The following is a 255391-nucleotide window of genomic DNA, read 5'->3' as shown; positions in this document are numbered from 1 at the left end:
AAGTTGATATATGCTGCTGTTGGACACGTGGGAAAGTGAGATAAAGCTCCTACATCAAAGGCATCATTGTGTGAACATTAAAGCTGGAGGTCTTTACAACAACAACAAAGAGATACAACAGTAAGAATAAGAGGAGAATGAGGAAAATGAGAAACACAAGGAGTTATGAGATGGGAAAACACACAGTGCTCCTCTAGATACATTTAATTATTTTGGATTGCTTTATTTTTAATAATTATTGTTTGAGGTGCTTCTTTTGGATGCTAATTATTTGAGGTGCTTCTTTTGGATGCTAATGCAATGTCTATAATTATTGTATCATATTTATCCTGCCCACCTGTTTACACATGTGCAGGCTAATCTCAGCTGTCCCAAGTAAGCTTCACTTTGAAGTGTTGTGTCTGTTTAGAATTCCACACCCCAAGTGAAGTGCTCCCATCATCCCTTAAAAGCTAGGCTGCTTACCTATATAGAGCTACAGTATTTATACCTGCTAGGAGGTGGAAGAGAAGGCCAGAAGTTAAAGCAGTGATTTAGAAAAGATGGAAGTATTGCCTTAATCATCAGAACTACTTGGGAGCCCTATGTGCACATTCCAAAGGCTGCTGATGGACTTTGGGAAGCCAGCCCAACAACATTTAGGAGCTGAAGTCCCTAAGTGCTTCTGAACTTCCTTACAAAAGACACCCATCAGGTTTACAAGGCCACTGGATTAGCAGAAATACAGTACAAATAAGGATCTTCAGCTATTGTGATCCTCCTGTCCTTGGCATTAACTGCATTGAATTTGATGCAATTATTATTAATTTATACCACCATAATGTGACACTGAAAGAACATGCACTTATATTTAGAGATGGATCAGTGATCCAGTTACGGCATCACAGAGATGCAGGAAGCAGTGATGTTTTTGGTTGAATTCCCACATTACAGAAATGCCACCTGCATTGCACTATTGAGCTGAAGGTAATGCACATTATCACACACTATGCCAGTCCAGCTCTAGCTCTAAAGCTTTCTTGCAAAGTAAAGTATGTGTGCTGCATCCAGTAAGCATTTAAGAGTGACCTTCAATTCCAAGGCCTTTCTGGACCTCCAGTCCATAGTCACCTTGCTCAGCTGGATAAAGCAGGACTATGATCAGGGGTTTCAAGGTAAAGTTCATGGAAAAGTGTTTAATGGGTAGGATGATTGTGGGGTTGGAGAGGAAAGAGGAAGAAAATGCACTGTGATGGAGGGGTAGACACTATGCTGGATGTCTCCTTTCCCACCGCACTTGAAAATCAAGACTTACCTCAGCTGTGGAACCCTTGGAGTAGATCCCACATTAATATCTGACTGATTAATAGGGAGGGCTTATGGAGCAGCTGAGATGTGAATATTCGTACTGGGTTTCCCAGCTTTGGAGAAGGCCAATCCATATTCTAATTAGCTGATGGATCTGGCCCAGCCAGTGCCCAGACACCCATCGCCTTCCTAGAAGAGACCATATAACTATGATTATCAGCTGGTTCTGTTGAGGATGTCTGCAAATTAGGAGTCCCTTTTGGGCTGCATATGAAACTTCATAGGCTTCAGTTTGGGAACCCCCAACCCAACTGTTTTATATTCAAGCTATTGCACAAGTCAGAGCTGAGGGCAGCTGCTGTTCAGTTAGTTGGCCACTGTATATTTTCATGGCATTTGCTTCAAAGTCCTTGCTTCTTCTTGGGCCGTGCTGACTTGCCAGGCTTTACAGAAGCTGGCAGCCAGCCCTCCCATTTTGTCCTTTTAGATATGAGAAACACAGCCTGTTTCTGAAAACATAGGTATGACAAAGGAGACTGTGCTTAAATGTATCTGGTTCAGTGATACAGACCATGCATTTCCAGTAGGTGCCATTGAATCACATTTGTGATGAATGGATTCTGTAGCATCATCCAGTTCTCTCTCTGCAACTGGAAATTTGACCACATGAACGTACTGCTAAAAATGCCAGAGCTGGAGGTGCCACAGGCTATCCTCTGTGAATCTGCTCCAAAGCCATTGAAATTAATGGAAGTCTTGTCTCTGGCTTTGACGGATTTTGAAACAGGCCCTAAAAAAGAACAAATAATGTTTGGAAATGTCTACAAATAAAGCCAAGCTCTCCAAGTGAGTCTACTGTTGCCAATTTCTACAGCAGTGTGAATTTTTTTCCTAATCTACGGTTGCTATAAGTAACTCTTCAGCTGCCTGCAACAGATGGGGAATGGAAGAAAGACAGTTTCCCTCTTTTGCAGTTTGTTGACTTCATATATTTTAGCGCCAGTAAAGCAGTCTGTCAGTTTATTCTGTTTACCACAAGGAAGAGAAAAGCATTTACAGAGAAGAAAATACTGCTTTTAAAGCATCAACATTAGCAACTAGGGTCCTCAGGAAGGGAGAAAATTCCTGAAAGCCCTTTTCACTCATAAGTAAAAAATGGCTTGATTTCAAATAAACAGTGCTCCTTGAATTTACCATTTTGTAGGAAACATGCCTTTTGCATTCTTCCTCAACAGAAAGTCATTTTTTAAAAATAGTTTTCTTATGCCAGAAGTCTGCATGGAAGCTTCACAATATAATGTTGGTTTGGTTTTTTGTTTTGTTTTGGGGTTGGGGTTTGGTTTTTTTTTTTGCTATTTGCTTTTGTATAGCATGCTAAATTTAAACAGTTTAAGAAGTTACTTAAATAGTCACATATGCTAGTGTACAAGAGACAAAATGGTGTACCTTGTGGTATAATCTTATCTTGCATGTTTCAAAACGCAGTCATGGAAGTGCTTAATTAAAGCTCTGTCATTGTCAAGGGTGTGGCTGGCACTTACAGTAAGTTGTCCTCTTCTGACTGCCCATGGGAGCGTAACTGACCCCTAACAGGTATTGTAAAGCCACGCCAGTAACTTCAGGGAAGTGTCAAGCGTAAAGTCAGCTATATAGATTTTGGATACGCCAAAACAATTCACTTGCTGTTTTTTGTTTGCCTTTTGCATGGTTGTGAAGAACGGGGGCAGACTCACAAAAGAAAAGTCTGTACATAAACATTATTTTTAAGGACCTATGAGCCCTTTGCATATAGCCAAGCTTGTTAATCCTTGTTCAGTTATAGCTGTCTGCCTGAAAGGCTGATGTAGCAACCACCCTTACAGCACGTGTTATGTACCAGTGACTTAAACTAAAACGTATTCACCAGCTAAAATAAGGCTTGCAAAGCAATTGTGTTTTGCAAGCTTTGACTAGAAATTAGTGACAAAGCTTTCTCAATATTTTCACACCCTCACTCCAAGCTGCGATAAAGCTATGAATAACTCCTTTGTTTGTGATCTCTCTTGCGTGTGTTGGAATAAGTCTTTAATTTTCCTCAGAAATGTTTTAGGGGGCCCTGCAGATCTCTTACAGAGTCCTAACTTGCCCTTATGAGTTACACCAGATGGTGGCCATCAAGAGAAACTTTCTTCAGAAAAGCAGTGTGCTATATAAAACATCACAAAAGGCAGTGATGAATGATTTATTCCTCATTTTCAAATGGATCCTTCAAGGTTTATTAATTTGTTGTTGTTGTTGTTGTTGTAAGTAGAGGCTGCTGAGGTGAAAGAAATCTGAAGCATATTTTATTTATGATGGTGAAAAAGTTAATAGGTGTTAAAAAAAATAATGATGGCCTACACTGAGATTCTGTAAGGGAACCCTCTAGGGGGTGTTCACCACTACTAAAAATTGAACCCCTTAAAACCAGCTCAGTTTTGGCAGCCAAATCTCCAAGTATTCATAATCACTAAGTAATTTTTTTTTTAATCTAAGCTTATATATGTAGATTATATGCCATTCGGAAAGTTTAGCTTTATATGCCTAAATTCTTACAGAACAGGAGATGAGCACACACAATGCTTATCTAACATATGTAGGTGTGATAGGCTTACTTTGACGCCTTTGCAAATCAGCCTTGGTGCCCCAAATTAGGCACCAAGCACTGGATTGCAGTTTTTGAAAAATACAAGCCTGAGTTCTTGTTCAACGTAATCAATAGCTCTATAGTTCAGGGCACCCTGAATGCAACTGCAAATTTCTCCATGACCAACTCCTGCTATTAGGAGAACACGGCTCATTCATAAGACTTTTCTATTTCTGAACTTTGGTGTCCCAGACCTGAGAAAAAGCAGTTCCAGGGTTTCACTGGGCTATTGGAGAGCTCGGTGCACAGACAAGGAGGAGAGGTATGGTGCCGCCACTGACTTCAGGGTGGTCCTGATTTGTACCCTAGTGCAGATTACAGCTGCATCATGACAGCCTAAGAATGTCCTGTGATTCAAAAGGGCATTGCAGCACAGCAGAATAGCTTGACAATCCTTTAATAGAGGCCAGAAAATATTAGATTTGAAGAGTTAAGGAAGTGAAGAGCTGCCAATGGGAAGGAATAAATCACACCCCTGTTCATTTTGGCTGTTGTTCATTTGCCTTGAGGAAGAGCAAGTAAATTTACTCTCTATAGGAGGATATTACCATCTTTACATTCCTGAATATTACTGAATGTAATGTATAGATTTTATCAGGAATAGAAATAGATCTCTCTTCTATGAACTGAATAATCATATAAATGAAAATGATTTATATTACTTTGGCTTTGAGGTAGAAAAAAGATTATTTTCAGGTATCATTAACTTGAGACAAGATCGTGAGTGATCTATTTTAGTGTGTCACGTACACTTCTGCAGTGTGCAGAACTGCCTATTGAAAAGATGTTTCATTATTACCCAAATAGGTAGGAAGTACTGAGTACTGAGCAGACTGTCCAGAAAGGGATGGAGAAAAGCCCCTAGGTACACCTACATCTTCCATCTCTCCAGCTGGCTTTAAAAAAGGCCATCTGCCAATTAGTTTAAGAAGGTGGGTCACAGTCACGCTTCCTTCCTTGCTGCTCTCCTGGGCTGCTTGTCCTGATAGTGAGACCCAGTTATTTGCTGACTGAAAAGGGTTTGTTTTTATTGTTGCTCTACTGTCTAATTTTCCATGTGGCAACACAGTGAACTTACCAGTGAGCCCTGCCAATTTGCAATTTTGATGTTATCTTGTTTAGAAAAACAGGGAGAACAATTCTTATCTTTACAGGGTGCAATAATTACATTAGACATTCATGCCTGGCGTGATGGGGTCAGGATAAAGATAAGTAGGAGTACATTCAGCAGTTGCTGGGTTGGACATAATTTCTGTTTATAGGATGTGTATGGTTACCTTCTGGCACAAATATTGCCTGGATAAGTGCCCAAGGATCTTCTCCTAGGAACTGTCCCTTTGGAAGCATCTAGTACTGCCTTTGGGCTTGCAGCTTGACTTTCCTCACCTGCCATACAGTTGATGCCTCAATACCTCCCTCTTTCCCAGCTAGTTCCTATGTTTTATTGCCTTCCACAGCAGAACTTCGACTATTGGGAAGAAGAGGATGAGTGTGCCCCATAAGAATGTTAATCGACCTGGGGTTACTGATGGCTAAGGTCAGCCTTGAATTCACATAGAAAGTAGCAGAACTATCATCTGAAGCATCTGCTGACACCTCGTGTTCTTGTGATCATGACTGACTAAGTAAGTGGCACAATTTAGATGTGCTATTGCCTTAATATCTTAACAAGAGAACTGTTCTAAGGATTAAAGGTACCCTCTTTGGGTAAAACATTAACTGGTAGATACAAATGGACTGAAGTTTTCCTAGCACACGCAGAGAGGCAAAAAAAAATTGCTTGGATCTGAATCTACACCCACCACAACTACACTGGTGTCCCTGCAGTCACTCCAGATTTCCATGAGTGTAAGACTGGCCAGATTTCTAAGCTAGTCCAGCTTCCACCTCGTGATTGTTTTACTTAATTTTGTTACATATTTTTCTTCTGTTTGGTATGAGCTCTTTGTGAACCTAGAGGACATGAAAACAGAAAGAAAAAAGCTGTGTTACAAGTTGTTTTCATTAATAACGTCTCTCATCAGTAGATATCCAACACCTTACAAAAGAGATCAGCTTCACAATCCCCATAATGAGAAGACAGGAGGTCTAGCAGTCTCCCTGTTCAGGAACACTGCTTTTGTGTTAAGCACTCTACACTCAGATGCCACCTGACTAAAACCAGAAACCAGTTCTTTTTAGTTTTTCTTTTATGTTCTCCCAAAGATGTACAGTAGGCTAAAAGGTAGGACAATGTGTAGCAGCATTAACTTCTGTCACTGTAAATGTCTGTAACACCATTTCTACACCTTCAGTCATGGAAGTGAATGCCAACCTTCATGCTGTCATTCTGCCCACCTGAAAACACATTACTGAACTGTATAACATATTAAATATTAAAACATTTAAATAGTCTTGGAATGTTGAAAGGTGCAGATAAGGTTATAAAAGTCTTACAGTAGGAATTTTATGTGGGCACTGGGCAGGCTCAGTCTGGTTTCATACTAGTATGGGTAGGCTAGCAGTTCTATGCCTCAGCACTTGAAGAGTTTTAATATTAAGTTACATTATATTTTTATTTAATTGAACAAATCAGTATTTCTGGTGATATGCATTAAAAATATGACTGTATAAAAGAAAATAGTATTTTTGTTTATCACAAAAACCAGTGAAAACTCACAAAAATCTCACAAAAAATTAAAATCTTGCAAAAATAGTTATTTTGATCCAAACAATGCTGATCCAAACAGTATTTGAACAAAAATGTTTTGATCCAAACAAAACCTGATCAAAATAATATATGGCAACTATTGTTATTTAAATTTGAACAAACTATATTAGTAGTTTGTGTTTGCAATTATACTTGGACAGTGCAAGAGAAGTATTCCTGAGTAGTGCTGGTGGTATTTTTTTGAAATGAGATCATGTCAATAAGACAGTATTTAGCAAAGATAAGAGCTTATGTCTGGCACAGGGAGATAGCAATCAGTGTGATTTCAGCAAGAACGACTCTTAAGTTCATATCAGTTTTACTACTGGAGTCTTTATTTGGTAATAATAGATAACAGTTGATAGTTGAAAGTTCTTAGCACAGCTTAAAGTCATGATCAGGTAATTTGACCTTTGTTAATGTGCTTTAATTAGAACTCAGATTTTATAAGAGAAGGGTTGAGATTAAAGTAAATTAAGTACTTGTATTTCAATATAGAGATAAGGAATAATATTGGTCTCTCTCTGATTTATAAGGCAATTATTTGCTTCTTGTGTAAGTAAACCAAAAGTACAAAAAGGCAGACGCATGGCAATGACATTATTGTTATACTAGAAATTTAGTTAACCAGCTCCTCTGCCTTGGGAAATTTTGTTTCGATTGACCACAGAGATCACATCCTAAATGTCATCCCCAGCCTTGCATGGCCACAGGGTACAACCAGACCAATGCTGGGCAGGGTAATGCTTTGCTTCAAAGATGTCTTCATGGCCCTTTATAAGTTTGGGAGAGAAGCTCAAGGCACCCAGAGACTGGAGGGAAGCGAAAGCTAGAAAGAACCCAAGAGGAAACAGCTTGTAGCCTTCACCACAATTGTTTAAAGCAGAAAAAAATACAGTGAAGAAAACCTGCCTGTGGTGGGGAGCTGGTGACTTCAAAAATGTTGTCATGAGGGATGAACAGAGAGAGGGAACTGTGGGGAGAAATGCTAGATTTGGTTGGGGGAAGATTTATATTTGAAGGATTCTGCAACTGGATAGTGTTTGTAAATAAGGTCAAGCATCAGGAGAGGCTATTCAAACCCGGTGATTGCATCATTTGCATTAAGGATCATGTTTTCAATATTCTGTACTGGGAAGAGTAAGACAGCACAGTCTCCCTGAGTTTATAATGTTTTGGTAAACATTATATATATATATATATATCTGAGTTACAATGTGTCTGGTAAAGCTAAGATCAAAGAGCTGCTGGTAGTCTCTCCAGAGGGGGTTTTATTTCCTCTATGTTCTCTAGAACACGGAGTTCTATAACCTTCCCCATTCTCTCCCATCAAATGTGTTTTTACAAAGGGGGAAGAAACAGTGTGAAATAATAACATTAGAAAAGTCACCTAATCCACATCTACTTCCATTGTTAATTGCACATTATAATTGTAAATCAATACTTTGATATTTCTCCATTTCAATGTAAAAGGGAGAAAATTACACAACAAGAAAAATCATCTCTCCATACCTTACTAAACTGCTTATTTGTCATTAGCATGATGAAAACAACAACAACAAAGTGTTTCACTGGTAAATGAATGATTTTTCACTGACAAGCAGAAAAAAATGAACTTTGAAAGGCCTCCTTATTTAAGTTGTACAAAATATGGGACAAAACTTTCAGGCACAGACACCTGAAATTAGCTACCAAAACACATTTAGGTTGATTTCAAAAGTTGTTGGATGTCTGCAGCTCCTTGTTCCTCCATTCAAACAACTTCTAACAAGGTTTCTGATTATGTCATCTTGGCTGAACCTTAAACTAGATGAATAGTCATGGTGGAGAAGGGCAAAAGTGGTTTGAATTAATCTTTTTTATTGCTTGCTTGCTCTATGAAAATCTTAGTACTGCTACAGATTAGACCACTCACAGGGCAGATAATTAAAACTGCAGCATTAAGAGCTGTGGCCATGTAAATGGATGAGGATACACTGAAGAGAATATATTAAAGCAAAGCAGAACATCATGGACAGAGAAAATGTAGAGTTAGACAGCCTTGCTTTTCTGCTAGATCCTTTTCAGTCTCTAACATTGCTGAAGAATCCCTTACTTGGCTTTATGTATACAAATAAGTCTACATCTCTCTCTCTCTCTCTCTCTCACATAGCTGCATATATACATACACATGCATATATAGTGTATGTATCTGTTTATGTATATATATCTGCATATGTGTATGTATGTGGACATTGATACCCTTCATCTGCTATAGCCTTCTGGTTCAATCCTGCTGTTTATTAATACTGCTGATTCCAACAAAGCCCATATATTTTCTTTTTTAATCTGGCTTCTTATTTTGTTATCACCTGCTTCTGTCAGTGCTTTCCAGAGACAGAGGTGTGCTGTCTTGATGATCCGAAGTGAAGATAAGACATCAAACAGACAATAGGTTAGGAAGAGAGGAGCAATGTATAAGAAGTGTGTCAGAGCAGACTGTGGCACAAATGGTGTTTTAAATAAAATAAATATGTATATTTATAAAAGACCAGTCAGCCTTAAGAGGTGATGTTAAAACATTTTGGGAACAATGGTGATTTAGCTGAAAAAATCGGATTTTAGGGTAACCTCATATGAAATTGCATAATATATAATTGTGCAAAGAATCTTTTTATCCTTCATGTTCAATGGACCCTATGATTTGCTCTGCAATCACATGCTTTATATTGAAATAATTCTTTTCCCAGAGGATTTTAAAATTAACAGCATTGAACTCAGTTAAGTACCTTATCTAGAAACAAAAGCGTAAAGTTAAAAATCCCTCTTATTTTTAGTGATTCCTGCCATACTTTCACAAAGTGGATTCAGGTCACATATGGGAGAATATGTTAGAGTGATTATTTGTGAAACGATGTTTAATTCAAAGATGTGCCACTCAGTTCACTCTGGAACAGCTTGTATATAAATAAATACAGCACATGACTGTTCAGTGATGATATTTTGTTAATTAATAGAATGGCTCAGTTTAAACTTCACAGAATGGAAAGAAAAGGATGACACCCTGCTCTGAAATGTCTGTCACTCCCAGGGAGCCAAATGCAGAACAGTGGGTAGAGATTTCTTTTCTTTGTCTCTCCCTACCTGCCAAATGGGGCAAGCACCCCTAAGCTGTGTCTAAAGTTTTATCTGAAATGCTGAAGGGGACGTTTCAGAGTCATTCTACCTGACTCCTGGGTGTGCCTGGCTGCTTCAGATAAGGAGCAAACAGGCGAGTTATGTTTTTCTTATTTCTCCTTCGAATCAGTGAAAGAGTTAATTTTAATACGAATGTGCAAGAATTATAGTGTACGTGCTAGGGATTAAAGATCAGCTATTACAAATTGTCAATCTATAAGCCACCAGCCACTAGCTCGCATTGCACTTTGACCTTATCTTTATATGTAACAGGAAAAGAGCTGTTCTGAGCCCAGACAGGAGGGGAGCACTGCGCCTGTAGGAGCGGCTGGCTAGAGGACACAGGAACTGTTGAGTACATGAGAGATGGATATGATATTTGGTAGAAATAAAGAAGAACACCCGGAGCCCATAAAAGCTGAGGTGCAAGGTAAGTGCAAGAAAATCTGTTCTAATACGTGCAGTTACTTTGGTGTTTTCAAATGTGTAAACACGGAAACACTTGTTCACCCAAGGCAACACTTAAAAGGGAAACTGAGAAAGCGAGAAACAACGTTAAGTGAATTTTGTTTAAAGGACTGATCTCAGATAACATTTGTGCCCCGACTGTGGGGTTTTTCTCACTTTATGGGCATTTCTGTGTACTTTTCCAAAAAGTCTGTTTGAACAGGAATCGCTGAAGTTGGTGGCGAGGGACGAAGTCCCGGGATTTAATCTGGTGACATCCCCTCCCCCATGGCTCTGCTCAGCCTTTCTGTTTTTGCTTCCGTGACTCTTCCTACCCCTCCCTCTGCCTGCTCACACTCTTCCTTGCCTCCTGGGGAGGGTCACTAAAACTGAGACTCTTCAACAACAGCGTTTCTGAACAGGGAAGCAGCAGTAACAGATGCCACCAAGTACCGTTAAAAAGAGGGTTCCGAAGTTAATACAGTAAAAACTGCAGAGTAGCCTTCAGAGACATAGTTTAAAGTGGCTCTCTAGGGATGAACACATGATCAATCTATTATTCTTACTATTTTTTTTACTTTACAGAAGAGTGTTTTTGCTACAGCTACAGGAGAGGTTTGTTGCTGAGAACCCCCATGTAGTAAATATGTGCTGCATTTTTTGTAATATGTAGTCCAAGAAATGGTAGGCATCTAATACCAATTTTAAAGTCACTTCCCAAGTATGACCCTTAAAAAGATGACAATTAAAACTTGCATGACTTTGCTGTTGTTGTTCAGTTTGGTGGCTGAATTGGAAAAGGGTTTTTTTCCAACTCAGACAAAGTACTTTGGTATAATTTGCCGTGGTTTTATGCCTGCCTTTTTATTTTCCTCAAGATAAAAACCTATTATTGAAACATTTGAAGTTGTTTGCAAACAAACCACTTATCAGACCTGATCTGTATTATGGAATGGTTTATTTGAACAAAGACTGCATATTTCAGTAAATAAAATCATGTATACAAAATATTCTTTCATTGGTAATGCTGATTCAGTATTCACCAATTAGGAACTAAAGAGAACCTTCACCTCTTTAAATATTTTGCTACCCCTGAGGTCTGCCACTCTTTTGGCTCCTTGTTACTCAATACGTACACCCTAAATATGACCCCATACTTCTAACATCAGCCAAAATTTAACCTATGCTCTCCTAAACACTGTACAACCATGTGATTGTATACGGCTTTGTTGCTATGATAGTTAATAAACTTCCAAATATTTGGATATTTTACTGTGTCACTTTTGTGTCCTCACATGGTACAAAAAGGTATCGTTATCTCCACTTCAGATAAAAGTCCAAAGCAAAAAAGATAAAAGGTCCAGATTTTTTAAGCAATTTAAGCACTTCAGGATGCTGATTGGTACCTGGTGTGATTTACAGAAATTCTTAATTCTGACTAAGATGAATTTTCATCTGAAAACCTCACTAGATGACCCTTTGCTTCATGCTTTTTATACTGGAATTATGCCAGAAACTACACTGAATTACTGCAGAAGTTTCAGAAGCTGCATCAAGTCCACAGTGCCTTAAACAGAAGATCACCTTTTTTCCCTGTTTATCTATTCCAGTGAAATTATTTTATTGTCCTGGAACGTTTTGAGCATCATTATTCTGATCTAGAGAAATAATCTCTAAACAAAATTTTTAGCCTTAGGAGCTGCAAGATCTTCACTGAATTGCAGAAATATCTGCTTTTCTTGAATGATAAGCCCCAAAGCAGAAGATAGTTTTACTGGGTCAAAAACCCACAAGACCTCATATGCAGCAGAAGTATTAGATTTTCACCGCAGGGAAAGAAGGACTGGTTGCAGCAAGACCGCGTGCAGTCAGCACAACTCAGTGTTAGCAAAAGGTTTGTTGGGGCATGACTAGCAGCTCATGCTCATTGCACAGATTTACAATCATAAATGGCATTGGTGTGAGGGTAAGAGCACAAAAGACTACACTCACTACACTGCAGTTGCCCATAATACTGGAGAAATAGCAGAGCCTACAGTCTTCTATTGCCAAAACCAGAAAACTGTAGAAAGGGAAGTGGCAGGAAAAGAAACGCTTATATTTTAGGCATATAAGAAGACTAAGCTTGTTCAGCAATTAATGTTCAGTAGTCAGCCAAACAAAAATTATGTATCTATTTTGAATATATACTTTCTTAAGATCATTATCATATTCTTTCTGAAGGATTTTTTGCTTCCCCTAACTTGTGATTTCCTCACTATCTTCTCAACAACTATTTTTAGTTACTCAAGTTTTGTGCAGTTATCTGTATTAAAGGTTAAACCTTGTTCATCTTATACTAAAAAGTGCTATAATTATTGCATTGGAACTTCTTGTATTAGAAAGGCAAGTCAGGTTTGGTTTTCAAGGCTCTTCTAGAATGTAGTAGTAGTAGTAGTAGTAGTAGTAGTAGTAGTAGTAGTAGTAGTAGTAGTAATAATGATGATGATGATGAAAGTCCATCCATTGTGTCAACAATTTTTTATCTTCCTCATGTGTTCCAGAACTGTAACCCTAATGATGTTGTGTGAGCATTGTGGCATACAATATTAGTTGGTTAGCCTGACTGAGAATGTATTTTAGGTAAAGCTGACATTTACTCCATATCCTTCCTTTGCATTTGGATGTTTTTTCCTTGTGTCCTTAATGTCGTTTGTTTGAAGAAATGGCAAATGTCGTTGTCTCCCTTACCTAAAAAGGGCAAAATTCAGGAAATATTCTCTCAGAAAGTATCCAAAGTCCCGTTAGGATCTCAGAAGGTCTTACAGCAAAACAATTGTTACCTCTCTGCAACAGCATAAGCTTTGACAAAATTGAGTATTTCCATGGGAGGACATTTCTATCTGTTGTAAAGGGAGTATTAATAAGAACGTGTGTCAACATAATCAACATGAGGTCACAAACTAAATGATAAGGAGAATTAAAAGTTCTGAATAGCTTTTTATGCAGAGACAATGTTCAGTGCAGGAATTGTGTGGAAAAGTAGTAAGTGATCTTAAATATTCCCTCAGGAGGCATACACACAGAAGAAGCAAGTGAAGCTTTTAATTTAATATCTGATATGCTTTTGTTCAGCTCTTTAACCCTAATGACATTCTTTAATTGTTGTTATTCTGTGTGTCAAATGGTAGGTAATGTATTTCTTGCAGGGGTTTGATAAGGAAAATTTCATATTCAAACCTCAACATTCTTTATATATTTTCAGTATAAAATTCCTACCCTTTATTTGCGTTCAAAACACCAACATTCTGACTAGTGTCACAAAAGCACTCCCAAAATGACACTACATTATGCTGTGTAATTTAATTAATTAAATTTTTACTGGAGTTCTTTTAGCCTTAAGTTTAAATTGATGTACTGAAGGCCAATGCAAGTCATATAACCTATAAAATATGCTTATTTCTGATAAGCGCTAGCTTTTCCTGGCATGAGTAAAATGTATCACTTTAAAATCGGAGTGCAGGAAAGAAAGGTCCAGCTTTATTGAATTCATGATATTTAGCAAATTACATTCCAGCAATCTCATCTTCTTATAGTAATCTCATATAGCAATATTCATGCAGAATATTACTAGTGCCACATTGTTGAGCAGGTCATATTTTCGTTAAACAAAACTCTAACATGATTATATGCTATTACAAATCTAGACTTACACCCATAGTCTGTCTGCCTATATGAAGCCTGTGCCCTAAGGAAAATTGTCCTGTGACATGCCCCTCACCTAAATGAATGGATACTGGTATGGCCTTTTTGTTTATAGGTCAGTTGCCCACTTGGTTGAAAGGGATACTTCTCCGAAATGGCCCAGGGATGCACACAATAGGGGACACCAAGTATAACCACTGGTTTGATGGCTTGGCTCTGCTGCATAGCTTTACATTTAAAAATGGTAAGTTGTTGCACATCAGATTAAAAAAAGCTCAACAACCCAAATCTTGGTGCCTTATGTTCCTCATTCTGTTCTGACTTTGATTAGCGTTAGAACGGTGCAGGTTTCGTCTGCAGAGCGGCATGTCTGGTGAGGTCGCAACCGCTTCGGGGAAAGTCTCTCCAAACATACGCTCACACCTCACTCAGCACAGCAGCAGCAGGAGTATCTCTGCAGGACTGTTATCAGAGACAGATCATGTTGTCCTTTTTTCTGGAGTGCCAGATTTCAGTATTGTCTGCATTGCAGGATAGCCTGCAACCAGCTCTGAGCAGGTTACTGCAGGGCAGCCTTTGCCTTCCACCCAGAGCAAGAAAACCTCTATTGTTTCAAACTGGATCAACCAAAAATACTGTAATATCCGGAGGTTTTTCTGTTGTGGATGAACAACCTAGTTTCAGGGAAGACTAACATTCCCCTTTTGGGATTTGGTTGCAGCTATAACAGCTGCCAGGAGAGAAACTGGGCCACTGTGTCACTTCACATAGCAAACCTCACTTATGTATACTTGACACCCCTACAAGCAGTCCTCCTACTTGTAATCCTTACGGAGGGAAAACAGGCAGCTCCTCTATCCAAAACAATTTCATTTTTTGTTTTCAGTTAAAGCATTTTTTATCAGTTCAGCTGTTCTACAGTGTGAGGCAGGATGTTTTACACCTAGATTCTTGCTGCAAAAAGTATGTACCTGTTCAAGAACTGGGTTTTTCTCCTGTCATCCTCCGTTCCTAGTGTTTACTTTTTAGTTTCCGTTTCTGTGATTGGAGGCATTTAATGTAACTGCAGGACCTCCTTTCCTGTCCAGCTCTACATCCTTAACAAAATAACCTATAAAGAAATTACCAGTGTTTTTTAAATTGCCAGTATATTTTACTTGCCTAACGCAAACAGAGCTCATTTAGTTCAAGTATAGTGGTCCACTAAGTTGGTCAGGATAGACATTGATTCCTTCAAGCAATTTCTTACTCTGTCATAACTAAATTTTGCCAATACAGGAGATCTATCACCACCCACACATTGATGCCTAATTACTGATTTTACACAGATTGTTTTGGTTTATTGGAAGAGTTTATCCAAATCCTGCCTTTCCTCTCTCCAGTCCCCCAGTATTGTCCAACTGTGTTGGGAATCAAGGAAGCTAGACAAACTGTTACCAATCTCAGCAGCCACAAGAACAGTCCCGGGTTCCTTAGAGAGCTGAAAAAGCATTCCAAAACAGAGATTGAGGGGCATTGTTGGTTTCATTGCAAACTTTTCTTAGCTAAAGGACATCTGCTTGAGAAACTCTTTCCCTGACTTTAACTATGCTAATTTTCTAAAGAACTCAGTATGAAATGTAATTGAAACCTGTTTGGCCTTTGTCAGGTGAAGTTTACTACAGAAGTAAGTATCTCCGAAGTGACACATACAACTGCAATGTGGAAGCAAACCGAATCGTGGTGTCTGAATTTGGAACTATGGCTTATCCAGATCCATGCAAAAATATATTTGCCAAGTAAGCAATGCTTTTTCCAACAAGATTCTTCTATCTACTTCTCTCTCCAGCACAGATGTCTGTCTACCATTGACATATTTACAAATACAAAATTTGTTTTGTAAATTTACAATTGCTAAATATTAAAAAGGCCAAGAGATATATCCGGCACTGTATTCTCTATGTGTTATTCTAAGGCAAATATTTTAAATTCATTTTATCAGCAATATTGGCTGTTTTATTCACTATTGCAAGTAGATTTTGTTGTAATTTTGAAAAAACAAATATTTTCTTTTTCAAGTGCTTCACAGAAATGTATAAAAATGATACTCTAAGGGGAGAAGCAGCAAAAAAGGAAAAGATGAAGAGATGTGGAATGAGTTAATGCAAAGTTTATTCAACAAAAAGGAGAAAAGCATCAATCACTTCAAAAAAATCAGAAAAACTTCTGGATTAAAGACCACTTTTCATAAAAAAAAAAGTGATAAAAAATTTCCATTGTTTCTTGAGTCATGTGCAGTGCTTTGAAGGATGGCACCCATAGGCCTGAGCTAGTCTTATGTTCAAAATCAGAACCGGTTGGGATCACTGCAATGGCTGCTTTCATACTGTTAGAAAGGATGATAGGCTGTATATGAGAGGCAAGGTGTAAGCCATCATGTTATTACCTGTCGTGTAAAATTGGCTGTGGATATTCTCTGACAAATGCAAGTAGCTTACCCATCTCTTCTTCCTGTCTGAACTACCTCTAATGACCTTGAATTTGATATTTGATAAGAGCACATGCATGGTTAGTTATTGCAAAATAGTTGATATGATGTAAGTTGTTACCCTGAGATAAGATGCTTTTCTTTCCTCTTCCAGCACACAGGGTAACACTTCCATTTTAAGTTTGAAAGGGATATAAGCAAATTTGTCTTGGCTTCAAGTGAGTATGATAAAATCCTACACTAATAAGGAAAACTGTCAAGCCCACATGTGAAGTTGGATCTTCTTTGAAATCATAATTGTGATACAGGATAAAACCAGGAACAAAAATATTCTGTCAGGGAGTATATGAATCCATCTATTTTATGAAGGCATACCCTGAAAAACCTACCAGCTTTTAGGTAGTAAGTGTTAGGCCAAATTCTCACCAGGAATGCCCAGGAGAGTGTGTAATTAGCCCATCCTGATAAACCAGTGCACGTTACAGCTGACAGCAGGACTGGACCTGGATGCCCATTTGTGTATGGAAAAACAGTTGCATGTACGGCCTTAGCCTCGCCCTGGCCAAGGGTGTTGGAGAAGCCCATCTCCTCTGCTTTTGCACCCTTGCCACCCAGGCAGTGGAGGAGCTGCCAGAAGAGGGCACAGCAGGGGAAAGACTGGCACAGCCTGCGCTGCTGTGGTGACTTCTGCTTTGTAGGGGGTAAAAGCTGGGACAGCTTCTGCTGCTCTAATGAACTGATAGGAAATTTCCCTCTCCGCAGGGCATTCTCATATCTGTCTCACACCATTCCTGAGTTCACAGATAACTGCCTGATCAACATTATGAAAACTGGGGATGATTTTTACGCTACCAGTGAGACTAACTTCATCAGGAAAATTAATCCGCAGACTCTGGAGACATTAGAGAAGGTATAAACAACTGTCTGTCATTCTGGTTCCTCATCTGCTAATAAAGTTTCAGGCTGACTCATAAGGATCCTTTAACACGTGCAGGACACGAAACTGGAAAGATACTTCTCTTATTCTACTATTCCCTTACTTTTGAAATCATGCTAAAGTGAAATAGTGAAGATACCAGATCTTTTAAGAACTCATGAGTTCAAAATTAAGTCCCAGTTAGTTTGGGAAAACCTGGGCTTTGAGCAATTTCACTTGTACATAATCTAGCAAGGTTGCAGGAATAATACCATGTATCGTGCTTGTGACGTAATTATTTTGGATGATTTCCACTATTATGCATCTGTAGTTACCAAGTGATTTACAGAATTAACAATTCAGTAGGTCAGTTATATGACTACTTTTCAAGTACTTTATGCAAGATATTACTTAATTCTGAAAATAAAATCTTGACATATTGAAATATACAATGAGTTTTTTGTAGCATGCAGTACAGTTTGAGTACAATTTCCATGCTTTAAATCAAATAGAAATCTTTTTGCTCCAGAAGATTGCCAGACTCATAGCCCTATTAAATAAACTATTTTCAGGATGAAATGGTCATTGGCAGGGGAACTTCTTTAGACAATCCTCCCATTGTGTTACGTGGCTGTAGGGGAGAGGTGAATGTAATTCAGATTCTGTAACTTGTTTTAGCCTTGAATTAGGAAATCATTTGAGTACCTACATAAATCATTTGGCTTCATTGTTTTAATTTCAAGGCCTTTGGAAAATGGAGTACCAATAAAAGGCTGCCAGTGCTAAAAAAGCTGGTGGATTTGTGGTGTTAGCTGACATAAATTTTAATTCTCTTACACATCTCTAAAATCTCCTATTGCATCATTTTCCAGGTTGACTATAGCAAATATGTAGCTGTAAATGTGGCAACTTCTCACCCGCACTATGACAGTGCCGGCAATATTCTCAACATGGGTACTTCAATAGTTGATAAAGGGAAGACAAAATACATTCTATTTAAGATTCCTCCTTCTGTGCCAGGTAAGATATGCCTTTTATCAGTATTTTCTAGAACCTTGTTAGCAGTTTCTTTTCTTCTGAGGTTAAGGGGTGGTGATACAGCTCTTCTAGAAACCAATGGTGTTCATTTTCTTAATTTTAACTTATTGTGAACTTAATGCTAACTGCTTAACCTGTCTGGGCATGTGCTATTACAAAGGTTCATCTTGAATATGGTGTGAACAAGGTATTTCAGTATGAAGAACCTTGCTTTTAGAGGAATTTGCTTTTAGAAGAATTCTACTTTGAATATTACTAGAGTGAACTAACTCTTTTAGAAGAATTTCCATTCCTGGTATTGTGATGTGTAGAGCGAGGATGAACAGAAACAATCTATAGGGCAGTATATATAATTTGAAGTGGTAGATTTTAATTTTCTTCATAAATGAAAATGCTCTTAAAATGCTGATACTGTGATTATAGGGAAGCATAATACCAAATAATACCTAATGGAGAGTTAATTCCTCTCTAACCTGGCCTACACTAGGCCTTGCTGAAATACTGTCCTTTGTTCACAGAGCAAATCACTTGCTCTTTTTCCTTCAAGACAATCTTTTTTTTTGTGGGTTGTTTAAAATCAGCTGCTAGTGTGATGTGTGTCCTCTTGGTTGAACAATTAAGAGGCCTTCCACAGGTGAAAGATAAATTTGTAATTCCTAGCTGGGGCTTAGTCAGTATAGATCAAACAGGAACATCTCCTTAGAAGTTCAAAAATATGGGGGCATTTGAACCCCTTTGTAAAGCTGCCAATTTAATTGTACATCTTTCTCTGCTATGCTGGAACTTCTGAAGACAGTAACCAGTGGAATCAAATACTAAGTTGAGGGGCCTCCGTCTAAATGGATCCAGCATTGTGATATTACTGCATTGCTTCACTCGGATGCAAACTTCTATGTTAATTCTGCAGGAGGAAACAAACCACTTTCTTAACATACAGGAAAATACAAATAAAACTGAGAGGAACCTGTTCTTTCCTACTTCATACATGGGAGAAATCCAAGCACAAGATTGGATTGGAATTTATTATAATTTTTTATTATTATTATTTATGTTCAGAAAAAGAAAAGAAGAAATCTCGTTTTAAACATCTGGAAGTGGTATGCTCCATCCCTTCTCGGTCTCTGCTCCACCCAAGCTACTACCATAGCTTTGGAATGACAGAAAATTACATTGTCTTCATAGAGCAGCCATTCAAACTGGATATTGTCAAAATGGCAACTGCTTACATCCGAGGTGTGAACTGGGCTTCCTGCCTTGCCTATCATAAGGAAGATAAGGTATTTTTCCTAATGCTGAGCAATGGAGTCAGCCAGGCCAGTGACCTCTTCCACACTGTTCTGTTTTTCATCTGGTTCATTAATTTCAGTAATCCCTCTTTTTTTTTTCAACCCTTGACTTTCATGTTGCACTTTTTTTTTAAAAGTTGTATTTTTTTGAATACTATCTGCCATCTCCAGAAATTTCACAAATAAATAAATATCTGACGCTGAAGTGCTTGAGAAAGAAGATAGTTTGGCATTGTTAGAAATATTGTGTGATAGCAGAGAAATTCAAAACCTCACTAGCATCCCAGACACATACAGTTGCTCCTGGTCCAAACAAAATACTGTATATTGTGGATGAGATCTGCTCTAGATCCATTGCATCAGAGAGGAGAGCCAGACTGGTGGAAAAGCCTGCATCCGACAAAAGGAGGGCCTTTCATCATGGCAACTGAGGAAAAAACCTGTTTTCTGAGGACCTTATTTCCACATGCTCTGGCCATCAATAAGTGGGGCATGCTGGAGTAGAGCACACCAGCACAGAGCACTACAGAGACTCTGGACTAAGGCAGATTTATTTAACTTAAAAATAGAGCAGGGGTTTTTCCAGGTTTTACCAGAAAACTTAAATCCTCAGCCTAGCCCAAATAGTAATTTGCAACAGTAAAATGAGTTTAAAGCACTTCTTTTACTCCTGCATGTTTTGATCTTCAGGTTGGAACCTCTTGTCTCCTAGTAGCAAATCCTGAGTTCTTAATATGCTTCAGTAGAAACAGACAATACATTAGAATGTTGATGGCTACCATTAGAAAACAGTTTCCTAAATAACTATTTGCTGGACATTAATGGTTTTAAATAACGTCTCCTATCTTTCAGACTTGGTTTCACTTTGTAGACAAGAAGACTAAAAAAGAAGTATCCACCAAATTTTATACTGATGCTATGGTGCTTTTTCACCATATAAATGCTTATGAAGAGGATGGCCACATTATTTTTGATATTATTGCCCATACAGACAATAGCTTATATGATATGTTCTATTTAAAAAACCTGAGTAAAGACTTTGGAGAGAAGAGCAAGCTTACCTCCATACCAACCAGCAAACGATTTGTTGTTCCTCTGCAGTATGACAAGGTAGAAAGAAAATGGCTTTTTAATCTGTTCTTTGATCAGTAATTTAAAATACATCGGTGTGAATGATAGATGAATTATTAGTTGACAGCCTTTACGTGCAAATTTCTGATTCTTTAAAAATGACATACACACAAAGTGTGCAGGAGTTTTGTTTTGTGTATGTATTATGAGAAATGGCAATGAGCACCTGGACATACAGTTACATGGATCTAGGTTCTGATACCATCCGTCATGGAGAACAAGGCTATTGAGCATATGTAATTTCCTTACCAGTGCAGTTATTTGTAAAATGCTATATCAAATACGAGCAGATATATCAACTTGGCTTGCATGAGGGCATGCATGAGGTTTTGCACAACGTGTTTCTTCCACTTTACTGGAAGCCTATATATAATATACGCATGGTCCCAACTGTTGCAATGGTTTTATTAAAATTAGAAGATTTTATTTAAGTGTGAGATTTGCCAGGAAGAGGAAAGATTTTATCTTTCAGTTTAATTTAAAACATCATTTTACATCATTGTTTGCAGGGAAGATTTTATATTGCCCAGCAACTTGGGCAAGTTTCTGCCTGATACACTTGGAATGGATAATACTTTTTCTTTTTACGTCCTAGAATCTTGCTGCTTTGTTCATGTCTCAAAAACAGTTATGCAGCAATGACAAAGGATGTGTTGGATCACACCAGCAATCCAAACTACCCTGCAATCTTAAGAATTCAGCAATAGCGTATTAAAAACAAGAGTGTATTACATCTGTTTTTGCACTTGATTTATAGCAGGTGCGAAAAAACCTAACCCTGGCGACTTTTAGTGGGAATTTGATACCTAATTCCTTGAAACCCATCTTCATTAATTAAAATCACAAACTATATGTAATCCATTTATTGTGCTTCTGGAACACAGCCATGTCTATAAACCTTTCTAAAGACTTGGTGTGATTCAGAATGATTACTCTATGATACATTAAAATCCTCTGAGTATAACAAGATTTCTAATGAAAAGGTCAGAATCTAATGTTACAAGATAAACACCGTAAGAAGGAACTTCTTGAAGCTGGATTATTTGTTTAATCCCCAAATTTTCTATATTAATATCAAACCTGATGGAAGATCTAAATTAGAAGCATATTCTTAGAGACAGATTACTTTTTCAGCATATGTCTCTTTCAGGATGCCGAAGTAGGTTCTAATTTAGTCACCCTTCCATCTGCCGCAACTGCTGTAAAAGAGAAAGATGGCAGCATCTACTGCCACCCTGAAATACTATGTGAAGGTGAGACATATCCAGTATACAAATCTCAAATATGTTCTCTTACACACAGGTGCATTCTAATAATGCCTAATAGCTGTTCATATATGTAAGATCTTTATAAAGCTAAGAGAAACAAACCTTTTAATTAATATGTTTAGTGTAAATGTTGACAATATCTTTCTCTTCTTCACTTCCCTCCTCTGGGTCTATCCAGAAGTATATGACCCTGAACCTCTCAGATATATATTTATCAAGAGTCTTAAACGTCTGACGTTACATCAGTTTTATATTAATATAGGATCCCAAGTCTGATCTTACAACTATTAATATGGCTTGCAAATCTACCTGTTAGAAAAGTAATTTCGGTTAAATAGGTCTTTTACGAATAGTCACTTCAGTTATTGCTGTATTTTATAAAGATTGCCTTTGAAAGTGGATTTTTAAACTTTTTTCAGGGGATAATTACAGGAATATGTAAAAAGCATATACTTACCTAAGGCGAAAGCAATTTCTTAGAATGGTAGCCTCCAATTATATCTCAGATGTTCACATCTCATGTATTTATGAAGAAAGAAGAAAAAGACAAATGAAAAAAACCCCTCATAAGTTCCAGTATAATGAATCCCTAAGAATGGAAAATTGTCATTTTTGAGCTAACAACCCTGGCTTAATTATGTTGTGTTAATATCCATTTTCAGCTTTTTAGAAATTCAGACATACAAAATCTATGCAACACCTGTTTTAAATACTGTCAAGGTTTTTCACGGGGCAAAACTTCCTGAAGATTGGCATATGTAAGTGTACGTTTGAGTTATTTTTCTTCTCTTGTTCCTAAGTCTTGAACTTTATTTTACCCAGGAATAGAACTGCCTCGCATCAACTATGACTATAATGGCAAAAAATACAGCTATGTCTTTGCAACAGAAGTCCAGTGGAGTCCAGTTCCTACAAAGGTATGACTAACATTTACAGAGTTGGAAGTTGTATTTATAGAACACAAATCAGATTTAAGCAGTTATAAGTACACCAAGCTTTACTAATTTGGCCCAAAATATAGCCTAATCTGCATTCATACATGCAAATTCAAAGTGTGTGGGTCTGAGGCCAGAAACTGAACTCTGTTTTTCAACGTCAAGTTAAAGCTTTTAAGTGATGACACTGCAGTTGGGTACTGTGTTCATAAACTTCAGCACTTGAAAGCAGGGAGATGAAAAGCTGGACATATATGTTAACTTGCTTGTATAATTAAAAGAGCCTCACTGGGCCAAACTATGGAAACAATATATCTTCATTTTAAAAGTTGAAAATCTGGAACATTATTATCAGCTGTTAAAAACATGTGGTTCCATATGCAGCAGAACAAATGTTTTCTTACAGATGTGCCTGTGATTGGATTCTCAAGTATTCAATACTGCATATGTTTCTGTTAAAACTTTTTCCTAATGGTGGGTCATTCACATGCAAAGAAACATGAAATGCCTGAATTCTTATGAGTAGGCTCATGTTGTACCATTTCCCTCATAAAGTATTAATAAACTCATGCTTCTTTATCTAGCTTTATATTTCCACAAAGTCTCTTGAACACAGTAGTTACTGAGACCCTCATTTTTCTGCTAAATTGGGCCGAACTTCTGTAATGTGCCAAGAGCTACAAAGGAGAGAGTAGGAAAAAGAAGTACTAGACAGACATACATCTGTAATATTTTTTCCCTCTAGGAAACCTAAAAAAATAAAAGTTATTGCAACAGTACCTATAATATTTAATTAAGTACCTAATATTTAAAAATATTAAAACAATATCTAATTTTTCAGAAAGCTTTATCTTTTGCTAGCTAGTTCTGTATTAGAGGGCAGCAAATGCTTCATTTGTGTATGCATGATGCCAACTTTTCAGGAGACAGCCTAGAGTACCAATAGATTAAGATGAAAAGTATTAATAGTTGAAGGTAAGAGTATTGTACAGACAAACTCACTCTTTATAATTCTTGTTCTGTGACTATAAGGCAGCGCAAATTGAGTTCGCTGTTGGTTCTTGTATATAATTACCGCAACTGATTACAAAATAAAGCTGGATTTCTGCATGATGCAAGAAAATTTATTGCAGCACATCTGACAGTAGCTCAAACAAATCTGCAAGTTTGTGATTTCCAAAGTAGATAATCCCTGCTTGACTTAAATATAATAAAAAATGCTGTTAGAAGATTTTTTTTCACATCAGTTGCTTTTTAATGAATGCAGACACAACAACCACCATGCATAATCCTTAGGTAAAGTCTGTCAGTGAAATTGCTGTCATCTTGGTTAGAAGGGAGAATTCTTCCAAATTCTTCCTCCAGTAATTTGAATAGTTTCATTTTTTTGTAGACATATTTTTTGACTAAAGGTCAAAGGGAAAAATATATAACTGCATCTGTATGGGTACAGAAAAGGCCTTAACAGAATTGAACTGAAAATGCCATGTATCCCCACTGGCGATTGGTTTGGTCAGGCACTTGACCCATTAACGAGATGAAAATCTATACTCTGTTCCATCAATAAATACTAGTATCTGTGTGGAATTCTTGCCCCATTGATTTAATCTTTACACATCACTATTAATAGCCTTTGTTCTGGCATATATACCCTGCTTAACAATAGAAGGCACTGAGAAATATTGAGGTCACAATAAAAGGAAAATAATTCACAAAATCAGAAAACGGAAGGTTTAAATCCTGTTTCCAGCTTTACTACAGAATCGCAGTGATTTGGTGCCAGTCACTTAAATGTTCTGGGCCTTGGACTTTTCCTCTGTATAGTGAGGGCATTATTTACAGTGAAGGTTCTCTCATGATCTGTTAGTATTTGTAAAATACTTAAAGCCCATAAATGAAAGGTGCAATTGTAAATCTAATGAAATGAAATTAAAAGAACATTGTGTGATTATGCAGCCACTAAATGTGACTCCAAAGTTTAACGTTTTCCAGGTGTTTCCTTCTCGTGGTGACACATGCCTTGTTGCTCCTTAACTCTTAGCATTGGTCCCCCACACCAGCAGTCTGTTCATGTTGTACCTTTGGAATAAACCACTGTCTGGGTCACTGACATTCTTCTTTTCTGGTCACAACAATTTAGATTGTAAAGTTTAATATCCAAACAAAGGAAATGCTCTACTGGGGAGAGGATGACTCCTGGCCATCTGAGCCCGTTTTTGTTCCCAGCCCTGATGCAAGAGAAGAGGATGATGGTAAAATAATGACAACATTCTGAAAGCTGGGTTTACATGAGTTTTGCATTAAATCTTACAAGTTTCATTGTTCTTAGTCAAGAAAGCTGGGTTGATGCTTCCACTGTGAGATTAAAATTAGCACCAGCTATTTGACTTCTGCAGACAAAAACCCAAAGCACCAGTAGACCAAAATCAGCTTGTGTAGTGTCCCAAGGTAGCCATAAACAGTAAAACTGACGCTCAGGACTTTACAGAGAGCCACTTGGAGCTGGATTTATCAATAGTTTGGAGGAGCTGAAGCTGTGGGAAGTCAGTGTTGTTACAGAGGAGAACATGAAGTGGCACTGCAAGTATCACTGTAATCTCGATCCAGTTCTGTTCTCAGGTGACTCCTTGCAAAGGCAAATGGCAGATAGCTGAAAGGATGAGTCCTAAAACTGCCAGGCACACCATTCAGTGTTGGTTTGCCTTTTTTCTTCCCAATGAACTGCAGGCAGATCAGAAAAAAGCACGGAAGAGAAGCAGTCATTAGTTCTTTAGCACTCTCAGTACACTTCTTGATCTAGTAAGCACTTTCAGTTTGTGTCCTAAAATTCTTAGGAAACAAGAATTATTTCCTGACAGTGTTATCTTTTCTGCTTGGTGTAACTGGTATGTGCTTCTAATTCTTCATTTGTATGTCACAGGCATTGTTCTGACCTGTGTTGTGAAGTCTGATCCAAAGGAAGCACCCTTCCTACTTGTCTTGGATGCTAAAACATTCAAAGAATTGGGCCGAGCCATAGTAGATGTAGAAATGCCTGTGGACCTGCACGGAATGTTTATACCAGAGAAAGATTTGAAGACTGAGACTGAGTAAAATGCTGTTTATCCTATTACACAGACTGAGACAACCTTCTGCTGAATGTGGGGTAGTATCATTCAGGAACAACCTTATCAGAATAAATGACTAAATTTAGTCTTTTCAATAACTACATATAAACTCTTATAAGAGATAGCAATAACTTTTATTACAAATAATTATATCCACAACTGGTATGTAACTATTCCTAAAGAAGAATGATCAGTATTAAGTGCTAATGTTGTACACAACTTGTGGGGCAGGGAATAGGAGACAAAGGTAACAAGAAATGTTTTGAGTAGAATGTAGCTTTCTGAACCCATGAAGTACTGTATTTATAGGGTGATGCATGGCATGAGTCACATACGTCTGCAGGTCATGTAACTTTCATGGACTGTTTCAACACTGCAGCTCGTGATGCAAATTATCTTCTGCCAGAAAACCTCACGTTGAACTATCTGCTATGATACTAATAATTCATGGCAATGCATTCTCTTGGTGCTTGATTTCTTAAACTCCACCATAACCAAAGTATTACATTAAGGTGCTACAACTTTCTAATTTAGAATCTAAAAAAACCTGCTTTGCTAATAATTTCATGGTGTATTTTCCCTTTTATATTGACAAAACCAAGTAACTTGAAACAGAATATATGGGTTTATGTAGCATTCAATTATACTTTAGTGTTATTCAGTCTTAAGTGCTCTGTATTTAAATCATTTTTCCTTGAGAATATCTGACATGACATTTCATATAATTAGATGATTACATTGTGTAAAAGATAAACAGAAATGTAGTATTTATTAATATTGCTACTAGTCTGTTAAGAACAGTATGTATATGAATGAGTGCAGTATATTTCTAGCAGAACTCAGATACACATGTTCAATAAACTGTTCAGGCAAAAGAGTGAAAGACCTAATTTAGTCCTCATCTGAACTACACAGTAGCTGAAACTACAAGCTATTGTTGCTATAGCTAAGCATTTGCTTTATTGTCTGCTTAGGAGCATCCATGTTCTGACATGGTTTTGTCATTGCCTGTAACAGATGCTTCCCAATGAAAGTATACAACTCTCATTCATAGTCACAATTAAAAAGCATGTTTCAACATAGAGTTCAAATGCCAAGTATACCGTTTTTTTGTTATAGGAATGGCATTTCCTAATCCCCTGAGTGTATTTCTGTTTTCTGATTTGGGGCATTGATTTTTCTTTAAATGAGAGCTTTTTTTCTTTGAATTGTATTTTCCTATTGTAGCTGCCTTTACTGTTGGAGGCATCTTTACTGATGGAGAAAACTAGGTGTACATCCATCCATTTTAGATGTTCATCTGGTCTGTATGTATCACCACACTACTCAGGTCTCTCTCACTCTTTTATATACGCACTCTCACAGTGTCTCTGCTGCTCACTGTGTTTTACAGGTAGGAAACAGAATGAAGTCATTGTCATTTACTATCTCCCCATCACATGAGAATCTGGGCTTTGGTGACTTGTTCGTGATTACGTCAGATGTTTACGGCAGAGCAGGAATTGAACCAACATCATCCACGGTTCTTGTTTGCTCTGTAACAACTAGACCTCCCTTTCTCTGCTTAAGCCTTTGCAGTTTGTAAGTATAAAGAATATACAGGCTATTTTTAATGTAAAAAAAAGGCGCTGTGGTCAGATCTAGAGTTAAAATATGCAGTTTGGGGCATTCAAATGTTTATATATTCCATAAAATGGAAGTAAATACTTCAGTAAGGTGTGTCCGCAGAAATAGTCATCTTTAGTGTTTGCAAGGCATATTACCACAACTATTTAAGAGAACTTTATCTTCTAAAGAAGAAATTGAATGCCATTTTTGTAAGTAATATGGAACCAGTACTGGAATGGAAGACTGACTTCTGATGTTGGCAAAGCACACCAGCTGTGGGGTTGTTTCTTTTAATCTGAAAAAGTTTGGATTTAACAAGTCTCCACAAATATTTCTGGAATTATAAGGTGGTAATGAATCAAAAGCCTAACCATTATTACAGATCTCCTTTCAAGAGTTTGTTTCCAGAATTTCTTCTGTAGAATTCATAGTGTTATGTTTTTGGATGTTCACGAGTTTGGATATAGGACTTACTTCTAGGGAGCTAATTCTTACTGGCGGAGATGACATGACAGGGGAATATTCATTATAAAAACGAATCAGATTTGTTATCTGCAGTCCAGGAAAGCAAATGTATTATTTATGTTCATGCATACTGCAGAAAATAAATTATAAAAACTTGTCATAGGTATGATTTTTTTAAACGAAGTGTGCCGTATTCCCTTGGTCAGTATTACACAGGATTTGATTAGCATCAAGTTTGTAGTCAACCTGAAGAGAAAAACAGGGATGTAAATCTGGATTTGCCAATCCCAGTATCCTGCTGTGGCAGAGACAATGTGGATAAAACCATATGGCTAATCACAAATTTGTTCAAGAATGTTTTTAGCAGGTGCAATAGGAATCTGATGAAACATTTACCCTGAATATGGTAATGCGCTCTATCATTTCCAGGCTGGCAATAACAAGGGGTAATGCGTATACGCTTTGCCAAGTGGCTGCAAGGCTTGTGGGTTTTCTTTGTTGTGGTAACATGGCATATGGTAATGAGTCTGTCGTTTGGTTTGCTTGTCTGACATAATTCGCTATGAATGAAATCTTGAGGGACAGAAAGGTTTGATTCTTCTTTTGCACCAATTTAAGTCTAGATTTAGTGACTGCAAATAAAAATAGTGAGGATAGATAGCTCCATTAAAGGAAAAAACCATAGTTGAGCAAGAGAATCAGGCCATGGGTGTGCATACAGATAATTACTTCAAAGATGTTACAAATGGGCCTCTAGTTGGTAGAGTGGTTTGGTTTGTTTCTTTGTTTTTTTGGTGTTTTTTTTTTAATCAACAGGTTTCATTAAATGGAACAAATAACAAAGCATAATAATTAATTTGTTCTCTGGAAGTGGATATTATCTGTTACACCTTGTCCCATTGCCCCACATACGCAGCAGGAGGAAGCAGAAACACTGTTTACTGGGCTGAGTTAAAGACCAGAAATACAACTGTGTTTTCCTATGTAACAATCTATGCAGGAGGCGCAGAAACAAACCAGTGTTTTTAAATAACCAGGCCACTCAATGACAGCTTTTGCAATAGTTTAAACCACTGTTCCCTTGGGTATGCAATTACCAAAGTATTAATAACAAGCAAAGTACATCTTTCACCCGCAGTCAAGATGCAGAGTGCTCTCTGCTTTCATTACCCTCAAAGAGAGCTGGGGATGTGTCCTCTGGATCTATTGTTCTCTTCCTCATTCTACACTTTGACAGCCTGGATAATTATACCCAAGCCAGAAGAAGTGGCCTTGTAATATTTTTAAATGGGTATGTTATAACAATAAGCGATGCAAAGTTGCTGGTGTTTCATGCAGATTAGTATGTTTTTAGGCCGTCCATCATACCAGGATGAGAAACACATCCTCTGCTGCTTCTACAACTCTTGTTCAAAGCTGCACAACAAACCTAGAGCAGGGTACTCCTCTCTGTGAGCCCTCTCCAGTCAGAAAGCACTTAAGCGAGGGTTGAACTGTAAATGCTGGCTTAAATGGGGCTATTCACACTCTTGACAAGCAAGGACTTGGTGCAGTGTTTTGACTGCTGGGGTCTACAGGTGCAGATGTTCCAGCTGAAACCTCCATCTGGAAAACAAAATAGCATTGTGTCTAGCTTGGAAAGCACAGTGTTGCCTTTGTAAAGTCATTCATTTCTCTTTCCTACGGGGACATTTCCAGATCCCTTTGTTCTATTTTTATCTAGTGGTAAAACGATTTGGAGACACCATTGAGCTGAACTAGGATGAATTACAAAATAAAATTTTAAGTTGTCCACGTCTCAAAGATAGGTATTTTTAAATGTGATGATTGACATCACTGATTCAAAGAAATGCAAATAATAAAAGCGCCACAGCTTACTAGATCAGGCCCTCAGAAAATTTTATTCTCCCAGTGGAGAAACGGAAAGCGTGATGTCCTTTTGGGTGTTTCACAACCTAAGAAGTCCAAGGCTGCTTTTGACTGACGGAGCAGGGGCCGCGGCGAGCTACTGCGTTTGCCCGCTCCTGGCAGCACTGACTGAATTGTCGGTAAAGCAGATCACAGTTTTTGAAACACTTTCACTCGGTGCAAATAAGAGTTTCACTACTTAAAACTGGATGCTGTTAGAGACAGCAGCAGCAGATGGAATCAAGTCGTCTCTTCACGTGCAATTAAGCACGTTAAATATATGGCCTAAACCCTTGTGAACGGTCCTGAAGAAAATCTTTTTTTGCCTGAAAAGGGCATTATTTCCAGCTGGCAGCTGAGGAAAGCGGCCCTATCGGGACGAGTCTCGCTGTATTTCATTCTCGTTCTCTTGCTTTTTCTCATGCCGACGCCTATCATCTTCCCCTCCAGCTCGTGCGAGGGGAGTAAATCAATGAATAAACAAAAGGCTGGGCTTAGCCACATTTTAAAGCCGAGGAGGGGGGGAAGAGATGGTTTCGTAGGCGGTGCAGAGTCCGGGGTCGCCGACCCGGCCGGGGTGCCGGGGCAGCCGGGGCCGCCCCCGCTCCCGCCCCGCAGGGGGAGGCCGGCGGGCGGGGCGGCGCAGGGAGATGATGTCAGCGGCGGGCTGGCAGCCATGGTGTGAGGGCAGCGACTGAGGCGGCCGGCCCGGCGCGGCGCGGCGCGGCTCGGCGGAGCCCGGCAGCATGTCGGGGCCGAGCGCCGTGTCCGACCCCCAGCACCCGGCGCGGCTGCTGCGGGCCCTCAGCTCCTTCCGCGAGGAGAGCCGCTTCTGCGACGCGCACCTGGTGCTGGAGGGGGAGGAGATCCCGGTGCAGAAGAACATCCTGGCGGCCGCCAGCCCCTACATCAGGTACGGCCGGGGCCGGGCCCGCGGCGCGGCCTGAGGCGGCCGGGGGGGGCCGTTGCGGGCCGTTACGGTTACGTAAGGAGCGGGCACGGCGGCTTCTCTTAAGGACGGGAGAGTGAGGGGGGAACGGGCCTGCGCTCCCCGCCGGGGCTGCGCGCCCGGCCCCGGAGTTTGCCCGGGCGGGTCCCTCCGGAGGAGCGGTCGCGTCCTCCGCACTAAAACTGCCGCTTTTTTGGGGGGGGGGGGGTTCGGGTTTGGAAGGCCGCTTAACCCGCTGGGGAGTAGGGTGGGGTGGGGGGAAACCCGCCACCGAGCTCCTGGCGTAGGCGAGCGACTCGGAGAAACCCCCCAACGCGTACCGGCTGCGGGGGGGGTCGTTGGGCCGCGGGGCAGCTCCGGTCCGCCGGCTGCACCGAGTCAGCACTTCAGGATCCTTTCTGGTTGTTTGTTTTTTTTGTTTTTTTTTTTCCCCTTCTTAATGTCTTTTAGCAAGACAGGGCTCCAGGAGGTGGTTATGGATTCTGAAGTACGTCAGCTTTTAGATTAAAATAAAAAAAATCGTTTTTTCTGCCCACCTCCCGTTCCCTCGTGCCCGTACAGTACCCGAGAACAGAACTCGGAAATTGCCGGAGGTGTCAAAGCCCGGCCGAGCCGGGAGAGCCGCCGGCTCCTGGCAGCGGGTGCCAGCAGCATGTGCAGCCACAACGGTGCCGTTGGACGGTGAGCGCTGGGGAGGACCCGCTGCGTTAGCACAGTCATGGTTTCGGAGGTGGCCCTGCAAACAGTTTATCCTGGACCGTGTTTTCGGTGAAACCCGTTTCGTGAAAGGTCCTGCTGCGGCCGCTGACAGCCGTTTGAACTTCTCCGTCGCACAAGTCCGATGACATCAAGTGAAAAGAATATACCCGCCATAAGATTTTTATAGTACGCATCTGCACATCATAGAGGGCAATCGAAACGTACAAGCAGTTAATTCCAAAGGGTTTTTATTTTTAAGTCCTGTCTTTGCCGGTAATAAAGACATTAGTTTTGTCTTTGTAAAGTGGGAGCAGACCTTTCAGTATCACTTAAACACAGGATTACCGTAAGTCTGTAGCAGACTTTTCGTAATGGTTGGGCATTCCTTCTAGTTGTAGCTTCCTGGGAAATTGTCATAAAATCTGCATCTTTGCGCTAGGTGGGGATGGGGAGTCTGTGTGCTACTCTCCAAAAAAATGCAACGTGCTTCAGTGTTGTATTGTCTGCTTTTAGGCAACGTGGTATTTTGGGTGACCATTGCAGTACAACTTCGACGTTCTCAAGTACACAAATAAACTAAAAATAAATAGAGTATGAACTTGGCGATTAACTTTTAAATGGGTCTTGATTGTGGACAGACTTAAAGAAACAGTTTTCTGCACCGGTTGAGCTAGCAGAGCTGAGATATGAAATGAAATAAAATTCACAGAGAAGGAAGATCAGCAAGAATTTGCAAAGAAGACACCATGGAGCCTATGTACTAATAATAATGTTTTTCACTGCTTGTCTTGAGAAGCAGTTTTGGAAGACGGTGGTGAAAGACAAACCAAAGACGTGAAATTGAAATGAGCCATCGATCCAATACTCTTCAAAACGCCTGAATGCTTTTTAGGTTGTTGGTCATCGTATTTTAGATGACCGAATGACATATCTGAAATTAAGGTTCAGAAGGGTTGCTCTAGGTGGGGAGAGGTCATATTCTTAGGAAAACTGCTGTTCTACTGTAACAGCAAGATGAGTTTACAGGAAACGTCCAATTTTTTACGGTGAAAAAGACTGCTTAATTAAAAGATATTGTAAATTCTTCTGTGGAGAAGCACCCTTTCACAGAATTTCATCTTTAAGTATTGCATTTTGTTCATCTCTGAGAAATGTACTGGGGAAACATGAGTTAAGCGTGTGTGAGGAGTAAGAGCGCCAGACAGAACTACATGAGCAACAAAACTTGTAGTCATTAGAGTTGTGGTTTTTTTAAACTCAAAATTGTTCAGGTTCAAATCCCATGAAGGAACTCATTAACTATGTGTGAAAGTAGGTTACATGCATTAATATATAAATATGATTAAGTTTGTTGGGTTTTGGGTGGTTTTTTTTTTTTTAAGCTTACTCATCTTTTCTCCTCAGGCTTGCAAGATGTAAAGAACCAAAATACATGTACCTAGTTCTTGTATGGCACATTAAGAAACACATTTATATTGCTTACCTTTGCAGAGCCTAATTTTTACCTGCTGCATATTTCTCTTCTTTTTATCACTCCAGGATCTGTCTCTTAGTCCAGCTGGTCTTCACATTGGGTAGAATTGGTCAGGTAGGTTGCCGGTGTTGGAGCATTACGTTTCCCGCCAAAAGTAACGTTTCAGCGGCTCTTTTTGGAGATAATCTCTAGCCTGTACCTAGTCTATGGAAGTCCCATTTATTTTGAGTGTTGGTTTTTCAAATAAAATGATCGGTTTAGGTTTCTATATAAAGAGTTACTGCAGGAGACTCAATGATTTTATGTCCTTGTATTTTAAGGGTAGGTGATTCCAAAGCGTGCTCCAGTACCAGAGGTTGTTACAGTCTCCAAATGCCAATTGATTTGGGTTGCTCTCATTTGAAAAATTCCAATATAAAGCTCAGAAAAATCCATTAACTAATTTCAGAAGTAAAACTTGGAAGAAAAATGAGTGGATACGTGAAACAGGCTTAGCAGTGAAGCAGTGGAAGTATGAGTTGGCATGGTGTTTTCTCTATCTGGCTGTGTCATTATGTATTGTGGCTGTGGGCAAGTTGGTGGGCGAGTTCAGAAGCTGTGTAGGGTTTGCATGAATGCTTAGTTTAGGGTGTGAGTAGGAAAATAAGTAGGCATGGACTTTCTGAGGGGGTGGTTGGGTGTGAGCAGAGTCTGTGTGTGCTGAAGGATTTGTGCAGCCACAGAGAGAGGAGCGTTACCTGTTTTTTAGTTTTGCATGGAAGCTGTTTGGCTGACTGGTTATGAGCAGGACACTTGTAAATTATAGTGATGTGGCTTCCCTCTAGTTATTTGGCAACTGGATTATCCATGCAGCTCAAAAATGGCAGCTTCAGCGGGGAGAGGACAAAAGACGTGAAGGGCACGCAGAAACACACGGAAGTGTTACTGGTGTCGCGGGTCCCATCTGCCTTTCTTGCCCGTAGGCTAGCTTCTGCAAGTACAGAAAAAAAAAAATAAATGCCTGTTTCACGAATAAATTTCAGTCTGTGGGACCAGTAAGACTTCTAATTTTTGCGGTAGTTTGATTCTTGAGGTCTTGCCTCAACTTCTTAATGCCAAGTTGTTTGTAGCTCGCTGAGAGCAGTGAGGTCTGGGGTGGTTGTGTGAATTCCTACAGAATTGCCGTATATGTACAGGTTTATCTAATCCCTCTGTGTGCCCCTGGAGCAAATCCTGTCTTTTACAAAATGCAGAAGTCTTCCTGCATATCTCTAACATCTTGTGGTATGTTCCTGAGCCTGAGAAAAGGAGGATTCCTTAGGAAGACACTGCCATAGGACAGAGCGCGGTTTGGCTCAAAGTGATGTTGCTGTGCATCCCAGAGAAGTTAAATTCGAGCCAGGTTAGCTCTTGATTTTCTCTTCTGTAACAAATCAGCCAGAAGCCTGCACTTTTTTTTTAGCACTTTTTGTCCTGGCAATTGCCCTAATGTAGGTACAATTCTATTGGCCTGGTTTATTTTATTTAGTTTGTGGGCCTAGTGTAAATTATGGTGGCGTAAGAGTGCTCTTGCCAGAATAAACCATGCTTGCACTAGTAAGTTTGGTGTAAGTTGTAGCATATATCCGCAAACCTTTTAGAGGGTAGATTTGGTCCAAGTATTCCTGGTATCCTCAGCAGTAGCAGCAGATGTTCTCATCTGAACAGACCTGTCACTGTCTGGCATGAGTTGTTCCTGGCCAGCTGAAACTTGCAACTCTTAATATTTGGCTAGTTTACTGTCTGCTTGCCTGTATCGCAGGGAGCATGTGGGAACTACCTTAACAAAGAGGATATTTAAACTCAAATTCTTAGATGAACTTAATATTGTTACACAGGGATTGTGCTGCTGTATTAGAAATTAAATTAAGACATTTTTGTTATCTCAACAAGTTTTGGTTTTCATGCATCTGCGTGAACAGATTACAGATAGGTGCGTGTACTCTATACTGTTCCCCAAGGCTTTTCTAACTTAGTAATGGACCAGTAACCATATTTTCGTCTTTTTCCAGATGAGCATAATATAGCTAAACAAAAATAAAAATGTAAAATTAAACTCGCGTTATTTTCCGTTCACTTGTATTTACAAGCTGTAAATGGATTTTGGTCAGAAATAATCTGACAGCATTTGCATCTTCTCACTTGTGCTGTTCAACCTTCTGACATCCCTAAAACATTGCAGGCCTTGTAAGAGCCTTGCACAGCCACAAAAACGTAACCTCTCTGCCAGTGCCAAAACAGACTTCCACGGAGGTGTGGTGGGATGTATCCCCCATCACTGAACTCCTGTCCTTTCCTCTGCGTGCTGGCACTTGGAGCATTTGGAGTTTTCGTGAAACCGGGAGAAGGCAGTCTGCTGAGACATCGTCCTTGTGTAAGTGTTTCTCTGAGCATCCCTAAGTGCTGGTGCAAAAAGTGGGATGGGACGTCCGTTCTGCAGCGCACTGAAAAGGTGTGTCTTGACAGTTTTCGTTACGCTTGTTAAACAATAAATACTGTAGAGAAGGCGAGGTGGAAGCCAATGTGTGCCAGTAGCTTCTGGTGCTTATTTCCTGATAGCTGTTTGGTTTTTATTGACATTTATAGAGACCTTTTATAGTGTTTTAAAACTTTTTTCTGTTTGGGACTAGTACTGAAGTCATGAATACAAGCCATTGCTGAAGCTGGGAGGTACTTGGCTGTCAGGACCCTGTGCTCTCAAGTTCTGGTTTAGCCGAATCACGCTGTGCTTGTGCCAGGGCTTGTTCACTCTTCACTGGGCATGCGGGGCAGCGTTGTGGTAACAGCCCTATCAAGGAGGGCTCTGAAGCCGTGTCGTCTTCGAGGTTTCTTACAAGAAGTTTGTTTCTGGCAGTCTCCTGGGAACTTTACAGGATGCCCTGGCAGTAGGAAGTCAGGAACAAATCAGGCCAGAATTTGCTTCCAGACTTTTAGGGCTGTTTTTTAAATTAGTTAAGGTTTTGTTTTGGTTTTGTTTTTTAAAAAAATGAAACTAAAATGTCACCTGTGATGTTTTAGTGATAAGTGAGTTGTAAAGTCTCTGTAACTTTGAGAAGCGATAAATCAAAATAGTTGCCTTGTCCAGAAACTCTCTACCTGGCATAACTCAGAAGTGCCTGAAGGCATGTTATGTTAGGATAAGTAGTTGAGGGGCAACAATGATAAAGGTATGTTGAAAGCTTATGGTTTAAAAAGGGATTTAAAAATCACTATACCAGGCTTGAGTGGGGAGTTGTTAATTATATTCCTGCTCCAACAAGCCCCTAAAGATGGCCTGAAGGGAGGAAGCAATAAGGCTCTTATCCAGCTCAAAATAGTAAGAAAGTACAGTTGGGCTGCTCCTACACGTCAGGCAAAGGGAGAACTGGAAATCAGAGCATCTTGTTTACACAGGAGAGCTTGAGATGAAATTTCTTGTCCTTTCTTTGTATCTGAAGACGTGCGGTTCATCTGCGTGCCTGATGTAAGAGGCGAGTTGGGGTGGAAGGAGGTGTGGCAGGATGGAGCTGCTTGGGATGTCTGGGTAATTTATATTCTGTAGGTTGCCTTTACACCTGCATTAATTGCCTTGTTTGGCAAAACTTTTTATTGAAAGAACCTGTTTTATTAATAATTTTTCTTCCATGCTTTAAAATGTATTTTGTGGCTGGAACAGGGCTGCTCTGAAGGTGCTCATGTGTCTGGAGAAAGATCTGGTGTTGATGAGTCTGGACTTCTTGATGTGTCTTAGTTTTTGGTTTTTTTTTTTCTTTGAACCTGTTTTGTTTGCACTGGTCTCAGCTGCAGTTACTAAAGGAACTTCTTCCTTGTGTGGACTGACAAATACGAAAAGTAACTAATGGTTTTAAAGAATTTGTTTCTTCACTGTCTGTTCAGACTTCTTATTTCATATATTGTACAAAGCTTTCTCTCTGTCCTGGTACTGAGTGCCAGTGTAGCGTTACCTATACATAGGGGAGTCTCCAGTCTCGTATTTGTCTCCCGTATTGTATCTATGCCACTGTTTAATATTTCCAAGAAAACAAAAAAAAAAAAGACTGGTATGGACAGTTCCAAAATTGCTTGTTGCCTATCGAGGAAATATGTTCTTAATACCATGTGGTTAGCGGCTGCTTTATGTCCTCAGGCACGTTGATTGTTGGTTTACATCTCCTGAAAGACTTTAAGCTGCCTAGTACAGCTGTTGTTATTGTTTATGGACATGGTTAGTACTCTGAATTGCAGACTCTTGGCTCTTCCTTCTTGTTCTGGTGAAATCCACACTCCTGGTTCCTTTTTCCTCTTGGCTGTGCCATCACTTTCTGTGATAGTCTTGCAGATCTCCATTTTCCAGCTCCTGGCGTGTCCAGAGTTCTGGTGCCTCTCTCGGTTGGATTCCCAAAGAAACACAGCGCTTGCCGCATCTTCCAGCAGTCCCACGATACTACTGGTGCGCTTGTAATCTTGTCCATTTGACTTCATACTTACCAGCGATTATCAAAATCTTCTCTGGCTCTGATGCTTATTTCTCCCATGTGCTATAACGATAAGTGAGGTATAAAAACCTGATTAAACCAAGTTTTCTCAGGAGGTTCATTGGTGTTTTCCAAATAATGATTTTAGTAAGTCACAGGAATGTTTGGATTATTAGAGACAGGCTACACAGCATTGCATTTCTTAAATGTATTTAATGGTAAGTTTAACAGCATGGTATGGTACTGTACTTGTTCCTTCTAAAATAGCATTTTTAACAAGTTTAAGAGCAGATTTAATTTGAAAGAAGATGTATTTTCAAGTAAGGTACAGTTCATTTCTTGGTTTAAAACTGTATTCCACACATGTCTTCCTTTGCTTTTCCAAGGAAGTCCTAGTTCCAGAAAGCTACCTAATAGGTGGAACACTGCTGTTTAGCAGAAGGCTAAATTTTCAACAGATGTGGGCTGGAAATCTCATGAATTGTCTATTTAGTGAGTGAACTTGAGTGTCATGTGTAGCACAAAAATGGCATAAGTATGATACAGATTTAGTTACTTAAGGAGATGCTTGGATGAGTGTTCCATGCCAGCTAGCCTGCTGCCCATAGAGGAACAGGGATTAGGTATTTCTTTCCCAGCTTTTAAAGACAAAGAAAGAAAAAAACTCCAAAGCACCTTTCTAAATCCAATGGCAGGTATTTCTAATACAGGAAGGTACAAAATAGATCTGTGCTTCATGTGGGAAGAGCTGAACAGCCGGCTGCTGAACCAGCTCTACTTGACTACATTCATAGATCAGGCTGAGCTCTGCTTCATGCTGCGTACAAGGTGCGTGGCACGAACCATCGGTGCCCAGCAGCCAGCTCATCTGCATTGCTTGTGTTTGACTTGTTTGTAAGCTCAGCTGGTACGGTTGGTTGGTTGGTTTTGAAGTTGGCTAAAAAAAACTCCAAAGTAAAATGAAATGTCAGGTACTTACTGCTGCTGAGAAGCTCCAAGGGTCCATTCTTGGGGACTGTGTTCATCAAGTGTGTGTTCTGTCTACTTAGGGCTAACTCGCATGTTCAGGCAAGACATGCTGGTTAAGGGTAGATTTCCAATTTAGATTACAATCTAGCTCTGGATGAGCTCAGTGTAGTCAGTAACTTCAGATTTTCAGAGTAAACAAGCTCTTCATTGAGCGAAGCCTTTGAGCCTTGTACATGTCCCCTGCGCTGCTGCTGAAGGAATTGCTTTGTTCTCTTTCTTATGGGGGGGAGGCGGGGAGAGAAAGCCTTACATTTTTGCCTGACTTAAAATTTCCAACAGATGAAAAAATTAAGTTATTGCTAGTTGTTCTTTCTCTTAAACCAAGGAAAGCACCTTCTGCAGGTTTTTGTGCTGAGCTGTTAGGTGGACTTCTTTGCCTTGAGACCTGAAGTTGCAGTTACAGATAATCTTGAGAGACGTACGAGAGGCATAGCCAAAATCCTCTGAGAGCTGGCACCCTTTGCAGGGTGTGGTGATGACTGTCTTTTATGTGTGGTGCTAAAGGCCAGGGTGCGACCTCAAAGAAAACCTTCTGATTTGGTTGTAAAATATCCTTTTGGAGGATGGCAGTGGGTGGAGTGAACTGCTGCATCATGTTTTTGTGTCTGACCGGTTTAATAATGTGACTATTAAGGTTTTTTGCATGCAGAAAGACCAGTCTTCATGGGAGAAAATGTTGCAGGGATGAAGGCAGACAAATGAAAAAACTTCACCATTAAAATGGTCAGTCCTAAGTAGGACTTAATTAGATTTAACATGGAAAGCTTGTACTTGAAAGACTCAAACCTACATAAGGAAGCCCAGATCAGGAGAAGACTAAATTGACCTTATGCTTTTGCATCAAAAGCAGAATTTTCAAGTTTTCTCCTTACTGGTGCAAAATCTCAAAGTACTTGCTTGTCGTTTTTGGGACTGAGTCATCCTTGTGAGCGTGTTTTAGGTTTGGTGCATGTCTTTGCTGGAAACGTTTGTTGGAGGTGTAACTTCATTTTAAAATGCTAATGCTCTCTGGAGAAGGCCAAAACACTGGTGCAGGTAAAGGATATATCATCAAACCCCAATTTTATTACTCTTTGGTTTGGAAAGATGGCTTTGCTGCTCTAATACTAAGGTTTGCTAGTGTGGCAATATTGGCAAAGCTTGTGTAGGCTAGCCCTTATGGTTAATCTGGAGCAAAGTCATTAATTTGGAAAGACAGCTCCTTTCAAAAAGACAAGTGTTTCCCTCGTCTCCTGCAGTTTGGTTCCTGACAGCCTGCTGTGGCTGTGTAAGTAGGTCAGCAAACTGCGTCGTTTGCAGTGTGATGACGTGAGAGCAGGTAAAAGTTTTGTGTTGCAAAGCGTCAAAACCAAAGCATCTGTCTTCTGTTTCCCAGATTTTTCGACTGTTGTTCACTGGAAATATCATAAACCTGCTTGAGGTGAATGTGGTCTAGAGCATTCTCATTTACAAAGGTGCGTTCTTGGCAGACAGATGTTTTCTTTACCTGTTTAGGTGCCAATATACCAGCACTCTAAGGATTAAAGCATTCCAAGAGTTATACTGTTGTTCTCCTTATAATTTATGTCACTACTGTAGAAACACATCAGTTATCTTTTCATAACAGTTTATAAATAAGGCAGAGGTTTTTAAAGATAAAAATACTCCCACAGAATTATGTCTGACTCAGGAAAGCAAGTGATACTGGTGATGGCTGAATTCTTTGTTTTGGTTTTCATTTTGTTTGTTGTTTTGTTTGGTTGGGATTTCAAAATTACAGTTCCCCCTCCTGTAAACTGTCAGCTGTAAAAGGTAGGAAAACCAAGTTTTCAGACACATGGACCCTTTCTCAATGTGCTTCTCATGCATCTTAACTGTTCCACAACAGTGCTCTCACAGGGACTTGGCTGTAATGTTGGAAGTATGACTATGTGTTTTTCTTTGTTTCGCTCTTTTAAAATGAGAGGTAAGTTGGAAGATCCATCTTAATTTTAACAAGAACTATGGACAGTCTCAAATTTATCTGTTGGTTTGGGTTTTGTTGGGGTTTTTTTTAATTATTTGAATCTGGTTTATGCCATTAGATGTGAATTGTGACTCCTAGCAATATCAACGTTTGTTCTTAAGCCCTTGTTTTCATTTTAACAATATACCTTGCTTATATTGTTGCTTACCTATACAGAAGAGGTATTGAAATTTTTTTCCTCATTCTGCCTTATGTAGTGTCATTTGAGATGACTCACTAGGATTATATTCCTTAAGTGATGTGGAAGAGCAGATTCTAAATTTGTCAGACAGACACACGACATCTAAACACAGCATAAACCCAGTTGTTCTTATGCCACTATCTCAAGGTGTAGTATGTGCCAAGCAATTTTCTTGATGAGGTACGAGAGGTTGGGGTGGATGTTACGCATTTGTGGAACACTATTTATGTTACTGGAAGCAATTTCAACTTACAATGATGATCTTCTTAATTAAAAAATGCAAAACATTGTTTTAAAACATGTGTGGAGTCAAGCTGCTCAAAATTAAATTAGTTAAGAAAACAGGACGAAGAAGTTGCCTTGTTTTGTTTCCCCCAGCTCTGTATGTGTCTCAGCTGTGCTCCGCTCCCAGCTAATGGGTTTTCTGGTTGGCTGTGGGGGTTTTATTTCCTTCTACATCTTGATGTTCTGGCCTTTCATCTGAATTAAGGAAGACTGAGGCAGCCTTTTCTGCTGTGGTTTGGCAGCTTAGAGTGCTTTTAAAGTAATTAGAAAAGTTGTCCGGAGTAGGAAGCTCTCACGTGCATGTGTTAGAAGCAGCCGTGCTGCAGCTGGGCACATCTCTGCACCTTGGGTTGCTGATTGCCACTTCCAGCTTTCAGCCACACAAATCGTGGGCTGAATAAATTGCCATGGGGAAGAGCATGGTGGAAAGCATCCTCCTTCCTGGGAATCTGACAGATTGGAAAACCTCTGCTTAAGCAGAGCTAGAAACGTCTTTTTTTCTCTAAAGCGAAATTTGGTAGAGGACCAGGGTTAAATGTTTCACTGCATGCTGTCCGCTCTGTCTTTCTGAACTGGGAACAAACCTGTTTTGAAATTTTCTCATTCTGTCTGTTGCATGTGTTATGATGACAGGGATGCCCAGACCTCAGTTTGGTAGCGAGGTGTGGGTGCGGGTGCGGGTGCGAGCTGATGCTGGGTGATGCAAGAGGAGGCATGGCTCCTTGCCTTCCGCTTACATACCTCCTACTTTTTTCTCCTCCTTCAGCTTTCTTTCCACATTAGACTCACAGTTTTCTATCTTAAACTTTTCCAGCTCCAAACCTGGTTATACTATGTCCTTGCTTAGTATTTTTTCCTCCCCCCTTGCCAACAGCCAGTAGCTGTCCTGCTTGATGTGATACACAAGTACCTCCAGCTGCTGTTTGGGAATGGTTCTTGTGTCATAGCTCGGAAGTCTTTGTACCAAAATAAATAACCTAGTAGTTTTATTAACGAACAGATCAAAGTTGTGTGACAGATGGATAACTACAGCTTCTCAGGACAGATGATAGGAACAAAGCTTAGTCTGAACTGGGATGCATTTGCATAAGGTGAATGTTTGCCTGCATACAAGTATCTATAACTTTGAAATGAATTGATTTGTTCTCAAGGTTATTTTTCTGCTTTGAGTTTGTGTTTTTGGTTTGCATCAGTGGCTGGTTTGTTTCTTTTCAGGTTAACAGCTGTTGATGCCTGAAAAAGTACACAGTAATTAGAACTTCTAGCCTGATAAGACCCAAAAGCTCTGAACAACACTTTCTTGTTACCAGGAGGCGTCCGTGTAAAGTCCTTGCAATGAGGTGATTTAGCCTGGGTGTGTACAGGTGATGCCAAGATGAAAGTTAGTGATAAATAGCACTAGTCCTTGCCCTAATCTCCCCATTAGTGTTGTCATGCAACATGTTTATTATATGCCTTGCATCTGTTTTAAGCCCCACAGTGTGTTGGACTACCCAAGTTCTGTCTAGATCCTGCTGTGTATTTGACCATACCAGCTACTCGTAGGTACCCGATAGGTATGAGATCCAGATACACTCTGTCTGCCTCTCTTTTCTGGTGAAGGAAGCCAAATGCCACAAACCTTGGTACATTTTATGTTAAATGAAAAGAAAACACCATTTCATCCCAGGAAACAAGATGCAGCTCTCATTACAAACCAAGAAACCCCAAACTTGAGCATAGTCGGCATAATTAAAATTGCCGTTTGGATAGATTTGAAAATGTGTGTAAAGAAGCCTTGGCACTGTGTTAGAGTTGAAAATGCCTGTTTCTATGTGTGTATATGCTCTTTCATTCGTTTGGAGCTTGTAGGCATGAAAAATGCACGTTCCATATGGGCTAGGATGGCACGAGTTGAGATACATGTTGTAGGGTATTGCTTGAGATGTATATTCAGTTTAGAAGTTTTCAGCTGACGCGTTGCAAATCAATGTCTGCTATTGCAGCATGCGATTTACTGGAAGTCACATAGACTTCTGTTTAGAGAACAGGCTTAATTTTTCTAATCTCCTTCCAAGTGTTAGGAAATAAACAATTTCCTAACCCATATTATATTGTTGTTGTTACTGTTTGTATTAGAACTTGTGCTAGGTGCTGTACAAACACAGAGTGAAGCAGCTCAGCTTCAGACTTCGTATAGTCGTACATATGCATCAGAGTAGCCTTATCTGCCAGGGTGTTCTGCTTGCTGGCGATGGGTTTCTTGCAGTATAGAAAAGCAATGTGAAAACAAGACCACAAATATGATTAACTTCAGGGCTAAAATTACCATCCTTATTCACACCTAAATATAGCTCCTTGTAGACTAGGATTTTATTTGGTGCGAGTTATATCTTATTTTGTGAGAAACTAATTTATTCTGTCATGAGTAAGTAAAGCAGAATCTGCCCTTAGCTAAGTCCTATTTATGTATTTACTTAGTATGAGGGTGGATAGTGGAAGACTGTGACAAACTAGACACTTTCAGCTTAGCAAAGCCACAGCTTTTCACATTAAGAAACTAATTCTATCTAAGAATATATTCAAATGAATATAAAAAAGTTTTTAAGGCTTTTATTTTCATGTGCTGTGATATAGATGTAGTTACCTATATATACACAGAGGTGGTGAAACAAGTTTTCTGGTCTTTATATAATGTATTCTTCGTTGCCTGAAGGGTGGAAAAAAGATGTTAAAAATGATCTTTTATTAGCTCTTGTGGCTGTTTTCACGAGACTAGCGGACACTGCTCCCTTTTGAACACTTAAAGTTGTCTTTCCTGGAAAAGGTGTTTACGTTAATGGATCATGGAAAGCAAAGCTGTCTGCTGTATTATTATTATTTCCTAATCTTTCCCCCCAGACCCCTTCCATTCTGTTCAAAGGCACATCAAACTGTTCCTGGTATTTTTAAAGAAATTGCTCATAAGTGAAGCGTCCACTGATGTAGATGATTATTTAAAGCTCAGCTGAGCAGCACACGGGCTATTTCCTCCAACTGTGAGCACACAGTTTGGTTACAGCCAGGCATAGCATTAGGCCGATAACATCATAAACTACACAAAATGGTAATGCAATCCAAATATTTGTGCTGCCGGTGTGTATTCTGATCACATCTGCTCACTGTAATTATTTTTTTCTTGGTAAAGTGATTTTGTTTTGGTTTGGGTTTTTTTTCCACCTTTATCAAAGCAAATTCTTATGTTTCATCTGTCAGCAGAGCTGCTGTTCTGTTTGAAGTTCTGACTGAAGTTTTTGAATGCTTGTGATGAATGAGCTGGGAAAAAATTACTTTGGGTATTTGATGCCATGGGTAGTTTGCAAGGCTAACTTATTTGTTCAGTTTGGAAATGTGATGAGCAATACTAGAGACCATACATGCATCCTTTTCATGCTAATTCAAGACAGACAAATTTCAAATCCTGTTGTAAGATTTTGACATCTCTGTTAGAGCTAAAGTGATCCATAGCTAGCATTTATTTCTTCAGAAAACTGAGAGCAAGCAATGCCCAGGTTGTGAGCTTTTTTTTTTTTTTCTCTTTTTCTCCTCTCTTAGAACAAAATTGAATTATAATCCTCCAAAGGACGATGGCTCAACATACAAGATTGAACTTGAAGGGATATCGGTTGATATCATGAAAGAGATACTAGATTACATCTTCAGTGGGCAGGTATGGTATTAAAAAAAACTAGATGGAAATTTAATTATTTGGCAAAATAACCTGGGTTTTAACAGTGCTATCCTGAAAGATAAACTTATCAAGGTTTAAAGCTTTGTGGTAAAACTTCCACAAAGTGGTATATCACACTGGGGCTGTGCGTGTGAAGCAGAGGCAGTAGGCTCTGCAGGAGTTGTCTCTGCTCTTCTCATGCCGTGAGGGAGGACTCTAAAAGAGTCATATGCAATGCTCGTATTAAAATTTGTGGGTACTTTCAGTAACCTGCTCTAAAACACGCAGTCTTTTAGAGCTGTAAAAGAGAACTGGACTTGATAGCAATAGAGATTGAGACTCCATCACTGAACATAAGAGTACATCAGGCATCCTCCCTGACTGACCCTCATGCCCACCTCTCTGGCCTCTTGTTGCTGACAGCGTGCCCCTTCAGATTTGTGCCAGTAGCCTTAGCAGGAATTAACGTTGGTGTGTCCAGTTTATTTGGAACCAGATGGAGATTGCTGAACGAGTTTTAACTTTCAGCAGGAAAAGAAAAGGGAGATGTGGCTTGGAATTCTTTTCTGGACATGCATTTAAAAAAATTATTTATTAATTGCAGCAAAATTCATTCTAGGTTCTCAGATTAGATGAGCAGTTTCATGGTTCCCTTCAGGCGCAAAATTCTGCTTGACACCTTCTGTCAAGCAAATGCCTTTCCATCCCTGTATTAACTTATAAACGTGTAGTAGTCGTATCAATTTCTCGTAATTTTTACACTGGCATTAATACTCCATTTTTCAGCCACTGAGAATGAGTGTAATGAATGCGGACATGTCATGAAACAAATGAGTGATAGTAGCTATAACTTCTAAATTAATTCTTGCAGATCAGGCTAAATGAAGAAACTATCCAAGATGTGGTACAGGCAGCTGATCTCCTGCTGCTTACAGACTTAAAAACTCTCTGCTGTGAGTTTTTAGAAGGTTGCATAGCTGCTGAGAACTGTATTGGTATTCGGGACTTTGCACTGCACTATTGTTTGCATCATGTTCACTACCTTGCCTCAGAGTATCTGGAAACTCACTTTCGAGATGTCAGCAGCACAGAGGAATTCTTGGAACTGACTCCTCAAAAACTGAAAGAAGTGCTGTCGATGGAAAAGCTCAATGTTGGAAATGAAAGATACGTCTTTGAAGCGGTGATTAGGTGGATTTCTCATGATTCAGAGTCAAGAAAGGTCAGGACATCAAAATGTTTTTATTTTGATTGGGATCCAAATCGGTGTGTTTATTCTAATTGGTGGGAGCTTAAAATGGATACATTTCTTTTGGGACTAATCTTGCATTTATAGAATTAGTTGCATTTTGCCTGAAATGCTGACAGTGGTGTTGCAGTAAAAGGGTGAAAGTTGTATTGATGATATATCATCTGCTCTCTTTATTATTTAATAGGCACGAAGGAAAGAATGTACATTTTTGACATTTGACGGTACACTCTTGTTGTAGAGAGAAAGCAAGTAGCACGTTTGTAGTGAAACTTTAAAGGCTTGATGCATTTGCTTAACAAAATCTAGAACATAATGTTATTTATTACTTCCAAATACCAAAAATACTCTTTCAAGGTTTTGATAAATGTAGAAGCATCTGTATGTACAAGTGCCTTAGTGCTGTTCTGTAAAGTTTGGGGGATTTTCTGGCACTTATCTCTCTCTGTAGGTTCACATGAAGGATGTCATGTCAGCAGTGTGGGTTTCGGGCTTAGATGCAGCGTATTTACGTGAGCAGATGATGAGCGAACCACTGGTACGGGAGATCGTCAAAGAATGCAACAATATTCCCCTCACGCCGCCCCAGCAGGGAGAGGCGATGCTGGCCTCCTTCAAGCCCCGGGGTTACTCGGAGTGTATAGTGACTGTTGGTGGAGAAGAACGAGTGTAAGTATGAAGTGGCATCACAGGTTGTCACAGCTGGTAAAAATACAAGTGTTTCGCATTCACGGCACATCTGAAAACAGTGTGGAGAGAATATGTGCACCTAATGGGCGGCGTACGCTATCGTTTGAGTTTGTTTTTAAGTTGGTCAGACACACCAAAAATACCTTTGTGAATGATTCAGCAATAAATAGTTCTTTTCTGACAATTTTCTGACGTTCAGCATTAGAGTAAGGCGTGTTGTTTGTTCAGTAGTGTTGGCTGGTTTTGTTTTTAAACTGCATAGACTTTACTAAAAATAAGCACAGAACATTGGAGAAACTTTTCTAATGATCTGAAAAGCATCTATAATAAATCTTAAAAATAATGAACACGTGCTTTAACTGTTGTTTATAATAGCTGGGTTTCCAAAAAAAAGTCAGTATTGGTGCATCTGAGATGCCAGGTGAAAATTCCTGTTCCACACAATAATCCCTTTCTTTTCTTGAGTACCCTCTGCAGTAGAGGGGAGGGTTTTGTCTGCTTTAAATAAGTTTAGCACTTAGATGTTTGCTCTTTATAAAAGTGTAATTACTGAAATAATATTTTGCACATCAGTTTGTGGATCGCTTTACTCGGACATTACTAATACTCCGTATCAGTTCTTTTTAGTTTGTTCAAAGTTCCTTCATAAAAACTATTACAGGCAGATATAGTACGAATGAAGTACCTCTGCTTGTTATGTCTCCAGTCTGTACAAAACTCAGTTTACACACATTTGGTTTGGGGGTCTTCTCCTTAACAGGGAAATACCACGCTTTATGAATATATATTAAAACATGAACAAGCAAGCTTCGGACACAAGTTGTTAACAGTGAACTTGTAAAACTCTGTCTTGTCTTTCTGTTTTTGTTTGTTCCCTCCCCACCCTGTGTTCAGATCACGGAAACCAACCTCAGTGATGCGGTGTATGTGTCCTCTTTATGATCCCAATAGACAGCTCTGGATTGAACTTGCTCCTATGAGTATTCCAAGGATCAATCATGGAGTATTGTCAGCAGGTAAAGGGGAACTTTGTATTTGTAAAGTCAATATTACGAAAACTTACCAGTGCCTCAAAAACTGAGATACAGCTTATAATAATATTTTTTCTTTAAGATTGACTGCACTGGGGTTATTTCATGCTTCCCCTTTGTCTGCCCAAAACATTACTTGATTCTGTGAAAATCCCTGTCATCTGAGTGTCTTTAAATCACTATTCCCACAACATCTTGTGGGAATCTGCTACATCTGTCTCTCCAGGAATATTTCGTGTTTTAAGTAAATTCTACTTGCTGCATCACTGAATATGTTGAAGAGTATCTTCAGGGGTAGGCTTGAGTCCAGATATAAATATGTGCTTTACCTTCTCCAGTCCAGAGTTTGACCTGTGACTGGTCTGAAGCTCTTAGCAAGTTCCAGGATACAGCTCACCAGTCACATTGTCTTGCTCAGTGTACAGGTGTGAGTCCTGTTTTTAAGATCATGTTACATTTTGTTTTACAGAAGGATTTTTATTTGTGCTTGGTGGTCAGGATGAAAACAAGGGAACCCTAAGCTCTGGAGAGAAATATGATCCAGATACCAATTCATGGAGTTCCTTACCACCAATGAATGAGGCAAGATCACTATCTAACTGTTGGGATTTGAGTTTTGACTTTGGCAAAATGTTCCATTTCTCCTGCAAAATTTTATTCTGAATCTCCAGTCACTTGCATCTTACACATTCAAAATCATGCTACAGACTGACTTCTGTTTATATCCAGTTGTTATACTTGTGGTCTGATACTGACTGCTGGATCTGGAAAAACTAAACAATTAGTGAAGAACTAGCTGTAAAGATGAACTACAAAATTTCAGGAATTTCATAATGAATCAGTCATATAGTATACCTAATGTTCTGCATATACTGGCCTTCTAAAACGAGAACTCTTAAATGGACAAAGGGATCGGACTGTGCAGTAAAGATGGACAGGGGACGGGCCAACCTACAGAACTTGGCTTGCACAGACATATTTAGGTTTGGTTTGAGTTAATGCTTCCTTCATATTTGCATTCCATCAAAAAGTAACAGTTTATTATTTGTAAACATATATCCTTAATACACCTGTGTTTTTATCTTCTTAAATCAGCGTAGGTTGTTTACTAAGAAATTGTTGTTTGCCACGGGATTTTCCTCATTACAGTCTCTGGTTGGCAAAGGCTGTAGTTCAGGCCATGTTTGTAGTTACGGTGCGTTAAGTTTCCTGCTTACTATGAGTAAGACTTTACGATACATTATGTTTCCTGTTGACTGTGAGACTGAGGGTAGCTGTGCTCCTACATAAAAAACAGAAGAGCTGCCTTTATTACAGATAATGGGTCTGAGTTTTGCTGCTGTAGAGACCTGAAAGCAACAGCTTCATCATGGAGACTACTACTATGCCAACCGAAATACGGCCAAGCTCTGTTCTTAGATTTCTGTGCAGTCTCTTTGGCTTTTGTTGCTCTGTCTTCTTTGAATACCCTTCGTTTTGTTTAGTTGAATGAATTAATAATCTTATTCTGGAGTTTAGGACTTCACCATTTACAAAAAAAATCAAAACAGAAAACAGGCATGATACCAATATCACTTTGCAGACAGATATGCTGAAAAAAAGATTGTATTGATTTATTCACAATGGCAGTTATGTTTTACAATGTTGTCTTATTGATATTCCTTAGGCACGACATAATTTTGGTGTGGTAGAGATTGATGGAATTCTATATATTCTGGGAGGTGAGGATGGTGAAAGGGAGCTAATCTCTATGGAAAGCTATGATATTTATAGCCGGACCTGGACCAAGCAGCCAGACTTGACCATGGTTAGAAAGGTAAGAACTACATCATATGTTATTGCATTACTTATTGTTAAATAGTTAATGCCAACATATATATATATATATATATTTTTTTTTTTCAGCCTTTTGCTTCAAGTAGACACTGTAACAAACAGTCACAAAATGAAATGAGGGAGAGCAGCTTCTTTATTTATATACCAAAACAAAACTGTGGCTGAGAACTTTTATGCATGGCATTGTTTGAGAGGTCGTACAGGCAACCCAAATACATACGTGTTTGTGTATATAGTTAGTTTTGAGCTCTCGATACTGTGCATTTGTGTGTAATTTTAGATGTACTTTTTCTTTTTTCCACAAGATTGGCTGCTATGCAGCTATGAAGAAGAAAATCTATGCAATGGGTGGAGGCTCCTATGGAAAACTCTTTGAATCTGTTGAGTGTTACGACCCTAGGACTCAGCAGTGGACAGCAATCTGTCCTCTGAAAGAGAGAAGGTGAGTGAAAGTGGAAGGGGGGAACTACATTGCTGTGTACAGCCGCCTTTAACATTCTGATGAGAGGAAGTTGTCCTTTCTTTGATGGATCCCTGAAGATGGCTGTCAGAGGCCCTACGAACTTCACCACGTGTCTTTTTGAATTGTGGTGGCCTGTAGTTAACATGTGGCTGAGTAAAGATAAGCATCCGAGCAATAAGTATGGATTTTGTAGAAATACACTCCTCATGTTACAATTAATACTACCCTGATGCAAAATGAAAACCAGAAATTGTAGTTCAATTGGAACTTCAGACTTTGACCAGAGATACTTTGCTGGTTTGTTCTTTTACATGGTCTGAATTAAGTGCTTACAATTCATGTTCATGACTCATCTTATCTTGTTGAACATATGTGTGTATATAAATAAAAATAATTGTAAAAAATGGAGAAAGTTCAGAAGGATACGTGAAATGGTTTTGGTATGTTGCATTTATTTTTTTTTTTTCTTATTTGGATTCTCAGATTTGGGGCAGTGGCCTGTGGAGTTGCCTCTGAACTTTATGTATTTGGCGGGGTCAGGAGTCGAGATGACAGTCAAGCCAGTGAGATGGTGACGTGCAAATCTGAATTTTATCATGATGAGTTTAAAAGGTAATTAGCTGCAGCTATAAACATAGAAAACACATATCTTACACACTTGCCTGTCTGTTCCCCTGCCCTTGCTCCAGCACTTCAAAGCATATTGGATCTGTGCCATGCATCTCTGTTGCTCATTTTACCTTTTACGATCCAGTATGGCTGTTACTGAAGGTCCATCTGCTTCAGTGGCTTGTCCCTCTAAGATACCAAGCCTAAAGCCCTGGGCCACTATGTCAGTCTTGAGTGCCCCTGAACAGGAGAAGCACCTTGGTCATACACGTAGTTTGCCTGGTTCTTCCCCTGCACTCTGCGGTTTCCCCAGGTGCTGGGGTCTGCTGCCTCCCACCCGGACTCATGCCCTCGGCTCCTTGTGAGTGCTAAGGGAGGAGTGTAACTGCGTACACGGATACTTAGTTCTCCATGATCCAGTCCTATCTCCAGAGGTTTGCAGCTTAGGGAATTCCTAAGCTAGAGATAAGAAATTTCATGCATTTTTGTTCCAAGCATTTGTAGCTGATTGCTTTTTGAACCCATGTAGGCTTTTGCCATAGGAAAGACACTATGGATGTGTAACATTCCACAGACACACTGTGCATGGCTAATCTTTTGTTTGTTTTGAATCTGCTTCTAATGACTTCATTTGTTATCTCTTGGCTCTGGTATTGGAATCCACCTTACTACATGTGGTAACTATTCAAAATGTTACGTTAGACAGAATTTGTGTATAGTCACCTTATTCTCCGGTCATAACTGACAAGCTTTGTTTCCTCCAGTGTTTTTTTTCTTGGAAATAACTATAAATTGGATGATTCTCTTTTTTATAAACTAAATTGAAAAAAAGACTTTGTGGTCAGATGTTTCAAGGCTTGTTGACAGTGGAGGAGATTAACACGTCTGTATTACAAGATCAAGACTGATTTATAACTGTGACCTGTATAAAAGCACACAAAAATGGAATAGTAGATGTAAGTTCATTATATAATTTTCTTGCAAGATGTGGATGTAAAGAGACTTTAATTCCTGTATGAATAGGTCTTCTGTGTTGTTCAAAGTGATGTCTAAACTAGCTGTAATCAAATGAAGCTGGAGAAAAAGCATTCTTTAGAGTGATTATAGGAAGCAGAGAGATGAGAAAGGCTATTGCTGCTGATGCTCTCTAGCATTTTCTAGCCCAATGGGAGTGTGGGGAAATGCTAGAAGCTGATTAACTTTTTGGCAAGAGGCCTTTGAAAAGGAAAGAATTCTGGAAGTAAGTGTGCCTTTATCTCTTACTTGCTATTTTTAGTTATTTGCCTGAAATATTTCCAGGCTGATTCTGTTCTTCAAAAGGTGGTATATAGTAGCTCGTGATTCCTCACCAGCCACTGTAAACCTGTTTCACTGGTTGATACAGATTGAGGTTTCATAAAGTGGAGTTTGAAAAATTTCCGAGGTTCCGGGCTAGGTGCCGCAGGTGAGTCCTTGGTGCCACCTGCTGACTGCAGCACAGCCGCCTGCCCGGCAGTACTTCCAACGGGTGTATTTGTGTCTTTGCTTGGTGGCAACCCAGAGGTGTTACAGGATTCGAGTAAAACTGTAATAAAAACCCAGTTGCTTCAGGTCTTGTTCTAGCACCCCGCGTCCTGTGCTCGTGGCACGAGGGCCGTGCTGGCACAGAGGAAGGTGAGGCAGCAGCAACTCATCCGAGTCTCGAGTTGCTGGAGGAGGCGTGCGTTGAGGGCTGCCGAGATACTCGGACATTGCCTTTCTGCTCTGCCACTGCACAGAATTTGAGCTTAGAAATTCAACTCAGCATAAATTTGTGCTTGCACTGCAGGCGGTTCACAGGCTGTGTGTTTTCCTTTGGAAATGGAGGGCCAGCGAAGACCGGGACGATGGCCACTTCTGCTTCTAGCGCTGCTAGCTGGGGTTTGTGCCTCTGCTCTCCGTTTGGGAAGGTCCCCCCGGTTCCAGCCCCAGGAGGCAGGAGGGGTGTTACTGGCCAGAAGAGGGTGCAGTGTTACTGCGTTGTTATGTTGTGGCACTGAAGCTCGTGGGGTCTCAGAGTTACCCTGAATTTCGGTACCCTCAGAGTGCTGCACGGGACGGACGGCTTTGGGGGTGGCTGTGAGACCTGAGCAGTTGTACCTATGTGGAAAAGAGAGAAAATAGCCATAAAGGGACTTCCCTTCAAAATGCAGTTAGCAAATATTTCTGCCTGCCAAATACCGAGACAAAATACTTTGTTGTCTGGTACTCTTCTTTGATGTAGGATTGAATGTGGAAAATTATTGTAATTTCATTATAATAGTGTTTCACAAATATCAAATGAATACCAAATGAAGGCAACTTGACTCTCTGGAAAACATAAGGGTATTATTTCCTGGGCTGATTCAGAAATAGCAGAAAACAAATCTAAATCACTTTATTTTGAGTGAAGGATGAAAGCTTAAATAATATGCTTCTCTTAAGTCTGTGGAAAACCTTATGCTAAATACCAATGTGTGTGTTTGATTAGTTAAGCAATTCTACTTGCACTGGGTATCATACGCTCTGTTGTGCATCAGTACTCGAGAGTAAAGCATAAGTGATGCTACAGATTTTACCACAGGTGGACAATATCTCTCTCAGTTCCTTAGTGCATAGTTTATGTCATATATACAAAGACTGATTCTTCATCTTAAACATTATGCAGTTGCTACAAGGTGATTAATTTAACATTGAAAAGTGCATTTATTTCCTCAGCAATAGTTTCTGAGACAAATAAAGGTAATTAGCCCCCTTCAAACCAACAGCTTCAAAAAGTCATCATGAAAGGTAGATATAAGCACCTTCGGACTCCACAGCGCATATTCTTTCTGTAGTTACAGTGAAGGAATAATACTGGAACTGTGAAAGCTAAAATATCACATTGATAGCGTATGTGTATATTATTGACAGAAGTCCAGAAGTGTTGGATTAAGGGAGGTTTGTGGAAAGGAGGAATATGTTTGCAAGATCATTTAGCACCAGTGGGTCAAAAGCACAGCGTGTAAATTCTAGCAGTCTCAAACCAAAATTCATAGTGTTTTTTTAATAGTTACGTATCGGTATTGCATACTTCATAATGAGCTACAGACTTTTCCAGCTGTTTTTAAGTAAGTGCAGAACTCCATCATGTTCACTTTCTTTTTGAATGGAAAGAATTTTTTGTACTGTGAGTTCAGCCATCAGATATTGTTGGTTTACAGTGATGTGTAGCAATGCACACGTGTGTGATCTGCATAATTTTTCATATATGCCTCAGCTCTCATTACCTGAGAATACAGGGTCTAGCATCATCCTAGGCATCCAGAGTCCATGAGGATCTGAGTTACGGGTTTTACTTCATGTATATGTCTAAGTATGTACTTACATCAGTATACAAACTGGCATAATTCTGGCTTGAATTGGATTAAAGGACTGAAGCTTAACTTGTTTAATATTGCTTACTTTGACAGTAACTTACTCCAGAATAACTCACAGTGCGGAGTCTTTTGAAATTGTTATTCTTAACCATGACGCAGACTTTTCTAAAGACTAGGGATATGCTGAGATCTTCACACTAGCAAAAAAATAAACATTGAGACTCCTGTTAATCTATACTGTATAAACAAGTAATAAAATAAATGAAGTGAGACAGAATACTAGCATACACATGAAATGTGGACAGGGTAATGTAGAAAATAATTCTAATATTTGAAGTACTTCTGTAACAGATTTTTCAATTAATAAATGTTTTGTCAGCCTGTCTTTAGATTCGTGTGCATGAGTGAATTTAAGTGAACCGAGGATAGAAAACACTCATGTCAGACTGCAGTTTTTTTCAGGATGTAGATTTTTTTTTTTCAAAGGCTATAGATTGAGCTGTGTGTACATCCTGTTTTTAAAATATCAATCAAGCTAAAAATAGACTTGAAAAACCGTGAAAGTGGGAGATGGGAGGTGTAAGGGTATCCTTCGCTCAATAATCCAGTGTTGGTCTACTCCATAAAAAGCAGGAAATCTTAACTATGTAGTAAAGACCTTCATGGGTCAGTCTTTCCTTCTACCAGGGTTCATAATTTATAATATGCATTTTTGCATCATGTAGGTGTGTGGAGAATTGGATGATGTCTGTACACAGTGGTGTTTTTTTTTCTTTTCGGTGTGGTTATTTGGAAATATTTAATAAAGCACAAATTAGCTTTAGGTTTCTTTGCACGAGCTGCTGGTGGAGCTCTGTCCTTGTGTATAGCCCCTCCTGCCTTTCCCTGGTGGTCTGTAAGTGGGGTGGGCTTTCTTCCTTCTTTCTCATGAGCTCCTGGTTCAAAAGCGTTATCAAAATTCACAGGTATTGAGGAGGATAAAAGAGAGATACTTGTTCAGAAGCAATACTTGGTAAAAACTCCTTTAAAATATTCTTTTTGCTACTGGAACATTGTAAAAATAAGGAAATGCTTTCAGCAGTATGTAAGTAGTAAACTAAATAATCTTGTAACATAGTATGTGTAATTAGGAAGATTCTCCCATTCAGTGTGCAGGAATTTCATTAAAAGAAAGTGCTTATGCAAATGTAATGAGAAAACTAACTGGCTGACTGATAGCACAGAGAAGATTTGGATTCAGTTGTAGGCTTCTTTTCACAGCTGGTGTGAGCTTGAAGTGACATGTCGTGTCTGGAATATGTTGTTTCTGTATCGCATCTTTATTTCCTTCCCACTTGGAAGTAAAAGTTACCATCCTGCTTGTTAATTACAGCAGTGTGGATGGTTGATTTAGTTTATATCACTTTAAGACTGAAAAAAACCAGGATTCCTTCCTCTTTTTTTAATTTGAGTGGAGGCATATTTCTGTTTCAGAGCCATCACCTCTGTCTCTGGTTACAGAGGTACATGCCTTTCCCCCTGCTACTCTCGGATTCGGTTTGAGTAGAGCCATCCCAGGGAAGTACGCAAGAGTTATGTTCCAAGGAGTGTTTTCAAATTGAAAGATGGTAAATTTTTTGTCATTGTGTTTTTTCCATACTGTTCAAACAGCAGGCACAACCCACATAAAGCTGGAGCTTAGTCAAATTCTGATGAAATGTGACCCCTTGCCCTTCCTGTCTTTGTTCCTTCCTTGTTTTAACTGCTAAAGCTGCTGTAAGCATTCCTGAAAAGTTGTGCCTGTTTTTTAAAGTATATGTGTTGAGAAAGGTTAAGAATGAATTTTCACAAGCAACTACAGATACTTTAATATTGTCCTTTTGTGGTGTGCAGTAGGAAAATGCTTGGGCCTCACGCTGTTGTGGTTTTTTTTTTTTTTATTTCAGCTCTGAAACCCTGAGTATGTAGTGCAGATAAACCCCTGAAGTTCACATATTTTCCAAGCCCAAACTTGATCAGTAGCTAGACTAAACCCATCTAATTGGTTTTTGCCCTTCCTTAACATGATCCTGTATTTACTATTTAAAAAAAAAAAAAAATTGCAGTCTTCCTCCTGCATTTCTCTGCCACTTATTCAGTTTTCATAACTCTAGGTAACTTGGTGCTAAAAAGCAGTGAAAATACTGACTGTGCCCTCTTCCCACAGGAAGGAAAAGAAGCTAATGAAATATGGTGCAAGGTGTTTTGCTCTGTAACAGAGTTTTTGAATCAGTGTAGACGACTTCTCCTTTTCTCTGTTCTCAGTTCATCTGTTGTCCTCTGTGACAGCTACAAACCATGCCCTTGCTTTCTCCAGAATCTTAATCCTTCAGTGTATAGCACAGACAAAATAATGGACAGCTAGTCCTTTCGTTTGGCCTTTAAAAATTGATCTCTCTCTCCAAGATAATTGATACGTAGCAGCCTCTCCTTCAGTGCCAGAAGAGAGGCTTACTTATGAATCATGAGTTAAGATAATGCAGAATTTTCAAAGGTCAGCAGTATCCGCAAGGATATTTCCCAACTTTTTCCATCAAATTAACCAGGTATGACCATGAAAATACATGGGATGCTTTTCAAAGGTTTTTCAAACTTTCCTGTTCTCTGTAAATTTTATTTAATTGATTTTATTTAATAAAAGATCTAGGAGCAGTCACCTAAAATAGCATTGATTTGTATGTCTTCAGGGTCTATAAACAGTAACTGCCACAGCATCTGCAGAAGTGCAGCAGCATTTTGTAGAAATTTGTTTCAGAACCATAGAGAGGATGCTGACAACTCTAGATAAATGGGACATCTTTATAAACCAGCGTCCCACGTGGGTGATGAGTACGTACTTACCTGGTTTCCAAAGGCTTCAACATGGAAAACTACTTTTCACTTGGTAGAACGATGAGGCTGATGTAGTGTTGAAATGAGAATATGCTTAAAGTGAACATAGGGGACTTGTAAGATTATAGCGGGAGCTACAACGTGATTGAAAAGAGCCTGATACACGATCGGGAAGGTCTGTTTCAGTTGAGGTAATGGACATTTCTTTCCCCAAATCCCTTACCATTTTGATTTCCAGTCTTCTATCCCTTGTTTAAAGTTAAGCATTGTCAAGTGCTGCATTCTTCTTACTGGACTGGGGATTTCTTGCTGCTGATAAAGTGCAATTAAAGAAGTTAGGGAATTATATGGGGGAAGACACTGCTTAATAATGAGGCCTCGCTAGATAGCAATTTGTTATTTCCCCTAGCATGGACTATTAAGACTTACATGCTTTTATGACTCTACTGATTTTAAGACAAAGCTGCCTAAAATTTTCTCTGTTGGGAAAATTGACTGGCATAGCTGTTGTAGAAGAGGCTCTCTTACATGCCTGCTCTCTTCCAGAAGGTCACACTGGGTGGCTGCAAGAAGATAGATTACACAGATGACTGGAGCAATTCTGAAATAAAATAACATCAGGATAAAGTATCCCAGGCTTCCCAAAGAGCAGTGCCAATTGCTTTTCCTGGCTAGGAAAAGCCAAACCTGTCCTGAGCTAGACAATGTTCCCAACAGTTTTTACATAACAAATTGACTTGTACACTCTGCTTTGGAGCCAAAGATGGTGGTTGGAAAAAGAACCTGGAATTCTTTTAATGTGCTCAATAAGAATTGCATACCATTTTTTTTAATTATTATTTTTACAGGTGGATTTATCTAAATGACCAGAACCTATGTATCCCAACTAGTTCTTCCTTCGTGTATGGAGCTGTGCCCATTGGAGCCAGCATATATGTGATTGGAGATCTCGATACAGGTCAGAATTAGAACTAATAACCTCCTGTTGCTTGTCTTCTTCCAGTCTTTTAAATAAGTGGCACTAATGAGACTGAATTTTTTTAAATAGACTGGGACTATGTTCTGTTAATTTACTGTTGGCTTCATGGGAATTATGCTGGACTTACAGAAACGTACAGGTTGGTTTTGTACATTGGAGCTCTTCAAAGAAACAAATTCAGTGCTATAAGCATTTGGTTGATTAGCAGCTTGAAGGTCAGAAGAGATCAAGACTAAGAGTATGTTACTGCGTTTGTCTGAACGTAAGAAAAAATGTTGGTGCCCGAGGTTGTTTCTTCCATCTTTGCAGCAGTAAGCAGGTGGTTCTGCATTTTGGGGACATTGTCCAGTGGTTCATATGGATGTGATAGTGGCTCTTGACTCTAAATCCCAACCAAATAAATGTGTACTAACAAACATATTCAATACTCAGCTTTTAGCATCTGGCCACATACTGTAAAAAACATTTGGAAGACTACATGCTTTCATGGCCATAGGTATATATATGAGTGTGCAACAGGGCTTTCTACAAAATATAAAAGAGCAAAATTCCAAATGTGGTGGGTTTAAGTAGATAAGAAATATCATAGTAGTTTCCTTTTGACAATAGTTTCAACCATACCTCCAGAAATTGATTTGTGTTTCTGTGCATGCTCTCGTTCACGTATTTGGCCTATTAGAGGTTAAATGTGGTGATAGCTACAGTATGTTTTAAGCATTTTATCTTTTTTTGTGAATGTGTGAATTCAGGTACAAATTATGACTATGTTAGAGAATTTAAAAGAAGCACGGGAACCTGGCAGCGCACTAAACCACTATTTCCATCGGACCTCCGCCGTACTGGCTGTGCAGCTTTGCGGATCGCAAACTGCAAGCTCTTTCGACTGCAGCTTCAACAAGGATTATTCCGCATTCGCGTACCTTCTCCGTGATCCGTATGCTGACAGTGGAGGAGACTGGAAGAATTCTGCGCAGTCCACCATAATATAGCTCTATATAAAGGAAAAGCTGAGAAATTACAGCTGAAACTTACACTGTATGCTGTGCTTTGGTATGGTAACTGTTTTTGTTTTAAATGCTTAAAAAGCTTGAGTCTCAGTTCTTGTTTCGGGAACAAATAACTTAAGTATACATTAAAAAGAAGAGAGGGGGGGAAAATAAAAGGGGGGATCAAGGAAACACCTTCAGTCGTAACCATTTGGAGTTTAAACCGTATTATTGAAGGAGGTATTTTGTGTCTGAAACTGGTGGGAATTGGTATTCCTTTGGTGAAGTTTATTGAAAAGCAAAAAAGATTTAAGATGCGTTTCCCCTGAGGGGAACTGACAAGAATAAATGTGCTATCTTGGACTGGATAGCTATAATACACAGAAGCTATATGATAACCAACCTCCCTGGTGCACTGCAAAGACTGTTGTTTGACCGTAATGCCATAGGAGATGTTGGTTGTTGCACCTTTTATTTCTAGTCCTTCCTCAAAAGTTAAGGTCTGTGCCTAAAAATGGTGGAGGTGTGTACATATGGTTTTTCATTCATTTGCAATGTTTTCATTCTTACAAATATTTTTAATATATTTAAAATGGACTAATCTGAAATGGATACAGTATACTACAGAGAAGTAAACTGTTTTTTCTATGCTGTCATTTGAATAGCCTGATGAACTGGTGTACGGATGGGTGGCGTGCATTTCTGTGTGGGCTTTGGTGGCTTTTCTTGAAGTAAAAAGGGAAACGGTGTTTGAAACGGTTAATGATGATTGCTGCTTTTGGTAAAAGACAACAAAACTTGACAAATTAAAGAAAATAGATTGTGTTCCTTTTTACTTCAGATGGCTTGCAAACTAAATGGTTTTTAAGACTGAGGATTATAGAAAGGTGAATTTTATCTCTGTTAGAACAAAGGTGAAATATGACAAGGATATATTTGTTTTGCAGAAAACATGATTTTTGGACTGAGTTAAGGAAAAGTTATAGAACAACTTTAAATTGGGATCAAAAGTTGGTTTACTAATGATTTCCGTGCTAAGGTACAGTCTTGTTTACTACTGTCTGACTTTGAAAGCTGGGTTTTATGGTGTGGTTATAGTGAAGAATTTAGTATCTTGCGTTTTATTTCTTACTAAATCTTGTTCACATCAGTAGCGATATTAAATTGACTTTTGTTCGTAGTCAGGATCAGCTGGTAGAACACTTTTACCTCAATTTTTGATTTCATTATTGTTGTGATGGGTGGGACGTAACCTGTATTTATTTAAAAGGAATAAAATGAGAGAGGGAAATAGAAATAAGATCTCCTGCCCTTAAGAAAAAGAGACTTTGTATAACCAGTATTATAACTACATACAATACTTTCCACTCTGCAACTTTGTGGACCTCAGACAAGCCAATCTCTGCCCTCGGTTGTGTTAGTGTAAACCTTCGTCATCTTTATTGAATCATCTTAGATATGCTGAAATACAATCCCAAACTAGTACAAAATAGTTATATTTCACTAAATATCCCTTGAAGAGACATTCTGAAACTTACTTGTGCTCAGTCCTTCCATAGCGCTGATGTGTGGTTGGAATTACTCTGATTCTGAGCAAAGGGGTGGGGGGGGTGGGGGGAAAAAAGGGCAGCAGCCAATCCATTGACCATTATTTATTTTTTTATTTTTTACAATGCTGAAGTGCTGCGAAACTTGAACTATATACATCATTTTTCTGACCTACATTAGTTGGCATATTAAAAAATTTATATATTTATGCATTGCAGTAAATGTGGTGTGTGTGTATATATATATATATGTCTTTAGATTTTAAATTTATATATAATGCTTTACTACAGAAATGTGAACCACTATTTCCATCCTTGGCTGTCTTGTGAAATAAATCAAGTGCTGTTAGTTTATCTGTAAAACTTCCCTTTTTTGAAAATCTTACATTGTTCAATTTTTTTTCTTAGACAAAGTGCCAAGATCCCATGTTCAAAAGTGATGAATGTTCCTAAGTATCTATTTCACTTTTGAGCCCAGTTTTCTAAGTGGCTTAGAAAACTTTCAAAAATGTTGTTCAGAATATTGCAGGCTGCTATCTCTTGAGTCCCTGTAGCTTCCCAGTATACTTGAGGGCATTCAGCATCCAGAAAACCTAAGTAATAAATGCACATAAAAATCCAAATCATATATACTCTAGCAGTGTTTCGCAGTTAAAGTTATTGAACCAAATGTTTACACTTAAAGTAGGATTAACAGTAGGTAGTCTTACTTTTTTCTTTTTTAATAAATAAAACAAATCTGCTGGTAATTGGGGTGTGTTGCGAACACACTCGGTGAGATTTGAGCAAGAAGTTTAAGCCTTTTCACCTGAAACAGTTACGAACTTAATTTCTTAGCACGCGTGTACTCCTGTCACTTTGTGCGTGGTTGGCGGCCAGGGACCCAGTGTCTAGAGACATCTCCTGGAGTTTCGGGTCCATGCTCAAGCCAAAGATTCAAGCACTCCCGAGATCTCAAATCTGGCTTCCTTGGCCTTGCTTCAAGGGGGTGGGGATCATTCCCCACCTGCGTTGTCTGCGGGGCCGGTCCAGGAGATGTTCTAGCCTCTGTTTGTGTGTAGGAGGGAAAGGATGCATCTTTCAGGGTCTGACTTGTGTCTGTCTGTCTGTCTAGTTCTGATCTGCAAGCCTGGTGACGAGCGCATCTCTTGGGACGTGCAGTAACCAGGTTTGATTGCCTCCCAGTTTGGAGCAAGGCTCTGAAGCCAAGTCTCCTTTCTCCAGGGAGAGCCCGATTGTACAGGTGATGGTGTATGAGAGAGGGGCAGCTCACCGCTGGCTTTTCTTGGGAAAGAGATGGTCGACTTCAGTAGAGGAGGGAGGCTTTGATACCAGAGGTGCTGAGTGGAGGGAGGTCACTGGTTTCCTGAGCGTGTTGGAAGGTGTGAACAGCTGTAGATTGAACTGGGTTCACTGGTACGTGCCACCACCGCAGCTGTCCCTGCTTTCGTGGTGGCTGCGTACCCCTGCATATGATGGCTGAACCATGTGGGAAGCGACTCATGAACTTTCTCAGTTTGCAGTCCAGGGGTTGTAGGTTTAGAAACTTGTTTAAGTTGTCCTTGCTTGGCACGGTAGCCTGAATTCCTTCGAGCTCGTGAATCGGCACTCAAATTCAGCCAGTTCCCCCACAGGTGCAGTCTGCTGACTTCCAAGCATCAGGTTTTTAGGCACCTTCCTTACTGATTTACCAAACTGGGTGCCTCGCTGGGGTTGTGAGCTCATCACAGCATTGAAATGCCGATGTTTTGAGACCAACATCTGTATTGCTGAAGAGTGCCGCCGACTTGGTGCCCACCCCACCTCGGATCGGGGCTGGGTCCTCGGGTGAGGGTCTCGGCTGGTTGCATCTTGAGTCAAGCTCAGCCCGATCCCAAACGAGGACTGGCTGGGTCACGATGCAGACTTGAGTGACTTGGGTTGGGCCTCTGTGTCCTTTCCTTCCCCCTGCTGTAGAATTGGACAAACCCCAGCCATTGTAATCAGAAAATCATCAAATATGGGGTAGGGGCTGTGGAAAATGGGAATAGCGGTAGCTTTTTTCTCTTCTCACTCCACTCTTGCCACGCTTCCCCCCTAAAATGTTTCCCCTTCCTTTTTCCGTGCGCCGCAGGTTATTTTTGGAAAAATTCTGGAATTGCTAATTTAAGGGTAGAATCAAAACTTTGAGTGCACAAGTGGGGAAAAAAGAGATAATGCCATAAAATGCCATAAGCACACAACAGTGTCCTCTGTGCTTGTTTTATGCATGTAGTCTTGTGGCTGCTCTGCACAGCAGAAAGAGTGATTACAGAACCAAAAGTGTAAAGTGCTGTTGCTCTCATAAAATAAATTTCTTGGGTTTCTTAGGGGGGCACACACCTAGCCTTGTGAAATGCTCATGTTCCTAAAGAGTCAGCGGTGGATTTCAAATTCTCAATCCTTTCTGTTTTTATAACCTGAAAAAGAGGCATCCTGAAGAGTCTTCTGTTCTGTTATACCACAGCAAGGTCTGCCTGTCCTCAAATATTTTATCAGCTATTCCTTAGATTTTAGTTATTGTGAAAATGCTGTACCAACTCAGCTGCCCCTGGTCGAGTGACTTCCCGTAGCTTTGAGGGTACCTCATCTTTAAATTGAAGGCAAATTAATAGGAGATTACACAAAAGGATAGCAGTGAATCTGAAAACAAAGGCAAATTTACAAAATCAGCTCACTAATAACTGTGGGCCGGCTGTATCCCTTTTGCTTTTGACTGCACAAAACTTGCACGTCACACAGCCTGCCTTCTGAAGCAGAGTACTTGCTGAAAATAGGAGTTCTGTCATCAAGACTACTGAAGCGCCTGGCTTGCTTTATAAACTCCCCTTCCAGAAAACACCAGGCAGCTTAATTTCTTTTTTGCAATATTTCTTGTGCCTGCATGACGTGGTAAATGCACAAGTACAGAAGTGAGGGGTTTAGGGAGCATTTTTCCCTGTTTGAACTGCAGTTTCTCTGGTTGGTTCCATAAATACTGTGGCCATACAGCCTGCATGGGTTTTGGTAACGTGCATGTGCCACGCAAACTGCAGGATGCAATAACAAATGCAAGTTGTTACAAGTGCCAAACTTTTGGTTTCCTCTGTATATAACAATAATTCAACTGTTCTATTAAAATACAGAGATGCTTAAAATTCACTGTGTTCCAAAAAAGAGCAGTGGTTCTTTTTTTTTTTTTTTTTTTTAAATGAATGTTATTTAAAACGCTGTAAATCTTTACTTTTTTTTAATACTGTTCTGCAGGTTGGTGTTACTCTTCACAGCTGCCTTGAGACATCACTCCCTGTGATGCATATGGACACTTTGCTCTTTATTAGAGCACTAGTGCCATGCAAGTATATAATAAATGGCAGCTGACAACAGGTTTTAGTATTTAAAATTATAAATATTTAGATAAAGTGCAATTTGTTTGAATTAATCTTATCTGCAGAAGGAAAGCTGTGTCTCAGGAGGTGTGACTATACCCAGGGACACAGGCATACTGAAGATTGTAACCAAGGTATGTTTTGGTGCCATTCACAGCAATGCTTTCCAAGGAGTTACATTTAATTTGGGGTATGGGTCCCTTCTGCCTCTAATGTTAGCATCAAGGTTTTGGGGTTTGTGTTCTCTTAGCTCTTGGGAGTACTTAAACCAGCTTCTTCAGGTGGGTGGGAGGGGCGTTAATTATATACATGTTTGTTTTGCAGTTAGAAGCCGCTATTTCCATCTTAACTTGGAGTATTTCCTTTTACTGTTACAGAACGAGTACAGGCCTGCGTTTCAGTCGTCAGTGCTGTAGCCTTTTGACATTTGCCATTTTCTGTTGCTCTTCCTTGTTTGTTATTGGAGTTGGGAGCTGCGTCAGTAGGGTCTCTGTTTCCGTGGCACACTACTTGTGAAAGAAAAGTAAGGAGATCTGCCTGATCACTTAAGACTGGGAAGGTGAGCCAGTAAAAGCTGACTTGGAGGTATTGCTGTAAAGCCAGTAAGATTTGGGTGAAGCACCGCTCATTTTCTGTAGGGGTCACATCCGTGTGCTCTGACGTTTATTGATAGGTTGCACACAGGCTCTCCAGCATCCCTGCGGTTTTGGGGTTTTTTTTCTGGGAAATTTTTCACTGTAGGAAGGCTTGCAGCCAGGATTTAAGGTGATATCTCTGATCAGCCATGCCCTGCATGACTTTGTAATCTAACTGCTGTTCTACTCCAGTAATAAATTCTCTCAAATTTTTGATTAACAGGTAAGCTAAAAGAATAGACTAAGACCAGTTGAAGTCCCTAACTAGATAAACACCTGCTAAAAAGGATTAAGGGTAATAGAATTAAACTATAAACTGCTACCAACAGGTGATTATGTTGTAAATTTGTTGGTGATACAAAATCTTAAAGATATTTTTTAAAGTGGCTTATTCTAGGTAGTGGCTTATTAGTTATAAAGATAATTAAAATACATAAAGGATTTGTTTAGAATAATATTTGAAGGTTGCTTGAAGTAATCTATTGAAATGTCTTGAAAAGCAAGCTGGAAGATTGGAACTTTTCAATTTAAAAGGCTAAATCTTGTTGCCCAGTATTTTTGCAGGGCTTTCATGTGAATAATGAACACCTGCTAGAGCTCATCAGTAAATGAACATGCTCAATGTCATTGCCTACCTATGCCCTTGAATTTTCATAATGAAATGAGACTACACTAAGCCCTTGTAAAAGCTGATGGATCTGATTACAGTAATAGGATAGAAAGAAGCATCCTCAGTGTAAGTAACATTATTTTATTGATAAAACATGAGAATGTAATTTTTTTTTTTTTAAATACTAGGTGCTTTTGAATCACCACCTAATGTCCTTGACTTTTTTTTTTCTTTGCCTTTCCTCCTTCCTTTATTTTCAGTTAATGCTAAGACATCCTCTGTTTTTGTCAAGGGCAAGTTTCTTTCATCTGTAGTTCTAAACCCAGTGAGAGCCTAAGAGATACCACTTCAGCTGGCTGTATGGTGGCTGCTTTTACAAGTATAATTTCTGTGCATTCTGCTAACATGCTGCTACCTCCACTAATTTCACAATAGAATAAAACCCGTGGAACAATATTGCACCTGATGAAAGCAAGAGCCATTTTGGAAAGTCTAAATTTCAGTATGCGATAGGTAGTGTGCTACAAAAACCTTATCCCTGGCTGTTCTTGAGATTCTCACCTCAATGATCTCACATGCTAAAGCTTTGGCTAGGCAGCATCTGTTTTATTAATTTACACATGATAGCAGGAAAGCATTATCATCCTTGTTGCTTGTTTGACTATTTTTAGGTCTTAAAAAGCAAAGTCTGCTTAATTGTTAGAATAAGTAAACCAGTACACCGCGGTATCTGGCAAATGGTCAAGTTGAACAGAGCTGACGTTCTTTAAAGCTCTTGTTAAAGTTTCTTTCTGAAGGGAAGCCAAGGAGTACCTTCCTAAGAAATACTTTAAAACTCTTTCAGAACTAGTCTTAAACTAGTCCAAAGGACTCTTCTGGATTCCTTAGAGAAACGGGGATCTGTTCTAGCTTTGTTTGCTTGGGGAAACAGCTGCTAAGTCAATTTTAAGCTTTTTTTTTTTTTTTTTCTCCCTGACTTCTAAAACCTAATTATTTGCTTCTTGTAATTGAAACTTTTTTGTATTTAAGGGTCTGAGACTGTATTTTGCAATGTATGGTGAGTATTCTATCGTATCTTAGTTTAATCGATGTAAATAGCAAGCTATGTTCTGGTGGACTCCTAGAAAGTAGCTTTACAGTGTTAAGGGGGGAGGAAAAGTATCAGTAAAACAAGATGCTCCTTATATTGCACGTGGCCTTGCTGTGTGTATCTGATGGGGCAAGAGGCTGGTTTTGGCACAGAGCTCATGTAGCTGCCACCCTTTGCTGCCCTCGGTGTTTGGGAACAAGGCTGGGACGTTGTGCAGCTGCAGACATGTCGAGTGCCAGAGAGGACTCGAGGCTGGGGCTGGCTGAGAATTGACCCCCAAAGCCCTGTCAAACCAACAGAGACAGATTCTTGGGCATACCCCGTGCATAATGCTGCTTTCTGGTCTCAGTTGTTTTGTCTTTTGCTCTTATTAACAGGATTTTGCTTTCACTTTTGCCCCAAGTTTACTTCTGAATGCATTGCTTTTGCCCACGATCACTAGGAAGAGCTCGTGTGGGTGGGAGGACGTCCACACAAACTTGATCTCTCTGTACGCTGGCTTTTTGCGCGTCTCTGCATCCTTTAACTCCACTCGGTGTATGTGGGGAGAGTGCTTAATACACGATGAAACGACTTTTCATCAAGCTTGTAAAACTAATGTCGGCAGGTTAGAGATCACCTGAACATCTGTAAGCAATCCTGTAGGTAGAACATGTGTAGCCCACTCCCGTATATTCACGTTACTTCTGGCTGGAAGTCTGCCACCTTGTCTGGGGGGGAAAAACCCCCATTCCCAGCTACCTCATTTTTTTTTTCTTTGCACTTTGTCAAATTTTTTGTTTTGTTTTGTTAAATTGCATTTTGTCCTTCAATAAAAAACTAAAAGCAGACCAGAAGCAGGGCAGAATGATGCAATTGTCCAAGGACAGTTTAATTTCATTTTAAATGCATGTTTCTGTACAAAAAGACCAAGGTTGACCTGCATCTGCTGTAAAAAGTAAATACAAATTTATATTACTTGAAAGTAACTATTATACTTGTAAATGAGAGAAGCAATTGAAAGACTGTCCTGACAATTTTTAAGTAGGAAAAAATCTGTTTAAAAAATAGAAGTCTCTGCTCTTTTAAGGACAGATCAGATAGTTTTCTCTCTGCCTGTACTCTGCACTGTTTTGCCTGTGAACTTGATCTATTATCTCACTAGAGAGATTCACTGATTTTTCTGTTATGTCTAATCTGGATTTTTTTTCCATGGAGTTCCCCATTTACTTACCTACAGAGGAAAAGCTGTCCAAATAAATACCCACCTTCCGTAGCTGAGATTATGTATTTGCCTGTTTCTTTGGGATCTTCAAGTATGCAGTGTTTTGCTTAGCTTGAAGAATTAAAAAAAAAAAAAAAAAAGTGTTTTCTTCTGTTTCTAAAGGTGCTATTTTGACATATTTTTGAATTCCTTACACTGTGCTTGACTTCTTAAAGTACCAATGTAAGCTGATAATCAGCTTGTGTTTGTTCTCTGGGGTTTTGGGGTTGGTTGGGTTTTTGGTTTTGTTTTGGTTTTTTTTTGAGTATTCAGCCCTTATTTTAAAAAACTTCCCTTTTCATAAAGACAACTTCCAGACTGTCAAAGGCCTTAATAATACAAAATGTAATGGGAAGAAGCTGCCTTTTTTTCTTTCTTTGTAAAGGCAAACCCAAGAAATGCTTCACAGGGAACATTTTCCTCTAAAATTTTAAGTAGTAGCTGGTATTAACTTAGAATGAAACGTAGCAAACATTTTACTGGCCACGCACAAATAGTAGGGATAGAACAAGGAGCTATTCATGTCTCTGCAGACTGTACCAATTAGCTGCTAATTCCAGAGCCTTCTGCTGGCATCACGGTGGCTATTCCGTCAATATTAATCTTCTTGGGCTCGGTCCCGGGACCTGGCTGGGTGTTGTTCCCTGCGTGTCTGGGACACGCTGACCTGCGTGGCGGCGGGAGCACCTGGACGTCGGGCCAGGGATGGGTTTTGCCTCGGACCCCATCTGTTCGGCCCTCGTTTCGGAGAGGCGCGCGTGGCTGGCGAGGTCCGTTCGCCCCGGGGGGTTTAGCCGCCCCGTCCAGGAGGTAGAAGGAGGGGAGCTGCCAACTGCTGCCGTCGCTGGAGAGACCTCGTCGGCCCGGTAGATCTGAGCAGAAGGCTCTCGGAGGTGCAAGCCGTGGAGGAGAGAGCTAAATTTTGGTCCTGTGCAGGAACTTTGTTGTCATCCTTATTGTGCTGTCTTTATTTTTGTTTAACCTGTATCATCAGTTCAGTTTAGGGATTTGGTAACTTAACGTTGCTAAAAGTTTTCCGTTCTGCGGAGGACATAAAAAAATCGTACTCCTGCCCTGTCTGAAGCAGCAGGAAGGATCAGGGCGTTCCTGTTTGAACTTGTCCCATCCCCAGACATCAGGTTACTGCCTTTTTGTAGCCTTCACAGTCCCAGTGGTGTAGCATTTCTCAGTCTTGTGAATCTAGGAGCCCTTTAGCCTTTTGAAAAGAGCCCAGAGGCTGCCTTGTTTTTTTCCTACTTCACGTGTTGGGTGCTGCGCTCTGAACCATCCTAACTCGCCCACACGGTTGTTGTCCAGGAGCCACGGGCTGGTGGCCTTCACGAGGAGCGTCTGCGTTACCTGCAGCACTGTCTGAAAAACAGCCATTAAATGAGGGACCACGGAGAGTCAGAGATTTCCTGAGCGTGGAAATCCTTGATCCTCTTATTTTAGGGAAGGCTGAAGAGCGGCACCGTTCATTGCCAGGCCTGTGCACAGAGTCTGAGCCTTGCAGCTGCGCCCTGGCTGCGTGGGTGAGGATGAGTCTACCCTGTCCCCTACCTACGTAAGGGTAAGATATAAAGGTTTATGGGCTGAGTGTTATAGGAGATCTAATGTTTTGCATTTGTTGTATCCAAATCTGAAAATATTGGAGGCTCTGGAACTATTTCTGCAGGGAGGATCAGCAAGTATTGGCCTAAATAACTGGGGAGCTCCTAGCCACCTGGTTTTCCCCTCCACTTTCTTTTTTTGAGAAAACAGAAGTGTGTAACTGCTTCCCAGTTTGTATGCTTACTGTTTTATAACCTGAAGTGGGAGCCTGACAAGCTGAGATTTGTTTTAATTTTGCCTTCAAAAGGAAAAAGCAAAATTTCTTCAGGTTAGATGCGCTACCTTCAGAGTTTTCCCTCCGTAAACCATGTTTATTGAGTACCATGACTCTTGTAGGATTGGGCTAAAGAATTGAAATACATATTATATGAGTGATGACTAATATACTTAGTCTGACTTTGTACTGTACAAATATTCTATTTTAGCATAAGAGAATGAAATAACAACTACATTGATTAGTCCAATTATGATACCTGTATTCCATAAGCCGAATAACAGGAGGGAGTTGGAATATAATGCGACATTGCTGCCACTCTCGTAAAGGTTCAGCATTCTGTCAAATCTAAGATCTTGATAATTACCAGGCTATTGTCAGAACATATTGCCACTTTTCCTACAAAAAATATGTCAGTGTGGTGTGGTAGAAACACTCACCTGGCCTTGTTTACCATCGCTGGCATGCAGCTTGACAGCAAGGTTTATTCCCATCATCCAGCTGTCATGCTTTGACTTCTGTTTTACAGATGTGTTTATTGTTACAGGCTTTTTATGTGCGTATGTTTTCTGTGGGTCTTCTTGTGCTTTGTGTGGGAATGGAGTTTTTGCTTTTATTTGCTTATGTGCCCACCCCAAAAATCTTCCTGTGTTGCTTTAGAAATGAATCCACGAATTGCTTTGGGGCCAGGCTTTGGAATGCTCTGACCTGAGTATGTTGAGTTACTTCTGTTAAAAACAGGGAAAAATAAGATGCAAATGCTCTTTGGCCTCAATCAAACTATGCAATATCACGCACTAAAGAGCTGAATTCCTTGTGATACAGAAGATGCACGGCTCTTGTGTCCTTGCAAATCCAGTCCTTGGTCCAAGGTTAGGAGAACTTGTACGCAATGGCTGCCCAAGAATCTTGCATCCAAATCAACTCTTCCTCACTGTTTTCCTCCTTCCCCCCTGCCTCACCTGTCAGTTTATTAGGTGTTTTGACTCTGAATGACGTGCTGTCAAAGTGTATCCCTCCTGTCAGTCTCGTACTGTTGTCGATTGAAGCTTGTCTTGTAAACCCACCAGGGTGGCTTACCTGCTGGAGTAAGTTAGGGGCCACCTCACGACGTTTGCATCTCTTTGCTCTAGAGCATGTCAGGCATTTTGGGTTTGCTGTGCCCCTCCAGGTAGATGTAGGTCTTGCTTTTATGTTCCTGTGTTGTTCAGTTGTGGGTCTGGTGCTTACAGTAAAGAATACCTGTGACGTCTCAAATCCAGTCCAAGTCAGTTTTCATTTCCACCGCTTGTGCTTGGGCGTGTGTATGTGAGTTTGATTTTTCTGCTTCCATGGCAATTCAGGGATAAATGCCCACGTGGTGAGGACTGCTGGTAAAGGTTCTTTGTTCTCCCGTTGCTTCGTTTTTCCAATGAAGTTTGTTCCTTGTGTTCCTCTTCTTCCCCCTATTAAATACTAATAAAACCGGTACACTGTTTTCCCCTGCTCTACATGCCGTGAGTAGCTCTTCTCTACCAGTTGATCACATCTTCACACCTTTACATGCATTCTTCTGAGTAGTTTGCCTATATTTGTCATTTACTTAACCCACATTGTACCTCGTACTGTTTCTCCCTCCTAACTCCGTTTACTATTTTGTCTTTCTTTAATTCAGGTTAACCTTGATTTCTTTCTCTGATTTCAAAAAGGGATTTCAGTGCATGACACGGGAGACAAACAGAAAATCTCTCTGCAGATGTCTGTGAATATTGATTCCCTCCCCAGCACAAACAGTGTAAGGGGTTCAGCCTATTCCATTCCTAACCCCAGGTTTTTTCCTAGTGCTAGGCAGAACAAAGTCTGAAGGCGTTTCTTATTTCTTTTGGTAATTGAAAATATTTGGAGATTTTCTTCTTCGGAAGTAGCCACTGCAGATGAGCAGCTGGCACGCAAGAGGGTTGTTATGCTTCCATATTCAGTATTTTTAATTGAGGAACAAATAATTTATTTTGGGGAAAAATGTAAATTTTTTTGTATTTGTATGTCAAAGTGGCCTTTATAGGAAAAGCACATAAAATATTTAGATTAAAATTGCTTAGTTGTGTAATTTTAGTGGGGATTTTTGTATTGACAGGGTTTCTATGCATTTTTCAAAATATACTTGCTGTTTTGTGTTGGAATTATTGGAAATATTTTTAAAAACGTGTATTACCACATTTTCCATGATTGATCCCTTTACTATCATTCCTTTTGAATACTACAAAGATTTTAATTAACCCTGTAAATTAATTTTCCCCCACAGATATTTGCATTAAGTCAATATAATGAGTTATAGCATGGGTATGTAGCTTTAAGGGAATAAGCCTAGTAGTGTAGCTTAATTATGGAGAAGGGCAGTACGCAGTGTTTCAATTGCACTTAAAAGACTAAATTAGCAAATTAAGTTTTTGCTGTACCTCACTGGGATTTTTTTAAACTGTTTCCATCCTATATTGTTTACATTCGAGCATTTTTAAAATATGTACAATTTGTGCAGTATGCGATTCTCCTTCATTCTGTCGGGATAATACTAATGTTAACAGATCTGAAAAGTTTTGGAAAGCCTGTGGTATCCTAACGGATATGACAGGAGTTTGTGGGAGGGAGGAGAGGAAAGTTAGATCCATTTTTCCATTTAATTATGTACACATTTTCATATTAGCCGAGACTAAAGTAACTGAACTTACAAATGAATTTGAACTGAACTTACAAAAAGTTTGGGGGTGGGGGGAAACAAAGAAGGGGGTTGCAGAACTGCAGGCAAAAATACCCTTTAGTTGCACTGCAGTGCAATTGCCTTGACTGCCTATGCAAAGTATAACCTGAGTTTGATACATCAGGCCCTTCTGTTACTGCTCTGATTTTACTTTCTCTTCTCGAGGTGTTATTGTAAGGCTTGCTAAGTAGAACCTTCCCGGGAGTATTTGTCAAACCGACACTTCAGTTTTATCATTTTATGTTTGTATTTTAATTTTTGTTCTTGTTTCTGTTTCTTAAGAGATCCCACATCGTTCATAGGTTAGTGTAAGTGCAAGCTTTTAGGCGTAGTAACAAACAAACATTGCATGCTACCATGTATTCTCATAATTGAAGAAAAATGTGCAATTTTAATGGCACTTTGACCTATTGCTGAAACACTGGGTTTTGCAATGGAACAAACTCTCAACAATTGAAAACACTCTGTGTCTACATTAGATGTCTTGAAAGTGAAGAAAAAGGCAGTTACTCCAATTGTACCCACAGATAATTTGGTATTGATTTTTTTTTTTTTAAAGGAGTTTTATGATCTGTTATTAGAAAAATACACATTTCTTGGTTTACTTTAGTTGCCATAAATTGCCCAGTGCAGAGTCTGGTCCACCTCCATCCATTTATTTTCATGGAGTAGTTGCACATAAAATCGTAACAGCAAAGCAGGAAAGCTGTTTGGTTACTTACCAGTAACCTCCCTTGCAGAATTGCTTTGTGGCTCTCACACAATATGAAAAGGGACACGAAAATTTTCCTGGATTAAGTAGCACTTGCTTCGTTTACGTGTTCAGTATAATGTTGGGTGACTAAAGGGAGGTTCCCTTTTTAAAGTATTTGACTTGTGCTTTGGGGACTTAGTTGCCACTGTGCAAATTGTGCTGTAATATTGTACCAAGGATCAGTGAAAGTGTTTTATCTTTTTTAATGTCGTTTGTATTTGACCGGGTTTTATAAATGTAAGAAAACAGAGTGTTGTATTTTGATCTGAAATTTGCGTATGGTAAAAGTAACTTTGCTTTATGTATTGGAGGTTTGTTCAGAACTTGAATTATTTTATAGAAGGGTACAGACCAAAATTAATTGTCTTAAAGGTGTTTAATAAACTAACCAAATAAAACATTGATGGTTTGAAAACTTGTTAACTGCTCCTTATGCTTTTTCCTTCTATTTTTAAGAGAAAGGAAGAACGTAGTTCAAGATTTTCTCTCAAGGTCTTACGAAAAATGAAAAAAAAATAGTAGTGGATTTTATAAATATCATCTCCCATGAGTTATCTGTTTTATTATTAAACATTCCTACATGCCAGAAGTTTAATCAAAGGGGAAAACCCAAAGGAAATAAATGGAGGAGGAAAGGCTAAGGAAATAAGGGGAGGCGGGAGCAGTCCCTCTCCGGCTCTGTCCGGGCAGTAAATGCTTACGGCCGCTGGGCTGTGGGCGTTGGCGGTGGCCGCTCCGGGAGAAATGGGAGTGGGAAGGAGCTTCTGCTCACCTGTAAAAGCTCTCACCGTTGTTTGAAGGTCTCCTTTCTCCCCTGCAGTCACCTTCACTCGTCCTCTGCAGAAATACTCCTGCTTTCATGTGACCTTTGAAAGCAGAGGAGAAAAGTATGTGAAGCATAACTGCTCCCAAGGGCGGGTACAAACAGCTCGTTTCAGGGCTGCCAAATATTTGGCGACCCTCGGTTGCGCCATGGCGTGCGTACGTAACCTCTTCAAGTTCAGAGATCTGGACTTTTTTAAGATGCCAAGCAGCTGCAACTCAAATTAAGCAACACGCTTCCTTCTTCGTGCTGCGATTCTGCCTTTACTGACGTACTGGCCGTTGGTTCTGCTAGCGCTGCCTCTGCTGAGACAGAAGAGCCAGAGCAAGGGCTGTTGATTATCGGTGGGAGGGATACCGTCGTCTCTGGTCGCAGGTGGGACAACAGCGATAAACTCAGCCACTGCAGTAGTCCTGTACCTTTTGGTCTTCAGGAAAAGACATGATTTCACCCAGAGCTCTGTCTACCTTTTCTTAAATAAAAGGACATCGAGGCAAGGCCTAATGGGAGGTAGGAGTCAAGGGAAAGCTGAGGTTTGGGGTAGCTTGGGCAAGGGGAGCGAAGGGGGAAGGCAGTGCCATAGCTCCGAGCAGAGCGCAAAACTGGGTGCTGTAAACACGTATTCTGAAAGAGGCAGTGGGTATTAGAAAGGTGGATATTGGCTCAATAAAAACCTTCTCTTCCTTAGTTCAACAGCCGTACCAAGTGAAGCACAGGTCCTGAACCGCCAGCCGGTTTGGTGCAGAGAGCCTGAGGCCTCCAGTGTAAACACGGGCTGATGATAGGGAATCTCGTGTTGATTTACCCTTGTTGCTGGTGTTCCCATGGTTATGGCTGCGTAGATGGGCTCTGCCATATCTCCCCTGTCTTACTGAGTCTTGGAAACAAAGACAGGAGGGTGAACTTGGATTTATCTTTATTCCACAGCCTGGAATCCTAACAGAAAGGGAAGAGGGCTGCTGCCTGGTTTCCTTTACCTTTTATGCACAGAGGAGATATAATTTGAAGTTTCCATTTCTTCCTCTTTTTACCCCCTCAATGTTTTTCTAAAATATCGCAGAAAAAACCCAGAAGTGGTTCCTCAAGCAGAACTTTCAGCCGGGGCGCTCAGCGCCTGAGAGCAAGGCCTCCGTGGGCCTCCTTAGTTGCAAGGTACTTGCCAAGAAGTCTGTGTACCAACTTTACACAACAGGGCTTGTGACTCCCGTGGTGTCTGTGCCACAGGGAATCACAGTTGTCCGCGAGCTTCTACCCCAACCTGAGAAGGGTGTCCCACTAGATTTTTCCCGGCAGGATGTGCTGGGGGAGGCGATGCAGTTGGCAAAGGCTCCGTGGAGGTCGGAGCTGCTCTGGAGGTGTCGGGGGGGGGTGAGCAGCCCCGGCTCTGCTGAGCCAGGCTTTTCCCAGGGCTGGTGCCTCCTTGGTAAGAGGTGGCTTCTGTGTCCTTTACAGAGTGCAGGTCTCAGAGCAGGCTTTTACCAGGCTGAGTTTTCCAGGTGAAGAAGAGAAAGAAGGCGATAAGGGAAGGATGAGAACCTTTGCAGAGCGGGTAACTGGCTCCTGGCCTCCAGAATCTCGAGTCGAAAGCAGCGAACCCTGCTTTTTGCTAAGCTCTGTGTTGGTAAGTCAGCCCTTTGGCACAATGATCACTAGAAACAGTAAAATTAACTGAAGAATTAATTGCTGTTCAGAATTCAATACAACCCTTTACTTTTTGTCTGGAAGCTGCTGTAAAGTCAGAGTCAAAAAATTAATGCAGAGTCCACAGGGTCCTGGGCAAGGTGCAAGTCATTTGAGATAATGTTGTTGCCACTCAACAGATTTTGCTGCTCCAGGTGAAGCCAACGGCAACAGGATCGGAGCTATTATTTTTGCTTTTTCTCCAGTGTATTTGGACACGCATAGGCCAAGCTCTGTCACGTGTGGCCTCTAAGGAATTGTGAACCCCAACACCGTGGGCTGGGCTGAAGGAGTTGGCTAATGGAGAATTTACGGTAAGAGCAAAATGTATTTTTAACCACCAGGATATGCTTATCGTCAGGAAAGGGCAAGCAGCACTCCTATCTCTCCAGGGAAGGGGAAGTGTTGAGCGTGACTTTAGTTTTTTCCAACTCCTTTCCAAACTCTGAAAGGTTTTTTTTTCTTGCTGAGACATGTCGTTGGATTAAATCAGGGAGTTAAATAGACATCAATCCTGGGTCACAGGTGAAAAATATTAAATGCCAGGCATGCAGTGTTTTTCCATTGCATGTGATGTACGTTCAGGAAGGACCTTTGGAAAGAGTGCTTTGAAACGAGTCTGTTTTGCTTTTTTTAAATATACTAAGAGCCTGTCCAGAAGCTTTTAATTTTTCAGGGCAACTTTGATGTTTTCTGTCTTGAAGAGGAAAGCAGATTCCCCTCGCAGTACCCCACCCTGCTGCCTCTGGAACAAGCAGCACATCAGGTGCCTGCAATCATGGGCTGCTTTTTGGCATGGGTGCTGTGCTCAGAAAGGGGCTGGATGAGGACCCTCGCTCACCACAGGGCCCATTTGAATTCCACCACCCCAGGAGAGCACCCAGGGACTCCCGGCCTCGGCTCCCAAAGCGAGCACAGGGTTCACCTTACCGGCAGCAGCAGAGCCCTGACATTTTCCACAGCCTGCGCTGCTGCCGTTCCTTAATCCTGCCCAGGGACTAGAAAAGCCTTTAAATGAGACACATTGCAATTTGCTTGCAGGACAGACAATAACGATGTCTTTCAGGGCAGCTAGGCAGGAGGGGTTTTGCTGATCCCGTAAATACCCGCTTGCCTGTTTTAGTCAGTGGTAGGAGTCACAAAGAAAAGAAACACTTTGAAATGCTAAAAGCTGCCTGACCAAAGAGACAGGCTGAGGGTGTTAACCACGATGCCTCGTACCATTCCCACGTGCAAGCAGCACTGCTGCCCACCTCCTCAAAACCAGTCTCGCCTGTCTTCCCACAGGCATCCTCATCAGCTGCAAGACCTCCCTCTTCCCCCCTTCTCCAGACTCCCTCCTGCCCTTCCCCAGTGCCCTCTTCTCTAAGGATGGTCGAGTCCTTAACGCTCCTGCTCACGCTCTTTTTTGCAGATTTAAAAGCTGTAGCTGTAGTTCAGTAACACTGAAATAATTGCACGGTGCTGTAGCACTGGCTGCAGTCTTTGCGTGATGAGACGGCCGGGCGGCGGGTTCGGCACGGCCCCGTGGCCGGCCGTTGATGCCCACTTACAGTTCACCTCAGTTTTTCTTTCATCGCTGGATGCGGTGACCTCGCAGGGACGGGGAGGGCTGTGCTGTGCTGTGCTGCTCCTCCCGACCCGACGGAGTGGCTGAGTGGGTTTGTCCTAGATTTCTTCTCCTTGAAATGCTCGTGTCTGAGGGTGAGTCACCCCGGGTGCTGGGGAGAGAGACCTGTTCCCCCCAGGGACTGCTCGGTCTGAGATGTGAATGTCTCCTTGGGAAGGGCCTGTCTGTTCCCATCAGCTGCCCCGGCAGCTGAGGGCAATGCTCTCCTCTGGGAAGGGCTTGGACATCAGGTGGGGTGCTGCTTTGCTTCTTGCTATCTGTGCTTCAGCAGGTTTCGCTGATTTGTAATTAAATCTTCTTTCATGTTGGTTTTAATTGCCCTCTCAGTTCCCCATTCTACAGAGTAATGCTGAAGAGTCCATTTTTGGCCTTTCAGTTCATCTCCTCCTCGTTTCAGCTGTGTCTGTGCTGTTCTCTTTGCTGTCGTTGTGTGAGATATTCAGGGAGAAATGTGAAAATCCCTCATCTGAAAGTCATGTACCACATCTTAGAGCTTGCCATGAGGCACAGGAATGTTCCTGGCTCTACCTGCTTTGAAGAGCAAACAAAGGAAAGCTGCAAGCACCACATTGTCTGGTCTTGGCAGATGCTTTGGAAACCAGCCCATTTTCATGGAAATTAGGTTGTTACTATTAGTTTATTTTTTGTCAGGACCTGAGCGATTCCTCAATCATTTTTCCATTTTCATGAAGCAGTTTGTGAATCACACGCACGTAAAACGAAGGATTTAGCAAATGCTGCTTCCCTTTGATGTACAGTAATCTAGCCTTCTCGTTTTTGTAACTGCTCCTTGGAATTTTCCATCTTACTATGAATATTTCAATGAAAGTTGGAAAAGAGAACCCCCCACTACCTTGTACTTGTTTAAAGAGAACAGGAAGGTTGTGCAAGCTAAAATGAAAACAAAACTGGTTTGCAGCTGAATGATTGTGTAACCCCCATGTTAAGAAATGAGACTAGCAAAGGTCTGAGGAAGAACATTCTGAAACCAACCCTTCAGGTGTGGGGCAGTGGCTAAGGTTAAACAGTCCCTGCTCAGAGAAATGTGCTGGACTCGCTACTTGGTACAGGAATAACCTTATGCCATCGTACTACTTTCCTAAATTGGAAAAGTGGCTTTAAACACAGGCACGTTCCATTTGTCTCCATTCAGAGATGTAATGTCGGTGTCAGAACCAAGTGCACCACTACTCAGTTCAGCGTTTACAGCATTTCCCAACTTTTTTGTCTATGCTGAATGGCATTTTATATCCTCCAGATATTAGTCTGGTGATTGACATAAACCAAAATCTAATAATTTCCTGCTACCTGCTATTAACTGCCCACGCCAGCTTTCTGGGCTCCTTTTTTTTCCTTAACCTAACCTGTTCGTTGGAGCTGGTGTAATTAAAATGGCATCACCTTCAGACCCTGCTCTGAGATGACAGGTGCTCCTTGGATTTGCTCTTCATTGTACAAACGTATTGTTATAAAGGTCCTAAAGATGAACTTTTTCTTGCCTAAATAAATGCCAAGAATAATTTAGGGGTAGTATAGCTGTTGCCTACTTTATCCTTGAGTTTGAAAAGGCAGGTATAATATTATTCCAAATCTTTTTGTATCTGTAGAAGTGAATTTGAGCTAGACGTCTTCTCTGTTTCCCCTCTTTCACTGTCATTGGCGTTGTGGTGAGAGAATATCTTCCTACAGGATTTCTCTGGGACATTCAGTTCTGTGGATGTACTTTGGATTTGTGGTTAAATAAATAGAGAAATGTCCTCTTTTTCTTTATGATTGCATTTAACCATTTGGAAAAGACAGTTATCTGAGTCAGAGAACACCAGAGTAACGTAGTTTAATAGAGGAAACAGCCATCATCACAGCCACAGGCATCTATACCCCTGTGCTGTTTTTAGAGAAATCTGGAAGGAAGGAATCTTCCATAAAATTTCTTGGGCTGAATGAACACCCTGTTTCCAACATGCAATGTCAGCATTGCTCTTGGGGTTGACCCTGAGTTATAAGCAGCATTAAGATCACAAAGTAAGGCCCCAATCCAACAGATATTTAGAGCTATGCTTAGGTTTTGTATTTGCAAAATCTTTGGTCTGACTTTGCAAGGCCCCTGTGAACGTAGCAGGCTGCTAGATAGGGAAGTGTTGCTTGGACCTAGAATGACACATGGTCAAAAGCAGAACAGATCTGGAAATCTGAAAATTTGGAGAACCAAGGGTGTGCGTTCTCAGTAGAGCTTCTCACAGATTCTTCCACCACTCCCCCACTGTACCAGTTTATAAAAGAGACCTGAAAAAAACCTAGTTCTTGCCAGCCTGGGTGACTCCTATCACAGCTATGACAGGTTTATTCCATTTGCAAGTCAAAACAAGTTTCTCCTCTCTCTTGAAGGTACATAATTATCAAGATCATCCTTATTGCTACACCCGTTACCATTGCCTATAATCTTTGGGTATTTGCACTTTCCTGGCACGGTCCTGACTGGCAAAACAAAGCTTGCTTGTGTGATAAGTTTAGCGTAAGAGACTCTTCTCATTAGCTCTGGATGCCGTGAATCAGAACGATTAAGTGATTTGTCCAAGGCACAAAATAGATTAAGTGTTTCTGCGCTGCAGTCCTACTAAATCATGAATGTCACCAGATTCACAAATATTACCTAAAAATATTAAATCCTAATCTCATAAATATGATCTGTTTCTATTTATACTGGGGGCCTCAAACCTGAACCATTTATTTTTTCCTATAAACAAAAAGCTCCTAGAAACTTGAAATTATGGTAGTTTAAATTTTCTCCATGCCAAAAAAATGTCACAAAGGTAGTAGTTCTCTTTGGACAATATATTGTTTGGAGCCAGAAAAGCATCTAAAATTTTATCTGCTTCCCTCAGTTAATTGTTGTTCTTCCTTTGGCCAACTGCAAGTAACCTACCTGCTGGTTATCAGCGAGTGCACTGCAGGTAGCAGTTAGGAGCGATAATGCTGGTGAACTATTACGAGAAACTCGGCAGAGGTGAAGACAAATGGTCCAGCAATGAGGTTGGAGAATTGGTCCCTGGTGGCCTCAGTTCTGGTCCTTGCCCTTCTTTGCACCATCTGTGTGACTGGCAGGCTAGAGAGAGGCAGATCTTTGAACGTGCCAGAAAGTCCTTCAGGATCATCCTCTGATCTCTTGACTTCAAAGTCAGCTCATACCTTGGAGGAGATGCTTCTGTCTTGTTCCCTGTTTTTAGACAGGAGAAAGCAGAAGTGACTGGTCTGTGGCGCTAATCCGTGATGACCGAGAGGCTCGCACCCCTCCTTAACAGGGGCTGTTCAAGCACCTGTGCTAGCTTCAGATGTTATTTGGGGAGCAGAGCTACCACGACAGGGCGTAGACTAGGGGAAGGGAGGAAAGGCTGCCCATACAGGTGGCTGATACCATCACGATTGGAAGGACTTTGCTCAGAGCTTCTGACACACAGAAAAGCCTGCTGTCAGCTGACTTCTGCGAGATAAGCATAAATTTTTGCACTACTCCTGCTCTGAAACTCTCCCGTAGCTGTAGGGGCAGGCAGATATCTCCTTTTGCCACAGGGCCCAGCAAGATGCAAAGAGATCTCGCCTTTAATGCTTCAGTGCACAGTGATGCTGCTGGAAGGAGGAAGTATGAACAAGATTAAACTAGTAGTTCCAGCACCTTTAGCCCTCCCTGCTCACTCTCTTTGCTTTTCTGGTCACCTTAATCCTCTTCTACCGCTCAGCAGTAACCATTATGCAGTATTCTCCAGGGAGATGAACCTCGTGTGAATGTCCCTGCGCTTCGGATGGCTAGAGGAAGGCCAAGTCCCTTCCCTTAGAAATTTAAAGAAGTCTCTTCAGTAGATTCATACATTTCAATTTGCTTTCACGAGGCTGGTTGGTGACAAGTGACACCATAACCTCCTCTCAGACTTCTCACCCAAAGTATTATGCAAATTGTATGTAAACTTACTCTTACCATGTGAGATAAGCCATGCCTGAATGCCATTTTTGTGACGGCTGTCCTGGGGCTCAGAGTGCCGTGTCCTACCAGGAGTCCCCCAAGGCACGCTCCAAACCTGGAGCATCCCCAAGGGGTAGAGAATTTAGGAGCGCTGATGGCTAATGAAACTTCCTGGGCTCAAGCTTATATTCTGAATGCCCTCCCGCTGCAGCATCCAGCCTTCCCACGTGGCAGCGGGGTTGTTCTGCCACATCAGCATCATCGTGGCTCTGTCCAGAAAGGAGCCACCCTCACCCAGGCCACAGGGAAACCCACGGCAGCCGCTCAGTGGGAAAACCCCCGTATGTGGCCGCTGTCGCAGGCAGCGATGGCATCGCTCCCAAAACAGGGGATGGAGAGCTGCCTGGGTGGGCAGTGCAGGACAGCCCCACACGTCCTTTCTCTCTGGTGCTGGCAGGTGGTGCTGGCCAAGCCCCAACCTGCGCGCCAGAGCTAACGCAGCCAGGGCCAGAGGTTCCCGGGGCACCGTGGTATTGCAAACACACATGGCCTTGGTCATGTACTATGGACCGAGCGCATCCGGCTCCCCGCCGCTTGCACATGGTGCCAAATCCCACTTCCTCTGATGCTCTTTCGGTATTAGCACGCCAGGTCGTATGTCTGATGGGTGCAGGGACAGGGAAGTCTGATCTGAGCCTTTAGCTTTGTGTGCATCTGGCTGGGGTCTGTTCCCTTTCTGTCGTTCCTCCTGGGCCCTATTCTAGTCTTTTCTTCCTTTCTTTTTTTTCCCCCCCCTCCCTTAAAAGGGGTCAGCAAAACTGTACCTACAAATTGCCATCAGTAAGCACCCCTGAGACTGCCTCTCTCTTTGCTTCCCCTAAGATCATCACTGTTTGGGTTGCCATGCTGGAGAAGGAGACTGCAGTGTCAACCCATCACTTTTGGGAATAAAGAGTGGTTGGTTGCATTTTATAGCCTGAGCCCTAAATAATAGGACCTGAATCCATGCTTCATTTGTGCCAGTTCGCAGCCTGGTGGCTTATACTGAGAGTTCTGTGCAGGCTACTTTTGTCTTGCTTTTTCATCCCGAATTTGGTGCAGCTTTCACGTTGCTTCATGTAAGCACGCCAGTGAAGAAAGGCTGGAGGGCTTGAATTGCTGAGAAAGGTTTGCTTCTCCAGTTCCTGTTACAGAGGCAGCAACTTCTGCAAGGGGTGAGGGAACAGGCAACATCTACAGTCGCTGCTCAAGCCAAGGTGTCAGGCCATGGGCAGAAGTAGGAAGCCGCTGGGCGAGCTCCCCAGCTATTTGGGATCTCTGCTCTCATACAGCCAGAAAAGCCAGAGGCACTCATCCATTACTCTGAGAACAACAGGACTATTTACACCACCTTTGTCTGGAGTGGATTTACATACCACGGATTCAAACCTAAGTTTACTTTGTACCAACCTCCCTGTGCAGGCAATCCCCAAGTAACCATCTTGCCCAAAGTGACTTGCCCACTTGAATTTGGATAAGTACGTGCTTTCCCAGCTGGTTCATTGTTCCGCTGCTAAATATTGCTCAGTTATCCTAGCCACCAAGCCTGATTTTTATCTGTGGATTCTGCAAGGCAAGCTGTGGAATGCAAATTATTCTAGTGTATTTGCAGGTCTGTGCTGAGGAGGAGATCCCTGGAGCTTGATTCTTCTGTTTCCCAGTGACTCATTATTGTTATGTAGGTTGTATTGCCCCACCACTTCGAGATACGAAATGCTGGGGTTTTGCAGGTCACTTTTGTTTTGTAAAAGAACACAGGGTCACAAAATCTCTGTGTGTGTCTAGCAGGAAACAGGCATTCCAGCAGTGATCACATGCTACTTGTATGCAAACCTTTCTTCCAAAATCTCACCCAAAATCTGTCTCTACGCAAAGGCGGTGTCCCCTCAAGCGCTTTGCAGTGCTCAAGGAACTCTGACTGCAGACAGCAACTGCTAGCATAGCAAAGTCTAATGTAACACAGGCTGCTTTCTGCAGGCTCTTTTATCTCAGGTAAGCGGTATAATCCTTGCTTTCACTTAATAACGCCAACAACCAAGAAGAGGTGGGGGAATCATTTGATAATTATATGTTCGTTTGATAGAGTGCACATAAATGACTGCAAGTGCTTGCAAATTTTAATAACTCTTGAAGTTACATTCCAGTTGCTCTGGTTAGATGTCCTTTCTGCTCTGTTGCTGAACAAAGGAGGCAATTTTATCGGCTGCCTCAGTGAGAGAGATTTCGTGGCTTTCCTTACACAGAATGAGGCAAGAACAGTTAAAAAATCTCCCCCCACACAGTTGCTCCTTCCCAAACAGCCAGCTATCTCTCTGCATTCAGGCTGGGTGGATTAGCTGCTGTGCCAGGAAAGAATGATGATCCTCCTGCAGCACCCACTCGCCCCGTGGGAAGGGATGACCCAGAAGGGAGCTGTGAAGAGGGTAGGGAGTGCTTGGTGAGAGGAGGCACTTCTGCCTTATGAGCGAATTAAAGGGTGCTTGATCGCTGGATGGATCTAGGGCATCCCCACAAAGCTCAGCCCTGCATGTAAAGTCTTACAGATTAAACGAATATCTGGATCCAAGGATCTGAATGCTTATGGCTGCCTCATCCTTGCTCTGAGTTTACTCCTGAGCTAATACACACCGCCACACCGACGTCTGGGCCAATTTTGTCACGGGCTGGCTTTAGGTACCTTTCCTTGCATTCATAACTAGTTTTAAAAAATGCTGGCAATAAACAGCAAAACGTTGCTCACTTTAGCAAATGCAAGACCCATCTTGAATACACGGTCTTCTGTTTTCTCTGGTTTTGTGCTCTATTTGACAGTGGTTTCTGACTGACTTCCAGCAAGGCAATAGTCAACCTGACTATGGTTTGTCACCTCATATGAGCTAAATATAATTTGGATTTTATTTACCTCATAGTATTTCTTTAACAAGCTCTCTGATGTGAGTTCTTCCTGGAAAAAAGAATTCCCCACATTGCCGTCCTTATGCAAAATAAATAAAATCTTTCTGTGTTCTTGCCACGTTTAGATCTATATATATCCCTGGTACACAGAGGAGATATCAGCTTGGGAATTGGCACGCTGAGGGTAAATAAATGAATTTACAGTAAAGCCTGGTTATTGTTTTTAAAGACCTATTGAAAGGAGAAGACTGTTCTTAATTTTCTCTCATAATCTCATTTCAAGATGTTTAGCTCATAAAGGTCTGTCAGAACATGGGGCCTGGACTTTTATCTTCACTCTCCAGTTGAAAACCTGGAGGACGCTCTGGTTTTTCACTCCTGGCTGTGGTCACGAGGAGAAGCCGTAGCCAATATGGGACAGGATCCTGTGGGCCGCTGCCATGCCGATCCCTTGTCCAGAAGTGAAAAGAGCTGTTAATCCTGCCTTGTTTGCTTTGCACACCACACCCCTGCTCACTGCCCACAATCTAAATTACAGAGGCGGCCAAACTTGCTTCCTGTTGAAAACAATAGCCCTGGCTGACACATCGCCTGGTAATACACGAAGCGAAGTGCCGGGGAACGGCCCGGTGGGTTTTATGGGCAGGTGGGCCCCATGGCTGGGGCTGCTGGCACTGGTGGTCCCTGCGGAGGGGTCACCGCCTGCGCCCCAGACAGGCAGCAGGCTGGAGAAAAACGTAGGAGGCTGGGGAAAAATGGAGGGGCTGCCGATAGTGTGCTGTGGAAAGAAATTACTTTATGGAGGATGTTAATTAGGGGAAACGTAGCTGGGAACATGGGGAAAACTTCCTGAAAAGAACAAGCGTGAACAGGATCATCAAAGGCTTGTGAATTTAGTGGGAATTCCTATAGGGAAGCTAGTTTGTGTCCAGCTGTCTCAAAATCTGAGTCATGCTTTTCTCTGTAAGAAAGAAGGTATTATTTTGTTGCAGAAAATATTTTCATGAGGTACTTTTCATTTGAAGTATCGTACGTGGGGATATAAATCCTAATTTCCTCAGTTTGTTTTACCTCTTCTCGGAAATGCATGCAACAATTAGAGCTGATGTTATTTGTGTCTAATAGCACTATTGGGAAGAGTTGTGCTGCGTAGGAGTCCTTCTGCAAACAGAGGATATAGAGAAAATGTCCCAGGTATTTCTCAGGAACTATACTGGATCACAGCCAAAATGTCATGGAGGACGTAGGTAACATACCCAAGCACTTCCATGTACAAATATTTTTGTGTTCACAGTGTCTGGCTCACAAAAGCCAATATGAGCTCATGTGAGCAGATTTGCTCTCCTCTGAATTCGTGGCCACCAATGCCAAAAAGTGCTGATTCTGGTATATCAGGATACATCCAGTGATTGTGTCTGTGGTCCTAGGATGTGTACCAGCTTCCGAAATAGGAATTACCTTTCTCTTGTTTGAAATGAAGAATGTCACTGTCTTGTATACAGGGCCACTGCTGCTTCCCTGTATTTACCCTGGTGAGGTGCGACTGGGTTCAGTTGTTTACGGTGCAGCTGAACTGGCCAAATAGTGCAGCGAAGGGGTGGGTGAGTCAGGCCCACGATTGTTTAAGTGCAGGAAAACAAGCTGTGTGTGCAAAGTGATCTGGGCACCGGAGCTGGAAAATCCGTCCAAACCCTTTTGCTGTTGGTTTGAGGAGACTCAGGTTATGAAAGTGTTCCTGGGCCATTATTAAGGCTTATTTTTCAAGGGATGCTGGCATGTTGGGAAACTGCATTTACTTCGATTTTAATGTTCTTTTGTTCTGCATTCTGGCTCAGAATAATACCTTTCCCTGTGAGCCAGAATTACGGCTGGAACCAGGTAATGGGTTCAAAATTAATCTGGTATCCCAGAGATCTCCGTCACTGATAGCAGTTAGAAATCATTTTCCCTATCTCTACCTACAGTTTCTGAGGGAATCCTGGGCACACCTTGGGAAGGTTCTCTCTCCCTGCTTTTATCCTTGCTTTGGGATCAGATGACATCTGGCTCCATCATTTTGTCAGCCTTTAGATAACTTACTGTTTCCATTTCTCTTCCAGCATGATCTATACGATCCTCCCCTGAGACATTTTAATGTCTGGAGCGAACTCCCCCGTCTTCTCCAGTGAACACTGAGGCAGATGATTAACTGTAGCCAAATCTACCCCTTTTTCTCTCTAAATTATCCCTTACTGCCTCCTCCTTCCTTTCCTTGGTTTTAACTAACAACCTCATGAAACGTCTGACTCCTTGGTTTTTCTAGGGAAAAATTTTAAACAAAACCACATTCAGACACACAGACATACACACACAAAACATGAACAATGAACGCTCACAGACAACCAACAGCATGCTCACAGAGGCATGCTTATATAGAGATACAGTGACGTAAATCAACACCCAGAAGCATTTATTAAATTACCCAGATATATACACAGAGGGACAGGCAGATGGGTTAAGGCTGCGTTTTTACTGCTGGGTAAATGAAAACATCACTTTAATGCCCACAGGAGAGTATTTTGGAAAAGCGGTGGCAGTAGCAGCACCAGATATTAAAGGTGATAATATCTCTTTATTCACTCTTTCAGACTAATTGGCTTATCCTAGAAAATGGCAACTACTGCTGCATAGCGAGTGTGAACCCATACACTTTCATAATCAAAATCAGTGTGAAAACAGTGTAGCAGTCTTTCCTGAAATCATCCCCTGTTCCCAGGCAAGGAATGATTCCTGGAACTTGCATCCCTGAACTCCCTCTTTTGCTTGCTGTGCGCAGCCCTGTCCTCCTTTTTTCTTTCTAAAAGATATGAAAGCAAACTGAATTCCCTGCATACAGTCACAGGAAGAATTATTCCCAGAACCCAGCTACACAGCTCCTAGTGTATTAAACAGGCTTTTTCTTGAATGCCCATTGTCCTCAGAGTATGGGGCATCAGGAAATACTGTAGTTTATCAACGCCTTATCCTTGGTTACCCCTGTACCCATTTAAGGACGCATTTTACCCACAGATCTAAGTTAACTGAAACAGCTGCATGAAGTAAGCTGGCTGAATGTCTGTCTTTCCTGGCCCACATGCAGGTTTTTCTCAATAAAAGCTACTGCTGTAATCTCCTTAGATGTCCTTGAACCATGGGATTCACCTGTATCTTCAATATGCTTATACTGAGTTATAAGTTATATAGTATGAGGCCTCTAAACATGATAAACCAGCCCCCATGATCCCTACTTGCACCTTTCTACCCAGTGCCTCAGTCCTGCTAACTTCATCCAACATTTTCTTTATTTCTTGTTTGACTGTTAAAAGTTGGGTAGTGTTTAGCACCGTAATGATCTGCTTTGCTCTTGACTGCAGGACAAACAAGAGGCCAAACCCCGTCTGTCTGTACTCACAAACAAGACCTGGTACACACAGAATGCCTTTTATTCTGTTATTGTTGATAATGATAACCTAGCCCAACTCCACGCTGCCCACGTTATATCCTCTAACTCATGCAGCTCCTCCCTTTCCTCCCATCACCTGTGTGGATGTGATAAACAAATGTAAATTGATATCTACATTGGTGCAATTTGCTGATGGAGTTAACCAATTCACAAGGTGTTTTGCAGTGACAGCAGTACCCATCCCCAATACTCTCAAGGTCTTACTAAAGACTTCAAGAGCTGGTGCTAGGTAGGTGGTGTTTTCCTACAATGTCTTGTTTTGCGTTTGTATCTTAAAGCTTTCCATAGCTTTAGTGAAAAGTTCAATCAAAGGGTACTCTTTTTAGCTTATCTTTTTCATGTTATGAAAAAATAGTCTTATGTACTGGAAGGCAAATTTACATATCAAAGAAAATGCCTCCATTTTGCAATAATGTAGTAGCTCAGAAACTGATTTCTATGGTCTGCTGCAGCCTTGGGCACTATCAAAGTTATATGTATGATTTTTTCTTTTTTATGCTCTTTTTTGTTTTCTGGTTATGATGTGTGATGCATTTCTTTGAAGTATATGGTACAGTCTGACCATCTGTTCTTTTCAGAGAATCTTCTGGATTTGTCATCTTCCTGCTCTGTTGCATGTCAGCCAGGGACTGTCCTAAGCAAATCACTGCCATTCTCTTATTTTCTTTTTCCTCTTGGATTGTAAAGCCTTCAAGGATATTATACTTTGAAGACATCAGCTATGGTCAGCTGATGGACAGGTAAAGATTACAAGGTGTATAATTACCAAACCGTACTCAAACGGCTGATTCCTTTAGCTGTATCTGGAAATCTGTAAATCATGAAAGATAACTATGTTAAATTGATGCTTCTCTCTGTCCTTTGTATTTGTTTTCTTAGACTTCTTAGGCCAAGGACTGCGTTAGATGTATTTACAAGGTGCTTAGCACAACAATGCTTAGCACAACAATGCCGCAAGCACTGGATGATGTGCGTTATCATCAGATGGGAGTTTATACTTCGCTTTATAACCCTGCTCATATTAAGGTAAGGAAAGGACTGAGTTTCAGCTGCCTTCTGTGTAACATTGTTTTGAAACGATTGTAACACAGGAATTTAATAATAAAAACAATAATTATGGATGTTATTTTATCTTCTCTTTCTTCCTCTATGACACCTCTTCACCAGAGAGTCTGTGGGTACTAATCCTGCTAATACTTGATGCTCTTTCCCATTCTGCTTTTTTTTTTTCCCCCTGGACTTTCAAAAAAATAATCCAAGTCTTTCAGCATTTCATCCACTTCTAATTTCACTTCCCCAGTGTGTTGGTTCAGTGAGTGAAGATATACTTCCCTAATCTGTGGACTACCTTTTTCTTTCTTAGTTGTTCTTCCTCTGTTTTGGGGAAACTTCACCTTACTGTGACAAGCTCACAGCTCTGCATCATATCCCATTTCCCTTTGACTTTTAATGCTTATTTGTGTTACAGTGGTGTTTTATGCACATTAAGAGCTCATAGAGCATTTTGGACCCATGAGCACTCACAACTTGGAATGACTGGTAGGATGTGACCTATTGATGAAATAGGAAATATTAGCTGGGGGTGGGAACAGTAATGCAGCCATTCTAACGGAAATGGTGACTTTTCACTACATCCTGCCAAATGACAGTTTTTTACATACATCTTGATGGCAGTAAGCACTAAAGGAAAAAGAGATGCGAGCCTGCTGAATTTTGTTGGGAGCTCTTCTTTTTCCAGGGCTTTTTCCATGCCTGGGCTTGTGGGTGGCCCTGGAAGAAGGTAGATGCTGGTAGGGAAGAAGTTTACCACATAGGGCTGCTGTCACTTAGAAGGGTGAATGTGGGGGAGGGACATCTGATACCTTAACTGCACTATCTGATCGGGTGCAGCAAAGCAGAAAAGAAATTTCAGGCTCTTCCCCCTCTTTGTATCTTCTGCTTACTTCCTTCCTATCTACTAGTTTGTTTATTTTAGTTGCCTCTGTTTCTGTTTGTCCAATTCAGACTTAGACCTGAGATTATAGACTTGAGACTTCCTCTTTCCACTTAAATAAATTCCTTTATCACCGCAAGTCTGTTAAGGCTGCTTCTGTTCAGATGTATTTTACCTACTTTGTATAGTGCTCCATCCTAATATCCGATCAGGTAAAAGTCAGGCTGGAGTGCTGTTCAGATCAGCAGATGGCAGGCTCCTTCCAGCAATTGATACCACCAGCTTTATCCTACATCCCCCTGCATCAGAACATCTGAGGACGACAGGCAGAAAAAAGTATGATTTTTGCATCATGCACTCAAAAGCGTGTATTATGTCAGTGAGGAATCAAAGATATATTTGTCACCGGAGTCTGCACGGCACGTAGTTAGCCCCGTAGTGTAAAGTGCATCAGCTGGGAAAACAAGAACACAGTGACCGAGTAAACCAGAGAACAGTAGAAATCTGAACGTCGGAGGTGTTGGAGAATTACAAGTTCACATCAGAGTCTGATCTCCTGCTTACTACTCTACCTGTGTGGTGCCCTCCAAAATTAGTGTTAGGCTCAGAAGAAGTGGGTGATGAGAAATTTGCATGAGATGCTTGCAAATGCAATCTTTACTTTATGCATCTGTGATCAATGGTGCCCTAATCAAGCCCTTCCTTCCCTTAGGGGCAACTACAGAACTGCTCCTTGCAGTGTGGGTTTCTTTAATCTTTATCTAGTTAGGTTTTAAATGTCGATCACCCCTTTTGGGAAACAATTCTGTTTCCCAAAGTTTTATGACTTGCTGAATCCTCTTAACACCACTATGCTGATTAATTTAAACAGACTTCAAATGCAGGACTTTTAGCATTACTGATACAGCATTTCTTTTATGTTTTATATGTTTGCTCGAATGTGTTGTATTCCCCAGCTTCACTAAAGAATGGTTTAAAAGTATTTTTTAACAATACAGCATTGTTATGAAAATGAGCTGACTAGTGAGTCTGATAGCAGGAATTTGCTCTGAGTCAACAGTGGCAATTTGCGAGCATTGACTAATGAATTCCATAATCCACGCAGCACCTCTGTGAATAAGGGAAGAAAGCTCCATTATCTCCAATATGCATCGTGGATTCAAACATGAGAGGGACAGCTGCTGTGTGAGAGTCTAAACGGATATTGAATGGAAGTTGGGAATTCCTGGTGCTTGCTTCTCTGCTTGGAAAAACTGTATCTCGCATCTCTGTACAGACAACTCTGAGGGACATGTTAAGCAGACAAGAGAAGCGGGTGTTTTTTCCAGAAAGCATGAAGGTGGTAGGCCCTTACAGCCTCTGACAGATTTTAGTGAGAGACAATAAAAGGAGAATTTTTTTTTTCTTCCCTCTTTGATTGACTGGGGGAAGAGTTTGCCAAAACCTCTGTTAATACCGTAACATTCTGTAAAATAAATCAGGAATAATGAAAAGGTGTAGTAAGGGCTTATTTTATTCCTTTTTCTCATTTTTCCTTTCAAAGTGTACTACCAATTCAGCAAAGCCCCTTTGGGGGCAGTGCTCTCTCCCCTGGTAAGCACATCCCCTGTTGAGGCGTCTCAATGTTTATATCTGGCTCTTGCCACAGCTGCTCCCTTACTGCCCTCATATAGCTTGTCAGATAATGCCATGGCATGGATTCATTCTCAAACAAGGTGCCTTTAGGCAATATTTTTTTCCTGCACAGTTTCGGCAATCTCAAGTGTTTTCTCATGGGTTTTCCAAGCCCCCCACTGCTATGCAACCTGCGTTACTGGCACTGAGCACTACTCACAAATTGGCGTCTTCTTTTCCTTCAGAATATCACATTGTTTTTCTTTTAACACATGGTTTTAAGTGGGTGTTACCAAGCTTAAGCACGTATGTCAGGACAGTGCTTCTCTCTTGGCACCCAGGACTGACCTCTGCAGAACACCTGACGGACTTGAGCATAGACAGGCGAGAGACCAAATGCTGGAAATGTGTGAAAAGTGTTTTTTCCTAAGACTGGAGTCCCAGCTGGTATTTGCAAATGATTGTGTTTATGGGCCTTCCTGGTTTTGTGGACAGGTAACTGAGCAGATGAATGTTCTGAGTAACACAGATCACAACCGAATTAGTTTTAAGGAAGGGGGGGGAAACCCCCTCTGAATCTATTCCTCTGTCGCTGACCCAGAAGGCTGTCTGCCTTAAACTGCATGGTGGGTATATCCCAGTTTTCCAGGCTACGGTGTCTTTCGGGAAGTGATGCTTCTGTTTACAAAGCCTATTATGAAATGGCAGTGAATAATAAAAAAAGAGCAAGATACATCAGTTTTCACTGATGTGCTATTTATTATGAATTATTTGCTCAGTGTTTATTATATGAATGAATGATTATGTCCCACTTTCACAATAAACTTCCAGTTGGATTTGCTCATAAAAATTAGATTCTGGGGAGAAAAATAAAACATACAGCAATCCCTGAATACCACCTTGAAATAGTGCCAGGCATGTTTACCTGAGCTGTCTATTGGGCTGCATAGAGCCAGAGAGGAAGTCTGGAAAAACTCAAAGCTGGGAATGCAATTCATCCAACTTCTGCTTGGTATAGTTTATAAGAGATATGAGGAGGGGTGTTAGTTTTAATGTGTTCAGCCTTGGGTCACATAGCAGCCATTTACCGCAGGTTGGATGGCTAATGTGCATTTCGGCAAGCTGTGCAGCAAGCAGTGTGTTTCAATTTCACTTGTCTAGACAGGGTTTTTGCTTGCCCCGTTCTGGCAGGCAACGTGAGATTTCATACCTTGATGTTATCGTGCTGTGCCGAGTTTACTTCAGAGAGAACACCTGCAGCCTGAGAGCGTGGATTCAGTGGGAGCTGCAGATGCAGAGCACCTCTGAGGATTTGGACCTCTGTCCTTGACAGGGGTTGCTAGGAGCGGCGCTGCCTGATGCGCTGTGCTTTTGCAATGTTTCAGTGGGTTTCAACACTTGGAAATGGATTTCCCGTGGAGGCTTGGACCCTTTCAGGTAACTCATGGCTTGACCACTATAGGCCAGCTTTGGTTTTTTTGCTACCTTCTGTGGAACACGAGGGAAAAACATCTGCTCTAATTTGCCAGGAAATTCACTTAGGTACACCAGACTCTACGTATCGTCCTCCCATTGACGACCAGCTCTCAGAGATGACAAGTTCGGTGGATTTAAAGCAGTGGTTTGAGCAGGCGGCTAGTTTGCACAAACCTTCACCAAAATAGTCACACTGGTTGCAGTTCTCGCTGAGTGAAGTGTTGGTGCAGGTGAGTGTATCCGAATAGTCCTACTATTGACACTATTATTGTTTGTACCAGAACAGTGCCTTGGGTCAAACAAGAACAGGTCTCCCTTGTATCAGGCACCCTAGGAGCTCCTAGAAACAGGCAGTTCCTGCAGTAAAAAGCTTACATCTAAACAAAGCTGTCCTTTTAAAATTTGGGTTGCAAGTCTTTTTTCTTTTTTTTTATTATTATTTTTATTGCAGATCCACACATACTTACAGGTATGAGTAGATCTGGTTTTATTTCAGTGTAAATGCGTGCGTCATTCACCCCTAGCAGTATATGGTATACAAAGCTCTGTGGGAACCGCCTGTAATGTTTAGTGCATAACGACCAGTCAGTCTGTTTAAGTTCAGGAGGTAAGTAATTATCAGGGCTATGAGATACTGACAATCTGAACCTCTATAAAAGAGATTTTTGTCTTCCTGTTGGTTGTATTATTCATGTCATTAAATGAGTGTCTTTCTTCTAACCTTTGCCAAATTGCGTAATTCTGGATCGTTCTATCAACTGGTACTTAGGAGCACTCTGGAGACTTCCTAGCTTTTTATAAATAATTTTGATGCTAACACACAACGAAAGTATCCCTCAAATTTGCTGGTAATTGATAGGTTACAAAAACCTTCTCTCCTGAAAGTGTTTAAACAGCAATTCTCCTGTTAAAATGCAAGCCTATTTCAACACAACAGCTCTATAATAACACACGTGATGGACATGCTCACAGTAATTGTGGTCCAGCCAGTCATGTATTGTCTTTGACAGCAGCCACTACAAAAGGCTTTACGACAAAGGCTCCCAAACCCTTCCAGTTGCAGCTTGCCTCTCCAACAGATAATCTGTGCCACTCGTGATGCGAACGTATCAGATGAAAGAGCTTTCTCTTGGGCGGGCTTACAGCTCTGCTCGTAACTGCTGGCACCTCACTTGGCATGGTGACCTCTCATTTGAGAGTTATTGCATGAGGAGAGGCCGCCAGATACCCAGCCGTAGGTATGCACTGTGAAATAATCGGCTCATCACAGAGCAGATCATCCTTTTCCCAACCTCCCCCAATTAGAGACAAGCTTAAGCTTTTAAGCATGAAGATTTGCACTTTCTCCGAATATTTTGCTAGCATCAAGTAAAACAGCCCTCTCAATTCCTTCTAAATTCTGGACCTTGGCAATACCCACTACGATGAGTTCCACAGTTCAAGGGCATGTGCACGTATTCTATAAAATGTAATTTTTTTGTTGGTCCTAACCTGGTTGCTCAAATGAGGAAATTGGAAACGGGATCCGAGTTCTACCACTACCTTTTAAACTGCTGAGAAAAAAAGCAAGAATAAATGGCACCATTTGTCTTGACATGGCTTCCGTATTGCACACAGCAATACTGAACTGTTACGTGGTTTAGAGGTCTTAGAAGGGAGTTCATTTTTTCATTAGGTTTTTTTTTTTTTTTTGGTAAACAATTACTCTTCTTCGTGGACGATCAGAAGATGCTCGACATCCTGCTTAGCACGGCACTAGCGAGGTGCCACTCTTCCTGGGCTTGCACACCGACTCCTGCCATTCCCGGGCTGGTGCTTCAGGGGAGCGCAGCAGTTCCCAGTCTCCCCGTAAGGCCAGAGGAAAAGAAACACCAGTGGGAGCCCACTGGTGAAGCAACAGCAGCCCGGCATGGGGCTTCCCTCGCTGTTTTCTGCAGTGGTTGCACAAGAGCTTAAAGCCCTGGAGTCGAGATGCTCAAAACTCAACCCGTAAGACGCCGTCACCTCACCGCTTCCCTTCTCCCTCCTCCCCACAGGAGGGCCGACCACCCACCCTCCGCCCTGCCCCGGGCTCCTGTCAGCGCGGGGGCTGAAAGAAAGGGAGATCCACCGCGCTAACTCCCCCCCCCCCCCCCTTTCCCCTCACGTTTTCCCCCGCGGCGCTGTGGGTTCCCCTCATGGCGGAGGGTACGAAGCGCGGAGGGGCCTCACGGCAGCCGGGCCGCCCCCGCGGGTGCGCAGGTGTGCCCGCACACCTCCAGCCCTTCCCGAGCGGCACCGCCCCCGTCCCCGTCCCCCTTCAGCCCCGTCCCTCGGCGGGGCTACCGAGGGACGAGGCTGAAGAGGGAGAGGGACGACGCGGCCCCTCTGAGGAGAAAAAGGAGGGGGGGAGGGGGGGAGGGGCGCAACGGCCGCGCGCGCGGCGCTTCCCGCGCACCTCGCGCGGCCGCCGCCGCTGCCCTCAGCGGCTCCGCGGCCATTGACGTCAGGGAGGGCGGCACATGACCCCGTCGGAACCAATCGGCTGCGCCCGGAGCCGCTCCGGCGAGAGGCTGTCGGCAGCGCTCGCTCCACTCGCCTCCTCCTCCTCCTCCTCCTCCTCCTCCTCCTCCTCCTCCTCCTCCTCCTCCTCCTCCTCCTCCTCCTCCTCCTCCCGCGGCGGCGGCGCGCGTGGACACACACCCCCCCCCCCCCTCCCCTCCCCTCCCTCCCCTCCCCACACCCGCACCCACGGACGCACACACGCACCCACATACATGCACACGCGCGCCCGCCGCCGCACGCTCTCGCGCACACGCCCCGCGGGGAAGGAAGGAACCAGCGGCGGCCGGACGCCCCGCAGCCCCCGCCGCCGCCGCCGCCGTCAGGAGCCCCCGCCACCGCCGCCGCCGCCGCCGCCGCCGGCTTTTGTCTGCCGCCCCCGCCGGGAGCCGACCCTCCGCTCGGCCGGCGCCCGCCCGGGAGCATGGACGCGGCGCTCTGAGAGCCGCGAGGGGGACCCGCCGGGGGCGGATTTTGAAGTTTGAATAAGGATTTTTTTTTTTTATCGCTTCCCCTTCCCCCTTCTCCCCCCGCCGGTGCCGTTCAGTCCCTTCCCCCATCTTCCCTGACAGGTTTTTTTTTTTTTCCCTTCAGCTTTTCTTTTTCTTTTTAATCCGCCGCGTGGGGTTGGATTTTTATTTTTTTTTATTGTCGCTATTATTATTTTTTATTTGGTTGTACCCGTCTCTACCCGCCCGTAGAGACCGGTCTCCCCGGGCGGCCGCCGCCGAGCGCCACCCCCCGACCCCGCGGGGCTGCCATGGATCGCACCGGCGGCTCCGGCGGGGGCAGCGACCGCAGGCAGACCGAGGAGAGCAAGCCGCTGCTGGGCGAGATGTCCGCTCCCGAGGGGAATAAAATGGGTGCCGCGCCGTGCCGGAGAACCCTGCTCCACTGCAACGGCATGAGGTACAAGCTGCTGCAGGAGGGGGACATCCAGGTGTGTGTCATCCGGCACCCCCGGACGTTTCTCAGCAAGATCCTCACCTCCAAGTTCCTGCGGCGGTGGGAGCCGCACCACTTGACCCTGGCGGACAACAGCGTCGCCTCGGCCACGGTAAGAGCCCGGCCGGGCCCCGCCGCCACCGCGGGGGGCGGCCACAGCGCGGCCGCGGCCCCGGCGCCTTCCCCTTCCCCGCCCGGCGGGGCATCGGCGGGGACGGACCCGCTGCGGGGACGGGGTTGGGGGTTTGGGGGGGGCGATGCCTGCGCCTTTGTGCCGCGGTCGCCGTGCCGCCGGCCCCTGCGGGGTCCGTCCCCCCGAGGGGGGTCGGCTTGAGTGAACCCCGGAATGCCCGTGGGGATTTCCCCACCTCCGCGCCGTCCCTTCTTTGTAATCCTAGGGATATTTAATTTTGCAGTCTCGGTGGGTTCCTTCGAGCAAGTCTAGTCTTTGTTATTGTTATTATTGCCTTTTTCTTTTTTTGCCCCCCCCCCCCTTTTTTTTTTTAAATTCCTCCCTTCTCAACATGACACCGACGTGAAATCGCCACACTGAGCCATTTCTATCCGAAACCGAAGTCAGCAGATGTCTGCTGGCACGTTGGCCAAGTTGGAGGTGAGGGAGGTGGAGGATGCTTTTAATTCGAGAGCGAAGGCTCAGGGTTTGCACGGTCTTTGCTCTGCTTTGTTTTTTAGGCCTGGTTTTGGGGCTCTGATTTAGCGGTCACATACCCTGCCCAGGCACAGGCAACGTGATCGTAAAATATGGAGATTCCTTCAGGGTTTTCTTCCTAATGGAAAATGATGCAAGAGAAAATGCAAGGTGGTGATATCAACAGCACAAAAGATGTACAATAGAGGGATACAGTCTTTGAAAATATGATTTACATTTACACATACAACTTAAAATTTCACGGCCAGTGTTATTTGAACATTTGTATAGTATGTGATTTGACTACACCCAAATTTTGTCTAAAGCGATTAACACAGCTCGCAAAATGTGCTTTAGACTGATTTTTAAATTATCCAGTACTTCGATCATGTCGGTTTTTGATTTATATGTAAACGTCTCATTTTTCTCAATGGCTTCGTTCTGGCCTTCCTATAGGACACTCGTGATATGAGAGAGTGGATTGGCTTTTGTGTAGATTTCTGTTGATGGTGTATTTAAATGGGTTTCATCCAGTCTGTGCTGTGCTTGGAGGTTGGATTTTTTCACACTTTGGTACACAGACACACAGCGTGTGTAAATGTCTCTCCTGCATCGTGCTCTGCTGTGGAGTATTCCAAGCAGGTTTTCAGTGGGAGCTACTTTAACCTTCAGGTAGGCCAGCTGCCTATTCTCACAGAGCTCTCTTTTGTGCCACAGTGACATCTCTGCTTACCATTTCCACTGAACTGTCGGGGATGTTTCCAAGGGAATATTTTTCTTTCTTTGATAGAACTACTGTGTAAAGGGAGAAGGAAGACTCGGTTGAGCATTGCTGGAGAAAACCCCCGAAAGACACGAGCACAAGGAGTTTTTGCAGTTCTTCATTTTATTAAGATACCATCAGCGTAGAGGGGAAGTCGAATATCGGTGGAGATGAGGCGTTTTCCTGGCAGTATCCATAGCAGATTATTTCTGAGCAGAGGACAAGGGTACCGGTAGAGAGGCACGATCATGCTTCAGACGTTAATCTCTGCAATGTGGCAATACTAGGCGTGAAGTTGTATTTGTAGAGGAGACGTCAAGCTCTGCTCACTGGCAAAGCTGTCACCGAAGAAACCATCTCTGAAAAAATTTCTAAAGTCCTATGGGGTTGTGCTTTAATTAACGTTGAGGTGTTCTCGTTCCTAATTACTTTATGTATATAAATAGCAAGAAGATACTAAAACATTGTACGTACCGTTGAAGGCTCCATTTTGTTAAGCAGTGCTCTTCGTGCTTGGTCTTGCGCCTTATCACTTTTTTCCAGCACTAACGCACCAAGTAAATACCATTGTTCGCAGAAATATCTGTGCTTTACTATTTCAAGTAGTGTCTTTGGTTTCCAGGGAGTAAGTAGGGCACTAGGATAAGATCGGTGTTCACTTGTTGCCTGAACGTATGGGTACGTTTAGGAGGTATCTTTCAGACATTGGTTCATTGATATCTAGATTTTACTTTTTTTTTTTTTTTTTTTCCTGATCTGAAAAGACGTGATTTAAGCAAAATACGTGGTAGTTTAACCCCCACCCCCTACAGAAGTGGGGTACAGGCACAATGCCAAAACCTCCTGAAACTGCAGGTAAGATACTTAAATGCAACTAATTTGGCTTCCAAGACCTGTAGAGAAATATCCATACCGTCCATTGAAAGTGAGTATTGGGAGCACTCAACAACTTTGATAACAAGGTCATTTTTACATGTAGGGCTTTCCACAGGCAGGGTGCTTTATGAGCAGCCAGTAATTAATCTTCACATCATCCCTTTGCAAATCCTCTGGCATGACGAGTTTTACTGCATTCTATATAACATGAATAAAATCGAACAGGAAAATAACATCACTTTGTTTTGCATTTGAAAGCAAAAGTTGTAGTGACAGCTAAATCCAGATCTGGCAAATTATGTCCCTGAGTACAGTGGATAAGTTATTTGTTGATTCTAGGCACTTTCTACCCTTTTTATGGTCACTTGAGGCATGTATTTGAATTAGAAGTTGTCTCCCCACAAGCTCTTACTTGTCAATGCCTGGGCTGCGATAGAGGAGTTAGCATTCGTTTGTGTATGGATTATTCATCTGCAGTTTTTGCCATGAGTAGACACTATATGTGCCCACATATAAATCTGAATAATGAGACCCTGACTACAGTTTTTTTGCAAGAGGTAACTACTTCCGTTGTTTAATTAGGCAGTTACATGTTTTGTGCTGACAAGATACCTTTCCGTAGCAGACGCACTACGCAAGAATGCAATGGAACAAGTGTTAGGCCATCTTATTTTAGCAGAATTTAGGGAGGAAAAAAATAATGTTCTCTACAAAGTGCTTCTTTCTGACGTTATCACAACCGTTTCAATTAAAATAAGTCCATGTTAATCAAAAAAGAGTAATAATAATTTTATTCTGAATTGGTATATGCACTCAGTTAACAAATGGAAAGGCGTTAGCTTGTGGAGTGGAGAGTCCCATAACTGTAGGTGTTGCGACTTCATCTCATTTACGTGTTGTTTCCATTGTTTGCCTCATGTTTCTCATTTCTCAAAGAATGGGTTAAATATAGTAGTTTCACCATTACAATTTCACTCACATCATGTCCAGGCTTTCATTCTGGTTAAGTTTTTTTTTTGGTGAAAGTAAATACAGATCTGTAACTTTTTTTTCAATGTAAATGCTAAAGTTCCAGTAGGAAATTTTGATACTTAGAAACTTTGTTTGCCAGACAACAGCTTGCCTGGGGATGAATCTGACTTTCTCCCCCATGGGAGGAATAATGTTTATTTTATAAACACCTACCAAACTCAAATGTAGCGCCCTTATTAATTTTTTTTCCAGTGAGATCTGTCCTTGCACAGCTTGAAGGGCAGTGATAGTGAAAACAAAGACAGAAATAAAATCCAATTTAATATTCCTTGTGTGATTTTTTTTTTTTTTGTGTGTGTGTGTGTGTGTGAAGAATAGCCCTATGTCTGTCTTCAGCAGGAAAGTTAAAATTTAGTTTTCAGTAGTTTAAAGGTAGCTCTCGTAACTAAACTTCTGTGCCTTTAATATCCTTCTGCCTTATCCCTTTTATGTCTCTGCCCTGCTTTTCTCTTTCGTTCTTTTTCTTGCACCGTTTGGGATTGGATGTTGAGGACAATGAGTTTTAAAGTACTGGGTTGCAAGAAAGACTTGTGATACATATGTATGCACAGCAGACAAGGGAAGAATAAATAAGCGATTCATTTTCGCTGGCTAGGGATGACCTCTCTAATTCCCATCTGGGAAGATAAGACATAATTGAAACCATGAAGTTACTCATTAATATCCCTCAAGGAGGTGGAAACTTTGGCTTTTCATGCCCATTTCACATTTCTTGGTTTGCCTTGGCAGATAAGTTGAGTGTAATGTAATGTTATATTCAAAGCTGGTGACAATCCCGAAAAGATTTGAGTGTCTTTTAAACTTTCTTCTGTACAAAAGTGATGTGTGAGGACAATAGTTTATTGACAAGCTAGCTAGTAAGAAATATATCTGAAACAAGAATGTAAGTGGATTAGGGAACTGCATTTATATTTTCTCCTAGAGACAAGAACATACCCAATTAATATTAAATGAGGCAGGGCAGGATGATCTGTTTCGAATAGGAGAAGTGGAGTAGAAAATTGTCTTCTAATTGTTTTTTGAAAATTCAACAATTCTGCTACTGCATGCTTTTCAGCATGCTATTACATGTCTTTCCTTCCTTCTTTTGGTAAAGATAGAGCAAAAATTCCTATCAAGCCAGACTCATTGTTTACTTTAGCACAGGTTCCCATTAGTTAGAAAAACACACTTTTGAAAATTAAATTTCCCTTGAAAAACAATTAGCTCAAGTGGGAAGTATTATGCAGAGCTTAGAAGTTTCAAAACAATCTTGTAAGAAGAATTTTTTTAAAGCTTTCCTGGAAAAGGAATATTGTAGCATTATCCAGATTCCAAATAGAATTATTATGAATTAGTAATAACAGTAACAATAATAATAATGATGATGATGATGAGTAACCAGTCTGTTTGGTAAACCAAGTGCTGTCCTTAAGTCCTGTGCTATTGATGGGGCTCTACAAATGTGACTTAAAACTAGCTTGATGGGCCTGCCATCATTACGTGTATAAATAAGTATGGACACATAAATAAAAAAGCAATTTAAGGTAATTTTTTTGATCCGTTATAGCAATGGAATGATAAATGACTATTTAAATTTAATATTGTTTCATTGTTTTCATTTGACAAGAAATGGTACCTATGGGTGTTGGGTGTGCGTGTTTTTGCCTATTCTGGGTTACTCTGTTGCTATCTATCAGGTATTTTCTTCAGGCACATCAGAAAGAGCATTGAATCTCATAATTTGCATACAACCCATGATAATTTAGAATTCTCTGCAAATTGAGAACAAATTGCTGCATGTTATCTATGCTGGTGAAATTGAGATTCTGTTTCAGAAGTGAAGGCAGGCATGCGCCTGCATTAACGACACCCAAATTTTTCTGAAGACTCGGTGATTTAATGGAATATTACTCTGTTGTGACAAACTTATTTTATTGCTATATTAGTTAGGAGCTCGGCATAAGAAAACCTAAAATGATATTTCTTTAAAGTTGTTTAATGCCTGTCAAACATACCTTTGAATATATAGTTCCTACAGTGGTTAAAAAGCATATTTATAAGTCAGTAGTGTTAAGGTATGTGTTTATATGTCACAGAGCTTATATAAAATATGAAAACAGAAGCTATATTCATTGATAGAGTGAGAGCTCTTAAGGCTATTAGTGTTAACACCCAGCCACTAAATTTTACGTGTTTAGGAGCATAAATAAAAAGGATACTCAGGAATACTTCTGCCTCATTTTCCATTTTGGCTGGAGAGTAGAGATGTGGTAATAGTCCCCCTGAGGAAGCTTGCACATTGCCTCTGGTCCTCGATGGGGACCTGGTCCTGCATCAGAGCAGGGACTGGAGGAGCTCAGCATCCCTCGCGGGGCTGCGCCTGGGTGGAGCTGTGAGATCATCTTTTTGTTTTGGTTTGTTTTTTTTTTTTTCTTTGGTAGTGGAACACTGTTAGTAGTGCTGGGAAGAGTCTGCTAGATCGTGGAAGTCGGGGTGTGGTCCTAGGAAAGGAGGTACTGCCCAGAGAAGTTGTGGATGCCCCATCATTAGAAGTGTTCAAGGTCAGGTTGGACGGGACTTAGAGCAACCTTATCTAGTGAAAGATGTCCCTGCCCATGGCAGGGGGGTTGGGACTAGATGATCCTCAAAGGTCCCTTCTTCTGACCCACACCATTTTACGATTCTACGAAACGCAAAAAGGAAGTTTAGTTTTTCAGAGGTGAAAGGCTAGGTTGAGAGTCCCATCTGCAGCAACACTCCAGTTTGCAAGCTTAGGTTTGCGTTGCTAGCAAGAGTGGGAGAACAGAGGCTGAAGCCTTGGTCCCACCAAAATCGCTGACAGAACTGTGTACACTGAGGGATGTTTTTGGAGGAAAAAGGTGGTAGGTTGAGGACATAGAGAGGAGTGTTTTTTCTCAAACTGTTTAATTTATTGCATGTAATTTGTTCGTACTTTTGAAGTTCCTAAATAACAGGTGAGTTTTAACGTGATACAATAAAAAGGCTCCTCTCATTTCCCTCTATGTTAGTAAGCATGGCTGGACTAATAGGGTTTTACTCATCTCCCCACATAAGGTTTATGAAAGAAGAGACCTACCTCAAATAGTTCAAGCATTTTGGAGTCTTCAGAAGTAATTAGATTGTGGGTTGCATGGGTAGATTGTGGCTTGTTTATTTGTGTTTTGAGCAGTGCTAGTTGCATCAGTTTTGCTCTGTGTCTGCATGTGTTCATAGATATGTAGTGCTTAATTCCATAAACAATTGTGTGTTTGAAGATGGTTGGTACTTTAGCATGTATAATCCATATAAAGCACTTGTGCATGTCTGTGCACTCAATAAAATAACTTTTTCGCACGGTCTGATGATGCAGTGTCATTAGCAGTATTGCTGTCTTAGGTAGTCCTGGCCTGTGCCATTCGTTTCTGCGTCTGTGCCATACTGTGTCAAGCTGTCTTTTGTACGCGCTTAACAGTTTGCAGGGTCAAGTTGAGAAAACCTGTGTGAACTGGCTGCGGAACACTTTCTCTGTTTAAACCTTTTGCAGATTTGTTGTCTTTCAGCTGGATCAGGGAACTGATCTGTTTCAGCATATAGTCCGCCAGACTGTTGAGGAAGAAGAGAGAGGGAAACATGGTAGGCTGGAATTGCTGCCAAAAACAATGTATTATTAAATCATTGCGTAAAATTTTCCTGTTTTGCACAATATTTAAGAATGCAGGGGCAATACCAGGAAAGGGAAAAGACAATTGAAAAGCATACATTATAACTGAACACGTCAATGGTGGGTGAAGTTTTAGCTCTTGTAGTTGTGGAGGAAAACATGAAGTCAGAACCAGAAGCTAAATTAAAAGGCCTTCACTTCATAGACTTAAAAATTAGGAGAATTTAACAGTACTCTCTAGGTTTTGGAGGAGGGGGTCTTGTTTCAGGGTTTGGGTACATTTGATGTTACCAGTACTGGCATTTCCAGTACTTAAAGTGATTTCTTGACTTTGCCTCTTGGGCTGTCCCATGACTGATGGGACAGGGCCAATAGAGTGGGAAATACAAAAGCAGGTAACATGCCAGCTCGCAGACTGTGGTGTCCAGGGCATGAGTTTAAGGTGAAGGCCATTTCCTTCTACTTTAATCTTAGTTTTCAGTATGTTTTTAAATAATTTTAAGTCTTTTTTCCTTTTTTTTGGGAAACTTAGAAAAAAAGGCATCTGTTTTTTCTGGATTTGAGCATGTCTGCTAGATGTGTGCCGTTATTAATTGAGCTCAAGAAACTTGTCAAGTTGCAATGACTAAAATCTGAACTGGAAGTACACTCTGTCACGTACATTCTTGGTCTCGCTCTGTTGAAATCAGTAGGGTAATTTGAGGAGAGGGATTACCATTCATTGCCTGTAATGTGAATGGCAGGATGTGCTGTTCAGAAAGCCAGAAAAGTTCAGCAAAAGATCACTATGCAGCTTTCAGGTTGGCTGCTAGTTGGGAGAGATGGCTGACTACTGTTAGGCTTGTACAGCTCTCTACAAAATAGAGCCCCATTTTTTTCCCTTGGTTGGCAGATTTCGAGGTGTTGAGCAGCCTGCACCAAGAGGAGTGGCTCTTTTATGAGCGAGAGGCTTGCTGGAAATTTCCCTGTTAGACAGAACCAGTGTAGAAGCTGTTGCTATTTCACCCATTTTATGCCAACATTTAGACAGCACTGGCCTGGTGGAAAGTTAGTTTGTGACATTACTTTCTTCTATGGAGAAAACGGGGGGCTGAGGACAGAGAAACTAACGAGGACTGCTCACCACAGTCTGAAAGCCCTGGCAAGGACAGCAATGAACGAACATCTTCAAGACGTGACAGACCATGGGACCAAGTGCTTCCTCTGCACCTTCATATTCTGCAAAGCTGGGGAAAACACATGCAATTTGCTGCAGTGTATCAATGTTTAATTATTCGGTAGAGTCGTGGTGGATCAGCAAATGTACCTCCCGACAGGACGAGTGGTTTTTTGTTTGTTTGTTTGTTTTTTGTTTTTTAATTCGCATCCCTGTAGCTGAAAAGGCAAGGTACCGTGGGAGGAGTGTGAGGTGATGTCAGTGATGCAGGGAAATGTAGCCTGGCTTGCTGAGCAGCCCCAGGTCAGGCTGCACTGGGGTGCATGCCCTTCTCATTCAGGATTCCCGGAAAGGTCCTGCCAGCCACTGCCGCTGCTCTGTTGGGCATGCTCCAGCCCCCTCCTGCCTCTCTTCCCCAGAAAATAGAGGTTTATTAAGAAAAAAGTGCTGCTTGCTGCAAATTGATCTCTTTTCCCCCATACGGTCTTAAAATTTGCTGAAATACTGCTGTGGTGTGTGGTCCTGGCTGAAGCTTGTGTGAAGGTGAATCCTCTACAGGGGCAGCTGCCCCTAATTTCTTGGAGGCATAGGAAGATGGTGCTGCTGCTTCTGCTGTTGTCTTGCTTGATATTCGCATCTGTAGCCATTTTCACTTTGGAGGCAGTGGCAAAGTGTGAGGTTTAAACGGGATAAGCCTTTTATGGGCCTTTGAAGTGTCTCTCTCCCTTGTCTGCTCAGAATTACCAGTTGTTTCAGGGGTAAGAAGAGCTCTTGCACTTTTCAAAGTATGTGGCAGTTTCCCTAACATTTTTGTTCTTGTGACTGAGAGACTGCATGATTTTTCTCATTGGATGAAAAATTTAAAAGGAAAAATTGCTTTCACTCTCATTGAGGAGAAGACTAATAACCAGGGCTTCAAAAAAGATGAATAAAAAATGAATACCCAATGCTTCTCAAACTCCAGAGCTCTAATTTCATGATATTGAGAATGGGGATGTTGAATGCTTGGAACTATCACTAAAGGGCTTTTGCTTCTTCCAGTGCTTAAAGAAATGCTGAATAAAATAAGATCTTTTTCTCCTTTTGAAAAGTTTAAAACTTAAAGCACACAGAAACGGATTTAGGTTCTGTAAGATTTTGTTTACAGAGATGCCACGTGGCACAATAAATGTTGCCTGAAGAAAGCTGAGATTAAGCTAAATCAGAGGGGTTTTTTGAGAATACACAATTGTATTCTGAAATATAATTATTTAATATTTATATTTTATATAATATTTTTCTTAGGCCTAGAGAGAAAGTGTGTTTGCAAGTGATAATAAGAAATAATATTTTTTTTTTCTTAGAAATAAGTTGTATGTATTTTTGAAGTGTACAGATGTCTATGCAAATTTTATGGATGACATTTCTGGTGATGTTAACCCAAAGGTAAGGCAAGAATTTTGTAAGCGAAAAAGTCGCCTCATTCTCTATTTGTGTATAGACAGTTAACATCTAACTGAGCAAAATTAGGTAGTTGCATGTGCAGGTAGACAGTTTGGATAATTTTTAAAAGAAACGTTTTTTTTCCCTAAACCTCCTGAAAAGAACCATGGTGTGTTCCCAACAGTATGTTTCAAACCATATGGAGCAGATACTTCTCAATGGTGAAGCTGTGATGTTGCTATTTTTTTTTACATGGCAGTGGCTCTTTCCTCCCAGTCTTTGTTTGTTTTGGCTATTTGAATATATGCTTTAGGGATTGGCAGGTGTCTCTTACCGTGTCTGGTTCCTGTTGTAATGGGGTTCTGTTGTACCACAGAGTTTTTTGTTTGCTACTGTAATACAATTAGTGCGTATTGCGAGCAGGCTATGTTTTTGCTCTATCTGTGCAAGCACCTAAAATAAGACTGAGTGACTTTGTTACCCATTTTCAGGGATAGGCATGATTAATAGTAAAGTAGAAACTGCTTTAAAAAAAAGCGTTTCTGAAACTTGCCAAGTGGAATCCAACTTTTTAATCAAAATACTAAGGGTGCGTATGTTTTTTCCATAAATATAAATGTCTGCTTGACCTTCTGTGGAAAAAAAAGAAAAAAAAAAAAAGAGGGATTATTTTTGGCCTTTAAAACAATCAGAAAAAAATGATTTTTTGGATGGCAGTATAATGACTTAATTCTACAAGTCCTTGGGTTTCAACTTCACTGTGCTTCAACTGTCTCAAAGTGCTTCATGGTCAGTGTTTTTGTACATGGGGAAAACAAAGAGATAAATAAATGTAGATCAGACTTTCAGACGTGTCTGCTACTGTTGGTTCATGCTTAACTTGCAGTTCCGTCTCGGTTGGTGTATGCATCTATGGTTCACTCTGCAGTGTCTTAGGTTGGACACCAAGAATCAGTAGCATGTCGTGCCTTGCCCTAATGTTCATAGTAAATCACTGGTAGGAGTTGGAGCAGAAGCGGTTTCTTTGCTTTGGCTGCCAGGCTGCATCTTCCCTCCTGATTTTGATGGCTATTCGTTTTCTTAATGGTTGTAAATCTCATTAAAAATCAGTGGAAGTGTGGGAGAGTGACTGACAGCAGAACGTGGCCCCGGGTGTTGTGTTCTTCTTACTACCCTTCAATCTTCCTGCAAAGAAAATATCTGTCGGGAACCAGGTGCCAATCAGTTCAAATCTCTTGCTTTCTGCAGTGTGCATGCTTTGTATATTCTTCTAATAGTCACTGCTGACAACCTACCACTTTGCTTTTGCTTTAGCGGCTGTTAAGATTGAATTCAGAAGTAGAGAGTAAGTCAGGGAAACCTTGACTGCACTGAAATTTTTAGGATGAGAGTGATCTTGCAAAATTACTATAGAAGCAGGGTGTTGCAATCTGTTTTTGAAGAAAGATCGGCAGTTCTCTCCGTTCTCATACCTTGGATTTACTATACAAACTTTTTGATGTTGAGCTCCTAAATTTAGGAATCACTTGAGAAGAATATGATTGCAGAGGCATCTCAAAACACCACTTTTCTCTCTTCTACAATGCAGGCTGTAAGAAGGTAGGAAACTGAAAGTAGAAAGTTACGTGGACTCTTAAATGGTGGATCTGTGAGCCATGGTGTAAGCTAATGCAGTTCTGCAGATTTTTTTCTGGTAGCTATGCAGTTATTCTAGTTGGGGATCCGAGTGTCACGTTGCTCCTGGCAGCTTGAAAAGGTAGTTGCACAGCGAGAGGTTTCTTTGCCCTGACTGTTACAATGCCAGGCAGTGCATTGGATGTCAGTGACGGAGAGTTGTGAGCGTGTGCCTTCCTTGGATGCTGTGGCTCCATGATGCTCTGACTATAGCTGTGGTGTTCTGTCATCTGAACAGTTTGCTTAGTATCTTGGCTCTGAGAAAGAAAGTGGGAGGAGGGGACCAAAACTGTGAAAGGCCCAGTGATTCTTTGAAGAACAGCATTTACTCCTGCAGCAGAGGTGTTTTCCATCTACTTTGACGGACTGTGTTGAATGAGATCCATCCATGTCCTTGTCTTACTGCTCAGTAGTGAAATGCCCATAGTTTGAGTACCTGTTGATTGCTTGTGGAAGATGAATCATGTTCAATGAAGCAATTGTATTCCTTATCCAACAGTAATGTAGAACAGAGAGGTTTATTTGGATGTCTGGAGAAAGAGAAAACAACTTCATGTTACAGATGTCATTCAGTCATTGTTTAAACCAGAGAAAATCTATGCAATTGCTGTAAACTTCTATCTTTAGTAAATAGGTTATAGTAGCACAATTATGGAGTTGGAAATGGAGCTTCAGCTTATTCTTTCAGTACAGGAATACTGATGCTTCTTCACATATTCCTTACAAAAGGAATAGCAACTCCAGCTGTGTATTAAGGGCTTGAAGTAGTATTCCCGATTGTTTTTGTTATGAAATGCAGCCAATTTTCTTTCCCGGTATATGGAAGTGAAGAGCGTTGATGAAAGATATTATGCAAGTGCAAATTATTAGTCATTACTTTGTTTAGTTTTTCTTTCAACTCTTCATGGTTCTTTCACATCCTTCCTTTTTTTTTCGTCACTGCTGTTATGGGGACTTTTGAGAAAAGTTTGTAAATTTCTAACTAAAAAGTAGCCTGAGCTACTCTCTTTTACTACTGAGTTCCCAGAGGAGCAAGCAGCTTGAGTGGAGTCCTGGCACTGAAAATCTCATCTGCTTTGCAACCGAACATTGTGGACATTGAAGAAAATATAAAACTTGTGCTGGCACAGAACTTTGTTGCTGAAGATGAAAGTACGGACACAGTCAACATGTCTCATCTGACTGAAAACATGTTTTCTAAGGTTAGGTAATTAATCTTTTGTGATTGCTGTGAATGAAACAGGAAATAAAGCTGGAAAAGCTTGAAATTAAATGAAATATGCAGGACCAGACATGCACTTTAGTATTAAATATTGACATACCCCTTCTAGGTAACCACTTTGCCTTTGGAGCCCAGCATTTGCCTGAAGACTGTAACGTCTTCTTGCTCTCATCTTTATGGTGAAAAAAGTATTGGCATTGAGAAATATTCTAATGGCTTCTCTCCTAACACAAACTTATGCTTCTTTTGGTGCTATGTCACTGCCTCCCTTGAAATTAATCTTCTCTGATTTATTGTAAGTTATTTCAAATGTCCCCTGTGACTTGGGTTGACTAATGTACTTTAAATCTGGTGAAATCAAATCTGTCGTGGGAGTTGACTGTGTATAAAGCTGCTCACTCGTGGAGATAGATGACATGGGAAAGTACTGAGCCCTACTTGCTGCTTGCCCAAATATAGGACCAATCCTCCGTTGCTTTAAACCTATGGACTGGTGTGTGGGTTGGTTGGTTTTAAACCTGGGTTGAGTCGGGATTGAGGCGGCACTGACTATATGCATTATCTATATATTGTGCAGGCTATATGCATTTATGGTACTACAGTATGGCCCGAGTGGACTTGAAGGGGGAAGGGAAAGAAAGGAGGTGATGATATGAAAAATTTAAACAAAGCATCTTCAAGTTAGAGATTGGATCTGTGTGCTCCAGCTGAAAAGGGAAGTCTCCGAGTTAGTGACAGCAGCGTGCTTGTGACTCGAGCTTTTTGACTCATCTTGAGGGTTGTAGTCCACAGTGCAGCTTCTTAACATGAGGTGAAGGTGGCCTTCTGGGGCGGCACACAGTGTGCGAGGCCTATGCCATTGTATCTTTGCTTTTGAATACAGTTTAAAATTAATGGAAATGTTTAAATTTGGTGGATTATGTTTCCTAATGCCTCTTCATTTATCATACCCATTTTAATTGAGGTAAAGATGCAGTGCTGTGTTACATTATCTAGCTTTAATGTCAAGGGTTTGGGAAGTTGTGTCTCTTTACCTGTCAGATTTTCTTAGCAGAAATAGGAGAAAAAAACCTACCCTGTGCATCATCTTGCCTGTACAGTCTGTACCTGGAGATCTTTTGAGAGCTGCTGTCTTGAGACCCTTGTGTCTGATCTAAGACTCTTGCTGTGCTCCGATTTCACATTACCCATTTTTTTTTCTCTTGCATTTGTAAGAAAAGCCTGTACAAACAATGCTCTGCTGTTTCCAAACACTGTGAAGTTTTCCCCTTTGCTTCCTGTTTTTGTAGCGTGTTTGTGAAAAGACCTTGTCTTCTTTGCACTGGAGTTAGTGTTAATGTAAATGCATTCAGCATTAGCTACTGTGTTCCAGCATGTAGGGACCCGAGTTTCTCTTCAGCAAGCATTATTACTCTTTATTTATGGTAAGACTAGATTAAAAAAGACTTGTGCATGTAAAAGTGAAAGCACAGGCAGTGTTAAATTACGAAGTCATGAACTTGTTATTTCCCCTCCCCCCAAGTATGCAAGCCAGTTAGTAACCTAGTGATCTATACATGAGGCTTTAATTGGATATACGCCCAGAGTGCAGATTAATATGGAAAAGCTATAAAGGCATGGGTTCACAAACTTTATTTGACCACACAAGGACTGTCTGCATGATCCCATGTGGAATGTGTGAGGGATTCTCAAAACAAAGAAATACCTTAATGTATTTGGGCAGATCTGCATGTAGACCACAGGATACAGAGGTGATGTCTCTGCACTGAAGTCAATAGACTGTTGGTTAAATAGGACTTCCTCAGCCTAGCATTCACTTCATGTTTCTTAGGAGTGATTTAGGTAGGGCAGAGGTGCACCTGTGGCCTCTGTGTAATTTACCCAACTTCTTAAGGTTTAGTTTTGAAATTGTTGAAGTCTTCTTTTTACGATTGGATATAATCTTGGCTGCCTTTGGAGGTATGGGAGGGGCAGGGCGAATCTCCCTGTAGTGAAATGAAAACAAGCAGATGTCTTGACGGCAGCTGGCTAGAGATGAATCATTTCACATAAACTTGCCTGGAGAACATGATCTTATTCCTCTATAAACCTATACTCCAGAGGGAAGGGAGAATCCCCATTAGTCAATGACACCCTCCTGGCCTAAAATTCCAGTGTTTCTAGTTTGCAAATGACATGAAGTACATACGGACTACTAGCTGTATTCAGCAAAGGCTTTCTCAAATTTGAAGACACTTGTAACACAGATTTTATGTCTCTTCTCGGAAATTCTTTTCTAAATGAAAATTACAGTATCCCTAAATGTGTAAAAACAGTCACAGTCACACCCCTACGTCCCCCAAACCAGTTTAATAATGATAAGATCTCTTTTAAATTGGCATAGTATTACAGTAAAGAGTTTGGTTCCTTAGAAGAGCCCTGTTGCAGGTGTAGTTGACCTTCCTGACCCTTCATATGATGGAGAGCAGTAAGGCATACCACCTATCTCAAAACTGTCTTCTTCCTCCTTCCCCTTCCCCATGAGTTTCTGGAAAGGGCTGTCGCTTTCAGAAATCAGAGTGGTGGCCCTGGATCTCACTGTGGAATGGTGCTGAGCTTAAGTCGTACATCTGGGTGCCAGAGTGATCTACCGCTGTTGGCTTCTTCAGCCTTTGCTGTCCTATTTCCTCCCACAACTTAGGGTCCTGTGCCAGGATAGCTTTGCAGTTAATTCTTAATACAGCTCAGCGTTGGAGTTGTGCTGCGTGCAAGCTTCCTGCAGTTCAGGCTATCTTGGTACTGTTTTTTATTCATTTTGCCATCCTCTGCATGGTTGTATGGCACGCTCTTCGGTTGTTCCCTGAAGATGGTGGGGTGGAAATGTTATCTCCTGTAGTATAAGCCCTAATGAACATGAAAAGTGGAGAGCTGACAGTAACTATGCTCGAATAGTTGCAGAAAATAAGGTAACCCTAATTAAAGTTTTGTGCAAATATTTTCAGCATTTGATTCCAACCATTTGCCTAACGAAGATGGAATAGTCCATAGCTCTCTGCCTGCAGCAAGAGTATGGGAATTGAAGTGACTCATTCTCAGGGACATGGCAGTGGGAATGAGGCACTGCTGTGGTTGCAGATAATTCCCTGGAAGTCTCCGTTGTGCAGAATGCATTAATTGAAGAGATTCATGAGCTGCTTAATGTCACATCACTTCATTTCCTCATCAGGGAACTGGAAGTCTCATCTGTATAGGAAAAAACAGGAGCTCTCTGGTTGTGAGTAAATCTTAACCTTTGTAAAAAGAGGTTCTGTATGTTGCCCAGCATATTGCCCTGTATTGAACCTGTTGCCATGTAGCTTGAATTTTTTCTTGCCATCCTATCAGCTGTGGGGACAGAGACAGCAGTGTAAAGACGCGCGTTTCTGAGTGCACAGAAGTGAGCAGTGGAGACGAGGAGGGAACTGTTTGCTGCTGGTTTCTTCAGCGAAGTGCAGCAGAAGGATGGATGCTTCCTGTTTGTAACCGATCACCATCTGTGATGATCGCATTGGTCTCAGAAAAGTGACGTATCTTTATATTCGAGAGAGAGGATGTGGCATAGGATACCCCTGCAGAGAGCTGGAAATACAGTGTGATACTGTGTGGTCTTTGCCTGTTCCGGAGTGCATGGGAGCATACATATCTCTGGGGAATGTACTCCTGCAGATAGTAACGTGTTCCTAGTAGGCAGATCTGATGCATTGTGTAGGCAGCAGAAAATAAACAGTGCAGCCCACCGTTTGCAGATTTAAACTGGAGAAGGTTATGTGCTGCACGTACGGAAATCTGTCTTGCCATGTGTGATATCTCAGTTTTCAGCATCAGATGTACCCTAATTCTGGTTTTCCCCAAATGCCTGTGTTTCAGACTATTTTGCCCATTGCAGGTCCAGGTGAGAGCTAGTACAGAATGAGTCCTGTGGCATTTGCCACAGTTTATCACATGGCCTCTTAAGACACGGCTACTGCCTGAGTTTTTATCCCTGTATTAGTTTCATGACAAGGGAAACATTGCAGAGAAAAATACAGTTTAACACTTCAATAGCTACTTGTTAAAAAAAAAAAGATGCACTTTTCTTACTTTTTTGACTAGAAATTAGTCAAAATCAAGATTTCTACACTTTGTTTGGATTTCTAAGTGTAAAGCATTTCTGAAGGTGATTTTTATCTTACAGCTTTGGATCTGATCCTTGACCAAGGGGAGCTGGTCAGTGAGAGGAGATGCCCTTTCATGTGGCTTTATGTGCCACTGCTATCCTCAGTTTTGGGAGAACCAATGAGACCTTAGGGCTGGACTTGGACATCTTTTGTCTTTCTAGCATCTAATCGCACCAGTAGGTCACAGTGGTTTCAGTTGCATGACTCAAGCTTGCATCTGCCACGAACAGCCACAATGCTCTAGCTACACTTTTTTTTTTGTCTGTGGCAAGCTGGTTAAGCAATAAGAAGTACCTTTTAGATCCACTAATAACTTGAGTTTTCCTTCATCTATGCCTTTGGGAACATTTCAGTACTTTGCCTGGCAGTGTATCACTACTTTGAATCGTGTGTGGAAAAATGTCTGAAGCAAATTAAACAAAATGACTTGTGAGTAAAAGATCAAGTCAAAACACTGTCGAGATGAAAATCACCGAGTTGATGGGTGCAGTCTATATGTGACTGGGAACCCTTTAATGATGCCAGGAGAAAAAATTGACCATAGTAGACAAAGTTACACTTGAGGTTTCTGTGACTTAAAAAAATAATCTCTTTATTCCTGTGATTTATTATTTCTGTGGTCACATGATACGAGCTATTGCAAACACGAGTCTTAGCGGAAGATCCAACAGGTTGCCTATTTCAGCAAAGTCTGGCTTGAGTCTAAATCTCAAAAAATTAAGGTGGAGAGAATGGGAGTGAAAAAAAGAAAATTATTCTTCTGGCATTATATTTGTGGCTTGGCACATCTAGATCCTGGGAGTCCATTCCATTGTTTTTACTCATAGCATTTCTCTCTCTTGTTGGGAATCACTAAGAGTGATTTGGCATCTGTACCATACTAGTAAAAACAATCTTAACTACTTATAATTAATGAATCGTGTAAGCTGGCAGTCACTGATTTGAGGGGATGGAATAACAAACATAAGGACAATGTGAATTCTGCATTTACTGGCAATGTATGTCAGAGAAAGAGCTGCTTTATTTATCTGGTGCTGAATTGCTTTAGTGTGTGGACTTTTAAATAAGCAATGCTTTAAGAAAGTGTATCAGTTGCTTGAGCTGAGGCCTGTATCTCGGCTGAAAAAATGGCGTAATTTTATATCATCATGTGTAGTGTGACTTGAAATCCTTGTGAAGAGAAGATGCTGTCATGTTTTCCATGTTGTATCTATCTGGTTTTACTAGGTGGGAAAATAAACCATTGACCTGAACTAGTCATACTGAAATAACCTTCCTGTGTCCTGTAGCTTTTTTTTTTTTTTTTTTTAAATTAGGATGGTTTAGTGTAAAAACAGAAAACCCAGATTGAGATCCAGCAAGTGAAAGAATGATGGTTTTCAAATGATGACGCTTGTTATTGAGTTTTGTTGTTCTTGATGGAGAGAAAATGGTACCTTTACTTTTTCTTATTAAGAGTTAATGCACAGCAAGATATTTAAAAAAAACCAAGCTACCTGGACTCATTTTTAAAGAGAGGATTTTTTGGGGGAACTCTTTATTGGTTCAGACTTCTATGGTCTCTCTTTGGACTGTCTGTTTAGGATATATATGTATGTCTAATTCAGTCGAGAACTAGATAGGACAGTACTCCCTTTGCTTTGATCCTTTTATTTTTTGAGCATTCCTCCTCACATCAAAATCTTACAAAATGCCTCTGTTTCCCTATGGAAAGAGGACCATTTTAGGGAGAGCTGATGTTTTGGGTAGTATATCAGGGATAACTATAGATGCTCGAGGAAGAGAAAGCAGCCTCAGGAACAATAGGGAGGCTTTAAAAAGCTGTTTAATTTGTGCCAAGCTGCTACTTTTTTGTTGTTGTTGTTGTTGTCATAGAAATGTGCCAGTCCGTGTCTCTCACAGATGAGCTCACTAACTGAATGGCTGTTCAGGATGAGTCTGGTTTCAATGAAGATGTTTATACTTGAAGAACACAGATGGACTTAAACCACAGCACAGAATCTAAACACCCCTGAGCTCCTGGGGGAGGGGAGTGATAGGAAATGAAATCTGGATTTTATAGCTCAGGCCTGCATCTGTCCTCCTGGATTTGGCTTTCTAAGTTATTATGGGAAAGTAGGAGAGGAATATTATCTGCAGTAAAGGTTTGTTTGTTGTTGGACTTTGCAGGGGGAGGATTATTTTATGTTTGGCCCAACTCCATTGGGTTGGAAGAACTTTCCTGCCTAGATGTCTTTGCAGGACCATCACAGCTGAGGTTAGTTGGTTGCAGAGATGGTACTCTAATGTGCAGTCTTTAGCAGGTAATTTTTCTGTCATTTCTGTACTTCTGTTACTCTTTTGTCTTTTGAAATAAAATATTTTGAATGAGAACTGACAATCTTATCTTCTGCACTGCGTGTAAAAAGCTGTGATACAGGTTTGGTAGAAGTTTACACTTAAATTTTGCTCGTGCAAATGGCTGCAAATGGTAGAAGCAGCATCAGACCTATGAAATACTGAAGAATTTGCAGACGACACAACTAATAATCTTCAATGAGGTGTGTCATTGAGCGTTGAACAAATGTAGTGCAGTCAACAAACACAGTGTACTATGTTGAACGGGGTGGTGTTCAGTGCGGGCAAAAAATGTCCTTTGCAGGATTTAGCCTCTGGATTGTTTGCTTATGAGCATAATTCTGTGAATTCTTTTTACTTCCAAGAAGCCCATTAATTCTTTATTTTCATCTACATTTGGCACTGTCAGAATGCCTCAAAGGAGCTTAGGTGTAAAATGACAATAGCTACAGTATCTCCAGGGTTTTCAGGTATCCGAATGATTTGTTTATCTGGCTGTCTTGCTTTCCTTGGTTTTCTATTCCTGGAGCTGGACTGCCGGAAATGATGCATGTTGCTGAATGCAGAATAGTCCTTGCTGTGCCAAGGCATGTACTTGGAAGAATGGGATACTCTGTCCCATTAATTAGTATAAATAATCAAGAATATGGAATAAATGAAATGCTGGCTGTTCGTGTTTTGTGGTTTGGTGGTTTTTTTTTTAGGTATTCCCAACAAGTGGAAGGTAGCATCTTTTTAAATGAAAGCCAACCTTACCAGAAGTTTTCACTGTTGGAGAATACTTTAAAGACTTTCCACTCAAACCTGTTTGAGTATATTTGAGCCTTGATTTTGGTCATAGTGTTGAATTCAGCTGTGCAGACTCTTCTCTTGATGCTCTGTTTTTGCTTGTTATTCGCTCTTAAGTGTCCTGCTTGAACTTGTATTGGAAGACAAGTTGGGCTAGAATTGCCTTGGCTTTTAATGAAAAATATTTATTTTAAGGTAAGATGAATTCTTCACATGCAGCAAGCGTTGGGAAGCGCAGTTTCTACGCAGAGAAATTCCTCTTCTGCTAGCCTGACCTGTTTTTTGTGGGATCTTAAAAGGCGCCAGCACTCTGTTAAAGACCTTGCTCCGTCAACTGATCTCATCCTCGGAGGGGGAAGAGGAACTCATTCGTTACAGTTAGTGGAGGTGCAATCTCATGCAGGCGAGGACACCATGTGCACGTTGTGTGCTGTGGATCTTAGCACCTTGCTGGCATTAGCTGTCATGCAACTCTAGCCAGTTAGGAAAGCTGCAGATGAGGAAAGCGTTGAATAAAACCAAAACGGTTTATTTACCTGAGGTAGGTAAAATGCCACAGTTATGGTGTCCGTTTTGTGCTTCTCACCAAGGGGGATGGTCATCTCAGCAGGGACCGCGGGGCCAGGAGCTCCTGTGCTCCTCCAGCTCTGGCACTGACTTGTGGCCCTCCGGGCAACGTGCTTGGGAGCTCTGTGTGCTTTCCCCATCGAGAGATAGTGTTAATAGGCTTTCGTACTGTATGCATTTATTTTAAGGGTTCATCAGTTAGGCATCATCAACTGGAATTTTTGAGACAAATTCATTTATAAAACTACTTGGTTTTCCGATAGAGTTCTCTGAATAATTTGTCCTGTATTTCTTCTAGTTTTGTAATAAATACCAAAAATTGACAATAGCTTTTTCTTTTCCCAAATCCATCTCCTTCATTGATTTTTTTTTTTTTTTTTTTTTTTTTTTTTGTAAGGGCCTTCCGGAAAGGGAGCACACAACTGATTACATTGTATTTAAGGAACTATAAAGTGATCAACATGACTGCTGCCAAATGTCTGGAATTAAGATGGAAACAATTAAATGACCATTTAAAAATATTCTTTTTCAGTTATATCCTAGAACCCAGACCGCGATATTTTAGACAGAAGTTTTTTGGGTAATGGCACTGTATGCCCTGGATAGGTTAAAACAGTGTGTCAGAGCAGGAATACTAAATGATCAGACAGGCCATGTTTTTATAGGACGTGTTTGCCGTCCTACTTGCGTGAGAAGTTTGCAGTGATGCGATAATATTGAAAATTATCACCTTCACTGTAGGAGCATTGATGCAGTGCTATTGGAAATTACTGCTTTCACTGTAGGAGCGTTCACTTTTCATCTGAGATCATTAAAATCATCTTGTTTTTACTTTTGTAATTGGCTTAGGCCGCCCTTTTTGGGGGAGGGGAGGCTTTGGGGTTTTGTTGGTTTTGCTTTTTTTACTTTTAATTTGAAACACAGTTTTAACATTTGGATTGTTTGAAACAAAAACAAGAGAAGTCCCAACATGAGCAGAGAATATTTTTAAAGGACTTTATGGCTCTAAGTTCCTAACACAGTCCAGATGTCTCCTATCTCTGCTCTTTCTGTAGCATTTTCTGGCGCAGTGTCGTTGGATTTTGAACTTGGTCCAAGCTGTGTGCCAAGTCCTGAAATAAAGTAAATCAGTGAGTTGTTCTTGGACGTTTCTCCTTAATCCAAACCAACCCAAATCAAACTTTAGCTCTGACCTCAGGACTGCACATTCAAATATTTTCCTTTGCCTCCTCAGTTTCAAAGTAGCAAAAGCAGGAGATTACCACTTTGCAGTATTTAAACAGAGGCTTGTGTGACATCGGTGCAGCTGAAGCAGCTGTGGTACTTGGGACCCGGTGCCTGTTAAAACACCAGTGATGTCTGCCAGCACTGTGATTCTTCATCGTGATTCCTATTGTTGGGTCAGGACGCACGTTACGAACACACTGGAAAAGGATTTATTTGGAGGTGTCCGTCGTGTCAACAATTAGGTAGCAACCAAAGGAAATATTCTGTAGTGCTCTTTTGCAAATGTTTCTGCCTAGATGTCTTAGAAATTATCAAGAGGAGAAACCCAGTAAGCCCAAAACATCAGAACCATGTTCTAGGGTTAAACTGACTGTCGTTTATCTTTCCTTAATGCAAGCACTTGTCTCCATTGTATTTAAGCACTCCATTGAAGTTAGCCTAGCATGCAAATAAACTGTGACTGAATGAGCCACCTATTGTTTAACATTCTAGTGACAGCACAGCAGCTTATGTGGGGAAAAAAGTATTGGGAAGGTAGTATTATTTTTAACAACAGTTTAGTTGCTGGACCAAAGGAGACTTAACAGTATGTGACACAAATTCTTTGCAGAACATAAGCAGGTTTGAGATCTGCTGGTTTAATTCTTAGCTTTTATCTTCTGATTGGCCAGGTTCAGATAAGTTTAATTAAACTGTATCTGTTGTCCAACCCTTTGTTAGACCCAGCTTCCACTGAAATTGATGTGAAGCTTTCCTTTGGCTTAGTGGGCTTTGTAATGTGTCCTCAAATGTGTGTGATCTACTGGGTGTTTTGGTGTAGCTGATCCTTGGTACAGACAGCGGTGAAAACAGGTAGGGTGCAGGAGTCTGGAGGCATTTCAGACAGTACTGTCTTGCAGTGGGGAACGAGAGTTTCCAGCATGCTCTGTGTTGGCCTCAGTTCATGTTTTTGGGATTCCCACTGCAATTATTTATGCATATTTGGCTGTTCAGGGAATACTAATATAAAGCTTTTCTGTAGAGTAAAAAAAAGCTTCTTTTTTAATAAGGGAGTGGCAGTGAATCTATTTGAGAGAAACATGGCTAGAAAGGTTTACTTGCCTGACTGCATTACATATTATCTGGGCCAGTAGGATTACTTTATTTTTATTAATCAGTTTTGTTCCCTCTGGTCTTGAAGCCAGTGTTTGTCTTTCTGGCTGAATTCTGTGTAAACATGAAACGGGTACCTAACGGATCCTGCCTTGGGGCCAGAAAGCACAAAATTTACCTTTCAGAAGTAGTCAGAACAGCCACGTGCATAAAAATAATGAATGATTTTCATGATGAATTCTCTAACTTGAGCTAAATGTTCACCGGCACGTTCACATGCTACGTGGTAGCAGTTGGACATGCAATTACGAAGTTCTTACGCAACAATGAATACCAGGGACAGCAGTAAATGAGTTCTTTTACAGAGAAATGCCATAAAAAAAGAAAGATTTCAGCCCTGGCATGTCTTGTCATTCTTTCATCACTTAGCAGAGCTTTTGTATACACATCACTTCATGTTTTCTGTGAGATGCCGTGTTTGGTGCTCGTCTCTTGGACGTTCAGGACTGTTTTGCTTTCTATGTGGAACATCAGGCATAGACTGACCAGTCACCCTAAGCTTCCCGTGTTTGTGCACTGTGCAGGGATTTTTCCCCCGAGTGTGGACCTCATCTGAACTCCATGTCAGAGCCTCTCTGCTGTGCCTGTTGGCTCCTTGCACAGGGGCTGGACCTGGTTGTTTTGAAGAGTGACCTTTCCATCAGGGCTGACCCACCAAGCTCGCTGGCATGGGATCAGGAAGCCGATTCCTGACTCAGTCCTGTCTTCTGCTCCTGGTAAATTGTTGTAGCACCCTCGGCCTAAACACTGTGGTCTGCATGATATGCCCCACATCAGAAATTACCTGGATATGTGAAACTAGGTTCCCTTCTTTGTCACATCAGGAAGGACATAAAGGTAAAAGTAGGTTTTGTGCTCTGCCCTGGATGAAATGGGAGTCAGACTGCCAGAGTAGGAGGTATATATTAGAGTCGCCGGAGGTTTTCTTTCCTTCCGTGCTGCTCAGAGCTTCTTGCGGGAAACGGCTTAGCAGAGATGCTGGGAGAAAGGCTGCAGTGGGCACAACCTTTGTATGTGTGTTTGCAGATAGATAAAAACTGCTCAGGAGATCTTACGGCTTTCGAAAAAGGGATGGTTGGAGATAAAGCTCTGTCAGGGGACAATGATAAAAGAACTGAGGCTGAAAATGAAAGAGCTGTTGGGTGATAAGAGGAAGCTCCTGTGTTTTGAGAGCTGGACCTCAGCTAGATAAAAATCTTAAAAACCCTGTGCAGATCAGCAGAATAATGGTCTTGCCTAGGTTTCGCTTAATTTTCCTTCTGCCACCCAGGCTGTAGGAAGCAATTTTCATGCTTCCCTGGCAGCAAGATTTTTGAATGTGGGAAACCTGATAGTGTGTCTGCTTAACTACCAGACTTTGGCCTGGTGCCCTTTCTGGTTTCCTTATGGAGTAAGTACAGTGATGGGAAGAATGCGCTTCTTACACATGTAGTCATCTCGGTGATAGTAAACTGTAACACTGATACCCTGGTTAGCCTACCTCTGCCTGCAGAGCCATTGGCACGGTACGTGGGGGTCACTGACAGGATAACAAGAAGTCTGCTTTAGGTTTTGAGTGCAAAAGAGAAACTAGAAGTGAAATTAAATTAAATTTTTTTTTGGTTGGATTTTTTTTTTTTTTATGAGAAACTGTAGATGTTTGTTCTAAACTGTCAACCTAATGCACGTTAATCTAATTTACTCCATTGAGACTTTTGCAGTGACTGTTAACGCGCAAACAGAAAGCCTCCGCTCTGTGCTAGCAGCAGTTTTCACAAATTAGTTCATTTTAACTGTACTTAATGTGGCCAGTTTGCCTGCAAAATATAACAAGACTTTGCTTGGGTGTTTCAAAAGCTGTGCTACAACCATTGGAATGACTTACAGTAGATGTATATGAAAAAAAACCCATGAATTTTGGAGGGTTCCCCTTACAATTTTACATTTGTAAAATTGCTTTAGCGTCATTTTGCATGATGTTCAGGTCAATGGAAGGGAATTCAAATAATGCAAGTAAGAACAGCTACCCATTAGGAAGGCCCAGTCTGTATATGCGACTGATTGCTTACCGAATTGAATTTGTAAAGGCTGCCAAACAAAAGCAAAATGTTTTGAGTTATAGAAACGTAAACTGAAAATATTAAGGCGATGAGTTTGTACTGGAGACAAAAGACTCTTCGGAAGTTATGAGAAAATGGTTTTATTTTATTTGAATTTTAATGTTTCTATGTTGTTCATTTTTATTTGGGGTATGAGTTTAGAAAATCAGCTTGCTGGAGATGTGTGCTAATTTCAGACTTTGCTTTCCAGCAGTCCTAAGTGGAAATGGAACTGTAGGTATCTAACACACTAAAAATTAACTTAAGATCCTGAGGATTCAACTGCTAGGACTCATAGGTCTTGATACTGCAAAATACTGCATACTCTGAAATCCTGTTGGAAATTGAGTGCTCTGCAATGTGCAGAATTGGAGCCAATAAGCTATCAAGCCAGGTAGACGTGTACTAGGAAGTGATTTGGCAAACACTCATTTCATCATGACAGAGCTATTTGTGATGGTAAATGCTTACAGGATCCTTATGCTTTGGTCCTGAGTTACAGCCATGCACAACTGCAGTGTAAAAGCCTGATGCAAAGCCTAATTAAATTGGGGGACGTTTGAATTGGCTACACTGGCCTTTGGATTAAATCTTGAGACTTTAGTTGTGGAGATGACTTTTAGTTAGTGTATAAGTAATGTATACACTAAAAAGCATGATTTCTAACAGTTGTTATTATTGGGGAGTGCTTTGTTTTTCTGCTGGGAAGTGTAATTTACAAGGAAGAATATTTCAAAAATATTTTTGAAGTTTTGTATATAGTACATGTCAAGTGGCAATCTGCTTATTGGTGTGGTGTCATACAAAGGGGCATTTATTAGTACTCATTAAGATTGTCTGATGTAGTTCTGCCACTTCTTAAGATACCCATTGTGGACTGTTACCCCAGTGAATCTGATAAATCACGACGTGGTTTCTCATGATGTGCTTTATAATTGGACAGTATTACCTGTGTATCTGTGGCAGGGAAGTAGAGCTGTATACTCTTGTCCAAAACCAAATCCAAAGTCTGTGTCAGAGCAAGAAGTGGAAGAAGAACTTCAGAAGTCCAAGTTAAACAACGGAACTGAATGAATATTGAAAAAAAAGATTGTCTTGTATACAGGCATTTCTAATCCCAATATAACCTTCTGTTAACATGGCAAGCCAGTTGTTGTTACTATACAAACACCTTTGGTAATGAAAGTTTTTGAAGTCAAATTGTGTTTGAGTTGTACAAAGATTAAAAAAAAAAAAAAAAGCTGATGAGCTGTTCTTAAAAGAATATTCCTTCCTGGAAATGCTCAAGAAATTTTACAGAATTGTTCCAACCCCCCCCCCCCCCCCCCCCCGCCATCATGAAGGTTTTTTGTTAAATGATGTTTCTAATACTTGGTGACAGGTTTATATCTTCAAATCCTTGTACAAACATGAAATAAAGCATTTAACTGTGAGCTACTGGAAAATAAGGTTCAATGTTCAACTGTAGTGCCTCATTCAGCCTTTTCTCTTTCCAGTTTCATTCACCAAAGAATTTTTAATAAAAGGATATTTCTTAGTCATGGGTGACTTGTTCTGCAGTGGTGAAGGTGTTTTCTGATCCTCTGTCTGTGTCTTATGTGGCATTATTAATCTGTTTTCCCAGTCATCTGTATGAATGTATGATAAAGGTCAGGAAAATCGGTTATCATCAGTCAGTATCTCAGTCTCCAGTACTGCTAAAACACCTCACTTGTCAGTTCCTACATTTTATAACTTTATTGTTGCTGCTTGTTCATTGTTGCTTTATCTCTGGAGGTTAGAGATGAATTTTAGAAAGCAGGTTTTCAGCTTGCCTGATGAATATGTTGTTATTAATTTCCATATGGTACCAGACAAGCTTTTCTTCCATTTCATTGGCATTGTTGTTGACTGTTTCCTAAAGAGTTGTACTGGTAAGTTTGCATTTCTGTCCCTCAGAGAATGAATTGGAAACCCCCTGGTAACAGCTAAGGGGAAATTAATAGTGTACCATCCCAACGTTGAAGGGAGAGTAAGAAAGCAAGTGTTGCAGATTTACCTGAAATTACCTAGTTAGGAGGGACTGCTGCAAGTAATGAAAGCAAAGAGAGTAATTCTGGTTGGAAAAGTTGCTTTAAGTCACAGGATGAACGTGATGTCATGTTCGTGACAGGCATGATGTTTTCTCCATTTCAGTGAGTCAGATTTTTGTTCTGTTTGTCTGGGTCTTTCAAACAGCAGCAGAGGAGTGATAAACACTGGGACTGGAACCTTCTGAAAATGAAGCCATTTTTTCCTCAGTTTTACTGCACATGGGAAACTTGCTCTGACCAGAATTGCAGACATTCAATGGCACTGTATTATTTAAAGAATTGAGAGCATTCATTCTCTTTCACCCTAAACAGCATTTTGCTGTACTTGTGGTCATCCTGAGCAAATCCTTGTGTCTTTGAGTGTTTTTTACTGCATTAGGCCAGTAGCATTCAATAAACAATGTTAACTTTATGTAGCTGTTAAATACACTGACCTTTAGTATGGGTTTGCACAAGCCATGCACAATGTGAGTACCACTGAAATACCATGGCTGATTTAAGCAAGTTGCTGTGCTGCAATCAAAATATGACATTTCTATTACTGAACAGATGCTTCATCAGCGAAAGTGCCACTATTTCCCAGAACTAGTTCCCTCTTTCCATCTTTTGATGCTTTGGTCTGGTACCATTTTTCTTTCAGTCTTTATTTCCTCACCTGAGAAATAGAAGTAAAAATTCTGTGTCCTCGGGAATAACCAGGTTAATATTTGCTGAGTGCTTTGAAGCCGTACGGTCCCATGATATGCTGTACGGGGTCAACGTGACTATTGCTAAATCACACTCTGGTCAGAATTACAGTCATTAATGGCTCTGAGTCTGGGGAAAGAGTCACTGCAAATACTGCAACTGTTTCCTTTTAAGCAAACAAAACCTCTTGACGTTTCTGCTGAGCAAGTTATAATGGCTTAACTTATTAAAATGCTGTGGAGTTTGTTGTTCCTTATTGGCCACAGTAGCCTTTTTTCTTTTCATTGAACCAACTGATTAGTGAAGTTGCACCAAAAATGATGGCGGTTCTTCAGCTCAGTGGATTTAGAGAATGGCTTTCTTGCTGTTACTCAAGTTTGTGCCCTGAGAACATGCAAGCTACAGTAATTCAGCAACAGGAGAAAAGGGGAACCTAGAATCAGTGACGCACGTTCAGTAATTCTACTTCCCATTCCCAGTGTCTTGGCTTTGGGTTTTCAGCACATTAATCAGCTTTATGGAGGGGAATGCCCTTTTGTAACAAAATTTAACTCTGTGTTTCCTGGTGGGTTGATGCTACTGTACCAGGTGTCCTTTGAGAGATCAGGAATGGGGAGAGACTTGATTTCTGGTGGGATACATTCAGACAGCTGTAGTAGGGGCTCACAGTTGCACCACGACAAATGCCGTAGCAGAGGTATTTTTGGCTTCAGGATCTCCCTGTGCAATACGCACTGTGCCTCCTTGAGATGAGAAGAGTGAGACTACATGCGCGTTAAGATTCTGCAAGGGGAATGGAAAAAATAGGAGATGGGGCAGCCACAAGGTCCGAGGAGTTCTTGGCTATAAAAATTACTTAACGTAAACTTTTAACATCTTGGATTTGCCATCTGTAAAAATGGAGGCAATTTCTCCATGTTTAATCACCTAATAATAGTGATCAAATAATGGAAAAACAAAAGCAAAACCACCCCCAAAAGAAACAGTAGAGCAAAGTGAGGTTGGAGAAGCTATTAAGTTTTTTCTCAGGTGTGAACTTAGAAATTCTTCAGTCAATCCTTTCCTTTGTTTTTTACAAACCAGAAAGAGTTTCCATAGGGAAAATAAATGAAAATATTGCAAATAAAAATAGGTCAGTAGAAGAGAGAACTGACATATTCTAATTTAGTTAAAATCTGTGTGAAAGTGTGGGATTATGTTCTCCTCTGCGGACAACTAGGAAAACAAGACTGGTTGCCAGTTGAATGTATGTTTGGATAAGCGTATGCTTGCAAGTGAGAGATGTCAGGAGAGAGGAAGTGGGTTAGTCCTTTCATGTAATTCTCATTTTGTAGGTCTCAGCTTTCTGCTTTGTGAACTGTTGTGAGAGATATGCAAGGTGAAAGGTTTATTAGTCAAACGCTTCAGGAAGTAGATTCAAACTGAGACACTAGCTCTAACCTTATTCACAGCCATCTCTTTTTTTCACTGACTTAAAAAAGAAAGAAACCCCAACAACCAAACCCCCTCTTTAGTCTTGGCTAGAATGAACTGCAGTAGGCAACTCCATTTTGCTTTGCTTTTTCTCTCAACTGGAGCTCTGATGTTGCTCAGGCCTTTAATTAGGAGGACTCCTCTCCCAGATTCACACTGGGACCATGATGAGCTTGGAGGTAGAGGGGTCAATTTTATCTTATTTATTCATTTCAGTAGTTAATCATAACCAGGCCCAAATATATTGGTTCTAGGATCAGTGCTGCCTTATTTTTTATCCTTTTTTATCTTATTTTGTCCTGTTGTGATGATTCTGATTTGATAGACAATTAAAAATAACGAAAAATTTCAAAAGGAGAGTTACTGGTACTGAGCCGAACATGTACAGCTAAGGCTTCTGTCAATGCTGGGTTTCTCTCACGGATTGTTGAGGCTCAAGAACTGTAAAAGCTCCTGAGGATGCTATTTCATGGTTTGGTTTAAGCCTGACTTAATCCATACTGGAAACAACAGAGTTATTTTCCCCCAAATTGCCATCCAGTCCCATCCCTCTTGTACACGTGCTTGACTTCTGCAGCTGCATAGTTGGATTAGGGATGTGATCAATCTGCAGATTTTGTTATTCTTTTATTTATTACAGGGTTAATTTTTAGCCCTCAGTTCTCAGTTTAAACTGCAAAATTTATGTCTCTCAAATTCCCTTGTGAGTGGGTAGGACTTGAGGGTACTCAGCCTTTACTGGAAGCCCTTGGTGTTTTGCAGGATTAGACCACAAAGTGCTGTGGTGATCTGCACAGTGTACATATTTAGATCGGCCCGAGGTAGTTTGGGTAGAAGATTATTTGGGGGAAAGTGGGGGATTTCCTGCTTTTCTGGTACAGAAAAAATTCAAATAATTTCTCATAACAAGGCTGTGAAGGTTTTGGTTTAGCAGTTTGCATGTGATGGGCGTATCCTGTGAGGAAAGAAATGGTGTTTATCTAAGATGCACAGCAGTGAATGACAGGACAAAGGTTAGGTGTGTGTTGAAAAGGCTGGGCATTGATTTCCTAAAGATGTTTTTTGAGAGCTATAGCTATCAGGGAGTGGAGACCTCCCTCTACACAATTAGGGATGTTTTGATCAAAAGTCACTGAAAAAGATATGTCAGTTTCAGTCTTAATCTCTTACCCAGTGTTGATAATACTGTCAGCTTTCTCATACTTTACTGAAATAAAGTGTTACGTTAAAGTCTGGCTCAGTGATTTTGCATGGACTTCACCCCATATTTAAGATAATTGCTGCAATACATTTCTGCCTGAGAATAAATTGATTTCTGAATGGCATAATTATTTCTTCACTGCTTATCAAACTGGTCTCTCCAGGCAGTTTGTTTAAAGATCAGATCCTTTACGCTTATGGGGGCACTGCGGGAAGGTTTGTTGATGGATTAGTAAAAAAAAAAAAAGAAGTAAAAAATCTAAAATCAGAAAACACTAGGCTTCATGAAACAGAGCCTGGTAGGTATTTATTTTGACTGTCAGGTTTAATTAAGCTTCGTGTTCCCTCAATTTTTAAGAATAATGCATGGTCTTAAGTGGTAACTTAAGAGCATTTAACATACCTTTAGCAGTTCTGTCCTCTCACCTGCATGAGCTAGTCACTACTCACCGTTGCAAAAAACCCATGTTTCTTTCCTGCTAAAAAGCCCCGGTATCACTCTGCTTTGTCCGTTTATGTTTTATTCCGGGCTTACTGAGGTGCCTTAGATAAAAACAAAAGCAAGGGAGAAGCAAGAAGTTGGATCTGTTGACAGCTATGACAGATCAAATTCCAAGCCAGGCCATGGGATTCCTGAGAAGGGGCTACTTAAAGAGGACACTCCTTTGATTAATTGGAGATAGGGTGACACCTTGGACGTCAGAACTGTATTTGAGCTTGGAATCAGACGCAGAGGGTCAAAGAGATGAGATGCTTAAGGGCTGAAACGTGATCCCTGCTGCTTCCCTCCCTCCCTTCTCCCCTTTCTGGCAGTTGTACAGACCTGCAGGTCCTGCTCATGTGGCTTCGTTTTATGTTCAGGACTAGCTTTGCTAATCATGAGTTCAGAAGCTTGCAGCAGAATTGATTGCTTTTCTGCACTACCTGATGTTTTCTAGCATTGCCACCCTAGAAATCAAACTTCTTTTTAGCCTTGCAGTCCCCTCGGTTCAGGCTTTGGAAACTTCCACCCATTGCCCAGCTAGCCTTTGAAGACCTACTTATTTTGCCCCAAGCAAGTTTCTCATCAAGGACAATGTTTTTTGAGTGGTTAATCACTTTTCCTTATCTTCCCTGATAGCAACTCTTCTACATGTTTGGGGATTTTTGTGTGTGGTTTTTCTTGTTTTGTTTTGGTTTCCCCCCCCCCCCCCCCCCCCCTCCAAGTGCAGGTTGCCAATATTAAAAAAAAGAAAGGAAGGTCTATGGAAATCAAGATTTACTGCCTTCAGTGCCTTGTTAGTGGATGCTGTGGAGAAATGCAAGGAAATAGCCTACAGTGTAAATGTAGATTTAGTTCAAAAATTAAAAATCTCTGTGTTTTCTTGATGTCTCAACTAGAAGAATATTTGGTCTCTTCTCCTTCCCTTCACTCTTTCCTTGGGCTGTGGACAGGTTTACTTTAGCCAGACTGCTGACCCAAGATGAAAGACTTGGGATAGAATTCAGCTTACTTGACTTCAACAGTATAAAGCTTGTTGTAAAGGCGTCTAATTAAACCAGTCTTCTAAAATCCTTTTGTTGTCAGCTGAATTCAGTGGCTGCTGAGAGTAATTCATACTCCGCAGGTTTAGTTGTTTAGTGTCCAAAGGGCAGTCATGTAGTCAGGACTCAAATCAGGCATTTATGGAGCATGAATACGCTTGGGGAGTGCAGGTTACAGTGAGGCTACCTTTCTGTAGCCATTTTGTAGGGTCTTGGTGATAGTCCTGAGTGTGTGTCACCTATAGATTTAGATGCTACAGGGTGCTTTTAATTCGACCTCTATGTTGAGTTCTGTTTGTCCCCAGTGCACACACATCATGTGTGGTTGCAGGTTTGAAGTCAGTCAGCTGTCTATAGATGCTGGGGGGTAGCAGGCAGCACCTGCAGCTGGTTTGCTCAGGCGTTGCTTGCGTGCCACACCGAACTCCAAGCATCTTAGGGAGACCAAGTGACAGAACTAAGGTTTTTAAAATATGCAGGACCATTCTTTGCAAGGCAAGTGTACTTTAAAAGTGTTTAAAGAGGCAGTTTCAAACTGTATGAAAGCCTCCAGAGATGAGGAAATTACTAATTAACAAAGCTTTTAAACTGTACCCCTTTTTGAGTCTGGCCCACTTTGATAGTGACCAGAAACTTTCAGTGTGTAAAGACTTTTCAGCTGTTACCAACACTGTTGTTTGGGAGTGTTTTTCCCATTTTTGATATTTTGATTACAGGATGCCCCCAAAGTATTGCCTTTCATTGAGCTCCTCAGCAGGCTGGTAACTTGCCTGATGAATTTTCTCCTGGGCAGATCTGAGAAATGTTAACAGGGACACTGTGAGATGATGACAGTCCTTTGGCAGGTGTTTCTCCCCATAGCTGCTGGTTGCACTCCTTTTTGAGTGTTGTTTTTCTGAGTTCAAATTAATAATACCTAAAACATGCTATAGAATTTCTCTTAAGCAAACACTTGAAGGCTAACTGTTGGGGGAGCATGAATTATTACATGTTGCTGTTTTGGAGCAGTGTCTTGGGAGTCTTGGCTATGTTTTTGTTAACAGAAGAACTATAAATCCACTTCTACACTAAACTTGGTCAAAACGCTGGGAAGTGATTTAGTATAGTGCATAGTGCTGCTCCCTTAACTTAGGGTCATTAAACGATGGGGTGGTTTCAGTAAATTCAAGTGACCTTGCTTTTAAAGCTTTCTTCTTAATTGAGGTGATCCTGCATTGAAAACTGTAGAAGAGGAAACACCTCTTCAGAAAAAAGAGGCAAGCAATATTTGTGTTATGGCCAGAAGGGCTCTCTGTGGTAGTGTAGTCTTTACAAAAGAAATAATTATGCAAAAACACATGCTAAGAACAACATGGTTGAGGAATTTGATTCATTACCGGAGCATAATGACCAAAGTTTGAACCCAACATGCAACCAAGAGGCCATTTAAAACAATTATGTATTTCAAATGGGGAGACATAAAAAGCAGCAGAAGTGTAACTTTCCTTGTAGTTTACCTATGGCCAAAGGCCTTTTCACCTTTCTGCATGTCATAAATGAGGTATCATGGAAGTTGCACAGGGTTCTCTCAGTTGCTACCAATCTTTAAAAGCCCATTCCAAAACACTAGACTTTTTATCAGCTGGTTTACAGCCTTTGTTAAGGTAGGGTTTGAATCTGACCAGAAAAAGAATGAGGTCCTGCCTGTTGTGTGATATGACTCTTCTGCTGCTGCTGTTCTCGGATGTATGGCAGATGACCAAGAACCTTAGCAGGAGGCTGTATTGTGTGTATTGTCCATGGGAAGAGATGATTAACTCTGTAAGCTTGTTTGTTCTGTTTTGAAGGAGCTTTACAGTTTTCACTGATGATGCTGAACAATATAAAGTGGTCTGGTTCTGGACTTTGTTGGTTTTCTTTTTTGCTTTTTTCCTTTCTTTTCCTTCATGGCTTTTGAGACTGGCCTTAGAATAAGCCTCAAGTGGCTGCTCGTTTTGTAGCTGGATCCTTATTTGTAAAAATGAGCAGTACTGCAGAGTTACCATGGAAGCCATGCAAATGGGATTTCTGGAGCACAAGTTGCAATGACAGGGAGACAGGACTTTTTAAAATAAAAACCTCTTTTTAGCTGTTCTTCCTTGTTTGTAAATGACACGTGTTTTTGTTTACATAAATGGTCTACATACATAATCCATTTATGTGTGTTCTGTACATTGAGCAATCTATTTTACAGACAGTTAAAAATCCAACATTCATTAAATGGCTTTTTTTGACTGTTGGGAAGATCTCAAAACTGGAGTTGTTTCATAATCCCTCAACCTCCCACAAAATCATTTTGCTAAAACTTTGCTTTTCTCTAATGTATGGTTTTCACATTTGGCAGCACAGTAGTGCTTTTGTTGTTCAACTCATGCAGCAATAGTTTAATGTGAGGCAGACCTGAATGCTAGAAATAACTAATTTAGTTGTCTCTGGAGCCTTTGAGATTTTCATACACTTCTGAGGCAGTGTCACTTGTCTTCAGTGCAGTACTGTAGATGAGAATGTTTCATCAGTTTCTATTTGTATTCTCTATACCACCAGTGTGTCTGTGAGCCCCAGTCTTGGGGCTGGTGGCTGTACAGGTGCAGAGCACAAAGATAGCCTATGTCAGGAGCTTTGCAGTCAGTGGGGTAAACAATACCTTGGTCGGCTCAGGGCAAGGATCATAGGGAAGTTTTTTCCTTAATCCCTTGTGATGGATCAGTCTGATACAATGGCCTTGTAGTATTTTCACTATCATTTTAATCTTGCTTCTCCTTCTCACTGCACTTTTTGACACCACTGAGTGCAGCTTTTCTTCAGCTGCTCACACTCACTTCCAGGGTTTTGTCTGAACGCTCGTTGTTTGTTTCAGGTGTTATATTTATGGTAAGACATGAAAAAACCTTGAAGATGGTAGTGCTGTTGGAAGAATATGCTTGCCCTTTTCTTCCCTTCATCTTAGAACAGCAATAGACCTTGGGTGGGCGTCTTCCCATTTTTAGGTGAGGTATTGTGGTAATTACACAATTTAGGTGTATCCTAGATGAAAATAATGTATTACCTAATATAGAACAGTTCAGGAAACAATATGATGCTGACATAGCATTTTTTCCACTTGTGTTTTGAGGTTGGTTGTTTCCTTCTAGAAGAATATGTGTCCTTGGATAAGGTTGTTTGTGCCACATAAATAACCAAGCATTTCAACTTCTTGGGTAATTCTCTAATCAGAACAGAAGATAGTCCAAATTATTTCTATTTTACTGGAAAAGCCACACCCACTTATATCACTGTAGGATACAGTTAGAGTTAGTAAACCAGCCTGTGAAATGAAAACAGAGTAATTTTTTTGTATGAGGAATAAACACAAGACTGCTAAATTCTTTTCAGGCATACCGTATTCCTGTATTGTATTGATTATTAACCAGGTTTTACCTGACATCTCAGAATGTGATTCATAGATATTGACCTGCATGGGAACCTGACAGGCGGCTGAAAAACAAACGAACAACATTGCCTGGACCCCTACCCCTACCGTCTCAGATTTGTCCCTCTGCCATCCAAATCGCAACTACTTCTTGGGATTGGTGCTCACTGAGCAGTGTGGTTTTCTCTTAAATGAGCCTTCTGAACAAGTGATGCTCACACAGTGGAATTGGGTCCTCAAAAGCTCCAACCTTGGTGATTGCTTTTAAATCCAGCTCATACTCCTGAGGTGTTTAAGGGTCTATAACAGACAAACATTCATTATTTCCGGTTTGATTTAATTTTAGATGAACCAGAAATGAAGTATGAGTTCAATGAAAAAGAATGCTAGAGGGGTGAAGAAAGAGTTGTTGAGATGCATGAGGAAAACCAACGTTGTATCAAGTCCTCAATACATAAGAAGAATTAGTCATGGTTCCTCAAAAATAGGCAGTGACTCTGTTCACCATTCTAATTAATCAGTTTTAGATTAATTGGTTATTAATTCTGCTTGAACATGAAACCTTTGAGTGGGTGTTTACTTTTGGTCACTTGCAGTTGATCTCTTAGGATACAAGTAATGTTCGCGTGTCTTACGATAATAACTTTGTGTGTTTAGCTCAGTGATACTCTAGGAATTTTTGATTTGCAGCTGACCCTGTATGTAGTCTTCAGAATGGTATTTATTTTCTCTTTCCTTCTTAGTTTCTTTTCCTGTAAAGCAGTATTAATCTTTAACTCTTTACACAATAGATTATAGAAGTATTAATCATCTAATGTTCTTGCAGTGGGCTTGTCTTCAGTGCAGTCGTCACTTAAATGTCGTCGTACTTGGATGGAGAAAGGAGTGACTGCGGTGTGAGACATCGGGAGCCGTGCGAGGGAGCTGGCTGAGCAGAGAGGCTGGCTCAGCAGGAAGTGGTTGATGAGTTACTAGTGTTACAGGGTGAAGACGAAACTTGAGTTACAGTTTGAGCTTGCGAATAGGATAAAGAAAAGTCTTTACAGGTGGAACTGTAACATTATTTTTACTCCACAGAACTTGGCTTGTCCCTTGTTCAAAAACAGAGTCCTATCCTGAAATGTAATAATGCAGTCAGCTGTTCCTAAGTTAATTTCAAGGAGGAAGAGGCAATTAAAAAAAAAAAGCAATTAATAATAATTTGTATTAAAACCAGCTTTTCTTGGTCAATATTGACATATTCATTTGAAACTTGCCACTCCAAACGATCAGCCCCAAGCTGGGAGCAGAAATATAAAAGGAAAATGGTCACTTTCCATGTGCTATCTAAACTCTTTTAATAGCTGTGGCCTGTTCCTTTGACTACATGGTACACAATTTCCAGGTTGTGCCAGGGTTATTGTAGTTCTGGCCTTGAAGATGGTTGTACTGCAGAAGGAGGAGTAAGGACCTTACCACTGGAGTATGATAAAAGTCTGCGGAAACCTGAAAATGTACTTTTTGGACCTTGATTGTTATTACCTACTTTTTTTTTTAAAATTTTATTTTTATTTTAATGTAGTTTAAGGGATTTTGTAGTGGAACTGATCATGTGGTATTTCTTTCTCTTCAGAGGAGCCAGGAGTTGCTAGAGGCTGGAAAAGTATTATAGGGGAAATCACTGTGTTTCCCTGATCTTAGATTCTGTGCTAGAGATACATTGATGGACAGTGCTGGAGGAAGAGGACGAGATGGATGTTTGAGCTCATCAGTAGGGCTTATGTTCCCTCTCTGCCAGGGAGTAATGGGGGGCAGTTCTAGCAGTGGATGCTGGGAAAGATGTCATCTAAAAAAAGAGTATTTAGTTTGGTCAGGGTATTCTTGTGGAATGAGGAAGACTGGGTTTCGAGTCTCTGCTCTGAGGACATTTCTACATAGGTAAGTTATTGCAAGGTAAGCAGCGGTGAGAAAGTACAGTTAATTAGCTCCTCCTGCATGATCTCATTTGTGCACTAATAAGAACTTTATAAAAGGCAGGAAATTGAACAGAACAAAGCTTGAACCTGAATCTCCATGTTTTCACCCGAAAACCCTGGCTTTACAGCTGTGCAGGGTTTGCTTCTGTTCTTTTCATCAGGGTCTGAGAGAGGGAAACCTGGATTGCATATTTGTTTGCTTTTCTTTTTATCTTACTTTATTTATTGGGAACACGAAAAGGTTGCCACAGAATAGTTTGAAAATGAGAAGTGGGATTTTTTTCCAGTGAAAATAATATTGCTTCTACCTCTGAATTAACATTTCTTGGATGAATCAAAATTCTCCTATAGGATAAGAACAAGAAACAAAAAAAATATCCTTAGATAAGTGCTGTGGTTGTACAGGAAGGAGAAAGGGAATTACATGGAGGTACTGGCTCATAACTCAAAATTCAGTTTTAACTTGGAGATTCTTCTGCTAGTAAAACAGTCGCCAAACTTTTTATCCAGATGGACTCCTGACAGTAATTACTTGTACGTATGGTACAATCATTGCTACTACTCTCACAGCTATTCTTGAAGAGAGTTGGGTGTTTTTGTGTTAAGATATCTATTACTGCTCCCTCTGCTTTCCAGGCATAACAAAACACTATTTTGTGGGAGTATTGATCTCTACTGGCATTGATACTGCCTGTCTGGCTTCTAGTGCATCTCAGGATCCAGCAAAGTTGGTTGTTGTTTTTGACAACTGAATTACATCTTTTGGAATTTTTTTTCTTTTTATTTATACTCTCTCCTTGTAGCTACCCAGAAGATGTTAAAGCATCGAGAGTGTAAGTGAATTAACTGATTTCACAGGAAAACTACCAGCGTGTTTTTTGCATCTGTGTACCTCAGGTCACATCTGATGCGGGTTTTGTTCTCTCTAGGAATGCCCCTTCTTCACACAGGCACCTTCTGGCAAGAGGGGACTGTGCTATGACCAGGTGGCAAAGTCCTGGACTGGTGCTGTGTGCATTATGTGGGGAGGCTGTGCACCTGGAAGTCAGGTGCTGCAGAGCTGTGTCACCTCTGTCCCTTTGTGAGTCTGTCCCCTTGTATTTGTGCCATCTAAAGATTCAAACAAAATGTCAGATAACTGTGGTTCCACAGAAACTCTCAATATTATTGTTGGAGGACTTAGATCAGAGGCCAAAGAACAAACTGGTGATGGAGGTTCAAATATCACTTCTTCTCGGATGCAAGACTCAGTCCAGACGTGACTGAAGGACGAGCTGTATTGCTATGTATGTAGGGGCTGCTCTGTGGTGAAATAGGGTAGTGACCTCATCGTGACGCCTTTCACCTGCTCATATGTGTTGTTCAAGTTCACCTTTGAAACCAAGTCACTAGTCTAAATTCTGTTGTGACAACTGGAGTGCAAACAGGCTTTGTTAATCTGTGTTCAATAGGGATGCCAGACGGCTCTTTGATGTTGAAAGTGATTGTTTAACAGCTTCTCTCTCACTTTTTCAAAGTGTGGCACAAGTCAAATGCAGCAAAGTTAATAAGCAGTTCGGGAGCTGAAAAGGCCAGAGGAAGAGCCTACGTGACAAGTGTTTTAGATGCCCTCCCTGTCCAGTGTTACCAGTGGAGCTTGTCCCATGGAGGGAGTACTGACATTTTGACTTGGACTGCATGGGTGAACAGTTGGGCCAAGAGCTGCTAATGCTCTGGGACTGTGTCTAAAAGGTGGGGACATAGCAGTGTAAGCCAAAGAAAGTGAATGAAAAGCAGCAGTTAGGAAAAGAAATATTCCAGAAATTGAGCTGAGCTGAGAGCTCTCTCCTTTCCTCCTCCTTCCCTGCCCTCATAGAAGAAACATAAAAGAAGGGTTTTATACAACCTTACGGCAAAATAGTTGCATGGAAAGACAGTTAAAAAAACCTGTCAGTAATTTTAAATGTATTTAATTAAATGCTGTGCTGAGTAATGTGCTGAAATTGAGCCATTTTGAGCAGAAACACAAAATACCAGAATCATACATGGACCTATAAAAAGCTGGTTGTGTTGTAGATATTCAAGAGATGCCACAACGTGGCAGTCTGTCACTTGTGCCTGCTATTGAAATTGATTGCAAAAGTTCCTTTAGATTTCATTGAACATCCTGAGGCATAAAGTTTTATGAGGATTGAGCTATCAAAACTGCTACACTCCATGCTGTTACCCATATTCTGCTTGTTATTCTCTGCCTTCCAGTAACCTACCCTTGCAGCCTGTGGGTTACAAGGTCTTTCACCACCTTGAACTCGAAACATTATATTTCAGCTAATTTTACAGCTGGGGCCAAAATACACAGAACTCTGCGTCCGTTACCAGTTTATCTTGATCACCATAAACAGTAAAATGAGTGTAAATTGTGCCCTCTGACAGCCCTTTATACATATGACTGAAGTCTGACTTACATGCATGTAAGTGCTGCCACTGAAGTCAAGAAGAACATCCCTTTTAATAACTTGGGTCCTCATTTCTTTGGGCTGATTTACCCAGCATGACCACTGGAAAGTTTAATTCTTTAGTTTTTTTACGTTGTAGGCTTGCAGTGTATATGAGATTTCTAATATTTGGGTATCATTGGAGAGGTACAGTTTTCTTCTGTTACCACATATTTAATCTTCCATTGTTGGATATAAAAATGCAAAACTGATAATTGCAAGTAGCAGTTGATCTTATAGTTCAGATTTAAAGTAACAGACCTTAAAATACTCTTCCTCCTTGCCCTTGTTAATCTTTCTTTTGGAAAGATGCTTCTAAGTATCAGTGTCTGATTTATGCAGTGGAGAGGTTACTTGTTTTAAATCCAAACACTAAAATGAGTTTATAGAGTAATGTGCCAGCAGAAATTGAAACACTGGTTTGCTGCTGGTGTGGTATTTGCAACTAATTGAATTGTGGAGACTAAGAAATGAGTAGCTCAGCTTGACTTCTTGGCACTGCAGAATTTTTACCCTGGTTAGTAATTTTGAAGACTTGCTTGCAAACAATGGTTCAATGGGTGCACTCACAAAAATGTGTGGGTAGCGATGTCTGAAAAATTTACCAGCTGCATGTTACCCAGAAGCCTAAATCTTCTGCCTCAGAAATGTGAGAAGAATAGGAATGAGAACTGAAGTGATCTATGGGCTTTGTAAGAATGCCAGTTGGGAGAAACTGAAGGAGATACTAATTTGATTTTTTGCTAACAGAAAGCTAATGGTAGAAAATGGAGTGATTGGCTGTATTTTTAATAGTTCTCTAAATCTTGACCAGTACATTATATTCTATGAAAGGGACATTTGAAATGATTTGGCTTGCCATTACGTTCTATAAATTTGAGTAAGTACACTAGCGGTTAGCTAACACAAATAAAATAGGTAATACAGGAGTATAGGCTAGTAAAAGCATTGCCAAAGGAAAAACAGAAGAAAAAGGAAAAATTGGAAGTAAACATCTTTAAAGGTACTAGGGGCTATTATCTTCAAACCTCATTAACTGCTTTCCTTTTCCCCCTATTTAGAAGTGTCTTACCTCAAAGGTAATTTGTTTCATGTTCATCCAACATTAATGGTATTCATTTTTAATTAATTTAACAGTAGCATTGTCCATCTGTCAGTGCAAACCTAATCTGTTAAACAGATAAAATCAACATGTCTACAAGTTCATTGTAGGTCGGCAGGCAACAGTTGCGTGTATGCATTCAGGGTTCTCTATTAAATAATGCAAAGACTTTTATACAAATACACAAGTGCAGAGACTTTTGAAACCGAATGTGCCTCGATGTGCTAATACAGAATGGCAGATAAAGTGTCCTAGCTCATGGTTCGAGCAGACCTAAAGCTGGTAATCTTCTTGGCCAAAATCTGGAGTTAGTCTCTTACACAAATGTCTAGTTTTTCAGTAGAGTGGAGCCCTTAGGAGATGCTGATGAAGAATGCTACAGAATGCTCAATGTTTCTCAAATTTGGCCTCTAATTCAACATCCTTACTTGGAAACCCCATCTCCTCCATGTGCACCACCCCCTGAGTTTGGATTACAAAAGGCATTTTGAATGGAAACAATTGCTGGATGTGCTTTGCTTTTGCACTTTTTAAAGTTGGCTGTGTAGTTGTGAATAGAGGAGCATGTATATGTATCTCCAAGAACACTGAACTTTTAATGGAAATGTTACTTGTGCTACTGGAGTTTTAGAACTGCTCTCTGTTAAAATAGTTTGAAGTAAGACAAGTGTTTTAAAACTATTCCAGTTTCCTGTTTGGATGCTAAAATGTGCTTTTGAAAAACAGTTAAATTTAACACTGTGTTTTTGGTTTGGACAGAGATAAGCATCAGCAGCATAAGGAGAGCAGTTTCCTTTGCTACACTTGAAACAGTGTCTAAATGGTCTTTATGAAATACCAGGTAGTGTGTCTGTTTTGTACACAGGTACCTGACTGGTGGGAGCCAGAGCAGTGCTGTCTCTAAAAAGTGGGCAGATATGGGCTTAGATTCCTCGGGAATTTTTACTTTTGCAATAACCTGCTCCAACAGCAGTTTAAAGCAGGCTCTTGCATCTCGCCACACTGCTCCAGGTTTGAACTGCGTTGACTAACCCGGTGATACTTGGGTGGAGAGTTTGCTCATCTTTATCGCTTGAGTAGCACGGGTCCTGTGTTCTCAGCTGTTGTTGGGCTTGGAAAGGATAAAACACTGAAATAGGTCATTGCTGCTTGAAATTCTTTCACAGCCAGGCCTGGCTGTAGGGGAAAACAACTGCTTTTCCACATTTTGTATGGACTCCGTGTTCTGGTTTCGGCTTTGACTTGCTTTTTCATCATTTACCTAAGCAAAGCTCTTCACAGCTGTGAGAAGTAGCAGGCTGCCAGTGCTGAATGGCGTGGGATACCCTGATGCTGATTGCTGTCTGTACTTCTGCATGTAGCTGAGCTTGCTGTGTTTGCATTTCTTCCCAGTCTTTGAATTGGGATTCTTTAAAAAAGACAAAATACTGTAGAATTGGGAAGTTACTCAATATTTTGAGTACTGTGAATCTAAAGCTGAAATTACTCATTGACCTCACTGCATCGGATTGTTCAGTTTGGGTAAGCGGTGAAAAGTTTTAGTTAACTTTCAACCAGCTTTCAATGGAAACTGTAAAATATGAAGTCAGTTGTAATAAATGTTGCCCAAAGTACTTGTTTTAATTTGTGTCTTGTCAGAGTTGCCGGGCAATTAGTGGAAACCAGTGTGTGCATCTATCTGGACTAGGTGGCTGCCTTTTCAGTAAGGGTCTGGAATGCTGCCACTAGCATTGTTGCCATCTGGAGTTGCTCGCTGCTCAGCATTTTTGAGTGTCTGGTCCTGGACATGTAGAAATCTAGTATATATGTATTTGGCTGTTCATTCTTCTCTAAATCTGTGACCGGGGAAAATACCCCTGGTCATTCTTAACACAGTGCAAGGATAGATGCTGCAGGTCACAGCCCTTCAACTCTTTCTTGGCTAACTGGTTGAGTATGTCTTGTGAAGCCAGATGAAATGCTTGAAAATCAAGTCCTTTATAAAAAAATACTAGACTAGAAATAGAAACAAATCCTCTATAGTATAAATCTGTGCAAAGAAATGAGATTGAGTTTATAAGTAAAGCAGAATCAAGTTTTAGAAAAGGAAATGTGTGAATCTAGGGGGTCTCCTTATCTCTAGAGGAGGGTGCTGTCCCAGGAACGAGGTGTTTCTGAGCTGGTGGAAAAGGCCATTGCTGCACTGACAAAAGCTGTCAGCTGAAAAGTTGTTTCTGTGTAAGTGCTGAAGCTCCTCAGGCCTCCTGTCCAGTCATTCCCGCCCCCACACCATCCTTTGCTTGGGTGGTCCAGCTGTTAACAGGCAGCCTGGTGAGTGAGGTCAAGAAATTAATCAGTGCTGAAAAAAAAGAGAGGGGATTATTTTTGGCCTGGATCAGTTCCCTGATCCCATTTACCTTCCAGGCCCACAAATGGTTGAACTAGCCCAGTTGAGGGGACAATGGTAAAGCAGAAATGGGATGCAGGAGGAGGGAAAAGGTTAGATCACAACTCTGCCTGAGAGAAATAGCCCATTTTCACTGACTGTAGGTTAACTAAAGAACTTGAAGGCCAGAGGTTTATTTTAGGTTGTGCTGACTCATGTAAGCTGTAGAAGCGGCTCTATCACATTCATTTTCCAAGCACCAAATTCTCTTTAAAAACAAAACCGATTTGATCAGCCCAGTGAATTTCAGTGCAAAACTTTTTGGCAGGGATAGGGCTTTGGTTACCTAGCATTCACCCAGTTCTGGCTGCGTTAGGACATATTCAACCTTATGAACTTCAGTATAGATATATGTTCTTGCCATGCTGTTCCTGTAAAGATTATAGATTAACTATTGTTCTGTGATAACTATGGTTTTATTATTGGGAATTTTTAGTACTAAAACTTTGCTTGAATTCTCCCTTAAAGAAAAAAAAAAAGAAAAAAAAGAACAAGTCTAACCAGGGATGACTGAAAACTGAAGCAGGGGGGTTCTGCTCCTTGCTCTGTCACTTCTTCAGCCATTTGCCATTGGGACCCAAATAGCAAAGAAAGATGTGGAACTGGCAAGCCACCTACCAGTCTGCTCCAGAAAGGCATGACTCTTCAATTGCATGCTGAAATGCCAGGTGCATTAAAATGCGCAACTCCTCCCAGCACCATCCTGCTGGGAAAGGTGTGGTGTAATCTGTGTACATGTGAGAAGGTGTTGGTTTTGGGTTTTTTTGTTTTTTTCTTTCTCTCTTCATCAGGTAATATATTAAATTTTGGAGGCAACACTGCAATTAGAGAGGATTAACTTGTTGATGTCAGATTGGCTTTCAGGGTTGCTGCTTTGTCAAGCCTTAAGTTACGAAAGTAAAATGTAAAGGTGGGTCGATGACCTTGTCTCCCAGGGATCATCTCCCTGAGCTTATGTCAGGCTAAGGATTCCTCACTGGACTGCAGAGGAGAAAAGCAGATTCTGCCAGCCTCAGTAGCTACAAATCATAGCGCCAGTTGTAGATTCATCCTAAAATAACCCTACACAATGCCCAAGACCAGCTGGCATGTTGTACTAGCCTTTTAGCTAAAAAGCTAAAGTTTTGGTTTTAAAATCTCAGATTTTCTGAACAAAGGTATTGCCAGACACTGCTAACTAGCTCTATTTCTTTTTCAAAAGAGGACTGTACTTCCAGTTTCTGGAGTGGTGGTAACTGTTACAGATTAACTTCATCGGGAGGAGTTGCTTTCCACCATTCATCGTTTGGAAACTAGTTGCTCATTGTTGCAAACTGCACTGAGAGTACCCACACTGAGACCAGCAAAGTTTCACTAATATGCAAGTCTGACACAAATAATATCATATTTGAGCTCACTGACTTGCTAACATGGATGCTGGATTGCCTTTCCAAGCCTGGTGCCACATACCACACAAAGGTTCGGAAGTTTTTACCATAAATAGGTAAATGTTTGGCCACTAAAAGCACATTGAGAAGGGAGATATTTCTTGTTGCCTTTCTCCAAATGGCTGTTCTGAGCCAGTTGGGAAGGATCTGCAGATGTTTATGGAGTTTGGGCCCCCAACTGACCCATATTCATCATCAGCCAGTATAAATATCTGCAGTCATGTGAAAAGAGAATGTGTGGTGGATTTCTCTCTAGTCCAGTGTCTGTGATGATGCAATGTTGTAAAGTTTAGTCCACAGAGAAGTGATTTTACTTATTTTCTAAAAGTGCTCTGCTAAGGTAAAATGGTTTGCCTGGTGCCAGTAGACCTGTGGTGGGAAGAGACCTTACACGGGAACATTCAGAGAAAGACAGCTCAATTTATCTGGCTTTACTCTCACCGTCTTTCACTGAGCTGAGAAATTGGCATCTGTATTTTTTGCTTTCAGTGCCAGCATCGGCTGCCAGGAACTGCTGCCTTGCTGGGTAGGGCTCTCTGATGAGTGGAAAACCAAAGGAACACAGAAGAGTTGTTAATTACTGCAGATAGACAAATCAGCTTCTGAAGGACCACCCATGGCCTAAGCACACTAGTAGAGATATGCTTGGGCAAGGAGTATTTTACTGTGTCTTTGACCCTATCTAGGCACGTGAACAAACTTTTCAGGCTTTTTTGATGCACTAGCACATAGGTCTGATTCATTGCCTGGGAACTCTGGGGAAACCTTTCCCTTGAAATAGGAGCAGAAAATTTGTTTTCTGTATTCCAGTATCTGCTGGACTGTAGATGTATTCACAGTCTTTTCAGCACTGCATGAAGTTTTCAGTTTTTGAGAGAGTGAGAGAGGGAAAGAGAATGGACTTGATGTGAATGCTGCAATGTGGTGTGGCATTCTGACATTCTCATAAAATGGCTTTTGATAAAAGTCTGGGCTGATGAAGGTCACAACCTGCGTAATAGATCTCCCAGCAAACTCATGTACTGGGACTATTAAACTTCTCCATCAGCTACGTTCAAAATACCACTCTGCATCGCTTTCAATCCAGTCCCTTCCTCCTGCTCTGCTTTCTTCATGTCACACGCCATTAACCAGTTCAGGGCAGGTGGAGATGAATTCAGCCATTGCACTGTGGGTCTGCCCACGTTTAGGGGAGGTTCTTGGATTTGCACAAAGGTTGCACATAAACAACAAGTTACACCTTTTGGGGAATGGTACTTCTGTTTCAGCGTATGGATTATGTTCCACTCCAGCTAATGCTAATGTGAACAATCTGCAAAGTACCAAGTAAAGAGTAGAGAAGATTGAAGGGCGTGAACAGAAATGCATGTTCTTTATGGTTGCTGAAGACATCATTTGCTCAAGTTTGTCAGGAAGTTTGGTGATGTGTAATTTTTGTTGGTCATTAAAAGAAAGTGTTAGCGTTTTAGAAGTAGGCTTGTTTTCCAGCAAATACGATGGTAAAGTACATTTGTTGTGGGAGAAAAAAGTACTTTTATGATATTTGGGAACATACTGAATTCAGTCCTTTGAAGTACAACAAATTGTCATGAGGTGTTTTTTACAAAATTAGATCTATCTAATATTTTATTTTCACGTAACTGTCCAGTGGTGATTTTTGTAAATTACGCTTTGTAAAGTACACTTCTGATTCAAGAGAGTGTCCATATTTAAACCATTTCCACTAACTTTTATCTAGTCCCGAACGTTGACTCTGAACAAAGTACATTAGAAATAAATTTGGGAAGAATTATCCACTGTTTCACACACACCTGGGATGTGCAGCTTTCATTATGACATGCGTTACCAATGCAGGAGCTGGGTGACTATCATCATTTGACCGTTTAGTGTATAAATAGTAATTACAAATAGAACTTGAACATCTAGTAATTTGTAACAATATTTGACTAAGAGTAATCTGTGCTTTTATGACCGTAAGGATGCAAATTGTGCTGAAGATCCTCTCTTCTTCCAGAATCCTTTGTGCCTGCATGTGTGTGTGTATATATATATATGTATATATATGCATGAGTACTTGGCCTTTTTAAGTAGGAGAGAAAATCGCTTGCTGAGATCTAATCTTATGTTCTTGGTGTAAATATTCTTGTACTCTCACTTCCTTCATTGTTTAGCTAACAGCTGCCATCCTCTGAAAAGGGAGCACTGGAGCATGAAGAGAGATGGGAGGAGGGGGAATCTCCCATGCTGTGTGCAAATGTACCATAATTGTTTACGTTCATTTTTGGTTCGGTTGTGAGTGCAAATCTTGTAACTCTTCACATCTGTTTTGGGCATTTTCGTCCAAGGATGTGACAAAACTAATGAATAGCTCCTTTTACAGTTAAGTTTTAATAGCCTGGTTTAATTGAGGGGAAACTGATAACGCTGGAAGATAAGCTCTGAAAGTGACTGGCTGGTTGGGTGACTTTAGTTTTGGGTGACTGAGTTAAGATACTTGTGAGCTGTTTTCAGAGGAGCTACATACCTTCTTCTAAGCCTGATTGTGATGGGGATTTCGGGAGTCTGTATACTAGATGGCTAGGTCATAGAATCATAGAATGGTGTGGGTTGGAAGAGACCTTAAAGATGACCTAGTTCCAACCCGCCTGCTGTGGGCAGGGACACCTTCTGCTAGACCAGGTTGCTCAAAGCCCCATCCGACCTGGCCTTGAACACTGCCAGGGATGGGGCAGCCACAGCCTCTCTGGGCGACCTGTGCCGGTGCCTCACCACCCTCACAGTGAAGGTTACCTTTACGTCCTGCTGGCTGAAATAAGCATGAATATCTAGTCACCAAGAATTAATGGGAAATACCAAAAATGTTTGATTGCAAGAAACTTTGTCATATCTCAAGTAGTATTTGATGGATCAGAGGGGAACATGGCTCTGTGCATTAAATACAAATGAATCTTTCTGCTTTCTTTTGAGTTTTTAATCTTTGTTTTAGAAGATTGAATGAACAAGGTAATCAATTTAACTAGCTGTTTACCCTGAGGTATTTTCTTTATTCTTCGCATGCATACACTCTCTACTTCCCTTTTATCCCCCTCTTCTCCTTTTGCAGGCTAATGGTAGTTTTTCTGACCAAAGTTAATTTAGGAGTTGTGATGAGGTTTTGGTTAATTCAGGGCCTAGAAGTCTGATGTCCCGAGATGTCTAATCTGTCTGTCACACTCATTGCTCATTTGATTGTTCTTCGTCAACGCCTTGCAGTTCCTACTGGGATTTTTGAACACATGGAATTTGAACTTGTTTATCTTTCGCACAGAAAACTTAGTTAACATTTTGCTAGCGGCTGACAGCAAGGACAACAACAGAAATAATCTCCAATCAACAACTTTTACAACAAGTTGGACAGGAAGCAACACCCATGCTGTGCATTTACTGACTAGCCCTCAGACCAGGCACGTAGCCATTTCCAATCATGCAGCAATCGATTTTTGTTAGAGGCAGCAGCTGTGCACAAGTGGGAACCCTAATATGCGTCTATGCCTCCTGGTGTGGGTCTCTCTTCCTTGTTTATTTACGGGTAGTGCTGACCTTCAGATAATTTCTCTCCTCTTGATGCTGACCTCTTAGGATGACAGTGATTTATAATGCAAACATCACAAAAATGTAGAGGTAGACGTAAAAGTGTATCACCCGTGTTTCAGTCTGAATCTTTTTTGGGGGAAGGGGTCATTTCTTAGGACAATCAGTGGGATTTGACTGTTGACCTGCAGACCTCTGCTCCACGCACACTGCAGTGACTGTTTTCATAGGTGAGGTGGTAAAGACTCCTCCTTGGTGAGTCTTTCTTTAGGTTTCTATTTATTTATTTATTTAGTTTATCTTTGCTGTGGTGCTCCTGCCTGTGGGTACTTTGTACTTTTAAAAACTGAAGCAAACACGCCGTCTTAGCTACAGTAGATAAAGCAACTGTGTAAATATACAGTCACCACACTTTTGAGGCCCTTTGTTGGAACAGCCACGTTTATGAATGATTCCCGTGTTCCTCAGCAACCAGCCCTGGCGTGGGAGGTCCACCTTTTGGTTCTGCTTGCAGGCCCACCTCTGCCTTTCTGTCTGAGGCTTCCTGGCCATAGGTGGAGGAGGAGAGGTCTCTGCCCTCTGTTTTTTTTACTCCTCTCCTTTCTCAGAGAAAAAGATTTCTCTGGGATAGCCTATTGGTGGCTGATCTTTGTAGATCAGAATTGGTTAGTGGGGAAACACCCCATCCTTGTGGCGTGCACCATCAGATGTGCTAGTTCAGATGTGAGTGGGGATGGTCAGGGTTGGTTCCTAGCTGTAGCTGTAGGCTCAGGTGCTGGTCCTTCCCAGTTTTGTAGTTTTGCTTTTCAGACTTGTTTTTTTGGTACAGAAGCAAAGGTCTAGCAGAGACAGGAGTCCTAGGTGTAGGCTCTGCTGTGAGGATTTGCATGAATCCAAGAAGCCCTTTTTGATGTATCCTTTTCCTTGAATTAAAATCCATTTTTATGACATCAGGTAGCTTTCTCAAGTAATTAATCAGGGTGCGACTTCAGTGTTCTTGCAAACTTCCCTGGTAGTGTACTCATGCCGTGACTCCATCCAAGTCAGTCAGTCACTGGCATAAATGACAGCAGATCAATGTGTCCCCTACCTTGTCCTGCCCTGAGTCAGAAGGAGACATTACGAGAGCACTCGTTTGGCTGCGTATGAAGCAGAGTACCACCTTTATAGCCTGCTGACTCCTGGGACCAAGCCGCAGTGGGCTACACCGCAGGCTCCAGCACACAGAGGGAAGCTGCTGAGCTCCCGTGGGACAGCAGAGACTTCTTGACGTTGGAGCTCTTTGGAGTAGCTGTCTTGCGTGGTGCTTTCGGATTGCAGCCTGGTGCCTTTTCATCTCCTCCACAAGGAATGTGTAAGTGCACCACAGTCACACACACGATAATGTGTTGGTTACCCATGTTTGCAAGAGCTGCAAATTTTTTGTTGTTGTTTCTAGTATAAATATTAACAGATGTAACCAGTGGACTCCATGGAATATCGGCAGGAAGAAGGGAGCATTTGCATTTAAAGCCCATCTAAATATATCAATACAAATAAACATTTTAACAAGAGGCAGGCCATAAACAGCGTTGGGAGAGTACTCTGTCCTTTAAAGACTCTGCTTTTTTATTCTCCTTATTTTGTTTTCTGCCAGATGCCAAATGTACAAAAGGAGGATTTCAGTGGTGGTTTGTGCAGCTGGTGTATACGACTGCATCTCTAACAGGTTATTTTTCATTTCCCTGGTGCCAGCCCTTTGAGGAAAGCCTTGTTCTGTCACCTTCGTTTTAGTTTAATGTTCTTTAGAGTTTAATGGTATTGAAACAGGGAGGAGAAAAGAGGGGAGTGCAGTCTTACACAGTTACTTAACTTTTTGTGGAAGAGTAGCTACAAAGGATGTGGTTCAGTTACCTGTACATAAGAGTGAGGGGCCATTTATATACTTAAAGGTATCTAGGACGTACACAGGTTGGCAGATGCGACAACCTGCAGTAGACCTGAGCCCTTCTGCAGAGGCCACTGGATCCTGCTGTATCCCAAATGGCACTAGACATCTGGGCTGTTGGGGAAAAACAGTTTGGGAAAAGTTCTTGCAGCATCTTGGGCACCTGTGGGCAAGGCATCCTTTTAGCCTCCTTATTCATGTGCTGCGTAAGAAGAGATGACTGTTTTGGGCCTTAGTTTTCCTGTCAAAAAGGCAGGGGTGATACCATAACTTGTGAGAGTTGCTACCAGGAAAGTTTGTGTGGATCAGAAGTGAGACAGACCTTTTTCTGTTTGTTCTGGATTTATATACTCCCTGCCCCTCCGATGAGGGGAAATTGGGTTTGCTCTGATTGTTTAAAGTGGTTGGCAGGATTTGCACCTCGTTGCAAATCATAAAATAAATTCCCTTGTGGTTATGTTGCTTCTTTTTACTTAAATGGTCTTCTGCCGCCATTTAACCAATAAATTCCAGTAACAGCTGACATAGTTGAGATAGAGGAGAAAAAAAACCCTTCACGTTTAGGGCTCCAACAGAGACTTCTACGTAGCCTTTTCATTTTGAGCATATCATCTTTATGCAATTGGAGGTCGTCCAGACTAGCATTAACCCTTTGGGTAGTACAAAAGATGATGCAGTTATCTGTGTCCATTTTCCTACATTTTCACCATATCACTAGCCTGTAAAATGTCCTTCCCTATGGTTTTGTCTATATAACAGACAGGCAAAAGAGCTCTGGGTGAGTCTTGCTTCACAGTTTGTTCCCCTCCCCCCCGCCCCAATAAATTCAGCCCACTGAAGTGAATAACGTCTGGGACTATTCACTGAGTTTTACATACTTTTCTTTGTGTTTTGCATTGTTGTCTAGGAACATAGTTTGTACCATGCCGCCAGTGGTAAGACCAGCGTTAAAAAAAAAGAAAGATAGTAACATCAGTCTCTGCTCCATTTGTTGTGTCTTGTCCTTCTGCAATTTGGGGAGCCGGGGGGGAGGAACAGATGGGGGGACCATTTCCTCTACAGGAGCGTGGGCGAAGCAACAGTTGCCTCTGCAAGTGGCTCCATTTCTTGGTCAGTTCCTGAGCAGAAGATGCCAGTCCTTGTCATACCTTCAGCGAGCAACCAGAGCCCTTTGTAAACATACCACCTCCCTCTGTGCAAAGGTATGCAAGCGGAGGAGACCGAGTGCCGACCTGAATCAAACCTCAGACCTCCCCAGCCACGCATGGCTTCTCTCACTCCTGTCCCCTCTTCCAGGAAACCAAGGCTGCCTCTGTTTATCTGCACCCTCCTCACACACTGAAAAAGCCCCGGGCTTCAGTTTCCACTTCAAAGGCGGTGTTGGCTGCTGCATTGGAGATGGAGCCTGATAATTTTGGTTATGAGTGGCTGGTATGTTCCTATGGCTGGAATTACTGCCGGTGGAGGCGCTTCACAAGCAGCCTCGCCGAGTGATGTCATCTGCGTGCAGCGAGGGCAGAGGGCTGGAAAAAAAGTTTCCTGCGCTGCTCTGCCCTTGTGGCGAGACCACCTCTAAGAAATCCCGTGCCAGTCATTTCTGGGCTTCTCCACAGATGCTCTTTGAAAAGGTGCCAGCTGCTGCCAACCGTGATGGTGGTTTTTTTGCTGTGTCTACTAGTAATTGAAATCAGGGAAACCTGTGGGATTTGATTCTATAAGAAGAGAAAGGAAGAAATGTGTATGTTGCATTATCACTGCATGCCACTGTAAAGCCAACAGCTTGTGTACGTCTTTCAAGAGAAACCATTTGGCCCAGTCTAACTGGTACGTGCAACCATATTTTTAGATTTATGGTGAGGTAGCACTGGAAGAAACCGACAACTTGGGATTTGGGTTTTGGGTGTTGTATGCAGTGGCTTGTGCAATAGTACAGCTACTCAGAGGACCTCTTGAAGTGTAACTGTGCTTGCTCATTCAGTGGTTAGAGTACAGGAAGTTTGTGTGGTGGGGTGTGTGGTGGTTTTTTTTGTTGTTTTTTTTTTTTTTTAAAAGGTTTTGGTAAAGTAGTAGATAGGTCATAGGAAATGACACAGCTGCTAGCTAATCCCTAGATTTGTCCTCTGCTTTCTTCTAAACTGCAGCATTTACTTCAAAATGTTGTTATGCAACTATACAAACCAAAGTGCAAATGTATGTCATATATATTTTGGAATCAAAACCACCCTGTCTTATTTTGAACCTTTGAGAAAAGTGATCTAGAGTTTTAATTACACTTTCCAGCCACATGAATTGCAGAGATAATTGTATACATCAGCATTGTCTGACCTAGTTCTGCTGCCATGCCTTTCATCTGTGGATCTCCAAGTGCCTTACAGAGAAAAGTCCTTCATATTAGAAGATGGAGAACCTGGGGCACAGAGAAGCAAAGCAAATATCCAGCCTGACAGTGACTGACCCCCAAGGGGAAGGAAGGTCTTCTGAGTCCCAGTGGGCTAAGTGGCTCTTATTCCCTGTACAAGTGCCCACCGTTACTGACTACTTACGTACCCTGGTGCTACATGCTGTGTAATTGCATGCACATCTTTTTCTAGAAGATTTGTCTTGCATTTCTTCCCCTAACTGAATGAATGTCGTATGTGATTTCCCTCTAAGCCTCTCAGGTTTTTTTATAGTTTGTGATTCTGGAGATTGCTGTTGCCTGTAAGTTAGGTGTATATTTTCTGCTGGGTTTTATATTTCCTTTGATGCCTGTGACACCTCCCATTTTCTCTAGAGTTGGCAGTAGGATAGTAGGGGAGCAAAGAAAGTCTTTTTGCATTTAATTTTCTGATGCCTTTTTTTCAGAAAGTGGCTGGTGAAACAGTGGTTTCACTGACATACAGATACGTGACGTAGGTAAATAATCCCACATATGGTTAGCCAAGGCTTTGCTTGCCTAAGTAGAGAGTGGTTTTTAGCTGCAACGCTGTTTTGCAGTGTGTAAGCTGATCTTTTTCTCAAATTGAAATCAAAAGGGGACTTTCTGATAGGGATCAGAGGCAGTTGCACATTGCTCTGAAATGTATCTGGTTTAGTCCTGACGAAAGATGTTTATCTGCTTCCAGAATCAAATCTTCTGTTTATCTACAGAGCTGGAGTATCAACAATACAGTCTCCCACTACTACACATCCCATCCCTTGCTCACTGGGGACAGCGTGCAAGGTCAGAGGTGCTTTAACACTCCTGACCCAATTTTTCCTTTGGCCTTTGTTCTGACTTTGCTCGTCACTGACAGTCCATGCTGAGTGCAGTTGTGCTAGATAGTGATTATTACCAGCCTCTTTCCTACAGGTGGTGGCTTTGTATTTGCTGTATTCCAAGATCGTAGCACAAAGAAATTAAGTGGGATAGACAAAGAGATTTCGAGGCTGAATGACGTTGCTTTCCTTCTGTTCATTGGCAGCCAGCTGTCACTTTGCAAAGCCCCAGTGTTGCGTTCGTAACCAGAGCTTTCAGATCAAGAGCAAGAATGCGAATGCTGTCCCCTGTCCTAGGGGGTATGTTTCTCCCTTATTTCTCCACCACTTTACGTAATTCACAGTGAAACGTCCTTTGTGCTCTCACTGTGAAGCACCCATGGCCATGCATGCTGATGGTTGGGATCTGTATCTTCTGTGGTCCAAGGATGTGGTAGTCTGTGCTTCATCAAAAGGTGACACCACTACAATTTATGGACTGATTGCCGTTGAATTAGAACTATTAACATTGTTTGAACTCATTTGCACTTAAGTCTGTTGACTACTTGGTCAAAACAAGAGGTTCTGTTTGCTGGTATAAGGTAGTAAGTGGCGTACAGGAATACTAACAGTAGTGGCATGTGGGTTGTGGGGGGGCAGAGGGACGATCTGGGTGCCCTATGTTGAAGACATTGCTGGTATCTGCACTTTAATACCCAGACTGTGCTCTGACAGCATGGCACTCTCTTATGGAGAACCAATCCCGGCAGCCCTTGTAATTTTTTTTAAGGACAGTGTTAGTCAAGAAGCTTAGGGTTAGCTGTGCCTGTAAGGATGTGGAACTTTCAGGCTGGAGGGTTGCTTTGTAAAAATGGCATGTAGTGTAAGCTTGTACGATACCACGTTATGAGTGGTGCTGTCCTTACTTTTGCCAAGTTAATTTAGGCAGTTTAAGAAAACAAACTAAGCTCAGCTGTCACGTGCTACTTTGGGATAAGGCATCTTATGTATGACATGATTTTATTTTGACAGATTCTTCAAGTTTGGGGCTGTGCCTTTTTCACTATTTTACACAAAATAAAGGCAAAGCGGCTATCTCTCTGTGAGAGCAAATGGGTTTGAGTCATTTATTTTTTTGTATTTGACATACTCAGTTTCCTTTGGCTGAGAATAAGAGTAACTCTGTGGAGAGAGAAGGCAGAATCTGTGTCTGAGATACTTCAAAATGAGCTAAGCAAGAAAGTCTGCGGGTAATCAGTGATGCAGTCTAAGGCACAGCCTAACGGAAGGTGTATGAAACCTAGAAACCCTCAAGAGCCTTAAAGGTCAAAGCAACTTGTTAAAATCAGCAGGATAGATTGCTGGAAGCCGGGGCAAAGCTGCCAGAAATGCAGTAACACGCTGGTCAAACTTAGCAGCTGATTGGCTCCTCTCCGTTGTCACACAACTAAAATGCTTCTGATTTTTCAGGTTTGGTTGTTTGAAAGGTCTGCCTCTCCCTCTGAGACGTGTTTAGCTGCAGATATTTATAAAATTACAGTAGCACCCTCAGTACATTCACTGACATTGGGCTTGCTGGAGTAACCCTTGCTGAGCCCTGGTCAGGCAGCACAGCTTGCTGCATGCAAGGTCAGTCTTTATCTTATTTGCATGGCTGGCCAAAGATCAGGCTGCTTTTAACACCAAACCTGAAATTGGAGGCTTGCTCTCCGCAGATTTTTCTCTGCTTTCTCAGGGAATAAGGAGCAGAAAGTCCGGTTGCTGACGTCTTTCAGCTTCTGCTGAAGCAATTAGGGAGTGCTAGCTGCAGGGTTCAGCATTCCCCTCGCTGGTCCTGGAAGGCTGTGTGAGGGAGGAAGCTCTTCGGTTCAAAGTGGCATAATCTTCGGTGGGAAGGCAGACCACGTCACTGCAAAGAAACGTCTTCAAAAGTTGCACATCACAACGCTGATACGGAGTAGTAAATACGAAGTCTCCCTCCACCCTTGGCTGCTTTGTTGGCGCGAGGAGCCGATATTGCTGGAATGCGGAGACTTGGGTGTGTAAAATGTACGGGACTTCTCCCTCTGGACGGCGTTGTCTGCCTGTCGCTGAGGCTGTTTCGGCTGTAACGTGCGGGGGTACCTGGCGGCCGGGGGGCTCGCTGGCGCCTGAGCTTGCTGAGGAAGTCAGAAGCTGAATGCACAGAGCCAGCTCCTCTTAACACCCCAAAGGAAACATGAGGAGTCTCTTGTCCCGAACCAGGTTGTTAAACGTACAGGCTTCGTCTGCTATTAAGTGGATAGTGAAAAAAGTCCACCTTGCCTTCAGGAGGAGATGGATTGCAGCCATATATAGAAATTGTCTGACTTAATTATCTGACTCCTTTTTTTTCCCTCAACATAAGCATTTGTGAAAAAGTGGTTCTTTTTGTGTTATGTATGCTTTACCTAAGCTTTTTTCTTTGCAGTTCGGGGTCTCAAAACTGAAATATATGTGTCATCAGAGCTTACTGTCCAAAACTCAACATTGTGCTACCCGCTGTCGTTGTTTTTGTGGAACACAACACAAAAAGTTGAGGAATAACATGAATGAGAGTTAGTGAATCACAGTGGTAAAGACAAAATACTACTCCTAAGAATGATTGGTGTCAGTTGTGAAAAATAATTTCCCTTTCATGTTGAAAAAGAGAAATAGATGTCAGAATTCAGAAAAAAAAAGCTTTTATTTAACAAAAATAAAGCTACTGTTTAAGTGTTAGTTTTAAATGGGAAGCAAAGCATGAAACCACAGGCCATTTGTGTGTGCGCAGTGTTGCAAAAGACACAAAAGTGACTGCCAAGCACAGCAAACCCGAGCTTAAGAAGCGAGCATTCAGAAAGACTATCCAAAAATGTACAGTGAAATCTGAAAAGTATGCTGTGCTTTTTTCCCTATTCTTTTTAAGCATGTGGAGAGTGGACGTTAAACTTTCCCTGTGTGTATTTTAAGGTCACTATCTAAACCTCATACCCTTGCGTACAGGCACATTCTGGTTAGAAGTGGAAGCGTTTACTGGAATACGTTCAGAGAGCCCAGATCCTGACTGGGTGTTGCTGAAATTTTCCTTGCTGATTTTTGAACAGTTGTTCATCTGCAGAAATTAAGTTCTGTAGTTACTTGTCTTTTGACATTGTAGACATCAAACTTCAAAGGCTTGCTTGACTGCCAGATAAAATACTGGCATCCTTTTATTTCTAATAGTCCCTGAAATGAAAGAGTGTTGCAGGTTCTGAGCTGGAAGGAGTAAGTCTTGATCACGTTGGAATACAACTGGAATGAGAAATCTCATTTGCTCTCTGAAAATAATTTATAAAGAAGTTGAGGGGAGCAGGAAAGATGTCTCGGGTTTTCTGTTTTGCAGTATTGAAATAATTAGCTCATAATTGGAAAGGGAGCCTGATTCTGTAGACACATAATTTGTTTTTTAGCATAATACAAACACACTGTTTTAACAGAAGAGGATTAAAACAGCTAGCAAGGGACTACTTTTCATTCTGCTCCTTGTCACCATATGGTGGTTTTACTCTTCCATTTTCTGTGAATGAGTTATGCACAAGTTATGAAGTGCAGCATTGTAGAATGAGAGCACAGAGGACCTGAAGACCTGCCATACATTTGCCAGATCAGTGGTTTCAGTTTTTCAGTGTTCTTGCCCTGTTCAGGAATTTAAGGCTTATATCTGAATAGTGGCTGTACAAAGTTGTCCTAGATTACCTTCTTCTGATAGAAGATACTGTTGCATGTTTTTGGTGAATTCCTGCCAACATCTGAGAAGGCATAATTTCTGATCAGTCCCACTGGATTTGCAAATTTACTGTTCTGTTAGCTGGAGATGTATGTTGCTAGAAAAAAGAACAACATGGCAAATTTTTTTATTTAATTGGGGTTTTTGTGCTTTTTTTCAGTCTCTGCTTTTACCATTTATGATGGGTGGTGCTAAATTAATCTCTAAATACTATTTCAGATAAATGTAGTGAAAGAAGAGACTTGTAAAAACTGACAGGTTCACTTGGTAAGGTTTTGTATTTTGTGAACTGCAGAATCTTGGTGAAAGCAGCAGAGTGACTGTGTGTCCTCAGCTGTGATTGCCATTAGCTTTGGGCCTCTGGTGCATTATACAGCGTGAATTAATATTAAAAACCCCCAAACAAACCAAAACCCAACAACACAAAAATTCCACAAAAAACTTATAAGAAAAACCTGTAATATTTCCTAGGGTATTTCTAAGAATTTTATAAAGTACAGACTTTTTTAGCATGGAGTTAGTTTTGTCTCGGGCACTCCAGTGAATCTGGGTTCTAGGGAGAGGGCAGGACTCCCGTTAACACTGTGAGAGATGACTTCTACTGCTGCTGTTTGCCAATTCTGTAAACCCCAGTTTAAATTCTGCTAAACCCCACTTGATCTCAAAACGTTGAGATCCTGCATTCTGTAAGATTTTTCTGTTAGGATCAAAACATGAGCACAGAGGAATCTGTACCTGGGTAGCACTGGATGTTAGCAGGGTGTGCATGAGCCTGGCCAGCTGAGCAAGTTAGATCAGAAGAGCAGCTTTTGCCACATGAATGTCTGTTTCCTGGGCAGTGATCTGGCTGGGCTTGGTTCTGGCGACATGGTGAAATGGACTGCAGCACAGTACAGAAACCAGGGCACCTGATTTTGAGTCTTAGCATCTGATTCCCCAGGGGCTGGATTTTCCTGGGTTTGATTCGATTGCTCGTGGGAATTGGGAAGGTGAAGACTCATGTCATCTTATTAAATTCTCAGGTTTCCTGTAGGGTTTAAATGATATCCCTAGAGCATTTTGGGGCCATTCATGAGAAAAAGGAAGACACAAGAGTGTGTACTTCTTATTTTCCATAATGCAGTTGCATGTGGCTATACTAGATTTACTCTACTTTTGTATTTACATAACTCAGAGGGACATCTTTTAGCGTCTTGAATTCTGTCTGTAGTCTGAATTCATACCTTTGATGCTTTCCTTTGTGGAGAGCATTAGACTTAGTTACAGCTCAAGACAAAAGTGTCAGCCTCTGATTAGTCACATAGAGCATCACCTGAGTCATCTCCATCCTCAGCCTGGTTCAGTCTCAGCCTTTTTTAAGCTGTGCTGATGGTTGAGCTGCTGATTTCTGCCTCCAAATAGTGTCAGTGCATATTAATGAATGTCATTAATTGATTAAAATGGTTCATGAGACGACTAAGATCTCAAGGAGTCCAAACTTAAGTATAATGGTGTAGAAACTGCTGATCATCTGTGCGTGACTTGGGTAGCAGCTGGAGTCATCTCTGGGAATGGTCTGATAGCTTGCATCCAAGATTCGTGTAGAATTGTCATTTCAAAGGCATTTTAATTAGGTGTTGTGGAGAGCAATTGTGTGATGTAGATTCTTAGAGAAAAAATAAATTCCATAAAGCTTCAGTCACTGTGGGTTTTCTTTTTTCCCTAGACCTTCAGCAACTGTGAACTGCATCAGGATACTCAGAACAGGTTTGAATGCTGTTAAGAGGACCAACAAAGTCAAGGGTAGCATTCATCCTGCAGCGACTAGTGAAATGTATGATTTTTTTTCTGTGTGTATGCCTTAACCACCATTTTTTTGGCAGTAGAAGTGTTATCTTCAGCTCTTGTCATCCAACATTTTAATGGTCTGACATGGCTATTTATGCTTTTGTGTCTGGTAAGGCTGATGGACAGTTCTCATAACGTGCCTTGTCAATAGCTCTGTGTATTTGTCGCGGCAGTGTTGAGAGCCTGTGGTACTTAGTTCTCAGGAAGGACAATACAGTTGCCATTCTTCTTTGTCCTACTATGATTTTTTCCTGCTAGGAAAACAGAATGGGTGCAGCATTAGTCAAGGACCGTAGTTTTTAACGCCTGAGAAGAAACATTGTGATTGTCTAGTCTGACGTCTTCAAAACCTCATCCAGTGAGTTTTGCATTGACTTGTAATTTGCAGTTCACTAGCTTTTCATTGTGTTCATGAAAGTGTGAGGGAATAGATGACAAGTTTAGGGGTTTATTCTCAGTTCTTTACTCATGTGATGAAGGTTTGTTGCAACCACTGGTTGCTTGTCTCAAAATGCGTCTGCAGGATCTGAACTTCTAAATGAAGTGCACCAGCAGTTTTCCTAATGACTTGCTCAAGCTGCTTAGTTACTGAAGGACAGAGTTATGCCTCACTTTCTTCACATGAGTAAAGCCTAGCGTGGCCGCTGAAATAACTAATTTGGTGCTTTGTGATGCAGCCTTTGTTCTTGAAAGTACCAAGGCTTGTATTCATCCTGAAGACAGTACTCTCTATGCAATGTTGTTGAATCTTGTGTGCATCTGCAGCTGTATATTTAGAGTCGGGTATAATACTTCTAGACTAACAACAATATATTTAATCTAATGCTAGATTACTGCCGGGATTAGACGTGCAGGCTGTGTTTTAAGAAGTGCTGTTAGAATTCAGTGACATCTACAGTACATGTGCTGCCATTGAGGCATTACTGCTGCATCACTGCCTCTTGCAGGGGTCACAGCAGCAGGCTGGAACATTGTGTTTCCAGCTCTGTGTAATAACCTCCCAAATGAATGATATACTGGAAAGCAACTGAAAATACTGATGAAAATATTAATAAAAATAAAAGCATAGAGAGACTGATGACTAGGTATATCTTCCTTGTAACTGGGCATGTAGAGACGGTGTGCATAGATGAGATAAAGAAAATGGGAGACAACAAGAAATTCAGAGGTGTGGTTTGTCTAGCACTGGTGTTTGTGGCTGAGCTTGTAATGCTCTGATACGCACAAGATACGCTTATAGGCAGTTGCACCTTTGAAAATATGACGCTCTTTCTTCATGCCTAATCCTTGCATCACAGGAATGGCTCTCAATGTATAGTAATGCCTTTGATCTGTACTTTGGGAGAGGTATTGGCAGAAAATTATTAGGATTGGCTGTGGAGGTGTTAGGATGTGGGTCAAACTGCAGCTTTATATCAGTACTTTGGATCTGAGTCTGATTTTTTTATTTTGCAAAGAAAATTATTTGAGGTTAAGGTTCTGAACTTAAATCTGAAGCAGAGAAGCTTATTTCTCGGTTGTTCTGTGAATTTTTCAGTTGGGTTTAGTGTTCCAAAATCTTGCAAAACATTGGAGTATTTGGAAATAATCTGCTACAGTGTTTACAGTGTTGAATTTGGTTTTGGTTTCTGTTTTATTCATTTCCAGTAAGAGCTGGTAATTTGTTGCAAGGAAACAAGAACAGAATCTGATTTGGAATTCAAAGATATGTATTTTTAAATTATATAATTTTCAGAAACAGAAAGCAAAAAGGTCTTTCTCAGCAGGATGCAAGCTAGAGAAAAAGGCAGAGGTTACTTTATTATGCAAGCTTTCTATTTCCTTTCCAATAATAATACTTCCCTAAAATGCCTTGATATCATCTAGTTGAAGCTTGCTGATCACTTGGGCCTTTTTCAGAGGTTAACATGGATGCTGTGCCTTATTTTAAGATGCTTTATATTTAACCTGTTCCTTTGTCTCTTGGGAAATGATTGATAAACAATCCCTATATTAAGCATTCTTCTGTAAACATTAACTGGGAAGATGTAAGTAGGAAAATGAAGCTGTTATGTTGTTGATACTCAACCCTTCCTACTAATTCTGCTCTGGTGGTTTTCCTGATAAGCCGGATTTTTCTCTGTCGTTGTAAACATAATAGCACCATGAGATTCTGTTAATGCTGTAGTAACAAGTAGCCGAAGCGATTAGAAGGAAGAAAGCTGATATTAACAGTAAGTTCATAAATACCTTTTGTTCAGCCATGTTTAGTGAGAGTTGAGTTTATCAAATACAATGTTAAGAAACTGAAAGATGAGAAACAAATCCGTGCGCTGTTCAGTGCGAGCGGCCGGTTGTGCTTCAGGGCTGGCCTGTTGTGTCATTGACCTCTGCTGTTAGGGGAAGCAGGATCGCTGTGTAACGCAGAGCTGCCCTTCACTGGAGGGAGCCTGACTTGTGAATTAGAGGGGGCAGGACATTTCCTCAGTCACCGTTAGGATTGTGGGCTGTGCAGCGGTGGTGTCATACAGTGACGTGGTGGTATTTGTGGATTTTGATTACATACAGGAGGGCAGGAACGGTTATCCTTTTTTCTGTTGCTGCTTTGGGTAAAGCTGATGCATGCAGAAGTGGGCAAACCCATGACGTGGATTCAGGTATAGAGTTCAGAAATATGTCTATTGGGAGCTTTTGTATTCTCCTAAACCCAAAATGCCATAGAAGGGAAGCAACTCATGTTTTCATCAATGTTTGGAGTCCACGTCATTAACACTCAGTGGTAGTTATAAGTCCATGGTGATTTGGATTCTGATTTATCATTAAATGTTAATGTACTTTGGTAGTATTGGCTTTCTGATAGCTTTCTGTTGGAAAATCTGTGGCTAGCTTAACTTTGGGCAAACAATTCACTGAAGACCATTCAGATTTCCTTGGCAGAAATTTCTTGGACTAATAGTAATAACTGGTTGTTGAGGTCAAAGCTCTGAAATGGTATGCTTCTCTCATCCTTTCCTCCCTGAGTGGAAAACTCAGTCTACAAAGTTGTGTTTGCAATATTTGAGGTTTTATAGAAAACAGCTATTTCCTTTAGAGACAGTAAATAAATTAATAAAATAATCTTGACAGAGGGCAAGGATGCTGCTGCAGAATTATGCACAGGAAAGCTGGCTTGACAGTGTAATTGAGCTTGAAAACCAGAACGTAATTGCCAAGGGTGGGAGTGAAACTGCAGCCATTGTGCTGACACAACCTGAAGGTCTAGCTTGTCTAAAAGGCTGGAATCATTTTAAAGCAGATTTTGATATGAAACTCGAAAGGAGAGGGGGAGTCAACCTAGTCTAGCAGGCAAAGCTGCTTTGTTAGGAGGGTGTTTTTTTCACTGAACATATAACTCTCAAGTGATACTGTATAAGCAATTTCTATGTTGATGGGTAGTGTGCTAGATAATTTTCCCCTTTAAGCAGTAGCATTGTGGCCATCTTTATGGTCTGAGAATGTACGTAAGGCCAAATAAATAAGCAGAGGAAATCCAGAAAGCCATCTGATTTTCCTGCAGCCTGGGAAACACTTGTGTAGCTTCTCACCTTCAGGTGCGCATCACTAGCTGCTGGGTGGGTAAGTAGCTGTTTTCTTCCAGAATTGCATCACTGAGAGGTGCATCTGCATGGTCTGGTGTGTTGTGTTGTGTGAGCCCCTGCCTGCTCTCTTCAAACACTAGCAGGGAGGGCATGTACCTCTGTTTCTTTGCCCATGTGTGAGCCCTCTATCAGAGGATACAGAGGAAATAACTGAGCATGTCTTGTTGAGGGCTGAATCATCCAGTTGGAACAGAAAATGTTATTGGAGGACTAAGGTGGTTTAGTTTTCCAAAAAACAGTGTGAGAGAGCAGTGCGCGATGCATTAGTGTCTGATAAACAAGGCTTCTCTGGAAATGCATCTCTCTGGAGCCACATGCATTGCTATCCCTGGGGGGACTATTACAATTCCTTGGAATTCTTCTTCAGCCTTTCAGGAACCGCCCAGATAAAAGGGTTTGCCAGTTTCACAGTGCCTGATTGTAGGGTTGCCCTTTGTTTTGCTTTTCAAAGTGTGTCTGTTGAGGTGATGGTAACAACATCCTTTGTAAGCAGGTACCCATGCTTCACCTTAGGCACTCTTATTTAGCTATCTTGAAAAATAACTTGCTAGGCTAATGAATGTTGTATTGAAACTAAAAGTTTGCTAGCTGTAGTTGGGTATGCCAGTTTCATACCACTTCGTTCTCCGTGAGCACAATGCCTTTATGATTTTAGCTAAATATTTAATTCATTTATTTTTTTTAAACGAAAGAGGAAGTGTCACTTTAAATACTTCATTGTATCCTTTTGCATAGTAAGGGAGCTCATGAAGGTAATTTAGGTTCTAACTGGTGCTCTGTGTCCTCTCCGTTGTGCGCTTACCAGTCAACTGACACTTTTCTCAAATATTTACTTTGATATTTCACTGCAGTTGCCCTCTCCTTCTCCATTCCCTCACCATCTCCCTTCCATGGAGGTATCGCACATATTTCAGTTACCCTCTATTTAAATAGCAACACTCCCTTTCAGTACAAACAGTCAGTCAGTCATTAAACAACGAGGAAGACCAACAGTGGAGGAGGTTATGGGTGGGGCCAGGAGTCTGCAAGCACAATTTTGCAGAAGACTTCCTGCAGAAGAAGAGAAGAAAAGGACACTTTCCGTTAGTGTCAGAGTGTCATTCTGTAATGCTGATTCTGTAATGCTGAGAGAGACACCAAATCAGGAGGAAATCACTGCTGCAGACACGAGCGCTGGATCTCACTTAGAATTATGTAGAACTGTCCAAATTATTGTTGAAGGTAGGACATGTGAAACAAAACGCTGGCACTTGAACCATGTTTTCCCACCTCCTCCTGTAACAGAAGGTGATTCCAAGTGGCTGTGACTCATCCTCAGGAGGTCCCTGGGTTTTTTTGCCTACTAACAGTGAGAGTTTAGTGAGACTATCATTAACAGAATATCTATAGCTTTTTGAAGGCTCTGCTACATGTCCTTTCTCTTATCTAATGTACAGCAGAGAGCTATATTAATATTTTGCTGAGTGAGCAGCTGTGTGGTGCTTAGTTGCTGGCTGGGGTTAAACCATGACAGAACTCCAGACTTGTTCATCTTTTCTCCAAAAAAGATCAGAATAGAGCATTCCCTGTTGGGAATTCGGAAGTGTAGTTGGGTTACTGCACTCCCTGTCCTGTACTTGTTTATCAGATTGAGATTGGATGTGGTGTCCTGGGAACTGCAGGGTTAAAAGTGCATTAAAAAGAAAAGGAAAAAATTGTTAAGGGAAACCATTTGACTATTGCAGTGTCCAAGGGTTTCACGGCTCTACGTGTAAAGGACATGGACATGATAAGTAGCTTTGGAGAATGCTTGTTTGAATGAAGAACAAGAACTTAATATATAGCATATTTATGCTGTGTTTAGTTTTGCAACAATTTAATTTCTAGATCTTGTAAATAAATTGTAGTAAGAAATGAGCTGGGATGCACCTTAAGAAGGTGGTGAGAACTGTCAGGATTGCGGAGTCCATGAGTCAAAATCTGTATTTCTAATGAGACATGGGATCCTGGATAGCTCAGCTTCTTAACAATTCGGTATTTTATACTAGGATCACCTTTCAGGTTAGACTTCATATGTATAGGTGACAGAGGTGAATGTACTGCTTCCCTTGCAGCTGTCTTCAGCCTTTTCAGTTTGGAAAGCCCTAAAATTTTCCATGGGAGGTGCAGATCCTTGCACAGCGGATGTGACCCTACTGATAACAGTTGCGGTTTCCTTCTTCACCTCTTGTTGTCCTACTAGAGATAATGAATGACAGGCCTTTGAAGATCCGTAAACCAGAAGTAAAAACCAGTGTAAGTGCAAGGACAATATGCAGCAGAAGCATGCTATTGCAATTACCTAAACCAATTTCGAAAACCACAACCAAACAGAGATCTCCTGTTCGTAGTACATGTCAGTTTGGCCACGTTTCCAGTTATTTAACAGACTGATTATTTTCCAGGTGCCAACTTTGTATTTGAAATCAGCTGATGATCTTTCATTTCCAGCTCTCAGGGCTGCCTCTGGTTAAAGTAGTCATTAAAGGGTGGCATTTTAGTATAGCGTACATTGTGTCTGGCTTGGACTGAAATCCTTCCACCCAACCTTTTCTCCTCTCTCTGGTTTATCGGCATTTGATACATTTCATGGCGTGCCACATGGCTGATTTATTGAAAGAGAATTGAAAATAGAGAGCAGCCTTGACTCAAGAACGGTTTGTGGATGAGGTTTTGTTTTCTGTCACATCATTGTCGCTATGGTGACTTAGCAAAGATCTGTTTAGCAGTCACTAGGTCTTTCATGTTCTGGCCAAAAGTTAGGGATTTTCCAATATTCCTCTTAACAGTTGTTTTACAGAAGTACGTGTGTGTGTAGTCTTCTGCAGTAAGTCCCTGCTACTCTTGTATGTATATTGTGAGAAGGTGTGTACCTGCTGTATTTTGGCTGGTGGTGTCCCTTCCTTCCTGAATTAATTTCAAGGAGGGCTGATAGGTAACCTACCTGTCTCATCAAGGTTATTGAGTATTTCCTCCTAGGAGGGATGTCATGAAGTGCAGTGATAAATGCAAAGGGATGGAGAACATGAACCCTGCTAAGGAACGGTCCTTCTTAAGAATCGGTTACGCAGTTTCAGGGGAGGAGGAGGATGTGTTTGGAGCTGATTCACATAGTTGGATTCAGGAAGTCTGAGCTCTTTTCCCACATCTCTCAGGCTTCTCATGTCACCTAAAGCATGATCAAGAGCATGATGCAGCTACAACCTTAACTGAGATTTTCTTCTTCTAGGTTGGTAAGTGGGGGATAGTAATTCTTCTCTTGAAGTTCCCTACGTTCATTGGGAGGGGTTTAAGGCTGCAGCGCACGCTTGGAGAGTTGCTGCTCCGAGCAGAGGTGCTCCACCTGGCAGGTGAGTGGGGCCAGGGTCTGTGAAAGTCTCACTGTGTCTGGCAGGTTGCGTCAAACACATCTTCCTCCCTTCCTGCTCCCTGGGGATCACTGGCCTGGGAGCAGCCTTCCTGCCCATGGCCGGTGAGCTGGCGGATTTGGCCACCACCTCGATGGCAAGTTGTGGTCAACCTCTAGCTCTGCAGTGGGGCAGGGGCACCTTGCAGAGTGTTCTCATCCCCGTTAGCAGAGGTTTGAAAGCAGGAGACAAGGTTTCTTACTTAGGCTTGACCTCAGAGAGAGCTTTTTGGACACTAGCACCGCAGCCGATTAAGCGTTCAGTGCTACTGGAAGTCCCAGTAGAGTTCCCTTTGTCATGCTAAGCTAGCCAGAGAGGAAGGGTTGATTTGTTATGGGCTTCTTAGACAGGGTCATCTTGATGATGGGCATCTTCAGAAAGTCTTCAAGATACATGTGTTATTTTGGTAAATATAACTGTTGCTAAAAGGAACTGAACACTTAGAAGTGCTCCTTCAGCTGGGTTTGACAGTAAAAGAGAAGGCTCTCCTCATTAAAAAAAAAAAATATCTGTATGCATTACAGCTAACATAATAAATTTTTCCTGCATATTTAACTCTCCTGTCATGGTACATATCCCATAATATGACCTTATTTTCCCTTCTTCTTAATGATGAACTTCTGTGCTTTAAACTTATTTTGGATCTGAAATAATTTGAAGTTCTTCGCTCTGCTGGTGTCTGCTGCACTGATTTTTGTGGATTTTATAGCTCATATGTCTTAATGTTGAGACCAGTTTTTTCTTGTCAGCTCTTTGATGAACAGTTTAGGCCTGTCCATTTTCTATAGCTCCATAGAACTGATACTTCACCCCCACTGCAGATTGGAAGGGGTTTTTTTCTGCACAGTCTGGGGTAATTTGTTTCTTACTGGCAGCTCTTACATTTTTATCAGTTTTGTAAGGTTAATTAATGCAACAGCCTCCAGTCTTAGTTGTCTTAAATATTTAGAGGAAAGAAAGAGATTTATGCACATTTTTGCTGCAAAGCTAGATTTGGTTGAATTTCTGAGTTAGATTCCCAGCTGGTATAAATCAGTGAAGTTCCACTGAAGTCTTTTGGATGATTAGCTTAGCAGAGGATCTGGCCTTTCTCAATTAAATCGTGTCACTTACTGAAGTTGAGCTACTTTGCACTGAGCATACGACAGTTGCTGCTGTATTTTTGTGTAGAGAAATATGGGATGTATTTCTACTATCTTTTGTCTCTGTGTAGCTACAAAGAAAGACAGGTGTGTGTGTACATTTATACACACACATACACACATGGATGTTTATACACACAGTCACCCACACACAAATAAATGTGGTAGGAAAACTCCTCCCTCTTTTTCCTATCATTAATTATGTACTAGTACACCCTAGGCTTCACCTGAGATGGATGGGTAGAGCCTCACTGAAGAATTGGGCCATTGTGTCCAAATTTGTTTCCATGTATCAAAAAGCTCCAAAACCAGCCAAACAAAACCCCACCAAGCATCGCTACCAAACTTGGATACATTTGGGAACAAAGCAGCTCCAAGCAGAAATAATTTAGATTTGCCCCATAGAGAGATCTCTTCCCCACGCGTCCCTGGATTAAGCACCCATTTCACCCAATGTAGAACTCCCAGTGCACAGAGCAAGTGAGGTCTTTTCTTATGGTCCAACACATGAAACCTCCTACTTATGGAGGAGTGGGAAGGGAATAGTGATGATGGGCAGGGCGAGGGTCTGGGAAGTGTAATGGATTAGATGAGAATGTTGTTCCAAGGAAGCTCAGAAATTCCTCTGTGCAGCTTTGGGGCAGAGTTGGGTGTCTCCCCGCTGTTAGTCTTTCTGTCTGTTTTCTTATCACGTTAATCTCTGTGAGATTAACATTGACTTTAAACTCTTTCAAATCATTACGACAAGTGAGCATGGCAGTAAATTCTTCCATATCAAAAGTGAGACAAATTGTACTGCACTGCATATTATGGCATAGTACTACTAATTGCTTAACTTGATAAATGTCTTCTGATAGGTTATATAGTTAATGAACAAAGATGTTAATTGCTCTTATCTGAAATAGCTACATTTGCAGGGGCGTTCTCTGGAGCCATGGATGTCTCCTAACAGAGATTTATTTCAAATCATCCATTGTTTTCAGCAGTTTCAGAGTCCATTACCCTTCAGTGTGCCGACTGAATAGTCTCCACCCCCATCAAAGTTTTGAGAGCAATCAAGTCTTCCTGCATGTTACTCAGCAGGACTGAATCTTATTTGGGTATGGAGAACTTATATGTAATAGAGTATGCTCATCATCCTGGGCTACAGCAGCATGGCTCATTCTTAAGAGCAGTCAAGAGAGAAATAAGCACCTGACAGTGGAAGAGCAAGGGTCTGGAATAGCCCCATTTCCCCCCACCATCTGGAGTATTTAATTGGGAAAATCATTCTTCATTGCTGTTGTGTTGGTGGGAGTTGTCAGTCTAAATATGTTTTAATGCAAATAACCATCTCTATTTGTAGAATTCATCTTTTCTAGATGCTTTCTTTGGAAAATATGCAGCTGAAGATTTAGTACATTATTATATGAGTAAGTGCATACAAGCCTCATATTAACAATGGACGTCATGTTTATTCTTTCCCTTTTAGAATTTCCCATGGAAACAAGTGGGCAGATTTTTGCATTATTGAGTAGTCTGCTGCTGCCGACTTTTCCCAGAAATGCTAACAGAAAACTAGCCTTATGCGTGAGCCTACATGTTCTTCCAATTTTGGGAGCACTGGATTCCCCATAGATTTGATTTACAGTAGGTTTTGGTGTGTGGCTATTCTGGTACAAAGTTGTTTCAAAGCTGTATGATTAATAAATCTTTATGGAACTGGAAAAAGACAAAGTTTTCTCTGAAGTTAAAACATACCTGATTTCCCAATGGAGAAATTGCATGTTATGTTATGAGGCTAAAGGCTAATGTGAAGAGAAAAATCTTTCCTTGACTTAGGGTTTTTGTTTGTTGTAATAAATTTCATTTTCATTTATGAGTCTCTTACAGTTTTTCAGAACGTGTTCAACAGCAAACAGCCAGAAGTTAAAACTGTAACTGTAAATCTGTAAGCTGACATATGTAGATTCTTTGGCCAAAGTCTCCTAAGTCAAGATTAATTTTGTAGCGTGGATGAGAAAAGTGCATTATCTTGCTTCGTTTGATAGATTTCAGACTTTGCCAAGAAGTATAAATCTCCTTTCAAAAATGACAGCTATAAAAATAAAAATTATTATTTTCTTAAATAAAGGCATTTTCAACCGAACTTGATGTATTACTGCTCCAAGATGCTGTAGCTTTAGACTGTCTCATACTAATAATTAGACTGAAATATTCAGGTCCTCACTGCTCACTCCCTTCCCCGTGATACGCTGCCCTCTAAGTTATGTTAACATACTAGTTTCTGTTTCACGTTAGAAATGGGGCTGAAGGAGCTAAAAAGTAGTCTGGCAAAAACTGGATGGGTTCCCTGATCTGCCTGACGCCACAGCCAGACAAATATTTGTACGGGAAGAGGCAAAGTGGGTGGATGGAGGTGGGAATGCTGCTTAAGACTAGTATTGATGCCAGATGCTTCATGGTGACCCACTGAGGATCTGTCTCATTTTAGGTATTTTCAAATCTCTGAATCCACATTTCTGGTCTTTCATGTTGTTCTAATTTGAATTTCCCATGAAGTGACCTGGGGGTGAGGATGCAGCTTCTGGGGGTGTGTGTAAGCAAGACCAGCTGGAACATGAGAACGTGCAACACTTGCACTGCTTATTTATCGACCACAGTGATTCACCGTGATCGACGTTTGCATACCTGAATGTCAAAATAGTCTGTATTTTAAGAGGAACCAGTGACTCAGGCTGTGGTTTTACCTCAGGCCATTTCCTGATAAACGGCTGAACTGCGCTTTGGTCTTGAGAAAACACAACCGGGGAACACCGATCTGTCCTCGCATCTGCGTATGCGCAGGGATTAGGGAAAGGACAACTTTGTGTGGGGCTGACCTTTACCTCGTTAGTGCCGCGGTGTCCCTGCGAGGAGCACCGTAGCCTTGTGAGGTCTGGGAAGCCTCGGGTCCGAGGACAGCTCTGTTTCAGTGCTTCTTCAGAGCATTTCTGCACAGCCCTGATGTGGGAGTGTGGTCTTCAGTGTTTGACAGCATCTATAAGCACAATCTCGAGGAACTCTACACAGTGATAAATCACTTTGCTTTAGACTCTTTCGATTGCAAAACAGAGGTGAAGCTGCCTATATAGCTGGTGTTTTCAGAATTGAAAATATTTCACTTCCTAGAACATGGTGTTTTTAATGAAAACAGAAACAATGCATATGATGTTGCGTATAGAGATTAAAATAAATTTGGGCTATTCATTTTTTGAGTAAGATAGCAAACAACTGTATAAAGCTTTGTGTGTGGTATGACTAGATAGCAGGTATGGAAGTGGGATCATGAGAGTGCTATATAAAGTACCTCATTGGCATAACGCTTTCATTTGGAGAGATTAGCCATCTGTGTAATTCCATGTTATGGTTTAGGTAGTCTTCCCATCCTTTGCAAACTGCAGAACTCTGTGTTCCTCCATTCTCCTTAACGAAAAGGACTGCTCTATGAGAAGAGGTTTATGCCTGAGATGAAATCACTTGTGTATGAATTCAATCACAGAGCTGTGATTGAACTGGATCAGTTGTCTTTAATGCTGTTTAAATGGATGGTTTAAGGTGTAGGAGAGGCTTCTCTTGGGAACAGATTCTGTGAGAATTCTTCAAATCCTCTTTGAAGTTAATGGAGGGTATTAAAGGGCAGTCAGCACCTTCTTAAGAGAGAAATTTAAATTGCTTTGATTAATTTAACTTTATATTTATGTCAGCTGGTTCTGGACTTCACCCTTCTCCAGTTTTTCAGAGCACCTTTTTGATAACTTTGCCTCCTGAGCGTACTAGATTTTATGCTGGCTGTTTTCATATTTTTCCCTGAGTGTTGTAATGCTGATTACCAAAGGATCTTGGGCCTTTGACTTCCTGTGAGAACAAGATAATTACTCTCCAGTAGGCAACTCATGACGTACAGTATCAGCGTTAAGCCACTGGGATTCCAGTCACTAGTGTAGAACAATATTGTGGGTAAATGAATAAGCAGAAGTTTATCATACTTCCTGCATAACAAGGTTTTCGTTAAAGAGACAGCAAAAATTGTTTTCAGCGAGGGCTAGTGTAAAATGAATGCTGCCACAACAAACATTACTGAAAAAGATATTAAAGTTCAATTCCCTGGCTTGCTGGGTTTTTCTTGCTGAAAAGACAACTGTCTTTTTGTAGCAGCAAAGATGGATGACAGGGCCATCACTGCATTTTGGCAGATGACGTTTATGGCCTTATGAACATGTATGAAGTGTATAACTTCAAAGTACGATTTCCAGATGCACCACCTACTTAACTTATGGAAGAAGGTTGTACCAATTAGAAGTAGAGACGTTCCAAATGCAATTTGCTTATTTCACACTCGCCCCCAGGAATCCTGTGTTGTGATTTTAAGAGTTGGCCCTGTTTGACCCTGAAATAGATGTGGTTTCTCCCCTGCCTTCTTTATTTCAAGACTGTCAGTTAAAAATAACTTGTGTATTGGGCGCAGTGGGAGTAAGTTTGAGAAGTTTAAGTTATATGTAAACCAGCAATAGTGAGAAAATAATTCATAAACGTAATGAGCTCTATTCTCTTGCAAGACATGGCCAACCCAAGGGTTTATCCACGTGGTGGGATTAATCATTTTTGTATGAAAATAGTTTCTCTGCCATAGCAATACTGATCAGTTCGCTTACGCTATAGCAAAGCGAAATAAATGACGTCTTTGAGGACCTCTGTTAAATACTCAAATTACTTAAACAACATGAAGACTCGCATAAAGTATGGTGTATGTACATATACTCGATAGATACACGGCTATGTATCTGTGTATTTATTTATGTTTAGGACATAATTTTACATGTGCTTGCATATATACATTTATATTTCAGCTTGTCTCAGAGATAATTGTACTTCTGTAATGCTTAAGAATTATGGGGATACTAATAAGGGGTTTCATGTTTAAGTTTGTTTCCTTGCTACTATCAATTTATGTTGTACGTGTAATTGTAAAGCACAGTTACTTATTTATGTTTTAATTGTGACTTTCACTTTAAACTGGGCATCAGCAGTCTGTGCAGGAAACCAGTACTTAACGTACTTAAGATGAGTAGGCTGAGATGAGTAGGTTGGTTGCTTTGCTCTGCTTTTGCTAAAAGTTGAGGGCTGAATCTTTGGAGCCCCAAGAAGCACTGTCAAATGTATCAGTCTAGATTTTGATGATGTGCTTGATCAACCTTGCAGCCAGGGAGAACAAGAAGAATGGGTGGACTAAAACTGCCTTAATATAGTACACTGCTGTTCTGTCTGTATGACTGAGTTGCTTCTTCACACATTTATAGCACGTGCATGGCCAGACCCCTTCATAACTCAGTTCAACTTGAAATTATGTTCCATTGATTTTGGGTCCAGAACAAGTGCAGTTTGACATTTTTGTATTTCAGGCAACTAGGTCTGGCCTGGTTTTGTTTTTATGTGAGTGATCTTAACACTTGAACGAGTTGGATGAAGGTGGCTGGATGAATCTCTCTGTTGAATGGCCTGTATAGGAATTTTGCTTTCCAATTAGATATTTTGCAGATATTTTCAACACCAACAGTAATTTTGATAGTGCTGTTCTTACTTTGAAATTGTGAAACTTCTGATGACTAAGTAAACATTTTTTTTTTTACTCTCCTTTGTTTTCTTGCAGCCAACTGGGTACATGGAAAACTCCATTTCCTACAGTGCTATTGAAGATGTTCAACTCCTCTCCTGGGAGAATGCCCCTAAGTACTGTTTACAGCTCACAATCCCAGGGGGTACTGTCTTACTGCAGGTACAGTAAACACAGAAGTACAATTTTCTTTCTCTCTTACTATGAATCTCCTTTAACTTCTGTTTGCTATGCATGAAATCTTAATTAGATGGACTCAGAAAAGACAGAGAACTCAGTGCTGTCAAATTATCTAACTACCAGAAAATGTGCTCGGGATGATACCTCTGAAACTCTTCATGTTGTTTGACAGTCAGAATGGAAATTTTGGGCTACAGCAATTAAATCTTCTTGCTGATTATGTGCATCAAAATAGTGCTCTGTGGAAAGGCACATTGATGCAGGCCTGGAACAATTGTATTTTTACATATAGTCCTATTCCTGCATGAAAAAAGTTAAAAAATTTCAACCTTCAGATCATATAGGAAACCCATAACTTGCACTGGAACTGACAGGTATCTTTTTTTAAAAGATGTTCAATCTTCACTGGAAGATTTCAGTGTATTTGTATGGATATCTACATATGCTAGTTTTCTAAGTGTTATTTTAAAACAGAAGACACTGCGTTTACATTATTCCAGATTTCTTCATCCACTTGTGAGGCTTTGTAGGATTCCTTAGGTCATTGCAAGTTTTAGTGACAGAAAAGCACTCCACAGCACTGAGCTTTGGAACTACTTTGGAGTAGGAAAAGAAAAGCAATTGAAAACCCAGCTGCTTGGCCCCCAAAGAACTTAAAAAGAATGAACTGACTCCAACTTAACTCTTACCATAGTTCTCAACATTGTTTCAAAGACAATTTGTTACCTGTTGCCCTTCAGGAATTTGCTTTTTCAGTTGAATATACAGCCATGACTATTGTGTATGTGCATTTCATGCAGGTAGGACTGTAAACAGGCTGGGTGAGCAATTTCTGCAGAAAATGTGAAGGAAAAAACCAGTTTAAACTGTGGATAACTCATGAAAAATTAAAAAGGATATTTTTTCTTGAAAAAGTATGAAAAACTTCAGAGGATCGATCATAATAGAGCTTGTTTATTTGGGTGTGTACACACACACACTTACTTTAACTGTACCACTTTTGCACAAAATATAGTCCGATAGATAAAAAGATGGGAACGTACTGAATGATACGCTAATGACTGTGATGACCACGTCTGCTGGATCTTTTGTCCAAGAAAATCATCGTACATGTTGCACCATGGTGCACAATCCAGCATTTCGTTATTTCTTGGTGGTGAATTGTTTGCTGAAGCCCCTGTAGGACCACAAAGTATGTGACACCATATGTATCCAGGGAGGGTTTAGTTAAAGCTCTTCTGAAACGTCTCTACCTGCAGATCATGTGAAAAATAACCCAAGTGGTATCATTCAGTAACCCAAGGCTAGGTGCCAAGCTGGTCCGTGTTTTCCATACTATAGACTTCTGTAGAAACGTGGAACAGCAAAGTTGACTCTGAGTTGGGAAGCCGATATGACTAACACTCGGTTGCACTAATATGAGGTCCAGCTAGGTCCAGCTCTCCTTCGCCTTCATTTCAGACAGGCTGATGGGTCTGTCCGTACGCAGAGCTGATTATAACAGCAGCCTAGAGAACACAGTACTTGACTTCAGCGCTTCACGTGGTTCCTGTGCTTGGGGTTTGGGATGGTTTTGGAATGTCGTAAACATACCATGAGGTTTTGATGATTTTCAACATAGCAAATAGACTTTCACTCTGAAATGGTTGGAGGTGTACATGGAAACATTCATGGCCACATCCTTTGTGGAGTATATTTCTGGAGCTCCCTTTCATTTACTTCACTGGTGTCATCCTGGGGTTTTGCAGCCCTGTGAAAGGGTGCTGCAGCCATTCCCACATTTTAATCTGAAATTAGTGCAGCTAAGTAAGTTTGGGATGACCTGAGAACATCTAACTCCTGGTGCATAGGTGGCATTTGTGTGTCTTTTCACATGTCCTTGAAGCACAGGCATGTGTCCCATTGCACATGGAACATACATACATGCCCCTGCTCAATGCCTAGTGAATTTCTGTGGCTTAACATTACTTACTGATTTTAGGCATTACCGGGGAGTGTAGGGAGTCTGAATTTCAGACAGACTGCTGCAAGTCCACCTAAGTCCTGGTTCTGTGGTTTAAAAAGCCTCTACTGTGCGTGACATTGGCAAAGGCGGGAAGACAAGCCATGGTTTCCCAACAGCTAGGTTAGGGTCCTCATTATTGACGAAATCTTCCTTGCCTAATCCGTTAATTGAATTAGTTAGGAAGAAACTAATTTGTCAAGTTTGATGATTTTGATTTTTTTTCTTGTGATAATTTTGAGTCTGTTTTTTCCATAAGTTTTCTTAGTGGTGCTAGCATTTATGTTTATATCTGTTTCAACAGCTAGAATAGTTACATCTGCCTTTCCAAATTCCACTTCTAAGTCTTTATTCTATAGTTCATGGTAGCTGCCTTTACAGGCTTGCTGAATAGGAAACAAGATAAAGTTTGAACCCACAGCTCCTTGCTGAGTTTAAAGGAAATTAGTAGGGCATGCAGACTTTAATCTGGAGCAGCCTCCCTTTTGTTTCTTTAAAAAATCCCAACAAACAAATAATTACATTTGTGAGAAAGTAACATCTTAGCGTGGATGCTTTAGTATTTTTTTCGAAAAGATTGGTGTCTTTATGTAACCTTACAGGAACTGATAAAGAAGTGGAGTGAGCTGGGCTTCTGTTATGTTTATTGCTAACTGGCTGAGCAGACTGGATCAGATTACATTATAACTCTATGGGAATTTCAACATAATTGAAAATACAAACTTTAAAAATGTTTTTAGTATGACTTGGTCCTTGGTAGCGTCTCAATTCATCAAATGTGGCCAGATTGGAGGGAGTATAAAAATAGATTTCCCTTATACAGTTGTAATATGTATTCACAAATCCAAAACAGTACTAAAAGTTATGTTTAGTACACTTAAGAAATGAAGATGCAAACCCCAGATTTATCAAGTAGTCGAGTTCAGCAGAAATTCTCTAGTATAGGTGATGAAAAGTCTAAGTATCCAAAAAACAGTTTACCAAGGTGCTGGGAAACAGAGATGCTGAGAAAGCAGCCCTTGCATACTTCAGTTATTTCCAGATTTCTGAGAGACTTCAATACATTCATGGGAAATTGGGACTTCCAGTCTTTTATAAAATCATTCCCTGCTAGTCTGAGCAGCAGCATGCTCTGATGTAATGTGCAACTCTGGTATCAGGAAGTGTATGATAGTGGAACAAGTCAAACTAGTCCAAAACACGTTCCCAGTATTGCTTCTTCTGAAATGCACTTTTGGTGAAATCTGTTTTTTTGTTTTGTTTTGTTTTTCTTCCAAAAACTTGATCTAAATCAGGTTTATATATATAAAAATGTTTAAATGAACTGTTTTGACTAACCCCCGATTTATTTCATATTTCTGATTAATTTCAATTTTATATTCTGATGTATGTTTTTGCAGATGCTGTATTGTAAATTCTTTAATACTGTGGGATACTATTGACATGGTTTGACATAAAATGAGGCATTTTAGTAGTTAGTTCTGAATCACAGGCTTTCCTGATTTTTCATTTTGCAGAACAATTTAAAATTCCAACTTCTGCTTCACTGATTTGAAGCAGAAGCAAATTTTGGACAACTGGCATTTCCCTCAGATGGAAATTCATTCCCAGCAATCCTTGTGGGAGGATGTCAGCATGTGGTGTCAGAGCATCCTTCGTTTATTTGTCTGTGTTAGCCATGATAAATGTCACAAGAGAGTCCCAGTCCATGTTCAAGTTCTCATCCCCCCTGTCTGCTGTCACCAAGGTCTATTTCTGGCTTATTACTGCACAGTAATGAGTCAGAGAAGGAAGAGTGCCATTACCTTTCCTTACATCATCCTGATGTCCTCCCATAGCAGTACTGACCCATCCCAACCTATTTTAACACATGAAATCTGACAAGCAACGCCGGAGGTGATGTAGCTCCTCTTAAGAAATCGGATCGCGCTAACAGGACGTGTCTACCTGGCTTTCAGGGGAGGATTTGGTTCTCAGGCAGCAAACAGCTTAATCTGGGCTGGGATCGCGTTGAGAAGTCACCTTCGTGCGTGTGCTTCCCACTCAGCGTTTGTCGTATAAGCGCAACTGTCTGAGCGCAGGCATGTTTCACCACCCAGCGTTCGGGGATTCTCGTCGTCCCCTGGGGGAGTCACGGGCAGTCAGTTTTCTAGACGTGCTGGGGGCTTGTGTTTTCTTTCCTCCTGCCAAATGATGTGGTCCCTGGTCCATCTGATGAGCAGCAGTCAACTCTCACAGACTTTTTTTTTTTTTTTTCCTTTCCTACAGTTGGGATAGCAGGTGTGAAAGAAGGTGTTGCTGAAGCTGGCTCGTGGGCCACAAGCTCTTTAGGCCGGTAAATAGGAGCTAAATTTAGCCTTTGAAGAAGTGGGAGCTCTTTAGTGTCAGTAATAGCTGGGCCTCCTTGAGCCGGGCTGAACTTCTGCTCTTACGCTTTCCGTTTGTAAAGCACGGTGTGCAGTTATGGTATTGTGTGGATGATTATGAAGAGGATGCTGCTATTGATAGTGAAATAACTGGAATAACCTTTTGAAAAAGATTGAAAAAAATTTAGAGTATGATTTCACAAGCTGCTTAACACCAAATGTAGGAAGAGTCCCAGGAAAGTCTTTGGTATTTCAGTCATGACAGTACTGCCTGCTTTCCCATGGTGTCCTTTCTTTTAGATGGATCCTAAATGCCCTAAGGCCGCCACTTCCATCCCTATCGCTAGTGTTGTTTTATTCATTTCTTGGCAATCAAGTGTAGTCGGAAGGAAAAACAAACAGAACAGGAAGCCTTGACAAGCACAACAGTCACACACGCACACGTTCAGCTCGGTGCTTGAGCATGCTGTTTTTGCCAGGGAGTCCCCGTGGTAAATGTTTCCACTGGATTTTTTAGTAACATTTTATTTTAGTCTCCAAAGAGAACCTGGCTTTTGTTTTAAGTGTGAGTCTAGCTGATGTTGCTGGTGTAGAGAGGTCATGCAAGGACCAGAATCCAGCAGAGATGGGGAATATTTTCAGGAGGAAAACAGCATTTCTAGCAATTACCAGCAACTCTGTCTGTACCTTGAGTTAAGCCAGAAGAGTGGCAGATTTCACTTGCAGACCTGCCCGTGTCGTGGAGGTGCAACGCTGGGATTTGCATCAGCAATATAAAGTTTTTGTACAGTCTGCGTGAGGCAGCAGCGTGCGTGCCGTGGGGGTTCGACTTCCTGCAGCCCTGAGCCTCTCCTCTGCTGTTCCTGTGGCTGATAATAGATTGGTGCAGAGAAGCCTGCAATATTTTACGAGTCCCAGTAATGAATATCAGCTAGAGGAAAGCACAACAAAACCCTGTCCTGACCAGAGAACAAGCAAGGGAAAGAGAAACAGAATAAAACCAGGAAGAGTTAAAAACAGAATCTGGATTGTCAAGTCCCACTTATTGCCACATCTTTTCAGATGGCAAAATCCCTTAGGAGGGTATGTGTGAAGGATGCAGTTGTAAGGAAAAATCTGGGAACTTTTTGCTGCGTGGACAAGCCTGTTCTTGTATTCTTCTGAGTTAACGCACATGCCAGTAAAAAGAGGTGCCGTAGTGCTAACTTAGTGTTGAAAGAACTTGGTAGCATGGCATGTGTGGTGTGGTGGAAATGACAAATTTTCTGCTGATGCTTGTTGCTGTAGACATATTGGTATCGGTGGAGCTGTGAGTATTTGTATTAGCTAAAGGTCTTCGCCATCGTTTCTGGAGTGGTTGGTTTCTTGCAGAGTTTCAGGAGTTCTGTTTCTCGGCAGCACACAGGTTCCTATTTTGTCTTCTCCTTGCCTGAGTGGAAATTACTGCAGGGGCTGTAATGCTGGCATGAAACAAGTGTTCAGTTTCCTATTTTTGTGAGCAAGAAGAAAATCTGCTTGTAAAAAGTTCACTGCTTTTTAATGAAAAAGTGTATTCCTACTTGTTGGCTAAGAAATGAAGTAGTTTGGGTGCAGAGAAAAATACTTCCCCTTTTGAGCAGAGATGTAAAGTTACTCATGTTGACCAAAGGTCTGCATATGCAGGTATTTAATCTCTTGCACAGTTTTCCTCCTGTGAGCTGTCTTTTTGAAGCTGATGAAATTAACCCTATGAGTCAAGTTGGTGCTGCAGCTGATCCTAGGTAGCTTTTCCTCTCTGAGTGACCATTTACACCCCAAAAATTAGAATATAAAATCCTTCAGAACACAGTTGCAGGATCAACTCATCTCAAAAAAAAGTACTACCTGCAGTAGGCATTCTTAAAGTAGATATTCTTCCTCCTCATTGGAATAGTAATAAATAAGCTACAAGTGCTTTGAATCTTTGTTACACCTTCTAAGAGTTTTACTGCCACATTTTCCTGTTTTCTGAAGTACTTTTCTACTACATTGCAGTTGTGCAAAAACAGCGGGAGGCCTTCATTGTGCAAGAAGCTCCAATCAGTAGGACCGTGTGCCACCCAGAACCCTGCTAAAGCCATTGCATTTGAGAACAAAATTCTTAGCAGTATTGGGGCCTAAACGTACCAAACACACAGGGGGCCTAAACTATTATTTTACATAGATAGGTTATAAAATCTCCATTATACATCATTCCTATCTTATTGACTATTTCTGACAACAGCAGGCAAAACATTTCCAGGTTGAATCTTTTTTTTTTAAGTTGGAAAGGTAGCTGTAACATTAGTGGTGTAGAACAGGACCCACTGTGTGGGCAAAGCTATGAGTAAGAAAAACTTTGCCTGTGTGGTCAGAATGCCTAAGGAAAGCCTGTTTTAAACTCTTTTGTGTCTCATTTTCTCCTCTTTATTGTACCCTAGAGCTGAATAAATATAGTAGGTTATGCCCTCAGCTGGAATAAAAAAAAAGTAGGTGTCAGTTCCCGGGAAGTGGTCACTTCAGTGCAGAAGTGCTGGGCTCCAGGCATGCACATCAGATAAAACTGTAAATGTGTGTGTGCAGCCCCTATAAATGAATTGTAGTTCCCTCCACTGCTTTACACTTTGGTGCTCATTGCTCCAAACTTCAAAAATTTTATGCACTATAACCTGTACGCTTGAGTAAGTCAGCGTGTGCAGAGGTGGCCAACGGCTGGACGGCTGTCTGGATGAGCACTGACAAGAGCCTGATGGCTCCTCCATCATCCAGGCATGCGATGAAGCTCACAGTTCTTTTGATAAGAAAGAAATATTCCGTGTAGTCCCTTTCTCGGTGTAAGCCTGAAAAAGAGGAGGGAGGAACAAGGGATGCTTTGCAAGAGCGAGCTCTTCGTTGTCCTCTGCAAAAGATCCAGCGTTTCCTGCACGTTGCTGTGGTTTTGCAGCTTGCTGGAGTCAGGCAGGCGGAAGGGTGCACTGGAAGGATTAGTCTCTGCTGCCTGGGAGAATTGGGGAACGCTGGTGTCAGACAGCTCCATCCAGATAACGGTGGTGGGTTAAATGCATTCAGTCTATCTGTGTTGAACACTGTGGAAAGAGCACTGGTGAAATGACCATTGACTTTCCAAGTTCCTCTTACTGTCGAGTCCTGATCATTAATAGAAGTGTGGGAATTCCATAAAGGTTTGCTTTTCCACTTTTTTGTTCACTTTTTCTTCTCTGTCTTTGTTTTCCTTGGAAGTGGTCTTGAACGCTAGCCCGAACTCTGAGGGTTTCTATAGTGGTTCAAACTCCTAACCTAGATCCAGATGCAAATTTTCTTGATCGCTTCTCCTCTACAATAGCTAACATTATGTGTAGACAGCACTTGGTCCCACACTTGGAACCTGGTCACCTTGCTAATTTTAAATACTTTTTGTATATTGCTGCTGTCAAGTTAAACAAGTCTTTCCACTGCTGGTTTTGGTTTTGCCTTTTATAGCATTCTTTGTTTGTTTTCTCCTCCAGTATTTGCAGTCTGCTTGTGTCTACCTCTGCCTGATGCTGTTGTCCTCATTAAATAGTTTCTGTCATCCAGTTTATGTAAGGCTCCAGTCAGTTGCACAATCTATCTACCCGTAGTATTTTCTAATTATTTGTAATGGTTTTACAATCTGTAGCTACTGACTTCCCAAAAGCAGGAGATTAATTAACAGTTCTCAACAATTCCCATTTAGGGCTTTAGCATTTGCTCTTACTTTAGATTTCAGTGCATTTTTGGTTCAAGTCATGTAATGGTCAGACCAGGGACTAAATCAGATTGACGTTTTGCCTGTTTGAGAGAAGTACTTCATCCCCCTAGAATATTTTGGAATTTATGAATTTAAATAACAGTAGCTTAGTTTGCATAGCTCCTATGTACTCAATCTGCATATGTTTGTTTAAGGAAGGAATGGATGTGTAACTTGCAATATTATTGGTGCTATTGCTTAATATACATGCTCAAACCTACAAAAACTTTCAGTTTTACTTGTTCTTTAAAGGGCTTTGATGCTAGCATTTGAAATGAAGGTTTTTTTGTTCCCCTCCATGAAACAGTTTTGTCCTTTAAAAAAAAAAAAAAAAAAGGTTCAATTTGAAATTGAATCTTTCAAAGAAATCTGGTGGGCTTTAAAAGCATTTTGTCTGGACAAAGATAAGAACTATCTAAGTGTATTTACTTTCATGCCTTTTAAATTCTGTTAAAAATGGTCTTCAGGCTTTTTGTGGCAAATTATTTTTGACCTTTTTATCATAATAAAATATAGTATAAAGTATATTGAATTGAAATTCAATTCTGTAACATATATAGGTAAAAGGTCTACCTTGTCGTATGTTATATTGCACACATATACATAAAATACTGTGTAAATAACAGAAAGAAAATCATTACATATTGGCAAACCAAAATATCCTGAAGATCTGCACTCTAAATGTATTTACAATTTTTCATTGCATACAAAGAAAAAAAAGAAAAAAAAAGGGGAAGTTATGCTTTTTGTTTCCACTTGTAGCAAATTCATATTCTAATATGTCAGCATTCTTCATGCAATGGAAAGTTTGTTTTTGATAAACTCTGTGGTCAGCCAAGATTATTTATGATAGATTTATTCTGCTTTATTGCCTAGAGATCTACCAGAGGAGCAATTGATTCTTATTAATAAATAAATAAATAAATAAATAAATAAAATGTAATGCATAGATGTAAAAGCATTACTCCATTTAATTCAGAGAAATCAGTCCAAATTTATGTCACCAAGACATCAGGATCTGACCTTGAGGTTAAACACGGTTTTGGTAACCATACAACATTTTTACTTCTAGTATTCTTGTCATTATCAGTGAACTGAGCCAGTGTCAGGAAATGAAATTCATTCTGTGGTGTGGATTTTCAATACTTACCTTGTTGAATGATGCTTTAATTTGCAAGAAGTATGTGGTTTTTAGCTGGTGAAGAACCTCACTTTTTTTTTTTTTAACATGGATTTATAGGCTATCCTGTAATTTTCACTGATTGTGTAAAGCGTTTTGAATCCTAAGTAAAAATTGCCCATTGGCAGCGATGAGATAGAGTTGGAAAAGCCAAAGGGCATCTCTACCCACTCAAATATTTCAAACTTATGTCACCTTGTTAAGGCACGCATATTTACGTCACTGTAGATGCTTTTGTATTTTTTGATACCGAGCCTTTTGACCTTTAGGAGTGTTGAACTATTCCTTCATTGGCTATGAACCTGGCTTCACACTGAGAATTTCTGGCAGCTGTGCTTAATACGGACAAAAATGGGTGATCGCTGGGAGTGATAATTGCAACATTTATGCCGTTGCTGCAAACAGTCTGTGCATGTATCTGCATGTCTGTGTGTGTTATGCTTTTCACTCTGTTTTAATATCACTGAAAGAGCTAAGATGTTATTTGAATTGCTTTTGGGCCAGCTGAGGAGCAAGACAAGAAGGGAAACTAGAGTATGGAAAAAACCCACCCCTCCTAGTAAAATGTCAACCCATCTTCCTACTCTGCTCCCGATAATTAATAGCAAAGGCAAATATCCTACAGACATTAAAGATCTGACCAAAACCTGTTTGAAATCAGGGAGGATTTTTCACAGTCTTTTAGTTGGACACCGTTTCATAGGAGGTTAATATTTTGTAAGGTTTTAGTTCAGTTATTTTACATTTGCAGCAAGGTCTTCGTGTCACTGCTTTCTGTGAAAATAAACTGGTTATAATGTGAAGTTGTAGCTCTGAGCAAAGAGTTTTCCTCACTCTGATGAGGCTGGGGGTGAAGTTAGCCAGGGTCATAAAGTTCAGAAAAATATGGTGAGTGCAGCCTTATTGGTTTTAGGGCACACATGGGTGATATGCTTAGTTTTGGCTGGGTGATCTGAAACATTGGTAGAAAGTAATGATTCTGGTTTACTTTTTTTTATTGCAGGCTGCAAACAGTTACCTGAGGGATCAGTGGTTCCATTCTTTGCAGTGGAAGGTAAGTTCTGCACTTCACTGTCTTCCTTGTCTGCCTCTAAGAATACTTTTTAGCATTCCCCATTGCTGCGTTGTGAGGGCCCTGAATGGATAGTCTTTTTCTTACAGAAACCCTAAATCAGAACATGTATGCAGTTTCACTTCGTTCATATCGTGAATGAAGTGGACAAATTAACTTGTTACATAGCCCAGCTTTATCAACGTGTGATTGGCTTCAAAAAGTAGATAGCCAGTAAATTCACATTTGAGCAGTATAGAGATTGGATGGTTTTGGTTTTGTACTATGAAGTGTAGTATGTTACAGAATGACTACAGTCTAATCATATGCTTTGGACTCTTGGGATACTTGGGGTTTTTGTTTGGTTGGTTTTTTCTTTTTCTGAGAAACTAGGGAGAAAGAGTGTCTTTTAGAGTTGCTTATTGTAAGTAGCATCAGTCTGTTATGCATCACTCTGTGTTTATGCTTTAGGATGATTTGGATTTAAAGGCAGTTTCCGTTTCAGAGGTCTCGAGCCCTTTCTCATTTTCAGTGGGAACAAGGGACCGATTGCCCTGAGTAGGGGAAGTAGATCACAGTGACAACATTGTCTCTCAAAAGCAGCACATTCCTCATCAAAAACTAGCTGCTGACCTTTGGATGGAATCTGTATGGATCTTTGATGCAGCTGGAAACAAGTTTTGGCCAGATGCTGAATATGGTTGTCCTCTCTTGTCTTGTGGTGGGAAACACAAGCAGTAGCTTTTCAGCTCAGGACTTGTCTTCGGCAGGGTTTCAGTGAAGTCGGCCAGGTTGGCTGTGTAGCTTATCAAGATTTCAGTCTGCTGACAGCAACCACATATGAAAATATAAGGAAGTCCCTCCCACCAAACTGGTTTTGTTGTAGGTGTGTTTGATAGCTGCAAAATAGTTGTGTGGCAAAACTACAGTATTGGTGTGCTTTGTATAGGCATCAGAGTCTGGCAGAATCATATTCTGAGCGGATCCAGGTTCTTATCAGTAAGAGCCAAGTGTTGAGATCTCCTTTTCCAGACCGCTGGCATATTCTCCAACCTGTTGCCCTGATAGCCTAAATGAGCACGGGACAGTAGTGCTGATAGCAGAAGGCTGCACTGTGGCGTGGCACTTCATTTTGGCCTCTTGACAGTATCGTTAACACAATGCCTAGCCAGTCTTGCTTTCTTTGCGACTCCTGAGAATAACAAAGAGCTTAAAGCATGCAGAGATGGTATCTCCATGTGGCCGTTACTTTCCCTCCTGCTCTGGCAGGCAAGGATGGTCAGAGAAAGCATGGATGGAAATAATGGAATTTCTTTTTCTACCTCATGCCCAACGGGGATGGCTGTGGTACTAATGTGCTGGTGGCATGTGCCTGCTTCGCTCCTGCACTGAGGGGAAAATCAGGATTGTAGGTGCAACTCTGAGTGGTAAAGGTGCAACCCGACCCCACCACCACCCACCCCATCAATTAAATTAAGGGGGGTGGGGTGGGGGGCAGGAAGCCTAGACGGAATGACCTGGCTTGCTCACATGCCTTTCCTTCTTGGAGAGGGAGCTTTGCTCTGTGGAAGTTGTTTTTAAAGGAGTATTTCTTAAACTCTCCAATGCTTCTGACCAAGCCTCTCATTTTGGGAAACTCTGAGTAATTTAACTTGTTGCAAAGTAGGATTTATTTTTGCTTCCTTGCTTCCCTCCCCACCCCCGTTAAGTTCGTTTCTGCAAAACAAGTGAAACATTATCTTGATTTGAAAGACCTTCCCTTTACCAAGAATAGCAAGTAGCTTTTTCCCATAAGAACAGTGGTTTAGTCACTGCCCAGGTACTTTACACTAACAAATTTGTCTTTGCTAAAATGGAGATAGTTTTGATGGGTTTTTTTGCTTAATAGTTCAGAGGAAGAGCACCTGGTAACTTTCTGCTCTTTACTTTGGTTGATATTTGGCAGGTTTAAGTGAAATCACAACAGAACTAAGAGGCAAGAGAAGTGGTGTATCTAGAAGGGAGAGTGGAGGAGTGCAGTTATGTAGTCTATCTCAGTGAAGTTTATCACTTTACTTGTACCATAGCCTATGACTTTAAGAGCCAGGTGCCAAGGTTCATCTCACTCCATAATTTGTATGGTTTGATGATTAAGCAGGTAGTGAGGGAACCCACAAAAAAACAGGAAGCCTATTCTTCTGGAATGGGTCATTTACACAAAGCACCAGCTGGCAGAGAGATCGCTGCAGCTGTATTATAATTGGGTGGTTGTGCTGATGAATGATATATTTGTCCAGTGGTCTTACAAATAATAGGTCAAAACATTTCTGCGGGCATGTAGAACACAGATGCAAACTGGTGCAGATAGCTGAAGCAGTTATTTGGGGGAAAACATTCAACAGAGATGAACTTGCTGTTGTTCGTACTTGTGTGGTGGAAGCATTTAGGGGGGTCCAGCTGAACCTAGAGCCCCACTGTACTAGGCACTAGATGGAGGTGGAGCAGGAGACCTTCACTTCCCCTGCCCTGCCCAAACCTATTTTACAGATGGCAAACTGATATTCTGAGAGTTTCCAGCAGTGAGGATTGCCCCCCTTGATCTTTAAACAGGAATACTTAAATTACAGTTGTGAGAGCAGATTCATATTCTGTCAATGTCCTTCTGTCTCCTTTTCCTGTGCTTCAAGCCTTGGGAGTCAGATGCTGCATGTAATCTGACCTACCTGGAAAATGGATAGGTCCAGTGAATAGCTGTGTTGTTAAATATTTGGGGAAGCTCTTTAAGTTCAGGCACATACTGGTTATCCTTTGGTCTTGTATGAAGGTGCTAAGGTCTGTGAGAGAGCTTTTATGTGGTGCAGTTTTAAGGATTAACATGCTGTGGGAATTCAATTTGCCAGCCAGCACCCTGGAAATAATTTTTGTTCTAGAGACAAACATTGAAATAAAAATCAAGAATAATTTCTTTCTGCAGCCCAGAGAATAATAAAAGAGATGCTATAGATAAACAGAAATAAAAGAAAACCAAACACATAATTATCCGTGTTTTAGATCCAGCTCCAAGAGGTTTTATGTGTCATCCAACTAACTAGCTGTCAAGATGCTTACCCAGCTTTTTAGATGTGAGTTTCTCCTTGAATACTGTGCTCATTGAAGAAAGCAGGGATGTAGGGACGGACTGTTCCTTACGTAGTCATTTTCTCTTTGGGTTTTCCATTTCAAACCCTCCTACTAAGGGTTACTCATAATTCATCATTTAATCTGGATATCAGTGTGTATCACAACTCCTAAAGGATTATTGGCCACCTCAGCCTATTTTTAGAAATCCTGATTTCCTTTGGTTATAGCTAAGCCAAACTATCTTTGTCCAGAGAATAAACAGAACATGTTAACAACTGTCCAGATCCTCAAACATAAACAAATCATTAATCCATTGTGTAAGAGATGTTCGTTTCAACCAGGGAGGTTGGATTGAAACCATGATATGTAATCTTTGGTATTTGGAAGCTGATAAGTCATAACAGCGTATCAATAAAGATAACAACACTTTCTGTGAATATACAAAAGAGAATAACACATGCAGTTCATTGCCCTTTCTGGATCTAGGCTAGATACAGTGGTAACCAACAACTTCTGTAGGGGTTGAATACAGCTAAGCTTGGCTTGTGACTAGTAATTGTGGGACACACACAAATTAGCAAATGTGTACGCTTGGCATTTGCCCAGACAGTATCCATCTACTTTGTTACTTGTTTCTATCTTGCTGTCTTTGGGCTAAGGACTTTCTGTGTATTTGTAGAGTGCCTAGCACATAGCGGTACCATCCTCTGTAGAAAGCGTTGAGCCCTACTGCACCTCATGCTTAAAGTATTAGTCATTAAAAAACCCACTTGACTAATGTTGTACCATGTTGCGCTTGAATTAAAAAAGATGTCTGTGAGGTCCTCTCCAGGGGTCCTTAGGTCTTCTCTTTTGATATGGAGTACTGGTATAGATTTACATTTGTTGGGGGGAATACGCCTAAAGGTTATACAGGGCATGTTGCATTGTTTTACATGCTTGATAGTAAACTTGGAACACTGCTCTCATTGTGGGATGTGGGTTGCTTGTGTTTTCTAGTTAGCTGAGTGATGCAGCAATGAAACATGTCAGTTGACAGCCTTTGGGGGAATGTCCTGAACTGTCACATTACGGAAAAAACAGACCTAGGTCTGCGGTAAAGCACGAAGCGTGACTCAAGCTGAGCTTTGTGCGCCTCTGACCTGGATCTTCTGGAAAGGCTTGCCTATACCTTGTCTTTGCTTCTGATGCTATGAACCAGTCCTCAACTGTCCCCTAATGAATAGTGCTGCTTGTTCAGGGGTTTAACCCGTCTGTTAGCATGGACAGTACAAATGTGTTAATTGTAGAATTGTTTAGGTTGGAAGGGACCTTTGAACATCATCTGGTCCTCTCCCCACCCATGCCGCCCTTTTCCTCACTCAGTGCGGGGTATACTTTGAAGTTGTACGACATTGCTAAGAGCCTGTACAGCCGAGTGCGAAGCCCCAAACCAGGCACAGTATTCACATGTGGTCTCACAAGCGCTGAGGAGAGGAGAGCAGTCACTTCCCTCATCCTGCTGTCTGTGCGTGTGCTCCTGCAGCCCAGCATGTGTACGCACCCCTGACTTGCAGTTGACAATCACATTACCTTTGTTTTAAAATTCATTTTCTACATGGACTCCATGTTTTGATTCACATGAATTGGGAAACTGGAACAATGCTGTCATTTGGGATTTGCAAACATTTTGCATTGAATGCTAAAACAAGCAATGTTGGCCTTCATTCAAAAACTTTAATTTTGGGTTAATACTTCCCTGGTTCTCCTAGGGATTGTTGTATCTGTGTCTTCAGGAAATAGATAATTCCATGCACAAGCAGCTCTATTAATTGCAAAGGGATCGACTGTCATATAAAGTCATACTTGACCTGAATGATGATACGCTCGCTGGTCTTTACTGTGTCCAGGTTATGAATTCCTTGTCTGTTAGTACTGATTATTTTTTATACAATAGCTGTGGGTGAGTATCAGTTTTTGTATCTAACGATGAAAGTTCAGAGGGAGTTATTTTTCTGTGCTTTAAAACTGCAAAAAATTAAGTTGAGAGAAATTGTTCTTGAAAGTGTGGTAAAGCCCTCCTTGTGTAAAGCACCTTTACGGTTTTGTCACCATGGTAATGATTAAAAATAGTGCTGATACAGGAGTGGGGTTTATATAGAATTTAAATGATGACATTAAAGAAATTTATAGCCTTAAATCTCTGCAAATCATGCCTTAAAACTATGAGATCAGGAAAAAAATCACATTGGTTATTGTTAAAAGGGCCTATGTCTGTCATTTGTATTTGACCACCTAATTTATGATCTGAGAGAGGAAGCTTTGATTCCCTGTGACAATTTAATAGCCCTGTGCTGTACTGCATAGGGAAAATATTATTCAAAGGGCTCAGCAGTTCTTTGGCGTGGTAGTTCCTGGACTTCAGACCCTTTCTTTGGTGGTTACACAGCAGACGTAACTGTAATTGTCTTGGCTGTTTCTTTGCTTTCTTTAGCTGAAAACCTGAGGTATTTTCATAGAACACAGAAGTTCCCATTTTCCGTTATTTTGAGGTGAAACAATAAATAATTATCATACAATTAGGCCAATGACAGCTTTTTTTCCTTTGTATATTTTCTTTTTCCTTTTGTGTCTGTATATGAGTCAATAATATATTGACGGGAACCTAAGCTGTGGAATTAAGTTTTGCCTTTTAAAGCCTCAGGGCTCTGAAAGCATTGTGGGCTTTGATGGCACATGAGTTTTGGAGGAGCAAGTTTCTTGCTTTGATGGATAAAAGGCAGCCCACAAGTTTTTGGCTGGTGGTTTTACTCTTCCTGTGGAATGCATGGGTACCAGTTGTGGGAGACCATGAACAGGTTTTTAAGATAGCCAGAGCCTCTCCCCTGCAGGGCTTTGAGCATCCTGATAGAGAGACTGGACTTCATACTCCGTATGGAACAGATGCAGGTCTAAGTGGTGTGTGAATGGATCTGTGTTGCCAAGAAGAGAAGCTGGTACCAGTTAGAGCTTTCTGGTGAACATAGTGGGACCGAAAATGTATCTTGCCATTTTTCAGTTCCTGGTGCCCCCTCTCATGGTTAGGTTGATGCTTATTGCCAAGATTTGTTGTTCTTTTGTATTTGAAAGGTAATGTGAAATGCAGCTGTGTCTGCCTGTGTGGGGCTCTCCAGTGACATCACCTTGCTCTTCATGCGGTGATTGATAAAACCGCCCAGTCTATAGTCTTAACAGCCTCACTGCAAATTCAGGAGCAACTTCTTAGAAATCTTGTCACACTTACAGCCTTTTATTTCCATAATGTTTATATTTTGTAGTTAAGTATTCTCCCCTACTACTTTTGGGGGGGGGGGGGGGGGTGTCTTTTTTTTTTTTTTTCTCTTAAGACATCTTCATGAGCACATGAAATCCATTGGCTCCCTCATTTTTCCACACGAATTTGACTGTCTCAGGCCATCTGTTATCAGAAGTCACTTGAAAAATCTTGGCCTTATTTTCTGTTTCTGAGATCTCAGTTTGCTAGAGGTAACTGTGCTGTTGCAGCAGAAAGGCATTGATCTCACTTTGGAAATGAGTAGATGAAAAACAGACAAGATGTTGACAGAAAGTTTTTTATTTTTTTATGAAACACTGGTGATGTTTTTAGAACTGGAACAGATAGAGTACTTAGGTTTTTTTAAGCTTTCACTGCCTTTGCATTAGGAAAATACCTCACTCTTTCTGGGGGACACTGGAGCAGGTTCCTCCCATAAGGTGTGTCTGCAGCAGCGGCAGCTGATCACCATCTGTGCTGTGCATGGCTTAACATGAATCACTTTAAATCTGGGAGCTGCAGATCCATGTCAGCACAGCACATTGTCCAACCAAAAGAGGCTCTTGGCAACATGCTGAGATGCCAGCCTGGATCTGAGCTGCTCTGCCCTCATCCAGCCACATGCATACATGATTTGTATACCTGTAGATGCCTCCTGCATTGCCATAACAGGTTGGTTTTTTTAAGGAGACAGAACTCAAGCCAATTAACGGCCTGCTGGTGAAATTTGAGTAGAAACTAGGTGGTTATTTTCTGTCTTGCTTTAGCTAAGTCAGGACCAGCTCTAAATTTTCCCCTCTAGACTTGGATGCTATCCTATTCAAACTAATATTAGGTCTGAAGATAGAGGGGTGTCAAAAACAGCTGAATAAACAGGTCAGCTTGTTATTGTGTACTTAGGTCTCGGCTAAATACAATTGCTGGAGTATGTTGCTTCTCAGGAATGCTGAACTGCTGGCCAAGAGGGATCCTCAGTTTTTGTCCTGGTGAACTGCTTCTCTGCATTATTCCAGGGCTGACCTTATGACTAATTCTTTGCAATTCAGGACTTCCAGGTCACGGTGACCACTAGTTTCACCAAATTACAACTTCTTGTCTATAGCTGTCATAATATAGAGCTGCACCAAAATTAGTCTCTCGTTCAGGTTCCTAGCTGCAGAAAAATCTGTTTTTAGGAGATCTCTTATGAAGACAGGACAAGACTGGTAGTCTTTCCCAGGAGTGTAATTATCCTCCTCGCATGATGCATTGGGTGTGAAAACCTAACTCTGGGAGTTGACACATGCTAAGTGCCTTGTTAAGCTGCTGTCATGGGGCCCAATTCTGTATTATGGATGTTATGAGGACTCTGGGTTTCAGAAGACCTACATGAGCGTGAAGGAGTGATGGGGACCTAGGTGTTGTTTTAAATTTCTCTTTCCTTTCTTGCACAGTTTTGTCCTTACATTTATTTCTTACAATATAATTAGTGTGTTGAGTGCATCATAGTACACATAATGTATTAGAGGATTATAAAACTGCTGCTAATATCCACAAAAAAACCTGAAACGGTATGTTGCAAGTGTCGCAGCCTGTATCATCTGCCCTAGCTCTTGCTATGTCACGTGTTCATCTTGTCTTGACACATCTCCTTGTCTTTTTTTTCCCAGAATAGTGATTGTTTCAAAATTAGAAAAAAGTATCAGAAAACAATGCTAGTAAAAGTATGCCCTTCATTCCCCTGTCTTCATTCAGAAGCCATTGCATCACAGCTGTTTACCATAGGCTGGTCTCTGGTGCTCTTTACTGTAGTATTTAAGATGGGAATACTAGATTAGGCTGTGTGACCAGGGGCAAGATCCATCAAGGACAACGGGATTGTTGTGAGTGACTTATTTGCATCAGCCCGTCCTGAACATGAGGTGGGCAGTGGTTTCGGTGGCACCCCAGTGATCTCTGATCCTCTGTGAGGAAGCTAACCTTGGGATCAGAAGACTGAACGCTGCGAGACTTGATTCAGTCTTGCATGTCATGCAGCATTTGTACAAAGGAGAAAGGAAAAAAAGGAAATTGCAAAGATTCAGTGGCATTTTGGTAGGCTAAAGAGTTGCAGGAGGTTTGGGGTTTTGTGCTGATGTGGTGCAGTAAGATGCGATATAAAAACATGGAACAAAGTGATGGGACTGTGTCAGATGCAAATGCTGCTCTGAAATTGGGTATCTCCCTGTGAGAAACTGGAAAATTCAGAGCTCCAAAGCCCAGTGATCTGAAGACAGAAATACCCTGCTTTTCTGAAGTCCCTTTTAAGATGCTTGCAAGCATCACATCAGTATCCAGTGTCTGTGCTCTCCCTAAGGCTCTGCAGCCGCTTTCTAACACAAACATGTTCCTCAAGCCGTGCACATCTCTCTTGCTGACGACATTGATGATGCAGGTGCACAAGAGAGAGAAGCCAATTTCAAAGCCATTTATGGTGTCGAAGTGCTAGAAACTCAGCAAAATAATACATTTGCCAGGGAGGAGAAAGTGAAACAGGTGGGTAAACGTCCATTTGGAAGGTTTTGCTGGCTGGTGAGAGGGGAGGAGGGCAGGAAAGACCGAGGGTGCCTACTGCTAGCAGTGGAGAGTAATAAGGAAAAGGGATGACGTGGCTTTTTAATCCAGTTTGCATATCTGGGAAGAAATAATTGCCTTGTGTGCTACTCGGTGCTACCTAAGCTTACTGGCATTTCCCAGAAAATAGAAGGGGGATGGATTATCTTTCAGAGATTATCTTTTGTTAGCAGCTACTACCATATGTAGTGTTAGTAGCTGCATAATCCTAATTTGAGGTGGTTTCTCAGGTGGCAAGTTCTTTCGATAAGAGTTCATACGTTCCTGAAATTACTGGCCTATGTTTTGCAGCCTTGCAGATGAGGCAGCATCCTGTTTTCCCGGTGATGACCAGCTCTCTCATGCCTGAGTGGGATCTGAAGGGTGTAGTGTTGGAGGGACGGGGGAAGGTTCTGCACAGCAGGTATGCTGCCTGGCTATTCTCCACAGTGGCCTTGTGCACAGCTTTTTCTTTGGCAGCCCTGGTCAAAGTGCAATGATGATAAGATTTTACGTGTTCTTTTTTTCCTACGCACTATCTCTTCTCTGCAGTGGCAAAGTCATTTATTCCCACCGCAGGCTGAGAGCTGGTGGATGTCAAGGACTGCACTCCACAGACACAGCCATCATATGTGGAATATGAAGTGCGTGAATGTAAAGGTATTAGGAACCTGGATCAGTTCAGCTTGCTGTCAGAGGCATTCTGTAATGCAGTCAGTAATGGTAGGTCTCTGCACAGAGAAGCACACAGCAAGGACTGCACCTAGGTGGCAGTTAATGTCACAGTGCTTTGAGTCTTCTGCTTTCTCTTTGATGCGTGCTAAACTCCACAGTCATGCAGTGCCTGCTATATTTTATTTATTTAATACTATTCCCCCCTGCCCTGCACTGCAATGCAGTTAGTCTACTGAAGGTTTTGGAAAGTGTGGAGTTTATATAGTACACATATTCCTGCTTTTCATCTAGTAGTCTGCTCTTTCTTTCTTTTTTTTTTTTTTTTTTTTTTTTTAAATGGAACATGATTTTGCTGACTCCAGCTCATACTGCATAATCTCAAATACAGGAGCACGTCAGACTCGCACCGCTCTGGAAACTGTGGGTTGTGCCAGAACACTGAGATCCTGATGTCCAGACAGTGTCCGTGTTAAGCATTTTGCTGCTCTGGGGAAAAGGGCCAAAAATGCTGCAGCAGGCAGCAGTAAGGTCTTGCAAGAGGAGGAGGTAGTTGTGCCTAAACATGTTTGAAACCTTCCCTCTGATGATGAGTCAGAGGCTGTTAAAGTGCTGTAGATCAAGCACGGTGTCTGGCTCCTGCCCTAATTGTGTGAGTCCAGCAACCTCTTTGTGAAGGTTTTTCTCACTCATTCTGCTTAAGAGTTCAAAGCAATTCAGGAGGGTTTGTAAACCCCCCCAGCCTGCAGTTAGGGCAGATCTTTCCTGTACATGTGGGACAACCGTGTTGGTCAACTGTACTGAAGTTGTTAAGTTTTTCCTCCTGCCCAAGATCAGGAGGAAAAGGTGTTTTGTGACTTTTGCTTAAAAAAAAAACAACCCAAAACAAACACCGAAACGCCCATGGACAACATATTTTAAAATATTTCTTCTTTTGGGGAGATGTTAGATGGGATTTGCAGCTCAAGATCGCAACTGTGTCTCTACCAACGCTTTTTGCAAGTAGGGAGTGGCTTGTGCTTCTGCTAGAAACGTATCTGCAGTCATAGTGAAATTCCACATAGCCAAAGCAACATTAAAAACAAACCCCAGCTTGGCTCCGATACGAAAAATATGGAACAGCAGTTGCTGTGTGCAGGATGAAAGCTGATGTTTTGCCAACCTGAAGTGTAAAGCTGGTGCTGGAACTGGGGCCTGAAGAATGGGAGAGTTTGCCAAAAGGAAATGGAAGCAGGGATGGAGGGTTTCGGGGAATGCATCAATGTCGGCTGTGCCAAAAAACGTCTCCCCTGTGGACAGGTCTGATTACAATAGTAACCACATTAGCCCATGCAAAGTGCAGCTGCAGCCACAGTTGGCCTTTCGCATTTTCTAGCTGGGGAAACGGCATCTCAAATGCACGGCTAAGGTAGAGCTGGATTTGGATCAGCCAGCTGTGTTCCTGCATCTTAGTGACCACGGGCTGTATGCAGGGATTTGAGAGAAGGACAGGACACCAGCAAAAACAAAGCCCAGTTTCTCTGCTTGGTAGTGGGAAGGTCTACTGAAGACGACCTCTTCCCTTCCAGCTTAGGGGGCTAGAAGGAAGCCACAATTTTTGAGGTGCTTTCAGTTTTTGGAGGTGCACGCACTGTAATTGCATACAGGTTTGTCTTCAGCGGAGCCCATAAATTTAAGATCTGCTTGCCCAGTGTATTTAGTTTTCTTTTTTCCCTTGGATAGAATATCCTTCCCTTCCTACCCTCTCATCCCCCCTTGTTGCTGAAGGATATCTTTGCAGTAGTCTTGAGCACATCGGAGAGCAGAAGCCCAGAAGGATGGTCAGTCAGGTGACAGCTGTGTGCAAAGGAGGTGGAGATATATATATAGATGTATAATATGCTTCAGGAGCAAGTTCTCCAGTGCATTAATGTCACAGCTGCCCCGTGTCATGCTGGGAGGTGGGTGAGGAGGCTGTCCTGTGAGCCCCCTGGTCCCACTTCCACTTTGCACTTCTCTTCGTCCAAGCAGAAATGTGTTTTGTCCGTGTTTCGTCCTTTTAAAATTTTTCTTGTTTCAGCATTCTTTTACTTTGCAGTGGTACTGTCCCAGTGGTATCTGAGCAAAGGACAAACTCTGCGCCTGTGGGAAGTATCTGTGTGGTTGTTCCAGCTTGTGCATTAGTAACAGCTGAACCCACGCCACCACTTGCTGAACCCATTGAACTCTGTTGGCTTTGAAACAGTGCTGGTCTGAGTGTTTGGGGGTTCTTGCTTGGATTAGCTGAGATGTGGAGCAAGGTGCTAGATGCTGGTGGGAAAAAAACAAGTGAAGGAATGTAGACTGAAAAAGGGTGTGGGGGAAGATGTTGTGATGGGGAAGCACAGCAACAGGGTATCAACATTCAACTTGCTTGCTACAGCCCCAGTGCATGTTGGTGGTGCTTTTACTTAGGGTTGCCATGATCTAGCAATTAGCATGGAGGCCTGAGAATCAGAAGACCTCAGTTCTGCTCTAGTCCTGACTTGCCATATAACCTCAAGGAAATCACATCGGTTTTCTTGCTCTGTTTCCCCTTCTTGCCTTTAATCATCAAGACCGTGAACTGCTCAGGGCAGAGACTGTCACTTGATATATTTATTCAGGGCATAGATTCATGGCTGCCAGTCTCAGTGCAATGAATAATGGTGATTTCATCAGGATCTTTTTTTATATGAATTGGCAAAAAGTGAAGTGTTATTTTGACCTTAACTGAGTGAGAATCAGGAAGTGTCTAGCTTATAACGTTTCCTTCCAGTCCTCTGGCCTGTGGCAAGGAGCTTGTGGGCAAGTGAGCCTTGACCAAGGTGGTTGTATTCAGAGAAGCAACTGAAGCAGTGAAGTTGATGCCCTTCAGCATTTAGCACTGGGTAAAATGAAAAATGCAGAAAATGCCTTTCACCTGAAAACATGGTAGAGCCCAAAAGTTTGCTGCTGCTGTTTTTCAACTATTTTAGAGAGCAGCACCTTAGTCTTTCTGTGCGTGACCTTCAGAAGGTCATGAAGAGTTTGATTACTACAGCATGAGCAGTCTGAAGTCCCCAATTTGAAAAAGTTTTAATCTCGTGCTGGCCCCAGCCCTTTGCCTGGAATGGGACTTTTTATAGACTTAGTCTTTTCAGGGAAGTTGCTTTTTTTTCTTCATATTGGTGAATGTTACAGGTAGGAACTTAGTTCAGAAGGCTTTCAGCGGATCCACCTGGTAATTTAGCCCTGTCTGTGGCTGTCAGGAAGACATCCATTAGCAACAAGTTGTTCTTACATGTTTTTCAGAATACCGTGAAGTAAGCAATGCCTGCTAGTGTTAAAAGCAGAATATGGATCTAGCTGAGTTCTGGGGATACCATGCTGTCTTTGTTTTCATGAAGGTAACAAGTTAATAGACAAAATGCCAGCAGGTGGTGCTCAAGAATACATGGTACAGCTCCTGGGCTTTGTAGGACAAGCCAAACATGTGTGTTGAACATAGCAAGCAACTCTTCCTGTTTCTTGTTGCGCAGTGTTTTAACAAAATGTTCTGCTGCAGTGGAGAAAACTGTTCCGGTGTCTGCCCTCTGTGGTTTTGTTCCTCTGTACATTTGCATCTAGCAAGAGGCACCTCCATTTTACATAAGCACCATCAACGTTAAGCTGTAACGCTAGCTTGGCTCAGCCATCCCTGCAATGAGCTGGAGAGGACCTCTGTGCGGGAGGTTGACCTTTTCCCTTTTGCTGGAACTGCCCTCATTGCTCAAGAAATAAACAGTTGCTGGCACATACAACCCTCGAAGTCAGTATATGTTCCTGCAGTAGCTCTAGCTTCTCCAATAAAGAAGCGATTAGTTGCGTGCTGTTGCGTGGTAAAGGACTGAAGAGCAGAGAGCTAGACTTTAACAGGCTATTCTGGATTAGGGTTGGTAATTAATTTTTTTTTAATGTAATGAAGATAGTATTTGCTGATGAGAAGACAGGTTCCCAAGAGTACAGAACGTTTCCTGGCCACCAGTAGCAAAGCAGGGATGAAATTTGGTCATCAAGAAGGCTAACTTCATCTTGCCCTTTTTGGATCAGGTGCACTGGCTGCTTTAAGATGTTCCTAACATGAAAGGTCTTGCTAGGGCTGAAAAAGGCAGTAGTTCCATGCCGTCTGATTTTGTGCATTAGAGTCCATTTTTCTTAGATGTCAACTACATCAGTATTATCATTCTTGTCCAAGGAAGTGCTGTATGAGCAAGGGCTGCAGGATGAGGCCATTATGGGATAGAAAAACCTATGAAGATGTTACTTAAAAAAGCTTGAAAGTGTCCTAGGCTCTCCTGAACTTTCCATTCACAGCAGTGTTCAGGGGCTTTTGAGCACTGATGGCAAAAACCACTGCTTACAGATTTTTGTCACATTTGCTTGCTTAATAACACTGGAACAGTAGTTTTTCACATGTGGACTTCAATTCCTCCTCCTCTAAAAGAGGATTGAGACTTAGGTCTTTGGGTTTCTGCAAGACTTAATTAATTAGAGTGATTTGAGAATGAAGGATGCCCTGTCAGAGTCACTTATCCCCATGTTGCTTCTTCTGGGTACTTATTAAATTCGGTGGTTTTGCTTTTAAAGTCAGCATAGCAAGATTTTGGAATGACACTAGCCGTGTGGTTCTGGCTGGTCAGTAACTAGGAGGGTCAAATTCCAAGTTGGCATGTGTTATTTTCACTCACATAAATTGTCGCAGGAGCTGCTGCTTTTACTGAAATCCCAGTGAAACTGGATTCCCACCCCAGTATTTTTCTTGCACATGCTATTAATGATAAATGTTGTGTGAGTATTTTCAGCAACTGAAGGCATCTTTTACACCTACATCCAGGGGGAATGAACTCCTCACAAGTGTTGACATGCCTGTTCTCTGATACGGGTCTTTACCAGGCAGCTTTGCTTTTAAGCTCATGAGTGATTGTTTCTCCGTGCTCTGGAGTCAGCGCAGGTAGAATAGAGCAGATGGCTCGGTGTTGGCTAAGTGCTTGCTGATACACAGCAAATTGCTCCTGTAACTGACTGATAGGTTTCAAGCTTTAATTGAGGCTTTCAGCAAGGCGCTCAACAGTGAAAAGCATTCTGCTGAGAAAAACAACAGTGTAACCATGGGCAAAGGTTCAGGATAGCAGAGTTCAACCCTCTTGGGGATGGCTCCTCTATTTATTTATTTATTTTCTGCTGCTTTCCCACCATCATTCAAGACTTCTGTAATGTCGCTTGCAGATTACAGCTCAATATATCAGTGCAGTGCAATCCTTTGTGCTGAAAACGTGAAGCAGAGACTGATAAGTTTGGATTTTCTGCTTGTGGCAGGCTCGGCGTGTCTGCAAAGGTAGCTGTTCCCTGATGCTCCCTTTGAGTCACTGTCTGCCTGGTCTGAGCAGCAGCTTTTGTAGGTCTCCCTTGCGTAGCAGGGAGTACAGCTCCTGCTGTCTTTTCTCTTATGTACGTCAGCATCATCAGAATGTTCATTTTTAATGGACATCTCTAAAAGGGAAAGGAAACCTCCCTTGCTCCTCCCTCCCCCCAAGCAAGAGTGGATTTGACAGCGGAAGAAAGATGTTTGTGGTAGGGTTGTCTGAGCAGCGTCCTCTTGGGCAAGAGGGTTTCCTTCAGCAGCTGTCCCTCAGGCTGAAGGAGCTGCTCTCTGAAATCACGCTGTAACTCGCCCAAGTAAGGGGCAGCCCAGAGCAGGCAGGGATGCAATAACCCAGTGGTCTAGGTCTTGCGCTCCCCCTGCCCCCACTTTTTATCCAGCTTTGAATTCTGCTTTGAATTTGATTTCTTGATAGTACAGGACCGAGGAATAAATTTCAGCTGAGCTAGCTTTGTTTAGTGTCCTCAAGTAGTCAGAAAGGAGTTGCTTCAAGTTACAAAGCTGGCTGGTTGGCTTTGAAGTTTAGATTTTATTTAGTGCTGGAGCGGGTCTAACAAAAAGACCCTAAAAAAAGGCACTACATGAATAAGAGAAATTAAGCACTATGATTCAAGTTTCCTAAAGAGTCCAAGAAATCTGTGATGATGGTAGAAGTAGTGCTGGTAGCTTAAAAACACTGATGGACCCCCTCTGCCCCAACAAGCTCAGAAGTATAAAAATTTCTGCTCAGTTCTGAAATCCTAAACACATTTGATAGCATCTGCAGCGTGCGTTTTTATGTTCCTTTAGCTTTTCAGTGGCTTAAAATGCACTGAAAGTGTGAACTACTGTCAAGCGTGCTTTTGTACTTGCATGAATTTAATTAAAAAGATAATTGGATTGCTTTATCAGCCTTTACATGTCAGCCCAGTGCCACCCTCTTCTCCCCCTTCTAACAACGTTGACAAACCCAAGGCATCTGAAATCTGTATTTTTCTGTATTGTCTGTTCTGTCGTGTTTCGGATAGGGTACAGAGGTGACTGTGTTTTCTGTTGAGCATTAGATCTGCTGCCACGGTGGGAAGGAAGCGGCTGATAAGCAGAGCCAGCCTGTTCAGATGGTTCCCGCAGGGGCTGCCCTGTGCGAGTGGAGGGGAAAATGCTGTGTAGCAGCAAAGCTCCAAAACAAAACAAAACAAAGCAGACCAACCCTTTGCAAAGTCCTCTGCCTTTATTACACTGACGATGAATAGCCCAAAATGTGCAGCTGAATCTGCAAGTTGCACAACATGGGCAGTTTTTACGATTTCCCTGGAAATGCTGGTGAGGAACGCAAGATCCATTTTTAGTGCAAAACACTGATGTTTTCATGTAAACAGAGAAGTGCCCAGCCTGTGTTGTTTAATAAACCTGAGGATGTATCCAGACTTCTTGACATCCCTTTGACCAGAGGACCAGTTTCACACAGAGAGAGGAGTGGAAGGGCATGTGAACTAAACAAAATGCTGTGGTCCTGGCAGTTGCTCTCCGTCAGCCAGCAGAGCTCCTTCCCTGCCAGCTCCGTGGCTGTGCGGTGCCTCCAGTGCTGGCTGCTTTGGCAAGCCTCTCCTGGTTCTAGTGCACGCTTTGTGTTGTTTTTGGGAGTGGCGTTTTAATGCTCATCATCGTTTCCTTGAACTTGTAGAGTTTCATCAAGCCACCCCTGGGAATTTGGGAGGGTGGGTTTTCTCTAAAGAATACTATTTATAATACAGAGCAGCCTCTGTTCCAGTCATTCGTGGCAGCATGGCTGCCGAGGAGGTAAGAATTGTCTTTTGGTTATCCAGCTGGTCTGTGGACAGGGCAATTGGTGAAATAGCTTGGGCACAGCCAGAAGAAATGCAGGGGCGTGCAGAGGACTGGGGCAGATGGGATTAGGCAGTCAGGAATGCTTCTCTTGAGAGTGGAAATGCTGTTGTGTGGAAGAGTTGGAGACCTGACAAGTTAGTTTCTGTTACAACTGGAGGGTGACAGCATGACTTTTCAGGATCCTTCAAGACCGAAAAAAAGTCTGTGGGTCTGCTGGAATTTTTCACTTTGATGAAATTGATTTTAATTCATTCTGAATGTGAATTTACCAATTAGCAACGTAGAATAAAGTATCTGAAGAATGATGTTTTGCTGGCCTTTCTCTCTCCCCCTTTCTTAATGACTAACTCCCTTTAAAAGGACCTTCAGCTTTGGAAACAGTGCAGTAGCAGGTATCTGTTAATAGCCTGAGGAATAAGGTGTCTGCAAGAGGAGATGATGGAAAGAAAGATGCTCTGGAGTTTGAAAACTTATTTTAAAATAAAAAAAGGGAGTCACAGTTTTTCATTGCTTCCACAGAAGAAATTGGTTTAGACATATGAGGTTTTCCATTTAAATGTTTTAAGTTCAGCTTCTCAGCAAACAGAAAAGGCAAAGCTCAAAATACAAAGTAGCCCGCTTGGCAGTTGCTTGTAGGAAGCACATATCCAGTCAATTTTTTCAAGGGGTTTATGGTGGTGTCAGTGTGACCCTTTCATTTTTCTTGCAGAAAAAGATTTACAAGTACAAGAAGGTGCTCAGTAACCCCAGCCGCTGGGAGGTGGTGTTGAAGGAGATCAGGACGCTGGTGGACATGGCACTGACGTCTCCACTTCAGGATGACTCTATTCACCAAGCACCACTGGAGATTGTCTCAAAGCTGCTCTCAGAGGTATGATCTCAGCAGTGTTCCTGCAAGACACTGTCACATTTAGATGAGAGACAAACAGTTAAAAGTTTGTGGGTGGGTTTTAGTTTAACTTGGGCTGTCAAAATTCTGCCTTGGAGTCTGCTCGTGACTTCTGCTGACTTGCGTGGAATTTGGACTTGCTGTGGAGAAGGAGAATTTGACCCATGTTAGGTAGATTTCTAGAAACAAAACAAAACACATTTATCTTGAGGCTTTGTTGTTGTTGTTGTTGATTATTTATGGTAATTTTATTATGGGTCTGATTCATGTCTTATTTCAAGTCAGTGGTAAAACTCCCCTTGACTTCTATTCCATTGGCTCTGTTTCCATGACCAATAATTCTTGTAGCAATATGTATATACCAATAAATTCATTGTGCAGCTATTTTATTAATACCAGTTCTGTCAAAGAAAACTATTTTCCTTCTTCAGAGGTATCCATCCTCCTTTTATAGCATTTATTTCAAATAGTTAACTTTTCATGGACAGGAAATGTAATGCCACGAAGGTTTTTCATGTCTTGGTTCTGATGTGCAAAGGTTTATGATAAGCAAAAAAGTTGCTAGCTATTTTTCTTGCAGTAGGCAAAGATCTTAGCAACTCACAACTTTGTCACCTCTGAATGGATCGTGCTGCTGAGAAAGCCAAAAGCAAACTTCGGCATAGGTGGTAGCATAGGTGACTTCCAGTAAATTTATTGGCTTTTACTGGTTCCATGTTTCAAGAAGGAATTTCAGGAAAACTGAAGGAGTTAGTTTACTACCAACAAATGGTATACAACACCACAACAATACTTTTATTAATTTTCTTAGAAACATTCAGCCTGTCTTAAGAAAACATTTTTAAGAAATGTATCGCTAGCTTTAATTGAGACCTACGCTGGCATCCTGGTGTTTGTAAGCTCAGCTTTCATGGCTGGAGTGGCTTGAATCTGAATGTGCTGAGGGAGAAATGGAAACTTGCGCAACCCCTTGTAGCAGATAGTATACCACCTTCTTTAAGAGAATGATTTTAATTTGATGAATTTTATTGTGAAAATAAGCAATTGCAGTCTTGAGCCTTTCTGCTTGCGTCTCGTGGTAGCTAAGAGGATTGTGTATGCTGATGTGCCAACTCAGAGTACTCTTTGCTCATTCATTTCTTCTATCCGACTCTTCCAGAACAACAACTTAACCACTCAAGACCATGAGAGCATTATTGTGGTGAGTATCCTTCTGTCAAAATCTCAGGACAAATCTGTATTGTTTGTCAACTTACATGAAAGAGCACAGCATGTTGAGGGTTAATCATCTCCCAATATGGCCTCCTTACTAGGCTACACAGTGCAATGTTCATATCTATATATGCACTTTAAATAGCCAAAAAAACATCATTTCCAGATGTGCCCTATAAAACCCTTAGGCTTAGTAGTTTCCTGAGGGGCTAATGCTACCATGCACAGAATGTCTCCATTGCTGATGGTATGTGAGCAAGTGATTGTTTTTGTAAGCATGGATATGTGTATGTATCGCTGCAGTTTAACCCCCTTTTTACTTGATTTATAAAAATACCCTCTTGAACTTTTTACTTTTCTGTAGGTTGCATTTATTTAGACATAGAAATAAGTGAATCAAATGGCAGCTCTCTTCCTTGTGCAACAAAATTATAAAATCTCAACAATTTATCAGAGAGGTGGAACTTGGTTCCCCATCAGTGTAATTTAATTTCAGTCACTGGCAATTTCCAGGAGATTTTCCCAGTCAGTGATCTAATCTAGAACCTCAACACAACCTGATCGTATCACATCTCTGTGACTTTCTGCAAAATGACAAGGTGGCATGTAGCTGCCAGTAGGTGTGAATTGTGTTTAACTGCTGCTTCAGATACCATTTTAGCTGGAATCAGTCACCGAGATAAGTTTCTGAAGTGGCATTTACTTTTCTTTGGAATCTGCTATAGCTTTCGTTTTATTCTAGTGCCAAGGGTAGTTCAGGCCCCCGGTTACAACTGGTTGTTTTGGAGGAAGGATTTTTTAATAAAAGATGTAAGGTGGCCCTGCTGTGAGCAGGGAAGTTGGACCAGGTGGCCTCCAAAGGTCTTTTCAGCCTACATTATTCATCAATTCTGGGTGATGGCTTCTTCAGTTCAGGTCCTGCTCCTCTGTAGGTTGTGCATGAACCATTAAGGAGATGGCAGTTTCTGGGCATTGATTACTCACTGCATTTGCACAGCTAACCTGTGCTATTCTTAGGAAGTATTGCTAACACTGTGTGTTCACATAGTATCTTAACAGTACACGGTGATTTGCCGTGCAGATGGAACCAGCTTTCCCTCTCTAGATGGTCGTGGAACAGATCAATATTACAACTGATGCCTTCCCGGCAATGCGAGACAGCAAGTTTCTGCTTTTAACCACAGCGCACATAAGGAAAATACAGGGTGCTTTCATGCTGTCGCTCTTCCACACTGACTGTACAGGTGGAGCCATGACTGGCTTGACGGTATCTGTTGTGGTTATTCCCTACATTCAGTAAGGACTGGGCTGAAACAATAAAGCTCATTTTTCTTAAGCTGACAACCAATCAGTTACATCTCTGATGCAGTGATCCACTGACAGTTACCGGACAGGTGTAAACACTTGGTGATTTTGCAATACATGGCTCCTGTGGTTTGGCAGGTCTTATAGCAAACACTCCAAAAGATGGGTTCAAGGAAGATCTTTAGCTCAGGTGTTGGATGGGTAGCAAGGATATTCTAGTCTCACTGAGTAGTGTCGCATTCTCCGTTAGTCTACTGTTGCTGGACCACCACCAGAGGAAGAGCGAATAGTTGCAGAAGGATGGCACACGATAATAAACAGAAACTTCACAAATGTTACGAGTAACAAAACCAGATCTTTGCAGATGTGCTTGGGTTTCATTGTTAAAATTCACATTAGTCTTGACCTGTTTGTGTGTGAAAGCGGCTATTGTGAAACACAGTCATAGCAAGCAGACTTGCTGGGGCTGAAATCCTTAAGGAGACAAGAGGGAGAGCAAAAACCAAAGCAGGCTGCCTTAGTAAAACTCCAGATGCCATCCAGATAAAATATCTGGTGTTCAGTTGCTTAATACAAAATGTCCTAGCTGCTGTGTTTAGAATCTTACTTTTAAATGGGTACTAGGAATCCCTTTAGCTCAAGACAGGAAAAGCCCGGAGGCACCATCACGTAGAGAGAATACATTATTGTAGTACCATTTTCTAATTTGCAAAGGAAGTAAAAACAACATAAGTTCATTACACCCTCAGTGGCAGGTATGACCTCTAATGTATTTACTGAGCATAAGCACATTGGTTTGCGTAGCAGCAAAGAAGGAATTGTTGATCTCAACTTTCAAAAAGTTAGATGCTTGATTTTGATGAATAGGGTCCTCCAAGGTAAGAACAGTGCTATGCTACTTTTAGTGAGTTATTTCTCAAAAAAAGAGCTCAAACTCTTTCATAAAGGGTGTGTGTGCGTGTGGTGTTTTTCAGTATTTTCTTTTAGGGAGATGTTATAACTGAAACAGTGAGCCAGATTCATCCTTGCTGTAGTACATCCTCAAACAATTAGTTGCAGTCCTCTAATTAAATTTTTCTCTCTCTTTCTTTTTAAAGGCAATAGCACCTTTGCTGGAAAACAACCATCCTCCTCCTGACCTCTGTGAATTCTTCTGCAAGGTATCAGAACAGCTTTGCTTTCTGAAATCTCGTAGTTGTATATGAGTGTAATTCTTCGAGGGGGGTGGTTGTTCTTTTCTTTAACTCCTTACCTCATGCCCAGACTGATTTCAGCTTTTGGTCAACAGCCAATGATATTGGAATAGTTAACAGCACCGTTATGATAAATAGATCCATATCCTTAGTACATCAGACTGCACAGTCCTGGTACTCTGTGAGAGTTAAAATCTTCAGACTCCCACACCTCAGTCTGGGTACAAGAAATGTCCTACTGCATGTTCTATTTAGCTAATGCAAAAATCACTGGAGTCACTGTGTTCAGATGAGTTGGTAATGTGATGCACAACTCAGCCCTAATGGTATTATGTCATTGGGTAATGGCAATGGGAAGATCATAAGGACCCATCCTCTCTTCTGGGATGCACCATGTTTGTGCTGCATTTGGCATCCTTTCCATAAACTTCTGAGTACTTTGGATTGCAGAGCTTCTGGATTTGAAGACTACTTTTCCTCTAGGCCTGTTTGTGTTTCAGTTTCAAGTCTGCTTAAATTTGCTTACTGATGACTGGGTATACATTTGTCAAACATTCTGGATGCTGCTTATAATTCCCATCCAGAGGTATTCAGCAGCAGCTTCTTCCTACAGAAATTAAGTCGAGTTTCAAAAACACCTCTGACTTGCATTTTTATAAGCCAGTCTTAGGGTCATATCTAGCCTCGGACTCAAGGCACTTTTATTGCTGGGTTTTTTTGCCTTTGCTTTCCATCAGAGGTGGGTACCTAATCATCTTTAAATGTGTGGGATGGGCTGTGTATAGTTGCAGGAAGGGAAACAGATTATGGACTTTTCCTCTTCAGAACTGAAATGGACAAGGCTAATGAGAAGTCTACTGTATCTTCAAAGTTGACCCTGCCTTGAGCAGGGGGTTGGACCAGATGACCTCCAAAGGGCCTTCCCAACCTAAATTACTCTGACTGATACATTATGATTGCATGTTTTAGCCTGTGATGGGAGAGTGGCTTGTTGGTACCCTCCAAGATCCACCACAGGTTTTTAGCCTGGATCCCAAGGAAAGGAGGCTTATGCCATTACACTGCCTGTGTCTACATATCTTTTTGTCCCCAGTCCCTTTACTTTTGAAACTGCTGGCAAGTTTCAACCAAATTTGACAAAAGGGGTAGAAGTCCCAAAAATACTACATTCCAGGGAGTTTTGTGAAGAATAGGCAGTACGGAAAGGAACTCACGTAGTTCATGAGCTCCCATGGTAATCTTCTATTAGATGCCAGCAAATCCATAGGAGAGAGCAGTGTTATGAGTACGCTAATCCCAGGAAAGATTAATTTAGCTCTTGGATTTTGTTAATCTTGGGGTAATCCATGCATGGGGTGTGAAGCCAGAGGATACCCATCGTCATAATTTCTGCAGCGCACAAAATGACTTGTTGCTCATTACAGCACTGCCGAGAGCGCCCGCGGTCCATGGTTGTGATAGAAGTGTTCACACCAGTGGTACAGAGGATTCTCAAACACAACATGGTGAGTGCATGTTACCGGGAACTTGGTCAGTTTGGAGGAGTTTTACTGGATACCTTTCATAATTTGCAGCTGCTCTGTTGCCTGTAATGAACAAAACTCTGTGATACCTAAATCTAACCTCCCAAACTGTGAATGCTGCATTTAATTGTGTGTTGCTTTATAAATGCAGAATTAATAAGCATTCAGTGGGACTTCCAAAAGCATCTAAGCAAAGCCATGATTTGAGGAACGTTTCTTTTGGTAGCAGTGCCAGCATATGGAGCTTCAGCTCTTTCCCACCTGGCTCTTGGCTCCTTATTTACTCCCTGCATGCCATCCTTGTAGTTACAATGGTTTAGAATCAATTAAATAACAAAATCAGAATAGGGACTTTGTTGATTTTGAGCTAAGGCCCTCAACATTTTTTCTTTAAGACAGCCCCAGCTCTCTGGATTTCCATTTTGCTTTAGACTCACGTCCAATGAGTTCTTACCTAGGTTTCCTGAATTTCCTTATGCTTTTCTGCTATTCTTCTTCCTTCTTGGTCCAGGAATCATGTACTCTGTCATTTTATGGTTGTTCTCTCCCAGGCTCTCTCTCTTTTCATTGCCGATGAATTCCTTGCTAGTGATTGAAATAAATGCTAGGAGACTGCCCTGCCAGATTTGCTCTCTCCACCCTGTATACCAGATTTCCCCCCCCCCCCCCCCCCCAACTCTGAAGATACTCTTACATGATCCATACTCCTTTCCTAAGAGAGGTCTGGGTGTTTACCAGCCCTCCATCCTTTGTGGCATATTAAGTTTCCTGCCATGGAAATTTTACTTCACAATGCTGTGGCAAAGAGTAACAAATCAATAAAATAAAATATTTAAGGCAGTTGACTTGGCTGTGATCTCAAGGATGGGTCTCATACCTCTGTAACTACACAATCAACTTCTTTTCACTAACTGATATAATTTTAGAGACTATCCACTGTTGTGCTGTGTATAGCATCAACCCAGTATAAACCAGTTCATATTTCTTATTTTTACAACAGTATTATTATTTAACTCCTTGAGTTTACAGAACTAGCTAGAAAGCCCAAGATGGCAAAAAGGTCGTATTCCTGGCTCAGTGCCTGCACTCTGCAGACATGTAAACATTTTTGAATATTCTGTAGTGTTCAATGAAACATTCTGTAAATGTTATTCTTGGATTCCAGACTGATTTTTTTAAAGCATCCAGAGCTCTTGAGGGGTCTCAAATAAAATCTAAATGCATAGTGTAATGCTTGTATTTGGTTAGCTTCAGAGAATTGGGTATATTTACCATACTTAACATTTGCAGATTGAAAATCAACATGTCTGTACCGCAGTGTGTAGTCAGAGAATTTACGGTGTCATATATTAATTGGAGTGGATTTGGGCGCTTTACAGCTCTCCAGGGACTTCTGCACTGAATAGTCTTTTAGAGAATGTGTGTGCATGCGCATGTAAATAAAGTTATCCTTTAGGGGGGACAGTGTTGTTGGCAGTAAATTTCATAACCTTAGGAGGCCCCATGCAACTCAGTGTACTTAGAGCAGGAGACCTAGCTGTCTGTTCCCACCTTTGCTGCTAATTTGCTCTGTGGTCTTTGATTAGTTCATGACAAGTTTTGTTCCACAGTTTCCCACCTATAAAATGGGGAAAGAGTGCTTCATTTATCTATCATTTTGAAATCTCAAAAGAACAAGGATGGCTTTTTGTCTTGTTGATACTACCGGTTACAGGCAGGACTGGAGACTATTGTATGCTGAGTTGTTTGGGGAGTGCTCAGCAACCTGTCAGTACCTTTGAGTTTCAGCTGTTTGTAGGCTCAACCCAAATGTTTCAATATAAGCACTATTGGGGGTTTTGGGGTTTTTTTTGGAGCAAACAATATTGATAGTGTGTGTTGTTCTGTACCTGGTATGGTGACAGGGCATCATATGATATTTAGAGAGGTATTTTATTTTAGAGCAGTCAGCAATTACATCCTCTTTATGATCTCTTGGACTTTCGTTCTAACTTCAGTTATGACACCTACATGGGTTGAAAAATTTAATAAATTTCAACTGCAAAAGCTATCTCGCAAGGAGTGTTCATGAAATTACACGGCACCAAATGATGTATGAAGCACACACGGTCTCATGCCCTTGAACCAAGTGTATTTGCACCTGCCAGGAGGAGTTGTTAGAAGTTTAATGATTTTAATTGTAATACCAACTGTGGAATAGCCCGCAGTCCCTTTGCTGGGTGAAGTTACCAGGTAGCCATTCAGTACTAGCAAAGAGTGACACACTTGAAGGAGACATTGTTCTGCCTAGGCTCGTATTCACATTTTTGGTAATTTTCTCTAGCTGTAACGCCTATGAGATATTAATACAGGTTGTGCTATAGAAGTGCCTGAAACCGAAATAAGTAACAGAAGGTTTCAGTGCTTTGGGAGTGTATCTTCCCTTTTATAGACCACCAGTTCGTTACCACTTGTGGCATTTCTTTAAAATTTCAGTTGCCATTTATTTCTTCAGGATGACTCTTCTTCCACAGCCAGCTGCTTGAGGGATAACTGGGACGGCTTATTTGTCCTCCGTGGGCCTTGTTCACTGCTTGGAAATTTAGCTTTGTAGTTCTGTAACACCTGTGTAATAAGGTTACACCTGTGTAAATGTGAAGAAATGTGCTGTGGAATAACATGCACCAGACAGCAGATTTTACTCCTTTCGCATCTAAAAATAGCAGGTGATGTGAGGAGATGCAAGATTTCAGTTAGCAGGTGCCTTTCCAACTGCAGGATTTGAACTAAGTGACTGTTGAGCTTACCTGTCAAATTCACATTGTAGCTGGAGTAAAATCCCTGGAGAAAGAATTGATCTCTGGTTTTATAGTTGATCACTTATTGATCACTTGTCAAAAAGATTTTCTCTAAAAGCAGAATAGATATGATGTCAAACATGGAAGTAAAAAACTATTTTTGAGTTGCATTTCTAAAAACTGCCATTATGAGTGGAAGCAAAAATGCAAAACAACAAAAAATGCATTTCAAAATAAAGGTATAAAGTGAAGTGTACAAAAGAAATGTAAGTGCAGGTAGGATTTTTTTTTTTTCGTTAAGCATGTCTCTTGTTTCAAGGTGGGTATGGGGGAAAAAGGAGAATTGGAAAGCATGTCATTATTAGTGGGAAGAACGTTACTTCAGCATGCAGTGATACTGTGCTCTTGAAGTTCTCAGCATAACAACAAAGTGAATTTGGTTGTGTTTGAGTTGATTTCTTTTGAAAACCCACAGTTTTGACATACATTGCAGGCATGTTTCACCAGCTTCACTGAGTCTCTCCTTTTTGGACAGGATTTTGGGAAGTGTCCTCGATTGCGGCTGTTTACTCAGGAGTATATTCTGGCTTTGAATGAGCTGAATGCTGGAATGGAGGTGGTGAAGAAGTTTATTCAGAGGTAAGTTACATTTAATTTATGGTGTATTTCGAGTCTTGTGTACATGCTTCACTGTGTTACTTCTCCCAGCCCTGCTCATGTCTTAACTAGCTGTTAAGAGTAGCTGGTGTTTTTTAGTACTGGCAAACAGCAAGTAGATTAGAAGAGTCCATGAGGCAATGTTGCTAAAGTCTCTCTCTCTCTTTTTTTTTTTTTTTTTTAAAAAAAAAACAAACCAAAACTAATTCTCAGATATGGCTGGGGTTTTCTGCCTAGTTACACACTGGAAGCAAATGGACTTTGCTGTGTGTACATTCTTTTCATACATTTAGACTCGGAGCCTCTACAGAGAGATTCCCATTAGCTTTAGACCACATAATGCTCAGTCATGTGTGAGATTTGGGGGGGGACTGTAGAGATACCACATCAAATAAACTGAGAATGCAGCTTAGCCTTGTTCATAAATAGGGCCATTGGGTAGGGATTTACAGGGTTAAAATAACTCTGTTATGGCCCATCTGAAGATTCCCCAAGGCTGTCTATCCAGTTCTGTCTGACTGTTTTTGCCCACGGAAATCTTTCTCACAATGATGTCATCTTGGTTTTTGTTTTTCAGCATGCATGGTCCAACTGGACAATGCCCCCATCCCAGGGTCCTGCCGAATCTTGTAGCTGTCTGCTTAGCAGCCATTTATTCGTGTTATGAGGAATTTATCAACAGGTCAGTATGAATTCCCAGCTGACCGCACGTTACTCACTTCCAAATCCATGGCATCTGTAAACAAGATTGGTGTGAGCATGGGTGTAGGTATGTGAGAGCGTGTCTTCATTCTCACTCTGCTCATTGCTAGCGTTACATGTGGGAGTTCTGGTCAATCACATGCATGTTTTTGTACATATGTGATTATAGTTGTTACACTCTATGTACTTGAAAATCTGAAAGATGCTGAACCTTCATTCACTTGGACTCACTGTGGCATGTTTTGAGGCAGCGAGTGTGACAATCTGTTACGGCACATGTTTGGCTCCCATGCTTGAAAATGGGGGCAGTGCTGGTGATGTAAGGAGCTCAGCAGTTCCCGGTACAGAAGTACTGCAAGCTGCAGTAACTTCCAGGATGAAGCTCAACAGCCAGCTGCATGCTGATCTTGGCTGCCGTTGAGATACTCCTCTAAGGCAGACTGCAGCTGTAACCTGCCTTTTTAGGCCAGCAGAAGATGAGAGTGCTCCACAAGAGTCTCTGGGAATTAAGCACTACCCGGAGCAGTGTCCGTTTCGCTGCCTGTCTGGCACGTGAATTGTGTGTTACACCTAAAGCAAAGGGACAGGTGAGATCTTGAAGAAGGGGTTGTGTGTAAATCCCTGTGTATCTACAGCTTTGAACTTGAGCTGGTTTCACAATGCTGCCTCCGTTATTGTGGAAAATTTGATTCCTCACTTACTGCAAAATAGATGCCGCAGTTCTTGACACACGAGCCAGTTTCCAGTAGACACTGAGGGTTCCCCTCTGCTATGTTTCCTGTTTGTTTATGCCTATCTGACTTTCCTCATGGTAGAGCACGGACAGGGGCTGCTTAGTGTCCAACAAAAATTCCAGACACGAGGGCTGCAGACAAATGTCTGGGCATGTACTGTAGCCAGATACATACTTGGGCATGGATTCTGTTACAGCTTTGGACAACTTGGATGGGAAAGTTCACCTTTATACTAAACTGTCATGTCAATTAGAGTAATGAAAAGCTTGAATCTTTGTAGAATAGGGGCTGCAGAACAGCCCTATTGGAGACTTTTAATATTTTTAATTGATTTCAGTAATCCGATTACACAGAAGAAAGCAATCCGGTGGGCTGGGGTGAAATGCAGTGGGAAATTGCAAAAGATCTTGGCTTCTCAGTGTTGCACTCTCTCTCCTGCTTTCTGCTGTTATGTCTGTCTATTGAAATTATTTGTTTATTTTTAAAATTCAGTCGAGACAATTCTCCAAGCCTGAAGGAAATTCGGAATGGCTGCCAGCAGCAGTGCGACCGAAAGCCTAATCTCCCCCTCCGCCTTCTTCACACAAGTCCTGACCTGGTCTCTCAAGAGGCCACCTTGACTGAATCCCGTCTCAAACCAGTTATTGTCACTTCAAATGAGATCCATGTGGAAGTGGAGCGCAACAACACAGCTAATCAGAAGATGACAGCCAACGTTGGCAATGACAGTGAGCCCAACCTGATTGATTGCTTGATGGTCAGTCCTACCTGCAGCACCATGAGCATTGAGCTGAGTGCCCAGGCAGACAGGATCCTTGGCTGTTATGTTGAAATACTCAAGATGCTGTGAGTAACTATTTTAAACAGGCTTTTTGAACAATGTCATCTTAACAATGGGGGGCTTTTCCCACAGGCCTGTCATCTTCAACATCTGCACATGGTTATAAATCTAACTTCAGTTCTAGAGAGTCCAGCCTTTGAAAGAGACATCTGGCACTGCCAATACGTTCTAAAAATAGCATTAGGAAGATGAAAACGGAAAGCTTACTTGTACAGTGAGCCTCAGGCATATTACAGAAGACGGGATGTTGCTGCCAGTGGTTTCTGTTTTGTTCTTGCCCACCAAAAAAAAATAAATCCATTTGTCTCCTCTAGTGCTCTCGGGATTGCCTGAGGCAGACGAAAAGAGAGGTCTGTGCTAGGCTCGGTGCCTGTGCAGTGATAGGCAGCACTGCTCTCCTGGCTTCAGCAGGAGCTGGATGAGGTCAATGTCTTTCGCTTAGGCGTTCTCCCTTCACAAGTTTGTAGAAGTTTTATGACTTGTTCAGGTTTACTTGTATTAGAGTGGAGCCTCTATTTGTCAACCAGTAGCTTTGGTACAGCAGACTGGTATTAGTGAACAAATGCTCAGGTAGCCTTTACAAAATGATGGCTCTGTGGTTTCCTGGGAGGCAAATCCTCTGAATAGCTTCAAGAGGAGTATAAAATAAAAAGTTCTTCAGGAAAAGCTTGTTTTTCTCCTGGATAAATAAATGAAAAGGAGTAACACAAAAGGTGGGCTGCAGAATGGAAGCTTGTAGTAGAAGTGCAGTAAAACAACCCAAAACAACTTTGTTGACTTTGACAGCCAGCTCTGCTACTGAGTTGCAGTATGTCTTTGGGCAAACAGTTATATTTCTACATTAATTATTTTAAAACAATGTAAGGCTTAATGAAGTAATAGTTGAGTTTTTAGAATACAAGACACTGTGGGTGAAGTTTGGACTCCGCTGTAAACCATGAGCATGTGGCTACACTGAAGTCAAAAGCAAATCTGGATGTACGCTCTTGAGGAATTAAATGCAGTCCAACTACCGTGATTGAGGATTTTGTGAAAGTTTTGTCCCACATTTTCATTTTTTTTTTTTCCAAAATACATAGTACTAATTTTTCAGCATAATTCTTTCACTCACTGCAGAGCTGGCTTGCAAATACATACATAAGCACACACTCAGAACTGGAGGCAGGACAGGTGAATCCAAGATACTGTTCCCGTTAGATTCTTGAGCAGGAAGTTGCTGAAGGCTGATTTTATTTTTATTTTTCCCCCCTGGCCTAGCCTATTCTGCCTTTAAAAGTGTATGCATTAAAAAAGCACAGCATCTGACTTTGCTTCATCTGGTGGCTTCTAATTCTTCACACACCCAGGTGCTACGTTAAACACATTGTGTATTTATTGCCATCCCCTTGACTCTAGATGTTTTCCCTAAACACTATGAACTCTCTCAGTCCTGATGCTGGCTTGGATGCTGACTCACTAAGCATTGGTGGTTTTGGTTTCATCATGCAGCTGACACGCTTACAAACAAATTCACAAATGGGCATGTTATTCCTCACAGTCTTTCCAAATTTTAAACATTTGATATGCTAGGTCTTAATTCCCATATATTTCCTACACAGAGAACTCTTATTTCACTCCATACCTTAAAATAACGTATTTTTTTCATGTGTTTCCTGTTGTCTTAAAAATCAAGCTCTTCAATAGCAGCAGTGAAAATGAACGTCTGTTATTGTTATTGCACAGGTGTGGAACAGCTTTGTGCCCTTTTTCAGCTTGTACAGTGGTAATTCTGAAGGGTGAAACCCATAGGATGTGTATAGTGAAGGACCAGCAATATTACAAAATTGGTGCAACTCTCCTCAGACCGTTCTGCCGGAGTCCACACCCTGCTTGAGAAATCACAACCTATGAGAATATAGGACGTTTTCTAAGGCACAGCCATGGCTGGTATATATTGTAGCTCTACTGATTTGGGTTCCCTTCCGTTCCTGTTCATCCCTTGATTGTTTCCTGACCTCAAAGCATTAATGCAGAAATTAATTCTGCTTCTGATTCTGCCACTGGCTTACTAGGAGGTTTTAGATAGGTTGCTTATTGTTGTGCCTCAGTTTCCTTATCCATAAAATATAGGTAAAGGTTTTGAATATTTGAATATTGTTTTTTAAACTCTGAAACCAGTGCTGGAAAAGCATTGTAGAAAGGCTAATAGTTATTAACAAAAATGCAAAATAATGCTGTTGTGATGCTGATTTCTTGCATGCTCAAACTATTCTTGAACAAAGGCTTTCTGATGCACTAAATACTATTACTGTACTTTGAAAAACTGAGAATAGGAAGAAAGAGAGTTAAAGAAACATGCCAGTAGGAAGAAAACATTAATTATAAAACAACTGCTATCCAGGAGCTGAGCTCTCAGCAGGCAGTCACTAAAATAATGTTCTTATTAATAACAGTGGTAAGCCAAACATAAATAAGTTGCTTAGCATTGAATTTAATTGTTCTTTTAGGTGTCTGACTCAATATCATCATCAAAACAAGAGAGTCACCAACAATGATATCTTTTGTACATAATTAACTTAGGGCAGCAGGGAGTAATTTATTTAGGCAGATTTTAATTATTGAAAGTCTAGCAAATAAGAATTCTTAACAATATCTTCAGCAGAGGACATTTTATTGTTCACCTAACTCTTAGACAGTACTTAATTTTTTGGGGAAAAAACCACTTCTAATATTGATAAAAGTGTAACAGCAATTATTTAATAAGAACTGTAATACCTCACTTTTTGCACAGAAGGCTAAAAGTGCAGATCAGAAAGTTCACGTGTGGTCGTTATCATAGCACCAAGAACGTCTTTGACCCTTTTTCTAATGTAGCTCAGTAACAGAACACAACTATTGCATACTAAAGGAAAACAGAAAATCCTGGTTTTAAAGATGTTGGCAGATGACCCAAAGTCTGCGCAGATTTTAAAGGGACACAGTCTCTAGTGGAACGTGGTATTTTTGTCCTGCACTCAAAAGTGGATCAAACTTCTGTGTCAATGTTCTCTAATGCATTCTGGAGTCTGATTGTGTTATTGGTGCCAATCAGTTCCTCCCAAATGCTACAAGTCTTAAACTGGTGTGTAGAAAATGCACTAAATTAATCGAAATCTTTCTGTTCATTGTATTAAATCAGAGGCTCTAAGAGCTGCTTAGTGTTGTCCAGCTCCTACTCGCATATTAATGTTTCCATGCATTAGAGAATTTCTTGTACAGCCAAACTTGTGCTTGAACAGCACAACTGTGGTTAGAGAAATCTGCAGTAAAATGGGCCGTGTGTCCTCTTCCTTGGACTGGATAACTTCAAAGTCTGTCTGTCACCTGAAGGACCCTGCCGATGCCCCTGGCAACACCCAGCATGTGGGGGAAATACTGAAACTGTGCCTGTAGTGAAATCTGGATCAACAAATAGCAAACTAAACTGGCTGCAAGAATAGACACCTCTTAGGGAGGCTGTGGCTGTGACGATGATGTATTATAAGCTGTCACCCTTTGTCTGTGTCATTTTTTTTGTTCCCATGGCTGCCTGTAGTGGCAAGAGTCCTTCCAGATGTCCCAACATTTGTACCCCTCTCTGGGGCCTGCGTGACCAGGGTAGAGTTGGCTTCTTTGGGCGAACTTGCATTGCTGTTTCCTGATGCTACCATGCCAACTGTGAGCAGTGGAGGCCTTTTCTGTTCTCAGCAGCCAGGGCAGGACCTTTTTAGGGCCTGTCAGTGGTGCTACATTTTCTTCTTTTGAAAGAACAAGCAAGCCCAGCTCAAAAGAAGGCTGAACACGAAAAGACACCTCACTGTTTTGCAGATAGCAGGCTTGTGCCTTATATGACAAGGGATCTGATGGGATTTTTTCTCAGCCTGCTCTGGAGCCCTGAGCTAAACCTTCTGTCGTGCAATTCAGAGGATTTGGACCTAGAGCCAGGGAAAGAAGGGATAAGGTACACATCTGTGGGTCTCGGTCATCTTGTTATTATCTGATAACAGAAGAGTTACCTAAAAGATTTTTGATCTTGTCAAGCTGCTCAGTCTGGAGAAACAAGCTGCTTCCAAGTAGTTGCTCCTTGTCTCTTTATTATCCTCTAAAAACAGAGGACTCGGGGCTCGCAGTCTCTCTGTGATAAGACTGACAGCTTTCCGAACGCAAGCGCCTACTGGAGCTTCCCTTGCCTTCTCTGCATTCCCCAATAGGTCAGTGGCATGCTCTGAATATCCCAAGTGGATTCTCTTATGTCATGTTTATCAGGGTTGCCCTGGGCTGCTAGTATGTTTTGGATTGTTTGTGCCGCACATGACATACGGGCAGGTTTTCATTTTGGTGAAAGGTGATCCCGGGGAAGGAAAATGTATTATGTTGGCAGGCCAATAGCGACAATGGCCCAAAGGCAAAGTCACCGCAGCCGGGGATTATTTAATTATTATGGTTGGCCAATGTTCTGGCCAATCCCCTAAAAAAGGTTTCTGAGTAAGTAAAGCTGTGTGCAGTAGCAGGTGACTGCTCTGACAGCCTTCACTCGCTTGGCACCCTGACCTCCAGCCTAGCACACACTTCCCAGGAACCCATAGATCGGGCTGCAAGTTGACTGCTGTGCTACTCGCCTAAAATTGCAAATCCTGCAAAAATCAGAGCCAGTGAGTACTTCAGAGAGTCTTTCTCCCCCTCTGCTTTTATAAGGCCAATCCTGGGATTTAAGCGATGTGATGAGTGTGAGCGTTCAGCCCAGCACCCTTTGAAGAGCTCCAAAGGGAGTTTGTCACAGGCGTTCTCCCGAGTTCTCCCTGTAGCTCTGTGCTCCCTCCTCCTCCTGGCATGGCCTCTTTGTCTGGCTCGTTGTGGTGGTTGTTAACTGCAGCCAGAGCTAATCTATCTCCTTTCTTTCCCTGCTTCAAACACTTCTGTCTTGTGTTAGAGCTTTGAATGGACCAAAAAAAAAGAAAAAAGAAAAAAGCAACTGTCTGAAATGAAAAAAGAGTGTGCTTGAGATGAGCACAGACAGAAGGAAAATGTTTTTGAAAAGGGAATAGGTGGGAGGAGGAGAAACACTGTAGGCTTTTAATAAGTAGTTTAGTTTTATTCTTGTGCTGTGTTTGTTTCATGTTTCCTAGCTCAGATTGAATGGATTACAGGCTGTGTAGATTTTATGTTCAGGTCCCACTCATGTGACCAAACTCTATATATTTCATAGGAGACGGTTTTCTTTCTTTCTTCTCCTCCTAGGAAAACAGGCTGTGGTTTATTTTCACTGCCCTCTCACAGACCTGCTCTGCAAATGAACGCCATACGTAACTCCCAGCTTCAAGAAAAGTCAGAGAGTGATACTGTCCAATTCTGTCTGCAGTGTTTTGCTCGGTTTTAGTCTAGTATAAAGCAGCTTTTTTTCTTCCTCTTGCAATTTCCTCTGAAGATCAGCCATGAAAAATTGATGACTTTTGGGTCTCTCCTGCTCAAAAAATCTGCTCGTAGGGTTGTTTGCATCTACCAATAAAAATGTGTCATTTTTAGAGTAAAATCAGCTACTGGTTTGGTAGGAATTTCCAAAGGGTATGTATATTTAAACAAAATAAAAGAAAAAGGACTGCTCATTAGACTTGTCAGTTCCTTGAGGACCCAAGCGCTGGCACAGAGGTCTATGCATCAGCTCTCCAGGGCTCACGCATATTCAGGCTGCACCCAGAGGTCACTTGGGAGCAGTGGGGCTGTGATGGGGAAGGTGAGTTGATGCTTGGGCACAGCAGCGATCCCAAGAGGACAGCACTGCAGGACTGACTGCTTCCAGGGATGTAAACGGTAACAGGACGAGCATACAACGTCTTGAGTACAGAGGTGGATGTTTGAGTGGAAGTATTGTGCCAGCTCAAAGTCAGACTACTTCTTGTGGTCTGGACGATGTTCTCACACCTAACAGATGCAGTGAAACCCAGGCTGTGTGGATCAGAGACCTCTGGCACTTCTCATGGCTGCAGCTATAGATATGTTGCATCATCTGTCTCCTACAGAGACCTAGTAGGTAAACAAGAGATTTTCAGATGAATTTGAACACAGGTCAGAGCTCTGTGTCGCTGACCCATTCAACTTGTCTGTAGGTCAGAAACAACAAATAGTCTTGTAGAGAGCCTTAATTAATCAGAGCTTTGTTAAAAGAACCCAGAGAACTCATCCTAGTGGTGCTATGTCAGAAGTTTCCTTGACTTATTTCAGTTTATATGACAAGTCCCATCCTCAGGTGTTTCACAATATTCACTTTACACAAAGTGGAAAAACAACCCCTTGTGATGAAGTCCTGCTTCCTGTCATGCTGTTCTGAGGCACTAAACAAAGCTGGTCATCTTCCTTATTTGTTTAGTCTCTAAGCAGGTAAGGGTTTTTTTGTCTCTGGAAAGAACCTTGTGAATGGGTGATCACAAAGTGCTCTATCTGCAGTGGACTCATCCTCACTTTAGGTTAGTGTAACACCCCTTATCTCAGAGTTGCTCCGAATATAAACCAGAGAACAGAATTTTTGATGGAGGAGAAAATTAGGCTCAGTGGCTTCTAGCGCAGCTGGCATGGGCATGAGGTTTCCTTTTTGGATTATTGTAGCTTCACAGGTGCTATGCTTCGTGCCTCAAATGCTAAAGATAACAAGAGGAAAATAAACAAGTTGTATTTATTAGGGGACAACACCAAGACTCTCAAATGTTATTTGTTTGGTGTTTTGAAGAGAACCAGCACTGAAATTTTTGCCTGGCCAGTGCCACCTCAATTGCTGAACTGCCTGCCTTTAAGCCCCAGCCTTGTATCTGAGTGCTTTTATGGTTGTTTAACAACTGCAGCTGGGGGAGAGACAGCTCCCTGAACTCAACACAATGTTTGGTGCTTGGCCTCTTGGTAGAGGGATTTCAGGAAATGACTGGACAGTACGTGCTAGGATTATCTGGTAATGCAGCCATGAAAAGGGCAGGACCACTTGCTGAAGTTGCCTACTGAAATTACAGGCATTTAGTTTTGTGCTAGGTTCCACCTGGCGTGGAAAAGCGTCTGTGGTGAACTTGGGACTTTTGCACAGCAGTATGGAAGAAGAGCTACCAACCCATCCTGCAGTGCTTTTGCGTGGCATTCATCTGTTTTTTAATATGTTAAGCTACTATCAGATCACAGTTGCTCTTGTGGATTGGTTACTTGCATGAGATGCTATATATTTTTGCAACCTGAACTCATACTACTCTTGGGCAAGTGATAAGTGCCTCCCTGATTGATTTTTACATCATGATTATCCCTTCAATTAAAATTTCTCTGCATGTTGCTTCTTAAGAGTACCCTGCTCATGCACGTAAGTTTTCTTTGTGTCCACGAGCATGCCTTTGTGGACTGTCCCAACATCATGTGTATTATTAGTTTATGGAAATCTCTGGTTTATGTGGTTCAAAAAATGGATGAGACTTTTGGAAATGCATTCATCTTCAATTTGTCTGGGCTAGAACCTTCTCTTTGCAAAAAAATGCATTATTTTGGAACGCTTCCTGTGCATATGTTGTCTGTTTCTAATGCTATCAGTAGATACTGTCCATTTGGGAACATTACACTTCGTTCCTTCCTAAAGAAACACCACACTTTAGTGCCAAGTTTGCAGTAAGCTGCAGCCAATAATCTGGCTTTTAAAACTGAAATCCGAAGGGTAACAGCAGTAAGAGGAGACAGTAGGCTCTTCTACATTGTCTTCTACAGACATCCCAAGGTGTTTCACCCCATATGAGATCTACTACATTTACTTCTGTGTGTACTCATTGGTATTAATTGGAGTGAGAGTGGCCTAGCAGGCAGTGCCGGGATCTGGGCTTTGGCTGGCGGGTTCTGTGTCCCATTTTGGTGCTGACTTGCCAAATTCTCTTATCTTCTGTGTTCTTCACTTCATCCTTCTTACAATGATTGTACCCTTTGTGTAGCGCATTGGTACGGCAGCTAATTAGTGCCAACTAACCACTAAATGTTTGAGATCATTTGAAGGAGAGAGGCGGCAGCGTGCAAAGTGCCATTCCTACATGAGAAGCTGTACCTGCTTCACCACATGTGCTCGAGCAGCTGGCGTTTTGCAGGTAGATTGCGATGACATGCTGCCAGGTTAGTTTGCGCTGACCAGTGCATGCTGTACAGCAAAATGTTGGTTTTATCCTAGTTCACATGAGTATCCCCTTATGGATGGTTCCTTGTAGAAGGACAGTTCTGTATATTGACAGCAGAGATGAAAACAAAATGCCTCAGATGGGGGCTGTGGTGCTAACACAACAGAGAGGAGACACTTCTTACTGGGTCCACTGGCCTGAGCTCTCTGCTGTGGTTGTCCTCAGTTGTCCTCTTTCACTCTTAACGATTTTGACAGTGCTTCCTTCTCTAGTCTCTTGCCTCTTAAGCTAAAGACTTTGTACTGTTTAAATTGACCCATTCCTTTGTGCCAAGGTCAAAAATGGATTGGGGGTGTATGTCTTCTTTTTTTTTACAAATGGGTGTATGTCTTATAGCAAAAAAAAAAAAAAAAAAAAATTCCAATTAAATGCAGAGCAGAGCTGTAAATAGCAATGGCCTGGTAATTGCTGTACCAACTTAGATGAAAGTATTACTTAGTGATTAAATGTCAACAGGTTTCATAAACAGCAAATGTCTTTAAGTTGACATAAAGAAGGCCTCTCTGGAGGTCATTGTAAATACCAGATTTATTGTGCCTCAGTGGAGAATGTGCTGAAAATGGAAAGGGAAATGTCACTGTGGATCTTTAGAGTGTCTCAGTAAAACAGAAGGGTTGTTGGTGCCTGCAGTAAAAAACTTTTAACTCCTTGAACTAACTGTTGACAAACCATATTTAATACTTGGTAATCTATTAATAAAATGTTCATTTTTCAGGTCAGACTATGATGACTGGAGACCAGCTCTAGCCAGCTTGCTTCAACCTATCCCATTTCCCAAGGAGTAAGTTTGCACTGTCTTAGTATTTACTGGGTTATTCTTGTTACTGTTGTTTTATGGTGAAATATAATGTCAAGTAAAAACTGATGGTGCTAGGAGCTTTGTGCCTCTAGTATTGATTTTGACTCATGCAGAGGGACATGAAGACTTCCCCATCTTCGTCTTCCTTCCCCATTTCTTTAAGATGATCCTGAAGAGAAAAATGGTTAACTAGAGACAGGCAGACAGGAAAGGAAGGAAAGCTGGTGAGGAGGAAAGCAAAGCAAGAGATTTAGTGGAGGAGGATACTTTACTGGCGTCACAGAGACTCGTATCATTTGTACTTTGCATTAAATGAAGAAGCTACCCTATGGATCAGCGAAGCTCCCTCAGAAACCTATTAATGAACAGTAGTGTTTATAAAATGCAGACCTCCATGGACAAACATTACAACCTATAATTGTACAATTTGCTAGCTTATCACATCCCCTAATGACCTGATGTCTTGAATCAGAGAGGTCTAATCCTCCATGCCAGGATAACCTGGGCTACAGCGAGAGCTTGGAGATAGGCAACGGAGACATCATTTATCCAAGTCAAATGTGAGTCCTGGGGGAGGTGTAAACCATACCATGATGCAAGGCACTTCACAGAATGACCGTTAATTGCTTTACTGATGTATGATGTTAATTAGTTGTGACCATACCTTAATTGCATTGCAATTAAAGAATTCACCTGGCTCTCGGAGGTAGCCAAAATTCTGTTTGTAGTTATATAGCTGTATTGTAAGTCTTTTACTTACTTTCTTCTGACCCAAAGCTCCCACTGATGTTAGTCAGAGCCTTGTCTAAGTCAGGACTCGGGAAAAGCTACAAAATTTGTTCCAAGTGATTTCCACACAACACCCCCCCTTCATTTCCCCCCCCCTATATTAATGAAGGACGCTTTGCCTGATCTTTTTTGGAAAGATTATTCTTTTTGTCTCGTGTGCTGCAGTTGCTTAGCAAATCCTTTTATTATCTGGAAAGAATTGAAAAGTGGTTGTTTGGTTTTTTGGGTTGGGGTTGGGTTTTTTTTTCCTTCCTCCCTTCTCCCTAATCGTCATACTCTTCTGTTTTCTGTTCTAAATTTCAGGGCTCTTGCACATGAGAAATTCACAAAGTAAGTTTGTGGGGCTTGTTTGTTTTATTGAAGGGGGTAATTACTTAAAATACTTGTACTGGTCAATAATAGCAACGACGCATTATTCAATATTGTGTCTCTAATGTTTTTTTATCTGTGAGGTGCTGTAAGTATGTTCTGTTAGCAATAAAAAGATGTAGTTTTCTTTGTAATTTACTGTGACGGAAGGAGCCCAAGGACTAAAGACACTGGATACTGATAGAATTTACAAACACGTTTGTCACTGCACATCTCTGAAAGCTTTTCTAGGCTATTGTGAATAGACAGTGTCCTTGGTAATCACTTTTAGACCTCATATTTCCTTCCTGTGGAAGCAGTTCAACTTGTTTCTCTCTAAAGAGCTTGAATATATATCGTTGAAAGTGTAATCCAAGAGACATGTGACACTTGTGTGAATACTGCAACCACCGACTGCTTATTCTTGTCCTTTTAACTTTTTTTTTCAGGGAGCTGAAATACGTGATTCAGAGATTTGCAGAAGACCCGAGGCAAGAAGTGAGTTTATCGCCAGTTTACACAGAGTATTAATTGGAGGGATTGCAAGTATACTTGTTCAGAAGATCTCTCCTTAAGTAGTTTGTTTCAAAACATGGTGTGGTTTTACTGTGCTTAAGTCTCTTAGGGACTAATAGCCACTCAGGGCACATGGTCTTAGTATGAATGGTTTCTTGCCTTATGTATAAATGTGTTGTGACCTCCTTGTCTAGCATCAGTTGATGTCCTTGCTCTGCCGTAAACTGCAACCAGCAAGACTTTCCTACTCTGTTGAATCTCTCAGAGCTTTTCATCTTCCATACAAAAAAAGGGAAGCAAAATTACATACAGCTTACAAAATAACAGGTTTTATTTAGCTGCGCTTCAGTTACATTGTGTGCAAATGACCATAATTCTCATGAATTAGCAGGAGAAAGGGGGTGGGAGGTGTGTTACTGGAATGAGTGCGTAGCTGTAGCCTCGTGGTGGCTGACTGCTTCATAGCTGCACATGTAGCTTGTTCAACATCATCAGCTTTGGCTGAGTCAGAGGGAATTTCTCATCCACATTAATTTTTGGGTGTTGGCATAAAGGGAAGAAAGCTCCCCCAGACTGTGGGTGAGGAGGCTGTGTCATCATCATCATTGCCCAGAATTCCTGGTTTTCATGGTTTTAGCCTTTGTGAGTAGTAGTCATCCTTGTCAGATAAGAGACACCTTCTTGTCTTAGAATGGCACCAGGATTTCATCTGTCACTAGTGTTACATGCCCAAAGGAAAGAGCATGGACTTTACCTCCCCCACCTCCCCTCAAAAATTGAAATAGAACGTTTGTCTCTTCAAGGGAAAAAAAAAAGTAAAAAAAAAAAGCTTAATTATGACTCCTCTGTTAAACTGTGAGACTAGGTATAGTAATCTCTACAGTGGGCCAAATTTAGACTAATGATTGCTCACTGGTGCCAGTTCTTCTGTGCAACTTCTGTCTTACATATCCCTGTTGAATTTTCCTTGTGGACTTCCTTCATCCTGACTCTGGTCAAAATTTATTATAGCAGGAGTAATAAGAATTTTTTAATGATTGGAACGAGCAAGCCAACAGCCACTGTGTATGGTGTGCAGATCACATCAGAAGTATAGACACACGTGCTGGGAGGATGGGGGGAAAATGGCAGAAGCTCAGAAATGTGAATCTTTTTGTTTGGTTGTTTTTTGGTCGTTGGTTTTTTTCCAGTGAAAGGAGCTGTTGTAGATAAGAGCCATTTTGTGTTTGATTTGGGTAAAGGGAATGAAAAAGGCCGTGCAATTAATGATGATACAGCTTCCCTCCTTGTTTATACTGAAAAAATGGATTTTGTAAATGGAGACTTGCCTGCAGCTCTGTAGATCGGAATATTAACCATGAAATTTCCAGCAGTTCCCAGTTTTGCAGTTAGTTCTTTTGGCTCAGTGTGGGAGACACTGGTGATTATTGGCAGGAACTGTAACCTTTCCAATGTCTTCACTTTTTGGCAGGTCCACTCATGTTTGCTGAGTGTGCGGGCTGGCAAAGATGGCTGGTTCCAGCTCTACAGCCCTGGAGGAGTGGCATGTGATGATGATGGAGAGCTGTTTGCCAGTATGGTACGTGTCTGCAATAATGTGAGTTTAGTAACTTCTTTGCAGCAAGTAGCTAATGTGTAGTTGGCAGTAACAAGATTTACTTGCTTTTGTCAAAAATTTATCAAAATCAGAGTTCTGTAAACCACAAGTGTTCACCAGGAAATCTAAATCTTTGTATCACCAAATCAATTGAGCTTCCTTGCAGTCTCAACTTGGTTAACATACTGGCTTTCTCTTTTTGAACTTTGGCGTGTTTTTTCACTGGTAGTATAAATGCACAAAACCATGCTTGTATGTGTGTGCATATGTATGTATATATTTTTGTATTTATAAATATGTGTGTTTGTGTGTCCGTATTAAAAACTCTCAGAGAATATGGAGTACTGGGAGACAGGGGAGACAGTCTGTTCTCCACATCCACATCTATAGTTTTCATTTATAGGCTACTCTGGAACTTAAAAACAACAGTAACATTGAATTAATCAAAGGATGGATAGATAGATATAAAAACGTGTTAGCAGTTTCTGTGCCCAATTTCATTGTTGTGGGGAGGTATGATTAGAAACCATCATTCCATTTCCTGCAGTTATTTCTTTTGTAACTCTTGGAAGGGCTAGACAGAAAGTAACATGTTTTAATCACTGATGCTGTAGTGGCACTGTCTTCCTGTGCAACCTGGGTCAAGTCACGTAGATCTCACTGTGTATTAATTCTCCATATAACAAGTAAGAACAAAATTATATTACTTCCTTTCCCTGATAAGGGGAAAAACATTGGTTGAAGTTGGCTGTTGGGTATACAGTAAAGTGACTTTTGGGGGATCAACACTTTGCATCTCCCACATGCTGAACATTTTGGGACGTAAAGAACATGCATGTCTGTCTATACTCTTAACTTAAATTCAGATGGATCAGATACCTTTGAAACAGATAATGGACAAAGACTGTTCACAGAAGGTTTCATCCCTCTTCACTGATTCTATGTCTTTTATGTTTGAAAAAAAATTTCTTTAGAACTGTATCATTTCTCCTGAGAGCTTTTGTGGTCCAAGATATTTATGAGCATCAGGAGATGGCGTGCATGAGAAAGCACAATACTAACACACATTAATATGCAGTACTCTGTGCCCTTTGCAAGGATGTTGATAAATACTTAAAGAGCTGCTAACGACTAACCATAAAGTTTGAAAAACATCCTGTTCCGAGATGGACCTTACATTAGTGTTATCGTCAGTATTTTCCGTCGCTCAAATAAACCTCCAAAAAACCTTAATGATAACTGCATGAAATGAAACCCTTTTTGGCTTGAAGCTTACTGTTTTTAAAGGCCACTTGAGCTGATGGATACTTAAGAAAAACAGATGTTCTGTTTTCTAAAGGCCTTGCTGGTAATGAAGCCATGAGGAAGAAGAATTGCATGGTAGCACATGACGTGCATAGAATTGACCCCATCGTGGCATGGTTGCAATATTTTCAGCAGTATTGAACATAGTCCAGACAATACCATGCACCAGGGGGACCACAGAACGTATTTACAAGCTTATTGTAGAGAAATGCTGATGTTGAATCTACATAATGGAGCTCTTACTGCTCAGGTCATTGGAAACTACAAATTCTCACATAGTGCTCTGCCAGCAAGCTGGTGAATCAGCCGTCTGGGCCATAAAATAAGACTTCCAGCTAGGAACCTGAAATTCTCTGCAGCTAATCTCTAGGGCTTTTGAATGGGAAAGAATGTTGCCAACCTCTTTTGTGAGAAGAGACTCTTATGTTTGATTTGTACAAGTGGCTTTGCGTTTCTGCCATAGGTGTTACTATGTGATATCATCTGATGCTTTCTGGAGCTAGGATAGAGTCTGCAGGACACTTGTCAGCTGGTGGACTCCAAGGAGTCTTATTCAGGCACTGTTCTCAGCATTTCTTTCCTTTCAGGGAAAACTGAGCAAAAGGGAAAGCAAGATAATGACCCAAGAGCGTGAAAGCACATGAAGTCATCTCTGACTTAGGGCTCAGGACTGCTGGATTTTCTTAAGGCGCTCCTTCCTTTCCCAGTCAGCTCCTGTCTGTTCATTCTGAACAGGTGATTTTATCCATCACCACCCCTTAAGCAAGGCTAACGTTCAGCTAGCAGATTGCCAGCACCGCTGCCTTTTACCTAGACATCCAGCCCACACAACCCTTGCTCACCAGCTGGCATTTCCAGAGAAACTGAACTGCAAACAGATGCGAAAGCAAAATCGCCTGTGGTTCCCCTGGGGCTGGGTTCATCATGTTACTAGGGATGGGGGCAATTGCACAGCTGCTCTGATGTTTCCTGGGGAGCCTATATCAGGCCTCTGGGTTGTCAGCTGAGCTTCTTTATGGAGGAAAACTAACCGCTCCCTCAGATCTCACTAGGCATCACCTTTTTCAGAAAGTCACTTCCAATCAGCAATAAAGCTGTTGAGAGACTGCAACCGTAATCGTAATGAGGGCCTCCTTTTCTTTAGGTTTGTTGCAAATACATTTGTTTGACTGCGTAACAATGTCCCTTCCAGAGGTATATGTGTTTCTTAGGCTTACACCTCTAATTTTAGCTCTGTTTCTCAAATAGGTTCATATTTTAATGGGATCCTGCTATAAAACAAAGAAGTTCCTGCTTTCACTGGCTGAAAATAAATTAGGACCTTGCATGCTACTGGCTTTGAGGGGTAACCAGACAATGGTAGAGGTAAGCCCTAAACATACGTAGTCATATCGATTTACGAGTAGTATTCAGATTTGGTTTCATACTGCCTTTCCTAGAATTAGATACAGGGGTACTAGAGAAGCCGAGTTCAGGTTTGTGTCATATCAAACACCAGCAGTGGGCAGTTGTGTTTCTCTGGATTAAGTGGAACGGAATATTGTTGTTCTGCAGATATGAGTGTGAATTACATGAAAGGTGGGTGCAAGAATTTTTGGAGAGAGAGACTGTTTGCTGTAATTCAGTTGGAGAGGCTAAGATGGGAAGTAAATGGCCATGATGGTATAGGCTGTGGTGAGGGGTCAGAATTCAGAACCACAAGGCTTTTCCATGATGAAATTGTCTTGGACATCTTTCCGTGACAGCTTGTCTTGCCACCTGCAAAATGAGCAGTGCACAAGAAGTGCATGTACAAAACCTTATTTACTTGCATTAATACACATTTTTTGGTGCTTATGATTGGTTATTTTTGTTGCACTAATAGTTTATACATACTTTTCTGGGTTTCTTTAGAAAAGTTTCTTGATAAATGTCATCATATATTTTAAATGGAAGTAGAGGGTGGTTAGATAGGTGGAAGGAGTTACAATTTTTCATTGACTTAGATCTGTGCATGCTAATTTAATCCAGTAAATAAAAGAGTGTGCTGCATGAAATTGAATATAATATTGCTTGATTTTTTTCATTGAAATAATGAAAATTAAGGAGGGAATAAAAACTTTGCATTTTAATTGCAATGGCGTGATATGTAGCTGAAAAGGAAAGGCAGCGTGGAGGGGGCAGCTTGTCTCCTAAGCCCGTGTGACCCACTGGAATCATCCCCTGGTGTCTAACTTGCTCCTGGCTGCCCCTTGCCCAGGGGTGAGTCAGGCGTGTTCCCAACGAGACGGAGGATGTCCTGCTCCCAGCAGCGAGCTCCCAGCATCATCTTCTCTCAGAGCCTCTCTGGCCTTTCCCCATCCTGCCTCATAGACTGGATACACTTCACATGCATTCCGCTTGCACAGAAACCCCAGCACTTAGGGACAGAAAATCCAGCACTTGGGGAACTGCTTGGCTCTACTGCTCGTAATGTCCCAAGTCTGCCAGCCAATCTGCCGTCTAGCCAGTGTACCTGGGAAATACTGGATCGATTGTACCTGTTCTGAAGAGGGCTGTGGCATGAAGCCATCATCCAGGACTGATGGATGTAAAGTAATTGCACCGCTCGGTCAGAAGGAATGAGCACTAATGGAAGACAGGATAGATAGGCTGACTTTCAGAGATTAGAGTTCATTCTTTACAAATAAAAAATTGGTTTCCTGTGTTGGAAGGTCAGTAAATGTTGCTACAATCCTCTAATCTAGCCTGCATAATGCATGCTCTAAAAACATTACCCAGTAATTTAAACTAGCATGCCCAGTGTAATTAGGATATTTGGAAGAAATTGAATGTAAGCACTGAAGTGACCACTCTTCTTTCGTTCTGCCGCTAGATTTTGTGTTTGATGCTGGAATACAACATCATCGATAATAACGACACCCAGCTCCAGATCATCTCTACCCTGGAAAGCACAGACGTGGGAAAGAGAATGTATGAACAGCTGTGTGACAGGCAGAGGGAGTTAAAAGAGCTGGTATGTCGCCCTGCATGCAGTATTGCCATAGCACATTGTGGTCTGTACTCTCCAGAAATGGAGGTATAAAAGAAAGACAAGCAGGGTGTGAAATTCCCAGTTAACAACAGGATGGGAGCAGTATTTGGAGGATTTTGCTGTGAATATATATACTGTGTGATATTTACTGACGTGTCTAATCCCATACTATGTTTATGAATGATATTCAATAACCTGCTTAGAATCTATGTGAAAGAATAAAGGTGAAATCCTGCTGTCTTAAGATCTTACAAGTCAGCTTGTCAAATTCTGCCACCTTTTGACATATGAGTAGCAAATGGTTCTAGTGCTGGCCAACATTTCTTAATGCTTTGACATTCACAACATTTCACTGAGATGGTCTTTAGGTCTAGTTCTCAGAGTTAAAGCCTATGAATAAAAGATTTTTTCCCTGATTTTAAAGACAGGATCTACAGATTGCAGATAGATCTGCTCTCATTAGCAGTTTTTCACCTATGCAAACATACCCACAGTCTTCCTTTTCCCTCTTTCACATTTGTCTTCTTTAACCCCTGCTCCCAGCCTGAAAAGTATATGCTTTTTTTTTTGAAGTCAAACAAATGACTATCAGCTGCACAGTCTCAACCCCTTTGCTATCTTAGTCCAGCATTTTAAGGCTGTTTCCTTTAAAGTGAAAGTAACCAAATAACGGCAGGCTGAATGAGACAGAATGCTGACCCATGGCACGAAGACCACCAGCTGCGGTTAGTGGATGTCCCCTGGGTAGCAGCAGGGCTGCATCTAGCACACTCAGAAAAAAATCTGTCAGTGCAGAAAAAGCAGGGAAGAGGTGGAAGGGCTGGCAGGAAGCTTTGAAATCGGAGCAGGGTTTGCTCTAGTGAAAAGCTTGCTATACTTCAGTTGGTCTGAAATGTAGAATGGCAACTTGTTTAACCAAACTATCTTCTCTCTTACAGCAAAGAAAAGGTGGTCCCACAAGGTTAACACTGCCATCCAAGTCCACGGTAAGTTAATCATGTCAATAGAAAAACAACCTTTATCTTTCCATATTTAAACACTTGATTTATGTTTGCCATGTGGCACAGTGGTTTTGGTCAGTCGAGAGGGGAGCCATTCCACTTGCTCTGTCAACACAACTGGAGTTTACACAAGTAAGGGCACATTTCTGCTCTTGGGTCTGTAGAGCAGTTTCCAATGCCAGTACAAGCATCAGACTATCAGATTTATACTTGTGTGGAGATCTGGAATTTACAGTAGGATCTAATGGTAGATCTGGGGACAGAATTTTGCATTAAAAAAGCAGACTTCACAATGTCCAGTTCTGGATCTTACACATTAAAGTCTGAAAGAGACCCATCACTGTTGCAGTTAAGCCTGGTGTAAACCCAGTTACCTAGTGTAAACTAATTTCACTGAGGCCAGGTAATGGTCCTGAACACAGTCTGCATCTAGAACTTGCAGTGAAATCTTCATTAAGTTAAAAGGCCCATCCTTGTCATTTGTTCTGACACTGAAGCCTTCGTGTCTCGTAAGGATACGCACGCAAAGAAAATTTTTGTCCTAATGTCTGGATAAATTTTTCCCAGGGTGTGTGAAGCAATGCTGCCACAAGAGCCCAGCTGCTTGCCAAACAAACAGAAACTTCTCTGTGTGGTTCTCTATTACTGTAAACAAGTGGTATAATTGTGCAACTCTTGCTGGTTAACAGTATCAGTGACACCACTGCAGATGATTGCAGGCTGAGGAGTCAACAATCTTGCTTATCAATCTGTTGTTTGCTTTCAGGATGCAGACCTGGCCCGCTTGCTAAGCTCGGGATCTTTTGGAAATTTGGAAAACCTCAGCCTGGCCTTTACCAATGTGACAAGTGCTTGTGCTGAGCACCTCATTAAACTGCCTTCACTCAAGCAGCTGAACCTGTGGTCAACTCAGGTAAGTGCTTTGCAGACTGAAACTCAGAGCAGGAACCAATGCTGACTAATTCTGAAATTTTACATTGCGTCAGCACGAGAAGAGCGTGTGAAGAGGCTTGCTTAGAATGAGTTTGTCGTCATGCTATTTTTACAGGGCCTTTCTATGGTCTAGCTTATCTTGGAGGCTGATTTTTCTTTTTCTTTTTTTTTTTTTTTTAATTTTATTTTATTTTTAATTTTAAAAGGGTTGCTGATATCTTGGGTTGAATGTTCCAGTTAGGCATTGTTGATACTGTGTACTTTGCAGTACATGTGCTGCTGTTCATCTGAGAAGTGCTTAAGCTTTCACCCATTTAGGATGAAAAAAATTATGCTGTGCAGCTCATCTGGTCAAGCAAAACACAGAGTCTATGCAGTGTAGGCAGTGAATTGCCCTGAATGCCGATCAACCAGATTTTCTTTAAAAACAACAGCAACAAAAAGAAACTCAAATAATGAATAAATAGAAGGAAACTATAATGAGAATGTGGTTATTTTGTAAGCAAAAAGAGGCCCAGTTAACTGAATAAATTATTCAGCTCTTAATTGAAAGAGCTTTTAAAATTAAATTTTTCTTCTACATTTCCCTGCTGGATTTGGTCTCTGAGGTTCTCCACTGAATAGGTTTTCCCCATTTTCTGTTAGCACCCATTTGTAGTGCTCGCTGAAAATATGATTATTCTTAGTGCAACCATAAAAGGCAGCATGTTTTTTTCACTCAAATGTCATGTAAATATCTCGTTTTGTTTTCCTAACTACTTTTGTATCCCACAAATTTCCTCTTTTTGTGTGGGGAATATGAAGTAGAATCTGATTGATTGCTTGTTTTAAGACTGTCTTGTATCTCCTCCAGATTTGTCCTAACAATGTAACTTTTGGATTTGAAAACTTTGATGCTTCTTGCTCAAAATGAGTCTGATTTCATTGGACAAAGAGCCTGCTTTTTGTCTGATTTTTTTTTTTTTTTTTTTTTTTTAATGTAAAGAAAAAAGAGAGTTTAGATTCCATTTTATTCTGCGATATCCTGGTTTCCATTAATCTAGAATTTAGAAACAGCAGAAACGAAGTGGGTCAATAGAACAATTACCAATCAATAGTACATTGTTCTTGAGACCAAAATAGCTAATTAATACCACTTGCATTATGCTTTTTTTTTTGTGATGTGGTTGGGAACTGGCTGAGACTGCCATAACCATCTTGTATAGCCTGGGTGGGAGCTCTCTCATACAAAGTCCAGACTTCAAAGGCACCATTCTAATTAAATGATGGCCTGCGGTTAAGTGCACACAAGTCACTTAATTTTTCTGTTCCCCGTCTGCAAAATAGGGATAAAACTATTTGCTTTCTCTCCTGTCATTTGAGATTGCGGTAAACAATCTGAGTGTGGCTTTGAGGGCTCATCTGCAAACCTCCTTTTAATGTGCCCTCTTTGCACTGAGGTACTTGGACTTCACGTTCGTGCATTGTTTGAAAACAACTTTGCTTGTGCCCCACAGTTCGGAGATGCAGGGTTGCGGCTTCTGTCTGAACACCTCACGATGCTGCAAGTGCTCAACCTGTGCGAGACTCCTGTCACGGATGCTGGGCTGCTGGCACTTAGTTGTAAGTGACCAAGATAAGCTACGGAGGAAAATGTTGTGGGTTCAGAAGAATTCACGTGGGTTCAGACAGAAGATTGATTTCTTGGCTGCCACAGCGCTGCTTCCGCAGGGATTTAGGACAGGCCATGGTTGTGTTTGGGTTTAAACTTCCCTCCTCCCTGCACACTCAAGTGGCCGTTCAGCTGCAGGCAGGAGAAGCGGGACGGCGATCTGAGCCTGACGACACTTAGTGGCCTCGTGTGAGCTTTGTTGTCCCAGAGCGTACTCCGGCTCTTGTCTCTGACTTTGCTGATGGCACTTGTCTTGATCTCACGTGGTGACCTGTTGCCCTGGGACTTCCCAGCTTTTTTCACGTGCCCTCCTATGGGTGTCCCCTCTGGGTGGGAGTCTGACCTTGTGGTGCAGGAGGGGAAGGTTGCAAAGGCATGCAGCAACTTATTAGTGAGTTCAGCAACCGTGCACAGCAGGTTTCGTACCCTCTCTGGCATTTTTTTTGTTCCGTCTTTTTTGGGGAGGTGAAATTCTTGCTGTTCTTAATTTAAATAGGGCAAGGCAAAGTGGGGCCATCTAAGCAGCATTCAGGATTCCCCTGTGCACTGAGAGCTGCTTGTCATGCCAGAATGAGACCCTTTCCTATATCCAACAGTGTATTATAAACCTCGCCTATAGGGTTTAAAGGGCTCCTTTAATAGGCTTGATCCTACACAGACGTGCCAGACAGGCCAGTAGTTATGGCTCATCTTAGGAAACTATTCTGCTAAGTACTGGAGCCTAAAATGGAAATGGGGGGGAGGGAGGGGAGAGGGAGGACTGCTAGATCAGCATGGCCCCTGCGTGCACCATGCAGAGCACTGAGAACGGGCACTATTCAGAATAATGTGCAGGAAACTGATTATGAGAAGCTGCCTGAACTCCTTTGAAGTCAGCGGACTTAAGCATATGCTTAATGGCCCTTCCTAAATAGGGACTTTTTCCTGGATGAGGGCCCAAACAGCTGTTTATCCATTCGTACTTCTATATTTTACACTATTCAGCTTTTTCCTGAGAGTGCTGCACATAGTCATGTCTTGTTTATGCTTTGGCCTACTGTAAGCCTGATATTTTAAGAAAATGCAGCATGATGATAAATATCTGTGTGTTTTCTCTTTTAGCCATGAAGAGCCTGTGTAGTTTAAATATGAACAGCACCAAACTTTCAGCAGATACCTACGAAGATCTCAAGGTATTTCTGAGTTGTATTTGTAATTGTTTCTGATGAGAATACACAGATGGGTAAAATCTAGTGCATACCTCCAAACCCACGTCCTGTACAATTAACAGGACCAAAAGTAACGTGGGTGAACAGCATTATGGAGCTTTGATTCAGAATGCAAAGGGAGAATTAAAAGTATGAAGGAAGGTGCAAGTTTATCTTGACACCTCTTGGACTGGAACTGGGCTTTAAACAGAAACGCACAAATGCCTAGTTCCCAAGTTTGACATGTAAGATGTCTGGTGTTACCATTTGTACAGTGAACTTACAACCGCTTAGGCAAAACGCTGTAAAGAACTAGAATGTAGCTGTGGGAGGGGAACGGCCCCAGGTGGTTTCAGACAGACTGCCTGAGATGCGTTGGCTTTCATGACTTCACGTGGACTTTGTCTTCGCTCTGGTGTTGCGTGAGTCGCATCTCCCAGAGTCTTACCTTGTAAACCCAAGCGCTCAGGATGAAACTCAACGTTATGTTGTCTTGTGTGTTGAAACCTTAGATTGTTCCAGGTTTACTCAAAAAGGTCACAGCCTTGGGTTCAGTTTCGAACTTGAGGCAAGTCCTGAAACTGCTCAGCTTTCAAAATTCAATGCAAAGGTATATCTTCGGTTCTGGCTGTGGAGCCAGGGCTCCCCCAGGGACTCAGTTGCAATACTGCTAGCATGGATTTGTCAAGATCAAGTTTTCAAAACTTGTGTCACATTTGTATATGCAAAGAAGTCGTCCTTGGAATTAACAGCTGGCTTGCAGATGGGTTCACACAATGGAGCTTGTATCAGGCCCCAAGCATTCACAGACAATCAAGGTCAATGCTGTATTTGGCCCAGGGCTCTGAAATCAAGTCTATTGAAAGGCTCCCCCAGACCTACCCCTGCTTCTGAGCCCCTTTGCCACTAACTTCATGCCGAAACTCATATTTTCCTAACCAGTTCCCTCTGCTCTGGTATTGCATTAACAGTCCTTAGCAGCAACACAAGAAAGTGACTTGCCAGGGCAAACAGCAAAACTGGCTGTGAGCAAAGTCCCGATGATTGCAGAGAATTAAAAAAGCTGAGAAAATAGGCATGCGTCACTTTTTCCCCTCTCACCTCTTTCATTGAGATTTATCTTAAGTGGCCATTTTTTTAGAGCTCTGTGTGTGTTCAGAGGGAGGGTAATAGTTTCTTTCCCTGGGGCACACGGTTGTAGGTCTGTTGAGAACAGCTCAGACTTCAAAGAACGTATTTTTGATACAAATCTTTCCTTCTTCTCCCCTTGGTCTGCGAGAGCATTTGGGGCACAAGCCAGTGATGACATTTCCTCTCCGCTCCATCCCCCACCCCACTGAACACGCTTGCACACACACAGACACCCACATATGTACCAGGCAGGCTGAACCAGACAATAAATAAACACCCACTACTGAAGTCATTATTGCCTAACTGAAAAATTATTTGCTGGCAGGGTCTGTAGGATTATGACTAGCTCTTATCAAAATATGCATGCACATAAATCAAGGAGTGAGGTAATAATGACTCCTAGAAAATTCCAACTCCTCAATTATGCTCTAGCCTAATTAAACGTGTTTATTTGTTTTGAGAGAATTAGCTGTACAATTATGGTCAGAGAGCATGGAAACGGGATCGACAAGTAGGAACACTGCAAACAGCCGATTCCCATCTGCCTCGCGCAGGGTAATTCAGGAACAATATGTCCAAATGCAGTGGCGTTATGGAAAGGAGACCACAAAGACACCAAAAGTTGCTAACACTCTCCACGTTTTTGTTAATACATTGAGGGAAAAAATCAAGCAATGACTTAGTGGGGAGGCTGAAGAGGGAATGTGTGGCTGGCTGCTGCAGTTCGAGTCCGCTGCCTTCAAGGCTGGAGTTTGACAAACAAATTTTGCTAAGCACTTGTATAAAAAATGAAGCTCGGGGTCTGATCTGGACCTGATCGCTGGTGCGTGGGCTTTACTAGAGCCACTCGTTCTTGCTGCAGGTGTGACTTAGTCTTGTGTGTCTGTAAAGGCTCCGCATCTTGTTCCTTCAGTAACACCTGTGTGGTTCAGCTCACTGCTGAACTCGGCACTGGTACTCTGCAGGGTCGAGGTCGTAGCGCAGTTTGTGGCCGATAGATCAATCCTCCCAGTTTGCTGACAGTACAGGTTTGATGGGGACTTTTTTCCTGAGTCCTGAACACATATCGTTAATTCTGACCTTTTCCTGCACAGGCTAAACTACCTAATCTGAAAGAAGTGGACGTCCGCTACACCGAAGCGTGGTGAACTCTCCCTGCCTCCAGCTCTTCTCTTTTGCTTCTCATGAGAAGGAAAAGATTTTTAAAACAAACAGAGAAAAACAAACCGGAAAATAACTTTTGGCTAATACCTGTAGAGCAGTGAGTCCTGGGACTTGGTGGTAGGAGTCGTGGTTGTGGGGTAGAGGAGTGGCATTGTGTGTGTCGGGGGGGACGGGGCAAGTCTGGACCCGGCTGGATTCTTTCAGCTTTGTGATTTCGGAATCAACATAATTTAAATTGAAAAGGAAAAAAAAAAAAAAAAAAAAAAAAAAAGGACTTTGTAGCAGCAAGAGGATTATAAAGAGGAAAAAAACACCTTTGTGGAATTTATTTGCCTTTGTGTTTTATGCCGTGTGGAGGAAAAAAAAAAAAATTATTCATTTGTCATATATACCTGGGTTTCCCTGGGTGTCACTCATCCAGTCCGAACTCCTCTTTCTCCAGTTTTGCTCCAGAAAATCAAACTTACAAAAATCTCAAGAGAAGAAAACCAAAACCAGTATGATTTTCACCTCCCCCCTGCTCCGCTCCCCGCCCCCTCCTTGCAGTTGTTATGCAAAGTAATTTTGTTGTACATAAGATTTACATAATGCACCTATTTAAGAAAATGGTTCACAAATAACAGGTCTGGGACCTGTCTTTTATTTATGAATTGTTAATTCTTTTACCCTTTTTTTGCGTATAGTACTGTATAAACTAGTTTGCTGTCTTGTTGTTATTATTATTTTTTTTTAAAAGGAAATGTCCTCCTTGAAGAATTGCCTTTTAGTAATGCATACTGTATTATACTCCCTCTCTGTCACAACATTCATTGCATTGTCTTTTCGATTTTAAAATGCCTCAAACGTTATCAAATAGGAAGGAAAATACCTATCAAGGGGGGTGTGGTTGTTGGGGGAGGGGGTGCAGGGATTAATAAAAGTCGCATTTCCTTCCGAAGTCTGAAAACTTTCTTTAGTCCTTTAAACCATGTCAGGTTTAAACATGGGAGATGGGGAAAAGATGTCATTTATTTTGCCAATGGGGTATTTGCAAAACTCTGTAGATTTTACAAGTTGCCTCGGTTGTTTTCTGTTTACGTCCGATATTTCAAAAAGAGAAAAAAAAAGCTCTCCCTCCATTTTGTGCATCAGCTTTTTCTACCCCCCCCCCCCCCGCCGCCCCCTTCTCTGCCCTCCCTTCCTTCCCCCTACCTGTTCTGTGCACGCATTGTTCTGCATGTTCCTCTGGGGAGACTGAAAAAATAGCGTTGTTGCTGATCCGATAGCTCTGACCTGTCTGTAAATGTGACTGCTACATTTTTCAAATTCCACAATTGCTTAGAAGATGATTTTTTAAAAATTGTGGTTTCTTTTATAACTATGCTGTTGACTTTTTTTTTCATAATGAGCCTTCATTGTACAGAGCTGCTTATTTAAAAAAAAAAAACCAAACAAAAAAAAAAAAAAACAAAAAGAAGTTTTTCCTCTGTTTAACACCTTTATTTTATTCTTCAGCACCTCAAGGTTTCACATACAGCCAATGTAATTTTTTATATATAAATATATATATTTAATCTTATTCAATGGAAGCCAAGCTTTTGTTTTTGTTTGTTTTTTTTTTTTTTTAAACTTTGTTGCTATGTAGACAACCCCTACCCAAATCATGTTCGTTATTTTTTCTTTTTTTTTTTTAAATAAATGAAACAGAAATTGAGTCTTAACTCACGTAGCGTGCCAGGTTTTTTTTCCCCTTCATATCCCAAACTGTATGCGGATGCAGTATGGGAAGAAAGAAGAAAAAAAAAAAAAAAAAAAGGAAGAAAAATTATGCCAACATTTTCCTTAGCACTGTTGCTTTTACCAATGGTTTACTACTACTGTTCTGTAGCTGTGTACAAAGAGATGTGAAATAATTTCAGGCGAAAATAAACTGTAAGTGAGTATCTTTTAGCTGCGTGCTTTGTGTTTTCTTTGAAGGGAGCTTTCGCCGGCCCGATGACGTGGGGATGCTGTGGGAGGTGCAGAGACGCCAGAGCCGAAGGACGACAGCTTACCGAGGACGGTGCCTCGAAGAGCCGCGCTCTCGCAGCTCGCGTCGTGCTGCTGCTCCGCTCTGCGCGCCGGTGCCTCGGCGCTGCCCCTTTCCTCCGGTTGCAAAGCGGGGGGACCAGCAGGCAGCCGTCGTGGGTGTTTTCCACCGGTCACCAGGTTTCGTCACCTGGAAGGGACGAGGAGGAGGAGGAGGAGGAGGACAGCGGAGTCTCTGCGCGTCCGGTTCTTGCATCCCTCCCTGAGACGGTTTATCTCTGCACCGTTCCTAATCCTTCGCAGGCTCAAGGAGTTCTTGCACTGGCCATCAAGAGTTACATTGGTGGGGTTTTGGTTTGGTTTTTTTTTTTTTTTTTTGGCACTGGTTGCCTGCAGTAGGCAGTACTGGAAACGCTGGAGCATTTCCAGACTCGGGAGGGGTTTCTGTATATTAAGGTGCATTTCAGGGCAGCATCCAAATGGAGGGATCTGCTGCGTTTGCGTTCTGCTCACTGTCCTTGATAAAGCACGCCGGTGCGTGGGCTGGACGCCAGCAGAAAATCCAGCTGGAGCTTCACAAGTCTGCTTCGATCATCTAGACAATTACTAAACTTCTCTAGCTTTTAAACAAATAGGCCCCACTTGAAACCAATTCCCACAGATGTTCTGAGAGCCACCTTCATCACCTATGTTACCTGGCTTCTATACTCTCATTTTTGCCTGTGTTTCTGTCCTATTTCACAAGACAGACTTTAGGCCATGGAGAAACACAAGTGTTTGTATGCTGTTTCCAGCCAAGGTAAGAAGTGCTCACAGGAGGCCCTTGAGAAAGAGAATAAACCGTGCCCCCACGGTTTCCCCACTGAAACAAGGCAGCTGTAGCTGAGGCTGTCGGGCTTTTCGAGTCTTTTCCCCTCGAGCAGTCACTGCTTCGTACAGGCTGTCCTCCCCTGGCAACAGCAGGGACTTCACAAAGCCTTTCTGGACTCTGAATAGCCAGAAATATTCCCGTGATGTTGCATGAGGGACTGAGTAATTGCCCAAGGAAGGAGAGCTTTAGGCCTCGGTGAAATGCGGGCACATGTTGGACACAGCTTCTCGTCCTCCTGCGGGCAATGACACCCTCCGCTGCCGCTCCCCCGGCTCTGCCTTCTGGGGAATCGGCGACAGCGGCCGGGTTCTGCAACCTCAGCTGGCTCACCAGCAGCGGAAGAAGCTTGAACGTGCACGGTGCGCTGGTTTCCCCGTAACGCCACGCGTGTGACTCGGAGCGAGCAGGGAAAGGGCACGCGTGAGATCCCCCTTCAGCACCTGCCCTGGTCCTGCCTTCCGCGACGACCTCCAACAAATCGCTCCTTTGTGCTTCCTTCCCTCTCCCGAACCAGCAAATATTCGTCCCTGCAGTGGCAGCAGGCTAAACAAAATGGGAGTGAGCTCGAAGATGATCAATGCGTTGTTAAATGGTATTTGTGGTCCGTCTCACCTTGCGGGAGTCACCTCTGTGCCAGGGCGGGTGCCTTTGGCCTCCAGTCTGCGGCGGTTACAGAGCGGCATTGTTAGAAATTTCTAAGGATTGCGTCGAACCGGGGATTCTCGTATCGGTTACAAAAGGGGAGGATTAGACATGGCGTAATAAGAGTTGCTGTATCTCAGCTTGCACTCAGAAAGGTTTTTCTGAGTTTTTTCTACTGTGGCACTGGGGCTTGTAGAGGGCCCCGGTGGCTTCACCTGGATAATGATGCCTTTCTGCCTGCCTTTCAGCTGCTGCTCGCTGATAATACGAGCCATTAAAAAGCTGCCCGATTTCATTTGGGAGGTTACTGCAGCCCATCTTCCCAGGGACTGTGAATACCAGGGGTTTGTCTAACCTACAGCTTTTGGCTTTCAACCCGAACTAGTGCGATAGCTTTGATGCAAATCCAAAGAGCACAAAGCTGCAGCACTGCCTTGTTTCAGGAGCAATTTTCTCATGTCCTCGTTAAAACCCTGTGGTTGTCCTACCTTCCTATCGCTTCTTCCACTGCTCACAGCTACGTTTTGAGTTTCGGAAGACCAAACGCAGAGACCAATCTCACAAAGTACCAGTTGCCTCCAGTTTCCCAGCTGGATGGGTACAGCTTGTTTGTCGCTCAGAGAGCAAAATACATGCCTAAAGTCTTGACAGTTCGGCGTGGATTTGCTTGGAGGGAGTGCTGAAACAGCTGCTGACCTGAAGCATTGTCTGGTCCTATTTTTACCAGATAAGAGCTTGGTATGTCACGTTTGCAATGTCATTTCATACAAGGTGGAGCCTGCGTTATCTACAAATCGTGTCCGTGAGGACCTGAGGCTATCTGCCTAACGCTGGTTGTGGGACCTCGTGGGGAGATCTGGTAGATGGTGGCACCAGGGCGAGCGTGGAGCATCTGGGCTGTCCTCAGGGCAGATCTGCAGGTTGCTGAGTGCCCTCTTGGGGTCTGTGGGTAGGTGTCCTGATCTCCTGAGAGCCGGCTGCGTGTCCCCAGAGCGGGCAAACCTTGTCGATGGGTTTTGAGCAGGGCTCGCCCTCGGGTCAGGGCCACCCCAGCCGAGCAGGGGAGAGGCTCCACCTCTGAGCCTGGGCACTGAGCACAAAAAGCGTCTCTGATATTCCTGACTCCTTACGCTTCCCAGAGAGCATCAAGCCTCTATTCAGGTAAAGTCCTCTTGGAAACGGAGCGGGAAGGTCTTTGGAGTGAGCGGAAAGACCTTGTTGGTAGATTGGTGTAGGGTCTGGACTAGCAATCCCTAAGTGGAGTAAAGGTATGAAATAGTAACGATGGGCTCAAAAGCAAAGCGTGGATGCCAACTCTGTCCCAGCCTGCTGTCTTCTGGACAACAGCAGGAGCTGGGGCTGTTCTCATCTTCGGGATTTCCACTCCCCTGATGGCTGGGAGCAGGAGTAACCTCCTGTCTCATATGTACAAGGATTTCTAATCTGGAAAAGAGCTCCTTGAAACTTTCTGCACATCTATAAGTAATAAGATCCTAGCGCTATCATCGTTCTCACGCTAAAGGCAATGCTGACCTCTCCCAGCCTCTGTAAAGCCAACCAGCTGTACCTATTAGAACACATCAGTCAACTATATCGCTGTCTTGAATTTTTTATGATTTTTTCCAACTAAATAGAGTACACATATCAAAATATTTGTTTTAAGTGGATGTTACCATGCAGGTTTTTTTCCATTTTCTTTTCTGTTGACTGGGGGACATCTTAAGTAAATATTTGAGATAAGCCATTTTTATTAATAACAGACTTGGAATATCCTTTTTGCCAGTAATATTAAACATGCAGGTATTTTTCTTGCTAGCCTGGTACCTGTTTTTTTAATTATTTTTTTTCAGGCGATCTCACTTTCACGCTTTTCAGCAACCAACAAGTACCGTAATATATTTGTAATTTTAAAATAGGGCCTATCAGATTTTAAATATATACGTACACAAACCTCACAGAGATCCACTGGTCATGAATGAACCTTGTTGATATAGCACTGCTGATGTAAATATGTGTCCTTTTCCTACTAATCTCTATGAAGATCAAAACAAAGGTCTGTATATCAGAATATAGCGCACAGCACATGTTCAGTTCATTACTAGCATTGAACTGGTCTCAACACCTAAATTAACTGGTTTGCTTCAAAGATCTGGCAGTTGATACAGTAACTAGTTTCTTGTTAATTTTTGTTCTAGCTGGGATGTAATGTCAAACATTAATCCTTTAATTTTAATGCAGCATACATTTGAAGTTGAATTGTTCACAGTAGCTAACCAAGATACTTCTAAATCTTAGCAGGCTCTCCCACCTAGAATCTCCCGTTTCTACATATGCCTTTATTATAAAATCAGTGCCTTTGTATTAAATTACATGAAGTTCTTTTTAAAAGAAAAGTTTGCTTTGAATATGGGTCAGAGACCTGCTGACTGTCTCGCTTTAATAAAAGTGTTGCTAGTGTCTTTGGCATGCGGTATACCTTGTTATATTTAAAATACAGAAACCTTGGCTTAGGGATACTTTTCTTTCCATATTTTACCAGTTACGATGACATTAAGGATAACTAACATTACTGACTCATTTGCCAGGTGCTTTGAGACCTTGGAGCTAGGTTCGGTTATTTGCTGCTGCACTGAGAGGCAGGGTTGTGAACCTTGAAGGTGGCAGAAAGACATTTATCAGGAATGCTTTGAATTTCAGTTTAGGCATCGTAATGTGAGAAAGACGACAAGTTTTGGTTGATTGTTATTTATAAAAGAGAAAAAGTATTGTAAAACCAGTCTATTGACTAGGATTTTATGTTGTTCTCTGATCCTATTTTACCAGCCATCTCCCTTCCACTGTGGCGCATCCTCCAGCCCTGACGGATCGGATGAGCAGTGGCGGGGCTGGGTGAGCATCCTCATGCCTGCGTGCCCTGCGCCGGGCAGATGAGGCCCATCAAGATCTCCTTCCTGGTAAGGAAAAGAGCAGATCCCGCTCTGCGTGATGAGCTAGTGTAGATGCAGGATTTGTCCAGTGTGAAAAAAAAAAAAAATAAAAAATCAGACTGTTATAAAAATCCCAGCTACAGCTAAAACAAAAATTCCCCATGCCTCAGGGAGAAGGGCTGTGTATGAGAGGGTAGCCAGGAAAGCCAAGCTCAGCTGTAACATTACTCCTGCCCTGTCAATTAGGTGAAATGCTTGTTTTAACATTGCAGCGAACTGGGTAACGTAGAATATTTTTGGCTGGAACAGTCTGACCCAATCTTCTGCAATGGTCCACTATTAATGGCAGTAGCCCTGATACGTGGAAGTTAAAGGAGGCTCCAGGGGAATCGAGGATTTCTCTAAGGGGATTATATCCGTCCCCGAAACTGGGGCCGGCAGAGGTCTGAGTCTCCTTGCTCGAGCCTGGTGAAGAAGCCGGCTCCCGCTTCCTCGCGAATCTTTCCTTCCAAAAAACGTGCCGGCTGTCATTTGAAGAGGGATTTTTTGGCAGCGAGCTTGTCGCGTTCCGGCGTGGCGAGAGCCGCAAGCGCCGGCCGGAGCGGGTCCGCCGGCGTGAGGCGTCTCCTTGAGCGTGAAGCCTCTCCCCAGGTCACCTCCGGCACGTTTCGGGAGCTTCCAAACCATCTTCTTTGGAAATACCGTCGGTTTACAGGGACGGGGGAAACGGGTCGGCGTGCGCGGGGCAGGGTTGGTTTCCGAAATACGGCCCCATCCCACCGCTACCGGTGATGGGGATCCCCGCCGACCCCGAGTGAGGTGAGGAGGGGTCTGGTGGACATCCACGGACGCTGCTGCAGGCCCCGGCGGCGGGGTCACCTCCTGTGAGAAACGAACAAATAAATAAACAAAAACCCCAAACCGGGGAGGGAACGGGGCGGGGGGGGGAGAGGGGAAAAAAAAAAAAAAAAAAAAAAAAAAGTTGCACTTGAGGTTAACGCTGCTCTCCGCTGCAGAGCTGATGACATCAATGTTGCCATGGTGACAAAAATCTTCACTTAGGTATGGTGAGCGCCCTGAGCTTGCGGCTGCCAAGGAAACCCGCCCGAGCTCCGGCACACAGCCACTGCGGCGGCCCTGGGGCCTTCCTCCTCCTCCTCCTCCTCGCCCTGCCCCGCTGCCGAGGGGCTCTGGGCTGCTCCCTGTCTCTCACGGCAGTTAGCTGGTGAAATCTTCCATTTTTCGTCCCCGCTGCCCTCCCAGCAGCTCCAGCGCGGTCCCCGGGAAGGCCGAGGGGACGCGGCGGCTGTGCGGCCGGCCGCCGCTGGCACCGCGAGTGACCTCCCGTCCGTCGACGGGCTCCGGCCTCTTCGCGGAGGCCCGAGCAAACCCCTTGGCCTCCACCCGCTCACGAATGAAGTCACTTCGGTTTTTGGGGCCCGGTTGGAACCGACGCCGGGCTCGAGGGCCGCAAGGAGCCCGGGCTGGCGGGGGAGCCCCTTCTTTTCCCGGGGAAGCGCCAGCCGCAGGGCCTGTGAGGGCCCTCAGCACCGGGGACCACTGCCCGCGGAGAATTAGGGGAATTCATGAGATGAAGCAACTGTGTTTATCCCCACCGCCGCGTTTTCCCCTCTTTTCATCAGTACAAATGAGCAACTCCTCCTAAAGGTTGGTTGTTCCCTTGAAATCCGCTGATTTCAGACAAGAGCAGTCATTAGTCACCAGGATGAGCCCGTGGGCTAACGAGCAGTGACTGAAGTGAGGGAAAATATTTGGCGAGAGGTTTGGGTCTGAGTAAAGCCCCGGTTTCAGTGCTGTGCGCGGCTGAAGCCGTGCTGTAGCCTGGCCAAGCGTGAGCATCCTGACCGGTGCTCCCACAGCGGCTTTGACAGCCCAAAAAGATCCCAAAGGGCTCTCCAGCATCGCGGGAGGTCCTTTGGTGGCTGCTGGCTGAGGGGTCTGTCCTGCCATGAACTCACCTCCAATGAAAAAGTATTACCCTGTCCAATGAAAGCTGATGGAAAAGGTTCTTTTTTTTTTAGTGTATTTTAAGGCAGGCCTGAGTGAAGATCAAGCAGTCTGAGGATTTTTGTTTGGTCTTGTTTTTTTAAATGGATATGGAGTAGAGGCTTAAAGGCTCCAGTGATTTGTCGTGGCAAATGATGCCACTGCATCGCTTCAAACGCGGCAGCGGCCAGCCCTGCGCGACCCAGCAGAGACCCTCCGATTGCCCGTCTGCACCCCGAGGTACCGCTCTAGCTTTTAATTTAGAAGCTGGGGGTTTGGATCTTGGTCAAGCTGTTGTTATTTCAGAAAAAGAAAAAAGAAGGGGGAAAAAAAAAAAAAGAAGAACCGATCTGTCTAGAAGAGAAACATCTGCTGGCATGCGAGACACTGCTGGCTTTCAGGCTTTGGGGTCTGCGATTAATCAGGCTCCGAGTTGCGCCACTGCCGAGACCGCGGACAAGTTGAGCCGCTTGCTGGAAAGGAAAGGAAAAGCTCGGCAGTGGTACGGCACGGCAGAGCCACCGAATCCCGCACGGCACGTGGGAGCCGGCCTGCCGGCGGTGGGGAGCCCTCCCCAAGGGTGTGCTGCAGCGCGGGTGCCCGAGGGTCAGCACCACCTCACCCCGTTTTTATTTTTGATGGAAAAAGGCACAGTTTGCCAGCAGGCAGAACTATGGTTCAAGGAAAGCCCAACCTGCTGCTTGAACTCTAAAAGACACTTTAAAAAAAATCCAACAGTTTTGCAGTAAAATTACTCAGTTTTGTTATACCGCTGTGGTAGGAGCAAAGGTGATTAACTAATACCAAATCTCTGGAGAAAATGAAGGATCTTTTTTTAGGCCTGAATTTTCGAGACTAATTATCGAATTACTGATAATCCTTTCAAAATAATTATGAATTTTACACACTACCAGATCTCCACTACCCGATTTCTGGTCACAGGAGAGGAGTGTAGTCAAGGGGAAGTGACTCATTGCTGCCAGTAGTTGAAATTAATGACATACTTATCTGGAAATATTCTTGTCAGTGGCTTTTCTTTGTAGTCCGAGTTGGGACAATAGCAATGAAATCGTCTCTGAGGACAGCAGTACCCTTGCTGTGATGGTTGCAGGGCTGGAGGATCAGCTCTAGTAAGCATAGGATCAGATGAGTTATGGGTTTTAAGGCCAAAAAAACCCATTCCGAATGTTTAGGCTGACTTGCTGCCCAGTTTGCTCCCTAATTCCCATGAGAACCCCACAAGTGGTATTTACTGGGGAGAGAACGGAGAAAGGAGGTGATGAGGAAAAACAGCAATCAGCTGTGGGACCTTGGGATGGGGCTTTTTTTAATTGTTCTTCTCGCATATGCCACAGAAAGCCCTTTCACATCCTGCATTATCTTTTCTATAAGCAAAAACTCTTACAGGAGAGCCCGGCTTTAAATATACATGGAAGAAAAATCCTTCCCCTGCTTGCGCCTGGAGTTACCCAGCCTGTCACCTTCCCGGAGAGAAACAGCAGTGACTGTGCAAGCAGAAAGCTGTACTTTCTGGACTGCTTAAAAGCCCTGCCCTGCCAGCCAGATTATTGATCAAGGGAAAACGTCGGCATTTCAGAAGCTTCCCCAAAAAGGCACGGAGCCCGCTCAGCTCCCGCGCGTCACTGGGGCTGTTTTTATCCGTGGATTTTCCGGCACGTTTAGCAGAGCTGGGTCGCCCAGGAGGGACCCTGGCAGAATCTCCCCGCTGAGTGACTCACGCTCACACATCATGGGAACGCGGGCTGGCTTCAACATACTGCACTTTTCAACTCTGATTCATGCCACCCCAGGAGAGTAAATAAGGCAACTCCACACACATCTCGGCTGTGACGAGTTGCCTTCCCACTGAAATGTGTTGGGGTAAATGGCACTGCCAGTGAATACTGTCACCTCTAACTTAGCCAGCAATTTCCTAAATAGGGCAAAATGTCTTTTTGCACGTATACCACGAGTCTCGTCGCAGCCCAGGATACCTGCCGTCTTGCACGTTGCGGGAGGTCTTTACTAAACCAAAGATGCTGGGCTAATTTCACTGAGCTTTGTAGCAGGTTTGCCAAAGCCTGGGGACATTTATTAGCAATCTGGGGTTGTCACTTTTCAGGCAGATCATTTCTTCACAGATCGCTTCAGAGGGGTGATTCAAAAAAGCAAAGAGCATCATTTGTCTGGATGATTCCCAAAAGCAGGGTAAGCCAGGTCACTGCTGCAGAAGGCGTTACTTGATATTGATGTGTTTAGCACCACAGAGACAAAAATCGGGAGCAGATCTTTTTCAAAGGGATCTAAACGAATTACGTATCTGAAATCAGTTGTTTGGGGAAAAACCTCTAGCTGTCATTACTGGTACCTGAATGGTGGTGAGTCACCAGATTACATCCTTGGGTCAGGGAAATGGGTAGCCAGATAACTAGATATCTAGTTGCCTGTTAAGCCAGTGAAGCGATTCAGCTAAAAAGCCTCGTGTAGAGGTCAGATGCTTTTTTTGGTACAATTTCACTCCCATCCTGGCTTGCGGCTTTGGCCACGAAAGCCCAAGGAAAGCACCGGGGTGCTCCTTACATCTCCCATTCAGCCTCCGCAGCTGGTGATCGCAGGCAGCAGCAGCGGGCAGCCCCTGCCCCGGGTTAGCTCCCGCTAATGCATGACACTGCACACCCAGTGACTCAGCAGGAGTATCTCTGCAGAAATCATCAAAAGAAGGAAGCCTTAGACGTTTCCTGATAGCAGATCGTGGATTTGTGCTTTTTATTTAGCCTCATCTGTCATTAAGAAGACCATGTAGGTATCAGTCTGCGCTGAACGTGTTCTTACGCAGGTTAGCCAAACGGAGGGGCAAAAGCTATTGAATAAGAATTAAATGAATTGGGTGCTTTATTCCCAATGAATACCAGCTCCTCCGGTTCTTTGCTCCCTTGGGCTTCAAGAAAAATCTCAGTCTTTTCCTTAAACCTGCAAGAGAGAAATATCCACGGCAGCATAATTAGCACATGCTATGCCACCTCTTACATTGCTGAAATAATGTCTTTCTTTCAAAATAAAGAAAGAATGAACCCCCCCTCATTTGATTACACGTTCTGTTCTTTCCTTCAGGCTTGTCAACATGAAGCACAGAGATTGCCTAATCTGTTCTTGTTATTTAATTACGTGACTATGGTACGCTGCTCTGGCTTCTGTCCATAACCCATCACAACTGGCACCGCATTCCTGCCCAGCCTCCGAGTACTTCAAACACCGGTGGGTAAGGGAAGCGTGTCCTCACGTCTCTGCCTATCGGGTGCTGCGAGTGGTTAGCAAACACCGGAGTAAGGACACGACTTGAATCCAGCTGAGGGTTCGGTAAGCGAAGCGCTGGCTCCCCAGCATCCAGGCCTGTGGTCCCGGGGGGACTTCAGCCAAGCCCTTGAGGAGGAGGCGGGTGGATGCGTTGGGTGTCCACACCCTCCTCGGCGTGCCCGCTCCCTGGGCGCGCAAGCTGGGATTTGCACGCCGGCGTCCTCGTCACGCTCCCGGTAATCCTCCCGGCCCCGGGGTGCGGGATGAGCCAGGCTACGCCGGGTCCGGGTCCCTCCGCGGGATGCCGGCAGCTCCCGGTGGGAGCCGAGCTCCAGACCTTGCACAAGTCCTCCGCTGGCCAGCCAACGTCTGCTGCCCTCGGGGGAGACCTGCAGCCGGCCTGCGTTTGGGGGCAGCTTAATCCGGCCACTTAAAAAAAAAATAAAAGTCCTTCTGCTAAAGGAAGGACTGTTCCTTTACTGTTCAAGGAAGGACGGAGAAGCCCAGCTGTACGGCTCAACGGCATGGATGAGAGTTGGGCTTTGGTTATGTTGTATCTGATGAATTTATCCTCTCAGCCTCAGTCAAACCATCTGCACACCTGGTCCCTAAATCATTGTCTACGTGGTCTTGTTATTTATTCAGTCTCCCTCACAGAGCTATTGAGGTCCTGGGCTTAAGAACGTAAAACGTCTCTCCAGGACAGAGTCTGTGCCCTCCGCTGTTGACAGTTTCCCCACGCGTGGCCCTCAGCAGCGTATTTGTGTATGCCAGAGAAGGAAATAAGGAGAACTTGGTCCCCGCTGGCTTAAGCCTTGAGACACAAGGTGCTTTTCTTCCCCTGCCGCTGGCAAGGAAATGGGTTGCCATCAAGATGGCAAACAGCCTAAAAATAAGGTCTTCTGTGTGAGGTTGGTGTAGCACTTGGAAGTGGTCCCTAGCAGCAGGATAGAGGTGTGACAGGGGGCTTAGAAGAGCCACTTGGATCAATAGCTTTGCACAAGCGCTTCGGTCCGTTACAATTTTCATTAGGCGAACACCTGCAGAGGCACAGAGCAATGTCCTTTCCACTGCGTCGGTCCCATTTGCCTGTATCTAAGCAGCTTTGCCTTGAGGGTAACATGGACCTTATAGGGCTCCTGCACTGAGACTGACTTCTTCCAGCACCAGGTCTATAACACACAGGTGAAAAAGGAGGGCTTTCGACTGGAATTTGGTGCTCGTGTTTCTTAGGCTTTGGGCATCCCCGCTTAAATTCACGGGGTGGTGAAGGGTGAAGTGCCTTTTTTCCTCTGCTTTCATTTCATTTTGCTTGCTTCATTTGGGCTTCATCATAGCGGTCCTTGGGCCCAGGGCCAGCACTTAGCAGCAGCAGTAGCACAGGAATTGATTTCAGCAGAAGCAGAGAATTCCCTGAATTATTAATGTTAATAGTAGACAAACCACAGGACACAAGCAAAAATATACAGAAGGAAGAGCTGAAGCATGAGGATGGCAGCCAGAACCATTAGGGTGATGAGAGACAGAACTGGAATAGAGAGAGAAGTCCCAGGTGACCGGGACCAAGACAGAGCACAAGCAAGGAAGGTTTTGGGCAAATCCAAAAGCAAAGAAGTGCACCCCTTGGAGGTGTTCCCAAACGCTATGGGTACACGCGCTGTTACCTATCGGGGTTTTATAACCAGCAGCGAGCAGCTCACACGCAGAAATTCCTACATAGCGAAAGACGCGTGCGCCGTGCCTGCATTAAAAACCTGCTGGTGGGGCCGGGGACATTCCTTGTGTTGTGCCCATCCCCTGTGTGGAGGTGGCCCTTGAGGTTGCCCGGTCCATACAACACTGGGTGGCTCGTTGGCAGTCTGCCTGGCACGTCCTAGTTGTGTTTCTCAGAAGCCCTCCGTGTTTTCAGCTGATTTGCTTTGACATCAGCAGCCGGCAAGAAGTTCTCTGTGTCGGGGTGCGTGGGAGTGCTATGTGACACCTTAATCATGCTAAACAGGAACACACATTCAGATTTCCTCGGCGTTTCAAAGAAATGTGATTTCCTTTGTGCTGCAAAGAAAGAGTTGACTTGATTGCGACTCTCTGTGGAGATCAGCTCTGGTGCCTGTGAATTAGGGTGCCAGGATCTCATTCTGGGAAAAAAAAGGGAGATAAAACATACCGGGCTTTCAAGCTGCAACCATCAGGGTTAAGCTTCTTGCTGGTAACTGGGGGTGGTTTTGAGGAGAGCTGTTTAATTTAATTGGCCAACGTATCAAGAAATCAGATTTTGTTCAAAAATAAAAATGTGTATACAGTCAAAGTATCAGCAAATATCATACTAAATTCCAATTTCTGAAACAGTTGTTAGTCATTTAGCACAGGCATTAGAAACTAATTCAAAGTGGAAAAGACTGATTCACTTGTTAATTTATTTCTCCCCCCCCCCATATGGGTGACAAACATTTAAAATCTCAGTGAAAACTCAACTAGCGATGGTTCAGTATAGATTTAGCTGAGCATTTGCTGGCCTGGATGAGACGAAATAATGGCAGGGAAGAGTTGTGAGAGACCTGGTAGCACAGGGCCAGGCGAAGAGTGATACGTGACGTAGGGTGGGATTTTATAGCTGGTGTGATTTGTGATATGCGACAAGGCTGTTGGAAAAGCTGGATTTGCTGGTGTGCTCATGCTGCTGACAGCCTCACTCGCTCAGCCTTGCTTATCCAGAGGCACAGGACTGCTCGGATGGTTGGCATGAAAATGCCTTTCATTTTTATTTCATTTATGAGATAACACTAAAACCTCTGTTTGGTAAATAACCATGCATAGTAATAAGAAAAACTCCTGTTGGATCTGATAAAGGAATTTGAATGATTATGCTCAACTTAGAAAATGGCTGTGTTCCTGCTAGATATGTACCCAAAACATAGGTCTGAAATGGGGTATTGTCCAGTAACCGCTGTCACATGGCAGTCAGGTTTTCCATGGGGTTCACCGGGCATGTGATAATTGTTGCTGCCCGACAGTTTTAGCTTTCAGCACCGAATTAACTATTGCCTAACCCTATTCACATAGCGTGCAAAAAAAGTAGGTCACTCAAGACAGCAGGTATTTCTCGGCTTGGAAAACCACTTCTGCATGCTCGCAGTTCAGCGGCTCCTCTAAAGAAAGGATTACATCCATTGCCACCAGGCTCCTACCCCAGCCGCCTCTTCAAGGGAGCAGCGACCCTCCTTCTTCTCCCCAGTGCAACGTGAGGGTGCTTTTCCTTTTCCAGGTGGACTGCTCTGAGACAGGGAATGTCCCCTTCCATCTTCAGTGACAATGATCTTCTTGTTTTAATCGCGAGCTAATGATAAGCTCACCTTGCTCTCTGAATCGGGGTCTGGACTTCCAGTCTCAGAGTGGGAAATGACATCTCTGCCGCAAGGGGAAGCTGACCGGAGGATGAATTTCTTCTCCCATGCCTTGGTCTGCTGTTCCTCTGCGATGTCGTGAAAGCCAGGTGCTGCCCAGGAGCAGGATGAGCCCCGCTCCCCACGGCTGCCGAGGGTCACCGGGGTGCACGGTGGTGTCCAGGGCCCAGGGACGACGGGATAGTCCCCACGGAGGTGGCCCAGGAGATGGCTGCTGGTAGAGCAGCACTGCCCTGGAAAGCAGGACAGTACGGACCGGCACAAACAGGGTGGGCTTGTCCTATGAGCTTCTTCAGAGGAGTTCAGCATTAGGTCGAGAAGGTTGGATGTTTGTCCAACGTCGATGTTCGTCGACGAGCTGCTCTTTCCCACGGTGCTCAGGCGTTCTCCTTTGCCTTGCTCGGGGGGGGATTAAGGCAGTTTGCACGAGCGGTTCTTGGCACCCAACCTACCCCGTATTTTGTGCTCTGAATCCTGCCTGCCGGGCTGGGGTTAAGGAGGCTGGTCATCTGCAGGAAAGCAGACCCAGGCAGGAGCTTTCCACAGCTCCCTCGCAGTCGCTTTGCCACCCAGTCCCACACCCGAACGGGCTTTCTGTCACCGCCTGCTCTTGCCTTATTTAAGCTCTCCACGTTGCGCGCCCGGCTGCTGGCGTGTACGGCAGGAGGCAGACCTGTGACGGCACGTTTCAGCGCGGTGGTGAGCGGCAAAGTGGTTTTTGCTCCCTCGGCTAAGATACATCTACTTGCATCTTTATATGGATTGGAGAGCAGCGCTGGCATCAGGCCAGCCTCCATCGCTGCTCTTTCTCACTGGCTAGAGCAAGGGGCTCTCCCGCTATACCTTTGTCAGAGCTTGGGGATCGATGTCATTTTAGAGCTGCGGTTCAGCAGTCACAGAAAATTACCTGCGTAAAAATACAGTGCAGGGAATGTTAGCTAAGCTTCACTTAGATCACTGCAGATGTGTTATTTTGGGAGAGCATTCATACTGTGCAGTCCTTATTCAGACAAAACTGCAATTGACGTAATTTTTTCCATAATGTTGCTTTTATTTGAAATGATATCTATACATCTTGTACAAATCAAACTAATAATAAGCATTTCCATGACAGACTCTACTTATGGATTAATTTTGGAATTTAGTTTATAGACATGATTTGACTTCAGTGGGATTTATGTCCCTAAAAGGACTGCAGCAACAGGGGACAAATGCTAGAAAGTGGCTTTTTGTCTATAATTCAACATATTTGTTTGTGGAACCCTGAACAATCTTCCATCTGAAAACTGCCTTGTCACCTTTTGATTTACAGCATTTTCCTTTGCCTTTCCTCTCTACAACTCGGTATTTCTTACAAGGCAGGTATTGTCAAATCTCTTTCTTCAAACATATAATAACCACCTTTTGTATTGAACAGGCGTATAAATTACTCAGCTTATATGACAGAACAGAAAATAAAGAGTTGAGTATCTGGCAGAGATGCCAAAGAGTGATGTTATTATAACCTTACTGTGAAAGATTTGCCAACAGAAAGTTACATATCAGTGAGGTAACCGATGACAATATTTCCTTTATTACACCAAATATGAGAAAACATTATTGTATGATATATTTCCAGACAACTCACACCTCTCTTGTCGGGATGTTCAGTAGCCATCCTTGTGCATAACAGATGGGATTTATAGCTTAAATAGACCCCAGGCATTGAAAGACATACAATCACAGGGTTTACGCCTGTCAGTATTACAGCCTTATTATTCAGACCTTCTTGGGAATTTTTCCAAGATGTTTGTTTTTTAGTGGAAAATAGTGTTCCTGCAAAATTAAAATCTTGCAGGTTTTCAATTTTCCTTTATGAAAATTATACCAGGAATAGAGTAGCTATTGCAAAGTGGAGCGGTCCACATGAAACCAAATCACAGTGCTTGGCTCGGAGCAGTTTCAGACATCCACCCATCCTTGCGTGTCATCTGCTGCCATCAGATGTATGGGATTTGTGTTCAGATGCTTTGTCCCGCCAGTTTCTGTGAAGAGGCTTGGCTTCCCAAGGCACCTGCAGTCATCTTCTGGGTGGAGCAATGCAATCCACCCTGGCGGCTAGCAAACCCGGAGTCCCTTGGGCGCAGAGGTAAAAGGAAGCACACTGTAGCCTTGTAGGCAAAGCTGAAGATTTCAGTTTATAGGGGACAAGAAGATTACAGGGTTGAGAGGCAGCTGTAGCTGCCTCTCCGTGTTGGGGTTTATCCACTCAAACTTGTACGGCCCTCTTTAAGCCTCAGAATAAAGTGGCCTTTCCAAGGGTAGTGGGGACAGCACAACACAGCCACTGAAACAGAAACCCAAAACTTTATCTCATCAGCTCCGATCTCGGTGGCTGACTGCATCCCGAAGCAACCCCGTTCCCTAGTGACTGGTGGGAATGGCTAACCCTCCCCTCAATATCACCTGTAGCACCCGATCAATAACGAGCAGCATTATCATCAGCGCTTTCTGCTTGATTTATCGGTGCTTATAAGCAATCAGCTGACTTTGGATGGAGGCTTAGGATCAACCTGGCTGAAGTGGAAAAAAAAAAAAAAAAAAAAGAGCGAGCTAAAAGCTCTTGGTAGCCCTTTGCTGGCGGTTGGGCTTTGGTGCACAGCTCCACCTCATGGTAACTGCACAAATATGCAAGGAAAGAATTGGAGCTGTGGTTTGGCCTCACAGGGTGGTGAATGACACCGTTTCCTTCGTAAGATAATCGCCGAGTGTCACCAAGTCAAACAGACTTAACCGAGACTCTGGAAATCAGGGTCAGGTACAGCCGAAATCTCGGCATTGACCTTTTTCTACTCAAGGCGTGAAAAGTCGCACACCGGCTTTGGCTGCTCTGTATCGTTTCCCCTGTCTGCGTTACAGGTTGGGTGAGTAGTGCTGCCCACTGTAAAGGCCACCCAATACTTCCCATTATCCTACTCTTTCATGCATTTATAAATCTTTGTTTACAAATTTTTGGGAGGCTGAAAATTTGCAGGCTTCGGAGAAACTTGCTGCTCAAGTAAACTAGTTGTTTGTGGACACAGGATGAGAGGGATGCCAACTGGCATGTGTTCTAAAACAGGCTTTCAAACTTTATTATTTTCCTTCTCAACCGCTTTTGTGCTAATGTTTCAGCTCGGGAACGTGACCTTTGCCGGCCCGAGGCCGAGCCGTGCTTTGTGCCTGCTTCTTGCTGTTCCCATCAGAACTAAACAAAACCCATTAAAAATGTAAAATGTTGTGGCCTCAGTAGAGATTTCTTTATCGCCTCCTTCTCCGCACGCCAGCTCCGGTTCCATCACGGCCTCCGCATCCCGTGAGATGTCCACCAGAGCTTGCAGGAGTCCCAGGCAGGAGCTGGGGTGGCCGGGGACACCCCTGTCCCCAGAGCCCTGGCATGGCAGCTCCCCGTTTCACAATCTCTGCTGCCCTCGCATGGCACGTCTAGGAAAGAAAATGAGCCAGTTTGGGGCAAATTCAAAGGCATGATTTGACTATGACACTTTGGTTTGTGAATGCTAATACAGGCTCGCAGGCAGTTTTGCAAGTGCTGATGTAACCCTTTCCGCAGCAATAATACTGAAAATTGATCATCGCTGGACTCTGGCACATTCAAAATCATGTTCAGGAATAAAGCTGAGCTTCTGTAGGAAAGGTCTTGAAAGCTGCACTTGTCCTTGTCTGCTCTTTGGTAAGTGTGTTGGTTTTTTTTTTTTTTCTTTATAATGTGATTTTGCTCTCCATCCAAAGTTATCAGGAAGCTAATCAGCTAGACCTCCCAAGAGCAAATCATTACCTAGGAAAATATTACTCATCCTGAAGACCAAACACAGCCTCGAGCCCTGCTTTGAATAGATATCGAAGAAGGATGTTCCAACCTGATGGTAATAGTAAAAATTTTGTTTGCATTAGGGTCTTCTTCCTGCTGTTAGTAGTAAACATTGTATTTTATAAAAGTATCAAATTATAGATGTAACTACCAAGAAAGTCTGAATTCAGTCTGCTTCTCAGCTATGAGAAACTCTGGTACTCTAAACGTGGTCAGTACAGTATCCTGCTAGTTCTAGTTATAACTTAGTAGACCTTTGCTTTCATTTTATTTAAGCTTAATTTTAGTGCAAAGTTGTTCTTACTGTTCACCTCCCCGCTGTTAAATCCCCAGATAATATTTGCAATATGATGCACAATTGTGTGTACGCTCTTGTAGAAATTGCTAAAACCAAAGAAAGCTCGTTGTACGATGGCTAGTAATGTATAGCATGCAAAGGACTAAAACCACCATATCATGGGGTATGAGCCATATTCAAATATAGGTCACGTGCAAGAGCAGATTTGAGAAGATAAGCTGCTAAACTGGCTTATCTCTGGGAGAAAGTCAAGCTGACAGACTAAAACAGCTGAGCTAATAGCTAAGTTGATCTTTAATCCATCTTTGTTGTAAACTATCTAGAAAGAGATCACTAGGCACTAAGTAGCCTGTGTGGATGAGTTAAATGATAAAACCTGAGAAAAATCACTGAGAAACTGAGAAGGTCAAGGTTTTGAAGCCTAAAAACTACTGTAATGGCATAATTGTATAAAATGCAAAGCAGAAGAAAGGCAGCCCTCTTGGTGCCAGGCAAACAAAACACGGCTGCTGTTACTCTAGATGAGTTCCTTGATCTGGTTTACCATGTGTCCGTGCAAACGCAGCACCCTTGGGAAGAGCAGATGTAACTGGTGAAGGTGGGATGAAAGTGTTTGGTCGTGTTGTGCAATTTCATTTTTATGGCTGGATGAAGGGCTGTGGCACAGGCAGAAAGAGAGCGTCTTTTCTGGTCGTTGTAAGGTTTTACAGCTGTCAGAGGGCTGGAGCAGACCTTGCGCTGGTAGATGTTGGGGTGTCTGGAGGTGACTTTGCTGATGTGGTTAGATTTAGCTGCTCAATTACATTTTCCCTTTGAAAGAGACAAGTAAAAAAAAAAAATCCAGCGGGTGCGTAGCATGAAGAAAAGACGCTTAGGAGCCAAGCCAGAAACTTGTACGCTTCTGCTGAGGTAGCAACGTTTCTGCTAAATGAATCCCCAGCAGAAAGTCTGCTAATACTGGATGTAGGCAGTGAGTGGCATCGTGGTATCACAGAAGAAGCAGCAGAGCAAAAAAAGGAAATGATTAGACCCAGCAGGGAGATAGATGAGAGGCTGAGGAGGAGTTATTCTCAGAATGGGGGATCCTACCTGTATTTCAGTGTCCTGTTCCTATGCCCAAGCATGATAAGCTGTATACACTGCAGCTTATGGAAATAAAGTCATTTGCCAGTGGAGCTTGTGTTGCTCCTTCCTCTGTGCCCTGCAGTCCCCAGCGATAAGAAAAGCAGTCATGTCTCTCCTCTCCCCTTTGAACTGATGTGCCTTGTTCATGGCTCGTAGAAATGCACAGCATAAATAACAGATCTTGATGATGGAAACACCTGGTACATTGGACTCACTGACCCATTACTAGTTTATCACTAAAAAGGAGGATGGCATAGATAGTACTAGAAGCAAGGGCATGAATCCTGGCATGGGTAACAAAACAAGCGTCAGAGTGCTCGCAAATAGCATAGATGATATTTTAACCTCTTGGGAGAGGAGAACTTTAGGGATCTGACTAATGCAAAGATGCTCACTGGTGTTTCTGGGTCACTGGCTTGAAACCACAGCAGCCAGGAGCTCATGGAAGGCTTGCTGATTTATCGTAACTGAGAGCTCGAGGCAGGAGGAGTGGAACGGGAGCTGGAGCAAGTCTGCTGACTGAGGCTTACAGTCCACACACCATAGCCTTCCAGCTTCAGGGAACGCAACAGAAGGGACGTATAAATGTGATGTGACATATATGAATAGGAATATTACTTTGGCAGTCTCCTCCTGTGTTATATTCTCAGTGGCAGCACTTATAAATCATCTGCTCTGTTATGTTTTATTATCTGTAAGTACATGATAGGGCCAGTATTGTTTTAAAATCCAACTTATCATGCTAATTTCAAACCTCAGTGCTGTAATATTGACTTTCTTTTTATTACATAATCCTTTGCCTTCAGGAAACCAGTATAGGAGATGTTGAAGTTGCCATAAACAACTGATGTTTTTAAATATATTTCTTTTTTTGCCAACATGTTTCTATCATATGGTGCCTGAGAAAACAGAAATATAGATAAGTATAGTGGGCATATTGGCCTCAGAATTACAAATTGTTTTTTCAGTGCTACACTCATGCAGATTTAGTTTCTAAATATAGCAACGTAATTTTTATTAGCGTAGACGCCATACCAGTAGTAAAATAATAGCAACGTTAATTGTGATGATAATAGCATTAGTGGTGTTGTCTTGCTGATAAATACTGTATTCACAAATATTCCTGAAGCAAGAAGACCTGAGCAAAGAGAAGTATCTCCTTCTCTGTTTTACAACTGGGGAAACTGAGGCACAGAGCGGCTTGCCCAAAGTCACCGAGGAGCAGTTGGAGCGCTGGGGAGAGAAGAGTGCAGCTGTGGCTGCGATCCCAGGAGGACGTCTGCCCCGACATGCAAAACCCATGCCGTGCAGACCGTCTGCACCCACGCAGGGGCTCTGGCGAGGGGACTGGGAAGACCACGTTGCAATGAGCTGTTTTGAGTCCCTTGAAAAAGGCTCACAGTCTTTTTGGGCGCTGCTGTCGTCTCAGGATGCTTATGCAGCGCCTTCTGCAGAAAGCTGTCCCTGTCCTCTTCGCTGTATCGACCTCCATCATATTTGCTTTCCGCACAATTTGAGGTCAAATAAGGAAAGAAAATGAACGGCCAGCTGCTTTCCATAGAGTTCACTGGTTTCTCCTGGATGCTTTGCAAGAGTTTTGTTTAGCCCTGCTCTGACTTCCACCCGTAGCAGTATGAACAAGCAAATGAGCCACCACCGTTCTCATGCGAATATAAATGGCCTGACAGTGGTCACAGAATGGCAGCATGTCAGATGGTGGTGTTTGAAATGTGACCTGATGCTACAAAACCACAGCACAGCCTCAGTTATGTCCTTTGCTTTATTATTATGCTCTTTGTTCTCAGGGGCCTGTAGCAAACTCTACAGAAATAAGAGTGCCTGCGTTTGGGATTTTAGGGTATTTTTTTGAACAAGTTGTCACAAATCAGCTGCTAAAAATGTGTCTGCAATTTCTTAAAAAACCCATTTCCTGTAAAATCAACTAGGATTGTCACCCTGCCTGGGCTTCTTTCTCCTTCTGCAGTAACCCGGCACTTCGGTACAAGCAGTAGGGCCATTTTTAACTTGTCTTTTCTCAACTAAAACATACACAGAAAGAACTGCTGGTCTTCTCCACTTCGAGGGAAGACTAATTACAAAACATCTTCATTATGCTGGTAGAACCAGCCTACCCCCAAAGCATTCATCTTTCCTTTGAACGGTAAAAATGAAAAGAAGGTAGGGTTAAACCAGCGTGATACAGGAGCTCCACACACACTGAGGAGCAATTGCAGCTTGTTTTATCTTCAGCTGATCCAAATTTTTCTGCAGAGCCTGATTTTTGATAGAATGATTAAACACCATTTTTGAACAGGCCTGGGAAGGCAGCAAATTTGTTCTCAGCACACACATAAATAAAGCCATGATGTCTGAAGGTCTAAAAAAATTTGTAAAAGGTATGTCAGCAAGAAATAGCATTTCCAAGGCAGCTCTACTCTGAACTTTTCTGCTTGAATTTTTCAACAGAAATTATTAGTGTGGAGGTTTTTTTTTTAAATCATGGAGGTTTTCACAAAACTTGGTGATTCTTTTTCTGTTTGCAAAACACTCTCTTTTTTTTAGTGTATCATTGACAAATTGCTTAGTCTTTTTTTTTTTTTTTGCAAATCAACTGTGATATGCCTTAACGTATTTTAAGTTATTCATAGATGTCTTGGCACAATAAATTTTTCCTTTTCTCTTTGTCGTCACAAGAATCAGTCATTCACTGGCTGGGTGGATTTTTCATTAACAAATTTCAAAACACACAATGGTTTTCTTAATTACAGAGTCACTTTTTTTCGGCTTCCTCATCAGAAGATAGATGTAACTAACTGTAACATGCAGATCGAATTCTAGGTATTTCAGCCAGCTATGCTGGTCAAGGACTATTGTTGTGAGCTTCTGAGTGGTTTTGTTGCATTAATTTTTCATGAACCTTTACAGCAGTAAAGATTATCAGCTAGTTTACAGCTAATAACTAATGACCGTGAAAGGCCAAATTAAAAGCTGCTTCGTAATTTAAAGAGGCATACCTCCAGCTGATTCTCTCTTTTCCATTACTTGCTCTATTCACAATGTCAGTTTTGGATTTGTGTTTTCAGATGCCTTAGCCCTCTTCTTTCTTATCTACGTGGGCCAAGTCGGGGTAGGGACGGCAAGAGGCAGACAAGGACGGCAGGAGGAGGGACTGCCTTTTTGCTTTGTAAGTGCTGGATGAAGATGTACGTGAAACTTCAGCTTTAAACCAATTATGCCTCAGCTCTTCACCTGTGGCAATAGAGTTAATAATCTCTCATTGTTTTCCTGTCCTGTCTCTGCTATTATCTGTGCTACGATCCAAAGGAGCACTGGTTTAAGCTATAATAATTGCATTTCTAGAATAATTGCAGCTGCAGATGCAAAGTATTCCACTTGAAGTGGCATTCTTCAGTGTGAAACATGATGCCCATTGGTAACTTAGCTAACTATAGGTGAACTCGAACTTTGCATTTTTTTAGGTAAAAAAAAGTTTTCTTGTATACTTCTGTTCTCTGAGAGAAACATGAAACAAAAATATGTGTCTTTTAAATACCTAGCCCCACACTTCCTGACTGACCCAGTATGAACCACTGCTGCTCTGCACACATTATTTCCTCTCTTTGAAAAAAAAAATGTAAAGAAATTAGCCACAGTCTGGCAATACCTTGCTTTCCCATTGACTTTATCTCTCATCTTCTGGGGGTAGCAAGCTGCTCTTCACAGGGAGGTAAGCTAGAGACAGAGCAGAGA

The 255391-nt window shown here is 41.8% G+C and overlaps 3 protein-coding genes and 1 long non-coding RNA gene across 11 annotated transcripts; 3 read left to right on the top strand and 1 right to left on the bottom strand.

Annotated features, from left to right (window-relative positions):
- The first annotated feature begins 9908 nt into the window (after positions 1 to 9908).
- Positions 9909 to 28307, top strand: BCO1 (beta-carotene oxygenase 1). Its single transcript, XM_030026154.2, has 12 exons — positions 9909 to 10227; positions 14044 to 14172; positions 15577 to 15706; positions 17158 to 17305; positions 18184 to 18331; positions 19406 to 19626; positions 20488 to 20745; positions 21917 to 22019; positions 22857 to 22951; positions 25110 to 25221; positions 25890 to 26058; positions 27470 to 28307. The coding sequence occupies exons 1-12, from the start codon at positions 10164 to 10166 to the stop codon at positions 27471 to 27473; spliced, it is 1581 nt and encodes a 526-aa protein (XP_029882014.1). The 5' UTR covers positions 9909 to 10163; the 3' UTR covers positions 27474 to 28307.
- Positions 28308 to 30723: 2416 nt separating this feature from the next.
- On the top strand, positions 30724 to 60784 carry GAN (gigaxonin). Of its 3 annotated transcripts, XR_005933178.1 has the most exons (12): positions 30724 to 30970; positions 44725 to 44839; positions 45711 to 46061; positions 46540 to 46757; positions 47673 to 47794; positions 48279 to 48391; positions 49476 to 49625; positions 49951 to 50087; positions 50592 to 50720; positions 57772 to 57881; positions 58652 to 58952; positions 59836 to 60784. XR_005933178.1 is itself a non-coding variant. In XM_030025450.2 (11 exons), the coding sequence occupies exons 1-11, from the start codon at positions 30804 to 30806 to the stop codon at positions 58831 to 58833; spliced, it is 1794 nt and encodes a 597-aa protein (XP_029881310.1). In that variant the 5' UTR covers positions 30724 to 30803; the 3' UTR covers positions 58834 to 60784. The 3 variants fall into 3 exon arrangements, 2 of the variants coding, with proteins under 2 accessions (XP_029881310.1, XP_040981941.1); XM_030025450.2 differs by having other exon boundaries at positions 58652 to 60784; XM_041126007.1 differs by lacking the exon at positions 30724 to 30970 and having other exon boundaries at positions 44803 to 44839; positions 45892 to 46061; positions 58652 to 60784.
- An 8367-nt stretch (positions 60785 to 69151) lies between these two features.
- On the bottom strand, positions 69152 to 69370 carry LOC121233536. Its single transcript, XR_005933179.1, has 2 exons — positions 69293 to 69370; positions 69152 to 69248 (listed from the first exon to the last, which is right to left on the bottom strand). It is a non-coding gene; the product is annotated as an uncharacterized LOC121233536 (long non-coding RNA).
- Positions 69371 to 94965: 25595 nt separating this feature from the next.
- Positions 94966 to 233151, top strand: LOC115346051 (c-Maf inducing protein). Of its 6 annotated transcripts, none has more exons than XM_041125815.1 (21): positions 94966 to 95836; positions 168411 to 168536; positions 178872 to 178922; positions 196488 to 196649; positions 197827 to 197868; positions 200282 to 200344; positions 201802 to 201882; positions 205171 to 205316; positions 205912 to 206016; positions 207263 to 207616; positions 216504 to 216569; positions 217680 to 217706; positions 218174 to 218222; positions 219712 to 219837; positions 222391 to 222507; positions 223997 to 224137; positions 225094 to 225141; positions 225923 to 226069; positions 227586 to 227691; positions 228842 to 228912; positions 231153 to 233151. In XM_041125815.1, exons 1-21 carry the CDS (start codon positions 95540 to 95542, stop codon positions 231204 to 231206), a joined length of 2379 nt encoding a protein of 792 aa, XP_040981749.1. In that variant the 5' UTR covers positions 94966 to 95539; the 3' UTR covers positions 231207 to 233151. The 6 variants fall into 6 exon arrangements, with proteins under 6 accessions (XP_040981749.1, XP_040981751.1, XP_040981750.1 ...); XM_041125817.1 differs by having other exon boundaries at positions 94968 to 95836; positions 205213 to 205316; XM_041125816.1 differs by having other exon boundaries at positions 94968 to 95836; positions 219712 to 219819.
- The last annotated feature ends 22240 nt before the right edge of the window (positions 233152 to 255391 follow it).

This window comes from Aquila chrysaetos, chromosome 9 (assembly GCF_900496995.4).
Source record: "Aquila chrysaetos chrysaetos chromosome 9, bAquChr1.4, whole genome shotgun sequence".
NCBI classification, from domain to species: Eukaryota; Metazoa; Chordata; class Aves; order Accipitriformes; family Accipitridae; genus Aquila; species Aquila chrysaetos.
This window is presented reverse-complemented; position numbering and strand designations above follow the sequence as displayed.

Coding starts and splice junctions, on each gene's coding strand:
- BCO1 (XM_030026154.2), top strand. CDS start 10,164: ATGGATATGATATTTGGTAGAAATAAAGAAGAACACCCGGAGCCCATA. Junction 22,020..22,856: donor CCCTGAAATACTATGTGAAG/GTGAGACATATC, acceptor TATTTTACCCAG/GAATAGAACTGCCTCGCATC. Junction 22,952..25,109: donor GGAGTCCAGTTCCTACAAAG/GTATGACTAACA, acceptor ACAACAATTTAG/ATTGTAAAGTTTAATATCCA.
- GAN (XM_030025450.2), top strand. CDS start 30,804: ATGTCGGGGCCGAGCGCCGTGTCCGACCCCCAGCACCCGGCGCGGCTG. Junction 46,062..46,539: donor ATGATTCAGAGTCAAGAAAG/GTCAGGACATCA, acceptor CTCTCTCTGTAG/GTTCACATGAAGGATGTCAT. Junction 47,795..48,278: donor TCATGGAGTATTGTCAGCAG/GTAAAGGGGAAC, acceptor TTTGTTTTACAG/AAGGATTTTTATTTGTGCTT.
- LOC115346051 (XM_041125815.1), top strand. CDS start 95,540: ATGGATCGCACCGGCGGCTCCGGCGGGGGCAGCGACCGCAGGCAGACC. Junction 206,017..207,262: donor TATGAGGAATTTATCAACAG/GTCAGTATGAAT, acceptor TTTAAAATTCAG/TCGAGACAATTCTCCAAGCC. Junction 225,142..225,922: donor CACTGCCATCCAAGTCCACG/GTAAGTTAATCA, acceptor GTTTGCTTTCAG/GATGCAGACCTGGCCCGCTT.